General features: G+C 37.7%; 5 protein-coding genes and 2 long non-coding RNA genes across 16 annotated transcripts in view; 6 read left to right on the top strand and 1 right to left on the bottom strand.

Annotated features, from left to right (window-relative positions):
• Positions 1 to 1,218: 1,218 nt before the first annotated feature.
• Ccdc58 (Coiled-coil domain-containing 58) lies at positions 1,219 to 8,696 on the top strand. The gene is made up of 4 exons (XM_067090649.1): positions 1,219 to 1,358; positions 3,459 to 3,584; positions 4,211 to 4,357; positions 7,742 to 8,696. Exons 1-4 carry the CDS (start codon positions 1,230 to 1,232, stop codon positions 7,850 to 7,852), a joined length of 513 nt encoding a protein of 170 aa, XP_066946750.1. The 5' UTR covers positions 1,219 to 1,229; the 3' UTR covers positions 7,853 to 8,696.
• A 6,541-nt stretch (positions 8,697 to 15,237) lies between these two features.
• LOC136830767 (ras-related protein Rab-24-like) lies at positions 15,238 to 41,656 on the top strand. 7 transcript variants are annotated; one of them, XM_067090641.1, is made up of 5 exons: positions 15,238 to 15,344; positions 20,204 to 20,343; positions 26,609 to 26,768; positions 27,396 to 27,546; positions 27,726 to 41,656. In XM_067090641.1, exons 1-5 carry the CDS (start codon positions 15,280 to 15,282, stop codon positions 27,891 to 27,893), a joined length of 684 nt encoding a protein of 227 aa, XP_066946742.1. In that variant the 5' UTR covers positions 15,238 to 15,279; the 3' UTR covers positions 27,894 to 41,656. The 7 variants fall into 7 exon arrangements, with proteins under 7 accessions (XP_066946742.1, XP_066946743.1, XP_066946747.1 ...); XM_067090642.1 differs by lacking the exon at positions 15,238 to 15,344 and adding an exon at positions 15,479 to 15,738; XM_067090646.1 differs by lacking the exon at positions 15,238 to 15,344 and adding an exon at positions 15,757 to 15,842.
• Positions 41,657 to 43,513: 1,857 nt separating this feature from the next.
• On the top strand, positions 43,514 to 59,347 carry LOC136830766 (C-reactive protein-like). 2 transcript variants are annotated; one of them, XR_010850742.1, is made up of 5 exons: positions 43,514 to 43,762; positions 51,837 to 52,256; positions 52,375 to 53,874; positions 55,894 to 56,087; positions 57,606 to 59,347. XR_010850742.1 is itself a non-coding variant. In XM_067090640.1 (3 exons), exons 1-3 carry the CDS (start codon positions 43,633 to 43,635, stop codon positions 52,887 to 52,889), a joined length of 1,065 nt encoding a protein of 354 aa, XP_066946741.1. In that variant the 5' UTR covers positions 43,514 to 43,632; the 3' UTR covers positions 52,890 to 53,948. The 2 variants fall into 2 exon arrangements, 1 of the variants encoding a protein (XP_066946741.1); XM_067090640.1 differs by lacking the exons at positions 55,894 to 56,087; positions 57,606 to 59,347 and having other exon boundaries at positions 52,375 to 53,948.
• A 4,938-nt stretch (positions 59,348 to 64,285) lies between these two features.
• DNAlig4 (DNA ligase 4) lies at positions 64,286 to 152,120 on the top strand. Its single transcript, XM_067090639.1, has 30 exons — positions 64,286 to 64,431; positions 65,933 to 66,049; positions 66,425 to 66,501; positions 66,878 to 66,998; positions 67,796 to 67,917; positions 68,676 to 68,803; positions 70,125 to 70,246; positions 71,077 to 71,311; positions 73,124 to 73,269; positions 73,974 to 74,063; positions 78,545 to 78,611; positions 78,816 to 78,915; positions 84,730 to 84,898; positions 85,515 to 85,672; positions 87,427 to 87,584; positions 88,034 to 88,209; positions 92,466 to 92,674; positions 101,191 to 101,348; positions 115,419 to 115,507; positions 116,269 to 116,375; positions 125,771 to 125,897; positions 128,404 to 128,527; positions 130,655 to 130,836; positions 136,822 to 136,959; positions 138,316 to 138,456; positions 144,573 to 144,690; positions 146,293 to 146,558; positions 147,918 to 148,019; positions 148,338 to 148,441; positions 151,832 to 152,120. Exons 1-30 carry the CDS (start codon positions 64,390 to 64,392, stop codon positions 151,959 to 151,961), a joined length of 4,023 nt encoding a protein of 1,340 aa, XP_066946740.1. The 5' UTR covers positions 64,286 to 64,389; the 3' UTR covers positions 151,962 to 152,120.
• A 34,873-nt stretch (positions 152,121 to 186,993) lies between these two features.
• On the top strand, positions 186,994 to 191,860 carry LOC136830910 (uncharacterized). Its single transcript, XM_067090883.1, has 4 exons — positions 186,994 to 187,578; positions 188,482 to 188,592; positions 188,737 to 190,338; positions 190,514 to 191,860. The coding sequence occupies exons 1-4, from the start codon at positions 186,994 to 186,996 to the stop codon at positions 191,858 to 191,860; spliced, it is 3,645 nt and encodes a 1,214-aa protein (XP_066946984.1).
• Positions 191,861 to 194,650: 2,790 nt separating this feature from the next.
• On the top strand, positions 194,651 to 217,574 carry LOC136830764 (uncharacterized). The gene is made up of 4 exons (XR_010850741.1): positions 194,651 to 195,046; positions 197,538 to 197,804; positions 213,554 to 213,651; positions 216,967 to 217,574. It is a non-coding gene; the product is annotated as an uncharacterized lncRNA (long non-coding RNA).
• A 193-nt stretch (positions 217,575 to 217,767) lies between these two features.
• Positions 217,768 to 244,209, bottom strand: part of LOC136830763 (uncharacterized) — an 870,103-nt gene continuing 843,661 nt past the window's right edge. For all 3 annotated transcript variants that reach the window (XR_010850738.1, XR_010850739.1, XR_010850740.1), the window contains 5 exons: positions 241,127 to 241,296; positions 238,339 to 238,535; positions 232,754 to 232,927; positions 229,142 to 229,247; positions 217,768 to 218,071 (listed from right to left, as the gene is read on the bottom strand). This is a non-coding gene — a long non-coding RNA (uncharacterized lncRNA). The remainder of the gene's footprint in view (positions 218,072 to 229,141; positions 229,248 to 232,753; positions 232,928 to 238,338; positions 238,536 to 241,126; positions 241,297 to 244,209) is intronic.

The following is a 244,209-nucleotide window of genomic DNA, read 5'->3' as shown; positions in this document are numbered from 1 at the left end:
TGCTGCGCTCCCCTGGTTCTTCTACAAAAGTGCTCCTCCTCCCACTAAATTCCTGGTTACGCCCCCGTCTCTGAGAATAGGTGCTATTTCTGATAATAGGTGATATTATTTTTTAAGTCTGAGAGAGTTTTTAATTACAGTCTGAGCCATACATCACTGGTGTTAAATCAGGAATGCGTCACAACAATAAATACTGTTGGTTGTTATGTATTGTAATTTTAATATCAAAGTCAGTCCTGTTAACTGATTGGGATGAAAGGTGTCTGCCTTATATTTTTAGAACCCTGGAAATGAATACTGCACGGCCACTTTACCGACTGACTTAAAGAGTAACCTTGAATCACGAAGACTGCGATACCGTTTGTCATTTTTATTGTCTCCTTGTGTGTGTGTGTGTGTGTGTGTGTGTGTGTGTATGCCATGAGGACTAAGCTTCCTGTTTTTAGTATATATATATCCTCTGATGATATACAGTATTACGTTTTCGATTTTTTTTTATAACAGCTGACATTTTTCTCAAACAGTTTATAGTTACTATCAGTTAATTTGACATGAGTCCTAGAAAATTTTTCTTTCACATAATATACATTTCCTTTGTAAATAAGATTAAGATAATAAGTGAACGATCCACGAAGCGCTTGGTGTTAAATACCGTAGTACTAAAGTTTATGAAGTATATGTTCACGCTTGAAGGAAAATATGTCACAACAGAAAATATATCTTTATAATTACTGGATTTTTTTAACGGAAAGAATGAACGAGATAGATAAAGAATGTCAACACGGCATTTTCGACGAGTGAATTCACTTTTGAATACATAATTATATTAGTATTTACCTAAAACTACTGATCCAATAAGTTAATTTTGAACTCCTGAAGATGAACCTTCACCGGCTTGAAGAAAACAAAAAAAGTAAACATGAGCCGGCTACAGTTGATTAAAACTCGGCTTATCACTGTTAGGAATTTTCATTAATATCATCTGAAACTTCATGAAATTGTCTTATTTAAGGGAATAAAGATAATAATGATAAAACAATGTTTTATAAAATCTTAATTGTTTTCCGAAATAGTGTGACCGTGAATGACAAATGTTGATGTGCCGAAAAGTAAGCATACAATCGTAAATTACCGTAACTTTATATTACATGTACAGTACATCCCGTTAAGTGAGGCCCATAAAAAGTATGCATATAAATTTTTAAACTTTACAGTTTACATAACTACTTATGAATTCCTACGTTACACAACTCGGCTTTGGGTACGAGTGTTACTGTAGTAACACCGGCAAACTTTTACCATTTACTATTGTTTACGAAAATATGGCAGCAATCACACCGACATGCGAGGATATAGCGGTTCGTTAATTACTGACACAGACAGCCTCTAGTTTACTGATTCTGACATTTCAGTCTTGGTACCTAATTGTCTGAATTATATACTTAGTTTAAATGATCTGAAATCACAAGAACTAGCTTGAGGATTTAGGTCTAGGTTTGCTAAGGTTAACCAAAAGTACTCCACAGGCTAACATGGGATATGCTTACCGGTTGTCATGTATACATGGCCACCCAAGTATTGACATATAATCTACCCATATACTTAAAGCATTCCTTAGAAATTTTATTTTTCATAATTCTCATGGTATATGTGGCTACTGTACCAGTATAGCTGGTTAATCAGAAATATAAAGATTTTACAGTTCCCGTTCCTCAGGGAAGGTCATGGACGAATGGTTAGCGAGTCAATTGGGGTACTTAATAAACTATTTAACACAGCCTTAGACATAATTAACCAAGCCAAAGTTAATGGACTAACCTAAGCCAGGTTTATAGGCTACCCTAACCAGAAAGACTTTGAAATTTGTAAATTTGTTGAAAACCTTGTTGAAAAAAAGCCTTCAGACTATGAGTTAATCATGCCCCAGATCTGATGACATTTGGCATGTGTTCCCTTCTACTCCCAGCGGGAAAAGTTTTTAGTCGGTAGACGGGGTGAAAATGAGTATAGCATAGGGATAGGCTAACCCATGCACTTGGAGATACCATCTACAGTGTGCCTTGCATAGAATGGTGTAGCTGCTAGCCTGCTAGGCTAAGGTCAAGTTTTCAAAAGTGTAAAATCCAAACTCTCTCGTGCAATATTTTGTAAGATGACAACCAGAACTGCTGTGTCAAAAGTGTGGATATTAGCCTATTCTGAATTAAAGTCATTTGTACAAACCATCAGCGCTTGTAGGTGGTATTCCTCAGTGTGAACTGTCATTGAAACTTTGTAATGCAGTAATTAATTGGTGGTAGGTTGGCAGGGGAAACACACACCTGCTGTCAGCAAGCACATTTTCTTACCCTACTGGCAAGTGACGACATCTTGCTGGACTTTTACTGACTGCCCTTTCTGTATGTATTGTGATTTCCCTTTGTTGGATTATGGCTGTGCCTAGGCTAAAATGAGCGAACAACAAAGGTGTGAAGATGTAAGTGAGATTATGGTTGCTTCCATGTCTGTGGATCCCCACTGATATTGTTCCTTCTGGAGGATGAGGATGTACATTCCTTAGCTTTCATGCCAGGAGAGTTTGTGCTAGTCCCCTTCACAGTGAAAAAGATTTGGGAGGAAAAGTAAAAGGCATTTGCCTCTGTCAATGGGTGTGAATACTGCTCCTAACCTAACCTTTAACACTGCCAAATCTGCTTCAGTGGAGTTATGTATGCTTGCTTTAGTCTCTGTAGTGGGGCATGATTCTTGTTACTCCACAGCCTACACAGATGCCATTTGAGATCCTTAGGGAGGCTTCAGGTTGGGAGCTCTCTCTTGCTAGCCATTGGTGAGTTGCATGGTCTTTCTCGCCTTGTCCTGCACTCATAGTGTCGAGAATCTCTCTTGTTCTTCTTTGTTCCTGAGTTTATGAGGAAAACTCAGAGCCTGTTAGTTCATTGGTAGAAAGTTTTTTTGGTTCCTTCTCATCTGGACGAGATACTTTTTGCCCAGTGCGAGTTGTGAGGTAGGCTACTGTAAGAAAGACCCAACATCTTAAGCCGAAGTGCTGCATATATAGATAAAATGAACAAGTGCAGGAAATGTTTTCAAGTAACTTACTGTATCCTTAACTATTGTATGGTACTACAGTCTACTGAACCTTGCACTTTAATGATGCTCCACTTTTTCTAATTGTTGTCCACAAATACATGTGTACATTGTATTGCATTAGGACAGAATTGCAGCCTTTGTGAATATGAGCAGCTATAATATTTTCAGGAGACTGATTCTCCCATTTGCACCTGAAATTACTGTACGTACTGTGTATGAAACTGAAGATCTTGGTACTGAGCAGTGTGTTGATATATCTATATAATTTGTTTTGTTTTGGTAGTGATATTGTTATTATATACGTACAGTATTTTAAATATTTATCAAGAAGGTATTGGAAGAGTTTTAAGGTTTTATAATAATTCCAGGACACATTACGTGCAATGAGGGCCATTGATGATAAAATCATTTATCAGCTTAATCTTGCCACACCAACGCAATCATTTAGAGGAATAGTGGACCCAACAGATCACTGTAAATCCTTGTATGATCAGGTAAGTAATAGTAAATAAAACTATGGTGTAATGATTTCTAGTCATGTTAGTTTTTTCAGACATATTAATTTCCTATTAAAAGAACCACAAAGGATTTCAGGTTTAATACAGTTGTGCTGCATGTTTTATGATTAAACCTGAAGGAGAGTTGCATGCCTGAGAAAGAGTTTTCACTTCAGGATAAATGCTTTATATTTGTACTTTTTGAGAAGAGATTGATAACATAAAAAAGTTTTATTTTCATTTTCTGTAGTTCCTATGAGCTACATAGCTCTGTGGAATCATTATAGAAACCCTTAGACCAAAATATGATCTTTGGGCAGTTTCTGCATGGTTAATAGGTTTACAGTAGTATATTACAGTATCTGATGTATTGAATACTGTTACATATTTAAAAGCACCTTAACATAAACTCACGCATTTTCAATTTTCTTTTGGCCTCAAGATGGACAGATTTTTTTCTCTGTGAATGCTTCCTTGAGAATCCATATATTATTGCTCTTTTAATGTAGCAGAGAAACTTATAATGAGGAATTGGAAATGTAATTGTATTAATGTATACCCTCAGTACATGTAGAAAACAAATCTTATTACATCACAGTAATGCAAATATTACTTTATTTCAGTTGAATCAGACCTATGAAGACAGAAACTCTTTGATTCAGAGATGTTTGAATGAGTCTCGAGAAGCCATTCGTGTAGCAAGAACAGAGGTAGAAAAAAATAGAGATGATAACAGATTAATGAGAAATCTTCGTACAGAACAGAACAGGGTAAATGTTTTTGTATATATTAACCTTGTTTTTGCTTTTTACTTAATGTTTTCTTTATATTTGTCAGCATGCTTTCATGAGTATGAAATTTTAAATCATAAGAAGTTGAATTTTTGAAAATTTTCTTGCATTTTAAATTTTAACTCTTGTTTTTATCCATATTCCGGGTAGGAAGGATCCACTCTCAAAGTTATGAAAGCAGGAAAGGAGCTTGAAGAGTTTATCATTCTATACAGTACACTTGTAACTCCTTACTGATCAAGAAAATAGATAATTTAAAAGGGTTTAGCATTTTTTTCTATATTATATAATTACAGTAATTAGCTAAATTACCCCAATCCATTCTTGATAGTTTTTCTATTTTTAATATATATGTATGAAATTTTTACACTCACCATTTGTTCCTGTGGGGATACCACCATCGCCATTTATATTAGGGTGTATCTTTGGGTGCAAGCTGGAATGGCCATTGAATCTTGGTAACAAGGTAGTTAATTGGTGGAGGTTGGGCTGAGAGTCATATCTCTTACTCATCCCAACCTAGCCTCTCCCTTTTTCTTTGGCACCATACTGAGAGGACACACTTGCTTTCTTCCCTGTGTGGTTGTTGGATTTTGGATTGTGGATGAGTTGCTTGCTACCCTTCTTCTTTTTCTGTGTTTTGTGCGCCCTGTGCTTGTATACTGCTTATTTTGTTCCTTGGCCCTTTTTTTCTCTCTTGAGATGGAGAAAAATATGACCAGTTTTGAACAACTGTGTGGTCACTTCCTGTCTCCCCTATTGGTACACTCATTTGAGATTTGTTCCTACTGTAGGGGTAAGGGCTGTTTGCAAGCCTTGCCCTGTAACAAATGCACTTTCTGGTCCTCTCCTCAATGGGAAAATTATGGTAAGAAGATAAAGATGGACAAGAAATGTTTGCCTGTTTCTTTGAGGGTTAACACTCCCTCGTTGACACCGCTGAATCTTTCCAGGCTGTCTTCTTAACTCCCTGGTGGAAAAGAGGAAGGACAAGTCAGCTGTTGGTGTGTCTTCTGCTGTTTCTGCTGTTCCCATGAGTACTTCATCTACTGCAGGGGGTCCTCAGGTTTAGTACTTTTGCTAGTGGCTGACCTGTTAGGTGCTTTGACTTCTCCCATCCCAGCCTCAGCCAGTCTTGTGGAGTTGAATGCAAGCAAGAAGTACCATGATTAAAGGAAGAATTATTCTCGATGTTCTTCCTCCCAGTCATCTTCCTCGTTGTTTACATCCTCTTTGTTCTCTTTGTCCCTGGACTCTCTTTCTCCATGTAGAAAGAAAACAGGAAAATCCAAGGAGGACCTTCTGAATCTTGCCTGCCTTCTCTGGCAAGAGAGCAACAAGAGCAAAGAGGGAGAAATTGTACCACATAATTGTGGGTCTTGAAAATGCATTTTTCCGAGTACAGTACTGAAACAAATAATTAATTTAGTTTTACAAAAGTAGAGGGTACCAGAGAGTCTCGAGCTAACGATGTTATTTTACCGTAACACTAGACCTTGAGAGATGACTGGTCACGTGTCTCAGAAGAATCTGAGATAAATGTTAGAATCCATCAAAGATCAGAACTGAGCCCTTTTGGTGTTTATCCAAGTAATAGAAGAAAGTACAGAAGAGTGCAGAAAAGGGTGCTCCCAGGAGCTGCATTATGCTGGTGACCTAGTGTTAATTGCAGCATCTGAAGATGTGGTGGAAATTTCTAAAACATGGAAGATTGGAAGGAAAGAAGAGGACTGAAAACATACATAAACAATACAAAGTTTATGATGGTTGGAAAGGAAGTAAAGAAAAATATACAGTCAGGAAAGTGGCTGTGTGGATGTTGAAGGAAGGGTGTTTGGGGCTGGACTCTGTATGAGTATCAAATATAACAGATGGTGTCGTAAGAGATGCTTGGGAGTGCATAATATTCTTGGAGTAAGAGTTTTGATGCCTGACTGTATTACAAGAACTAAGAGTGAAAATAGAGTTGTTTAGAACCACGTTGTAATAGCGGAAGAGCATTTCTGTTACCTTGGGTGCACACTGGAATGTGAAGGGTGAATTGAGAGAAAAGTGAGAAGAGTAGTGGTAGATCAGTGGAATGGGGAGAGATATCCAGATTACTGGTGAATAATAATGTCCTATAAGTATGGATTGCAGAGGCCTATGATGGGTAAGTAAACCTGTATTACTATATGCAGTAGAAACATAAGTACATTACTGACAAAAAAAAAATGAAGAATTTGGAAAGGTGTGGCCACAGAATGTTCAGATTCATAAGTAATGAATGTAATGAATGCTTGTGGTATCAAGGGGCTGGAAAAGAGACAGATCTTAAAGATTGAGATGGTTTGGACATGTGATATGAAGGAAGAGGAATAGGTGGTCAGGAAAGCTATTGTTAACCAAATTGAAGGACAAGGCCCTTCTCTGTCTCCTCACCATCAAATATGGAGTTTGGTTCCACTTTCTGCAGGTTGGATAGTATCCTCAACTGTTTATTGAGAGTATGAGTTTTTAGGGGTCTTAAATATTGTAGCCTCTTCTTGGATATTTAGTAGACCACGCAAGTCAGCGGCATCCATAAATTCTGGATTTTTTATGGAGTTGTATATTTACATTTAAGTCCTGAAATGGAGAAGAGTGAATTCACCAGGCAGGTTAACATAAGAAAATGTAAGAATCAGCATCTATCCCATGAAAAAGAAAATAGTATTCTAGTCAGGATGGTATTAAAGGATCTTGGCAGTGAACTGGTTCCCCCAGCTGCATTTTGCTCTCTGCCTGTTATTTTCCATCTGTTCTTGGTGATCTCTTCTTAACTGCAATTTTCGTTTTAAGAACAAAGCCTTTGATGAGCCACATGAAAATGTCAGAATGTGCCAGTCTTTCGATAAGTAATTAAAATTAACAAATACTCGCGATTTATTATGGAAAGAGTACTGTACATGCATATATTTGGTTTTGCTTTTAATGTTAGAATATTCACTAAATAAAGGAAATTTTCATGCTGAAGGAACATTTTCCAGCATAACGATGATGACAGATCAGTATCAATTTTTGACTTGCAGAAATACCCACAAATTGAAGAACGAATATATTCCAAACCAGATACAGTTTTGGAGTGTTGCTCCCTCTTCAGTTTGGAGATTCTAAAACCCAACTAGATTTTAGTGTGTCCACATTGAGGAGGAGATTTTACCCTCAAAAACTGTATGTGGCTTTGAATATATTTCTTCTCAAATTTGCAGGTTGTTTTAAATAATTTTTTTTATTGTAGAACCTTTTTAGTGATGGTAGGAAAACATACTGCAACACGGAATTTTTAGGACTGTTAAAAATAGGAAAAAGATTTAATAATTCACAAAATACTTATATTTTCAGATGAGAGATCTTCAGAATGAAGTAACTATTGAAGAAATAATTCGTGAGCGCAGCCTAAAGGTCTTTGAAGAGCGATGTCGCCTCTTTTACAAGCCACCAAAATCTGTGTGACCTTTCATTTTTTTAGAAATTATTTAGGTTTTGAGTAACAAACTTCAAAATAAATCTGGGAAAATCTCTTGTTAGTCAGCACTTGAAATAATTCACCGTTAAGTTTTGAATTTCAAAGAAAATAAGTACTGTATCATCCTTAAATGCTCAGGGCCATTTAGAAGTTGGAGTTGCATTCATATGTACAAATGCCAGTTTCATTTCACGGATATCTACAGCGTAGGCAGTGAAAGTTTCACATTATGTATAAGATAAAGTTTTATTTCATTTGCAGTGACATGAGAAATAATAAATGTACTGTATAGTGTGTTTGCAGACTGACAAATTTAAAGGTAAAACATTTAAAGAAGGTAGTAGAATATATATTTGTATTGTACACTATATGTAAAACAAGTATGAATACCAAATTCGCTCTTACTTAGTCATTCAAATGAGTGCTCACAAGTAAATGATGCTAAGCAGGATCGTAATCTTTTACTTAACATGTATCAGCCATTCAAATGAATGTGTACAAAAGTAAATGTTGCTAACAGTGTTTTAATATCTTTGATTTTACACAAATTAGTTTTTACACAAGTTGCATTGTCATAGTGTTACATGACTAGGGATTTCTATCATGTGAATGAGATTTATTCATTTGTATTTTTCAACTCATTCTTGCTCATTAACTCATTGCTGCCATTCATCAATATTTTCATGTTTGTATTCACTTTTTATAGGGGGAAATTATTGTAAATAATTTAGGAGTCTTATAAATACAAATGACAGTTGTTGTATATTCTGTTCCTTATAGGAAATGTGGATTGCTTCTTAAATGGTTAATAGAATAAATGATTTATTGTTATATTTGATCTTAGTCATTCCTTTCTCTGAAACATAATACATAGTCTGTTGATTAACCTGGCTTTAATAATGAAATTTCACCACTTCCCTATGGCGAAGTGCATGTGTCACTATAATGTTCAGTGAAGTTGTTGCATATTTTATACTGGTTTGTAATACTAATGTAAAGACTTTCAGCAACTAATTTTTTATGTTAGAAATTTATTTAACATGTTAAAGGACAGTTAATTCAATACAGCCATATGGAATAGAAGTTTGAGTGCTTGAACTACATTCGTTTTCCATTATGCCAACCAACACCCTGAAAAACAACTGAATCATTTCAGTCTTGAGTTAATTGTCATGAGGCGTGGCTGGGCAGAGCAAATAATTTACATATATTTGAAGCTTAATGTAAAATTGAAAAGCTCTTTGAAGGTGTATAGTACTTGATGACTGGTTGGCAGTTATCTACCAAAATGATCATAAGTAGTGTGTAATATTTCTTTATTTACTGACAAAATTTAGCACAAGAAGGATGGAAAGCTTTTCTTGATATATATAAGTAGTGTAATATCAGTAAATTGCCCTCCTAAGACTATAATTCCTACTTAGTCCCGTTTTGTCTCATTTTAGGCAGCTTCTAAACACTGAATGCAGCCTCCATGGAAAGATTACTCATCTGATTCCTATTAAAAAATTTTCACTTAAAATAGAAACGAAATCGAGTGCACAAGTAATTAAATGTATGGCGCCATTTCGAGTTGCAAGTGTAAATGTTTGCTGGGAGTATATGTATGATGTTTCAAGATTCAGCTATGTAGTGAAGGACTGATAAATAAAGAGCATCACAGGGTCAGACAAGGCAGAAATGATGTGGATTAAGTGTATAAGAATTAGAGACTGGTGCTTAAGACAGTACGAGGCTAGATGTCATTCACTTGACCAGGAGAAAGTGTATGTTGGAATAATTTATTGAAACCCAATGTAGATACCATTGAAGCTCTCGCATGTCTTGGGATGAATTAACGACTTAGGATGAGGTACACTGTGTAGTGAAATGTTAGCATAGTGTGCAGGAAGTAAGAAAACCAATGAAGTATGTGAAAAGTAGATATGACAGAGATATTTGAGGAAACTTTACCGTATGTGGAAAGATGATTCAGTGTCTTCAAGAGAACTGGTAATGTAGTGATAGAGAATAATAGGCTTCCGAAAGTATATCATTGATCCAACAGCATTGTGACTTAATCTATCCGCTAGGACAAATGAAATGAGTGTTGAATGCGACTGAAAGGTAAATTCGTGAGGACATGAAATAGTAAAAAGGAAGGATCAGAGTAATAGTCAGATGATGTGGAAAGAAGTATAGTGATAGGTTGGTGAAAAGATTGTTTAATTCAGAAGTATTAGGAGGGAGGAGTTGAGGAAGACTTAGAAAGGGGAGAGGAATGCCATGAAAAAGGAATTAGAAAGGTAGGGCCTTAATATAAAGGAAGTGTACACTGTATAAGTATAGGTGAATGGTGGAGTCTCTGTGAACGCAGCTTTTTGAGAATTTGTCAAATGTGAAAGACAGAGTTGAATGGCACGTTGGGGAGTAGTCCCGTCAGTGTACCTCATGCGGTGCACTGTAGGCTTTATTTAAGGTTCTTTGCAGCATGCATTCTGCCCCTAGCTGTAACCCCTTTCGTTCCTTTTACTGTACCTCCTTTTATACTCTTTCTTCCATCTTACTTTCCACCCTCTCCTTACAATTGATTCATAGTGCAACTGCGAGATTTTCCTTCTGTTACACCTTTCAAACGATTTACTGTCAATTTCCATTTCAGCGCTGAATCGCCTCATAGGTCCGAGTGCTTGGCCTTTGGCCTAAATTCTATATTCAATTCGACTAGAATGGAAGGGGTTAGTGTAAGTTTTAGCATGCTTGTGGAAGTTAATGTTGATGACATAAGGAGGACAATGAAGAGGTTGAAACGTGGGGAGACACCAGAAGTTGATGAGATTACAAGTGACAGGTTACATTCGTGGATGTGTGATTGAATGGCAGCAGGTGTGTGCGTGAAATATGTCTGGACAAATAAAAGGTTTTGAAAGAATGATAGGTCTTTTGTTTAAGGGTAAAGGTGACAGAGAAGACTAAGAGGTTAGGGGCATATGGCAAGATCTTAACTGAGAGTGTAAGATAAAAAGACAAAAGGATTCATAAGGGAAGAGCACTTTAATTTTAGACAATGAAGAGCATGTGGATCAAGCACATATAATGGAAATTAGTATGTAAGGCATACATGGGTCTGGAGAAATTTTCAGATAAAACTGACAGAGAGACATTGTGGACTTTGTAGAGGATCTGAAACAAAGAAGGCAAGTTAAAGAGCGAAAAGTTTATATGATAGAAGCAAACTATCGTTCAGAGTTTTATACAAAGGAATCGCCTGTGTGGCATAAAGATGGGCTGAGACAAGGGATTTATTTCTGTTTGGCTGTTTACTATGTTCACGGATGGAAAGATCCAATAAGTCAGAGAAAGGGCATTAGATGTAGGAGCAGAATTATGGAGTAACCAGATGGATGTAAATAGAATGGGGGAAAGCCAATGATATTTGCAGATGATGCAGTGTTGAATGAGGATAGTGAAACAATAGGGAGGTAATGTGAGAAAATGGGAATCAGAAAACAGCAAAGAATGCTGGTGTAGAGTGGAAGAATGGACGCGGTAGATTCATGTGAACATTGAGAGTAAATGTTTCGATTGATAGTGGAATAAGGAGAGTCACAGAATAGGTGAAGCAAGGAAGGTAGCAAAATGTGTGCAAAAGATTTGGAGGAAACTTGAGTGCCTATGGAAGCCAAGGTGGGACTGTATGAAGAATATTGAGCCAATGCTCTTCTGTGGAAGAGAAATGCGGATGTTGTTTGAGAATGAACGAAAAAAAGGTTGCAGCTTTAGAGATGAATTGTTTAGATAGTATATGTGGTATAAGGAGAATTAAAAAGAAATAGAAAATGTGTAGGAGTGGTAAGAGGGCTAATGTAGGCGAAAGGGTCGACGAGAACACTTCGAGATGTTTGGTCAAGTGAAAAGAATGCAGGATAATAGCTTGGTTAAAAGAATTTACAGCACTGAAAGATATATGGGGGGGGAGCCCTAGAAAAGGCTGGAAAGGTGTTTTGAAAGAGATAATGGAAAAGAAAGGCCTCAGCACCCTGGAGAGATGAGTGTATGCATGATATTGGTCACTGTGGCATTGTGTGAAGGGCTTTTGGCACAATGCTGGTGAGCCTTTATTGTAGGTGTATGTATGTAACGACCAATTTTGTGGAAGTTTTCTGTACGGGGTGCTCAACCACAACTGACCTGTCTAACACACACACACACACACACACACACACACACACACACACACACACACACACACACACACATATATATATATATATATATATATATATATATATATATATATATATATATATATATATATATATATATAAATTATATATATATCTGGGTTGTCTGCACGGCACTCAAACGAACCAATCAAATGAATATGCTTAAGCATAACTTTTCTGTGTTAAATTGATTCGAATCTCTCAGCCACCAAGGGTTCTTGCTGAGCTGGAAATACCGGCTGTATGTAAACACAGTTATCGTATTTATGTATATATTTATCTCTTCCTATAAATCTTACATTATCGAAGCGAGATAAAGTAAATTTGCTAATAAATCCTGATTACTTGAGCCTGGTTGGTAAGTCAACCATTAACGTTTGAAAATACTGTACACTTTGGCGCTGAACAAAGAACACACAAAAAACTCATCGAAGATGAACTTGAAGAAATAAAAGAAAACGCAGAGGTATTAAAAAAGTTGATGCAGGATTCGGCTCAGAAAACTAGTGACGCAATGAAATCCAAAACAACATTGACAATGTTGATAAAGATGTGAAGACCCTGGAAAACATGGGCAAAACTTATGCTGAATCACTAAAAGAGACAAATTATGAGTAAAATAGCGGCCCCAAATGAACACGTTAAAACAAAAGAGATGGGCACTCATTTGTAAGATTTCCAGACAGGAAAAAACTTAGAAAAGGCAAAAATGGAGATTCAGAATATAAGCAATATATCAGTAAATGAGAAGGGTAAACTTAAAACAAAAATAAAAGTAGTCTATGTCCCGAAGGATGAAGATGACATTGTCGATAACATTGTAAAGAAAAATCCATGGATAAGTAGCCTCATTTCTGAAAGTGACGACCTGAAAACTGTAAAGATGACAAATATAAATACTATCATCAAATGTACACCACAAATGCTAAAGGCTATCTGTGATAGAGGTGACAAATTGTGTACTGTGTATAGCCGTTGCAAAGTATACGTTTGTTACATGCCCTATCAATGCTATAAATGTCAGGAATTTGGTCGCAGCGCAACAAATTGTAGAAATTATCAAGCTTGCCCTAGATGTGGTGAAAATCACAAATCAAATGAATGTGCTAGCAACATCTTCAAGTGTAAAAATTGTGTAAAGAAAGGCCATAGTGGTAATAAACATAAATCATATGATGACAATAAGTGCACAGTATATAAAGAATATGTGTCACAGTGAAAAATGATACGGATCATGGCTTTGACTAATTATCTTCTACGCAATTTAATACAAGGAGAAAGCAAATTTAAAAAAGAACTAAAGACTCTCCTATTCTGCAGGAGCTACGATACTGAGGAGGAAATACTGAAAGATAATTATAAAATATAAGAAGCATCTTATCTGGAAAACGTACAAGGGCCCGACCGAGGGGGAATTATCCCTGTGGAGGGCTGTACATAAAACCAAACAGTGACAGAGATCAACGAAAGTCATTGCATAATTATTTGATTTTGATACTGGTAGACTGTCTCACTGCTTTAAAATTCAGTGGAATGCTTCCTATGGGATTATCAGATCTTATCATAAATTTTAAATTAAAATGGTCATTGACAGATATTTATCCTAAACCGATAGATTTCAGAAATATTCAAGTTTTTGGCCACATTGATAAAGTTGGCATGTCCACATTACTGTGTACACGCATCGAATGGAGTGTAATGGTTCTCTACACAAAGGTCAAAGATCGTCACATGTCACTTTTCAAGTTTATTGCTGAAGAGATTCAGATTTCCTGGGAGCAGCAGAGAGATGTGGTGTTCAGAAGTTGAAAGTAAGAGACCTTAAAGATAGAAATAGTTGTGCATGTGATGAGGAAGCAAGAGAAGCATTCAGTTGATGAAGTTCTAGGCACGACCTAAACCGTGGTAACGTGGTTCGAGGTACAAAGGTGTCAATTAGCCTACCGTTCACAGGAAAGGCTTATACAATCGTGGAGGAAGGATTTAGATGAGATAGAAGCCGAGAGAGTAAACGCATACGATAAAGGAGAATAGAAAGATCAAATAGAAGCTTCTCTTAACGAAGATGTACACCCAACGTCATTCCAATTGTTTTAAATTCTTACGACTGGGTGGAAGATAGTGTTCAAGTCAGTCATTCTTGCGTCTTTGGGGAAATACATTATGCTGTGAGGCTAGACAGTCTAAAAGCCGGATGTTGACAAACGTTACTCAGTGTCTTATCGCTCTCTCTGTCACCCGTCACAAGTCACTTTTAATGCAGCGTATTGTGTTATATTTAGATTTATTTATATTCAGAGATGGTATCCACAATGAACAATAAAAATAACGACTGATCTTGGAAGGGATGAAGTCACAGAGGTATTAATGATAACGTATATACTTTACATACGCTCACCATTGAGTAAAATAGTTATATCTGCGCATTTCATCTCATAAAGCTTATGCCATAGTTCAGTCAAGGAAGCCCTGAGAGATAAAGCTGATCACGAGTTCTTGTAACGTTTACTTAGAACAGTATGTGAGATAGCAAGTTCACGAAAGAACCGACCCATATTTACGGAAACTTTTCATCTCTGTACTGTGTCTAAAATTTATTATGGAGCCATCAGTATAGCTTTTAACTCTCGTAAACGTTGATAACAGAGCATTTGCATAAAATAAAATCTTTCCATTAGAAGAAATGTCAAAACAAGGAAGGTCATCTCACATCCTATTTTCAGTCGTGCTCTGAAAACAGCTGAAATAAGTGCGTCGAAACTGTTTCTAACTTTGTTGACATAATATACAGTCTTCCTCACAGAACACTTTTATTGAGTTTTTTTCGAACGAACTTTCAATATTTAGATAAAAGATTTTTCAAGCATTTATGCCTTGACAACAAATCATCATACCAAAAATATGTCTCGATGATGGATGAGCCATACACGCTAAGGCTTCGGCATTTAAGTCATTGCTCCCTTTCTTATTTCGTTGATTCAGCAACTTTATATCGTTACTTAATATTAAGGCAGTCCAGCCAACTGCACAGCAGGAAAAATATATGAAAAAAGTGACAAGCACCTATTCTTAATAACGTAAGTGACAAGTTGGTCTCAGCTCCGTTCTTATGATGGAAACCACGAGACTCTGATTCAATTCATGATGTCACAGTGGCAGACAGCCTACTTGTAAACAGATAGATATCGACGCCCACTTGCTCTATACGGATGTTCGCTGAACAGCGTTCCAAGTTGACAGCGAATCAGCCAGACCAAGCTATAGCAAAAACAAAGTTCGATATGCACACACACCCACACACACACACATTGTGCTCGCAGACATGTCTATCTGTGGTTAACAATAACCGTTAACAAGAGACTTTCCATTTTTTTGTTATACAGTACTAATTCTCCTGATTTTTTTTTCGTTATTCGGTTCTCATAATTGGGAGTGTAGCAGGACAAGTTGTTCTGTGATAATTCTTCTTTGTTGTGCAACTATTCTCCGTTCCATTGAGTTAGAACAGGGAACCTCATACAAGGCAGAGATACAAGGTCACTTATAATGTCCAGTTGCCATAATTAAATCAAACAATCATGGGTGCGTCTCTGTTACGACTAGTAGATCGAAGATGTTAAACAAAACATATTTCTAATGTATCGAATGCAGATCCCAGGAACGTCGAGGTAAGATAAGCGCTGAGACGTTATCACAGTGCGATTTGGACATAACCTCTAGATTCATTTGTGAGATGCGTGAGTCAGTACAGCGGTGGCTCGTTAGGCACACAGTAAGTCTATTTAGCTACTGACTACTCAGCCCAGTGTCGAGGCAACCTAGGTATTATTATAAGTTTCTCTAGTTTATATTTTGCAATTGCAAAACTAACACAAGCCGTGCCCGTTCCCTATGACCTGCCCACGAACAGCTATTTAGAATTAACCCATGAATAAACAGCATACGTTATTGGAGCCCACTTTGCCAGAACAAAATTCATGTGAGAACTATGAGATTTCTGAGACAATGGAGGGTCGTGGAACCTTGATACAACCTGTGTTTTCAGTTTTATAATTCAGAGTGTTGGAAATTACCGTTTGTCATTATAAAACTACTATTTCCTTCAGAACTGGGAGTGGATTTTAAGTTTCTTTGCCCGCAGATTTTCATATTGTAAACTGTGAACCTATGGAAAGTAATTTGAAGACATTGCCGTGCAAATGTTCTAAGTACTGCGTTGTACTTACCGGGTTTTTATTACTAAACCATAATTTATTTGCTTATTCTTTGAATGACTGCAAAAAAAATACCTCCAGAGTTTGGACATAAAAGAACAGGTAGTTGGATTCTCTTGTAAATCTGTGACTCAGACAAGGAAGTGAAAATATAGTTTGTGTGTTTAGTCAGCAACAAAGAGATTGAAAGGGCATTACGTAACATGGGAGGTAACATGTGCGTTTGACAGGGCGGTGTGACGAAATTTGGCAGCGCTGTATCAGATGTAAACATTGGATAGTAGATCGTCTTAAAGATGAGTCAGTGGTTGCTATGGGAAGTTAGTATTTTGTGAAAGCAATTGTGTTGGTTATTCCAGTGTCTGATTTACTGGTGTCTTAAGCTTCTGTGTGAATATCTGTAGATGTCCTGTAATTAAAAGACCATATTCGTAGGTTCTCTCGTGGCCAAGGTAAATTGTTGTCCCCAGCTTAGTTGTGTGCACATCTGTGTAGTTTGCAAATTTTCTCGTAATTTGTATGAGCATAAAATTTTAGGACCAAAAAAGGTAGGCAGAGTGTTTTTTTTGTATAGCAGAGATTTAACCTAGCATGATAGTTAACACCCATAGCCTAGGCTATGGTCTGTTTTTCATGTAGCAATCCTGTTCAGCCATTTCCTGTTTGCCTTTTGGGTTATTTTTATGAAATGACCATTTGTAAATTGTTCCTGCCCCAAAATAGCCACTAGGGTGCATAGGGAAGTGGCTCTGTTACACCAGTCTTATCATGAATATAATCTCGGTGAAGCCAGTGGCCCTCTTTTGTGCAATTCATAGCTTAGGCTAGTTAGTGCAATCAGAATACTGGGAAGAGTGAGTAATCAACTGGAAACTGCTGTCAATGATTAATACTGTAATTTTAGCTTACTCACCCTAACCTAGTACTGTACATGCATCCGTACCTAGCTGGGTAATTGCACATATTAGCTCCGTGCCTGTTTTTACCTTTTCAGCTGGTTTTTTCTACACTTTTAGTGGTTCTGATACTGGCAGTGTATCTGTTTGTTGTCGGCCAAATGGAATGTCCCTTCGCCGTGTTTAGTACTGGCCGGGGGGGGTACCCATACATTCACAAGTTATTGCACTTGCCGGACGGGATATGAACCGTTCGAAACACGGACCCGTGCTTTGTCTTGTGAAGATCGCATATGGAAACCCCTTGTTGGATGGACTTCAGGGGTTAATCACAGGTTAATTACACTTGAGTGCCAAAAATTAAAGGTAAATTCATAATTAACAACCAAAAAACTAGAAAAAGTTAAGTTAGAAGGCAGTCGCCGCCACGGAGCTACTATATAGTTCTACCCCTAGCTGAGACATGGCCCTCAAACTTCAACCCTTGTTGAACCCGTGGTACCAGGTATAGTACTGCTGTGTACCTTATTGTGTGCTCACCTGTACTGAAATGCCACCAAGATCCCACCTGACAAACTGCAAGTACCTAACTTAACTTTGGGCTCAGTATCATACATAACAGTTTTGGCTCTCAATAATTGCCCTGATAAAGCAATATATAGCCTAGTTTCCAAGGTATACAGACCAGAGCCTTTCATGTAGGAGTACTAGTGATCGCAAGCTGGAAATGGTTATTTAAAGTTGCTAATAAGGGAGTTAATGATGGTAGTTGGGTGAGTGGGGGGGAAACTGCCACTCACCTATCATCAAGCACATTTTCCTTTGGCATCAAGGAATATGCAGGGTGGTTGAGGTATGATTATGATAAACAGCTCTGGTTTGTACACCTAGGGGAATAGAAACCATCAACATTTATGTAGGAGACTAACTCCTTAGGTGGGAAGATTGTGGGGGGACCTTAGACCCCTAGATTTCATTCTCAGGACCATTTTTCTACTAGCCTTTGCCTTAGAGAAGCTAGTAAGTGAGTTTTATGGCCTATCGTATCTTGTTTAACACAAGAAAGGTTGTAAAAAGACACCAACCTCTTAAGCCTGAGCATTGGGGACTTTTTATTTATAATGGCAGTCACAAGAAAGCGCCCAAAAATGCCCTTTCTCTCTGCTTTGTGAAGTGATTGAGTGGGCAAATGGTTGTCTTGCAAAGAGGACAGTTGTGTAATTTGAGCAAGAGCTCACTAAGTCAGGGGCATTGCCCCACCTGTAGCTTTTGGGCAGAACTTCTTGGTTGCTCAAGAAATTAAGGCAAGTGTCTGGTATCACTGGACCAGATTCACTCATTTTACCTTGAAGTTTTACCTGTAAGTCCTTGGATACCTCTCTAAGTTCTTTGGTGGCTGCTCAATAGGTTGTGTAATCATCCAAGCTCCACTTGGACTTAAAGCATCTTTTCTAAGGGGTTGAAGGTTGATTGAATGACTGACATCAGTCTCTTCCTTCTCCCTTTCCTCCTTTTTCAGGGCATCAGTTAGGCTGATTACTTGCTAGAACAGGCCATGATGCAGATAGGCTTCACAAACAAGCTTATTAATTTTGTGCTTTGATTTATAAAGTGGGACTCCCTTTGCTCTCTCTCTTAACATTGGGGATGGTGTGGTAAAGCTATCATCAGAACCATTATCTTGTAAGTGACCTAGATATTTACTGTCTTTCCATCTAGTGTTCCCCTTCCTATTTAGGTAGCATGCAGTTCTGCAAAATTTTCTGGTGTGGGAGTACCAACACATTTCACTTTTGCTTGGCCCTGTCAACCTTGGATCCCTTATCCAAGTTGTGTTGGAGGATTCAGGAATCATTGGTCTCTTAATCATTCTCATGACTTGGAATGACATATCTGGACAGAGATTCAGCGTGCCTGCGTTGGAAACTATCCTTCCAAGTAGTGTGTCCTACATAAATGGTTGTGGTTTATATTCCTGTAGGAACAAATACTGTCTCTAATCTTGAAACCAGACCCTTTTATCAGAATACCATCTCAACCACCCCACATGGTCCCTGATGCTGAAGGAAAAAGTACCGGCTTATAGCAGATGAATTGGGAACTCCCCTCCCACCCCCGCCTGCCTGCTACCAGTTGCCTCCCCTGTTACCAAGCTTCAGCAAGTTTCAAGCTCTCACTGAGGAATACTCCTACATAAGAATCTGTTTTAATCCCTAGAAGAAATATAAATAAGTTTTTAAAATTAGAAATTTTCTCGTACAATAAGCTCTGCATTCCTAAATGCTTGAAACTTGCTGCCTCATTTCTAAACTACTAGCTATGGGAGATGGTTGTTAGATACCTATGGTTCCATGTTATGTATAAGTTGTTAGAGTACCATACCTCTGTTTCTTAGACAGAAGTATGGTTTCACATCTCTGGGGATATGTGAAACTGCAAATGTAGGCAAATATATGGTTGAGGGGTTTGTTTGAAAAAACTAGGTTTTGTTTTTTAAAACCCCAGTACAATAGTATTTGCACTTTATTATATCATCCCTCCAGAACCACAATGAGATAATTTGTTCTGTAATTACTGATAAAGGGATATAAGAAGAAATAATTTCCATGATTAATTTTGTTGATTTATTCCATGGATTGTTTCATTGAGCATGCATTTCAAATTAGCAGAGTTGCATTCCTTTGGATTTATCTATTGTACTGTATAGATATTCAACACAGGTTTGTAATCCTGAGCTTCCTTATGATGAGCAGGTTAATACTGTACAATTTTTTATCCTATATTTCAGAATTTAAATGTTATTATCATTTACAGGGCGTTACTAAAATTCCAGATGATTATCGTATACAGGGCTTTACTAAAATTCCAAATCCTACGTGGAGAATTTTTTAATCCACCAATGACCTTACCGAGATTCATCATTAATATTGTAGCTAATACATTTAACCATTCATTGTCATTTTCAATCACAGCTATGCCGTACCCTTGTCTGAAGGTATATAGTGTAACATTTATCATTCCAGAACACATTTTAATCTGGTCAAAATGAGTGGAATGGTTGATATGAAGGTTGTGGTGCTCGGCCAAATATCCTGTGGCAAGACGAGCTTAGTGGAACGATTTATCTACAATCGATTTAATGAGAATTACCAAAGCACAATTGGTGAGTAAAATTTATTGTTCAAGTTATCTTTTGAGATAAATTTTGGTAAGGTCAAGTTTGTTCTGTTTCTTCATATGGACTTTAATGAATCTTCGGAGAAATGTGTGTTTATGTATTTGAATGTACTGTGTACGTTATATGTTATAATTCAAGGAAGGAATTATGGAAATCAAAGATTAGGATATAGTTGCAAGTTAAGTATTTTCCTTAAGTTGGAAATCTTGTCAGTATTGTAAGCTTGCAAAATGATTGTTAGTTTGAGTAAGTTATTATAGAAAGGTTTATTCATGATTAGAAACTTATTTGACTTTGGGTGTAGCTAAGCCTTCGGTGTCTGTCATTGCAAGGAAGTTTGTTCCTCCCAAACCCAGACAAGGAGTCCAATCTTCTTCCAAGAAGGGAGTGGAGCCTTACAGACACTTTTGCCCTCCTCCCTGAGTCATGGGTAGGAAGGAAGAAAAGGGATAGAAGAAGGAAGGGGGTTGCTGAGGATGACAATCCCCTAACTCTGCTGCCACGAGTATGGAGTTGGTAAATGTGGCAGAGTCAGGGGGCAGAGCCTAGAGTAGTATCAGTTCTTTGGGATGGATACATGTTCAGGGACCGTTGTCCTCCCCAATCTCAAACACCAGTAGTATTGTTCTACCCATACCCTCTGGCTTCACCAAAGTCTGTTGCCCTGTCAGCAGAGGTGGAAAAGATGAAGGAAAAGGGTGCCCTAGAATTTGTAGAGCACCATTCTCCAGGTTTTTACAGTTACCTCTTCCTATTACCTTTTCCTATTGTAGAAAGCAGCTGGCAGTTGGAGACTAGTGATTGACCTCCCTCCAATAAATGAGTTTATCCTTCAGACTCATTTCGAGATGGAAACTTCATTTGGTACTGGAGTCCATCAGAGAGGGCGACTGAATACTTTTGATAGATTTGAAGATTGAGTACCCATTTAGCAGGGCTCAAAAGATCCTGTGCTTTGTCCTGCAATACTGCCCACAACATATGATAATGTGCTGAGTCTGTTACTGCCACTCTGGTGGCTGGTTTGCTCCTGCTGCACTTCATGGCATACCTGCTTTTGTCAACATTAAATATCTATAGTACAGCCTTTTCCAGTCTGTCTTTGTAGACTAACTGTTACAGCCTAACAGGCTAGAAGACATCCCCCATCCCAGTTCCAGTCATCCTGTATCATTTTCCTGAGTTACTTATGCAGTAGTGGTCCAGGATGAAGTTCATGCACTTCTGAAGCAGAGCAGTGCCTGATGATACCAAGTCTGCCTCAGTATGTGGATGTGAGCTTATCTCCTCCTCCACCCATATTGAAAGGGCTGGCATCTAGAGGCAGCTTCTTCTAGATAGAACTTGTACCCTGGAAAGTAGTTTGTGGAAGCTCTCTTCATTTTCTTGAATTTCTAACATCCAGTGATGTGACTTCTATGTACAGAGTGGCTACTCCCAGTTGTTTAGAGAAAGTATTCAGTGTCACTTGTGACTTCCTTGACCCATGACCATGTACAGAAGGTCAGGGAGTTCTCACCCTACTATCTTTAGGATGCATTTAGCTTCTGCCACCCCAGTCATCCAGAAAGCCTGTTTTGACCTGATGCAAAGCATCTTCTATTTAGTCAAGTCCTTGTAGGGGGCTAATGCTATCAGTGCATTTCATGAACTGCATTGTAAGCATTACCTAAGGTTCTTTTTCTTACTTTCCACCCTCTCCCCACAATTGTCTTGTAGTGAAACTGTGAGGTTTTCTTCTGGTTAACAGATTTGAAATGTTTTTTTGCTCTAAGTTTCCCTTTCAGCACTGAAGGACCTCAGGTCCCAGCACTTGGCTTTAGGCCTAAATTTTATATTCCAGTCTTATCCAGTCAAGTTTTCTAACAAGGGCAATAAGGAAGCAGCTAGGGCCATGCAAGAAGAAGCATCCTTTTCTGAAATGATAGTCTGGGTTTGTAATGCTTACAAACTAAAGGGACTGTTTCATACTAAGGGGGCTTCTGCTGCAGAACAGCATCCACAAGATTCCTTGTTTGAATCCTTCAGCGGGAACATTGAACTTTCTCCTTCTATTGCTATTAAGGATGTCATTGTTATTGATGTTAGACTCAGGATTGATGTAGAGGTATGTTGGAAAGGTACATTTGTCCGATGGCTGCCCCAGCACCTTCAACTTGCTGGAACTTAGGTTCAGCAAGTTGTACTATTTTGAGGGTTGCTCAGTTCAGGCTTGTTGCTTGTCATCCCTGACTGAGTGTTGCCAAGTTGGATGCAGCTTATTTTACGGTGTTGCTGACTATGCTCTCCCTCACCAGTATGGATATGACAGAGAGGTTCCTGCAGTAGTTCCTGTCCATCACTAACTTGCAGGAGTGTGAGAAGGTGAAGGCGTTGACTTAGTAATCAAATTTATGAAATTTAATTTAGTCCTTGGCAGAATTTCCATCTTCCATATTAGGATGATTGTCTATCTCCTTGTGAACTCCATCATGAAGTTTGATGCTGTTATGTATGATGCGTCATCTTTGCTTTTTTCCTCAGACTTCAAGGACCTGAGGGCTGTTGACCTCCTTGACATGGCCTTTTTCCCTGATGAGTTGGTCAGACAACTGGCAAAGAATTTTTTAACCGATATGGCAAGGACTGCAATGATAACCTAGGTGCTTCATCCTCCAGACTTCCCTCTACACCATCCTAAAGCTGCTCCATTTCATCTTCCTCTTTAGTGAGCAGACCAGTGGACCTTGGGACCCACCAACCCCATCGAGAAGACAGCATTCTATTTTTTCAGTTACACTCCAAGCAGGAGATGACAGTTGCTCTTTCACCTATGATTCACAGGGGAATCATTTAGTGGGGGAGGGCATATTTTCACCCCTCAAGCCCCAAGAAGTAACAGCAACTGGTTTTCCATTATTCCTACTGAAATTCAAATATGTCATCACATTGTTATATATTCTATCTATCTATTTTATGTGCTTCAAAAAGCACATAAAATAGCTCAAAATAAAAATCCCCCAGCTGATTAGGCTCACTTTGCGCGCCAAACCGTCTTCTCCCCCCCCCCCCCCAACAAAAATCTGAAATGATGCCCCTGCCTATGAAAGGCAGCAATCTTTAACTGAATTCTCCAGCTCAAGGGAAAAAATAAAAAAGTTTTTGGACCACATACACATCTCTTCTGCTAGTAAGAGCTTCTATCAGAGATTCTGGAAGTTATGGCAGGAGACAGGGCCAGAGCTATGTACAGTGGATGGAATTCATGCTGGCTACCAACTCCCCTTTTTAAGGGACATACAGGGGAGATTCATATATGTCCAAGATCTCAGACAACAAAGTGGATTCAGTGATTGAGTAACTGGTGATTGAGAAAGTAACAGAAGGGTCAGGTTGCCAAGGTTCTACATTCATATGTCTTTTGTCCCAAAGGCAACATGAGGATGGCACCTAATCAACATTGTCAGCTTACTGAATGAGTTCTGGCAGCAGACCCTCTTCAGGATGGAGACTGTGGAGTCATTGAGGCAGCCCATCAGAAAGAGAGATTTCCTGGTACACCCCAACATACCTGACATAAGGAAGCACTTGTGCTATGTTTGGGGAGGCAAGATTTTCCAGTTTTGTCCCTTGTTTTTTTTACCTGGCTACAGTTCCATTGGTGATTTTTACCAGTACTTTGGGACCAGTAGCTGCTTAGACACTCAGTTATGACAATATTTGAAAGCACTGGATGATTGATTGGAAGGACCCAGTTCCTTGAGCTCCAGAAACACTGTTCAGGCATACTTCCACACAAAGTTGAGTTCACCTTCTTGGACAGCAAGCAACAGGAGGCAGACAGAAAGTGACAAATCAGCTTCCTAGAGCTGAAGGTAATGTTTCTTGGCTTTTAGTTATTTGCTTAGTAGAAAGTAGGGTTATCAGAGTTACAGCAGACAGCTTCACCTGAGTGATCTACCCAGGAATCAGGAAGGGATGGTCCGAACCTGTGTGGTGTCTGACAGTGTACTGTGTGTTTATGTTGGCAGAGGCAGTAGAGTTGAGATTGTTTCAAGGCTTGTGCTGGGAAAGTGGAACATCATTGCAGAGAATCCAAGCACAAGGAACAAAGTTCTGTCCTCAGAGCAGTTGCTGGATTTGGAAGTCTGCAAGACTCTGGGGGTGCATGGGGCATGCTTCTCATGGGTTTCTTTGCAATGACCTTGAACCACAAACCCCCTCTGTAGTGCTTTGCACAGCCAGACCCAGTTACCAGGAAGCTGAATGCCATGCTTCACAGGAGGAATAGTCTCAGTTGTATGCCTTATTTCCATTCAACCTGATGATGGAAGTCCGAGCAAACCTGAGCCTCTTACCACTTCAGACTAACAGTGATAGCTCTGACTATACCAGGATTTGTATCTGGACCTTTAGTTGTTAGTTGACATCCAAAATCCTGCTACCCAGGAAGACTCCTGAAGCAGTTACATATTTATAGATTCCATGCAGACCTGGGAACCTTCTGTCTTCATGCATAGAGGTTATTAAGTGAGGCCTCGACCTGTAGCCTTCAACAGCAAAGTGGCCTAGATTCTTTTGTTGTTGTACCTTTATTCCTGTAGTTGCTGACTTATTTCATCCATCAGTGCACCCAAAAAATTATCTGTTTTTACAATCAAAGGCTACAAAGCTAGAACTTCAGTGCATTATAATGAATGTCACCAAGGACCTCAGGAAAGCTATAATGGGGCCTACCCTTAGGTAGGACATACCCTTCGAAGCCTTATCAGCTTTGAACTTCTGCGTATTACTGTGAAATTTTCCTTCCTGCTAGCTTTTGTGTCTTGGAGATGTGTGAGTGGGTTGAACACACTGTCTGCCAGTAGCATGAGTACCATAGGTAGGTCTTTGGTGGCCTGTCGTTTGCTCCTGATTTTGCTAATAAGTTCCAGAGGATTGGCACTATTAACAGTACTATTGCTATGTTTGCATTTTTAGCCTTGGCATCCAGTATTCAAATGACCTCTGTCCTGTGAGAACCTTCCACTACTTCCTAGAGAGGAATTAGGCATGTAAAAAATTAGAATTTTAGACTTTGTTGATACCCATTGAAAAAATTGTTTTCAAAAACAGTGTCCTACTCACTAAGACAGGTCATTTTTCAGCATATTAGGCATTTCAGAAAAGGAGGCTGGCCAAGTAAGAGTGATTTTGAATGAAATCAGAGCTCTTTTAATTTCTCTGGCCATCAGGAGAAACATTTGAGATGTGGTATGCAGGTATGTTGGGATGCCAGTCAACCTTTGACTTTTTATTACCTTTGAGATATGCACAGAGGGATGGGATGGTACTTACTGGGTCTTAGTTGCAGTGGGATGCTGTTTTGTCTGGCAGTGGAAGATGTACTATACTCTTCTTCCTGGTCCTTGAAACCGTCCATTTTCATTCTCCACACATTCTGAGAGCTGTATTCTTTTGGTGTTATAAGCATCTTTGTGATTTTTTTTGTGATATATAGAAGTACATACTGTCAACTTTACCCTCTGGATGTTCATCTACTGACACTACCCCAAGAGAATACCTGAGACACTTAGTGTTTTACCTGTTCTCTCCCCTAAATGTTTCAGTGGACCCACTGAACCTTTGCAAAGGCTTGGACTTTCCAATTGCTCAGAGTTCTACCCAAATTGATGGGTTTGGTTTGAACATTGAAGGTTTTGTAACAAAATATTTTCATTCAAACCCATCAGTCATATATGAAGTACCCTCCTCCCATTCCCTTATTCCCATGGGGTCACATATTTTTTACATAAAACGAAAATTTGGATAGTTGCTAACTACTGGAGGGATCAGAGGTGCACATGCTTCAACAGTTTCTCATAATTAGTTCTGTTATTCTGTCCAAGAGACATTTGAGTACTGTGCATGTATCTGGGGATATTTGGGCCCCAAAGGAGGCACTACATGTTTGATAATTTGTATAAAAAATATTTTTTAGTGTTGTAGAATCTTAATTTAAAAAGTCATATAATTTTACTACCTTGTTATTCTGTTTTCACTCATTATTTTGTAACACAGTACTGTATTTGGAAAGCAAAAGACTAATTTACTATAAGTGGAAGTAACTCCAGATATAGTGGTGGTTTCATGAGTTTTGAAGTAACCTTCACCAATATCTTTTCTCAGAGTGTAATTATTCTTCATTTTATTCCATCCATGTGTGAAGTATTCTGTCATAAGATGGAAGTTAAAAAAATTTGTTGTTAGCTTACACACGTATATTTTTCAGGTGCTGCTTTTGGGGCCCGCTATATGAACATTGAGGGAAGAAAAATTTGTTTAGGTTTGTGGGACACAGCAGGAAGTGAAAGATATGAAGCAATGAGCCGTATTTATTACAGAGATGCAAAAGCAGCAGTGATTTGTTATGACATTACTAATATTAAGAGGTAAGAGTTTCAGTCTTTGCTATCTAATGTAGATATTTTTCTTCTCTTGATTTTCCCTGTAATTAAAGACAAATTCTCAGTACAGTAGTATGGTTAAATTACTTTAGACTTATGGTCATGTGAGGTTATTGATTAACTGAATATATAGAGTTAACATGTAAGAACTGATGGATCTAACTGCAAACGTGCATTAGGCACCTATTGCTCTAATTCTGTCTTTAGATAATTGTGTGGGAACATTTATTTCATTGGTGTGTATTGAAAAAATCAATATTTTAACATATAGCATTCCATTGATTAAGAATTAACATTTGCCAATTACCCATTTCTAAATTTAGTTACAGAGTACTCATTATTATTATCATTGTCTAACTGCCCTTGGACATTAAAAGATATTTTTTTTATTTTTCTTATGGGCAGTACAAGATAATTTTTTGTTTACAGATACTGTGGTATCCATAGTTAGCTTGTCTGTGTATAATAGCATGGAAGGGATTTGGGTGACTCATGTTAGCTAGTGCTTTGTTTCAGTTCAGTTCATGGTTGCTTTATTGAATAACCTCTAACCTAGGAATTGTTTTTTCTCCAAAAGCTGTCTTACACTGAAATTTGAAACTGTTTTCTTAGTGTTGATCGTGCAAAGTTTTGGGTAGGAGAAGTTCAGAAACATGAGGAGAATTGCAAGCTGTATTTATGTGGGACGAAACTAGATCTGGTGAAGGAGGATCCTCAGCGGCGTGAAGTAGATTACCATGACCTCAATGACTATGCAGAAGAGGTATGTTGAACTTTCATTATTACTGATTTACGGTAATCTTTTTAGTCACAAAGAATATTAGTTTTGTATTAGACAGAATAATACACAGAGAAAATATTTATTGATGGTCAGCTTACATATATTGTGCGTTTGACTTTAAAAAAATTTATCATGTATATGCATCATATTTTCTTTTCCAGATAAATGGTAAACTCTTTGAGACTTCAAGTAAGACTAACACTAATATTGAAGAATTGTTTGCATGTATAGTGGAAGATTATGCAAAAGACAATGCGGCTGTTATTGCTACATTGGAAAGGCAGACTGTGGATTTGACTGATGAAGAGAAGAAAAACAAGTGCTGTTAAGGTTGTATATTTATATAAGAAAGAGGTTTAGTATTCTGAAAGTCGGGTCATTGCCGATGCGAAGAGGATGCCTGAGTTGGGCATTGTCTCTGCAAAGGATGTCAACAGACAGTAATTGATAATGGAGTTGGTTACAGTGTAATTTACAGTTGTTATGAATCACCTTCCCATGAGAATTAACTGCCTTACAGTACAATATGTACAGTAATGTAAATACTGTATATATGTGAATGGTACATAAAAATGAAATAGGTTAGTGACAAGGCACAGTCACCATCTGTTCTTTCACAGTGAAGGTATTGTGTATATTTCTTGGTATCTTTTTAAGTGTCTTCTTTTTCACAATGTTCACAATGTGATATGTATAGAGGTATGTCATTAAGTTTGTTTTGTTTTGATATCCATACTATCTTTTATATTAGTTGTATATCATGTTGTGTATAGTTAAATATAAGTTTTTAATACTTTGTTGTGTATTCATCATATTATGTATTTTAGGCTGATACTAGCTGGAATTCCCGAAATGTCATGGCATTAAGAAGACAAGGAAATTGAATGTTGCTTCGGGAGCGGATTCAGGGATGTATTGTTAACCTTTCACATCAGTCAGTTTTTGTGCCAGTACTCAGTACTGCAGTACACTGCAGGATGTGTGTCAGTGCATTCGTTAGTCATAATTAATCCCATGTTGGAATGTTGTAAGATATGAAAAGTATAAGTGTGTTCTCTTTTTGTGGCTTTGAATTGGGAACCAAAACTTTTTCCCTGTGATAAAGCATTTCTGAGTGCACCTTTTGCACCATAGGAATGTTAATAATGTAGAATATACACTGTAAAGAATAGAATGGAAAGTAAGATTTTGGGAGTGGCCCACAGGAGACTTATGAATTTAAGGTAGTTATAGTATGTATGCAGTAGTCACGTTATGAATTTAAGAGTGATAGCATTTGTTATTTACTGTAGTAGGTGAAGTTGTTATATTTGCTAAATAATTTTGCTCTAATACATGTCAAAGTGAAATTTACGGAAAAATTAAATAATAATTTTTACAGACATAGTAATTGGACTTCTGGATTTCAGTGTAACTTAGTTAAATGGCACCATTTCTTAGTATACCACTGAAATAACAATTATTATTATTATTAATATTATTATTATTATTATTATTATTATTATTATTATTATAACAGCAAATTAGTTTAATGAGACCACTGAGTCACATTTTTAGACTCATAGGGTTTGCCTAAAGGGTTGTTCTTGAGGAGAAATTGTTGAAGTAGGTGGACAGCTTAGTGGGAAAGTTAAGTGGAGAAAGCATGTTCCTCTTAGTAAATATGTCTTATTTTATATATGATCAGTGGATTGTATGCAGTTTTGTGTTTTAGTGGCCTAAACTATAACTTTACTGGAGAGGTGTAGCTTATTGACTTTGTCGTCAAATTAGCTAGTATCTGTCAGTCATCTGTTTAGTTGTAGAACTACAGACTTTGGAAATTTAGTTGTTTTGGTTTCGGTAATTTTGCATTAACGTTCTATTGTTCTTTGTTATTATAGGTTCATCATTACATACAGGGTATCCCATTTTCATTCTTATTCAATTACAAACCTTTCTGTGGTGTTATGGTTGGTAACAGGCCATCTTAAGCTGAAGCAACTGGTGAATGGGTACTATAAGAATTATTGGTGGCATGAGGGAGCTGTCACACTGGAATAGTCCTGTGCTTTTTCATTGATTGCATTTGACTCTTCTGGTGAGTATCATAATGGATGCATCTTTGTTGTGCTGATGAATGGGCCATCATGATTCCTCTTTACTTTGAGGATAACCAGGAAGCATTTGTCAGCATCCTTTTCTTCATTTGTTTCTAATTGTTTTCCAGTTACCTGTACCTTTGCCATCCATATATCAGTACTGTGTGTAATTATTTTACAGTGAACTTTCTGATTATCAGTTTCTTGTTTGGTCATTATGGAGTGATTCTTCTCTTGTTTTTATATTGAGCTTTTTTGCTGTGTTGTATGTCTATATATTTCTCCCCATGCAGCATATATCAGTTGTAAGTGCATTATTTTTGCACAAGCATTTGCATTGGTAAAATATTACACCAGCATCTTGATTACTTACTGATCCTTTGTTTTTTAAAGAAACTGATGCCAGATGCAGTTACTCAGTTTTTGCAGTGGTGTATACATTTCGAAGAGGATTTCCTCCTACGGAAATTCTTGCACTGTTGAGGACTGTAAAAGCATTGTTTTGACTCAAGCTAGTACTTGTCCAGATGTGTTGTTACAAAACCCTTAAAGTGATGAAGGTTGAGAACACCTCAGATCGGTGAACCACCTCATACTTTTTCCTTTTATCAAATCCATGAAGTTCGTCTTTACAAAGTGAAGGTTTAAGCACAATTTTAGGTCAAACCAAGAACATGTGATATGAATTACTCGAATCACAATATCCAGCAGGTACTTTGTGAAAATATTGGGGAAATGTAAATTTGTGGATAGATTAATGACACAAATAGATATGCACATTTAGCTTGTTTGAATTAGGTTAATATACTTTGCACCAGTAGCAGATTTTTTTATACGCATTTTCATGGAATTTTATACTTAGTTTCTAACTAGATGCAGTTGTAAATATGTTTTTTCATTCTTTACTGTTATAGTGTGATTTTACCGTAGATTTGAAGATTTAATTTCTTTGAGGCATTTTTTGATCATAAACAAAGCAGTAAGATCAATATGGAGTACAGTAGTTGTTCATTAGTTAATATTTCAGTGGTCATTAACAAGTCCTGCAGCACTAGTTTTGACTTGGATCTGACCTGCAATATCATATACTGTACTCACTTTTTACCAAGTTTCTGTTAATAGATAATTTGTGTCACTTATATGTAGAGTTCATGTAGAGATGTATGTCAGTTTGACTGTTCGGGCATGTTTGGAGACATAATTGACTGGTTTTCCAAAAATAGCTTGCAGCAAGTGCAAAACAGGTTAAGCAGAGGTTTCATATAAAATCCAGAAACCTCTTGAGAGGCAGCATGAAAGTCTACTTTTAGAAACTTTAGCTTTAATTTTACGTAAATCATTCCAGTTTTTTTTGTAAAATCCATGATTTTTTGTATTACTCCTTTAGGTTATATTGTTTGATCACAATTTTCCAAATGCAAATACAGTAGTTACTAATGCAAGTTCTATTGATACTCTTAATTTACTGTTATACATTGATGCATGTTTGGAAGGTGATACAGAAGGGTGCTGAAATTTTTTCATGAAAGTGTCTTTATTTTTATCTTTGTTCTTTGCCTAAGTTTAATTGTCCCCATGTAGTTTTACTGATTTTTGTCTTTTGTCTTACATAATTATGAATTATTGTCATTAGGACTCAGTATTTAGACTGCACAATGTTTTAAAAATATAGTTCTAAGTCTTTGCAAGGTATGATCAACATTTATGTTTAGCATTGCAAGTTGAAGTTTTTTCTGTTGATTTCTAACTCATTTAATTGAATAAATATGGCATTTAAGTGATATTGATGTTAATGCTTTTGAATGCAGTGTATGTTGACACTTTGAAACATTTGTTATGCAAATAATGAACAGTCATTAAATGATTGTAACATTAACAGAGTGATAGGAGAGGTCTCTTGAGGCCACCTTATGAAAAAAGAAATTTGGTTTGGTGGTCTGCTTAAACTTACAGTTAGTGTTTTCAGTCTACTGAATAACTGTTGTACTCTTAAACAGGCCACCAAAAAATGCTGTCCATCAGATTCCTGGGTGTCATGTTTCACTCTTTGTTACATGTTCGTTTCACTTTTTGTTACATGTATGAATTGAAGCATCTCATGTTTAATACAGAATTTCAAAGTGACATGAGAGTTGATCATAAATTGGGACTTACTTTACAGTAAAAAATATTGCACAAACCAAATGGACTTGTTGATTTTGGTAGTTGAGGGGATGTTTTTGCAACAAATCTATAAAAAAGATAACTTCCTAAGTTTATGTCTTTTTAATTAAGCTCAAGGGTAAATATGAAAGTGATGTTACATTTAATTCTTCTTGATTTGGGGAAGAAGCTTAATCCATATTCATCAGCAGCTCAAGAAAACCATTGACAATGGATTAGCAAGATCATCTGCAGTATTTAAATCTAAATTTCATGTGGTCTTTCTCAAAAATTATGAAAATTTTAGAGAATGAACTTACACTTTAGGCACCTTTCTGTAACACCAGTTTCAGAAATCAGTGTGAAGGTCACTGAAAAAGGGTGTACTACAAATATTCAAAGCTCACTTATCCCTTTTATTTCATGAAAAAATGTCACTTTTCTCCGATGAAGGGTATTTTACTGTTTGCTTAGAGGTCTATGATCAAATCAACCCTAGTTTAGAAGGTGAATAAGCCTTGTTATGAAAGGCAGAGTTATACAAATAACATCCTTGAATTGTGGTATTTTCAAAATGCTTATGGCTACAGATGCTGTTGTCTAGCATTTTCATTTTTCCTAATCCAAAATTTGCATGCAAGTAGCTAAGGGAACATTAATCCTGGATAATCCATTTTGCCACCCAAGAAATTGCAAGTTTTTCATAGTGTTGAGGATATCTTTTGTCTCAGTGTGGCCACCATTGCTACAGCCACTGGGTGTGTCCCCACTGGCTTTATGGTGGTTCGTTGCATATATGTGGTATTTTACTTATTTGGCAAAAAGCATTGTGTGTGATCTCTTCAACTATTAAATTAGGATTAAAATGGGATAATTACATATACATGAAAATTAACCCTTCTATACAGTCGCTTACCGAGTGCATGGAGAAGATTTGGTGTATGCATTCACGTTGCTCACTAGCATGGAGGTCAAATGTATCTCAGTACTTTTAGTAACCCTTTCATAAGGATGCGAAGTTCTCCTTAATAAAGAAGCATTGTAATTTTTTTTTTTTAGGTTGTGTATTACTGTAATTTCTTTTGGCCTACTCAGAGTTAGGGCACCCGTCATTATAGAAACCTGTAGGCGGCAGGTGCATCAGTGCACCTTACGTGGTGCCTGTAGGCATTACTTGAGGTTTGCCATGTCTCTTTGGCCATCCACATTTCAGCCTTTTACTCTTGCCTCCATTGCTGCCTCCATTCTTCATTCTTAATGTCCAACACCTCTGTTATTTCTTAGTGCACTGTGGTGCTTTCTGCCCATTCCACCTTTGGATCTTTGTACTTCATTTCTTTTATTTTCCAGTTCTCTGTATCTTGCTGTCCAACAACTCCAGCTCCCTCCTTTCAGTGTTTTAAGCACTGAATACAGAGTAGTGGAAAGTGCCCCAGTGCTGGGCCTGATAGCCTAAATTTCATAAATCAGTCAACCAGTTGTTGCAGAAAAATTTCTCTGTCACCTTGTCATTTTACCTAAGGGGTAGTTCATTCATCTGATATTTAGGAACCGTTGTTCCCCATATTTGGTGGTGAAGGGAATACTAGTCATGTTTCTGTAGAATACACTAGAAATATGCCATCATATTATTTTCAATAGCTGGAGGGTCTCAGTCATGGGTGTGAAACCATTTATGTGCAGTACTTTCTCTCTCTCTCTCTCATCATTAGAAAGGGCATGCAGCCATACGTAGTAGTCATCTTAAGAAGAATTTTAAGGAAAATTAAGCCTTGTATAGTTTTCAAGGAGTTTCTTTGAGGTAAACTTGTAGTTAAACTGGGGTAGTCATAGTGCTTATGATATTCTGACTTTATTGGAGAAAATAAAATAAGAAAAAGATCTCCAGTAATTAACTACTGAAGATCAGAAATATCTTTTATGGCTTTGCTTTTTTCATATTTTCTTAGTGCTGAATTATTTGTTTTAATTTAGTCTTCTCCCACCTATAGTGGGTCAACTTCTTCAAAGTTGCATTGCTCCAGTTTTCACCTTTCATTGAAGAAAACTCGATGAGAGTAAGGACGAGGTGTGACTGATTGGTCTTGTGGAACTTCTACTCTGTTTACTAAAAATAACAAAATCATTTCATGAGAAATCAAGTTTGTTTCCCTGGGTTTGCTCCAGAAAACATCATTTGTAATTTTCTTGTATTCCATTCTTTATTATACTATGTAAATTTTGATTACAGAACACTATTAATTTAGGTGTGAAAAGCTAGGCAGCCAAAATTACTGTACTGTAATACCAAATTTTAGATAAAAACTGATTAGTGTACTTACCTTTCCCATTGTGAGTTAAAAGTTAAACCAAAGGTTCATTACAGAAGTTTTACAAGTAGCATTATAAACAATGGTTAGTGCTGGTGCATGTGGGTTGCTCTGTAGCCTATTGCAGAACACTGAGGTTTCCAAAACAGTTCTTTGCTCACACAATTGACCCAGCTCTGAATGAGTACCAGTGCTTAGCCAGGAGCCAAAGGCAAGAGAGAAAGGAGCCTGCCACCATACTCTTCAGTCTTGTAAAGTGTAATATGCATGCCTCTCTACAAGACATTCTCAACACCATTTAATAGGAATAACTTTCACTTTGATTCCGGTTAACATGTGAATAACTGATTCAGGTTTTATTAATAGGCTTTGGGACAGATATAATGTGTAGTGCACTGTAATTTCAGTCTTCAATTTTTCATTGATGCTATGATGTGAACTGTGTGTGGCCTGTGTTTATTGTGCATGCATTGTGTTTTACCTTATATTTCCTTCTTGTGTGAATACTGTGCTCTGTTTTTGGAGATTTAAAGGTTAGCCAGTGAGTGACAGAGGTAAAGGGTTCAGGTCATTGCACTTGAGCAAAACATCCTGGAAAGTGAACAGCATCCAAGCACCTGCCCTCCTCACATGTACCTAAGAGAAGAACAAGCAATGGGTAGATGACTGAGCAAGTAGACCTTTAGAGTGTAAAATGTTTAGTCTTTGGATATAAGCATGATTAATATTCTTTAGTGAAATATACAGGAATTTATGCTAGTCAGCTAGTTGGTCAATACCTGGTGATTTCTGAACTCTCAGAACTAAATACTGTATTTTGTTTGAATTTTTTATTTATGAATGTTTGGTGTGATGATTTGGCACTGGACCCTCTAGGTTATTCAGTTCTGTGCTGGATCTTTGGAAGGATTTTTACCAGGTAATTAGCAATTAAGGTCAGTGCGTGATACGTAGTCAGATTGAAAGATAAACAGTGGACCCCCGTCTGTTCGCAGTTCAGGATTCGCAACTTCACTTATTCTTATTCGCGGATTTTTCCATGGAACATATATCCACATTATTCATGGAAAACTTGCCTATTCGCAGAATTTTTCATAGCGAAATATTTACAAACTGTATTGTCATATTATTTTCGTGACTAAATACTTTTTTCATGGTAAAACTACTGTATGAAAATACGCAGTTATAAGCATTTTTATAGGGGGTTTATTTGGTGTTTGAACTATTAAAATGGGCAGTTATAAGCAATTTTAGAGGGGTGTCAAGTATTCATGGATTTTAGCTATTCGTGGGTGGTTGTGGTCCCTATTCCCCGCAAATCCCGGTTGTCCGCTGTATGTACACTGGCATAAGTAATCAAAAGCTTTACCAATATATTTGATTCAAGTTTAGTCTCTGTACACTATTTTTTATGCAGAAGATACGCATCAATTGGAAAAACAGAATGATACATTTGACAACGTTGATTATATGACAAGGATTTATGATTTTTAGCTTTTAACAATGTCCTAGTTATTTGTAATGTAGAGCAACTCAGGATGTAAGTCTCCATGTGACATTTATTGAGATTTTATTTTAATTAATATTCAGTGAAAATTATTTCTGTATTTGTTGTTAAGAGATTAAACAATACTTATTAAGCATTCTTCTCTGAAATTCAGTGAGAAGTCTGATTAGTATGAAAAAGGACTTTTTCCCACACTTTGTGATTTCGATAACTAGGCATGCTTGTCTCAAATTGTTTCAGCTCCTAACAAACAAGTTGAAAATACATTTCAGCTCCAAGTAGTTATGTTAATTGAGGTTAGGTTAATGCTGTTGTGGCTGAAATTGTGTGAATCCATCTGGTTTTTTGGAAAATGATGAAAAATATTTTGTTTGATTCTTAATTTCAAGGAGATGAGCTTTGTCAGTAACATACAGATCTGAATGATGATTTGAGTACAGTATTGGTTTATTAATCTTCTTGATACACAAATCATATCTTAGAGTTGTAATGATTTTATTCAGACCCTGCCCATGCCTTTCCAGTTCATGTGGCACAAGGGTGTTTTTTTTTATTATTATTAGCTGCACAAGCAAACACATGCAAATGGTTTAATGTAAGAATATGTTGTTCATGAAATCTTCTAGTTAAATGTTTACTGCAATTTTTTTGTAAATATGATAAATGTTTGTGTGATTTTATGCTAGCCATGTAGAGCCACCATTGAGGTTTGGTTGGTACGACTACTGATATTTAGAAATGAATGAAACTGCAAATAATTTTATATTGTAAATTAATTCCCATTCCTGTTTGATGTATTAAGTCTCTAATACCGTATGGCTGCTCCAGCAAAATTAAAATGTTACAAGTGTACCACATCAGATTTTCTCTTGTGAATTATTTTTTCATTCAATGATATAAAGTGAACGCAATGTATTCATTTAGATATGAGGATGCAGCCAAGTTCTTGTCTTGAAATTTATCTTATATTGATGAAGAATATGGGAAAAGGCATTTAAAGCGTTTGATTGAAATTTATGTGGTCATTCAAATCTTCATTTTTCGGTAAAAAGTGAATATTTTCACAAATAAATTTTTGTCACTTGAATTGTCACGGAAGAATGCAGAAAGGGGAACTCAGATCCCTTAAAGCATCAACTGTGATCTGTATCAACAGTCACAAATCCAGTAAGAATAGCATGAACTATTATTTCATATTCTTGCTGACTGAGAATTTGTAAGGTATACATTATATCCAAATAGATTTCAATTTCAGTTTTTAGTAAATAATAATTGTATCAGATGAGTTAACCAGTTTAATTTAAGAAATATCAGAGAAGGTTTTTTTTTTATTTTGAATGGCAATCTTTGTAATATTTTCTATGCATACTTTTTTGTTTTATCAGTTTCTGTACTGGTTTTGATGACAAGTGGGATAAGACTCTGAGAATTAAATATCTTTAAGGTTAAATGTTCAGGTCCAGATTTCTTGAGTTGGCCTTCCATTCTAGATTACTCATTTTATTCCTTCTTTAGATGATAAGGTTGTGTTTTTTACATTAGGTTTCCTTGTAATTTCCTGGAAAGTATGTTGTACAGGTACAGTATATACTTTGAAGATTTTTATTACTTGAAATTATTAATCAGTTTAGGTTAGTAATTTTGTAAATTATTTTAATTGATATTAGTATATTTTATAATATGACATAGATGTATAAAACAGAACATTATTTAATGTCAACACAAAGCTCACGTAAAGTACACCAGTTTAAAAATGTGTGACAATATGCTTCGTAGCCTTTTGAAAAACTGCACAAAATAACTGATAGTGTGATGTGGATTTTACCAGTCTAGTATTTCTTGAATCACTTCACCCGCCATTTTTGAGGATACAGGTTATGATGGCTTAAGTGTCAGATGTAGTAGCTCACTTTTCTCTTGCTTTTTGTGGCTGTCTTTATACGTCCCAGTCTCTAAACAACAGCCAAATTACCGCGTGCTTTGTGTTCCATGATGTATATTTTCAGGTTTCGCGTAAGAACAAATCCTTTGGGTGAACCAAAGAAAGTCTCAAAATATGACACTTTGGTGTCCAGAAACTACTTTGTGATATGTAAAGATGTGACAGTTTTTCAAAATCCCTCGCAATGCTTCTCTCCTGTTTTATGGTTGGTGCTTTTCAGTTGTGAATTTGTTGCTATTTTTACTTGGACTTTTATTTTAAGTAATACATTTGTAAGAATGAGGCAAAATTTGTCATTGGTGACCGCATGAGCTTTTTAGTGGTCTGATATAGCTTTTGATGTTAACGGCGAAGTTTGGCAGATCATCTAAGAAAATTTACATATGTCTCCTTTTAATCCTTAGAACTAGCTCCATTAGGAGTAGATGCATTCATACTAGTATGACATGTTGTAAAGTATGCAAAGGCCTTGGCGTTTTGTCTTTTGAGATAAGTACACTGAAAATCTTTAGTCATTTGTGGTAGTCATGTTTAACTTGGATTCCTTTTAATGTGTAGAAACATATAGCCTTTTGGCTAAAAGACATGGTAGGGAATGAGATCTTTTCAGGCTGAGAAGTTTTGCTCATTGAGGTTGACTTGCAGTAAGCCTTCTTGTGATTGAGCAGATGATTGCTAGGATAATTTGTGCCCTTAAAGTGTGCTGCATTTGTGATATTGCTAACTATGGTAAGATTCATTAGCACAAGCATACAATTTGTATATTCTATATCTTTCAGGAACTGTACTTTGATGTCCAGCTGTTGTTGAAGTTACCTTTGCTTTATAATGTCCTTGCAGTGTTGTAGTAGCGACAGTTGCTTGGTGTTTTTTGACACTGTGCTGTTTCAGTGCATGCAGATGGAAGGGAACAGTAAAATTATGCATGATATCTCCTTCTCTGCTACTGCAATATTTAGGAGTGGTATCCCACTGACATTTTGAAAACTATAAGAATCTCTTACACCATTTTAGGGTGAAGTCCACTTTGGGGCTTCCTTCATTCAAGCCTTCTTCTTCATCATCATTGACGGACCTTACATTGAATGCTGTGATTATTTTGGTTTTGATCCCTAAGGAGAAAACGAGCAGTTCTATTATTAAGCAAAAGTGTGCACATACTGGCTGGAGCTCTTTCCCAAAAGACATTGCATAGACTTCAGTTTTATGATAATGAGACTGAAAGTAGTGAACTAAGGGTTTAAACTTGTTTGGTGATTTGGATGTTCTTTACTCCATCTGATCTGGTAAGAAGTATTTGAAGAGGGCAAGTAGTTGCATACTGTACTCAGATTTTCACTTTATGGTATGGAGTTCTTTGATAACATTTAATCCCGGTTGCTGGAATTCATAATGGTTTAGCTCCCAATTATGTGATAAGACTTCTTGTGCATTTGTGGTTTAAGGAAAAGTTTTATAGATTTTCAGTTACTGAAGGCTAGCATATGGTGCTGTTAGTCTTCCTCTTTAAAGCAAAGACTTAGCCCATGCACATATGCTTCTTCCTTTAGTTTTGTGTCAGCAATAGATAAGCTTTGTGACCATTCCATGATCTGTTAATATTGTTACCATGCATAAACAAGGCATTCTTTGAGTAGGTTTTGGTCGACTCAGTTTGAAGAGCTTTCAGAAATGCAGAAATGGTAATTGATTCTGAGCTTCTTCTTGTTTTTTGTTCCAACTCAGTTTTGTAAATGTACACATTTAATCTTATATATTTTTGGTAATTTTTGGCATCATAAAGAACTAAATGCTTTTAACTTAGAATAATTACGGTTTTTAGTGAATATAACCATCATAAAATTGTACACATATCATTCATTGTGATTTATTGATAGCTAAATAAAATTTTATGAGCTGGGCAGGCTCCTCCACAACAGAACACAGGACTTCTTTATCAAAAATATGGAAGTCATCATTTCATATGTTTTTTAATCTTGTACCAAAATCAGTCAGTCAGAATTTTATTAGATGCTAAATTGAAAGTGCAGAGCTAACACTAGTAAATGTTTTAAGGTTTGTAAGAGTTGTATGAAATATTTTTTCAACATACAGCCCCTGGTTTACATTTACTGTAAGCTCACCACCAATTCTGTCTTCATTTTTGTCTGTTAGACTATTTATTAATAATACTGATTCTGTCTTCACTGATTCCGATGGAGCATAATGACAGTTTAACTGGTGACAGCATGTTTAGCCTGCAGAAACCCTTTATGCCTCCCCTAGGAGAGAGTTAATGTGTCAAGTTAGTCTGACTAACCTAGTATTCAGTAATAATAACAGTAATTTGAAGGCTAGTCACTTCTTGCAGTTTTGACGTAGGAAAAACTGGGTTCAGCTTCGCTGAAGATAAGGGAAAATGCCCTCTTATCTTTGAGTCTATTATACTCTATCACGTGTCATACTGTTTTCATTACGACACAATACCCGGCTACAAGACCAGGCTAGAAAAATATTTCTTTGATACTAGTCTAGTCACCATGGGAGCACTGGCACCATGGGGGTAACTCCTTTGAGGACGAGACAGCGACTACCAAAAATAGGTTTTTCCTACGTCAAAACCTGTTTTTTGTTCACCATTGTGGTAATGAGGATGTTAATACAGTATGGGGAGAGACCAAAAGAATCTACTGTTGTCACAAATTTTGATTATAATTGTGACCAAACTGTGTGGTTAACTTTCTGAACTTTCATTCTAACCTTTGTGGTTTGGGGTTTACACCAAACATCATCAGTGGGATATACAGCACAGTAGTTTGGACTTGTTAATCATTTGACATAACTACAGTACTGCATTTAACTTGTTCTTAAGCTAGATAGCTTTCTGTTAGTAAGTGCAACTGGATTTCATTATTATTTTTCCAAGGTTGATGAAGATGTTTTCATAAACCCTATGTTTTTAAGCTTACAAGGGATAGTTGTTTAAATAGTCATTATTTATGGTTCACATTTTTGAGTCAAGATTTCCCTGTCAGGTGATTTATGAAGGAAGTAAGTAATTATAGTACCATAAAGATTTTGTGCTTATGCCTTGAATTATTTGAAAATTGTTTCATAGGTTTATAACATTTTTCAAGAGATAGCATATTAAATTGAAGGTTGTTTTATTGGGTTGATTCAATGCAGTTGGATACTCTCAAAACTTGTGCTGTGAAACCCTTTGAAGAATGGGAAGAAATGAAGTTTTGTGTTTTCATTTTTGTCATTTCTTCCTCTTTTTTGTTTAGAATATTTTTACAGACATATCAATGAAGTTATATAAGTGAAGAAATAATTCTGAACTACCTTTGTTTTAAATCTTGCATTGTCTTAATTACAATTCCATTTCTTCTGTTAGCTTTTTTTTTTTTTTTTTACATTCTGCCTTCTCTTGCCTTTCATTTCGATGTTATATGACAGTTCAGTTTTGCTGCTTTATGTCTGTGAAGAAAATAAGCTGCTGAATATGAGCAGTTAGTAAGAAAAATTCTTTGAATGGCATAGGTCTTACATATACATATCTACATTTTGTTTGCAGATATAAAGTATCATGCACCTTGCTTGCAGATGTAAAAGTGTCATGCATGTTGTTTGTGTATGTTAACTACTATTTTATTGTTGAGTCTAGAATACTGTATGTAGTAGGCAGGCAAGATTTCCCAGAAGCATCATTTTGTAAGTCATGGCATTCTAAATCTGACATTAATATTTGTTGTTTGAATGTTCACAAGGTTATTTTATAATTTTTGTAAATATTGTATTGTTTTCATGTGTTTTTTTTATTTTTCCAAATTTTTATTAAAACTGTTGAAAAAGAACCTAGTAGTCATATATTACTTTGTTATGCACTATAGTATTGATTATGTAGGCTAATGTACCAAACAAGTTATTATTTGTATTTAACTGCAAATTACTAATAAAGCACAATTTTGCTTTTGCATTTGTTTGTTGTTTGGTAATTTTATATGTTGTATTTACATATTAGAACTTTTGTAATAGTTTTATTGGCCTTGTAATATTTTTATGTAAATGATCTATGCTAAATATTGTAAAGGGTGAAAAACATCAGTAAAAGGAATTTATATGTTTGCTACAGGTCTTGTTATTACATTCCCCAGAATATGTTTAAAACGTGTGTACTAAAACGAGAAAGTCTCTTTTGTATTTGTTAGTTTAGGACCTTTCTGTGTCCGATGTTGGTGGATTGAGGACAACTAGGGTGCTAGAAGCATTCCATAGGCCAAAATACAAACCCTCTAGCAGTCCTAAAGAGAGAAGTTTATTTATTCCTTAATTCATATGGTGGACTTAGTAAATAACTGAGTGAGTTTAGGTAACCCCTTGCTTTTCATGATCAAACATACATCAGATGTCATGGGCTATGGACATCAATACCGTACCTGTGTGGACCCCTTGCTTGTTGCAAGCCATGTGGCAAGTAAATAGTGTGCAAAATTTTAGACCCTTTTGAGACCAAGTGATGATGATAAGAGTATAGGACTTATTTTCAAGACAGTGCGACAAACATTACCTTTTCCTAACTCAGCCCCTAAAAGCAGCCATGAAAATGAATAAGGTTAGCACTTGAGTTCAGTGTAATTCTTAGGATTTATTGACCTTTAAATAAAGCTTTCCAAAGCTTACCAGTAGGAGGAAAGAGGCAGTCACTGAACGATCATATTCCAGTGTTACCGATTTCTACAAAAAAACTGGGAAAAGTAATCTGTTAGCCTGCTGGCTTGCGTAAAAATAACGGGAATCGGTGTGTCAAGTCATAAAATAAGTATCATTGATTTTTAACTTTATTGCTAAATTATTAATCTCCTGCAACATCTTGGTAACCTTTCAGGTGCTGAGTCTAACATTTCCTTAACCTCCGAGGACACTGGTCTTCTTACATAAAGAAGTTTACTGTTGTAGCAAAAGCCACGGCAATTTGCAGCTAAGCTCGCCCAATGCACGCCAGTGACTGGCTACCAGGTACCTCTTGAAAGGGGAGTGATGTCACTAACTCAATATAAGCCGTTCCACATAGACCACATTAATTGAAATGAAGTAAAGGCTTATGCAGCCATTTCCGATATTAAGGAAATAATTCACCAAAATCCTGCATGTCAAATGTTAATATCATGTGGGATTAGGCCTACATATCAAATTCTCATATTTTGAGGCAATGTCAGGGCATAGGCCTGCATGTCAGTTTCTTAGATTTTGAAGCAATGACCAGACACAGGCCTATTTTTCCACATATATTTGGGGATAAAAAATCAGAAAGCTTGTACAAATAATTTTTGGTAGGCAAGGAGTCTTTTTTTTTTTTTTCATATATTGTTAGATAAGAAAAATCAGAAATCTTGTAAAAATAATTTTCTGTAGGCAAGGCGTCTTTTCCCAAATATTGGAAGATAAAAAAAGGAGAAAACTTGTACAGATAATTTTTGGTAGGAAAATCAATTTTGGTAGGCAAGGGGTCTTTTTCCCGTATACCGGAAGATATAGAAAATAAGAAACTTGATGGAAATCATTTTTGGTAGGTAAATCATTCTTGATAAGCTTGACTTTTTTCATATATTGAAACCTTTTAAGAATAAAGTTTGCTTTGTCTGTTTTACACATTTTTACGATATGATGATGATAATAATAATAATAATAATAATAATAATAATAATAATAATAATAATGATAATAATAATAATAATAATATAATAATAATAATAAAATCAATGGTTTACTTTAAAGTCAAACGAGTATCAGAAACCTCATAAGGTCCAAAGTCCACACTAGATATAAAATAAAAAGATATTTAAAACAACAGGAAACCAGAGCCATGGAGTACTGTGAATGAAATTTGCTTCTTGCTCATGACCAGAAATATCTTCCAAATATGCAGTTAAAATTGCCTCAGGGAGGTGTGCCGGATAAAGGATTAATGAGTGCAAACAAGAAACATAGTGTAAACAAACAACGATCGACATTGGCGTCCTTTTAAGCGAGTGATTACTTCGCTTTGTTGTAGTTCAAAGCTACTCGGGTCAATGGAAAGACGGCTGTGCAATAGTCACATCAAACATGGGACGCCGTGTTTTCGAGGAAGGTTGGATGGTCCTCTTCATGTATGTGGCGGCGTTATGGACGCCAGAAGCTGTCAGTGGGATTAAGAATTCAGAAGAACTGCGAATGTCATCAGGATATCGGAAAGGTATGAAACTGAAAACCCAGTAGATTTGTTCCATCTGTTGCTGAAATAAAGTATTTTTGTCCTACATGCTGCGAGAAAGGAGGAAAATATAATTGTAATTTGTTAGTCTTAACTTTTTAACATGGCGTGCAATATTAAGTGCGTTTGCTACCGACTGAAAACTGATTTCAGACTAACATAGGTAGGCAAATAATTTTGAAATAAGTATAGCAATTGAGCTACAAAGCCATAAAAACTAAATGGAACATTCGTTAATTTTGATGTTCACTTGCAGTACAGTGTTGAGACTGCATGAATATGCTCAAGTCGGTGGGGATGCATTTTGCAATTTAATCCGTTTCGTTTATTTTTTTCTACCGTGTACGTATCATAGCCTCCAAACGCACTGAGGTCTCTTGTGAGATCCTGCCACCCTTTCCTGCGTTTTATGTAACATAATTTCCTATTCCTTCTCCAGCGGCTTTCATCCAAGTAGGCATAGGTCTTCCAATTCTTCTGGTGCCCTATAGGAGCCCCGTTGATACCATGTTTAATGAATTTAAATGAAAACCTTTGAATTTTTGCGAGTTTTACGGTATTAACAGTGAAGTGATTTACTTCTGAGATGTACATTTTTATAGGTGTATTTAAATAAAATTAAATTTTTTACAAAGATATGAATAAAAGTTAGTCTAACACGACAGATGCCTCATAAAAAGGCTTTTTGTAAAGTGATGAGACAGAACAATATTGAAATTTGCCATTCATACGAAATTTATTCATACATTTGAGGTTCAGGGATGTTAAGAAAGTCTAAATTAAATGACAAACATCACCCCAGTATAATGTCTTTTGTAATGGAAACTCTTAATGATAATATTTACCTTCAACTCAATGCAAGAATGGGATGAGTTTGTGAGACTTTACTTAAGGATGTGCCATGCCATTCCACACGGCGATTTCTTTCGGTAACGTGATTTCTTGCTACTTTTCGTCTTTTATATTAAACTGACCTTTATTGCAGCATCAGCTCTTGTTCCCAGAGTTAGCAAATGGCACCAAAGTTGTGACGTCGCGGGCCAAATCGTTTGCTGCGGTGACCAACAGAGGTCAATGGTTATAAAATATGTTTTTCTTCTGTCAAATTCTAGACATGTGTGCATATAGCGAAGTAGCACTGTTAATACTGATTTCGTAACTATGTTAGTAAATTCAAAAACTGTCATTTAAAGTATACTTGTCTAGTTGCTATAAAGTTTTGGCCTGCGTGTTACACCAACACCACCGAGGTTACACTGTGTGGCGAAACCCAACGTGATTCTAAGATGGTAGCTGTTGCTTCTCTTAGCCATCAGCCCAGAAAAAACTATTTTAGAATGCCATATTCTATAATTTTCTATTACACAGTAATTATACTTCTGCTGTGCTGATTTAACATATATTACTCTAAGGAAGGAACGGTGACAGAAACTTTTTCTAACAAAAAAATCATTATCAATATTGTCGTGAAAAAATTGGATCCTCTTTTTCCCGGCAATCCGTCACAACGTTCAGGATATGCGAACAGAAGGGAGAAGCGGGTGGCCGAGTTTGTGGTTCTCATTTATATATAAGTATGTTAGAGAAAAATTCTCGTCATTCAGTTTGACTGCACAAGCAGTGTTATGAATATTAAAAGGACTCTCATTTTGATGTAAAAATAAAATTTGGATGAATTGACCAATGTAGAATCTTTGAGTGGCAAGTAACAATCAAACACATCTTGATTGACTGTCCCAGATGGCATCATGAAAGAAAGACTTATTTACAAAATAAATCAATAAAGGATATTCTAGCAGAAGGTAATAACTTTTCAATTAATAATATCATTCTCTTCCCAAACAAACTTAAATTGATAAGTAAAATATAATCTTCCCCCCCCCCCCTTTTTTTTCTCATTTTTTTTCTCGATTGTTTTTTTCTTTTCCCCCTTTTATTATTTATTTATTTAGTTAACTACTTAATTTTTTTATGTACTCTTTCCCCATTCTTTTCCCAGCCCGAGAAGAACCTAAAAGAGTTCAGAGGTCTGGTTAAACAAATCATTTATAACTAACTAACTCATGCGAAGTGATGATGGACCATGCAATAGTCGAGTTCCTACGATCTCTTTTTCCCAGGCTACCACCAAAGGTAGGCTCGTGTAATCGCTGTGCCTCTCAGCCAAGAGCCTGTTTTGACGTAGAGTCCGTGAGGTGTTCACCTTTAATCACTTTGTATTTTTGCCATCCGAGGCTTAGTATAGTTGATGTTCAGTCAAAGTGTAGTCTGATGATTCAGAAATAAGATTCATGTGAAATTTTAACTGAGACCGATGTCATGGTTTTTACCGGTTTTGTAAAACTTCAATTTTGGAGTAGTGTGCCTTGTAGCCGGCCACGTGGTCCTTAAGGTTTTACTTTAGCTTAATTTATGTTAAATTTTCAGTCTAATTTTGTAGTAAAACTGTGAAAAACCCCAACCAAATCTTGCTGGACCCTCTGTGAGATGTTTGCAGAATTTTGCCCCTCAGGTCAGGTTATCCCGAGTCAGCCGACATCTCGACTCAGAACTAGTGCGTCGGGGGTAAAATTCCCGAGTAAATCCGACAAATATATCAGTTACTATTGTCTGGCTACAAAAGGTTGAGACTCAAAGGCGGTTAGCACTGCTGCCGTGTTAGTGTCATTCAAACTTTTCAGGAAAAAGGGTGATAATCAGGTAGATTTTGCTTTTTTTTTTTTGAGTACCGTTGCAATTTCCTTGTGTATGGATGCTTACATGAAGTGATCGGGCCACAATAAAATGGTACATTTATCAACTTGTTCCATTCATCAGAACAAAAGCAAAACAAACATCAAAAGTTTATAATACATGGACCCTATGTACGTTTTATTTTCACATGGCTCAATACAAAATTTAATTAATGGTACATTTATACACCTTGTTTATATGTATGTGTGTGTATGTATTACTGAATCATGAGAATATTGAACATGAATATATAAATAGTGCTCAAATTGCCCATTTATATTAATATATATATAGGTTAATATATATATATATATATATATATATAAAATTATGTATGTATATATATATCATATATATATATATATATATATATATATACGTTTTGATATATATATATATCCATATATATATATATATATATATATATATATTAATAAAAAACGCCTAAAGTCACTTGCAAGTAAAGACATCAAAATTTTGGACAAAGTTTTACGCTCGAAGATGTCCATTCTCAGGAGTTTTTTAACCTCGAGGTTAATCCTGAAAGTGTAACTTTTCGGATAGGATTGAATAGGCTACCTCTTTCGGCAGGATGGGCAACGTGCTACCGCCGCTAATTATTGGAAAGTCTCAACACTTCGTAGCTAAAAGATGCCTGAAACAACCCGTGTGAAAGACCCTTCTCCTTATAACAGTTTCAACGACTTTTCAAAAGGAGTAATTTCGTTATTGTTATTATTATTATTATTATTATTATTATTATTATTATTATTATTATTATTATTATTATTATTATTATTCTCTACAAAGTTTAAGACCAGTTTTCACGTATCGTGACGTTTTTACTATAGATTTGTATAGATGACGAAATTTATTTTATAGAGTACTTTCGTTTTGTGAAGTACTGTGTGAAAATTAATTGAAATTCTCGTATGATTTTTAAATACAGCTGAAGGTTTCTATAGACTATTAAAAGAATGCTCGACTGGTCCCAAATTACCCGATAATTTACGGTTCCTTTGTTTGGGAGCCAATGAGAACTACTCGTTTAGTGAAAAATTTGTTTATTCGTTTTAATGCTTCCTTTTGACCCATAACTGATTGCACCTAACAGCAAGATTCAGTAACTGCTCGTATTATGCTCAACATTAAGTTTTTCATCTAGGCTTGGGCTCGACTTGACTATAAAATCTCGTGACTGTTGATCTTGCTGATTCTTTGCACTACAATTACGTGCAGGTCTGTTTACTGATAAAGACTTATGCCAGGGAAAAAAATTAATTTCATAAAAAGTTCCTGTGGTTATTCTGGTTGCCTGGGAAGATCCACAGGATAGGTGGATGGGGCCCTGGGTGCAACCTCTTTCATACCTTTTATTGTACCTCCTTTCATTTTATCTTTCTTCCATCTTACTTTCTACCCACTCCTAACAATTGTTTCATAGTGCAACTCCGTGGTTTTCCCGTTACACCTTTCAAACCTTTATACTCCCAATTTCCCTTTCAGCGCTGAAGAACCTCATAGGTTCATACATACATATGTTCTCTAGTCACAGGAAGGAAATTAAAATGGGAGTAATGTTAGGGTTGGCCATCAGGGCTTATAGAATTTACAGTCCCGAATTCTTAGACGAAGAGCTGGAATACCTGAGGGAGAGTTGTAGGAGACTAGGATACCCTAAGTACTGATGGGAACGGGCACACATCAAAACAAGAAAAAACTATTTTGGGGAAAGGGGAGGGATAGAAAAGGAACATTTGAAAGAGAAGAAAATAATTACAGTCCCGGACAACAACACTATTACACCCATCAACAGGAAGCTAGATAATTTCGAATTGATAGGCAGCTACAAAAACACCATCAGGAATAAAATAGTTGGAAATAAAAAGCCGGTAGAGCGGGGAAGAGGTAAGAGGGGATTATGCATGGCAGTGTCTAGACTGTGAAGAGCTTTACTTTGGTGAAAGGGGCAAATCCTGTAAAGAACCAGGAAAACAGCATAAATAAAGGTAATTCTAAGCCGGCTGTCCGCGGTGAGCTCGACTATGGCAATTGACGTTTTCCTATGTTATTTTACTTGCTTTACAGGAATTTAAAGTAATATTTTGTCCGCCGGCTGTAACTAAACTGTAATTGACCTTTGAAGACTACACGACTTGTATTACCCCTATTATTAGGAGTGTTTACTGGTTACAATTTTGCCGTATTAGCTATGGGTGGGGGGCGGTTGGGGGCTTGCCGCGGAATGCCGGCTTAGACCTATCCAGCGTTAGGTAATACAAATCGAGTAGTCTTCAAAGGTCAATTACAGTTTAGTTACAGCCGGCCAACAAAATATTACTTTAAATTTTGTAAAGCAAGTAAAATAACAGGAAAAACGCCAATTGCCACAGTCTAACTCACCGCGGACAGCCGGCTTAGAATTACCTAAACAAAACATAAGGCACTACAATAAGACGTCGGCAGTCGCCAAGCACTGTTGGGAAAAAAGCACAAAATAGATTAGGAGAACATGAATTTTGTGTACAGGAACACTAACAAAACGGCCAGACTGATTGTAGAGAATGCCTTTATAACATGCTCAAACATTGTAATGGCAGGCAACACTGGAAACGGATTTGGAGACAGCCTATCAAGAAAAATCGTTTACTCTACAATAAAGAAAATTAAAAAACACAGAGACCCATAAACGATGAACATCTGGAAGAAGCTGCAGGTAGCCAAAGGCCAAGGTCATAGGGGTGGGACCACAGAGGAGAAGGAGGGTAATTAAAGGATAAGGAGCCAGAACACAGAAAGGGCTTTAATCCACTCCCCCACACACATATAAACACAGCTGGACTACGTGTCCGGCCGTTCCACGGATACTTGACAATGAGGACTGTTAGTCCTAGAAAGCTTGTAACTTTTCTTGAATAAATATCTCGGCTAGCCACCATCCAGTTTTAATGAGGTCCTGTTAGTAATTGTATTAATGCACAGAACAATTGTGTAAGTGGTAAAGTTACTATATATATATTTTATATATATATATACATATACAGTAAGTATAATATATATAAATTTATATATATATATACATGTATGCATATACATACTGTATGTTCTTTGCCCCTCCTTAGTGACCAATGCCCGAGTTAATCCTAGAGCTTCCCCAAATGTGATGATGACTTTGGTATGCATTAAAATGGTCACATACCCTTTGAATCTTGGTTGATGTTTGTAAAAACGAGTCGCCTTTGTAATCTTTTGTTCCGTTTTATGTATTTTGCTTGAAAATGCCCTAAGTTAATGGCGAAAGGTCTTGCACTACATTGTTTCACGTTCTTCGTGACCATGTACTCTGTTTATATTTTATATCTGGTTGTTATTCCTGTGAAATATATATATATATATATATATATATATATATATATATATATATATATATATATATATAATATACATATATATACATACAGTTGTATTTTATTTATATACATAATATATATATATATATATATATATATATATATATATATATATATATATATATATACACATATATAAAACACACACACACACACACACACACATATATATATATATATATATATATATATATATATATATATATATATATATATATATATATATATATATATATAAATATAACAAACACACACACATAAATTATATATACATATATATATATATATATATATATATATATATATATATATACATACATACATACAGTATATACAGAGGGAGAGAGATAGAGAGAGAGAGAGGTCATTGACACAGGTTATAGAGTTCACTCCAAAGATCGCCCATTATTGTTTTTTTAATGAAAAATCTTCCACGCTTCTATTTGTTTCAGACAAACGTATGAATGCTACATAAACTTCCTGAAATATGAAAACTTAAGATTTATGACAAAAATTCAAATGTTTCATTTCATAGTTTATGAAAACTCGTCTCTAAAAAAAAAACAGTAATGCCGTAGGATTTAAAAGGGACTTTCCTTCAAAAAATACCTTAGAATGGCGACTTCTACCAACCTCATCCCAGTACTTCTCTCTCTCTCTCTCTCTCTCTCTCTCTCTCTCTCTCTCTCTCTCTCTCTCTCTCTCTCTCTCTCTCTCCTGTTTGCCCGTATCTACATTTGTCTTTTCATCCCATTTGTTAGTGCAAAAAGGAGACACGACAGTCTCTAGGTTATAGCTTTATTGTGATATTTCTATCAATCTATCATGCCTGTCTGTTTTCAATAAGCTTGGCCATCGATTATAGTCATTGTGGTGATCGCTCGTATATCAAGACACTCCAGTCTGTTGTCTGAGGCTTCTTATCATTAATCAACTTGCACAAAATAGATGATCTGATAAAAAGAATATGAAGGAAATATGGTGCTAATTTATTTTGCAGACTAGCACGGTACAAATAGAGGTAGGAAAGATAATTCTATTTTTGTTGGCAAAAAAAGGTTATTTGTTTATTCTTAGTAAAGGTAAGACCTTATGCAAGCTGAATTCTGTTAGCATCATGATGTCAATCAACACGCGTATGTAGGCACTAAGAAATTATTATTAAGATAGCAACGTGACATGTTTACATTACCAATTGAACGCGATTAATTCGCTTTATTTATGAGCAAACCGAATGGTCGATTCTGCTGTTTAATAAATTATGAAGATTTCATTCTGTAATCGTCATCAAGGTCCGTCTTTCAATTATGCAGACTCGCCACTCGCCAATTCTAGGGCACCTCCTAGGCTTCTACCTCATTTCCATGTACATATTTTGCAGTCGTGAACACACCTCTCTCTCTCTCTCTCTCTCTCTCTCTCTCTCTCTCTCTCTCTCTCTCTCTCTCTCTCTCTCTCTCTTTGTTTTCTTTTATTCTTATGTTGTTGTTCTAGCTTATATATAAATATCACTTTTCACCACATCTCATATGTTCAAGGTTACAGTCATGGAGTGAAGAGTTGGTCATCACCAATGCTATTATTGGCTGTGGTGATGGCTTTTGTTTTCTAAAGATACCTCTTATATTATCTCCATCCTTTCAAGAAGTAGGTTTTTTATTAACTGAAATGAATAAAACTCTTTGACGCTGATCCGAATTATGACAGACTTATATTAATCACTTCTCTTAATACAGAAAGTTGTCATATTGATGAGACCTTCAGAAAATTTGCATTAAAACCTATGATAGTAGCAGATGACAAATAGGATGCTTCATAATTTTAAATGTATTAGAGTCTGACAACATTCTGTGAATGATTTCCTCAGAATTGTTTCTTTCATATATGAAAGCAAGTGTAATTCTACTTTGCAGGAGGACAAAGAATTGGTCTGGCAAAACAAGGACTCCTCTCTGAAACCAACATTAATTCGGAGCTCTCTGTTACTCAGAAACTTTGTATTACGTCGGGCACACAAAACGTACCAGTTGTTAATGAAAAATCTGCGCCAAAGAGACTTCTGACGGCAAGTGTAGCTTACAGGGAGGAACAAAAGGAGAAATGGATGGTGCCCCTTGCAGATGTTCAGCCAGAGAAAGGGTGTCGTGTTCCACTGCTGGAGTTTCAGAGAGACTACATTATGTCAGCTAATACTTTTGCTATGTACAATGCTTCCTGGCCAAATTTGCAAAATTTCAGCTTGTCCTTTTGGATCAACGTTTATAATTGGAGATATTACTCACAGATTGTCAGCTATGCTCTTGGCCTGAGGAGAGATAATGCTCTTTTAATTAGTAAGTGTTACCAGATTTTTGTATTGCCATTTCTTATGCAAATAATATGAGATTTGAAAGTTCTACAGAAGTTATTAGTCCGAGTTCTCTACTAACCTGTTCTTTCTGTTCATTCCAGCCCAGTCCCAGACAGGTCTTGAATATAGGAAAGATGACATTTACTTTTCTGTTCCCTGGGAAGATGACGTTGCTTATATACTAGAATGGATGCATATCTGCTTAGTTGTCTCAAGCACAGCACACAAGTTGTACATTGATGGAATAGAGGTCTTAAATAAGAAAATTACTAGAGATTCAAGCCAGTATGCAGGTGATCCCCTGATTGTTTTGGAAGGGGGAGGCCTTCTAGTCCTTGGTCAGGATCAAGACAAGCCTGGTGGGGGGTTTGAACCTAAACATTCTCTGTCAGGTTCAATTGCCGATTTTCAACTTTTTGCTACGATTTTGACACCAAAGGACATTAGAGCACTCTATGAGTTCCAAGTACTGCCTCATAAGTCTTTACTTGATCTGACTGACCAAAAATGGCTGTTCCAAAATATTCAGTTAAGTGATATTAAAACCGAACCTCTCTTTGAAATGAAGGTGACAGGAAAGTTCTTCCTATTTTTCCGGAGAAGTGAACATCAATAAAGGATCAAAGCTATGCAGAGACTTAGGAGGGGATCTACCCGGCTATGATAATGTCAGACAAATGCTCATCACATTGCATGACTATTTTTCGTATTCCAGTAGGGACTTCTTAAAATTAAGCATCTTCATTTATCACCCCGGTCCTAGTGCAGGGAAAACTTTTGGGAGTCTGAAAGTAATTTGGGAGGCTGAGAAATACATACAAGCCGCTCCAAACCCCAACAGTCCCGAAAATTCCTGCGTGTGCCGAATTAAGAAGCAAAGGTATGTAAGAATGTCTGGAGTGCCAGAAGACATGGAGTACCAAGTTGACAGCTTTTACAAGTTACATATGTACAGAGGCAGCAACCAACTCCAAGGATTACAAAAGTCGTACATCAGTTACAGTGACAATGAATGGCGTCTGCAGTCTAAAGAGTTGAACAAAAGCGAAGTCCTGATGCATTTCCATTCTACTTCTGGTTACCTTCCATTAGGCAGGAAGTCTTGGACAGTAAGCAACAAACATAAAGGCGTGAAACTCCTGTTGACGAGCTGCAACAAACATCAATTTACTTGTGATTCAGGAGACTGTATCTCTTTAAACCTGCGGTGTGATACATACAAAGATTGCTTAGATGGATCTGATGAAGAAAACTGTCTCTCTGCACCCAGTAGTGCGCTGTCTGGAATTGTTGGCCCTCCATTAAAATCTCTGCCAATCAATGGATCAGTCTTGTTTTATAATATTCCAGAAGTAAATGTGGACAAAAATTTTTTCTCTGCGACAATGTGGATAAATACAACATGGAGGGATGAACGTCTCTATTTACTCAATTTGAGAAAAAGCCCGACACTATCCTGAAAGCTCATCTCTTCAGTCTCAACATCTGGTCACCAAAGTTGGTGTTGAAGCCTGTACAGAATGACATTTCTACCTTCTTGACAACTGGAACTGCCAAAAGGCTGTGTAACGGTGAACAGAAAGTCTTTGACACAGTTGAAGGTAACTCACTTTCTTCAGAGTATTTATCTTTCTAGGAAACTGCACAAAGAAATCACCTAAAGATACAAAGGAAAGGAATGATAGGCCAACCAATACAGCCTCATCTTAATCTGACATATACTATAGCCAAACCATAGGCAGCCTTGCTATAAAACTGCCCTCCACCCTAGGTATGAAATAGGACTTTTCGTTTGGGCTGGTTATTCAAAATTTGTCAAACTATTATGAAAGGTTATTTAGTCATTGCAATCTTACAGCTTCTTCAAAGGGATCAGCACTTCCACCCTACTGATTTCAACTATAGTTACAAATCAGTCTGTGGTTCTGTATGAGTTATTCTATGTAAATCTTTTTTTATACAATTACAATAAACTGCATTGCACAGATAAGTAAAAGTAACAGTGATATTCTCAAACATATTGCCGGTAAAAATATTTTATTAAAGTTATTTTTTTGACTACTACATTACACTGTGCCTTGTCTATGGTCCTTTTTTTTTTAATCTTAGTTGAATTAAATTGAACGCGCAGTTTAACATTGAGTATGTGACTAGATAATCAGACGAAATTTCACATAGATAAAGGATCTGGGAATCAGATTGACAGCATTTTTTTATAAATACATGAGACTTGCCGAAGATGGAGGACTGCATGTAGTATAACTGCCTAAATTAAGATAGTTGTGAATCTGCTCTATAGTAAGGACTACTGAGGAAGGGAGACCGTCCACTGGCTCTTAGTTCATGAGTTTAATGTTAGCTAAGTCTGTGAAACAGTGAGTGAAAAAAGTAAGTATTAATTATTGTAAAATATAACAAGGTCATTTTAACTGTGATCCTAAATTTTCGTGCCATTTTCTATATAGATAAAACCATGTTTCTACTGTATTGTATATATAATATATATATTATATATATATAATTATATATATATACACATATATATATTTTATATATGTGTGTGTTTTCTAATGATACGTCTAATATTATCTCCATCCTTTCAAGAAGCAGGTTTTTTTATCAGCTAAAACGAATAAAACTCTTTGACGCTGATCCGAATTATGACACACTTATACTAATCACTTTTCTCAAAGCAGAAAATGGCCATATTGATTAGACCTTCAGAAAATTTGAAAATCTCATTAAAACTGATGGTGTAGCAGATAACAAATAGGATAAGTACTTCATAATTTTATTTGTACCTGAGTCAGATAACAGTCCGTTAATTAGAATTGATCAATTACACAATTACAAATGTATATAGATTTCCACTAGTTATGGAAAGAAACAGAATCAGATGTTTCCCTTACTCGCAATGAAAAAAGTACAGTTTAACGGATCATCAAGTGAGTATCCACTAGATGTGAAAAACATAGAGCTAGAGCGTTATTTCTATTATGATGTAAACTGACATTTCCAGGGCACCATTCTTCAACTTACGGCATGTAATAACATTTTTCAATATAATCTTCGGTAATGCAGTTTTAAAATCAGCTTACAAAGAAATTATTCATAAAAACATGGTGAAAGGTGCATTCATTTCACCACACCATCGGTTGACGAGAGAATTCTTGCACTTGAAACAGTCAAGGATATTCCAACATACACTCGGTTGATGAGAGTATTTTTGCTCTAAGTTAATATTCGAGGCAGTGCCGATGTGCCATTGTACTTAACCCCGTAGGGGGGGGGATAGAGCCGTCAGTACACCTCACACGGAGCACAGTAGGCATTACTTAAGGTTCCTTGCAGCATCCCTTCGGTCCTTTGCTGCAACCCCTTCCATTCCTTTTACTGTACCTCCGTTCGTAGTCTCTTCCCTCCATCTTACTTTCCACCCCCTCCTAACAATTGTTTCATAGTGCAACTGCGAGGTCTTCCTCCTGTTACACCTTTAAAACTTGCTGACTCTCAATATCCCTTCCAGCGTTGAAGGACCCCATAGGTCTCAGCGCTTGGCCTTTGGCCTAAACTTTATGATAATCCATCCACCATCCATTCTTTCTACTCAATTTCCCCAGAGATGGTGTTCACCTCTAAGTGCTTCGAGATATGGAAGAGGAGCCTCATGTACGTGATGTGGCAGTGCGAGTTCAACCTGTTGAAGTTTCCCTTCGAGAGCGTCCTGTGTCGTCTGAGCATTGAGTTGGACGACGACCAGCTGTGGCACCTAGTGAACGTGACTTTGCCCGAGTTCTCGCATCTCCCTTACAAAGTGAATCAAATAGAATTTGTGAGAAGTAAACTTACTGGTGGAGATTTTCATCTTATCTACTGGCAATTATATTATTATTATTATTATTATTATTATTATTATTATTATTATTATTATTATTATTATTATTAACCAAACAAAAACTTCTTTCAGTTTTCTTCTGAAGATGGAAAGAGAAACCCACAAGATTCCTGTGTATAACTTGTTTACTTGTAAATATTTACATATTATTTTAATCTCGAGTACTTTCAGGTCCTAACCGTGACCCTTTTTCAAGAGATGTGAAGGAAGTCAGGCTGGTTCAAGGCCCAGCAATCTTCTGGAACTTCTTCTCCCTGTGCGCTGTCATTTATATGATGGCTGTCCTGGTTTCCATTCTCTTGAGAGTTGTTAATCAGACCGCACAGGGAGAAGAAGTTCCAGAAGATTGCTGGGCCTTGAACCAGCCTGACTACCTTCACATCTCTTGAAAAAGGGTCACAGTTAGGACCTGAAAGTACTCGAGATTAAAATAATATGTAAATATTTACAAGTAAACAAGTTATACACAGGAATCTTGTGGGTTTCTCTTTCCATTATTATTATTATTATTTCAGTAGATGAAACCTATTCATATGGAACAACCCCTCAGGGGCCATTAACTTGAAATTGACTTCCAAAGAATGTTGGTTTCAACCTCCCACCGCAGACCCCACACTGCATCAGTAACTGATCATGATGCAGAACCAGTGATTTTTCATCGCCCTGGGGAAGACGCGAACCCGCAACTACTGACACTAACCACTATACCAGCGGATCAGCTAAAAGTCGCACAGTCCTCTAGATATTTCCGTAGCACATACAAACACTCCTACACTCTCCATAGATTACAGTAAATATAGAGGAAAATATAAAACAGACACTGATATTGGGTAGAAAAAGTATGACAGTAGATCAACTTCAGCAACAAAGCTTAAGATTCCTGCTTGATTATGTAAGGAGTCGGTTGGTTGATCGGTTGCTTGAAATTTGGCTGGCCTTGTGCCAGCAGGCTAAAGAGCATAATAGGCCTAGTGTAGCTCTCGGGATTAGGATCTCCCAACTAAGATTGTACATATCATCTTTTCATTACAAAGACCTGTTTTTCTTTCCTCTTATTTTTGTATAGTATTTATTTATCTTTTCATGTACAAAAATTTCAATGTAGTTTTTGAAATAAATTTTCCAGATTGAAAGATGCAAATGGTGAGCATCAAGCTCATAGCGATATTGACAATTTATCATTTGTTTATTGTTTATTATTTACTTCTACAAACTCAGTTTTTGTGGACTAGCAGAGACTGTTTTTATAAGACAAATAGATGTTGTATTACGTAATGGTTGCACAGGCTATAATTAATATTTCAAACACTTATGTTTCATGTAGAATATACAATGGTGCTAGAACGTTGGAAAGATAAGAACTAAAAAATCAGGAAATGCATTAGTCGCTTTTAATTTGAATCCTGTTATTATATTAATTAGGATTTTCACTGACAGGTTTCCGTCAAATCCCACGACATCAAAGGGCCCACCGTCGACATCCAACTGCTCTTCGAGAGAAAATTCGGTGGTTACGTTGTGACGACGTTCATACCAATCATAATCCTAAGCGCGATCAGCATCTTCACCTTCCTCTTCGAGCACCAAGATTTCACCAATCGCATCATGGTGACAGTCAGTCTGCTGATTGTCGTGGCTTCTCTTTCGGCACAGACGGCCAGTTCCTTACCGAACACATCTTACACCAAATGCATAGACCTCGTGTTCCTCTGCACTATCTTCTTCCTCGCCATCGTGTTTGGAAGCCACGTCATCTGCTCCATGATCTGGCTTCGTAAGAAGCCCGGTGTTCACGCGCTACCTAGTTGCTGTAATAAGTCATTAAACAAAGCGACGAAAGACGCTCAGTCGAGGCTCAACTTTCTAGCAGCAAGTCTTTGCTTGCTTACAGCAGTCGCGTGTGTTTTTGTGTGCGTCAGTAACTGCATTTAAATGCCAGTAGTTATCTAGTAGTTCATAGAATTACAGCAGGCACGATTATATTTAGTTTTGAGAGAGTATTTTAATTTTAATGGCAATTCGTTCGACTTTACAACTGGCAGTGCCACAGAGACCATTCAATTTTCATAGACTATGCCGATACTGTATTAATACTTACAGTAGATTTGGATGCTTTTTGTATATAAGTGGAATAGTGAAGTTCAAAACTACTTTTAAACATCACAGTACAGTGTACATTAACTAGGGATGCATGAAAAAGAATTTGGAGAAATTTGTCTGAATTTGCTGCTAACAGACGTCTAACTTTTACTGTGAGGGAATTAAAATCCAGTAATTAAAGGATAAGTAAAGCTAGAATCATTGAAATTATGCGAAATTGCCAATGGACAATGCCTCAAATTTGACTACGGATTTAAATCATCTAAACAGTTTAAGTGTATTTATCTAAGGTGCTTAAATGCTTGTTAAAGGAGACGAGATGTTTACACACTGCACAGCGCTTGAACTGCAAGAAAATCCATATATAGGTAATATAACAATTTATTTAGTTTAAATGACAAAAGGCTGCCGTGTCAACTGTTTTTCCCATTGTCTTGATGACCTTGCCATTTATTTTGCCTCAGTAACTTGAGGACAGACATTACCACTTCTAAGGGTTCAAAAATTCTTAATTTTGGACATAGTCCATGTTAGCTGGTCAAGAAAACTGAGAAAATGTGAACTCATGATCACCTCGATTAGTGAAGAGATTCACTATTTCACGTGTTCAGGATATCTGTTTAGACACAATGTCAGGTACTCAATAGGGACAGGTGAGAGATAAATGTCATTTCCTTGCGTCAGTCTAAGATTGCGGTAGACTTCTTCCTGTCAGAGAGGAAATGTTTCATTTATCGTTTAATTCTGTCACTAGCACATTAGCATATCAAAATTTGAATTCTGTTAGTTCGGTGCAGTAACATAAAAACTGGCATGTACAAAAGATTTAGGCTATGGAGGTTTCTGCATTCCAGCACCTCATCCCTGTTCACTTTTGAAATAGTACCACTTTCACTGTCACAGAAGACCTGAGTTCACCAGTGTGATAAACGCAGCTTTCCACTGCAAGAGACTGATATTTAATGACTTGGATTATAAAGCAGGCCTTTGCACATATACTATACCGGCGCATCAAGATTCATTCACCTCCAGGCTAGAAACTACAAGTAACACGCCTTCCCTATCAGCAAGTGAATTTTAGATCTGCAGTTCTCTGGATCCCAAAATTTATCAGGATGACAACCTCCTTAAAATCCCAAAACTTAAATAAGTAAGAAAAGTGACTTCAAGAATTCAGGATTTTGCAATGGAGTTGTGTGTTGAATACCAAGATAATTTTGACCACCTTGCCCTCTACCTTTGGCGTCACACATCCGTTATACCTGACTGTATTAGGTAAGGATCATCTTAATTACTTAGTAGGCAATCTCAACTTTCAGTTAATGCAGGTGATTTGTTGGTTTGCTTATGATCTACATTTTTTTATTACCCCGAATTGTCAATACTGTTAGGAGTAGGACCTGTGATATTTTTTTTATACTGTGGGCCGTGATATTTAAGGCTGAAGTTTTTTGAGCTGTTACTCAGAAGCAGCGTAAAATGCTGTACGTTACTTTCCTTATCATAGTTAGTAAGCGTTTTCCATAATTTATTGATAAGAAAGGTATATAGAAAACTTAAATGGTGATTGAGATATTGAAGAGGAAGCCGAGTCCACGGGCAGATACGTGAACAAATCGGTCAGTTCCAACAAATACTTTGTGTTGTGAAAATATGTTTGGGAATCTTTTTATTGGCCAAGGAAAACCACATTAAAGCAAAAACGACCATCACCATGACAGATAATTGCATGGTATGGCTGGATACGTTGTCCGTATGACAAATATTGCCATATTTCAACAGCACACTCGTTTGGTGCTACTACATTACAATTCTCTCTCTCTCTCTCTCTCTCTCTCTCTGAGGTTTTATGTAAATAATTTCAACAGATGTCCTGTGCATCTCTCTGTGCTTGTTGATTTTGTGGCCCCGCTAAAGCCTTTGTCACATGGACCAGACCCCTTGTAGTTAGTTGGAAGTTTCAATAATTCTCCTGTTTTAAAGTGCAGATGCGTTAACCCCACACAACACACATTTACTTTATCCGAGCTTGGGATTTAATGACAGCTGGAAAGTAAATACACACGCTTTGCTTACTTAATAAAATCGTAGATGGGTTAATTTATTTTATATATTTGTTTTGCTGATATTGTATTTATGCCTTCAAGAATGTAACGGCATTCTCCTTGTCCTTATTTTTTGTAGCATCTATGTTATTTGAGCATCTGAATTGGTAAAAAAAAAAAAAAAAACGGAATTGTCCTTTCTTGGGGAGTTTCATGAGTCCTCACTCCAACAAATATGGACTTGGAACGCGAAGCATTCGACGTTTGGGAAGAGACAGCGAGTGTGAAGAGTTTAAGAGTTATCGGAGATATTGTGAACTTAATTTATCTAACGATTTGGAAGAAAGGTGATATAATAAATCTGATGATTTGGAAAACGCTGAAGGCATTAACCCTGATTATTTTGATGACGGTGGATGTAATGGAATACAGAAACTCAGACGGTTTGGAAGAGACAGTGATGCCAGAACCTCCCGATTCAGAAGAGATTGAAATATCTAACGCTAACTTTCGCTTTCCAGTACAGACCGCCAACGATTTGCTCTTGAGCGTATGATTAATGTATCGCCTATCAGTCTGTTTCTGTTACATTTACTGTGTTTGCAGTAACAGTATGATAGCGAAGGAGCTGGGGGAGAAATACAGTCATGTTGATGAACTATTGAAATGATAATTTTTCCGATAATTCCAAGTATTCCCCGGGAGAAATATCCTGGTGCTCAACATCGAGAATGGCGGCCTTGATGTAGATGGAAATTACGAAGTAATGACGGGCTAAGATGGTTCTTTGCCGTTGTGTTTCGACCCAATGAATGCCAAATGGGCAATCCATCACCATCCACCTATTCGAAATACATCTCCAAGGCAGATACGAGGAATAATCACACATTTCCCACGATGTAAATCTTATCTTCTTTGCCTACGCAACGGCCGTTATGACTCAGTTAGGAGGTAGTTATGCCATTCATCACCGAAAGAAAAAATCCGCCCAAATTAGTGGGCTACAGAATATTCCAGGGCCCCGGATATGACTCCTTAATCAATTTTCTTAGGTTTATTGAATTATCCTAATAGCCGCCAAGAATATTTTTTACTTGCATTTTCTTCTTAAATGGAACAGAGAAAAATGCATTTGGATCGGCTCCTCTTTTCTACCGTTATATTTCTACTAATGTCATACTGACTGAATGATTCTCGATATCATTTCTAATTGTTTCAATGCTGAGCGAACGACTTTTCTGTAAAATTGAAGGTATATCTCCTTGCAATTCAAGGTGATGGTTATGAACGCTGATTCTTCACATATTGATTTGTTAGTCTGGGACCCATAGGTGAATTGGTTTTCCAAATACTTATATATTTACAAGGTTCCTGTATTTAAACGTTCATTTTTATTATTGAGATTTTTGAGACGTTAAAATCATACCTCAGTCTATAGAGTGAAGTTATGTTTTTTGTTTTTTTTAATAAAATGATCACAGCTGTTATTCCAAAAATTAAGGTAAGGAAGAGAGGGGGTGGGGCCGCCTTTGGGGAAGGGGAGGGGAGGGCTTGATGACGTTCATATAAAAGAGCATTGCAGGAAGGCGAGCGCCTCAATAAGATCTCATAACCTTACCGTGAGTAAACAAAGAGCACATCCTGAAGTTAGCTCCCGGACCTACTATGATCCATTGTCAAGTGCAATAGACTACTATGATTTTTTTCCCCCGTTAACGATTGGCTTTATACAAGATAGGGGTGTTTTTTCCAAAGCCTTTCCCACGGTTCTCTTATCCGGTTAGGACCTGCTTGAGATTATAAGTTGTCACGGAAAATTAATTTGGAAAAGATTGATCTCATACCTTTTCTATGGTTCGGAGAGTTGTTGATTTAGTAGCTAAAACTGCCTCGTTTTCAGTGTGTGCGAAAGATTTAAATAAAGAATTGGTGTACTAACTTCTTGTTTGTGGCTTGTGTAAATTGTTTAAATCTAGGTGTAGCGTAGGCCTACCATCTAGCGTGCAATGTATTTTCGATATCATATGTGGATTTTCAATTATTTAAAACAAAATTACAATGTACGTCTCGGATTATCTAACTACCAGCTTTACTAGTTTTGCTGGAGTGCATGCGTAGACTTGCCCTTGAAATTCCCCCGATAGATTTAATTTCGAAATTGGTTTTCCTTCCGTAGCAGATGAAAGGCGATGCATCAAAAAGTTCTAAAAATATGTGGAGAGGATTTCTTCTTGCAATGCTTTGTTTACGTGGTAAGTACATTCGTGACTCTCTCTCTCGCTCGCTCTCTCTCTCTCTCTCTCTCTCTCTCTCTCTCTCTCTCTCTCTCTCTCTCTCTCTCTCTCTCTCTCTCTCTCTCTCTCGTGTGTTCCAGTAATATTTCATTTAAGCTCATCTGTACAAGTCGGTTTTGTCTTCTACTCCGTCTCCAAAAATATTTTAAACAAACAGGTTCTTAATTAGAAGTCTGTCTGTGTGCATGTGTACGTGTAAAACCTTTTTATAAGATCATAATTATGTATTGGACAGTATTCTCGAAGTATGTTATCTTAATTTATGACTTATTTGAAAAGATTTAGTTGCTTTTTAAAATTTTTGGTAAATTTTATCCGTTTTTTCATCACTTGGGTTAAGTGTCCTTATTACTCTAATCATGAAATTCATAAGCATTATAGATGAACAGAATATTTAACTGTAATATTCCAGTTTTCTTTACAGCTAGCTAAAAAATATAGCACCTTTACACTTTATATATTTTCAAAATTTTACGCAGTTACCATTTTAAACTTAAAGATCTATTCGCCCATTCATTATTATCATTACTAATATTACGTCATTATAAATGTTTTTATTGTCATGATACTTTACACTCTGATTTTACTTTGATCTTCAGGCTGGAGTTTACAGACTGAAGGGTCATCTGTCGGTCAAATCTCAAGGTTTTCTACTGCAGTTATCCGGAGCGATAACGACACTAAGTCTCTCTCTGGGTAATTCATCTGATGATTTTTTTCACAAGTTTGCACAATTTTGAATTACATGCGTGCACACGCACAAGCATTATATATATATATTTGTATATGTATGTATAATATGTATGTGTATATATATATATACATATACATATATATATGTATATATAGCTATGTGCCTGGCGCATCCATATTTATATACATTATATAAAACATGTGTATTGAATTAGCGCAAAAGTTAAGCATTAATTGATTTAAAATCGAAAAAAGAATATTTAATATCTCTTAATCGCTAATAGTAGTTTAAATTCTGATAGGTTCTTCTTAATGTATAGAGTAAGATTTAAGGAAATTCATGTCAAGCATCATTGCCCGAAAAACCTCACTGACAAACCGTCCATAATATTGTCCGTATTTTAACTAATTCACTGAGTTATTTCATTTTATTTATTTATTCTTTTGTTTATATAATTTTTCTTACAGAAATGGCGAAGCTCAGAGAATGGAGGCGGATGTATTGGTCTTACTTGGCTCTCTCCTAAGTGAAGTGTTTTCTGGAAGTCAACTTTTAATACTTCAAGATGATTACTATTTAGGTAACCTCCTGCCTGTATATGTTTGGCTTTCTACATTTATACGCCTACATATAAATCCATCCATATATGTATAAATGTATATATATATATATATATATATATATATATATATATATATGTATATTATGCACAGTATATACTTAATGTGTTTATATATATGTATATATGTAATTATATATATATATATATATATATATATATATATATATATATATATATATATATATATATATATATATATATATATATATATATATATGTGTGTGTGTGTGTGTGTGTGTGTGTGTGTGTGTGTGTGTGTTTGAGAGAGAGAGACAGTGTGTGTTCTAAATATTATAAGGAAACGCTCTTACAAACGCCGTATCTTTGCAGGTGTTGGTTTCCTTTTCAGAAGCGTCCATTCTTCTCTCAGCTGGGAGGAATAGAGGTCACATCGTGCCAAGTGGAAGCCCTGGAATTGTGGGTACTAGGTTCATTCCGTGTTTGGCCTTCGGAACTTGTCGCCCTAATGATTTGCTCGGCGAGTAATGCTTGGCATATTCTTCACTGGGTAAGTGTTACTTTAGAATTCATTACAAAGTTAGTCACGAGAACAGTTCAGAAGTAAGGAAAGCAGTATTTGGATGGTAGTGTCGTCAGTGCACCTCATGCGGTGCACTGTAGGCATTACTTAAGGTTCTTTGGAGAGTGCCTTCGGCCCCTAGCTGAAACCCCTTTCATTCCTTTTACTGTACCTCCTTTCATATTCTCTTTTTCCCATCTTACTTTCCACCCTCTCCTAACAATTGATTCGTAGTGCAACCGCGAGATTTTCCTCCTGTTCCGCCTTTCAAACCTTTTACTGTCAATTTCCGTTACAATGCTGAATGACCTCATAGATCCCAGTGCTTGGCCTTCGGCCAAAATCCTATATTCACTTCTATTCATATATATACATATATATATATATATATATATATATATATATATATATATATATATATATATATATATATATATATATATATATATATATATATATATATATATATATGTATATACAACAACAATTTTTATTGCTTTTAAAACATTATTGTATGTGGTACCTAAGTAACTGAGCAATTTCTTTTTATTGTGCGATTGCTGGCCTTGCCTTATGCCAGCACCTAGTCATGTTCCTGAGAACAGCCCATGAATAAGCAATATATAAAGAATTTATAATAAAGTCTTGCTTATTCAATTTTTGGGTATTTCTTCAAACAATTTTTAAATGGTTTCAATGTAACTCCAGTACATTAGCTTACCTTGGAAAGAATATATCCACCTGTAGTTTAAATCCTTAATTTCCCTTATAATGCTGACCCTCGAGGTTCATACAATCCGCCGCTTGTACCATGCTGCTGGGGTTCGTTACATGCTGCATTTAATGTCTGGCAGGCATTCAACCCTGCTCTCTTAACAATCTTGGAATGGAATGGAATATGTGATTTAGGCATAAAGCCAAGCACTGGGACCCGTAGGGTCATTCAAGCCTATGATGAGAATGAATGAAAATGGAAATGATACAAATAACGAGTTTATAAACGACATTCTAAAGGTCAATGTTAAAAAAAGTTAAAACCGAAGAGATTTAATTTTTAATGGAATCAAAACTGCCATAAGTAAGATAATAAAGACATATCTATATAAAATTATAAGATATTTTCATAAAAACCACAAACCTTTACAAGACTCAAAACAGGGCCAACATCAATGTTGTCTCCTAAAATAACAATCTTCTTCTTGTACCACTGTAGACATTACTTGAGGTTCTTTGCAGTGTGCCTTCGGCCCCTAGCTGCAACCCCTTTCGTTCCTTTTACTGTCCCTCCTTTCATATTCTCTTTCCTCCATCTTACTTTCCACCCTCCTAACAGTTGATTCATAGTGCAACTGCGAGGTTTTCCTCCTGTTGCACCTTTCAAACCCTCTACTCTCGATTTCCGTTTCAGCGCTGAATGACCTCGTAGGTCCCAGTGCTTGGCCTTTGGCCTAAATTCTACATTCAATTCAATTCAATCTTCTTCTTGTAGGTATCTGAGCAGAAGGAAGAGCCAGCGTCTCTGCTGAAATCAATCCACTGGATCATCGTCGTGGATGACGATGAGTTGATGCCCAGATTTGAAAGCATCCTCGACGAAGAGTCTCAGGTAAATGTGGCAGACAGGATTAACCCCGTAGGAGGGTAGTGCCGTCAGTGCACCTCGTGCGGTGCATTGTAGGCATTACTTAAGGTTCTTCGGAGCGTGCTATTGCGGAAAATTATTATTATTATTATTATTATTATTATTATTATTATTATTATTATTATTATTCCTAATGAATATAAATATACATGCACAACAATTCAAAAAGCGATTACTTTACTTAAGCAAGCCTTTGCTGAACTGATCCACTTCTGGAAGGCGGAAACAAATGAACATAGAATTAAAGAGCAAAACTGAATATATGAAGTTAGCTAAATTAAATTTACTTGATTTTTAACTTTATCATTAAAAAGTTCACTATTAGTTTTTTTCTTTCAGTTCACAATCGCCCAAATAGAATCTGACGCAGCTGTTACGCTACTTACCACGACGTTCCGCCAAAATGGCAGAATTGGGTATTGTATTTTAGCTGTAAATGCAGCACACCACTTTGATATATATTATATATATATACATATTCATATATATACATATATATATATGTATATATATACATATATATATATATACATACATATATATGTATATATATACATATATATATATATATATATATATATATATATATATATATATATACATATATATATATACATACATATATATGTGTGTGTGTATAACTGCCCTCAGTGACCTCTCAACGTGTGTGTTAGTGTCTAAAATTATCAATATTTTTAATAATTTTTTTTCTTTTCCTTCTTATTAATTATAATAGCAGTAACACTAAAATATTTTGCTCAAGTATCAGTCCAGTGAAGTTCTTTTCGGCAGGTTTGTCCCAGTTGGAAAATGGTGGTGGTTCCAAGACAGTTGGAGCCACAAGCTGAACAGGCCTCTGACCAGCCTGACGCACCGTCAACAATTCATGAACCTACAAGGCAGAGTGATGAAGGTTTGTTTTTGTTTGGATGTTGTCATTTTTTTCTGACATGAAGAGTATCTTGTACAACAACACTCCTTTGATAAGTTTGTGGTACAAATAATGAAATATTATTTATTCTTCATTTTTTTTTAATCTTTAGGAGTTTATTCCTACATTTTTTGCTTTTAATTTGAAGAATGTCTGTCGTTGTTCATGGACCTTTGACTAGGTTTATTGTACAAATTGTTAATTATGGCGCTCTAAATACAATAATTTACATTTTAACATTTTTATTCAATGTATCGATTTCAGGTAATTTTTAATTGCTCTTAATTTGTCATTTGCCGAGAAAAATGACATTCACTCCAAACTATTCATCCAAAGTTGTTGATGAAAATTCGTTCTGGGAAGTCGTATAGCATAAGCACAAAATGATCATCCTTAAGTTCTTATTAATAAAGTCACAATAAAATATTTATTACTGCAATATTTCGTAAAAATAAAAAAATTTCTTTGTTCTTGAATCTACTCACAAACATCAGTAATCTTCTTGAGATTTACCGTGTAGCTTTTTAAACTTATGTGAATGTAAGGTTTTCTTTTAAATTAGGGGTTTTCAGTATAATTAACAGCTTGTAATTTTTTTTATTTTTACTCTTAGTCTATCTCTTTTCTACTGATAAAAATCACTCTCTGAAAATTTGCAAGTTGATGGCCTTCGGAGCTTCTGCCCTGTAAACTTTTGCCGAGTTTGGAAAGTGCAAAAAATAAAGACAATTTCTTTCTTATGCATGTTTAAATACAGTGGTTCCACTATTAATTTGAAGGTTGCTGCCGTAGACAACTGGCCTTGGTTCGGTTTGAAGGAAGGCCCCGCAGGCGAACCCTTACCAGATACGGGGATAGACACCAGCATCATTACCACTATAAGCCAAGTTCTTAATTTCACGTATGTATGTCCATGGTTTATGTCCAATTTCACGTATGTATGTCCAGGGTGTATGACCAATTTCACGTGTGTGTGTATCCAATTTCATGTATGTCCAATTTCACGTATGTCCAGGGTGTGTGTCCAATTTTGCGTATGTACGAGTATGTCCAGGGTGTATGTCCAATTTCGCGTATGTACAAGTATGTCCAGGACGTATGTCCAATTTCACATATGTATGTCCAGAGGGAAACATTCAGTTCTCAGGGAAAAGGGAAAACATAGCCAGCAATTTGGATAAACAGAGAAAAATGTAATCTTCACACAGAGTGAACAGACAAAAACGTATTCTGGCCTCCAGGTTAATAGAGGAAAAGCTTCTATGCTTTAGATTGAACGAAAAACATTTTATAAATTAAAATTTCCCTCCTTTGTGCAACTTCTATTACTTTGTCACATCTAAATCTAACTTTTCCTATTTTCCTGTTTTTCTTGATGGTTATAGCTTTGGAACATGGCCAGGAAATAATGATAAAATTCTGAAAGAATGAAGCTATAGCTAAATTCACTTGGAAGAGACTCTTGAAGGTAGTGGAGATATATTCCACAGAAAAACATTACGAATGTTTATTGTGTTTACATACGTAGATGCAGCACAACAACAACAACAACAAATAATAATAATAATAATAATAATAATAATAATAATAATAATAATAATAATAATAATAATAATAATAATAATAATCACGTATTTGTCATGCTTTCCTCTCCGACAGGATTGAAATCGTTATTCCCGAAGACGGCCAGTGGGGCGGTCCTCAGCCCGATGGCACGGTATCAGGTCTCATTGGGATGGTGTCCAACTACAAAGCTCACTTTGTAATTGACGAAATCACCATTACTGGTAAGATGCTACAGTAGCTTGTGTACAGTTATTTGTAAAAGGACAGATAATGGGATTTTTAGAATTGGTATTTTACGAATCACTATTGCAGGCAAGAACTCTTGTGAAATTAAAAGACAATAGAATTTTACCAAAAGATAAATTGAAAATTTACGAAGTCACTGTTACAGACTGGATTACTCAGTGGTCAGTGTAAAAGTATCTTTGAATGGACAGGCAATTGGATTTTAATAAAAATTAATGAATAAATAAAGTTAGTTAACGAATTACTGAATTTGTATACTTAGATTACAGGCACTAAAATTATAGGAAAGCAAAGAATTGTAAAAAGAAGATATGAATATATAAATAAAATTTCTTTTCTTGACCATAAAAGATTCATGATTGAAATGTCAGGACAACAAAATTCTTAAACTTCAGTAAGCAAAATGCTTTGAAGTGCGTATTATTATTATTATTATTATTATTATTATTATTATTATTATTATTATTATTATTATTATTATTATTATTATTATTATTATTACAAACCAGGTCGCAACCCTGCTTGGAAAAGTAAAATAAACGCTTCAAACCCAAAGATCCCTCAAGGAAAGTAGCTTAGGTCACACAAGGAAATTGAGACGTAAAGAATGAACCATGAAAAACCAATAACAAAAAAAAAAAAACAAAAACAAAAGATGAATGCAACAAATGCGATAGATAACAAAGTAAGATAAGACATAAAAAAACTATGAAGTGAGTTATGCCAGACTAATTAACGAAAAACTAAAAGCATTTGTGCTAATTTTAATCTGAAATTTGAATGATTCAACAACAGGATTAGGAAAATCATTGCACAGTTAAGTCAGAATCGAATTAAATAATAAAAATATGATCATGCACTATACTTTTCGACGCGCCAGGTACCCGAAACATTCGTATTATCCTGCAGTACAAAAAGCAACAGGTATTCATAATCCACAGTATATTTTTGGTATGGATCACATATAGTCTACGGGATAAAGACTCCGTGTTTAACTATAAGAAAATCTTAAAATCAGAAAATACAGAGCAACATTACTTAGACATTATGCAATTGAAAAATTACTTGACTATTCTGGTCCTATTTTTCACTGGTCGGGTACACTAGTTGGAGTATAATAAATGCAATTACTCTCGGTGCACGAAATATTCTTAGTAATATGAATATAAAGATTCAGAGAATAGAACGTTCATGAATATATTCATTGGCAACATTTTCTTCTGTTAGCTTTTGAAGAGCATTTCATTTCCTCTTTGGATCGAGAGAGCTCACAAAACGTGTCCATTACTTCCACAGCTTCAAGGGAGACTGTCGTGGACTTCACCTCTCCCTATTACATCGAGTCCTCGACCTGCGTCTCCAGATCGCCGAAGGAAAAGAGCAGGGCGTTTGCCGTGTTTTCCCCTTTCACTCCGGAGGTAAGACATTTGTCATTCGCATTTTTTGTTTTTGTTTTTTGTTTTTTGAGGTGGTACGGGAAGTGCGGATAGGCAGCAGGTATCAGTGGGACGAAAGTCCTATTAGTGGAGTTAATCGTTTAGGAATGTGAATTAAAAATGCTGATTTAAAAATAAAAAGAATTAAGGTGTTTCGGTAGCTGAAGATTACTGGCAAGTATCACTAGCAAGAATCTTTAAATGTGCTGTTTATGTTAATTATGGGGTAAAGTATTTATTTTTGAGTTTTTTGTCGCTGGTAAATCATGGGAACAAAACTGAGTTTAATGTGACTTTATTGAGTCTTGTCACTACAATGATGGCTGACCACCATTGAATACCAAATGCCGTTGAAACAAGCTCTCATAACCATAACGGGAAACATCTTACAGATCATAGAAGTTTGGTGAAAGCGGCAGCACTGCAATAAGGCCCGAATAGTCAACAGGTAGCGTAATATGTCTCAGTGAAATGTGAGGCTATATGTACTCACTGTGAGACTGTTGCAGATCTATTTATTGATAAATCTCCTACTCGTGAGCTTAGTACGAAGAAATACTTATATAAAAATCTACGCAATTCTAAAAATAACATGAAAATCTAGCTGAGGAGGACATTGAGACTAAAAAAAACTTGACAAATCAAAGTTACATTTACAGCAGCTAATGAAGTTTATATGCTCGTTTAAAGCTTTTAACATAAATAAGAATTGATAAAGAAGGCACTTAAACTTTTTTTTGGCTCAACTACCTTCTTTTTCCAGTGCTTGTACCGAGATAAGTGTAAGCTGTCATTTTATGTGATAAACACAGGTTTGGCTGGTGCTGGGACTAAGCGTTTTCGCTTATAGCTTCGCGATCTACATCACGAATCTGCTCTCGCTATCGACTCCTAACGGAAGAAGAAGAAGCACAGACATGACGTTGGATCGCATCACCTACAGCACCTTCCGTAGCCTCGTGAGAATGGACAACACCCTGGTGCCCCCATCCTGGTCTATCAGGTACCTCTTCGGTGCTTGGTACCTGTACTGCTATTACATCAATTGTGAGTGATTAGAGTATTTTGTTTTCTTGTATAAGCTATATCTAAAGATCGTTGCTCGAGTCACACTATTGTTGATTTTGTTCAATGATGTCGCATCAATGCCGATTATACAAAGATGACTGTGTTTTCGTAATAGAAACTAGCTCATTAAATCACTAAACTTAACAGCATGCAAGTCATTTGTTTAAAATGTTGTATTGAAACGATCTCTGTATTTGCGTGGAGGGTTGAACGAATTTTAATGCGCAGCTCACCATTAAATGAATGATGTGTATGTTGCTCGATAAAAGTTATGCATTTCTTTCAGTGCAGTAAAAACATGGACGTCCCAGTATTTTTTTTTTTTATAAAAACCCCCACACTTTCGTCTGTTATATAATGGTACTACTTATTGCTGTCTTCGAGCCTCTAGTTTGATACGGCATAAGCATATTCTCATAAAGATATTTGATACCTTTTAAGATAACTCATTTCTGGGAATCAAGGTACGCTGCCTTTGTAAACATGAAATGAGAGAGGAGAGATATACGCACACATACGCCACACATACACAACACAAACATATACGGATCCATTAATTTTTCTATACACTTAATACAGAGAGCTTTAAGATATATCGACAAATTGACAAAATGGGATTCACACACTATATATATATATATATATATATATATATATAGAGAGAGAATATATATACACACATATATATATATATATATATATATATATATATATATATATATATATATATATATATATATATATATATATATATATAGTGTGTGTGTGTGTGTGTACACATGTTCTCTCTCCTGAATTCCATTTTGTCGATATATCTTAAATCTCTGTGTATTAGGTGTATATAAAAATTAATGGACCATACACAAAAATATATATATATATATATATATATATATATATATATATATATGTGTGTGTGTGTGTGTGTGTGTGTGTTTGTGTGTGTGTATACCTCTAACTTCCGGAGCAACAGCTCGAAGAACAATCCAAGGCGGGTCAGGAAAGGCACTGTCCATATGCATTATATTATAATATATACCGACGTTTCACAACTCCTCATAGTTGCATTTTCTAGGCTGCAACAGCGAACATGGCAGTCAGTAAACTAATAAAATCAGAACTACAAATTTGAGTTACAATAAAACATTCAGAATAAAATTACTAAAACCTTTACCAAAAGAACAAGCTAAAGGCTGGTGACAACCTACCCAGAAGGAAGCTAAAAACAAACTACCGTACTCGCATTGAGAATTTGAGTATTACAAAAGAGAGAAACAAATAAATAGATAAACTTACAGACAGAGACGAAACAGCCCAACAAGACCATCAGGCAATAAACATTTGTGTGGACGATGATTGGGAGTTTAACGGTGGTACAGTCAGTTTGATAATAATAGATTCAAGTATTGTTAAATCATTTTCTTTTTGTGCCTCTCCTATTATTGAAAAGTCTTTATTTTCTATAGAAGTTTTACATATCTTGGAATTACTTCTGATATTGGACTGTTCAGGGCTAGATAAGCTGAGGAGCTGTGAAACGTCGGCATATATAGTACTATGCCTTTCCCTGACATATTGAATTGGATTATATATATATATATATATATATATATATATATATATATATATATATATATATATATATATATATATATATATATATATATATGGTGCATATCTATATATATATATAAAACCTATATATGTTGAAAACCTGTATAAGTTGAAACTAATAAGAAACTCAAAAATCACATACAAGCACATTGCTCATAAATATCTTGTAATTTCCAGCCGTGTATTCTGGCGTCCTCACGGCCTACCTGAGCGTCCCCAGTTACGAGAAGCCGATAGACTCTCTCTCCGATCTCCTCGATGCGACACACAAAGGATTTTATCCCGTGATCTTCAGAGAAGGAAGCATCGACTTCCTCTTCAAGGTGGGTCTCGCAATCATCGTGGATTTGGGCCTAAGTTTAGAGAAGCATCTTTTAATCATGGCGGCCTTTGAGTTAGGGGAAATGGCTTTTACTTGTTAAGGAGATTTAGAGTTTAAGTTTTGGGAAACAGCTTCGTTAACTGAGGTTTAGAGTTGATTTAGGGGAAACGGCTTTATTGACACATTGACAGCCGAAAAGATATATGTGTAAGTTCGGGAAAATAGCTCCAAATTCTCAGAGATCTTTAAGGTTGCTTTAGTGAAATAAATAAGGTATAGTGTAAATAGCTTCATAACTTTCACAGGCATTGTTTCAGCTCATTGAAATAACTTTATTGAGCAAAAGATAGTTTATTGAGGTTTTGGTCTGGGACTGGAAAACTAACTTTGTGAAAACAAAGAGATTTAGATTTAAGTTGGGAAAAATAATCCCTGCAACACACAATTCGTGTTTTAGAAAGGCATCTGTTCTATTTATAAAGACTTAAGTTGAATTAGGAGAAGCACATACACACACACACACACACACACACACATATATATATATATATATATATATATATATATATATATATATATATATATATATATATATATATATATATATATATATATCATATTTCTGATAATGAAATAGTGAAAGACGATATCAACGTACACATGGAAAGGGAAAAATTGATAAAAGTATTTTTTTTTTTTTTGTAGTCTGCAACTTCGGGCGTCTATCGCGACATCGGACGTCTCATCACGGGAGAAAAGAACTACGTGAATGTCATCGCAGACGGCGTTGCTGCTGTGAGTATGACCAAGGTCTCGTATCATGAACAATGATCAATTATAAGAGTGACTTCAGTAACAACAATAATAACATCACGAATATCAGCAACGAAGATGATAACGAATGAAGCTATTCCTAGAATGGTTATATTGAAGAGGGAAAAATCACCAATAACTATTATAGATAACTATCTGATTGCTAATGACAGTAATTTTCGCTATCGTGGAGTATATTCTGGTTGTTTCGTTAGTTATTGTTGGTGAATACAGTTAGAAATCCAAAGTTAAATCCCGTAGAATACTGCCTTATCTGAGTCACACGCGGTTTACAACTTCGAGAATTTTATAAAGAAAGCTCCCAGATCAATTTCTGATACTCTTTTCAACTCAGAGCAGATGCGAACGTCGATAAATGGCAACCAGAATGTCGCTTCCGGATTTACCGTTCTTTCGAGATTTACACGCTGCATAATCCGACGTTCTAGAGATGTCCAAAGACCGAGGATTATATGACCTGAGATTGATCAGCAATTTGAACAATATTTAAATCTTGCCTGGAATTATAATATATAAAGAGACATCCATATTGTATTTTTGACGAAGTTTACGATTTTCGTAGTCTCGTGGCGTTAAAAATAGGTCTATGTCATAACCGTTTGTGTCAAGCAATCAGGGGATCAGAGGATATCCTACTAACAAATTTTAAGAGATAACAATGAAAATACGGAAAAGCAAGTGCTACTTTGGCTTGTTATCTACGCGCCACCTACTCTTAGGTGCTAGTACTAAACATGGCGGAAGCTCCATTGGACGCCGTGTTTAGTACCAGCCCCTCGGGGATCAAAGTATTATTTACAACCATTTCTATATTGTGTGGTCGACAAATTATATTAATGAATTATATCTAGTACTAAACACGGCGTCCAATGGAGCTTCTGCCATGCTTAGTACTAGCATCTCGGAGTGGGTGACGCTTAGATAACAAGCCAAAGTAGCACCAGAAAATGAGTCATCATGACCGTGAAGATTAATAACAAAATTACGTGCCAGAGGGATGTTCCTATTTTGAATTTTACCTTATACTTAAGATACAAACTTCGTTTGACTCTTAAAATGATGAAAACACATATCGTTAGGATAGTCGTCCCAAGTCTTGCAACCTCTGAGTCGATTCAAACCCTCTTCTAGTCTTTTCCTAAGTGGAAGCTAAGCTTTTAAATAGTTTCAATGTAACTCCAGTATATAACCTTACCTTGGGAAAAATATATCCACCTGTAGTTTAATTCCAGTGAATATTTCAAAGCTAGAACTAAAGATTCATTTGGAGAAATATTATTATTATTATTATTATTATTATTATTATTATTATTATTATTATTATTATTATTATTATTATTATTATTATTATTATTATATCAGGGCAGCGATGCTGGCATAAGGCTCCATTATAAAGCAGGTGACCATAGCTGCCTTATGATTGAAGGATTTTCTTCAAATTTTTACCACTTATTAAACAACTAATACTGAAAATACCTGAGTAAGAAAATAAAAAAATTCGACCTCTAAGTTTTTAAATTTTGCAGTTAAAAAATATGTCATTTTTCATAAATCATGTACAAAAAAAATTTTGCTATCAAAAGTAATTTTCCTTACGCTGAATTAAAGTTATATAGTTATACTGCATGCTGGGAAAGTTTCATTGATTTTGGTTCAGCCTTCCTTGAGGTAATGGCCTTTACTTTTTTTTTTTTAGTGTGTTTTGAGAAAATGGCGAGGCAAAAAAATTTTGCTTACTTTGTAATAACTATGAAACTGATAGTTAGAAAGCTGATTTTTGCAGTCTAAGCATTTCTTCATATAAGAAACATCCTCTGAAATTTAAAAAAATAGTCAGATTGAAAGAAATGTACTCTCGGCTTGGTATCCTCTTGGGTGATTGACATTCTTGACATTTCTCTAGTGGAGACACTTGCCTTTTGTTCTGATTTCTTTTGTCTTTCCAGTTCTTACATTGCACATAGCTTTATATAATTCTCTTATAATACATCTCCTTTTTGCTCCTATTATGACAGAAAGAGCTGAACTCAGAAATACGCTAAAAAGCTGAGCGGGACATGACTCACGAAGTACACCGTGGCACTACATGACGTGCCCGAAGGAAATGTTGCAGCATACTTTTATACTTTTTTATTTGTGAATATTATTATTATTATTATTATTATTATTATTATTATTATTATTATTATTCAGAAGATGAAACCTATTCATGTGGAAAAAAAGTATATCTTAGTTTAACCAGACCACTGAGCTGATTAACAGCTCTCCTAGGGCTGGCCCGAAGGACTAGATTTATTTTACGAGGCTAAGAACCAACTGGTTAACCTAGCAACGGGACCTACAGCTTATTGTGGAATCCGAACCACATTATGACGAGAAATGAATTTCTGTCACCAGAAATAAATTCCTCTAATTCTTCATTTACATATAACAAGCCCACAGGGGCCACTGACTTGAAATTCAAGCTTCCAAAGAATATGGCGTTCGTTAGGAAGAAGTAAGAGGAAGTAAAGGGAAACACATAAAGATGTTCCACTTATTAAAAATAAAAAAACAAATTAATAAATAGATAAAAATTTATTAAAATGCAAGGAGAATAATATTAGGGTAGTAATGCATTGCTTCTTCGTTTGAACTTCTGAAGTTCCAATTGCGCGACATCCTCAGAAGGGAGGCTGTTCCACAGTCCAACAGTGTGAGGAATAAAGGACCTCTGGAACTGAGAAGTTCGACAGCGAGGCACATTTACTGCATACTGGTGCTGTTCAGCGAACGCGGTTGCTCTCGGCAGGTAAAGGGGATCAGGGATCAGTTGTGAATGCGAAAGATCTCTGTTGAAATACAACTTATGAAAAAGTGACAAACAAGAGACCATCCGTTGAAGGTCCTTGTTATAACTACTACTACTACTAGGAAACAGAAACCTACCACCACGATCGAACCACTCTATCGAAAAGAGGTAAATCTCTGGCAGAATCAGACATCCACACCGGATAACAGTGTTCTAGTAAAGGAAGCGCAAGCAACCTAAAACAGGTTGCATTGATTTTACCACCGTTAAAAATATATGAGGCTTTACGAACAACACCTAACTTTCGTGCGGCATTTGCTGAAACTTTCATTAGAAGTCTCTCAAAAGTTTCATTAGAAGTTTCTCAAAAGTTAGATATGAGTCAAAAGTTACACCTAGAATAGTTAAAGCTTCAGACTCATTCAGCAAAGTTCCATCCACCTGAAGGGGAGGGTGGGGTGGAAAACCTGTAAGAGATCTGCCAATCAATAATGTTTTTGTTTTACTGGAATTCAGCCTCATACCCTACCGACTGCGCCATTCCCTGATCCGGTTCATGTCCCGACTGAGGCGGAGGGGCAGCTTCATTTCTCATCAGTCGAGACTTTACTACACCCACAAGTGTTGCATCATCGGCACACTGAACAATCTCGTTTTCCAGGCCGACGGGATATCTATATACTCTGTATAGATATCCTGGGGAAATAAAACATAATATTCATTGTATTTTTGTCATTTGTCAAGTAAAATAAATTGACTTGTAAATTATTTCACTTACGATGACATAAATTTCGTATACATGAACGGTGATGGAAAGATTGTTATTCATGTGCGTCTGTATATTTGTATATAGCATATTGATTTACATATCGTGGTTATTTTACTGTAAAAGTAAGACAAGAAATATATAAAAACAGTCAATAAATGCAAAATTGTAATAATGATTCAAGAAATACAAAACATTATATGTAAATTGATGGGCGCAGTACATCTATGGTGCCACTTTCACGAGTCCCGAGACGATCGGGACATCTTGAGCGAGTTACTCTGATTTCACGTTTTCTTCGAAAGTACTGCCAGAGTGGATGACAAAAGTATATCAATGATTTCGAACTCGACGGGATTCTAAAACGTTTACAAGTTTTGCGACAATTTGTCGCTCACGTTGTCACACAAGCGATGAAAAAAAATGTCAGTGAACCAATCAAAATTTTTTTCGAGTAGTAAAACTTCAGGGTATGTTTATTTAGACATAAAACAGTCCAAAATTCTCAATAACTCAATTTTGATCATTTCTTGAAATTCGAAGATGGGCGCGCCTTAAGAACACTGTTTCCATTTAACATTCCTCGGTACAACATTCATATCACTAGAATAATAACCACAAACACTAAGGAATTCTCCTCCATCTTCTGTTGCCATGCAGAAGACAAATGCAAATCAATATTTTCCCATCATTAGCAGCTTAAGGGACAGCGAGCTGTAAAGTGAAAAAATAAACAAATAAACAAAGTTTCCCCACCTTGAAATAAAACTTGTGATAAAATTATCATAACTTTATAGTTGTAGGTAAATGTACCCATAATGCCTTATTTGATTGACATCGAAGGAAAGTGGTACTGTACTACCATTGTCTATAATTTCCTTTCAGACTCTTTATAGTAAGGCTGTCTACATTGAGGCTCGCTTGGCATCCGAAATGCAAACTCTCAAACAAGGTTCGTTTAATTTAGAGTCATTTACGCTTTTGACATTTTTGGTGTTTTGTATGAATAGATGCTGATCTATAGCACTTTACGTTCCCGGTGTACATTTTGTAAGTAGATGGTATCAACTTGATAGGCTTCAAATTAGGACAATGAAGGGCTGTGAACTACTTTAGGGTTTGAAAGAGAGGTAATTTAATACTGTCTCATTCACAGGTCAAGAGAAGTTCTACATGGGACGTCAGAGCTTCTTTCCACAAAGTTATGGAATTGTTTGCCGGACGAGATCGCCCTTCAAAAGTGTCATGAGCAACATGTAAGGAATTTTATTGTTCTGAGTCTAACCTGATTCAAAAGATTTATTTTACTGAAAATCATCCTTTCAGCTTGTTCTAAGTAGATGAAAAAGACGTTCAGTATCTGCTCCAGCAGCATAACTTACGGTCTTTTATCATATTTCTTGATTATAATATAAAGAGCCCAAAATAATTAAAAATGAAAACCCCAGAACACTAGCCCTTAATTTGCTTTTTACTTCTAATAGTCTGTTGCACCTGAACGAAGGCGGCCTCATCAACAAATGGAAGAAAGAGCAAGTGCTGAAACTGGGTCAGAATCCAGTAGCCGGGGTCCGAGCTTATCAGCGCCTATCTGCAGTGCCCTCTGCGTTGACCATAGACCATTTGCAAGGTGGCTTCTTTGTGTGCGTGATTGGCATCTTCGTATCGTTCCTTGCCTTCCTGGTAGAGAGGCAAAATTTCTTCTGTAGAGGGAAGAGCAAGGCGTCAAAAGAACTGAAGTAGCGATACGGAATGTTTTTGTGACTTTTCACAGCCTACATGGACTAAAATTTGAGGCCGAACAGTCTTGTTCATTTGCTGCTCGAAGGAGTAAGAGTCTGTGGTGGCAATAGGCCATTTTAATTTAGTAGCATGAAGGACAGTGCTGAATAAATTGAAAATGTGGACTGATACGTAATCTATACTAGTGTTAGTTTTTAGAGATACCAGTCAGAAAATAAAAGAAGTGAAAAACTGTGTTTGTAAGAAGAAATACTCTCTGAAGTCGCTAAATTTTAGCCGTATACATTGCAAGTCAAGAAATATGTTGTTAGATCTGGATCGCCTAGAGTAAACTATTCTACCTGAAGCACACACTTGAGATTGGTGGAAATAGGCTCCTATATGAGATAATCATAGACCAATATGAAAATAAGAAAACCCCTTGAAATCTGTAAATAAAAGAATATCTGAAAAATTTAAACATAAACTTAAGTAAAATTGAATCAATTAGAGGTAAGCAATTACATGAAATTATAAATAATTGGGGCAAAAAAGCATGGCTGACTGAAATGAATGACAAGGCAACCCAAAACATCCATAGACAAAAAAAAAAAAAAACATACTTGGTATGATAGCACCGAAAAAACAATGCTGATCATTAGGGTTAGATTAGGTGCTAGAATTAAACGATAAAAATAGGTTAATAGAGTACAAAATGTTTGTGCTGTGAAGAAATAACTGAAAACTTTGAACATTTCGTACCGTACTGCCCGGCACATTGTGACATTAGAAGAGATTTAGATTCGTGCAGCAGCCATATCAAGAAAATAAAGAGGAATTGATAGCTAATACCCTTCTGTTTGCAGGTCTACGAAAGAACAAATTGAGAATAGGAAGGAATTTGTTAAAGATTTTTGGTATTATTACAGACACTAAACCTAAACACTAACAAGGGAGGAATAGAACGAGCAAGGGAGCCTTTCAAAGGCTTATCCCGCCTACTGCTACTACTACGTAGGGACTGACAGTTGTTGTCATGTTGAATCTTGATAATGTCCGAACGATTCAAGACTACAGTGTAGCAGTTCGATTCCCATGACGACCGAATAACAACTGAAGAGTTTGTGATAGGTTTGGTGTTAAACCCTAAAGTTAGAATCAGCAATAGTCAAGATTCACGGGGCGTTAGCTACATAGGCTCATATTCAAATAGTCGCAAGGTAAGCCATCCTATCCTTCATGGGTAGGCTAAGCAGTAGAATGCTTCAATTATCTGTAAGTTCGCCATTTAATGAAAGTTGTACAGGTAGCGTATTGTACGGTAGGTGCACCTATCAGTCCTAAAATACCTTGTACATTGTACAATAGGCTAACTTATCAATCCTAACCTGCCTAATATCCATCCACGGTAGGCCTACCGTGCTGTAACAAACCTGCTCTAGGCTCGTGTGAACCAATCCAGGGCGACCTCTTTCTGGCCTAGTAGATGTTGAGCATTGAAACTTAATTATAATTATGCTGTTTATATATGCTACGGCAATAGTTTTTGCCATGAGACAGAATATTTTATCCTTCTCTATATCATCAAGTAGCCTAGTCTACTCTGTAGGCTAGCCTGTAATACAAGTTTACCAAATCGAGGTGTTGATGGTTATGATTATACCAGTAATAACCTAACTTTGGGCATATTCTAAACCTTGTAACATAAACCTGGTCTATAGTTAAGTTTTACTTCTAATTATACTCATTGTTTGTTGCAGTCGAGCCTTTTATCTCTTTTGGTTCAAGGAGCATTAACCATGATTGTCTGCAAACCTTATAATAATTACTAGCGTATACTAAGGTAGCCAGTTTATGTTAGTGTAATTTTAGTAAGATTAGGCTGTGCTGACATAGCTTGGACAGTGAAGAAAAATTAGGAATAGGCTATACACTAATATAGGTTTTAGGTTTTGCCTGGTACTAAATAGCACTTTAGGGTACAAATAGTTTATGATAAGTTCTAAGGTTCAAACTTAAGCTACGTCTGATGGTCAGTAAGATTTGTGCTCTTCACATGCTTAAGATTAGTGAGATATTTGATATAGGATATTGCAATGGACATCATGAAGTTTTATTTAAATGTAATAAAGGTAATATAAACACTGTGTCATCTGCAAATCCGGGTTGGAACTAATCTTTATCCACCCACCACTGTCTATTTATTTTCGTGTTGCCTTAAGATTTCTGAGGGCAACTTAGAGTCAAGGCTTTGGCCTGGTTTTGATTTCAAACAGGAGTTCTTTCAAAATTATAACTATTAATATACTGTTACCACTTCTCAAGATGCCTCTAAGGAAATGGCAGTTATGCAGTCCATGCCTTTCTCTTATTCTTTTTTGGGAGATTAAGAGTACATAGAAATTACCATTATCTTACCTTGGATGGATAATGTTGGTGTAAAATTTCCAGAGTATGTCAGGCATCATCCTTAGCTTTCCAGATAACAAAAAGTAAGCTTGCATCAATATCTTTGAAGCTTCATAATGCCTGGAAACTTTACCACTCAAAATTCACACTCCCTCATCATTGTCAAATAAAAGGTGTTGCCTGGGCTTGTAAGTAATGGGCATGAAAATATAATATTAGTTTCTTTTATAAAATATTTGGGTGATAAAACACATTGTCAGTCTGTAAACGGGTGAAACTAAGTTGCCATCCAGTGTAAATGAGATAATGATGAAGGAGAATTGGAGATGGGTTGGATATATCCTTTGGATCACCTCATGTAGAACAGTACGCGATAGTGTCAGCTGAACTCCGATGGCACCAGAAAAGTTAAAAGGTCCAGACATAGTGAGAACTGTGAGAGAGAAGGCTGGAGGTGAGTGGAGATTTGTGCAAAATAAAATACAGGGAAGACATGAGTAGTGGAATTCCACAGTTGCCCTTTATGGCACATGGCATTAGAGGCAATAATGATGATTTTGATTTTGACCCACAAATGTAAACTAAACTTTCATAATGCCATGTTACGGCTGCTACATCTAACCAAAGTTTACTTACTAACAGATAACCTAGCCAAAGATGGAAATATATTTAATGTTGAGTATTCAGAATCAAGGTATGACTGCAGCATTTAATGAATCTGGCTACTAAAGGACTTGGGATGATGAAAGCTATAAATGATATTTATGGGAGTGTAACTTACAGTTACTATATACAATGCGTAGGAACTAGCTTCCATCAGGCACCCAGTATGTTCCTTTGGCCCCAGCCTCCTAGTTTTTCTTATTACTTTAATGGCCTGCCCTATGATCCTACAGAGGCTGAGGAGAACTTTAACTTTTAACTAATTGAAGAACAAATCCTTTGGGCAAGCCCTGTGAGAATCTGGAAAGGTGTCTCAGTGGTCATGTTAAACCATTCTATAATATAATATTAATAATCTATATGGCATTCCCCAGCGAACAAAATCTAAATTGTACTCCAATATGTAAGCTGCTAAGATCCTAAATTTCCACATAAACTATATATAGTTATAAAAGAGTTTTGGCTTTACTGAAAATAAAATATTTTTATTAGGTATGTTTTTTATATTTTTGCATCACATCTGTGAACCCAGCTACCATTTTTCACTCTTAAGTGACAGAAGCTCCATTGAATCATTGTTTTTATTGGAACTTAGGTATACAAATTCTGGGTGAGACACATTAACAAGAAAGTTCCAGGCCGCCTTATCTGGTGTCAAGTAGGATTGTTAGTTTATTATTATTATTACCACATTTTACAGACATCACCTTTTGGTAGCTCTTCTTGTCTTAGAAGTCAAGAGGCCATAGAATGAGTTCCTAGGGCCTCCTTCCAGACGGCATTATGGCTCAGCCTTTGGTTGAAAATGCTTGCTGACTTTGCTGTCACTGGAGTCTCATCTGCAGATGAGAGGGCATATTTCACAGGTTCTTGGTATTGAGAAGAAACTATTCTGAGAAGATGTGTCCTTATGTCTACACTCTTCTCCCAACAAGTTTTGGCAGAAATAGTTTCATTCTGCAGGATGGATTGGTCTTGTGCTCCTCTTCGTCCTCTGAAGAGTAAAGTTTTTGTGGAAAGAGGCATTCCAATAGCAGGGACACCTTGTTCCCTTGTGCAAGCCCAAGCCCTGCTGGGTGTTGAAGGGTACTGTGTCCATGCTTTCAGGGATAACCATACCTTCGGTGTGTATGATCAGGAAGGCTCAGACCTTGAAATGTGACAAGGAGCCTAGGTTTCCTCTTCCTTGGAAAAGGGCCAGGAATCCTACCAGCCCTCTTGGCTCCCCAACTCTTCACATAATGCTCAAGGCAAACAAAAGAAGGAAAGGAGATTTAAAGATAGACTGTTCCCCCTTACCAGCTCCCATGAATTGGGTGATGCCTGTCCTGCCATGAACAACCGGCAGTGACAGGGATTAGAGCCATGGTCAGAATGATTACACACTAATTTCAAAGGACTACTACCCTCTCCTTTCTCAGACAAGTCCCTTTTATGGGCTACCCTCCAGGATCTCCTAAAGCTCTGGCCCTTTTTGCAGAGATGAGGGTGATGCCGGATGTTGTAGATTGCCTGCTTCCTAATTTTACTGTCACCTTTCTTGTTTAGAAGTCAACTGGGGATTGGAGACTGTCACTGATATCCCTCTGTTGCACGAGTTTTGTACTATAGACTCGGTTGAAGACGGAAACAACTCATTCCAGGGCGGATCCATCAGAGAGGGCAACGTCATGCTTTCAGTGGATCTGAAGGATGTATATTTTCAGATGCCCATCTATCAGTTTGTCAGTAAAGGGACTGTATGACTTCAAAGCCCTTAGATTAGTAAATGCTATAATGGGTTGTTGTGTACAGTTTTTGTGTATTCTGTAGTGTTATGATAGGAAAAGTTTTGTGCATTTTCTCTTGACTCCCTACAACATCTCTTCCTGCTTTTATCTATTAATCTACTGCCTTTGGATGACCTGCTTTAGTCTTCTTTCTCCCGTTCATATAACTTATTTAAGAACAAATAATTTGAGCAAGCACTTTCACAGTCTAGATATTTGACCCAGTGTTCTGATTAAATGCTGTATGCTGATAATTATTATTGAAACCTCATAATATTATGATACATTCACTACAAAACACTGCAAATGCTTAGAGGGAACTTATGCCAATGAGCATATTCATAAGCCAAGCTGTTATTGTATTGTATATAACAATGGAAAATTATAAGTGCATGTTCTAAGATGTTAAGTAATCATAAGCATGATAGAATGTTTCTGATTAAACTTTATTAGAATGTTTTTGGACTGGCAGGACATTATTTAACATGTAGCTGTATATTTTTCCAGGATGTCAAATAGTGGGTCGGTTGCTTGTCTTGTGCCGTGGTCACAAGTCTGCAAAATGTTGGACAAAGTTCAGTCTGCTGTGAAGGGAAACAAAAAGGAAATGCTTTTGAAATTCATCACACAATATCGAGATCTTCTCAGGAAGAAGACAGAACGGGATCCACAAGCTGTAAGTGTTTTATATATTATGATGCTCCTTATACTGTACTGTACTACAGTACTGTATTCAGAAATTTACCATGGTATACTGAACATCGGATCATATGGTGTACTATACTTGGCTGTGCTGTGCAGTTGATCCAAATTAGCTTTTTCTAGGTTTAATGAATGAAAGCTAGAGAAAAGTGTACATATTTCTACTGTATTCCCATGGGAATACAGTAGAAATATTTTTACTTATTTTTCATGTGGAGGCCTGAAGTATCAATTATGGCAGTCTAACTTTATTATAGGTGATATGTAGGGGATGGTGACTAAGTAGATGGTACAAATCATCTTCTCAGCACAATATCTAGCTGTTTATTTGTAAGAGGAACTGGCTGTTTGGAAAGGAGAGGTCAAGAGTTCAAAAAACCAAGTTTATTTTGTACAGAGTCTGCATTTATCAGCTAGAAAATCAATATAAATTTTTATCAGTCGGGTATTATGGGTGGTAACCAAGAGGTTGTCACCACAAGGAGAAAGCAAGATTAACTTGCCACTTTTTTTTTTCTTTACTTTCTCTTGCTAGTGTCAGCAATGAAATATTTGAGGATGCATATTAAACCTAGAATTTTTCATTTCAGACTGACAGTTTCTTTCCTATGCTTCGAGTGTTACTACCAGCTCTAGATCGTGCAAGAGGTGCATATGGTGTGAAGGAACGCAAGCTGGCAGAGCTTTATATACGCATATTGGGCTTGAAGAAGGATGGCACAGATGGTCAGAAGCTTTTGAATTTTAGGTAAAGTGAATATGTATTATACTGAAATATGTGAAATACGTTATAAGCCTTTTGCGTATTTTGTAAAGTATTTCTTCCTGATTTTTTAATGGTCTTACTACGTGTATTTTAAGTATCCTAATTACATTACTTTTCGTTTTTATGTTATTCATATGGAAATTGACAGGCCCTTTGTGTCACCAGTTTTGGAGGTGATGATGTAGTTAGTTATTGTTAAAGAAAGTAATATTTTTACTCAGTTGAAGTGGACAATTATTGTTTTACTATAACAATCCCATCAGTCACATTATGCTATGTTATAATTGGTGATGATGCTGACTCACTGCATTTTGTTTACAAATGATGAAGACGAGGCTTTCTTGGGACATCATTGGTACTTAGACCCTCAGGCATCTTTATCCAACTATTTTATATTCCTTGAGTATGCCAAGCTGGCATACTCCTATGTTAATCATATTTTAATGCTAGCCTGCTCCAGGTTGTTTCACTGCTGTTTTGTGAAACTTCATATATCTAAATGTTGTGAAGATCCAGGCATCTTATATATCTTATAATTTTCAAAAATGTGTTATCCCTTTGTTTTCTCTCTCTCTCGTGTTCCCTCAAGTATTTTTTTTATATATATAATTTAGGAAATTTTAAGATACTTTATAAAAGTTTGTAAAAATATGTATAATAATTAAGAAGAGGATAACTGATTTATAAAAATAATGACTGAATACCAGTTGTTATTCAAAATATGAACTACTCCTTGACTAGACAAACATACCAACAGACATGGATGCCATTCATGTTCAAGGTGATTGTTGGAAGCTACAGGAGCTTAAAGGAAGAAGAATCATGGAAAATTATTTTTAAATACATAAAATTTAAAGGTAAATTTGATGTCCTCATTTTAGTGTATGTTTTAAGAGCTTCTTTAAAAAAGAAAAAGTCACAATTTCATAATAGAAGATAATAAAATCATATGAAATTTTTTACAGTTGACCCTCAAATTTCATGGTTTTTAAGTACATGGGTGTGATTATTTGCTAACTTTCATATTCAGCTTGCCTTCCATAATATGTACATACATTCTGAGAACTGTACCTCAGTAAGATATATATGAATTATACGAAAGCAGCAAATGGAGAAGAGAGGAGATTTGACAGCCCTCTTGTGATGGATGGGCAGGTCTTAGAAGAAGTAGAGCATTTTCGTTACCATAGAAACACACTGGACTGTGAAGATACAGAATGGATGAAATGAAGAGATATCTCGGTTACTCATAAATGAAAATTTCCATTAATTTGGAGAGCAAAGACTCTCAAGGTGTACATGAGGCCTGTACTACTATATGCATTGGAAACATGGGCTTTGACAAGGAAAATTGAGAAATTGAAGACATGTGACCTTGGAATTTAGGATTCATGGCCAGAGTATGGTAAGATCATAATGCAAATGAGGATGTGGTGTGGAGATGTGATATCAAGAGCCAGAAAAAAAAAAAAAAGACTAAGATCTCAAAAACAAAGATGGTTGGAAAAGTGATGAGAAGGGGATGAAGAAGGAGCAAGCATTTGAAACCATGGATAAAAGGCATAACCTAAGATGTAAATGAAGATTTAAATGCTGTAGGAGTTCAGGCAGGGAGAACAAAGAACAAAAGAAACTGGAGAGAATTCATTTCATGTCTAACTCCATAGAGGGAAAAGTGAATTTTATAGCATTATGATGTCAGGTATGAAGTTAATATATTTTTTAATATATTACAGAAAACCAAAGTCGTTAGCTGGGGGTGAGGCTGGAGATTTTGCAGATGTAGCATATTATGTACTTAGAAGTCGTTGCCCTGATACAGGAAAGATGACTCTAGAGGATGTTGATGGTCGTCTGACGGCTATTGCCGAGAATTATGCCGCTAAAAATCATGGTAAGATGTGCAGTGTATTTTGAATAGTAATTAATTAAACCATGAAAGATATTCTAATAGTTTTTAGGTAAGTTTTCATTAGGCAACTACCTAATCAACAGCTAAATTGGAATTAATTTTGTAGTCTTTATATTCCACATTATGCCCTCCACAGAGATGATTGGCAACTATATCAGTGGTAGATGGAAAATTCCCCCTAATCAGTACATAAAATGGCAGAAAGACTAATGGATGAATTACAGTGTTTATTACCAGATAAGTTCATCTGTTGTTCTGCCAACTCCCATCTGAACACTAAGTCTATTGGTGGTTGGTCTGATATACAAAAAGTAATAAAAAGTAACCATTTAGTAATTACACTAAATACTCTAGAAGAAACACTATTTTTTTGTTCTTGTTTTGTAACTAATTATCATATGGTACCTAATACAGATCCTGATCTATTTCAGAGGAAGTTGAGCGATCACTGTTGGTAATGCTGCGCGGCATGACAGCAACAGAACAGAAATGGCTGATTCGTGTATTACTCAAAGATATGAGACTTGGAATTGGGCAAGGAACAATATTCAACGCTTGGCATCCTGATGCCAAGGACTTATATGATGTCAACAATAGTTTGGAGAAGGTAATTCCTTTCTATTATATCTTGGTGGAGTACAGTCACACCTTGAACTTACGTGAGGTTAGGTTCTAGACCCCCTGACACAAGGTAAATTTTCACGTAAGTTTGGCAGTCTCTAAAAGTGCTAATAAATGCTTATTTCTAGAGTTTAAACACTAAATATGACCCTAGTCATGTTCCCAAATTATTAAGCTAACTTTTAAATGAAATTAAAGTTAGCTTAATACATTACCCTTAAAAAAAAGGAATAAATGGTTGACATAAAAATATAGAGTTGGAAGAGAATTTCTGTCTCTCTCCCCCCTTCCGACCGATCTATTTTTAGAAGTCTTCTCAACCTCTTTTTAATAACTTATTTATTGTGTGTCTCTTTCTCTTTGTTCTGAAATACTTTTTCATGAACCAACTGTTTTTTATTTGGACTAATAAAACTCTTAGTTATTATGTCTCTATGTTTAGAACTTATTTGCCAAACTAGCTCATTTACAGTTCGTAGATGGTACGGGTAAAGTTAGATCAATTTAAACTACCAGCTGTACAGGTGAAGACGTACAGAGAAAATATATTTGTAAAAATGTTTGAGCGCTAACTACGAAGGAGAGAGAGAGGAGAGAGAGAGAGAGAGAGAGAGAGAGAGAGAGAGAGAGAGAGAGAGAGAGAGATTGTCCTTACTTGAAATATTAAGTTAAATTATTTATGAACTATTACGGAGACAGGGAGAGAGAGAGAGAGAGTTATTCTTACGTTAGATATGAAAAGATGGAAATTCATGATTTATGAAGGAAAAAGGAAGAATAAAGAGAGAGAGAGATAGTACCAGAAATCCTTTGACATGCTGTGGGCAATGACTGACATATTTGACAGCTTTGCCCTCTCCCCTCTCTTCAAAGGTTTTGCGAAAGATTGGGAAATGATATTTGTTTGTTTTAAATATCACATTATTTAATGTAGAAATGTATAAGTTTTGTAATTACAGTTATATTATTATTATTATTATTATTATTATTATTATTATTATTATTTGAAAATTAGTGCTTATTATTAGGTCAGTCATTTATTTTACCTAATAATAAGTACTAATTTTCAAATAATAATAATAATAATACTGTAATAGCAATATAATAATAATATAACTGTAATTACAAAATTTATACATTTCTATAGTAAATTATGTGATATTTTAAACAAACAGATATCATTTCCTGATCTTTCGTGAAACCTTTGAAGAGAGGGGCGAGGGCAAAGCTGTCAAATATGTCAGTCATTGCCCACAGCGTGTCAAAGGATTTCTGGTACTATCTCTCTCTGTCTGTCTGTCTCTCTTTATTCTTTCTTTTCGTTTCTCCTCTCCTCTCTCTCTCTCTTCTCTCTCTCTCTCTCTCTCTCTCTCTCTCTCTCTCTCTCTCTCTCTCTCTCTCTCTCTCTCTCTCTCTCTTTTTCTTTTTTTTCCTTTTTCCTTCGTAAATCATGAATTTCCATCTCTTGATATCTAAATTAAGAAAGAATTTCTCTCTCTCTCTCTTTATTCTTTCTTTTTTTCCTTTTCCTTCATAAATCATGAATTTCCATCTCTTGATATCTAAATTAAGAATAATTTCTCTCTCTCTCTCTCTCTCTCTCTCTCTCTCTCTCTCTCTCTCTCTCTCTCTCTCTCATATGTTATTCTCTCTCTCTCCATAATGGTTCATAAATAATATAACTTGATATGTCAGGTAAGGACAATCTCTCTCTCTCTCTCTCTCTCTCTCTCTCTCTCTCTCTCTCTCGTGTGTTATTCCCTCTGTCTCCCTAATAATTGATAAATAATTTCACTCTCTTAAGTAAGGACAACCCTTATCTCTCTCTCTCTCTCTCTCTCTCTCTCTCTCTCTCTCTCTCTCTCTCTCTCTCTCGGATTCGCAAATGTTGCATGTCTGTGAAAAAATCGTGCATGACAAATAGTTAGGTTCCAGTGAAAAGTTCGCATATGTGTGAATTTGCGCAACTTAAATTGTGTAAGATCGAGGTATTACTGTATTATGATTAAATAGAGTGCTGTTTTACAAGGCTAGCACTGAGGCAAAATAGAAATTTGTTTTCCATAGATTTAGTAGTATTTGGTAGGTCTTCTGTCATCTTGTGTTATTGTACTGCATACAAAATACATCTCAGTGTCAGATTTTGAACATTATCATTTCCATTTTCCACCTGCTGGATCCAGTTTGGTTATTACTTATGGTGAATGGTTTTCTGTGCAGGTAGTGGAATCCTCATCAAAAGAAATTCCTTATAAGCCTTCTCAAACAATCTTTGACATACATGCTGCAGCATAGCAAACAACACTGGTTAACATATCCTAAAGGTAAAACATGATCACCATATTGAAATTATGGAAATGAACATGAAATTTGTAGTAAAAAAATCAAATCATGCACTGGAAGTTTTCAAAGTGGAATTATTGAACAGAAATAAAAAGATTAAGCTGGTAAGCTCAGAACTGAAAGTAGTGGTTTACTGTGAAAACAAAGGCATAAATGAAACAGTGCAATTACAATGATAAGCAGGGTGTGCACAAGGAAATGACAAAATCCCTTGCCAAAGTGGAAACTGCTTCAAAGCAAATTGAAACATTCCCCATAAATAAGGCTAAAAAACACAGGAAATATAACTGAAAACATGAAAGAGAAGGATGCTTGCAGGAAAACAGAAAAGGGCAAGTGAAGCTCACTTCCTAACACACAACACTACTGAATTATGTAAGATTAACGAAAATGCAACAAAAAGAATGAAAAAGCACTCTGAATGTAAACGAATGATGAAAACAAAGGCATACTGAAGCTGAACCATGGAAGAGCAGTTTAACAGCATGTTTATTTCAGAGAGTTTCATGAAAGAATGAAAGGTAACTGAGCCCTAATAGAAGGAGTATGTGCAGTGAGAGCAGCTAGATCCTTCGTACAAGTTGGCTTGACTAGGTTCCGATGCACGAAGAAAAGACAGTACAGTATATGATTAATAGGGTTGTAAAAATAACGTAATATTTTCTTGTTTTTCTTTTTAACTTTTGTACATCAGCCATTTTACTGATCACACACCTTTTCTCCAGATCTTCTTGTGACTGTTTTGTTGTATCATTGCGAGCACTTGCACACATTTTTATGTCATCAACAAAACTGCTTATTTTATTAGTCAGCTCGTAAGTGTAAGTCATTTATGTAACATGTAGACTATCTTATTTTAATAGGAGTCTTGTGACACATTAGCAAGTGATAGAAATTGTATAATTATAAATTTAATATTTATAGACAGTTATCCAAAATAAACACAAGAAGCAAAATTCTCTCAGAATGAAATCATGCCTTAAAATTAAATTGCAAATTTCAGTCATGTAGACTATTCAAATAAAAGTAGAACATACAGTAATGTGTGTATACTGTACAAGATTTTTGTCCATACTTGATAACAATATCATTTTGCATTCTATCCCACCACAATACTAAATTGGATTTTTCCAGCCCATGATGTGTTTTCACACCACCTTAATTATTTAACAAGTCACCCTCTGTGACATAACTCATGTGATGAGATGATGTAAAGGTCACGGTACTATAGCCAGGAATATAAATTGGTACAGGAAGTCATTTTGAAATACACTGGAATGTAGTCTGGTCTCATCAGCAGTACATTACAATAATCACTTAGTCCCAAAGCACAAGGACTATAATAAGAACATACCCAAAGACAGAAAATAACCTGAATACAGTATGCATAATAAGCCTGTAAAATTGTAACATACCACCATTATATTTTTACATGTATTAAAAAGTGTAAGTAGAATACTACATTGTAAAATTAGAAGAAAAGAACATAGTTGAAAATTAGCACCAAAGACACAGTAAAAACTTTTACTTATTACTTCTGCAATAATATAAGAAAATCACAACATTGATAAAGGTATAAAGACTTTGTAATGTATAAGGAACCTGAAACAACTTGAACCAGTTAGGAGAATTAACAAGGATACCCTTCTGATGTCAGAAAGTAACTCAAACACACTTTTGAATGATCAAACAATAGGTGGTATTAGTACTAAGGAAGCTAAAAATAAAACCAACCAAATTAAGTTGGCAGCCAGCAGATAGCATTGCTCTTACCTGACAAAATTAAATGGGTATATGTTACAGGTTTGTTATCTGAGTAATGAATGCTTGTTTTACCCTCTGATGTAATAATGTTATTTGATATTTTAGAGTAGTTTGATTAATTTTTTTTTTTGACAGGTTTCAGTAGCATTGCGAGATCCAACTGTTCGATTACATGAAATAGAGGTATCTTTATTCTCTGCCTTTCGTCCCATGCTTGCTGAAAGGGCATTGTTAGAAAAAGTTGAGGCTCAGATGAATCACAAGGCATATTATGCAGAGACGAAGTATGATGGAGAAAGATCTCAGATTCACAAGAAAGGCAGTGTTTATAAGTATTTTTCAAGGTAAGTTATTTTTTGGTATTGTATAGTTTACTTTTTGGATGCTTGTTTTTACGTTCTAATTTTTATCCCACATACTGTTTTTATGGAAATTACAGCACTTCTCCATACTTTATTAAATGAAAATGATTCCATATTTAGTAATGATCACTATTTATTACCATTGCTTCAGTAATTTAATTTTGGTGAGATTTTATTTTTGATCATGTAAATTTATAGAGAGCATTCAATTTTGTGAGTTTGTAAGGTGCTGATAATAATGATGTATATGTTTTAATAATTTGTTTCACAACTAGGTATTACTGGACATTGCCATTTCCTTTATCAACAGATGTCCTGAAGAATGAAGTTCAATTTGTAGTAGGCCAATACAGGCAAATGCACTTCAGTGTATAAATGTTTATGTAAATAGAGTAAAAATTTAATACTTAAGTGCATATTTGTATATCTTTGTCTATTGATCATAAATATGTTAAATATGCAAGAAAGCTTCATAACTGATTAATATTGAAGTTATATATAATGTTATTGTAAATTTTTATGTTCTTATAGAAATACAAATCATTGCCTTTTATGAAGGAGTAAACCATGGTTAAATTAAGACTTCTCTCTGTGTTCTGACTGACTGTTAAGTTGAAAGTTTTTTAAAATCTTTGCGTGGCATATATGTTTTTTTATGTTGTTTGTTCAACAGATTTGAACAAGAAAAGTGAACAGTGAAAAATGTGAAGTATGTAATTGGGTGTTTGGCCACTTGGTGTAAGAGTAACCATTTGTGTAGGTGTGCAGTTGTGGGTCCTGAGAGGAGAGGGCTGATTGGTCTCCTTCACATTATCAGCTGTGTTAGGGAAGCCAAAAGATGTTTGCTGATTTCTTCAAAGGGGGATTATGCCACCCTTAATACTGCCAAACTTCCATTCTTCTTCCCAGACTGCTGTCTCTCACTCCCTACCTTTTGCTCATTCACTTCTGGCTCGCTGAGGAAGGTGCATGTGTGAGGGTAGGTGATAAAATCTCATAATACACAACATCACAAAGCATATTGGGAATGGTGAAGAAATCCACAATGATATAAGTGAAATATACTGTATATTAAAAATACATCAGTCCCATAAGGAGAATCAAGCAGGTTCATGAAAGCCCTTGTCTACAGTATATTTTTAATATATATTTACGCTTATATCTTTGTGAATTTCTTCACCATTTGACAAACTCATGTGATGAGATTTTTATATGTATTGTATTGAGAATGTTAAGCGTCTCATATTTGAATGTACAGTATATATGTATGTGTGTGTTAACAGTTTAGTTCCATAGTGTTGGTTTGTACAAATAATTAAGTTTCTTAGTGTTTCTGTGCTTCTGTATGAATATACACTCATTTTTTATTCTGTCCATTTTTTTTCTTTTCTGTTGCATTGTTCTTTTTTTAAAAACATTACTTGTACATATTATGACATATTGCAAATGGCATGTTCGTGCCACTGTAGCTGGAGGGGTTGGCGAATGCTTGGCAGATGTGCTGTAATTTTTTCCCGTTTCTGATAATTTTCTTTCAATTCTCTGTAATTGTGATATTTTCTTGGGTGTGCATGATTGTATGTACTCATACTTAAATGCTGTAAAGTTGGTGATTGGTCATTCATTTCTTTTTGTTTTCATCGATATTTTTGTTTTTCTTATTTCATCAGGAAATTTCTTTTCCTTTAAATACAGTAAACCCCCGTATTCGCAGGGAATGTGTTCCAGACCCCCCTGTGAATAGCTAAAACCTGCGAATACTTACAACCCCCCCCCCTCTCAAAATGCTTGTAACTGTCTATCATGAAAGGTCAAACACCAAAGTATGCCTAAAAATACCAGCCTACATCAAATATACATTAAACTATTATTTTATTACTGTATTAATCTTTGAAATGATATTAATATCATTTCCAAGTCATCTTAAACATTTTATCGTTAAAAAGATACGGACGTACTCTATGGCTTACAGCTGTAGGTGAAAGTAATCTAGTCCCCCCCCCTATGTATTCAGCCATGCACATTTTCTTTCATACAGTTACAAGCCATCCCATTTTCTTTTAGAGGGGAACCATTGGTATTTATATGTAATTCACAAAGAGAGAGAGAGAGAGAGAAAAACTAAAAAAAATACATATGCACATTTTAAAAAAATTTAATACTACGTACATATTAAGATTACTACATACGTAAATCATATGGGTACTCACCAGTGATGACTGCTGATTAAAGATGATGATGATGAATTAGCTGTGCAGTCCGGTGAATGACGAAGATATGACTGCACAGCAAAGCAGATGAGTTACAACTCATCTGAGGGTGCCTCTTTGCCTTCAGGAGGCACTTTGGAAGGCACTTCTTCAGTTGATTTGGGAGGCACTACTTCAGGCAATTGGAGAGGCACTTCCTCAGGCAATTCGAGAGGCACTACTTCGGGTGATTTGGGAGGCTTTGGAGGGGCCTTCTTTGTCCGTTTGATGAACATGGTGACAGGCAGCTGCTGTCGCTGCTTCTTCATGGTGGTGAGGGCTTGATTATAGGGCTCCAATACTAAATCAAGGATGTTTGAAAACTGTGAGGAGCATTCCATGTAAGGATCCCATGTTGAAACATACTCCTGCGTATCCTTGATCATTCTCTTAATGCGGGATAGGCGTTCCAAAGTCAGGTCGCCCTCCTCTTCCTCCTGCTCCTCCCCTGAACAGGCCTGGCGTATCTTCCTCTTTACTGGCAGACTTCATCAGGTCTTCCAAATTCTGGTCCATCAGGGGGTCAGAGTGGGCATCAATGAGGGTGCCGACTTCATCCTCGGTGATGTCCTCGAAGCCTTCTCCATCTAGAATCCTTGCCAACTGGACAGTCTTGTTAATGGCCAAATGTTGAATTTCTTCAGGAGAGAAGCCCCTGTAATCATGAACACAATCCGGCCACAACTTGTTCCAGCACGCATTCAGGCTTCTTCATGTCATTCAGTGATTGGTTGATGATGGTCAGACATGTGGCAATCATGAATTTACGCCAATAGTCTTTTAGCATAAATTCACTGCCATTGTCCATTGCACTCACAAGGTGCTGGAGGGAGTTCCTGGTATAGAGTGCCTTGAATGTGCGGATCATGCCCTGGTCCATAGGCTGGGGGAGAGAGGTGGTGTTGGGAGGGAGGAACTCAAGCTGGACTCCCTTGTAATAAAGATTGAGAGGGTGGCCACCAGCATTATCCATGACCAGCAACACCTTGAACTTCATGCCCAAGTCGTTCAGGTATTGCCTAACTTGAGGGATGAAGCTCTAATGGAACCAGTACAGGCAGTCCCCGGTTATCGGCGGGGTTCCGTTCCCGACGGCGTGACAACAACCGAAAATCGCCACTAACCGAAAATTGGCGATAATAGCACTGATCCCTGGTTAGCGGCGCCGATAACCGGAGATCAGCGCCGCCGATAAGAGGCGATCAGCACCGATAACCGGTTATCAGTGACGAAAATCTGGTTATCGTCGTCGCCAGACAAGCGCCATAAAACCGGATCGCCGGTAACCGAAGCTGCGGATAACTGGGGACTGCCTGTACTCTGTAAGGACTTTGGTGATCCAGGCCTTAGGGTTATGCATCCAGAACACAGGAAGCAACGCCTTGTTCTTATTCTTGAGGGCCGTGGGGTTTGCAGCCTTCTAAATGAGGCCTGGTTTAAGCATGAAACCAGCCGCATTTCCACACATGATGAGGGTAACCCTATCCTTCTAGGCCTTGAATTTGAGGCTTTAGCTTCATCCTTCATGAGGTATGTCCGGGAAGGCATCTTCTTCCAGAACAGGCCAGTCTCATCCATACTGAACACCTGTTCTGGATGGTAGAGCCCTTCTCCTCGAGGATTTTCTTGAAAGTCTGGATATTTTGCAGCTGCTTCAATGTCTGCAGAAGCTGATTCCCCATGAAGAGTAACAGACTTTAGGTGGAACTACTTTTGAAATCGGTGGAACCACCCCTTGCTGGCCTGGTAACTTTGAGGAGCTGATGATGGTCCTGCTTGGGGCTCTTCCTCCTTTTCTTCTTTTTTTTCTTCTTCTGCTTCTTTAGGCGCGGGTTCATCGAAGCCTAAGAATTGTAATTCCCCTTCTTCAACGCCTTCCTATGCCTGTACTACGTCATCGCCTTCCGAAGCAGTTGATAACTGCTGGTAGAGTTATCGTGCTGTCTCGTGAATGATGTTGGAGTCGAGGGGCACGTTCTTCTTCCGGCAATCCTTTATCAGGAATGCCAGCATAGATTCCATCTTCACGATTGTTTTATCCCGCACTGTCTTTGCACTTATGAAGTAGCTCATACTTACAGACTTTCGTATCTCTGCTGCTTTCTTCTGTTTATATCTCACTGTGCACTCATTAACATTAAAATGGCTGCCAACTGCGGCAAAAATTTTGCCCTCCTTTAACATGTGAAGAACTTTCACTTTCTCCTCGAGTTTCATAACCATCATCTTTCTTTTAGACTCTTTGCCAGAAGCCTTAGAAGGAGCAGGGCATTTTTTAGGAGGCATTTTAGGGCCGATTACCGCTGATGCACAAAGATTAAGAAACCAAACACAAAACTACACGATTTCACACAATCAAAAGATGCTGCGGACTACGCTTGCACTGAGAAGGATGTCGTAGATGTGGTCTCCTAGAATTCCATGTTCGCGAGTTGGTCTTGAGTATTCAGCCAATCAATGCCAAGTGAACAGCCAGTGAGCACCAAGGAAAATGAATGGCGCTTCTGGATTGGCTGCTTTGCAGATGACAGCCAATAGAGTGTTCAGTATCATTGGTCCTGGGTACACATACATTAATATATTACAGTACTGTAATATTTGAAAATTAGTAAATTTTTTTTTATCATACAAAATTTACTTAAATAGTCATGAATATATGCTTAGTACGTACATGAAAATGATACGTACCGCAGACATAAACATACGTACCCTGCTACTCCTGTTGTCTTACATATTTTAGATATGCTCCACGTACTACCTGTAGTACTACATATCATCCTAAAACACTTTTGTATGTAATATTTAAAATCATCCAACAACAAAACATTTAATAAAATGTACAAGGCAGTCCCCGGTTTACAACGGGTCCGGCTTACGACATTCCGAGGTTACGGCGCTTTTCAAATATATTCATCAGAAATTATTTCCTGGTTTACGACGCATGTTCCGGTGTTACAACGCTTATGACACCGATCCAATGGAAGAAATATGGCTCCAAAATGGCAGAATAATAAAAATTTTGAGCTTTTTTTTATGAAAAACTCAATAAAATTGCAATTTACATCATTTTCAATGCACCAAAAGCATTAAAAGTAAGGTTTTCTTTGGAATTTTGACGAATTTTGAGGATTTTTTGGATTACAACGATTTTCGGTTTATGATGCGGCGTAGGAACGGAAGCCTCGTCATAAACCGGGGACTGCCTGTACTGTATGCGCAGAGTATCGATGTTAGTATATGTATGCGCAGTAGTACTGTGCGTAGAGTATAACGTTGCGGCAAATGACAAAATATAACTCGTTTCATTTCTACCTCTTGTTTGTGTGATGTGCGTGAACAGTACTATGGGCTAAGAATATTTTTCGAAATTGTGCACTAAGATGTCCTCTAAATGCTCTGCTTCTTCTAAGGCCTCTGGCAAAGAGCCTACAATTAATGAGTGATGAGAAGAAAGTAGACGTGATTATTATGTCAAGAGAGGGCAAAAGTCACGGAGAAGTAGCAGCCCATTACAGCATGACATTAAATGCGGTCGCCTGCATTGAGCATGAACAAGGTAAAATACTCATGCAACCCTACCGTACCACCTTCGTTGCCATGTTCAAATACCTTAACATGACAGAGCCTCCCGAAACCCCTGACAAAGCACCTTCTGAAGAAGGTGAAGAGGTGCCCTCAGACAAGATGTAACTCCTCTGTTTTGCTGTGCAGCCATATCTCCATCATCATTCATCATACTGCACAGCTAATTCATCATCATCATCTACAGTATAATCAACATTCATCACCAGTTAGTACCCATATGATTTAATCTTACTATTTATTATTATTACAGGTACCCAATGTAGTATTGCATAGTATTATTATTTACTTTGATTACTATTATGTACTGTAGTATTATTATTAATTTAGATTATTATTTAATGTTATTATACAATAAATAATATGAAAATACAGAATATTGCTATATGAAAAAAAAATCTGTATCCGCAAATAGGCAGATTCCCTGCGAATATTTTTATAGATATGTTCCACAGAAAAATCCGCGAGTACGTGAGTTTTCCCGTGAATAAATTTTGAATAGGTTCCACAGAAAAATTCGCAAATAGGTGAGTCCACGAATACTGAGACCGCGAATAGGGCGTTTACTGTATTTTGTTTTCTGAAAGGCGTAGTTATGTATATATTCATCACTAGTAATTGCTGTAGAGTTTTGGAGGCTTCTTTTATTGTTTTGTTTTTTTATTTCAAGATGTTAGGAACCCATTCCATCAAAACCATGCTATGGTAGTTCATTATCTATACTCTGTTTTTTTCCATCTGTCCACCCTCCTGTGGTGCTCGCGCATGGTAACATTGCGTCTGGGGCTTTAAGTAGTTACGCTGTGTGTAAGTTTTAGGTAAATAAAAGGATATCTGGGTGTACATTTGCAACTGAAAAGTGTTTTAATAATTTACTGTATGCGAATTACACTGTTAATATTCGAAATAGGATATTTTTATTATTGTTGAATGTAAGCTGCCTTTTCGGGGTGGCGAATGGAACAGCCAGACGCAGTGGCGGGAAAATTGCTTCTCTCACTCTTCACTACGGCAAGATGTCAACCTTCATTTCTTACAGTGTGTTCCAGACAACACAGAAGAGTGAGGTCGATAGGCACTGTGATTTGTTGGTCCAGATGGTACATGTGTGGGCCACTGCCAGTTTTCCATTTAGTACACCCCTGTTGTGGGGTAGTGCCATCAGCGCACCTCATGCAGTACACTGTAGGCATTACTTTAGGTAATTTGCAGTGTCCCTTTGGTCCCTAGCTGCATTCCTTTTCATTCCTTTTATTGTACCTCTATTCATATTCTCTTTCTTCCACCCTCTCCCAACAATTGATTCATAGTGCAACTGCAAGGTTTTCCTCCAGTTACATCTTTCAGACCTTTTTATTGTGAGTTTCTGTTTCAGCACTTGGCCTTTAGCCTAAATCCTATATTCTATCTATCCATTCAGCACACAAAAGCTGCATGGTCTGAAGACCAGGAATGTAGGGCCTAAATGAGTACCGTATTTGACGGCGTAGAAGACGCACTTTTTTAACAAAAAAATGGCCTAAAAAATCCCCCTGCGTCCTATGTACATAATGTAGGCTCAAAATTTAAGAATTTTGGCCGAAATTATACATGAAACGTCACGTAGATGTTGTAGCCTAGCCTAACATTCGGTGTTATCCTAATAACCTATTAAAAAACAACAAAGTTTATTATAATTATTTATCATTATCACACTTACCATCACCACAATTACTACTACTAGTATTATAATCAATATCTACGTTGTTATTATTGATATTTTCATTAAAATGTGTTAATATCGTTATCGTCGTCTACAGCGGATCGCCGCATTCCACATTTACAGACTTACAGTACGTGTGCTGCCACCTATTGGTGATTATCTCGAGAGCTTTAAGGATAACAAGGCTTTGTTCAGTTGGTAGTTGGCAATTCCTGCTAACATTCTCTTTACGCATAACAACATGGCTTCGATCAATTGGTGGTTGACAATTCCTGCTACCATTCTCTTTAGGCATAATAACAAGGCTTCGTTGAGTTGATACTTCGTAACTCGTGCTAGCATTCTCTTTTAAGAATAATAACATGGCTTTGTTCAGTTGCTCACGAGACTCGAGCCGTTACATAGGAAACATTTTTATTTATTGGATTTTACCCTTGATTGCATACTTTTATAATATATAATGGATATATATAACATATATTACCGTAGGTAACATCTTTATTAATGTTTTTGTTGATTCTGCCGGTAAGAAACAATGTTTACAAATGAATGTGTTGCAATCTATTGGTAAACCTATGAGGTAGCTTTCAGCAGCAGACGAAACATTCGATCGTAGTAAATGGCTGATTGTATAATACATATTTTGATAAATATAAATATGGTAAATAACTTCTTTATTAATGTTTTTGTTGATTCTGTTGGTAAGAAACAATATGCATATGATAACCTAATACTACAGTTTTACTTACCAAAATCATATGAGCATAGGCTAGAAACCTTATTTTTTTTTCCCCTCAATGTCCTGCTGAAATTGGGGTGCGTCCTATGCAGACATGCGTCTTATAAGCCATCAAATACGGTAATTGGTTTGTTAAAAAAATCAGCATGTAATTTTTTTTAAAGTAAATGTTATTTCTCATGGCTTTTTAAAGCACACTTTCTCTGTAGGAATGTGTTGATTTCAGGAATGGTTTTGACTTTACTGACAACTTTGGTGCTGACCCAAAATCTGGAATTTTTACGCCTTACTTACATGGATTGTTTCTTCCAAGTGTTAGAGATGTTATCTTGGATGGGGAAGTAGTTTCTTGGAGTAAAACTCATAAATCAATTATCAGTAAAGGTAAGTTGCTGGAACTGTTTGTTCTTTTGTCAAAATTTTATTGCATGGTAGACAGAGTTATACTTTATGTCATAAATGTATTTTAATAATAATAATAATAATATATATAATAATAATAATTGGACCACAGGGGTAGTCAAATGTGAATTGATTAGTTGGAATAAAAAGTATTTTAAGTATCATTTCGCACCTTTTGAATCCAGTCATCATATGGATCTTCAGTATCCAGTGTATTTAAGCTCTGCTGGAAATTGCATCTTGATCTGAATGAAATCTAATTTTTTGTTATATACCTGTTTTATATATGTAACTTAACAAGTAATTACATAGCTATTAGTTTCTGCTTTAACAGCATCTTTAGATTTGAAAATTCGCGGTAGCGCTCTTTTGTTTTGGTGCAGGTAAGTGCCCTGCCCACTTCCAGGGAAGTATAGCTACACCATAGTTAAAGAGCTCAGTTCCTTTCTGCCGCTCAATGACCGTACATCGGTTGTTCAGCAGCTTTGTTTTGATGTTCAGGAGTATTCACCAGATGGTTTTGATTGATAATAAGGGATTTGGTGAAGAATTCTGTACTTAAGTAGCCTCTGCACTATATTTTCTTAGCTTAGATAAGCTTAGCTTAGACTTTTGTGAATTTTTTGGCTTATTATGTCAGACTCGAGTGTGCCTACTAACTGGTATTGTAACAAAGGCTGCAGTACTAGGTTGACTTCTTCTGAATATGACGATCACTCAGTATGTACTCGTTGCCGAGGGCAAATTTGTTCTCCTGACTTGACGTGCGAAGAATGGAGACTGGGACGAAGTTAAATAGAGAATTTTAACTGCCCATTTAAATAAGCTAGAGAAGGCTAGACATAGAAAGGCAGCTGCTAGAGCCGAGGCTAGAGCTTCAGTGTCTTCCACTCCTAAACCAATCCTTTCGACACCTGTGACTACTCGCTTGCCTATTCCTACTTCTCTCGCACTTCCATCTACTCCATTACGTAGCTTCCACCCCTCTGAACCTAGTGCTGTTGCCAATCTCGAAGCCCGGGTCGACAAGAAATTTGAAGCATTAGTGAATACGGTTGCTCAGTTAGGAGTTTCAGTAAGAGTCCTTTTGGACAAGGCAAGTGGTGAACCCAGTGCAAGTGTTGTGTTAGTGGAGGGGGTGGCTTCTCGTCCCACCGATGCTCCTAGACAGAGGTCCCTGCCAAACTCCCCTGCACCTGGGAGGAGGCAAACCATAAGTCCAAGGGAGGTCGGTGGGGTTTGCCCACAAGTAGTTGCTCCCTCAACCAAACCTGTTGCTATTTCCCAGGTTTCAGTGGCTTCGCACTGGAAAGGTGTCCCAGTGGACCACACCTTATCTTCCAGTGGTTCTGATTCGAATGAATCTAAAGGACGCAGTTGTCATTTTCATGAATCCAACAGGGCTTTGAAGAGGCATGTTTTGGAGGATCAGAACCCCTCGATCCCTCGTAAGCACCAAAGGGACCAAGAGCCCTCTAGTAGCTGTTGGGATGATGGAGAGCTCCCAGTGGATACCAAGCTCCCAGTGGGTCACCCATTGACTCCCAAGCGCCAAGTGGCTCACAGACGTACAAAGGGAGCAGATCATCCCATGGGATCTGAGCTCCTATTAGCTCCTAAGCATTCAATAGGATCAGAGCGCCGAGTGGCTCCTGATCTCCCAGTGTCTTCTAGCTCTCGTGCAGTTTTAGTCAGAGCTTCCAAAGGTTCATCAGATTCGGATGTCCTGATAACAGCTGGTCAACCTGTTTTTGCACCCTCTGTTAAGTCCTAGATGCGAAGGCTGTACCTTCGCCTCCTGTCCCAGAGCACCCAAAGGCAACGTTAGTACCTTCGACTCAAGATTCTTCTCTACTTCCTATTCATCAGCGGTTGGACAATATCCTGGAACTTCTAAAGAAACCTTCATCTTCTCCTCAGAAACTAGAGGAAACTCAACAGGACTTGGTGCTTGATCCTGCTCATAGATTGGCTTTCGACCCGGCCAAGATATTGTTTTCTGCAGCAGAACTTGACCATTTAGTGAAGGTCTTCAAAATCTTCAGTTTCCTCGACTGGACGGTGGGTGCCCTGATGAAGAAAATCGAAGATTGCTCCTTGCTACAGGACAGTTTTGTAGCAGGTTGGCTCAGGGTTCTTTCTTGCTCCAATAAGGCTATTAGAGACAGGGCCCAAGAGTCAGCTGCTCTCTTTTCTATGGGCATGCTAAAGAAAAAAAAGAGTTGTGGTGCTCCTTCATGACCAAAGGAGTTACCCCTCCACAGAGATCCTCTCTTCTCTTTGCCCCTTTGGACAAGAGTAGCCTTTTCCCTTGAGCTACAGTAGAATGGGTGGCTACAGAGCTGCAAAAGAAAGCAACCCATGTCCTTCTAGAGCAATCGGCCAAGCGACCGAAGGATTTGGACCGTGCTGCCTCAGTGTCTTTCAACACTAGACCTTTCTCTCCCCTTCAACCACGACCCTTTCAGGTGGCAGAGGAAGACCACAAGCTTGCCCACACTCAAACCCTAGATCTGTCTGACCCATCACGAAGAAATCCTCCTCAAGACCTGCCTCTGGCAAGTGAGGATCCTGTCCTCCGTCTCCCAGTGGGCGCCAGATTCCTTCATTTTTGGAAACAATGGGAACCCAGATCACTGGAACCGTGGGTACTTCAAGTACTCAAAGAAGGTTATTTGATCCCCTTCAAAGAGAGACCTCCTTTGGCGTCTTATCCCATCACCTTAAAGGCGTGCTCAGAAGGCTCGGAGAGGTTTTTGGCCCTCTCAAAGGAGGTTACAGCTCTTCTTCAGAAAGGAGCGATAGAAGTGGTGGAAGACTTATCATCGGAGGGGTTTTACAACCACCTATTTGTAGTCCCCAAGAAGTGGGGGTGCTGGAGACCTGTCTTGGATGTAAGTGCTCTGAACTTCTTCGTCCAAACCACGAAGTTCAAGATGCAGACGAACAACTCAGTTCTCGCTGCGATTTGTCAAGGGGACTGGATGGTATCCATCAACATGAGACACACTTACTTCCATATCCTAATATACCGGGAGTCCAGTAAATACCTGGGGTTTGCATTCAGACAAGGTTTTCCAGTTTCGGGCTCTGTGCTTCGGGTTGTCCACAGCCCCTCGAGTCTTCACCAGAGTACTTGCCCCCTCTATCACAATGGCTTCACCTAATGGGTGTAAAAGTATGCCTATATCTGGACGACTGGCTCCTACGATCGTCATCCCAGAGGAAATGTATGCAGGACCTTCACAAAACTCTTCAGTTAGCCCAAAATTTGGGCATGCTAATCAGTCAAGAGAAATCCCAATTAGTCCCTTCTCGGTTGATAGTTTATCTAGGGATGAAGATAGACTTGGATTTTTTGGGCTTTTCTGTCTGATGAGAGAATTCAGTCGTGCACCCAGAAAATCCGTCGCTTCCAAAATCTACAGTCCTGCTCTGCCAACAATTGGATGAGCCTGTTGGGAACCCTCTCCTCCATCGAGATGTTCGTACCGCTAGTGAGACTACATGCAAGGCCTTTACAGTTCTTCCTAAAGGCCAATTGGAGCAAGAAGACTCGGCCAGACTCCTTTGTATTTCCCATCACACCGGAAATAAAGGAAGACCTTCAGGAGTGGCTCGAAGAAGGGAGATTTCTTGTAGGAAAATCTCTGCTTCAACCGAACCCGAGCCTAACACTGTTCTCTGACGCATCGGATCTAGGTTGGGGAGAATACTAGGACACTTGGAAGTAGCAGGAACATGGTCTCCACAAGAGAGAAGGTTACATATAAACCTGAAGGAACTCAAGGCAATTCACCTGGTGCTTCAGCATTTTGCTTCAGTGACTCACGACGCAGTGGTAGCAGTACATTCGGACAACACATCTGCTCTAGCGTATATTCAGAACCAGGGAGGAACACATTCCTTTTTCCTGTGCGAAGTAGCCAGAGCTGCTTCTTTGGGCTCACAGCAACAACACCCAGATCCTCACCTGCTTTGTTCAGGGCAAGTTGAATGTATTAGCGGATGAGGTCCTACCCACGGAATGGTCGCTGAATCCACAGACGTGCCTTGACCTGTGGAAACGGTGCGGAAAGGCGTTGGTAGACTTGTTTGCAACGTCCACGAATCATCGCCTTCCACTCTATCGTTCTCCTGCGCCGGACCCTCAAGCATGGGCAATGGATGTGATGCTCCAGGACTGGTCAGACCTGGAAGTGTACGCTTTTCCTCCATTCAGTTTAGTGAGGGAAGCCATAAACAGGTTCAGGAATTCCCACAATGCGTCGATTCTGGTGGCCCCCTTTTGGCCTCAAAATGATAGGTTTTTCAAGAGAGGTTGCAAATGCTATTGCTAGATGTAGACATGAATCTTCTTCCAAACTCTACCAAGTTAAGTGGGCAGTATTTCGCATATGGCATAAGAGACGTGCCATCTATTCTTCTGAAACATCTATAGCCCAACTAGCAGATTTCTTATTCTACCTGAGATCTTCTTGAGGTTTGTCAATGCCTACAATCAAGGGCTACAGATCTATGCTGAATTCAGTGTTTAAGCATAGAGATTTGGACCTTTCTTCAAACCCAGATATTTCAGACTTGATTAAGTCACTTGATACCACGAAACAGAACACTCAAACTCCGGTTTCTTGGAACCTAGATTTAGTACTGCATTGGTTGTCAGGCCCCCCCTTTTGAGCCACTTCACACTTCTTTTAGAGAATTATCCAAGAAGACTCTATTTTTGATTGCCTTAGCCACAGCAAGACAAGTCGGTGTCTCCCAAGGAGATGCCGTATGTGCGTACATCTTAGGGTTCTTAGCAAAGAACGAGAACCCTTGTAATCCAAGGCCTCATTCATTCTCTATTAAGAGTCTTACAGAATTGGTTGGACCTTTGGACCAAGAGAGAGTTTTATGCCCAGTGAGAGCATTAAAACATTACCTCTAAAGAACCAAGAAGATCAGAGGGGATTTTCATAACCTCTGGTGTTCAGTTAAGAATCCTTTGTGACCTCTCTCCAAGAATGCCCTCTCCTTTTTGAGAGATGTAATTATGGAATCTCACTTGGGGATCCAAGAAGATAATTTACCTTTGCTAAAGGTAAAGGCTCATGACGTGCGGGCAATGGCCACATCGTTGGCTTTTATGCACAATCTCTCTCTTTCTGCTATTATCCAAATGACTTATTGGAAGTGTCACATGGTCTTTTCCAACCATTATTTACATGCTGGTGAAACTATGTTCAAGGACTACAGTATGCTGGATCCGTTCACCGCGGCTGCCATGGCACTAGGGAATGAGGGGTAGGAGTAACGCTTCTATTTTCCTGTCTCTCCTGTTAAAGGTTGTTGACTTATTTAGGAAGCTTGGGGGTACTTCGTACCTGGAGTACCCTCCCCAATCTTTGTTTTTAATGGATGGATAGTGTTTTTTAATTGGTGTTCAGGTAACATATTTTTTATAGTTGTTTTTGGTTGGTGTATTTTGTTTCATGCCCAGGGCAAGGGCAATTGTTTTTGCTTAGCTTTGTCAGTCATAGGAGTACTCACTGACTACAAAGTTCCCACCAAAGTAGGGGCAACTCCTGACATTACCGGTCATGTCCCTACGGGTAGAGATGAGCTACAATTAAGATGCAGCATCTTCCTGCTCAAGCTCTATCCCCAGGTAAGGTTACAACAAGCATTAACACAATGCCAGCTGTTATCTATTTCAAATGCATTTCCATTTATAAATGTTTTTTGAGTAGTTCATGCCCATACTTCCCACTGCCTGTCAATGTGGGATTCAGCTATGTAATTACTTGGTAAGTTACATATATAAAAATTATGTTTTTATCATTTTATGTTTTTCCTGGCAATTTAGTTTGAAATATTCTCTGTGAGACAGGTAGCCACAATTTCAGATAATTTAGCCTTGTGATTCCGACTTCGTGGTGGCCAGGGAAACATAAAACAAGGGGAAAAAGGGGGAATTTCTTATGAGCGTAAGGCTCATACTACTGAGGAAAATATTACGTAAACACGTGGGCAAACTTGCAGGAGTGTATTTACATAAATAACATTAGTACGGGAAAAGAGGAATGCAAGTAGATTATTGATCCTGAAGGGGATTCCTACGTGATGAATGAAACTGGGGGGATTCCAGACACAGTCCAAGAAGCTTCCATGATATAGGGTCCCTCTGAAATAAGAGATATGCACATTATACGCCAGAAATGAAAATAGACAAAAGAATAATGAATTCAAAGCTGCACTGAGGGTGCCAAGGGGCTTCGATGAAGTAATAATGGCTTAGCACTGCCGACACTCGAGGAGCACGGACATTTGACTAGAGATTCGGGGATTACTGGCACTCAAATTAAGTAAATGTTACGAGGAAAAGCATGACTGAATGGATGTCTTCCAGCACTTTACCGTAAGGCAGATTTGGTTCCAGCGCAGAAAGCGGTCCGTGGATGACTTGCAATGTCCAAGGACGAGTTTTCTTCCACGTGGCAAGATGCAGAGCTTCAGTAAAGGGCAAGGCAATGGGAACTTCACGCTACGCCAAGCAAATGGAGTGGGTCATCGGTCCGGCCAGCATCCAAGGGAACACGTGGGTGGTGGCCGGAGTTCACAGAGGAAAAGTATACTTTGAAAGGCCACGTGGTTAGGAGCTAAGGGCATCGTTGGGCCAGGGCATGGCGGTGATTTGGGGTGTCGACTCTACTCCATCCCATCCAGCGCGCGTGTGAGACCAAACCTCGGTCTGGTTTCCGCTTTTATCTCCTCCTATGGGGCAGGGGCACGTCCAACGCATAGGGGGGTTGAGTCATGTTCAGCTGATACCCGTAGGGGTTTTTTTGCCTGAAAAGGACAACCAGACAGATTCACTTTTGCCTCGGACATCAGAAATTATCTACTTAAAGGGAGTTGCCTACAATCGGTTTTAATCCCTAGTATTCTGACCATGCGAAATATTGATCGGCAGGCAGTAAATGAAAACAAAAAAAAAAGGAGGAAGCAATTTGCTAGCGAGTTCTTGCTAATTATAATAATAATAAAATAAGGTTTTATATATACTTACCAAGTAATTACATGATCGGAGCCCTTCCTGCCTCCCTGCACATGGACATAGAGCATAAACAAACTGAGCTCTTTAACTGTGTTGTACCTGTACTTCCTTGGAAGTGGGCGGGGGACTTACCTTCACCAAAACAAAAGAGCGCTACCACAAATTTTCAAATCTAAAGCTGACATTAAAGTAGAAACTAATAGCTATGTAATTACTTGGTAAGTATATATAAAACCTTATTATAAAAATGTCATTTTTATCTGTATTTATCATTAGTTATTATTCGACATCGTACTGTACATTACAGTAATCTCTCTGCTGAACCTTATACAGTATATATATATATATATATATATATATATATATATATATATATATATATATATATATATATATATATATATATATATATATATATATATATATATATATATTATTTATATATACATAAAGGCAGTCCCGGTTATCGGCAGGCTTGGTTTTCGACAATCCGGTTTCACGGCGCTGGTCTAGCGCCGAAAATTGCCAATTTCTGTTATTGGCGCTGATAATTAGGTATTGGCGCTGATACATACCTAACAGAGGCACGGATAACTGAAATTAGTTGATTTTCGGTTATTGCCAACTTTTGATTATTGTCATGCCATCAGAACGGAACCCCGCTGATAACCGGGACTGCCTGTACAATATATATATATATATATATATATATATATATATATATATATATATATATATATATATATATATATATATATATATATATATATATATATATATATATATATATATATATATATATATGTATATATATATGTATATCAGAGGAAGACGGACGAAAACCACACATCACTAGGCTGTCTTATTTATTTTTAAACCAACGTTTCGTAATTTTGTACTTAATTACATCTTCAGGGCTGTGCACAAGAAAAGATAAAAACATAAAAACAGTTATAAGTACAGTCTTAGAATACGTTTAAAATGTTACAGTAAAATGAAATAAATAAGAATAAAAACACAACCAACCTAGAGGTGAAACAGTATGGAACTAAATGGAAAGAAGCCACCACAGTAAGGAGTTAAGCTAAATACAGTTGACCAGCGGATGTGTGAGTATTTAATGATGGTACAAGTTGTTTGATAAAATAACGACTCTAAGATTGTTAAGTCTTGAGGGTTGGCAGTATGACCGATGACGCTAAAATCTTTGTTCTCAATGTAGGTTTTACATTGTTTTGAATGGTTCCTGATGTTGGAGTGCTCTGGGTTTGAGATTCTGCTACCTGTGGAAACTAATTCCCGATGTGAATCAATGCGCACCTTAAGAAGCCTACTGGTGGATCCCACGTAAATCCCTGAAATACATTTAGGCAAGTATATTTGTAGATGACACCAGAGGACATATAAGGACACAGCTGATCCTTTACCTTAAACAAAGAGCCAATACTTAGAGGATTTTTGGGAATTAATTTGGCTGATATGGCTGGAAAATGTTCATGAATAATTTTCGTAAATCTTTTTTGAAAGGTTAAGTCACTGATATATGGAAAGGTTGCAAAGAAATTCATTTTTGTACTGTTAGGACTTCAGGTCTTTTAGAGAAATGCTTATTTAGTAACTGATTTAACTTTCTATATACTAACCTGGAAGGAAAACAGTTACCTCTAAAGAAGTTAACTAGAAATAAAATCTCATTATGAAAGGCATTCCAGTTAGATGTGAGGACCAGTGCTCTATTAAGAAGGGTAAAAATGGAATTAATCTTAAAATTAAAATAACAGCTGCTATAAAAAATTAGATCCGAGTCCTGTAAAAGTTTTCTTTCTAAAAATCGTGGTGTTAAAAGAATTATCTTGTCTATAAACTTGAACGTCCAGGAATGACAGGCAGTTGTTCTCCTCTTTTCTATAGTAAATTTCATGTTGGGTGTAAAGTATTCACGTAGTCAAGAAAGAGATCAGCCTCGTATTCACCCTTGAAGAGAAACGAACGTATCATCGACATACCTAGAATAAAAAAGAGGATGAAATCTTAGAGGGCATCGTCGAGCATGCGCTCCTCCAGGGAGCACATGAAGATGTTAGCGAACGTAGGGGCCAAGGGGAGAACCCATGGCCATGCCATCTACTTGTTTAAATAGTTTTCCATTAAAAACAAAGGCAGTTTCCAGCACTGCCAGTTCAAGGAGGGTCTTAAAAAGCGTGCGGTTAAAATGATTAAAAGTGGACTCAGGATCAGGAACAACTTGTTAAGAATCAGTTCAATGGTCTCACCAACTGGAATATTCGTAAACAGAGATTCGATGTCAAGGCTGGTCATGAATAAATCGGAATCCTGTAATAAAATAGACTCTTTAAACTGGAGGGAATTATTGAGAGAGTAACTGTTTTTGTTAACGGTTCAAGTATAGGAACGAGAAATTTAGCTAGTTTATAATTCGGTGTATTAAAAGAAGCTAAGATAGGCCTGAGTGGGAGACCTGGTTTATGAATTTTTGGGAGGCCATATAAAGTCCCGTAAGAAGAACCTGTGGAGTACAGTTCCTGATATGTAGTTTCATTAATAATATTTTCCTTTCTCAAGGACCTAAGGAAACGGTTAATTTTGTCTTGTGTTTTAAAAATATTAAGGTAGTCAGGAGTGCCAATCAGTTCGAATTTGTTCCTGTCGTTTAAAATACCTTCCATCTTGGACAAGTAATCGTGTTTATTCAGGATAACTGTTCCTTTACCTTTGTCGGGCCGTGTGACAACGATGTCCTTGTTGTTAGCGAGTCGTTTCAAGGTGTCGAAATCTTCTTTTCTGAAAAAAGGTGCCCATCGAGTCTTCAATTTCCTGAAAGTACTTTGGGATAATTATTATTAATGAAACTACATATCAGGAACTGTACTCCACAGGTTCTTCTTACGGGACTTTATATGGCCTCCCAAAAATTCATAAACCAGGTCTCCCACTCAGGCCTATCTTAGCTTCTTTTAATACACCGAATTATAAACTAGCCAAATTTCTCGTTCCTATACTTGAACCGTTAACAAAAAACAGTTACTCTCTCAATAATTCCCTCCAGTTTAAAGAGTCTATTTTATTACAGGATTCCGATTTATTCATGACCAGCCTTGACATCGAATCTCTGTTTACGAATATTCCAGTTGGTGAGACCATTGAACTGATTCTTAACAAGTTGTTCCCTGATCCTGAGTCCACTTTTAATCATTTTAACCGCACGCTTTTTAAGACCCTCCTTGAACTGGCAGTGCTGGAAACTGCCTTTGTTTTTAATGGAAAACTATTTAAACAAGTAGATGGCATGGCCATGGGTTCTCCCCTTGGCCCTACGTTCGCTAACATCTTCATGTGCTCCCTGGAGGAGCGCATGCTCGACGATTGCCCTCTAAGATTTCATCCTCTTTTTTATTCTAGGTATGTCGATGATACGTTCGTTCTCTTCAAGGGTGAATACGAGGCTGATCTCTTTCTTGACTACGTGAATACTTTACACCCGAACATGAAATTTACTATAGAAAAAGAGGAGAACAACTGCCTGTCATTCCTGGACGTTCAAGTTTATAGACAAGATAATTCTTTTAACACCACGATTTTTAGAAAGAAAACTTTTACAGGACTCGGATCTAATTTTTATAGCAGCTGTTATTTTAATTTTAAGATTAATTCCATTTTTACCCTTCTTAATAGAGCACTGGTCCTCACATCTAACTGGAATGCCTTTCATAATGAGATTTTATTTCTAGTTAACTTCTTTAGAGGTAACTGTTTTCCTTCCAGGTTAGTATATAGAAAGTTAAATCAGTTACTAAATAAGCATTTCTCTAAAAGACCTGAAGTCCTAACAGTACAAAAATGAATTTCTTTGCAACCTTTCCATATATCAGTGACTTAACCTTTCAAAAAGATTTACGAAAATTATTCATGAACATTTTCCAGCCATATCAGCCAAATTAATTCCCAAAAATCCTCTAAGTATTGGCTCTTTGTTTAAGGTAAAGGATCAGCTGTGTCCTTATATGTCCTCTGGTGTCATCTACAAATATACTTGCCCTAAATGTATTTCAGGGATTTACGTGGGATCCACCAGTAGGCTTCTTAAGGTGCGCATTGATTCACATCGGGAATTAGTTTCCAGACAGGTAGCAGAATCTCAAACCCAGAGCACTCCAACATCAGGAACCATTCAAAACAATGTAAAACCTACATTGAGAACAAAGATTTTAGCGTCATCGGTCATACTGCCAACCTCAAGACTTAACAATCTTAGAGTCGTTATTTATCAAACAACTTGTACCATCATTAAATACTCACACATCCGCTGGTCAACTGTATTTAGCTTAACTCCTTACTGTGGTGGCTTCTTTCCATTTAGTTCCATACTGTTTCACCTCTAGGTTGGTTGTGTTTTTATTCTTATTTATTTCATTTTTACTGTAACATTTTAAACGTATTCTAAGACTGTACTTATAACTGTTTTTATGTTTTTATCTTTTCTTGTGCACAGCCCTGAAGATGTAATTAAGTACAAAATTACGAAACGTTGGTTTAAAATAAATAAGACAGCCTAGTGATGTGTGGTTTTCGTCCGTCTTCCTCTGGATATGCTTCCCGGAGTATTTCCCTGTTCCCTGTATCACTATATATGTATATATATGTATATATATGTATGTATATACAGGCAGTCCCCGGTTTACGACGGTTCCGGCTTACGACGTTCCGAGGTTACGACGCTTTTCAAATATATTCATCAGAAATTATTTCCTGGCTTACGACGCATGTTCGGGGTTACGACGCGTAAAATGCATCCGATCCGACGGAAGAAATATGGCCCCAAAATGGCAGAATAATCATAATTTGAAGGTTTTTGATGTAAAACTCAATAATAATGCAGTTTACATCGTTTTCAATGCACCCAGAGCATTAAAAGTAAGGTTTTCTTATGATTTTTGACGATTTTCGACGATGTTCGCCATTGACGATTTTCGGGTTACGACGGCAAGAACGGAACCCCGTCAGTAAACCGGGACCGCCTGTATATGTATATATATGTATATATATATATATATGTATATATATATATGTATATATATATATATGTATATATATATATGTATATATATATATGTATATATATGTATATATATGTATATATATATATATATATATATATATATATATATGTATATATATGTATATATATGTATATATATGTATATATATGTATATATATATATGTATATATGTATATATATGTATATATATATATGTATATATATGTATATATATGTATATATATGTATATATATGTATATATATGTATATATATGTATGTATATATATGTATATGTATGTATATATATATATATATATATATATATATATATATATATATATATATATATATATATATATATATATATATATATATATATATATATATATATATATATATATATTTGTATACACATAGACATCAAGTTACTGTACATTTGCTTGCCTTTCTCTTTCTCTCTCTTGGTTATTCTTTATAAAAAAAGGGATATAAAATGTAAAAAAAATTAACATTGAAACTCTCTCTCTCTCTCTCTCTCTCTCTCTCTCTCTCTCTCTCTCTCTCTCTCTCTCTCTCTCTCTCTCTCTCTCTCTCTCTCTCTCTCACCTGTGAGATATGCCGAAATTGCTTACATGAACCACACTTGAAAAATATACCTTTATTTTTTTTTTTTTAAAGAATAACCCAGAGAGAGAAAGAGAAAGGCAAGCAAATTTACAGTAACTTGATGCCTATGTGTATATATACATACACAAATATATATTCATAAACAAGTGCTGACATTATATGGAACAAGTAACTATCATTTTGTACTGTATTTTTTGTACCAGCACACTGAAAATCTAGTAGACATTTCACTCAAATCTGTGTGCGTTCATGGAATTTTAAAGATTTATTTCAGCATTACTATTGTTTGTATTGAATGGTGTACAAAAATTGATGAAGTCTGTACACCATACAAAACAGCATAAGCTACTAGAACTTAGGCTATCATAAATCTTTGTTTGGAACCTTTGATAAATATGTAATGCACTATATTTACTGATTAATGCAATTATGTTAATTATGTCCATATAAGGGATATGAACTTTGTCATGTACTTTATTTAGAGTTCATACTGTGAGTATGAGCAACTTATAAAAATAAAGTGACACATGCCAAGTTCTCTAAGGTATGAAAGTTAACCCATGAGTACTTGAAAGAGACACACAGAGAGAGAGAGAGAACATACAGATATTATGTAGTTTTTAAACGGTTACAACTGAACTAACAGCAAACAAGATCTCAGTGCTACCTAATCATTTTATTGTGTCTTGGACTTGTAGGACTCATTGCCCCCAAATGCACTTTGATTTAATGTACGACTCAACGGTGAACAAGAACTAAGAGCACTACCTGTTTTTGTGTGTCAAATGGACAGATAATATCTTCTCAAGTAATTCTGCACTTCTGTAAGCAATCATTTTAATGTCTTTTCAAAGTGCCTGTATAACAGAATCCCCAGTTTTTATTTAACTGAAGTTAGTTAATTTTTGTAATTACATCTTACAGAATTGCATTAATTTTACAGTCATAGTGTAACTTCTTTTGAACATGAGAGGAGCTCCTTGCAGTTCACCATTAGTCTACCCATGCTTGTTTTTTGTTCACTAACATAAACACAAACAAAAACATTATACAGTATTAGTAATAAATAGTTTAATCAGACCTGGAAAATAGAATGGAAAGGAACTTTTCTTTTGGAATAAAATGGAAAAGGGCAAGCATATTTTTTAGAGCTGTTAATGCATCAGTTGGTAACTTTAAAAACAGTAACAGTAACTTTGTTTGCAAATCTTTTTCAAATGATTTGAGTTACATGACTCTTTTTCTGAAGATAATAATTTGTTATTCCTTCAAAAAATTAATGCTTCACTAGTCTATGCTTATGTTTTTTCTCCTATTTTTGCAGGTGAGCACATGGATGTTAAGAACTTGCGTGAAGATGGAGACTATCAAGTTTGCTTATGTGTTTTTGATATCATTTACTTGAATGGTGAAGTAAGTTTATTTTATGTCTCTCTCTCTCTCTCTCTCTCTCTCTCTCTCTCTCTCTCTCTCTCTCTCTCTCTCTCTCTCTCTCTCTCTCACAGCTAGGCAGTATTAAAGATGTTGATGGAGTATCCCCTTGGCCCCTAACTGTACAGTAAACCCCCCGTATTTGCGGGGGATGCGTACTGCACCCCCCCCCTCGCGAATAGCTAAAATCCGCAAATACTTAAAACCCCTCTAAAAACACTTAGAACTGCCTATTTTGATAGTTTAAACTCAAGAAAAACCCTCTAAAAATGCTTATACAGTACCTGAGTATTTTAATAGTTTTATCACAAAAAGCACATTTAGTCATGAAAATATGAAAATACAGTAATTAGTGAATATTTCTCAGCGAAAAATACCGCGAATGGACCGATTTTCTACGAATAATGGGTTGATACATTCCACAGAGAAATCCGTGAATACATGAGTCTGCGAATCTTGAGAACACGAATACGGGGGATTTACTGTATTGCTTTTTTCCTTATACTTTTCATATGTTCCTTTTGGTCTCTTTCCATTTGGTTGTCTGACTGCTTTAGCTCTGATTATATATGCAGTACTATGAAAGTTTTGTAAATGTTTTATAATCACACAAGAGTTCTGGAGTTTCCAAACAGTATCAGTCCTCTTGTCATTCATCTCTGGTGAATGAGGTTTTATTTTAACATAGCTAATTTTCAAATACATCCCGTATAATAATTATTTCTTGGTTTTCTCTCTTGCAGGTTTTGACCAATCAGCCATTATCAGAGAGATTAAGCAAACTGAAGGATGTGATCTCTCCCCATGAGGGCCGTGTAATTATATCCCCAAGGACTACAGTACACTCAAAGTGAGCCATAGAAGCTGTACTTTTGTTATGGGTGTTTTCATCTTGATTTTCATAATTTTTATTTAAGATTTTTATTTTAACATGTTAGATGTGAGGTGAATTCCCACCAAGCTTCTGTCTTGTGCTCTCCTGTGTGGATTCTTATCTAGGTCGTCTTCTCACAGTTACGTCTATATGCTCTGCATTTGTGACTAGCTGCTCTTATCCCTTTGTGATTACATCTCATCATTGTTGTAGATTTTTTGACAATCGTTATTTATTTTAGCTAATACTCATTCTTTAATTTTCTACGTTGGCTGTCTGGTTTGGAGATAAATATTCAGCTTCAATTGATAATTCATGTATAGAAAGATAATTTTTATTATTTTGATATTTTTAAGGGACTCTGTATAGCATGAAAAACAAGATATTGGTTGAATCTGTCTTCAGGCAATTTTTCAAAGTGGCATATATTGCTGTGAACCAGAAATTTTACCTTTAACTAGAAAAAGGGAATCCTCCAGTTTGGAGTTTTCTTTACTTTAATTTTTACTATTTTTTTAAAGTTTTCTTCTCATATTTTTGTTTTAAAAGGGTTGCCAGGAAAACTCATAGTTGTCATAGACTGGCTATTGATATGAAAGGTAACTCAAAGTTTTTATATAAGTAACTTTACCCCGTAATTACTTAACTGAGAGTTTTTTTACTCAATGGGGGCTTAAATTTTGAAAATTCACATTACATGCAGTCCCAGGTTATCAGCGGGGTTCCGTTTCTGAGGGTGTGATGATAACCGAAAATTGCCGCTAACCGAAAATCGGCGATTTCGGCAATTTTCGGCAGTCCCCGGTTAATGGTGGGCTTGGTTAACAGCGATCCGGTTTTATGGGGCTTGTCTAGCAACGAAAATCGGCAATTTTCGGCGCCGAAAACCGCCAATTTCCGCTTATCGGCCCCAATAATTGGGTATTGGCGCCGATACATACGTAACAGAGGCACTGATAACCGAAAATCGGCACTTTTCGGTGCTGATAACCCCCGAAAATCACTGATTTTCGGTTATCAGCGCCTCTGTTACGTATGTATCGGCGCCAATACCCAATTATCGGTGCTGATAAGCAGAAATCGGCGGTTTTCGGCGCCGAAAATTGCCGATTTTCATCGCTAGACAAGCCCCATAAAACCAGATCGCTGTTAACCAAGCCCACCGTTAACCGGGGACTGCCTGTAGTGCTACTCTTTTGCTTATGTCGGTGACTAGCCCTGCCCACTTTTGGGATAAGAGAGGAACAACTCAGCCAAGAGCTCAATTTGTTTCCGACAGCTTAAGACCACACACAGTGTTAAGATACATAGCTGAATTTGAATTCTTTGGCTGAGATCTTCTCTGTAGGTGAATTATTTTGACCCGGTAGCCTTTGGCATTGATTATTTAGATAGCTTTACAGTTAACACCATCATTGTGGCTAGTTCTCTTGGGGACTTACTGATTTTTTACTTTACTGCTAGCGACCATGGCAGACTCTAGCTCTTCTAGGTTTTGGTATTGCATCAAAGGCTGCAATACTCAATTGACTAAAGCTTCTTATGACTCACATACCTTGTGCACTGCATGTAGGGGACAGTTATGTTGTGTTGAATTGACACGCAAGGAATGTAAAAAGTGGGATGAGAAAAAATGGAAAACTTTAGCTTCTCACCTTTCTAAGTTAGAGAGAGACCGTAAGAGGAAAGCGGCTTCTAGAGCCGAAGTAAAGTCTTTAGCCAGCCAGGGTTCAAATCCAATGTCTAGTAATGTTGATGTTCCTGTTGTCTCTTCTCCTTCTAAATTAATTTCTCCTATTTCCAGCCCTCCTCCAATTCCACCTACTCCGTCTCCTAGTTTCCGCACTTCCAATCCGGACCACTATGCCAGCCTTGAGGAAAGGTTCAGCCAAAAGCCCAGTCTGCTCACAAGTTCTGTGGCCCAAACTGGGGAATCTGTGTATTTCCTCATAGATAAGTTCAATGAGAAAAGTGCTAGTGCAAGTGAAGTGGTAGTGGAGGAGGTGGCTGCCCGTCCCACTGACTCTCCTGGGCGAAGGTCACTGCCATACTCCCCCAACCCCAGGAGGAGGCATACTTTAGGCCCAAGGGAGGTTGGTGGGATCCCAGGTTGTGACAAAAGACGGCCACCAGAAAGGCATCTCAGGTGTTCATAATCTTTCGAGCCCCGGAGACTCGAGTCAGAGTAAGAGGCGCCAGTGGTTTTTGTCGGACAAGTCACTCCCTCTGAAAAGGCGCTCATTGTTCAGGGATCGGTCCCCTCCACTACCCAGCAAAAGGCTTAGAGAGCCTTCCTGTAGCCCCCAGCCATCGTGCAGTGCTTGGGACAACCCCAAGCACTTTTCCCAGTCGGATCGCCATTCAGTGATGTCTGGAATAGTGTCTGTGTCTTCTAAGCATGCATCTCATTTGGCTAAGCATGCCTCTTCTCGAGAGCGCCTGTGCTCTTCTGCTGGTTACTATCTTATTGGAAGTGAGGGCCCATCTGGTGCTGAGTGCCTGTTTGTCGCCAAGAGCCCACTAGTGGCTGAGCGCCCAGTAGTGGCGGAGTGCCCAATAATGGCTGAGCACCCAGTTGTAGCAGTCCCCACTGGTAGCCGAGCGCCATATAGCACCCATTGATGCCAGAACGACGTACTGCATCTGACTTTCATGCAATTGTGGACAAAACTTTGGGGCCCAAGCACCCTTCTTCACTCGAAATAACAGTTATTTTGGATCGCCAGGCGCTGGTTCCTGTTGTTTCGGCTTCCTCATCCAAGGTCTTGGCACTGACTTTGGCTGGTTTAGCCTCTTCTAGCACGTCTTTTTGCATGGGCCCACCTTCTGCTAAGGAGCTAGATCCTTCATTGGCCCCTCTTCAGAGACAGATAACATTTTGGGACTCCTACAGAAGGCTTCTTTTGCACCAGTAGTCACCCCTGCGGATCCTTCTCTTTCCTTTATTTCTTTGGAAAAAGAGGAAGTGGACCAGGAGGAAGTTCCATTGGCCTATGCTTCCTTGCTTAGGTATTTACTTCAGAACCTACCAGATTTTTTTGCCCCAGCAGCTGCTTCTCCAGCTTCCGTGTTCATGATGAGTGATAAGCCAACTGGTTTGAATAAGCTACCCAAGGTAGTTCTCTCATCTTTTTCCAAGAAGGCCTTGTTGGAAGTAGACAACTGGCTAGCAGAGAAGAGGCGCCAAGGTAAGGTGTTCTTCAGCATTCCGCCCTCTTGTTTATCTTCCAGAAGATATCAGTCATACGCTACTGGAGAAGCTCCCTCCTTGGGAGTGACTGCCTCTTCCCAGGGGGACTTCTCCAGTCTTATTGACTCAGCCTGGAGGTCTGCCTTCTCTTCTACAAAAATTATGTTTTCGGCCCTAGAAATTGACCGTTTGCTTAAGAACCTTTTTAAGGTTCTTGGGGTTCTTAGCTTCATGGACTGGTCCATCGGAGCTTTAGCTAAGAAGATCCGAGATTTTCCTGATCTTCCTGATGACATTGCAGCGGATTGGTGCAGTGTGCTTTCTTGCACCGACAAGGCCGTCAGGGATGGTTCTCTTGAAGTGGCCATGTTGTATGCCATGGGGATACTTGAGAAGAGAGGGCTGTGGGTCTTTTTTACTTCCAAGGCATCACAGCTTCCCACAAGTCAGCGCTTCTTTTCTCGCCCCTTGATGGTCTCCACCTGTTTCCCCAAGCAGCAGTAGAAGAAATTGCCTCCCACCTGCACAAGAAGTTGACAGAGGATCTACTTGTCCTGTCAGCTAGAGGTCCCAGGTGTTGGGCCACCGCTACCTTCAAGTCCGCTTCTCCCCTTCAGTCACAGCCCTTTCAAGGCACCTGTCAAAGGTCTCAGTCTAGACCGCGAGGTACAGTTCGCTTTGCCTCGCTAGCAATCAAAAGATCCTCCTCAAAGCCTGCCGCTCGAAAATGAGGATCCAGTCCTTCATGCATCCGTAGGTGCCAGACTCCACCTCTTTTGGGAAAGGTGGAAGGAGAAGAGGCAGAGCAGTGGGTAGTTCAAAGTTAAAAGGAGGGGTATTACATACCCTTCAAAAAGAAGCCTCCATTGGCCAACATTCCCATTGAATTAAAAGCCTACTTTATAGGATTGGAGAAGTTTTTGGCCCTATCAGAGGAAGTCTCTTCCCTCCTCAAGAAGGGAGCAATAGAGGTGGTGGAAGATGTCTATTCGAAAGGGTTCTACAACCAATTGTTCATGCTTCCCAAGGCCACAGGAGGATGGAGGCCAGTCCTAGACTTTAGTGCCTTGAACTTATTCATCAAGAAAACAAAGTTCCACATGGAGATGACCCAATCTGTCCTCGCATCCATTCATCAAGGGGACTGGATGGTCTCTCTAGACATGATAGACGCATACTTCCACGTTCCCATAAATCAAGATTCAAGTGGGCGGTCTTTAGACTTTGGTGTAAAAGACGAAACATCTCTTCTTCTAAGACCACTTTAGCACAAGTAGTAAACTTTCTGTTGTACTTAAGGTCTTCCAGAGGCCTCTCTTCCTCAATGACAATGGGGTATAGATCTATGCTTAGCTCTGTATTTAGGCATAAAGGTATAGATATGTAAAGGCTCGCGAAGGTGACCTTTGAAAAGTTGGGTCAGCTATTCGCGAGTAGTGCATGGGCTTGTATCGGCACCTCTCTCGTTGGGACTTTTGACATTGGGAATCTCTATAGGATAAGGTTCCGTGTTTTTGTAGTTCACCCTTTTTCATACACGACTCCATCTAGTGGAGCTCGCTCTGGGGGTAGTAACTCCAGCATTTCATTTAGCTTTCTGTGGTATCTAGCAACGGAATTACCTAGAAATAAGTGCTGAATGGACTTTTTCACCGGGTGACACGGGCCCCTCTCCAGAAATAGATTTTTCCTTTGTCAAAATCCTTTTATTATTATTATTATTATTATAGGTTCTATTGAATATTATTGCTGCTTCAGCTGCATTTATTTTGTAGAAGACTTTTTCTATTTTCCTTATTGCGGACTTCTCTTCAGTGGAGGTGCGTGCTAACAGCTCGCCTATATCTGTCATTTCATGGGGGAAAAGTCAAAATCTGGATTCTGCTTCTTTATATATTCTATACAGTTGGTTCTATACAATTGTTGCCGCTGACGCGTTTCGACAGACTCTTCTGTCATTCTCCAGCGGGAGCTAGTAGAGGACTGGCAGATTGCATAGGTCCTTTTGAATTTATACACGGGCTTCAGCGCGGGGTCATGGATGGCGAATTCTGATTGGTTGCAGTCAGCGAACTTCAAGCCAAATTTCTGCAGCGGCTCGATCCTGACAGATCTTTGCAACCTGGGAATGTCATTCATTCCAGCGTTCCCATTGGCCTGCCGTTGCGTGATGTCATGCCGGCTGACATCATCGGTAGTTTGGCTGCTATTGGGCTGCGGATGAATGATGTCATTATCTACTCTTTCTGTCGTAGTCGGGGATTGTCTCGAAGGGCGCCGCTCATCAGGGGCATCTCCATTCTCAGGGTTGTCGTTTTCAGGTATTCGTTGGATTTGGTGGGTGTTCTGCATTATTCTTCTGAAATTCGTGGGTAGGAGCGATGCCTCCTGCGTCGTATTCATTGTTGGTTTCTCTCGGCAATGAGGGCGCCTCTAGCAGGCGCAGATGTCGAGGGTCGGCTCTCCGATTATACTTATATTTTGTATAATACTGTCGCGGGAGATGGAAGTATTGTGAGTAGCACGGGCGTGGTTCATGATGGCACCCTCCTGGGCGTGGCAGGAGATCCTTTTTGACAGACGCATCGTGGTCATTCCAATATAAGCGCCGGGCATCCTCGGACAGGACATACAAATTGGTAGACCACGTTCTTCTGCTTGAGGGGTTCTCTTGCTGGCGGAGAGGGGTTATTTTTCATCACCAGATCACGGTGCGGCGGTTCTTATAATAAATTATAAGATTTATTCTCAGAATCCAGATTTTGACTTTTCCCCCATGAAATGACAGATATAGGCGAGCTGTTAGCACGCACCTCCACTGAAGAGAAGTCCGCAATAAGAAAAATAGAAAAAGTCTTCTACAAAATAAATGCAGCTGAAGCAGCAATAATATTCAATAGAACCTGTTTAAAAGAGGGTATGCTGCCAAATTATTATTATTATAGTAATAAACTGGATAGTTGAAGACCTATACCTGATGGGAGTTCAGGCAGAAAGGGCATGGGTCAGTGAAGAATGGAGGAAGCTCATTTTACATCTATCCCTGAAAAGGGAAAAGCTAGCACAAAAACATTTATGATGATGATGTTTTCTATATTGTACCTTAAGTTGTACTATGTCCTATGGCTATATTAACACTGCCCTGCTCATATCATGCTTCCTTGTTAGCATTAAGAGTCTGTTTGTCCTTCAATCACACTATTGAGGAATTATTTTTGGTCCAGTGGCCCTTCAGGTTTAAATATTTCAAAAAGTAGATTTTTTGCTGAAGCAGATTTTAAATTTTTAAAATGACATTTTCACATACAAACATATTACCACACTATAGCTCAAAAAGATAAGCCCTACTCCTGAGCATGTCCAGATTGCCAGTACAGGCAGTCCCCGGTTATTGGCGGGGTTCCATTTCTGAGGGTGTGATGATAACCGAAAATCGCTGCTAACTGAAAATTGGAGATTTTAGGTGATTTTCGGGGGTTATCAGCGCCAAAAAGCGCCAATTTTCAGTTATCGGCGCCTCTGCTAGGTATGTAACAGCACCAATACCCAATTATCAGCGCCGATAAGCGGAAATTGGCGATTTTTAGCGCCGAAAATCGCTGATTTTCGTCGCTAGACAAGCGCCATAAAACCAGATCGCTGTTAACCAAGCCTGCCATTAACTGGGGACTGCCTGTAGATGATTGTATGCAAAGAATGACCAGTTTTCACTACCAGGGGTACTCACAGGCCGGGATGCTTATTTAGATATTTGGAAAGGGAGACTTCTCTTTCTGGGAAGTGCTTGGCGACAACTGCTACCACATATAAGGCTGAAATAGAATAATTTTATTTGTGAAAAATAATTTTATGTATATTAACCCTTTAACGCCGAAGCCCTATTTACAAAAACGTCTCCCGTATGCCGGCGGCGTTCGGTGAGTTAGCGCCGAAGCGGAAAAAATTTTTCAAAAATCACAGCACGCTTAGTTTTTAAGATTAAGAGTTCATTTTGGCTCATTTTTTTGTCATTGCCTGAAATTTAGTATGCAACCATCAGAAATGAAAAAAATATCATTATCATATATAAATATTGGAATATATGACAGCGAAAAAAAACTCGTATATAATTGTATACAAATTGCGCTGTAAGCAAAACGGTTAAAGCTAATGAGTTAATTTTTTTAGTTGTATTGTACACTAAATTGCGATGATTTTGGTATATAACAAATTTTAAAACGATCAAAGCAACACAGAGAAAATATTATCCCAAAATGATGCATGAATTGTGAACGCATGGACGTAAAAAATGTTTTTTCAAAAATTCACCATAAATCGAAATATTGTGCTAGAGACTTCCCGTTTGTTGAAAAATGAAGCTAATTGATTGAATATTACTAGACTGTAAGTGTTTTAGCTTACAATTGCAGTTTTCGACCATTTCAGTCAAGTTAAAGTTTACCGAAAGTCGAATTTTTTCTATTTATCATGATTTATATGGAAATATTTCAAAACTGATAAAAGCTACAACCATGAGTTATTTTTTGTTGTATTGTACATGAAATTGCGCACATTTTCATATATAAAACTTTATGTAATGACTAATTTAAAGCGGTGCAAATATTACGACAACGAGACGAAAGAATTTCTGAGATGTTCGGCCGAGTTACCGCGCAGACGTAAGGAAAATGTTTTTTCAAAAATTCACCGTACATCGAAATATTGTGCTAGAGACTTCCAATTTATTGCAAAATGAATTTAAACGATTGAATATTACTAGAATGTAAGAGTTTTAGCTTACAATTGCGTTTTTTACCATTTCGGTCGAGTTAAAGTTGACCGAAGGTTGAAATTTTGGCAGTTATCGTGATTTATGTGAAAATATTTCAAAACTGATAAAAGCTACAACCATGAGCTATTTTCTGTTGTATTCTACATGAAATTGTGCACATTTTCATATGTAAAAGTTTTGTAACGACTAATGTAAAACGATGCAAACATTACGACAACATGATGAAAGAATTTCTGAGATGTTCGGCCGAGTTACCGCGTGCAGACGTAAGGAAAAAATTTTTTTTTTTCCGAAATTCACCATAAATCAAAATATTGTGGTAGAGACTTCCAGTTTGTTGGAAAATGAAGGTACATGATTGAATATTACTAGAATGTAAGAGTTTTAGCTTATAATTGCGTTTTTTGACCATTTTGGTCGCGTTAAAGTTGACCGAAGCTTGAAATTTTGGCAGTTATCGTGATTTATATGAAAATATTTCAAAACTGATAAAAGCTACAACCATGATTTATTTTCTGTTGTATTCTACATGAAATTGCGCACATTTCTATATATAAAACTTTATGTAACAACTAATATAAAACAGTGCAAACATTACGACAACGTGATTTAAAGAATTTCTGGCGCGGACGTAAGGAAAAAAGTTTTTAAAAAAATTCACCATAAATCGAAATATTGTGCTAGAGACTTCCAATTGGTTGCAAAATGAAGGAAATGATTGAATATTACTAGATCGTAAGAGTTTTAGCTTAAAATTGCGTTTTTTACCATTTCGGTCGAGTCAAAGTTGACCGAAGGTTGAAATTTTGGCAGTTATTGTGGTTTATATGAAAATATTTCCAAACTGATAAAAGCTACAACCATAGGTTGTATTTTGCTGTATTGTACATGAAATTGCGCACATTTTCATATATAAAACTTTTTGTAACGGCTAATATAGAACAGTGCAAAAATTACGACAAAATGACGAAAGAATTTATGAAATTTTCGGCTGAGTTACCGCCCGTGCGTAAGAAAAAAGTTTTTTTGAAAAATTCACCATAAATCGAAATATTGTGCTAGAGACTTCCAATTTGTTGCAAAATGAAGGTACATGATTAAATATTACTAGAATGTAAGAGTTTTAGCTTACAATTGCGTTTTTCAACCATTTCGGTCGAGTCAAAGTTGGCCGAAGGTTGAAATTTTTTGTAGTCGACGTACGGTACGTCCACTCGGCACCCAACAGACAATTTTAGTCGACGTATGATACGTCCAATAGGCGTTTAAATTTAAGGGTTAAAAAGAATTAGATATAGAATTTAATTACAAATTTTTGTTTTAGTTTTTAGTGAGGTACTGTTACTGTGAAAGACACAAACTAGTAACTCTATCCATATGTTTTAAATTTTCACTTTTGATTTTTTTCAGAGAGGATGTTATTAAAATTCTGAACGAAGCAATTGACAACCGAGAAGAAGGTGTTGTCTTAAAGAACCCAGACTCTGTTTATCGGCCAGCTTCTCGTAAGGCAGGATGGATTAAAGTGAAGCCTGAGGTTAGTGATAGTGCTGCAGGAAGAGGTTACTGAAATGTTAACTCTTTCAGGTTTTGAGGACATCAGATGACACCATCCTGTTGCTAACTGTTGAGACTTTAATGATGTTAAATGACATCATCCATACAAAATGTCTGGATGGTGTTAAATGACATCATCCATACAAAATGTCTGGCAAACTAATGTGTCATTTTGGCCATATTTTTGTTATTTTCAGTTTGTTAATATACTGCAGTAAAGTACACAGTTTCAAAATTACACCATAAACACCTTTATACAGTTTGACCTCAAAGTATAAAAGTTTGTTACTTATCAGGTGCATCCAAATCCAGCAAAAAATAAAAATGTACTTTCATGCCTTTGCCTTTGCAAGCAACGTGTGGGTGGTTATTTGTGTTAAAATTTCTGACTACAGTGTACAATATAGTTACATAAGCAATGTACTTGTTGTACCTTGTTAAATTTATGCTTAAAATGTAATTTTTAAAAGTGACAGTGTCACTTTGTTCATCTGGCTATCATGTGCTCAGAAATTCTGAGATGTTCAATTAAATAAGGTTTAATTGCTTGTATGTACTGTGCATATTCACTGTACAGTAACACCTACAATTACATAATTTTGATTGTGAGCATTTTTGATGCAGCTGTGTTTTTTGTTAAAAATTAAAAGGAAAAACAAAAGTCACCTTATATTAGATTATGCAATACTGTATATATTAAAATTCCATAAAGATACAGAAATCAGTAAAAAATAGTGCCAAATTTCATGAAAACAAATGTTAAAATATAGGAAATATACAATAATGTGATGTACAGTACACAATTACCTAAAAGCTTAAGTGTTCATTGTCTGTTGATGATTTGGGTTCTTTGCATGTGGTTTAGTAAAAGGTCTCCATTGTGTCTCAGTTCACTTTGAGTTATCATGAAGGCTTGTGTTCTCTGTCATCTATCATCAGATCCTTCACTTGGTTGGTTCCTTCCCTCAGATAACTGTGAAGGCCTGTGGCATACATGGGGATAATGTGGGCCTGTGGCTAGGCCTGTTGTTGTCTCCAAATGTCATGCTCCGTCAGTTTTGTTCTCTGCAGCTGGGCTCAGTGACTTATGCTATTGTTGCCACACTCTAGTCCAGGGATGATCTGGGAATCAGTGTTTTTCCTCTTCAGGTGGTGCAGACAGGCTTTGAAGTTCTGACTGTTACCATGGTTTGGTTGACTCATCACCCTTCTTTTTGGCTGTAGCAGCGTTGGTTTCTGAATCGCTAGGTTCTGCAGTTCAGTGTGACAAATATTGCTTTCCTTGAATGAGTCTTATGGTGCTGCTTCTTCTATCAGTTTCACAGCCCTCCATAGTGCATACACCCAAGAATGTTTTTGATTACCCTTGTCCCATGTAAACCTTTCTTCTCAGTTGCAGGTCTTGTGGGGGACCTCTGTTTGCCCCAGGGTTCATGGCTGACCTGAGACATCCTTGGACTCCCATACTTTTGCTAGTTTAGAATTGTCCTTTTGAAAACCTCTCTTTTTTTATTGGCTTCGGCTGGTTTGTTGTTGGGACATAGTTAGAGGGTCCTCAGGATGCCCTTGCACACCTCAGGATCAGTGTCCTTGAGATTTGAGTGGCCTCTTTTTTTATGTTTAATTTAATCAGGATCTCTCTGCTGTACTTGGGGCAGGCTTCGGCCATGGCAAGTCTCTTTGAGATACTTTTAACCAAGGATGTGATGTAGTATTAGTGGATGTCAATTTTGCTTGAGGTTAGTCATCATGGTAGGCCATGTGCAGCAGGTTAAGGGATTCTGGTCATTCATTCTCCTCCTCATGACATGATCCCTCATCCCCTCACCTCACTCTAAGAAGTGTGCTTTTCTTCAGGCATCCACCCTTATGCCTCAGATGCTTGATATTTGTAATATTAAGAGTTTTGCCTTGTTTGCATGCTTTGCTTACAGAAGCTACCTAGATTTCTGAGATCATCAGCTTCCTATCCATCATCTATGGGGACTGAATGTTTTGCTTGGTCAACTGTTCTCTTCTGAGGCTCATCATCTTTGTCCTCTCCCATAAATTACAAATTAGGTTAATTATGATTAATGGGTTTACAGTATATACTAAATTTTGTTCTTAAAATAAAGTAAGTTCATATACAAACCCATTTATCATAAACTTCAGTGTCTTCTTCCCTCATGGTCACTGGAGTGTGAGCTGGGTGTACAACTGCAGTATTTTTCCCCTATAGACTCTTTAAGTCAGTGTGACTGGGTCCATTTCACACAGAGTAAAGGCTGATTATGAGTAATTGATTTATATAAAACTTGTTTAATTAGAAAAACAGTATTTCATGAAGCATACTGTTAATTTTTTAATTTTCCATCTGCTGTAACCAGCAGTGTTTTACAAGCTGCTTATTCAGAATTCATATGATTTATCTTTTGAATGTGCAAAGTTATATGTCTAAAAATTTATATCATTTATATAAAATAATTTGAACAGTACACTTTCAGTATGTTGACTCGCTTGTGCCAGAGCTGGATTTGTTGATTATTGGTGCATATTATGGAAAGGGAAGAAGGCAAGGTGTCTTGTCTCATTTCTTGTTGGCAGTTGCTGTTGAAAATACAGAGCCAGGTGAGATACCATTAAGCTGTTTTGTTCAGAAATGTTATATAGTTGTTTAATTGTACTGTCACATTTAACATATCAGTAAATTTTATTTGAACAAATACTACAATTTCTAGATTAGAGGTCTATTCTCTTTAGAGTTTTTAAAAATTTTTCTTGAAAATATCAAATTTCCTTTAAAAAGGTGATCTTTTATGGGAAGGCACCATGATTTTTTATATTTTTAAATATACTCCCTTTCCTCAACACAGACTCCCTCCACTTTTGTGACAGATTACCCATTTTTTCCTTTCCCTTCTAAGAGAAAATGATACTTGTTGATCCTGGTTTGAGTTCATCCTGGTGTGCTTGGCTGGTGCATTTGATCCTCCAGCTCTTTAGGAGTTTTTGCTGCTTACTTGCTTTGCTTCTGCCATGTTTTTGGTGTCTTAGTTTTGAGGGTTCTAGGTACATAGCTTACTTGATGCATTGGACCTGTGAGAACCATGCTTGCTCATCTCTCTTCTGCAACTCTCAAAGTTAGAAGGTGAGCTGAGTGATAAGATAGCTGCTCATGGTCCCCTCCTCCAGCATTGGGGTCTTTTCTTTAGGAACACTGGAATAACTGGAAGGAGATAAGTGCAGGACTGTAAGTAGTGGATATATTTTGGTATAGCTGCAAGCTTATGGGCTCCTTACAGGTAGATGAGCTTGGTTATTGTACTTCTGTTGAAATTAAGTGTTCTTTGGGGAACCTGTTTGAGTTATGGTGTATGGTGTGAGATTCTAGAAGAGAAAAATCTACACCAGCAAGAAGGATGGAGCTTCTGTCTTTAGCTGTGAGGCAGAGAAATGAGATGCAAATTTCAGAATTACCTGTTACTTTTCTGTATGGGTAAAGGAATCTTTCTCAGACTGAGGCCATTTAGAAGTCACCCTCATTAAACACACCTACCTCTTTTGAACCAAACACCTTCCAGACCAAGTAATGCAGGATATTAATTCTGTGTTAATGCTTTTTTAAAGGCTTTGTCTTCCTTGTTTTCCGTAGTGATGGAAAAACAGATGTTGATGGTAATAATCAGAGAAGTTCATGTAGCAGACCACAACTGTAGTTAATTTAGCTTGTTCCTCCACTCTGTCCCTTAAGCCCAAAGCCTCACTTCATACACTTGGAGATGTCTGAACACTGAGAAGACCTAACACTAAGCCTGAGGATATGTAGCTTAGTTCTTAAGATATGACAAGGCAGTACCTGTACATGTAGAATATCCAGTAGTATTATAAAGCTGGAATTATAGGTCATGGTAAACCTGACCAAGATTAACATAATCATGTAGAAATATGGTCTAAGAAAAAAAAATTGTCTGTTTAATAGTAACATGCAAAATTATAAAGATAATATTTATGCTTCACAGATACAAACATAATTTACTGAGAGTGTCTTCCTCACAGCCCCTGCAACTGACCCCTCTTCAAGTCCACAAGGCATTAATTAAAAACAAAGATGGGGAAATTATGAATTCCCCCTTATAGTGGGAAAAATTGCCAAGCTTAGCTTACACTTAACTCATTTGTAAGTTGGTATTTAGTATGTGGCTTGTATACCTGAAGCCCTCAGTTGGAGATTAAGGCATATTATCTTAATTTGATAAAGTTTAACCAGACTATTGAATGATGTTTTTTAAACTCGTATGGCTTACTTGAAGGCTTTGTTCTTAATGGAGGTGAAAATTGAGTCAAGGTCAGCTTTGAAGAAACTGGTCACCTAGGTGACTACAAGACAGAAAGTAGTCTTAAGTGGATCGTGCAAGGTGCACTGTAGGCAGTATCCCCTGTATGGAGTGGAGACATATGTAAAATTATAGAAAGGCATTCAGATTATTTGAAAATTCTTTTTAATAAGGTTTTTTTAATTTAGAGTAAAAATGTATCCCTGTGTACCTGACAAATACTATACAGTACTCTTTAATTCTTTAAAGTAACAATTGCATTATTTTGTAAGGTATTGTATTATTTTAGAAGTTTATTTAAAACTTAGCTGCAAACTATAGAGCTAAATCTGTGTATGCTGCCCATTTACTGTAACTAATTAATGTCTGATATTCCATTGAAAAAATAGAAAATATAAATTTAACTTTGATGGTATTTCAGGTGGAAAGCCACGAGAGTTTCATTCTATTTGCCGTGTTGGGTCAGGTTACACAGTTGCTGAACTGAGTGACCTTGTTGACAAGCTTTCTCCCCATACAAGTAGACAGCAGCCTCCAGGAGTTATTGTCGCCAGAGAAAAACCAGATATTTGGATAAATCCTGTTAAGTCTTGCGTTGTTCAGGTTGGTTGCGATAGTTTTAATCATACATATTGCTCTTGTCTTCTGTTATTAGTTGAAGAATTTTAGTACTGTAGAAATCTATAGCAAGTACACGTGTTTATCAGAACTTTATGTCATTTCTGAAAAAAAAGGGCACTAGCAGTCATTTTACAATGTAAAAATGACTATTAGTAGTAAGATTATCTCTTTCTAGTATTTCTTGGCCATATTTCCTCACATTTTGTAATGCTCAAATTTTGCACTGTATATCGTGACAAGTGACAGCCTGTGGATAAAAGAATAATGAATCATTAAATCAACATCAAATCATGAAGAGATCAATAGTGTTGCTCTCTAATTGAAGTTGATTAATACTCTTTTAGTTTTGTACTTTATTGAATTATGTGATCCCCTTTTCCTGTTTATTATAGGATTGACTTACATTTAGGAAATGAACTTAATAATGTTGGATAAAGTCCAAGATGATTCAAGTTTTTTAAATCTTTAATCACTCCTAAAGGTACTCTGGTCAGTGTAAACAATAAAACATGTTTGTACAGATCTCAGTCTTTCAAGTGTCACAAGTGCAGTTGTCTGTGTTAACTGCATTAATAGGTCTAAAGGGATGATAAAAATTATAAGACACATTTAAGAAGAGTCCTGTGCTTAGCCTATGCTAGGCAACAGTAAAACCTAGCCCAACTTTGCAATTTAATTATCCTACCCTTTGCACATCATCATCGTTTCCAAAGGACCTGTGCTAAACTCCAGCACTCACATCTTTTCTATACTCTGTCTTCCACTCATCTCCAGCCTTCCTTCTTAAAGTTCTCATCCTAGTGGGCCTGGGTCTTTCAACTCTTCTGGTGCCCGAAGGAACCCAGCTGACACTCTCTGGTTCTGTATTATTCTCCTCTGGGTGGTGTGGACGGCATGTCCAGTGCATCTTCATCTACCTTTCATCATTATCTTATTTACATGTGGAACTTAAGTAATTTCCCTTTTGGTATCTTTCTAACTCTACCCTGCCATTAGAAACATGATATTCTTAAAACTTTGTACTCAAATTGAAAAAATGTATTAAATATTATTTCATTGTCATATGATTCATGTCCATATGGCAGTATAGTTCATGTGGACTCAAGTGTAATCTTACTTTTGTATGCATGGACAATATCAGTTTATTTGATTTCCAAATCTTATTCAGCCTGCCCATTGTTTAATTTTCCTTTTTGAGTCTATCTAAATTCCAACTCAAGGGGACCTCTGTTGGATATCCAAAGATGAATGGTGGTTGGTTAGGTGTAGAGGTGTGACTTTTTCAAGATGTTTTAATTCGGGCACTGATTACCTTCACTTATTCAGCAGAATAATATTACCTTACAATAGGGAGGATTTAAGGCCAAGAAATTTTATAATTAATAATGCAGATATATATGTATATATATTTATGTTGTTATTTAGCAATTTGACAACACTACTTTTCTTGTTCAAATGATAATGAATTGTTCATCACAAAACTGAACTGTAGAGCTTCAAAAATGATAGATAATAATCCACAGAACAGGCACAAAGATGATAAACATTATAAGTTAATATAAGAGTACACCTATTGAAAGTGATAAAAAATTGTTGACAGGATGAGTCACTACAGATAATCAAGGTCAATGTACGGTTTTATAAACTATTGTGCTTTGTAATAATAATAATACTGTAATAACGATAAACAAAAATGCTCAGATTGCCTAAGTGTGCCAGTGCCAAACTCCAGTGAGTAGGTATTTTAACTGACCAGAAAGGATAAGTTGTCAGGATCTAAAAGAAATGTCGCAAGTTAAAGAAGACTTACAGTTTTTTGTACCCCAATGTCTTGGTGATCTGTAATAATAGAACAATATTTCTTAGACAGCTGGTGCGACACTTTTCATATATTTTTAAGTAAATAACAAGCAAACCTGTTACATAATAGCCTCCTTGATGGGAGGTATAAGGCAGCTGACCAAAATCTAGTCACTTGTGGCTAGCATGAGACAAACCAACAAGTAAAAGAATATCACAAAACTAAAGACATAGCATCCTCCAGTGTCATCAGTGAAGATAATAAGAATAATTAACCCTTAAACGCCGAGCCTCTATTTACAAAAACGTATGCCGGTGGCGTTCGGGAGTTAGCGCCAAAGCGGAAAAAAAGTTTTTTTCAAAAAATCACAGCATGCTTAGTTTTTAAGATAAAGAGTTCATTTTTGGCTCTTTTTTTTGTCATTGCCTGAAGTTTAGTATGCAACCATCAGAAATGAAAAAAATATCATTATTATTTATAAATATTGAAATATATGACAGTGCAAAAAAAATGTTTCATATATAATTTTATACAAATTGCGCTGTGAGCAAAACAGTTAAAGCTAACGGGTTATTTTTTTTCTTTGTATTGTACACTAAATTGCGATGATTTTGGTATATAACAAATTGTAAAACGATCAAAGCAACACAGAGAAAATATTATCACAAAATGATGCATGAATTCGTAACGCAGCTGGATGTAAAAAAATGTTTTTTCAAAAATTCACCATAAATCGAAATATTGTGCTAGAGACTTCCCGTTTGTTGAAAAATGAAGCTAATTGATTGAATATTACTAGACTGTAAGTGTTTTAGCTTACAATTGCAGTTTTCGACCATTTCAGTTGAGTTAAAGTTGACCGAAAGTCGAATTTTGTCTATTTATCGTGATTTATATGAAAATATTTCAAAACTGATAAAAGCTACAACCATGAGTTATTTTCTGTTGTATTGTGCATGAAATTGCGCACATTTCCATATATAAAAGTTTATGTAACGACTAATATAAAACGGTGCAAACATTACGATAACGTGACGAAAGAATTTCTGAGATGTTAGGCGAGTAGTGACGTAAGGAAAAAGAATTTTTCAAAATGAGATGTTACTAGAATGTAAGAGTTTTAGCCTGCATTTTTACCTCAGGTTAAAGTTGACGTAAGGAAAATGTTTTTTCAAAAAATTCACCATAAATCGAAATATTGTGCTAGAGACTTCCAATTTATTGCAAAATGAAGGTAAATGATTGAATATTACTAGAATGTAAGAGTTTTAGCTAGAATTGCATTTTTCGACCATTTCGGTCAAGTTAACCCTTTAACGCCGAAGCCCTGTTTACAAAAACGTCTCCCGTATGCCGGCGTTCGGTGAGTTAGCGCTGAAGCGGAAAAAGTTTTTTCAAAAAATCACGGCACGCTTAGTTTTTAAGATTAAGAGTTTATTTTTGGCTCATTTTTTTTTGTCATTGCCTGAAGTTTAGTATGCAACCATCAGAAATGAAAAAAAATATCATTATCATATATAAATATTGGAATATATGACAGCGAAAAAAAAAACTTGTATATAATTGTATATAAATCGCGCTGTAAGCAAAACGGTTAAAGCTAATGACTTAATTTTTTTTAGTTGTATTGGACACTAAATTGCGATGATTTTGGTATATAACAAATTTTAAAACAATCAAAGCAACACAGAGAAAATATTATCACAAAATGATGCATGAATTTGTAACGCGCGGATGTAAAAAAATTTTTGTTCCAAAAATTCACCATAAATCGAAATATTGTGCTAGAGACTTCCTGTTTGTTGAAAAATGAAGCTAATTGATTGAATATTACTAGACTGTAAGTGTTTTAGCTTACAATTGCAGTTTTCGACCATTTCGGTCGAGTTAAAGTTGACCGAAAGTCGAATTTTTTCTATTTATCGTGATTTATATGAAAATATTTCAAAACTGATAAAAGCTACAACCATGAGTTATTTTTTGTTGTATTGTAAATGAAATTGTGCACATTTTCATATACAAAACTTTATGTAACGACTAATATAAAACGGTGCAAATATTACGACAACGAGACGAAAAGAATTTCTGAGATGTTCGCCGAGTTACCAGCGCGAGACGTAAGGAAAATGTTTTTTAAAAATTCACCATAAGTCGAAATATTGTGCTAGAGACTTTCAATTTATTGCAAAATGAAGGTAAACGATTGAATATTACTAGAATGTAATAGTTTTAGCTTACAATTGTGTTTTTTGACCATTTCGGTCGAGTTAAAGTTGACTGAAGGTTGAAATTTTGGCAGTTATCGTGATTTATGTGAAAATATTTCAAAACTGATAAAAGCTACAACCATGAGCTAATTTCTGTTGTATTCTACATGAAATTGCACACATTTTCATATATAAAAGTTTATGTAACGACTAATGTAAAACGATGCAAACATTACGACAACATGACAAAAGAATTTCTGAGATGTTCGGCCGAGTTACCGCGTGCAGACGTAAGGAAAAAATTTTTTTTTCAGAAATTCACCATAAATCGAAATATTGTGCTAGAGACTTCCAGTTTGTTGCAAAATGAAGGTACATGATTGAATATTACTAGAATGTAAGAGTTTTAACTTATAATTGTGTTTTTTGACCATTTCAGTCGAGTTAAAGTTGACCGAAGCTTGAAATTTTGGCAGTTATCGTGATTTATATAAAAATATTTCAAAACTGATAAAAGCTACAACCATGAGTTATTTTCTGTTGTATTCTACATGAAATTGCGCACATTTCCATATATAAAACTTTATGTAACGACTAATATAAAACAGTGCAAACATTACGACAACGTGATTTGAAAAGAATTTCTTTTTTGCGGACGTAAGGAAAAAAGTTTTTTCAAAAATTCACCATAAATCGAAATAGTGTGCTAGAGACTTCCAATTGGTTGCAAAATGAAGGTAAATGATTGAATATTACTAGAATGTAAGATTTTTAGCTTACAATTGCGTTTTTTACCATTTCGGTCGAGTCAAAGTTGACCGAAGGTTGAAATTTTGGCAGTTATTGTGATTTATATGAAAATATTTCAAAACTGATAAAAGCTACAACCATGAGTTATTTTCTGTTGTATTGTACATGAAATTGCGCACCTTTTCATATATAAAACTTTATGTAACGGCTAATATAGAACAGTGCAAAAATTACGACAAAATGACGAAAGAATTTCTGAAATTTTCGGCCGAGTTACAGCATGGCGTAAGAAAAAGTTTTTTCAAAAATTCATCATAAATCGAAATATTTTGCTAGAGACTTCCAATTTGTTGCAAAATGAAGGTACATGATTGAATATTACTAGAATGTAAGAGTTTTAGCTTACAATTGCATTTTTCGACCATTTCGGTTGAGTCAAAGTTGACCGAAGGTTGAAATTTTTTGTAGTCAACGTTTGCTACGTCCACTCGGCATTCAACAGACAATTTTAGTCGACGTTTGCTACGTCCAACAGGCGTTTAAGGGTTAAAGTTGACCGAAGGTTGAAATTTTGGCGGTTATCGTGATTTATATGAAAATATTTCAAAACTGATAAAAGCTACAACCATTAGTTATTTTCTGTCATATTCTACATGAAATTGCACACATTTCCATATATAAAACTTTATGTAACGACTAATATAAAACGGTGCAAACATTACGACAACGTGACGAAAGAATTTCTGGCGCGGACGTAAGGAAAAAGTTTTTTCAAAAATTCACCATAAATCGAAATATTGTGCTAGAGACTTCCAATTTGTTGCAAAATGAAGGTACATGATTGAATATTACTAGAATGTAAGATTTTTAGCTTACAATTGCATTTTTCGACCATTTCGGTCGAGTCAAAGTTGACCGAAGGTTGACATTTTTTGTAGTCAACGTACGTTACGTCAACTTGGCACCCAACAGACAATTTTAGTCGACGTATGATACGTCCAGTAGGCGTTTAAGGGTTAAATGGTAGTATATTGTATTACTGAGAAAAAATGGATTATAAACTGACGCATTTATGTAATTTTTGGTGGGAATTGAAAATGCTTAGAAACCCACCAAATGAAAAATTTGTTATATTATTTTTTTAAGTTGCATCATATGATTTACAAGTTCTGTTTTATAAGATCCTTTCATTTTTGTTCTACTTTCCAGGTTAGAGCTGCAGAAGTGGTGAAGAGTCTCCTATATCAGACTGGTGTAACTTTAAGATTTCCCCGAGTGGAGAAAGTTCGTTATGACAAGCCTTGGTATGATATACTAACAACAAAGGAACTAAATGAATTGGAAAAGGTAAGGTGTATCTCCCAAATATAAAGTAAATTTAAGAATTTGTGGTCATGTTGAGTAATATTATATAGAATGTTGATATTTTATCATTATTGTTATTTGATGCAAACTTTTGTGTGGAAAAAACCTAGAAGACCATTAACTGGTTCAGCAAAATTCCACAGAATAGTCTGTATGCTTTGAAAATAATGACGAAAAGAGCCAAGAGATGGGCATACTATAGTATATATAAATCCACACTTAAGAACAATAGAGAAAATCCTAGAAGAAATAAGACAAAAATTAATTGAGTTTAGTAAGGTTAGTGTTCCAATAAGTGCATTAACTTTCTGTTGTAACATAAATGGAAAATTCAGTACCATTAATGCACACTAGATGTGCTTTATAAATTGTGCAACTGTCTGTTAATGTGTTACAGTATTTTACTCTACATAATAGTAGTTATACAGGAATTCATTTGATTGATGTTCTGAATTCATTATTATCATGTAATAACTGTATCATAAAGAAAATTAAATGAAATTGTTGTTGAGGTGAACTAATAAGTAAATTTAACATTGTAGAATGCCTGATGCAGAGGAGTGTAAAAGTAATCAGGAGTGAATTTCTTAAGGGATTATAAATTTGGTGGTTTTTATGTTTTACTGAAGGTTCTTTGAAGTGTCTTTTGGAGACCCTGTTGCATTGCTTTTTTCCTTTTACCTTTTATACTTTTTCATCTTCTCCTGCCTTGCATTCTAACTTCAACTTACCTTGCTTCAGTTTTTCATCAAGAGCAAATGTTTTGGGCAAACCCTATACTAGTCTAGTGCTGTAACACCTTAGTCTTGTTAAAATGCTCTATTACTTTATAATAATAATAATAATAATAATGATAATAATAATAATAATAATAATAATAATAATATTATTATTATTATTATTATTATTATTATTATTATTATTATTATTATTATTATTATTATTATTATTATTATTATTATTATTATTATTATTATTAGTATGGCACTTCCCATAATATTTTGCTTTTTCTGATGTTATAGTCAGTAGTCACAGAAAATACATATTTCTTTCAAATAAAATAAGATAGTCTGTTGGTAATAGATTTTTGTATAATAGTCGATGTGTCATGTACTGGTCTGACAGTGAACACATCTGCAATTATAACTGTAGTTGAAAACTAGGACATTTTAAGTAATGTAAAAATCACATATAGATTTTTCTTTGTTTAATGTCCTGTCACAGAGATTGAAGCTTTGGTTCACATATCTACAGTAAGAAATCCATGCCTAATTTAAAAACTTAGCTTACATTCTTGTGATTATAATTATACTTTTAGCACATATTTTGTATTCACAGGAAGCAAGTGGTAAACTTGCAACCAAACATTACATTGATGCAGGTGATGAACCTGCAGCCAAACGGAAAACGCCATCAAAAGCGGATCATCCCTCATTACCTTCACATTTTAGGCCTGCTGATTTAACAAAAGTTGTAAAGGTTTGTTTTATCGTTAACATTAAAATATAAATGATAGTTACTTGTTTGTAATTAATGCAGCTGTTAAATATGACCAAGCATTTTAAAGTAGGTACTTGTCTAGTCATAGATTTTACCAGTATTTTGTGGGATAGTGCAGACAGCAGGAGAAAGGGTTCTTGAGTAAGGAATCTCGTTAATTTGTTTTTTCATCATTAAAATTTGTTGCTTCTCGGCAGTGCTCTGTCTTTTAGTATTGGTTGTATTTTCCTTGTGTTCATCATTTGGTTCATATTGATGTATTTTATGTTTCCCAGTGTTCTAAGCACTTTTCAAACTCTATTATTTGAACAGTTGGCTCACTTTTCATGCCTTTTAAGAGGTTGATGATATCTGTAGCCACATTGAGTCAATTTTTTTGTGGTGTAGTAATATACTTTGATGCATACTTTCCATGATTACTCTCAGTAGTAAATAGAGATGGATATGGATCCCAAAAGGGCTTTCAAAAAGTGTGTGGTAGCTAACTGCCATCTAATTGCTGTTTATTTTTGTAATGAAAGCTTCGTTATGTAGGTGACCAAGTGCTAACTACAAAATCATTTGGATCCCTTACTATCCCCGGAGGAGTTGGTGACAGACCTGGGCTAGAAGCAGGTACTGATATGGCTATCTTCATTGGGAGACCAACCTTCAGTTCATCCTCACCAGCAGTGGTGACAGAGCTCACACCAATAGAGGAAATTCCCCTTGTGGAGCATGTATTTCCAGCAGAAGCAGCTGTACTCCTCTACTTTGCATCATTAGCATTTGAACTCCAGCCATCCTAAACCTCAGTCAGTCAAATCCAGTATAGGTGCCTTTACTCTTTCTGTGGGATTATAAGTTCCAGTAACACATCCCCTCCCCATCATCATTTAACCCCAGCAAGAGTGCTAGGACCCTGACAAAGCTCCCAAGCATAGGAGGGAGAAGATGATGATGTTAGTGGTGTCCCAGGTGCTGTGTTTCAGGATAGGTGTTGCCTTCAGAAGTGGAAGTCAGGGCAAGTGATAGGAGTGGAATCATAGGTATTAGAAGTGACTCAGCAAGACTATCAACTCCCCAGCTATTGGTTGCATTTGGCTCTTATGATTATAGCTCCAAGAAGTTACAAATTCTGGATAAAGAAGTCTCTTCCATGGTGGAGAAGGGGTCCATAGAGGAAATAGCTCAGTTTACTCGAAGGACACTTTGTTTAAAGGGGAAGGTTTTCTAATTCAAAGATCTCTGCGATGGCCTGTCTGTGGCACTGCAGGTCTTCATAAGAAACTTCACACCACTGGCTGCTGTGGTTGACAGGATTAGCATCTGCCTCTGTTACTACCTAGACACAGTTATTATGGCTGTGTTCTGGCCAGAATTACTTAACACCTGGGACTAAAAGCTAATGGATGGAAGTCAGATCTGTTAATCTCAACAGGAGTCGAATATACCTGTGCATGACACAAGACACCCTGCAAGAGAAGTGAAACCATCAGAAGACAGGATTTGGTGGATGGTGTGTGCTTTCCTCCTGTTCATGGATCAGGCCCCCATCACTGTAGAGACGTGGCAGGTAGCAATTCGTCACCCCGTCTTCATGGAAAAATTGGTTCCAGCCACCAGGTTCAGGATCTATATCCTCCAACAGCAGCTGATGTGGTACTAAAAGGTAGCATCCATGCCCAGAAAGCTGCCAATCCCATTTATTCAGGATGAATAGCGCCCTAGACATGGATGTTCTGTTTATGAACACCTCCAAGCAGGCCAAGGCTGTCTGGACAGAAAACAAGAGGCAGAGGCACATAACTAGCTGGAGCTCCAGGCTGTGTCCCTAGGGCTTCAGGCATTTTTGACATTATGGGAATGTTGAAGCACCAGTGTCACGGCAGACAACGCAGCTGCCACTGATTATCTTAGATGTAAAGCAGTGACACTCTTGGAAGGCCAGTGCCAACTTACAGTGCACAGCTTCACTTGGGTAAAAAATAATGGATCAGTATCATCCTGTACTGTGTTAAGGGAGGGAAAGAAATGTCATCACTGACCTAACGGTCCCTCAACATGGCATTTGTGTGTGACTGTTTGGTAGATTTGTTTCCTACTTCCACTAGCCACAATCTACCTGCATTCTGCTGTTTGGGTCATAAATATGATGCAGCACCAGTAAGACTTCTGGAATTGTATACTTTCCCTCCCTTTGGGATGGTTCAGCAGCTGCTGTGATATTGCCCTCATCTGCTGGGGAGGACCAGCATCTGTGCCTGGCTCAAGCTCGGGTTTTCACCCCTGCAGTGTACTAAGGACATTCTTGCCTCCCCATTAAGGTTGTATCTAAATATTGGTGCCAGGAAGCTGTTGGTTTACAATCATTCTAGCTCAGGCAAGCACCCTGAAGGTTTATTTAAATGGCTTAGGTAACATCTTTACCAACTAAGGATAAGAGCCTGTGAATTTCGAGGTCAGCCCCATGCTGTTCAAATATAACATGGAATTGACTTCATTTCTGAATACGGAAACACAGAGATGCCAGTCCACTATCTCAAGAGTTTTACCTCAGGTATGTAACTTATGAACATCAAGTAGCCTTGGGACAGATTGTATAGTATGGTGACATTGTGGTTGATCCCGTCTCTTCCCCTTTTTAACTTCTCTCTCTTTGTGGCACCTCCAGGACATCACCATGACCCTCATATGTTGGTAGCTGATCAAACAGTGCTTGGGCTAATGGACACTTGTCTCCTGTATTGAGCACACATGATGGCTACAGGTGTTCACCTCTCCTAGGACCCTTTGGCCTTTACCCTCTTAGGTTTCTGACCATTATTCTGCCATGGTACAGACCTTTGCCCTCCATCCCAAGTTGCTATTCACGCATCTTTAGATTATTGTTGTTATAATAAAAAAAATGCTTTTCTAAAAAACCCTGTTAATCATAATTGGTTTTTATGGCCTTCCACCCTTCCCAACACTTGTTCTGTTTAGGCCTTATGAGCATTGTGGAATGAGAATTGATATGGAGAGCAGGAGTAGGGTACCACCTGGAGTATGAAAAGTGTTCTGTTCATCTAAAGCTGGTTGGTCCAGGTATGATAGTTTTGCATGGAATAATACATCTTATTTAAGAATTTTTTTTTATTATGGATACATTGCATTTCATATTACTGAGATAATTTCATAATACAGTATATGTACAATAAAAATCCACAATTATATAGTAAATATATTACTATGTAAAATAAACCAAAGACTTTTTAACACTTGAACGGTGTTCCTCATCAGTGCTAACATTAAAATGTGAGGAAGGGTAGTTTTCTTAAGAATACTTTAAAAAAAAAAGGGGGTGGGCCAGGCAAGAAGATAACAGTCCATCACGGTAGTGCTGGTTTGGGTGTTATGTTATTCCAAGTTCAACAGGCAGTTGCGCCAACCTCCTTGATCTTCGAACTTGCGATGTTGCACCTGCCTGCGCTGCATAGGTGCCATAGTCGGAACCATCCACAGGGACGTCAGCTATCTGAAGAGAGAGGGGAAGAGGAAGCAGAGCATCAGGGTTCACACGGTCAACGTCAGTTTTAAAATTAAAATGTTTTATGTAGTGTTTGGCAACAAACCAGTTGATGAAAGGGTCTTCATTAGTAAATGACTTATCTTCAAAAGATACTCCCATGTTTATAGCAGCACCTTCAACTAATCTTCTCACGTGAGAACCATCACTTTTAAAAATAGTTTGTGCACCATACCAATTAATTCTGTGGTTTAAATTTAAACTATGAGCTGCCAAAGTGCTCCCCTGTGCATGAAGATCATAGGCCCTTCTGTGTTCCCTTAACCTTACATCCAGTCCCCTACCACTCTCCCCGTAGTAACAATCATTGCAGTCATGGCAGAGAACCTTGTAAACACTGTTGTTTCTCTTGGTGCTGTTATAATTCTTGGTAAGAGCTTTTGCCAATGTGTTTTTATAGGTATAAACAATTTTTATATCCTTTTGGTATTAATTCAAATAATCGTCCACTCTTGAGACTTCTTCTTCAAAGAGTAATGATACATGTTTCTTGTTATTCACTTCCTTATTAACATGATCTATATAAAACCTCCTATCAGCCTGGCTGATGGTGTCTAATAAAATATTCCAGGTACTTTAAGGACCTAAAGGTGTCTACGACATGGGAATTCTTTGTCTAGAAATTCAGGGTCACATATATGGAGAGCTCTCAAAACAAAACTAATAATAACATTCCTTTTAACTTGCTGTGAGTGGTGGGAAAAATAATGAATATAATTTTCTTTGTTAGTAGCTTTTCTAAAAACTGAAAATTTGAAAGAATTACTGTTTACATCCCTATGAATTACAACATCTAAGAAAGAAATCTTGCCATCAACCTCTTTTTCAACTGTAAATTTTATAGAATCGACAACGTTGTTGGCAGTATTCAGTAAGCAGTCTAAAGCTATGTCGTCGCCGTAAAAAATAATAAATATATCGTCTACATATCTCACCCACAGAGCAGGCTTGCAGTTTGGGTTACATCTCTTTAATATTTCAACTTCTATGAACTCCATGCACAGGTTGGCTAAAACTGGTGACAGTTGTTGAACTCCATAAGGTTGGCTAAAACTGGTGACAGTGGTGAACCCATAGAAAGACCAGCTTTTTGTTGGAGGCATTTGTAGTTGCTTCTCAATCTCAGATTTTCCTTTAAAGAGATGTAACCCAACCTGCAAGCCTGCTCTGTGGGTGAGATAAGTAGACGATATATTTATTGTTTTTTACGGCGACGACGTAGCTTTAGACTGCTTACTGAATACTGCCAACAACGTTGCCGATTCTATAAAATTTACAGTTGAAAAAGAGGTTGATGGCAAGATTTCTTCCATAGATGTTCTAATTCATCGGGGATGTAAACAGTAACTCTTTCAAATTTTCAGTTTTTAGAAGAGCTACTAACAAAGAAAATTATATTCATTATTTTTCCCACCACTCACAGCAAGTTAAAAGGAATGTTATTATTAGCTTTGTTTTAAGAGCTCTCCGTATATGCGACCCTGAATTTCTAGTCGAAGAACTCTCCCATGTCGTAGACACCTTTAGGTCCTTAAAGTACCTGGAATATTTTAATACTGACATCATCAGCCAGGCTAGGAGGTTTTATATAGGTCATGTTAATAAGGAAGTGAATAACAAGAAACATGTATCATTACCCTTTGAAGAAGTCTCAAGAGTGGACGATTATTTGAATTAATACCAAAAGGATATAAAATTGTTTATACCTATAAAAACACATTGGCAAAAGCTCTTACCAAGAATAATAACAGCACCAAGAGAAACAACAGTGTTTACAAGGTTCTCTGCCATGACTTTTTGATTGTTACTACGGGAGAGTGGTAGGGGACTGATGTAAGATTATGAACACAGAAGGGCCTATGATCTTCATGCACAGGGGAGCACTTTGGCAGCTCATAGTTTAAATTTAAACCACAGAATTAATTGGGATGGTGCACAAACTATTTTTAAAAGTGATGGTTCTCACGTGAGAAGATTAGTTGAAGGTGCTGCTATAAACATGAGAGTATCTTTTGAAGATACGTCATTTACTAATGAAGACCCTTTCATCAACTGGTTTACTGCCAAACACTACATAAAACATTTTAATTTCAAAACTGATGTTGACCGTGTGAACCCTGATGCTCTGCTTCCTCTTCCCCTCTCTCTCCAGATAGCTGACGTCCCTGTGGATGGTTCCAGCTGTGGCACCTATGCAGCGCAGGCAGGTGCAACATCGCAAGTTCGAAGATCAAGGAGGTTGGCGCAACTGCCTGTTGAATTTGGAATAACCTAACACCCGAACCAGCACTTCAGTGATGGGCTGTTATCTTCTCGCTCGGGCCCCCCACCCTTTTTTTTTAAACCATTCTTAAGAAAACTACCCTTACTTACATTTTAACGTTAGCACTGATGAGGAACACCGTTCAAGTGTTCGAAAGTCTCTGGTTTATTTTACATAGTAATATATTTTTACTATATAATTGTGGATTTTTATTATACAGATTGTTTTTCATGAAATTGTACTGTAAATCTATTAGCAATACAGTAAATACTTATTTATTTTCAGAAAGCAGATGTGCTTGCTGGCAAGGAGATTTGTGTCATGGGAGGCGATGAAAGTTTGACCAAACAACAAATAGAAAAGTTAATTGTTGAACATGGAGGATCTTTAACTCAGCACCCAAGTAAGTATTGTAGCTACAATATAAGATCCATTGCCTTAGAGAAATGTGCTAAAGTGAAATATTATTTACAGTGTCGTAAAAGAACAAAAACACAATTATCTTAGCTTATGTAAACTCAGGTTTATAAGCAAGTAATTTCCTTATACATCTAAAACCTCTTTCAAACTGAAATTTATTCTTGACTTCCATGAGCCTTTAAAATTTCAGTATTCTATGCATTAGTTAACCAGGCAGCATTTTATTCTCTCTCTCTCAGTAAATAACTAAATCAGTGAATAGATACATATGTAAATGGGAGCTAAAAGTGAAGAAATTTAAAAAGGGTTTACTGTAATGATTGAGAAAAAACCCATGCTGAAGTAAAATTGAATATGTGGAATTCTGTACAGTATATGTAACTATTTAACCTAAGCAACATATATCAGTTGTCATAGATGACAGTCAAACAAAACAGAATTTGAATCTGACCACCCTCATGAGATATAGGTGGCAAGAAGTAAATATGAAAATCAAGCTGCCACAAGAAAGTGGAAAATTACTTAACTTTTGTAACTGTTAAAAGAAATACCGTATTGGTCAGTTTCCTCATTTTGTTTCAAAATGACATTCAGGCATGTCTGTGTTGTCTTCACTTTTTTGGAATGAGGATATAGATGCAGAAGACTAAAAATTCATTAAAGCAACTGGACAGCTTGCTGGTGGTACAAGCTCTTAGCAAAGTTTGTTACTAAGAGGGTAAGCAATGACAGTGAAGACAATTAAAGATACAATTGATTCTAGGCTCTGTATTGGTAATGCCTTTGTTATGATATGATGAATTGTTTTAGGCATTGTATTTTCTTATATTACTAATGTAATTTAACCAGGCAACCAAACCAAGATTATGGGATCTCATACATTTAGTTTAAGTATTTAAACAAACCATATGAGAGCCAAGAATTTTGATTTATTTGTCTAGTTTAGTTTAATTAATGATATAGGATGTACTGTTGTCATTCATTACTTACACAGAACCTACAACTGACGTTTTTTGTTGTGTGCATTGTCATTGCTTGTCTTCCTAGTAATGCACTCTGTTAAGAACATACACCACTAGTAGGCTTTCCAGTTGCTTCAATGAACCTTTAGTCTTTTGTTTCTATTCTCATTCCAAAAAAGTGTAGGTGACAAAGGCATATTTAAGCATGTGGTTTGTACTTTGTCATTTCAAATAAAATTAGCATCAAGATCATTGTTAGTCCTTTGGAACTTTTATTACATTGTAAGTTCAAATAACTGGTTATCATTGAAGGATAGGTAAAATGGTCTAATAGTTTTTTGCATCAGTTTAAACTGTATTGTTTCTAATATTAGGAGTAATCTGGTATCACAGAATTCCTCATCAATATTCATGTCTTGAAGCCCCATCAAGGAAAAGTTAGTATGTTGCTGTTAGCTGATTCTTTCAACAGAATGCACTTTAGTATTTTTCCTCATGTAGTTTTTTTATTTTTGGTTGATGACTGAAAAGTGCTGCCGCTTTCATTAAAGAAAGAACCAAGACCATAGCATATGAGTTTTAGAATTTGATGTATGTTCACAATCCTTTACTTTTTGTTTCAGAAAAGGATACCTTCTGCATTGTGTCAGATACTTTCTCTGTTCGAGTAAATAATTATGTCAAATCGCACAATATAGTACGCCCATCTTGGATTGAGCTGTGCGTTAAGAGGAGTGCTTTGATGCCTTTTGGGCCTTTAGATGTGTTGTCACTTCTTGATGGGAAAAGAGACAGCATGAAGGAGCTCTTTGATGAATTTGGCGACAGTTACACAGACCCCCTGGATGAACGAATGCTGAAAAAGATAATGTCTAATATGAAAGAAAAGGTACAAAAATATTTTGAAGGTACTTTTGTAGCTCTGGAAGATGATATCCCCTCATTTTTGTACATCCTTCTCATTTTGTCTCCAGAAGGTAATTTGCCTTCTTAATTACTTTTCCTTTCTCTTTACCCTGTAAGATATACTTCTTTTTTTTAGAATATATATGTCCTTACCTTCAATCTCTGCAAGGAATGAGCTGCTGGAGGGTTGTAGTAGAAATTTTAGAAGTGCTGCTACAAGTATTAAAGGTACTATGTTTGAGTTTGTTGGCTGTAGATTTTCTTAAGGTCATTATTTTTTTTTGAGGTGAACAGAAAATAGCGGAACCCCAAATCTACTTTGATTCCTTTAGGAAATAATAATTTATAAGCTACTGTCTTACAAGGTGCTGACAAAATCTTTGATTGAAAATTAACAAAGCACAAGTAATATACACCCAAACCACTTCACTTGCAGTCCATACTATAGAGAACTGAACTCAGTGTAATTAGTGGTAGTTTGTCACTGTTATCATTGAAAATTTGAAATAATTTTTTATGCTAGTACAAACACACTGGATTTAGTCCAATTTATTTTCTTCTTTTTTATGAAAAAGAACAGGGATGTAAACCACAGTACATTTAATTTTGTTCATTGCAAACACAGCAGTCATTTTTATCCAGTATCGCTAAGTTTTTCTCCAAACTTGAACCCTTTTGTACAAGTGTCATAAGAAGCACACTCCAGAGCCATCCATCCAGATATCACCTCATATGTTGTCAGTCTGCCTAATTAGTAACAGCTGAGTAGAGTGTTCCTCAGCTTGTATTCTTTAGCAGTATTTATTGGTTCCTTCTTTTATTTTTATTTTGATACAAATCTCTTCCAGATTTTTTCCACACTTTGTCTATTTAGTGATAGCATTGGTGAAATATGAATACCTACATTGTATTAGGTTTTACAGTTCACCAGTAACTTTCAACTTTCAGTAAGTGATTACACAATTACTTTTTGCTGTATACCTTGCTAGTTTGCAGTATAGTGAATGTTCTATGATTGTGTTATATATTCAATTATGTTATGTTATTTAAGATATGAATATGCTTTTTCTGTTTTATCAGTTATGTCTTATTTGCTGTTCTCAATTTTAACTTAATACTGTATTTTTACATTTCTGCAAAGCTTAATACTTTTACATTTCTGCAAAGCTCTGAGACTTGGCACTTGCAGGGACACCAAATGAATTTATAGAAAATAACTGAACTTTTATATCTTAAGTGTTATGAGAAACTGCTCTGGCCTTCTAAATTCTAGCTATTTTCTGTATGTTTTATATTTCATTCTGGTTTTTATATTGTTTTATATGGTTGTATGGAATTTCAGTCTTGGAAGAAGCTGTCTCCAAAAGAAATGTATGAGCTTGATCAAGAATTGTGTGAACCTGGCAATATTAATGGTCTGTTTCGTATTATTGCTGCCCACTTTGTGAGTATTACATTCCTAACATTTCTTTTAGAATTTTATGAATTAATGACAATGTAGGTATTATTATTCAACTTTTTGAGAGGTACCCTAGTGTGATTCTCAGGCCATATAATTACTAACACAGGGTTCATTTAGTCATCTTTCCATGTTTGAAATGCAAAGTTTATCCCTATGTTAGTATTAGGTCAATTATAACAAATGATATTTTTTAATGTGTAAATTTGTAATTTTTAACTTTTATTTGCATATAATTTTAGATAGATAATAATATTCTGTTGAGTTTTACTGATAGTATGAATGGTTTGCTTTTCATTTCAGTATGATTGTGACTGTAATGATCTCCCAGCTCTTGCTTTTAGGCTGCATGGTGGAACACCAGAGAGGGATCTGTCCAAAGCTAGTCATGTAATCATTACCAACAGGTAAGTTACCACTGAACTTGAACGTCAGTTTATAATTTGTACTGTAAAATGTCAGTAATTCTAAGAGAATTTTGTTGATGTGGTTGAATTTGCCAAGTATCTCTACAGTGCTGATCTGCAATTCTAAAAGGGCTTGATTGCTGTGATGCAACACTTGGGGTGCTATGTTGCAAGCATGCGGTAATCCAGAGCTAATTATGAGGAGACCCATACATATGCCTTTCAATATTTGTGCATGCTGTGAAGGATATTCTTTTACAAATTTTAAAACTGTTAGGTTGTTTTTATAGAGATGTTTCAGATTATTATATTATTTTGACAGAATTAGGACTTGTGTATGGTTTTATTTTTATAGCAAGTACCAAAATGTATCCATGTTTATAGTAAAATCTTTCCAAGTGGTTATTGAATAAATAAAATTTTTAAAGTACTATGTAAGTGGCATACAAAATTGTTACTGAATTGGTTTGGACACAAAATTACATAGCTTTATGTGACAGCATGTAAGACCCCCACCAAATGGCAGAAGGGAACACAATTGTTATCAAAATATATAGCTACATTATGGCAGGAAAAAAAACTTGGACAAAGTATGCAACTATGACAACAAGCAAATCTTTTTGATAATAATGCTACTGAAATGTTCAAGAATAAACAAAGGCTCCATCTCTGCTTATGATGGATAACTGATGGTTAAAGTGAATTTATGAGTACTTAAATTTAGAAACAAAATCAAACAAAGAAACGGAATTTTAGGTTAAATATGAGACATTATTTAAAACTATAGATATTAGAATAATATCAGTAATTGTAATTCAGTAAAGTTACTCACATGATAGTGATTTTGTTAAGTCATTGTGTAAACCTACCATTTAGGCTAAACTGCATGAGTGTACAGTACTTTACTTACATGTATGCATTGCTTATACGAAACATGTGATGTATTATTTATAACAAAATGTTCAACACATATATTTTTTCAGTCTCTGCATTTGCAGGTTTATGTGTATGCATGCATTGCATTAAGACAAACCATACACTCTCATATACTAGTCTCTCTCTCTCTCTCTCTCTCTCTCTCTCTCTCTCTCTCTCTCTCTCTGATGTATTATTTATTCAGTACAAAATTGTGTTCAACACATATATTTTTCAGTCTGTGCATTTGCAGGTTTATGTGTATGCATTGCATTAAGACAAACCATACACTTCCTGTGCATATACTAGTCTCTCTCTCTCTCTCTCTCTCTCTCTCTCTCTCTCTCTCTCTCTCTCTCTCTCTGTGAGAGTCATTCTTTATAAAAAAAAACATTAACAAAAATGCCAAAACTTTTATTGGAAAAAATTTTTGATGGAGAGAGAGAGAGAGAGAGAGAGAGAGAGAGAGAGAGAGAGAGAGAGAGAGAGAGAGAGAGAGAGAGAGAGAGAGCGCAAACACACAGTAAGCACATTGCTGTACATAGTTTGTGTGTATGAGTTTGCTTTTTAGTGTATCATTTTACTGTAAATGTGACTGTCATTGGCTGTATTGATGTATGGATTTAAGCACTCTTCACACTACCATCAGAGTTAGGTGAGCACAGGATAATGTATGGTGTAAGATGCTAGATATTAAATAGTAATAAAACTGTGAAAATAGGTGTTGTTTATTGATAATAAATGATAAAATAACAGTTCAGGATGCAAGTATGGCATTTTAGAAGGATTTCTCTCATGCAGCTGGAATCCCTTTGGTCCCCAGGTGCTTGTTATTACGGATTTTGCTGCAGTAATAGTTCCCCCAGTCTAGTTATTATAGTACAGTAGCATTTTACAGATTTTATAAATGCTGTTGCATTTGCTGTGGTGCTTGACTTCCAGCATTCTGTTAACTCAGCATTGAGGTTAGCATAATTGGCTCTTTGGATAAGGTCAAACAACAGGCCGATGTATGTATTTGCAAAATAGAAATGAAACTTCAGATCTCAATATTGAGGCCCATTGTAGAACTTGAAATCCAAACTTTTCTTCAGTATTTACCTACTCTGGAAGTAACTCTCAATTTTCTTTGTCTCCAAAATGAGGGTAGTTGGTGCTTCACTTTGTTCTGTAAACCATGTGAGTTATTGGGTTTTACATGATGCTTAGCTTAATAATGATCTGCAGCATTGCCACATAGTACTTCCAATATTTGTCTTTATTTTTACATGACTTGAACATACTGGCTACTTTGTACCGTCATTAAAGTACTGTATATGCAGTTTGGCATATTTTTTTAGAACAGTTCTGTTTCATCATTGTTCAAAAATTAATTTGGAAGCTGTCCATTTCATTCAGTCAACTTCTTCAACTTTGGCCTGAAATGTAGCTGCTGCATCTTCATTGGAAAAAGCAGATGGTCCTGTTGGTTCCACATTTTCAAGTCCGTATCAGTCCTGGACCCAGTGAAACATCTTTTATTTGCCATAAACAGTGTCATATTGCTCAGTCTAGCAGATGTATTAGCAGTCTTTGTAAGGGCTCAGTGCTTTGTGGTACAACATATTGGTGTCAACCAGAGCACGGTTTTTGTTTTAGTCTTCCAACTACAAGAGTAAAGCTTTTCTATCTTCACTAAACATCTATCTCTTAATATGGACATAGCTTTCAGAGTTGAAGGGGCAAAAACAAAAATAGCATGATTATCCTTTTTTCAGCCATTCCTTCTGATGACCCATTCTTCTACATTCTGGGTACTCTGGGAATGTAGTCTTCTTCTGTATATCATTTAGAATTTCTGTCATATATCTTTAGAAAGTGACTTGACGGACTGGCCCAGGCTTAGCAGATTTGCCTTCATCAGTGCTTTCACACTTTGGTGCTCAATTTTAATTTAATATTTCTCAAAGTTCTAAATAAATGGTATAACTTTAGCAAGCATGGATATAGTCATTCACTTTTTGGATGCTATAGTGTGACCTAGGCATTATGTTGGATGAGAGGGTGAAGTGGTAAGGACCAGTGAGATGAAGGAACAGCATCCCCAGAATGAATCTAAAGTGGGTCGCTGGCCAAGGTGGTGGCTTTGTCAGTAACATTTTTGATTGAAAAGTGCAAATTTTCAGATTGCTTCTGTTTAAATATTCAGTTTCCCATGGTGGATAACTGAAGTTAGGTCTGCAGAATCCATGCATAGTATAACACAGTAAAATTTTACTCTATCTTGATTTGTTGTTATCCCAAAGGGTAACTAATTGGATTCCAGTGTAAAGTAGTTTTTCCCTAAGCCTTTACATCTGGAAGGTATGTGATATAATAGTCAGTTACCAAATGAATGCATGTCTTGTGTTTGGCATTTGGATAACTGGACTGTAATTACTTTTAGGAAGAATAACAGTGTTTACATTATATCAATATATTTTCTCATTCTTGCAGTGATAAACTTAAGTTCCGACCTAGTGAGTTAGCTGGCCAGCATTTGGTGACCTGTGATTGGATCTACGATTGCATTGACAAGAGAAAACTTTTAGAAGAAAGACATTATGCACCCATATGCCTTGCATAATGGTTGTTTAATGATATATGAAAACTAATGTAATATTTGTAGTATTCATGGAATAATCATGCAATACAGCACTGTGATTTATTTAGAAATTTTTATTTGATTATGGTTATGTATATATATTTTTATGGATTTACAAAATACATTAACTCATTGTGTTTACCTTGTCTTTTATTGTTGCGTATTATTATTATTATTATTATTTTTTTTTATTGCTTGGTCTATCACAGTCATCCTATTCAACTGGGTGGTTTTTATAGTGTGGGGTTCCGGGTTGCATCCTGCCTCCTTAGGAGTTCATCACTTTTCTCACTGTGTGCACTGTTTCTAGTAGCACACTTTTCTGCATGAGTCCTGGAGCTACTTCGGCATCTAGTTTTTCTAGATTCCTTTTCAGGGATCTTGGGATCATGCCTAGTGTCCCTATGATTATTGGTACAATTTCCACTGTCATATTCCATATCCTCCTTATTTCGATTTTCAGGTCTTGATACTTATCTACTCTGGTGTCCCATGGTATTGCGACATCATTGAGTGATACTTTCTGGTCTATTTGCACTTATCACCCTATTTGTTCTGATACCATAGTCCCAGAGGATCTTTGCCTAATCATTTTCTATCACTCCCTCAGGTTGGTGTTTGCACCACTTATTACTGCAAGCTAACTGATGTTTCTTGCACAGGCTCCGGTGGAGGGGTTTTGCTACTGAATCATGCCTCTTTTTGTACTGGTTCTGTGCAAGCGCCAGACATTCACTTGCTATGTGGTTTATGGTCTTGTCTTTCATATTGCACTTCCTGCATATGGGTGAGATGTTATTTCCATCTATTGTTCTTTGGACATATCTGGTTCTTAGGGCCTGATCTTGTGCCACTGTTAGCATTCCTTCTGTTTCCTTCTTGAGTTCTTCCCTCTGTAGCCATTGCCATGTTTCATCTCTGGCCAGTTCTTTTGTCTGTCTCATGTACTTTCCGTGCATTGGTTTGTTGTGCCATTCCTCTGTTCTGTTTTTCATTCTCCTGTCTGTATATTTCTGGGTCTTTGTCTACTTTTATCAGTCCTTCTTCCCATGCACTCCTTAGCCACTTGTCTTCACTGGTTTTCAGATATTGCTCCAGTGTTCTGCTCTTGATGGTGACACAGTCCTCTATTCTTAGTAGCCCTCCCCCCCCTTCCTTTTGTGTTATGTATAGTCTGTCTGTGTTTGCTCTTGGGTGTAGTGCTCTGTGTATTGTCATGTGTTTTCTAGTTTTTGGTCTATGCTGTGGAGTTCAGCCTTCGTCCACTCCACTGTACTCCTGCTCTGTATCTGATTACTGGTACTGCCCATGTGTTTATGGCTTTCGTCATGTTTCCGGCATTGAGTTTGACTTGAGTGTCTCCTTAAATCTCTGCATATACGGTATTCTTTCCTGATTATGTCCTTCATCTCTTGGTGTTTTATATCCTCTCCTTGTATTATTCCCAGGTATTTGTATCCTGTCTCATCAATGTGTTTAATGCTGTTCCCATCTGGTAGCTTTATCCCTTCAGTCTTTGTTACTTTACCTTTTTGTATGTTGACCAAGGCACATTTTTCTATTCCAAACTCCATCCTGATGTCCCCAGATACAATCCTTACAGTCTGGATTAGGTTATCTATTTCCTTGATGCTCTTACCATACAGCTTGATGTTGTCCATGAACATCAGATGGTTAATTCTGTTGCCTCTTTCTTGAGTTGGTACCCAGCATCCATCTTCTGCAGTACTTTTGTCATGGGATTCATGGTTACTACAAAGAGTAGTGGGGACAGTGAGTTGCCTTGAAAGATCCCTCTCCTGATGTTAGCCTCTGCTAATCTTAGCACAGAGCTTGTAAGTACTGTATTCCAGTTGCGCATTGTATTTTTAAGGAAGCTGATGGTATTTTCCTCTGCCCCATTTCAGGCATTCTACTAGCCAGGTGTGCGGTATCATGTTGAATGCTTTCCTGTAGTCAATCTATGCCATGCTTAGGTTGGTTCTCCTTCTCTTACTATTCTTCATTACCATTTTGTCTATTAGGAGCTGGTCTTTTGTGCCCCTACACTTCCTTCTGCTGCCTTTGTGTTGGTGGGGGATGGTGTTTGCATTCTCTAGGTAGTTGTATAGCCTTTCACTGATGATGCCTGTTAGTAACTTCCACGTTATTGTTAGGCAGGTGATAGGCTTGTAGTTGCTTGCTGTATTTCCCTTCTTCTTGTCTTTCTGTACTAAGGCTGTTCTCCTTGTGGTCATCCGTTTGGGTGCATGGTGGTTTGTGATACAATGCTGGAGTTGTTCTGCTATTTGTGGGTGTAGGGCCTAAGTTTTTGAGCCAGTATCCATGGACTTCATCGGGACCTGGGGCTTTCCAGTTGGGCGTTTTCTTTAGTTGGTGTCTGACTGTGTCTGTTGTGATCTCAGTGAATCATTGTTTTATTCTCCCCATTTCTTCTACCGTGATTTCCTGGAGCCATGTTGCATGTTTGTGTGATACCGGATTGCTCCATATGTTTTCTCAGAGTCTCTTACTTGGTTTGGGTTCAGGGATTTCCTGGTGGTTGTCTTCCCCTCTTTGTTGGCTGTATAGTCTTTTCTGTTGGTTCCGAAGAGCTTGTTCTGTTAGTATCCTTTATTCCTGTTCATGTACTGTTGGATCTTACGTGCTTTGGCTTTAAGCCTCTGTTTTATATCTTCTATTGTGTTGTTTAGTCCCTTCTCCTGTACTTTACGAGTATATTGCTCATTCATTTCCTATCTTGTTTTCTTGCTTCTTAGCCTCTTTGCTGCCATCTCTTTCAGTTTACTCAAGTCAGATCTCATCACCATGATTTGTTTTTCTAGGCACATTTTCCAAGGTGGGTGCTGTTTTGGTTTCTGTTGGGTTGGTTGTGATGGTGGTGTTGGTGTTTGTATCTCCATGAGTTCTACTACTAGTCTTGCTCCTGCATATGCCAGGTTATTTGTTTCTGTGATACTGGTGGTGTGGATTAGTCTCATTATTTCATTAACTTCACTTGTTTTTTCCCCTAATTTCTTTGTGTTGTAGGCTTTCATGAAGGGGGATCTTTGTTCTTTCTGTACCTGGCTTTATCCATTGTCTGATCTTTTCCACCCATTCTGACCTCTCTGTTACATCTTCGGTGTTTCCTCATGTGTCGTTGTTTGGTAGCTCATCATTCCTGTCATTTTCTGTGTCATCATCTTTTAGTTCGTCTTCTTGTCCTTCGTTACTGGGTGCTATTTCTCTTTCCAGTTCCTCTCTTTCTGTTATGGAAAGCCAGTTCTTTTTCTTCATGTTCCTTACTTGGTATGCGAGCCTCTGTTCTGTTTGAGGGTTATTTCTCTCATTCCAGATGTTGACCAGTCCTCTTCTGTATCGTCTTTCTGTCAGGTTGCTTCTGATGTAGCATCTCCATATTTCCTTATATTGCAATACACTCCCTGAACACCTGAATTAGCCCTGGTCACCTACCAGCCCAAACTACATCCCCATAGCTTTTACCCACTAAGTGGGCAATTAACTGTCAGCGTTACCAACGCTTACAGGAAAATCTTGTCAGATGAGTTACCTGAAGCACCGTTGGCAACACTGCTGCAAGTCCCGATTGCTTTTTGTTCGCCGTGCTGTGTGGGTGTGTCCCACATCAGGCGAACTTTTGGTCATTTAGCCCGACCCCTATTTAAGAATTTGGACATCACACGATTTGGACTGTTTTCAACGCTTTTTCTCCTGGATGGATACTTTATTGATTGGATTTGGAACTTCTCTCCTGATTTTGACTTTGGGATCGGTACTTTGGACTCGTTTGGATAAGCCAACCAAGAAGACATTGCTGTCTGCTAGTGCCGATGCTTCCACTTCATTTACATCTTCGACAACAGAGCCTTCTACTTCTGGAGATGCTTATGCTCATCGGCCCTACACGTCCTGCAAGCATAGGATGAGTACCCTCAAACACGATCAACATTCTGTTTGTATTTTATGTAGGAAGATGCAGTGTAGTATCAGTCAGATAGGCGGCGAGTCTTGGTTGGTAGATCAGATGGAATAATTATTCAAAAAGTTAGAGGACAAGTTACCAGCTAGCATGTCTAGTCTATTTTTTTTTCTAGCTTTATGATTAAATTAACGGAAACTAGAGATAAGGATAGTAGTACAGTCACGTTCAAAACTTACGATACTCTCAATCTAGATTTTCGGACAAATTGTCAACATAGAAAGCAACATCTGGCAACTACGGCATGGGGAGGGTGCCGCAGGCAGCATAGTTGCTGAGGAGTCACTGATTTAAAGGGACACGTTATCTTTCTAATTATCGTAGTGGCTTACTTGTGATTTCGGGCTCTATGTTTTTACTTGAGAAAAAGTTAAAAAGTAAAAAGCAAAATAACAAAAAGCAAAGCTTTTGCGTTATTAATTATGTATAGTTTCACTATTCAAGCTCTCATTTTGAATTAAATCACATTACTAGGCTTATTGGTCCTTGACATTTGTTTGTATTAAGTTGTTCATTGTAGGCTTAATGCCTACTTACCTTGCATATAATAAGTATTGATGCAAGTCTATTGTTATTTAACTGAATCATAAAGGATAAAAGGAATAGAAACAATAATTCACATAAAGATTTTAATGAATTATGAAACGTGAAATGCCCTAAGAAACTAAATATAAATTATATTTCATGCAATCACGCAAGAACACAACGGAAATATGAAGCATAAAAATAGTCTCTCTTTCTCACAGTTAACAACAGTTCGTCAAATAATTTAATTTTCCTACTGTGTCTTACACATTATGATAGTGAATAAAAAGTAATAGTAAATTTATATTCCTTTGGTATAATATGAATTAATATTCCTTTGGTATAAAAGTAAATAAATTTCCCTTTTTATAAAGATGAAATAATACATTATTAACCTATGACATAAATATGAATAACAAAAAATTAGTCTAATATTTAGTATGACCTCCATCATTGTCAATCACAGCTCTTAGTCTATTTGGCATTGAATCTACTAACCTTTGACAATAATTATTCATCCCTCTTTTCGGTCTTAATGACTCCCACACAGATAGGCAGTGTTTGATCAGTGCAGGTTTGGTTTTATTGTCCCAGTATCCCATTCCCTTACCATTTGTCCCCAAAGATTTTCTATCGGATTGAGGTCAGGAGATTTAGCTGGCCAGTCTATACGTATAACATTGTTCTGTTCAGCAAACCATTCGCTGACCACTTTCGAGTTATGAACAGAAGAGTTGTCCATTACAAGATAGACTGGCAAATGACCCGGTAGTAGAAGTTTCCTCACTGATGGGATCAGGACTTCATCCAGAATTTCTACATATTGCTGTCCGGTTAAACAACGTCGATGGGAATCAGTTCCCCTGGTCCACACGCAGCCATCCATCCCCATAATCCTGCAGAAATTCTTCCACTTCGCGCGACGGTTGAATATTTTCTTTATTGAACCTAGAGATTGAGATACACAAAAAAATGTTATCGCAAGTAAACGAAGAAAATATCAACGCTGAATATCACCAATAGTCTATTAATAAAAATGAGCAATAAGGAATTTACATTGATATTGAGATTGTTTTCTCACTCTCGATAGGTAATTCGTTAGAATTCCAATAGGCTTGAAATGTTATCCTTGAAAGCAAAAAGAAAAGTTATATTTTAAGGAGCTTGTTGGTATTTAATCAGTGTAGTAAGGAACGTTCCTGTTACACATAGGCCTAAGCCCACATGAAAACTATTGGTATTAATTACTTACCTTGTAGGTATTTAATCAGTGTAGTAAAGAAAGTTCATGATACACATAGGCCTAAGCCTACATGAAAACTATTGGTATTAATTACTTACCTTGTAGGTATTTAATCAGTGTAGTAAAGAAAGTTCATGATACACATAGGCCTAAGCCTACATGAAAACTATTGGTATTATTTACTTACCTTGTTTTATTAGGAGGTCGCCAGCAGTGGAGTATACCATGATCGTCGCTAGCAAAAGTCTTCTCATCACACCATAATTATAACGTTATCCCAGAATCCTGACTCAAACGGTAGATACTGAAGAGCGAAAGCTACTCGTTGCTCTTGGTGATTTTGAGACAAGGAGGTTTGATTGCCGGTCTCTTGGTGATGAATTCCTTGGTTGTGTAATCTCCTTCTCACCGTAACATTAGAGATTTGAAGACCTAATTCCTGATTCACTTTCGCAGCAGTTGTTATAGGCTGTGAGATAGATAACTTTAGCAACGATCTGTTCATCCTGCTCTCTAGTAGTGCATCGGGGTCGACCTTTTCTAGGCTGATTCTGGAGGTTCTCTTCTTCGTTGAACCGTTTGATCCACCTGAATACTGTTGTCCGACTGATATTTAATTTGCGGCTAATTTCTTTCTATGGGGAGGATATTATTTTTATGCAGTTCTATTATGACTCTCCGTATAGCTAATGAGGTTTCTTGTCTTTTGGCTCCAGGATTTATTTGAAGTCGCCCAAGATGCTCCATCATCACAACGTGAAGTCGGGTCAGCAGAAGTAGGCTAAATACTGAGCAGGAGCACCACCACTGTGTCACGTGACAAGTTGCACATTGCTTTGGCGGCTTTTCAGGCGTGCCAACCTTTCGGAGTCAGGGTGCGAATTTTCTCGTGCTGTTATTGTTTCGGGAGATTGCGTGTGGTTGCCAGCCCTGATGTTATCGTTCACATTTCAGAATGTTTCGTTTTATTTCGTGTATAATATCCAGAAAGGCAAACTTTTGAGTAGTGAAGATTTTTATTTTATTTTATATTATGTATAGTATTAATATATGTACTGTGTTGCTCTTATAATTCAAAATAAGTTTATAAAAAAATCAAAATAATTCTTTTCACTTGTGAACGATAATCAAAGTACACAGTATCGTCACTAATGAACGCGACTGTACTAGTGTTGTAGATACTAATCATTCTTTTTCAGCCACCCTGCCTGTTCCAGAACCAGCCCTAACTTGTGCCGGGGGTCATGGAGAACCGCAGACCTTGAAGGTAGGATCTGCCGGGCCCCAGCGCAGAGCAGGCAGTGTTGGCAGCAGATTTCCCCCCTTCCCTCTAAAAGCGTAAGTTCTAAGGTGAATTTAGAATTAGGAATCACTCAGACGAATAGGAATTCTACTTTAGGAAGTATTCAGGAAGAGTAGGTGAACGTGCAGTCTTCTTTGGGTTCAGGTTTGGTTAGGGTCACTAATGTTTAGATCTCTCATTAGATCAATCGTCGGTTTCATTTCCTGCTTCATGCTCTGTGCAACAAAAGGTTTCCAGATCCTTGGAGGGTCTTTTGGATTTGGTTTCTGATGTATCTGGTTCTGAATTTGTTTTGTTTTTCCTTGAATACTCCTTCTTCGAAGGTTCCTTTTCCTTCAGGGGTTAAAATTTCTTTTGTGTTGCGATGGTGGTAATTCTGGCGATTGAGTTTTCCAATATTCATGATCATGTCTTAAAGAATTTTCTGAATTTGATAATGATGTCTATCAAGATTTTCAGGGCAGAGGGGAACAGAACCAGTCTATTTTCTTTCTTTGAAATCTATGGCCTCTTCGGCCACTACGGAATTTTCCCTTTTTCCCCATTTTCTTCTAAGCCTTCTTCCATTGCCCTTCTCAATCTTCTTTTTCAGTCCGCTCTTTGGACGGCTCTTTGGGGTCTTTGTTGCTCATCCTGTTTTCTTGGCTTTTAACTCGGCAGAGCAGAGGCTTTTCTTGGTTCAACCCTGTGATATTAGAGCTTCAGCACTTTTAACGGATCCGTCGTCTTTATCACCTTTTGCGAATCCTCTAGTTTCTCAGGCACCCAATCTAGTTGCTTCTCAAATGTTTGCGGAGGTGTCAGCAACTCCTTATTTTCATTCTTTACGGGTTCCTAACCGTAATATATCCTCTGCGATTCTTGAAGGTGCTACGGCAGTTGGCGGTTCACCTGCGCCAGCGTTCAGTGTATCAGCACCAATAGTTTCCTCAGCCTTTCCATTCTCCAGGATAGCTGGTAATTTGCCTTCCTCTGTTACCTTGGGTTCGGTACCTTGTAACTTCCCCTTCGAAACTCCTTTGAGTTTGGTCCAGTTGGTACCTTCTCCATCTGTCCAACGTCGGCGTTAGGTGCTCCAGTGGTTACTCCGAGTGTGGCTTCTTCCTTCTTCCCTCCTTCAGCTTCTTCTTTCTCAACTTTCTTGCAGGTTTCTCTGTCCCTCCGTCTAGGCATCCATGTAGGTTTGGGGTTGATTCCGGGTCATCAAGGTCTTCAGTTCCGGATTTCCATTCTCATGCAGTTTTGATACATCCAGATTTGCTTGGTTTGCGTGTTGTGGTCTCTTCGCTCTCAGGAGTGGGTGTTGTCCGCCCAGGTGTGGCCTGCCCAGGTGTTACATCATCCTCGTTGGGTGGTGTAGGGTTTGTGCAACCTACTTTGGTGCCTCCAGTATGTTCGCGATTGATGCGTCAGGTGTCCGTCTCACGCCCCAGGTTTGGCGAGTTCCGGGTTTTCAAGTTCGGCGTTTGCTAGGGGTCGGCCTGCCTCTTTCCTGTTCCGGCTCGGTCGGACCAGTCCAACAAGGATTGTTCATTTGAAGAAGAGGATCTGGTAGCGGATATTAGTTCTCCTTCAGCAGATGAGAATGAGTATAAGCGGATGGTGGACTTCATCCACACTCTCTATCCTCAGTCCAAGGTTCCAGAGGAGCCTACACTACCGAATCAACTGATGTTTGAGTCGCTATATGCGACAGAACCGGTAGTAGCTCAATCATCAAAGAATCTCATAGTCTCCAGTGTTGCCAATTATGCATCATCGAGGGTACAAAATGTTGAAGTAGAGGTGTTCCTGTCCAACAGGGAACAGCCGGTACCCACTTGGAGAAGCCTCTTAGGGAGAATGTTCTCTCTCTCTCTCTCTCTCTCTCTCTCTCTCTCTCTCTCTCTCTCTCTCTCTCTCTCTCTCTCTCTCTCTCTCTAATTCCAGGGTCTTGTTGTCTCCACATGCTTTTCTCTTCAGGTTGTCTCAGGAATCGCTGGGACTTCCACATCGAGAATGCAGGTTTAGTCTGGAATGATTCTCACTTGTTGGATCTTCTGTGATAGTCAGAAGAAGTGCATCTGACATCCGGAAGGTCTATAGTCTCCCCTGTGCCTGACGTTCATCTGTACTCAGATGCCTCATATCAAGGTTTGAGAGCAACCTTGGAGGAACCCAGGCTTCAGGCCTTGGAGGGATCGGGAACGAGAGGAGTCATAATCTTCGGGAACTCAGGGCTGTAAAGGAACCCCTCAGGTGATTTTCAGTCCTAGTGGGCAACAGAGTAGTGGGTTCCGCTTTGCGACATCGTAACTGATGTGTTGTATCTGAGAACTTGGGGGGAACAAGATCATTAGAACTTTAGAGGTGTATGGTTTCTGCCATTCGGTCTCATTCATCACGTAATCAGGAATTGTGGGAGTGTCAAGACGTCTATGACTCTAGCTCCTTGCTGGCCCTAACGCCCTTGGTTTCCGGAACTCCTAATGCTCCTTACGGAAGTTCCGATGTTCCTTCTCATGCAGAAGATCTTCTAGACACCGCAGTTTCACCATTATCATCCAAACTCTTGCGTGATGAACCTGGTTGCAGGTGACTGCCGAGCGAACAGCTAGACAGACCAGATTCTCTAAAGCTATGTCTAGACAGTGTTTCTTTCAGCTTGAGAAAGTCAACTCGTAAGCTTTACCATGTCAGCTGGACATGTGGAAGTTGATGTCGTAAGGAAGGTCATTCCATCTTTAAGCCTGCCATAACCAAATACAGCCAGTCCCCAGTTTACAACGGGGGTTCCATTTTTACGCCGCGTCGTAAACCGAAAAATCGTCGAAAATCGTCAAAAATCATAAGAAAACCTTACTTTAATGCTTTGGGTGCATTGAAAACAATGTAAACTGCATTTTCATTGAGTTTTTCATAAAAAAAACCAAATTATGATTATTCTGCCGTTTTGGAGCCATATTTCTTCCGTTGGATCGGCATACGACACGCGTCGTAACCCCGGAACATGCGTCGTAAACCGGGAAATAATTTCTAATGAATATATTTGAAAAGCATCGTAACCTCGGAACGTCGTAAGCCGGACCCGTCGTAAACCGGGGACTGCCTGTAGCTGATTTTCTCTTATTCCTTGAGAAAGTCAAGATTCTTCTGTTTTCGGTTACTGCTAGCTACACTCAACACTTAGCAGTACATTTTTCCATCTTCCAGAAAATTTCTAGTAGTAAGATCTTCTATGATTTATTACGTTCCTTTAAGTTTAACATCCGGGGTTGCCGACTCGGGCTCCTTCGTGAGATTTGTTGGAAGTTCTAAGGTTAAATCAACTGATTAGGTGTTTTCTTTCTTTCGGCTTTAGCTGCAGATAGAAAGATGGGCAAGCTTTGGGAAGTTTTCTATGCCGGTTTCCTAGGCAGGAAATGATGTGTATTTCTGTTCTTCTGGAATTTGTGGCGAAGACAGAGTCGGAGGCTAAAACTCTGCCTCGTTCGTTTAAGGTTCTTTATCTGCAAGTGTTCGGTTCTGGCGATCAAGCAGGGATGTCTGTATGTCCGGTGTGAATATTAAAGTCTATTTATCAAGGTTGAGAAACTCCATCTGCTTCTGTGTATACTTCTTGTCTCTCCACGGAATCCTTCCTGTCCGCTGTCAAAGAATGCGATTAGTTACTTCGGAGAGAGAGTTCCTGGTTCCTGGCTCATAAGCGCTCACTCCACAAACACAGTTGTGGGCATACTACACAGTTCTCATGAGGTGCTAGCTTTATGCCCTTGAATACAATTTAATTTTGACTTTACATTATATTTAGCATTTAACAGTTTTTTTTTCATTACTGCACAGTAGTCAGAGTATGTCCACTTCATCTTCCTTTCTAAGGAATTGTTCAGTGTCTTCTGTTCTGGAGGCAGTTTACTTGGGAGTCCATCTGTGTTGTCTTCCTTTACTTAAGAGACGTTCAATTCGCCGCAGCGCGTATAGCGGCAAATTATCCTATCTAGGGTGCGTTCATTTAGCTGAGGTGGTATTCTCTTAGTGCGAAGGCTCGGAAGGTTATTCTCTTAGTCCACGACTAACGGCGAAGTCTATTATCTAGGGTGCGCTCATTTAGCTAAGGTGGTATTCACGTAATGCAGTGGTTATTAGGTTAACCAGATAGAGGAATTCCTTTTAGGCTTTAGAATCTTAAGCAACAGTGATAGTATAATTACATGAACTTAAGTTTAGTACATTTTAAGTATCCAAGTCTTTGATAGTTTCCCTACAAGAGTCCAAAGAGGTGCTCTCGTAGGCTAGCCTAGGCTTTTTTGTCGGCACTGAGATACTTCTTCGCTCGTTGGTCGTCAGCCTTTGCCACAACCTGCAGGGCAGAGGGTCAACGGTTTGGCACACTACCTCATTCCCTCCATACTGGGTAGGCACTGAATAGCCACTTGGGAGATTCATCGTTCTCCTCCTTACATGAGAGTTATTCTCTTAGTCCATGTGTAGCGGCTGACTCTACTATTGAAGGTGTGTTCATTTAGCTGAGGGGGTACTCTCTTAGTGCAGAGGTTCTTAGAGGCAGCCACTTGGAAGTCGGTGTCGGTTTTCACAACTTTCTACCTCAGAGACATTCAGTTTTTTCGGAGAAGAGTTACTCGCTGGGTCCCTTTGTGGCGACCAACTTGATCTTATAATTACGTAGTAATGCCAAGGGGTGGGGGCGGGGGAACTTTAGGTAATGAATGTAGTCTAAGGAACTTTGGATTCTCTGTTGATCGGGGTTCATAGTGAGAGTATTAAGTTTGGCTTAAGTACTGTGAAGTTAGGCAAATCCAGTGGACAGGTTTGGTTTCATCAACCTCTTCTGCGCAGACATCGGCGGCAACAGACAGCGAAGAACTTGAAGATCCTGCACACTCAACTTCTCCTCCATACATGAGAGGCTACAATAGCCACATGGGAAGTTCATCGTACCCCGTCCATACATGAGAGTGCTTTGATTAGCCACATAGGAGGTTCATTGTACCCCTCCATACATGAGAGTGCTTTGATTAGCACATGGGAGGTTCATTGTACCCCTCCATACATGAGAGTGCTTTGATTAGCACATGGGAGGTTCATTGTACCCCTCCATACATGAGAGTGCTTTGATTAGCCACATGGGAGGTTCGTCATTCTCCACTACTCATGGGAGGCTGTGATTAGCCACATGGTAGGTTGGTTTTTTATTTTGCTACTCTCTATCCATGAGGAGGTTTGAATACCACATGAGAGGTAGCTCAACTCAGACAGTACCTAGACATGAGACTGACGTCTGGGGTACTCTCTACAGGCATTCTCACTGCCGAGCAGGATAACCAGGTGAGAATACATTCATTTGTACAGAGTAGGCGAATAATGAGTTACCTGCTTTCCCTGTCGGCAGGTTGGGCTGAATTAGATTGATCCCACCTTAAAATTAAAATTTTGTTAATCGGGCTAATTTAGGTGTTCAGGGAGTGTATTGCAATATGAAGTTTTCATAATAAAACTAATATTATAATACTTACCTGAACACCTGAATGATTCCCACCCTCCTCCCCACTCCAATTTGAATAGTGAATAACGCAATTGGGGATCTCGGCCTCACTCGGCCGGGACTTGCAGCAGTGTTGCCAACAGTGCTTCAGGTAACTCATTTGACAAGATTTTCCTGTAAGCGTTGGTAACGCTGACAGTTAATTACCCACTTAGTGGGTAAAAGCTATGGGGATGTAGTTTGGGCTGGTAGGTGACCAGGGCTAATTCAGGAGTTCAGATAAGTATTACAATATTAGTTTTATTATGAAAACTTCATTTTCTTCTCTTGTCCATTTCTACTTCTGGTTTGCCTCTGTAGCTCCAGTCTCTGGTTGCTGGTTACTGTCATTGTGGTGGTCAGTTGCTGGGTGACGACCTCCAAGTACCTGGCCACCCTCCCTGTCGATTGGGTTGTATACCTGACTGCCGGACGAAGCTCCTGTGTTGCCAGAGGTTCCATTTACATTGTTGTCGTTTATTCTATCATTTCTTTCCATCATTGCTGAGTTTTGCTATTAAACCCATAGTTGGGCCCTACCCCATCGAAAACGGGTACTCATTTACAGCTGAGTAGACCGAGGAAATTATGATAAAGATCCTTTCCCAAAAAATCAATGCCAAGGAGAGCGGTCACCCATCCAACGACTGACCAGCCCCAATGTTGCTTAACCAGTCCATTATTAGATAGTTTCATCAGACCACTAAGTTACACTGTGTTTGGCTTTTGTAATGAAGTATAAAGGGGATCCAATGAATTTTGGTTACTGAAAATTATAATACAGTCATCAGATATGCCAAGAACGATGAAAATTCTGACAAACTGTCTATATTGATTTGTTTTCAAAACTTTATATTCACCATTGGTTGAAGTTGGAACTTTCATATAAAATATGTTTGCTGATGTTAATGAGTATTCTCTTCTAATGGGTACTTGAGGTAGTCCTTTTTATTATAGAGCTGGTTAAAGAATTCATCAGTATATTTGTAAGGCATTTTTCAACCAAACCACTTAGTTATATTTTTAGGTAAATCCATCTTTCAGTTAACTTTTGTTTGTTGCCATACTAAAGCAGCTGGGAACCTGAGACTAGGCAGTATAGACTGGAGATATGCCAAAGTCTGATCTTTGTGATACCTCTCTTACTGTGCAGCACTTACGGAAATTTCCTAAAGTAAAATGAGGTGACACCATATTGGAGGTTCCATAGATGTCTTAAACAATGATGATATTGAGCATGTCAGTAAAATTTTCAAATACAGCACTGTACAGGCAGTCCCTGGTTTATGATGGAGGTTCTGTTCCGACGCCACGCTGTAAGTCGAAAATTGTCATAACCAGAAATTTTGTCGAAAATCGTAAGAAAACCTTACTTTTAATCATTTGGGTGTCTTGTAAATAACATAAACTGCATTTTTATTGAGATTTTCATCTAAACCTCCAAATTTTGACCATTCTGCCCTCTTGGAGCCGTATTTCTTCTGTCGGATCAGTGTCATTGGCTTGCGTTGTAACCCAGGAAATATTTTTCGATGAACATATTTGAAGAGCATCGTAAGCTCAGAACTTTGTAAGACGAGCCCATAGTAACCCAGGGACTGTATACTGTATTAAATACTTCATGAAATTTCATCTTTTTTGTGTTTTAGTAGATTATTACTATTTTATGTACTTAGCACATTATTTGTAATTACAGTGTCACAATTTTACCATTAAATCATTCTCATGATGGTACTCAATAATCTAGTGGTTCCAATGCCAGGCAATCAGATTATATTCTACATTAAAAAATCAAATCAAATGAAACATTTTAGCAGTCATCCTTGTCTGACTCCAAGAATTTTTTCTTGAATGATAAGGTACAAAGATCATGTGGATGTGGTAGAAAGCAGTGCAACAAGGGGACTAAGGCACCTTGTGCCTTGTACCTTGAGCATTGCTTTCACTGTGTTATATTAAGACACACTATACAGTACCCCATCAGTAATGATTTACACAGTCTGGTTGAAAAGCTTTTAAACAGCAGTAAACATTTAGTGAAATTATAAAGAAAGAGCCTTGTGGAAGGAGTGGTTTTGGGGAAACTTTCCAGATAAAGTAAAATAGAGGTAATCAAATACAGTACTGTACTTAAAAGGCATTATGCTTATGGAAGATTTAGCTAACCATAAACATAATGACCATCTGAGGAAGAGCCTAGGGGAACTTGTCATTATACATCTTGCCTTACATTGTTTATATGTAATTACAGTAATTGCAGATTATTTTCAGTTGAGGGGGCAAATTATTCAAACAGGTTTTTTCTCTTGAAATCATCATATATTGTGGAATAAATACAGAACAAAATTTTATTATAAAAATTGAGAAAATATTGTAACATGCAAAAACAGTACAGGTATTATGATTTGGAAACTGGTTTGAGATTAATATGTGCACATATTTCATCTAATTTTTTTTGAGTGGGATTGCAATCATGTGTGTTCCCTCTTCGTAGTTTAAACTACGCTCACCTTTAATGGGGGAGTAACTAGTAAAGTCTGTGTTTTTCTCCAGTTTTGTTTTTATATATGAGAATAAATAAAGTTAGCAAGCAGCTCGTGAGTTAAGTAGAAGGTATGGAAGTTGCAGGACAAAGACTGGTTGCAAGGGCCAGATACTCATGGAAAAGAAGAATAGATGAAGATCTAGACCAGATTAGAATCAAGGCAGAAAATCTACAACAAAACAACTGGAGAGAACTCATTTCAAGTGTAATCCCCTGAAGAGAAAATCTAACATAAAAATGTCACTGATGTGTGTAGGGAAACCAAACCAGAGCCAGCTTAACAAAAAACAAAGTGCAAATGGTAAGCTAAGAATCTCAGAAACTAGGTTCAAGAATAATAAAGTAAGTAAAAGCAAAATGTTTTAAAAAAAAGAAGAGCAGTCAACAAAACCAGGGAGAGGACTTCGTATGTGAAGATCATGGAAAAATTTATGAATGCACAAAGGCTGACAAACAATTGATGTTATTGTAATGTTCATGATTGAAGTAAAACAAAAAAAAAAAGGACAAACAAGCAGAATAAAATAGGCAACAAAGAACTTGAATTCTGATAATTCATAATGACTAACTGTTCTACAGAGTATGTGTGCTGTACGGAGAACTTTGTCTTAAATGCTTTTAAAAGCATAAAGCATGTAATAAAAATTAAAAATGGTAGTACATTTACTACTTTACCAATCTCAGGATCAGGTGAATTAAGCATTGCTAGTCTTGGCTGCTGTAGCCACATGCATGGACATGGGATTAAACAACCTCATTCTTAGTTACAAGTACTGTACTGTATATCAAATGTTGAGAACAGAAGAGTAACACATTCTGGAGTCACCCCCATTGGAAAAAACTACTGTGTAGTTTTTTATAAAATATTTTTAATCATGGTGTAACACAAGGTGTAGGAGTGCCTGGAAAAGGGGTTGAGAACCCCATGCTGGACAGAAATGCGAACAGAAGACAGGCTTGCATTCTTGTGGGATTACCAGAAAGGAAAATAGCATCCATACCGGTCTCAGGAGAGTGAGGGCCATCAAATAGTAAGGGCATAGAGTATGCAACCCCATATCTTGTATTTATTTTGACAAAAAACCAGAGAAATTAAAAAAAAGAAGATTTTGAATGTGTAGAAGTGATACAGAAGAGAAGAAATGTATGTCAGTTGATTTGTTTAGGAGGAGACAGACAGATCTTGATACTTTGTAAGACAAAGCAGGAAGGACAGTGTGTTCAGGAATGGGAAAGTGATTATACCTGGGATAGCTGGAACTGATAAAGAAGATAGTATTTATAGTGTCGAGAAGGAAGATTGATTGAGGCACAATAAAAAACAAACTGTTAATATGGTCCAGAATATGAAAAAAGATAAGAGTGAAAAAATGCTTTAGGAGTGTGAATCTGTTCCTGGCTGGGTAAACAGAATAAGAAAGGATGGGTGTGCAAGGTGGTTAGATGAAAAAGAAAAAGATGGAATTGTTGGTATGTATGAGGTTTCTGGATTAAATGAGGCAGGAGAGTCTTGTGGGAATGTATGGTTAGAAGAGAAGGATGAATCAGGGAAACTCATATTATCATGAGAGGAGGAGCACCATGGCAACAATAGTGCCGATAGAGACAAAATTTAGACCTCTCAGGTTGAAGCTTACAAAAGCATTCAGAAATTTCCAGTATTCATCAGTGAACTTGGTAAAGAGAAAATGGGGCTGAATAGAGTTTGCTAGATTGCAAGCACAAGGTGAATAGATCAAGTTGGAAAATATAATGGTGAGAAGAGAATGGCTGGAGTTAGGCTATATCTGATAATTATTTGGCAAAAATGAAAGTTCATTGTAAGTTGGAGAGGAAAAGTTGAGCATGTGGAGCAGATGAGTTTCATGACTGACTTTTGAGGAACACATGGGGGAAGTGGATGAGTTAAATGTTAAAGGCATCAAGGGGAAAAATTCAGATGAGGGTTTCATAAAATTCCATGATGGATTGATAGGGTTGTAAAGCTCAGAGTGTTTGTGGGGCACAGGCGAATGGGAAAAGAAAATTAAAGCACTATTCAGGATGAAGAATTGAAACGTTTATTAAATGAAAAGACAATATTTGAGGTGCATGAAAATAATAACAGAGTGGGAAAAGGTGAGTAAAGAAGTTGTTCCACAAGATATTAAATTCAGAAAAAGCTTATTGAACAACTGACTACAGAAAAAAACCGATGCAAATAGAGAGATGTTACGTAAAGCGATTGCAATTTCGGGTCGACAGTGATTATGTAAGATGGAAGTAAGCCGAACTAAATGACACATGCATGGAAAGGGTTGGTTTAAGTTTTAGAAGACGTTTGGAAGCGACTGGAGGACATGAGAAAGGTTTGTAGAAGTGATTGTTAGGGCACACAAAGAAGGCAGTTAAGAGATTGAAGAGTGGAAAGACAATGAGTTGATGGGACTGCAAGTGACATGTTTCAGCACGGTGGCAATGATGTAATTGAATGATTGAAAGGTCTTCGTAAGGTATGTCTGGATAAGTGAAGAATTGTGAATAATTAAATGAGAGGAATATATTTTCTACTTTATGAAGGTAAGGGTGACAGAGAAGGCTGTAAGATATAGGCATGTAACATTACTTTGCACGCAAGAAAACTGCATGGCAAGCTTTTGATTAAGAAAATGATAAGGATGACAGCTGGATCATAAGGGAAGAACAAGGTGAATTCAGACAAAGAAAAGGTAGTGACGATCAAGTGTTTTAATGAGAAACATTTACGTGAGAAGTTTGAAAATAAAGGGAAAAGTGGACATAGAAAAAGCTTGACAGAATTGATAGAGAACCAATGTTGAGGGTGTTATAAATGTCTGTTATAGAAAATTAGTTGCTGAGAGTGGTTGAAGTTTTTGTAGTGGAAGTGAAGCAGATAAGAATCCGTAGACGGAAACGTGAGTAGTTTTGGTATAAGAGAATGGGTCTGAGACAAGGCTGTGTTATATTTTCCAGGCTTTTAAATATCTCCATGAATGGAGAGATGTGAGAAGTCTGAGAAAGAGTGCAATGCTGTGTAATAAGAAAATTATTTTTATCATTGAAGCGTGGAGTGGCTGATGTTTGCACATAATATTTTGCTGACTCTGGATAGTGAAGAGAAATGGGAAACTAACCAACAAATATACATTTTTTTTTTTTTGCGAGAGGGGGAAGTTGAAAATAAATACAAGGATATGTTATGAGGGTAAATGGAGGCCAGGAAGATGGAACTGTGATTGATAATATGGATGGTAAAAGAATAAAAGCTGGTGATTCCTAAGTTATTTAAGAGTAAATATAATAGCTGATGGTAGGATGAGAGAGTAAGTGAATTACAAAATAGGTGAAGCAAGAAAGGTAGCAGGGTGTGTGCAAAAGATTTGGGAGTATCAGTGGGTGTTAGTGAAAGCCAAGGTATGAGTCAGCCAACCCAACGATGTGGATGTTGAATATGACTGTAAGATAAAAGGTTGATGCTTTAGAGGTAGACTATATATTTGCATAGTATATGAAACAAGAAACACTGAAAGCATGAGAAAAGTGAAGATATGTAATAATGGTATGAATGCTAGCGTATTTGAATGGATGGATCAGAGTGTTTCAAGATGATTTGTTAATATGGGAAAAAGAGTACAGTAAACCAGTGAATTCAGACGTATTAGGAAGGAGGAGAGAAATCCTTATAAATCACTGGATAGATAATGTGAAAGATTAATCGAAAAGGAAGCACCATGATAACCGAGAAGCTTTTAAGTTGTTGAAGATATTGGTGAATGGTGCAGTGCATGTAGGGGGTTCATGTCACTGCTGTTGAACCTTCTGCATAGGTGCTTGGAGCAACCCAGGTAGAGGAAGTTTTCTAAATGTGGTTCATCCACATTGCAGTAGTTATAGATTATGAATGTGGAAACGGTTACATAATTGCTCATCCTCCGAGCCACCCCCTGAGAAAGAAAGTTGTATGACTCAGATATCTTGATTCATACAGGTTGTCTGTATGATAGTGTAAAAAGTGGATGGAAAGTGGACCAAGGCAAAATTTAAAAAGTTGTAACCTGGCTAAGCGTAGAGGAACATAATGAAGAAAGGCAAAAGTAGGTGTAGCTGAACCTGAAGTACAACTGCAAACAAGAAACAGCCTTTTCCACCACCATCAGTATTTTGCAGAGGTTATATTTAAGAAGTAGGCTAATCCCTTGCAGGAAATATCCAAAGTAGCATAGGCTGCTGGAAGTCGCACTTGAATTACATTACCTAGTTACTGTATGTTAAGGAAAAATTATTCTGATAAAAATCATGTACTTCTAAAACATGAATAATTCGTAACTTCGTTGTAGATGGAAAAAGTTGCAACCGCTAAAATAGAGCTAAATACCATAAAATTAATTTTTTCGTTTTCTTTGAAAGCTGTAACGTTTTTTATGGTTCAATTTTATGCTGGACTTTTACTTGCAGGGATGTGGCTGTCTCGTGGGTAGCATTTATTAATAAATGCTATTACATCGAATGTGTACGATTAAGTTACGACAGCACCCCTACAATAAAAGGATTTAACATTGCACTAACTTCAATATAGTAAATGTCATCCATAACCGACGTTGCTCAGCAGGCTATAGCAGTAACCATTATCATTTCGACTTTATTGATGGCTCTAATCCCTTATATATATATATATATATATATATATATATATATATATATATATATATATATATATATATATATATATATATATATATATATAATAATGCAGAACTCCTCCAGTCGAAGATACTAAAATTAAGAGGATCTGAAGTTATCTTTTACATTAAATATGTTATTTTTCAAGTTGAACAGATATGAAATATTTTGTTCACAAATTAAACTATTATTTTTTCTTAAGAACTTGGAACCTCAGGAAATTATAGACGTCGGTAATTCCTGTATGAAGAATAATCTGTAAATGTAGGCTACGTGTGAAAGTAAACTTTAATATGGACAACATATATATATATATATTATATATATATATATATATATATATATATATATATATATATATATATATATATATATATATATATATATATATATATATATATATATATATATATATATATATATATATATAGTTAAAAGCAATTGTTTTAATGGCATCTCTCCTCTTGCTCGCTCGCTCTCGTACCTCCATTTTGACTGACTGGCAGTCAGGAAAGACCTGTATCTTAACAAAAGATTAAATAAAAGCTCTGAGAAAAAGTTAACATGATATTGAATGAAACTATAAATTAACAAGGCTTCACCGACACTGCAACAGTCAATATAACTAAACTTATGTCAGAAATTAACGTTTAATTTGCTCAGTAAAAAAGCAATTTACAGTCTGCTATTATTTTGGGGGGGTTGATAGTAGGGGGGCTACGGATTCCGAAATCTCAACTAGAAAATGGGTATCGTTTATTAATCCACAAAGAAAAAAAGTTTTTCCTAACTTTATTACTATTTTATGACACAAAAATAATTGTTAAAGTTTTTAGGAAAAACTAATAACTCGGAGTCAGAGTTGTTATAGGCATTTTATTTTTGGTGAAAAAAAAACCAAAGTACATCGACACTGATCATTAATTTATCTCTTATATGCTATGTAAGGCCCAGTGTGTAGTCCCAGGGCATCGCGTGTGATGAGTCCGCCATCGGGCAAAACAAAATCCAACAAAGCAACCCACTCTCTCCCTCCCGTGCATCAGCGGCGATCGCTCGAAGGAACGCAACTTCTTCCGTACAACATTTCTGTCATTGTTGTCCCAATTCATTTACGATCACCACTACTTGCATTGCCATGCAAGCATTCCGACCATATATCCTACTCATAATGTTCCACCGAATCGTCTGTATCAAACTGCATGTATGTTTCTGTTTGTGAAGACGCCAAACATCTCTCCATTTCACACATTATGCTTCTGCATTGTATTCATTAATCTGTCTCGAATCTCATTCAAATGTTCATATGTGGAATTTCCTGGCCTTTCCATTGATATATGTTTTATCATTGTATGTTTATTATGTCTCACAATCGCCATGTGTTTGTCTGTCGAAAAGCACAGATGTCCAAAACGTGATCTCTGTTTTGTCTTGTCTGTGTAGAAATTACATTGCGGCTCGTATCAGCCAATAACAACCTCGAAGATTCTGTACATTCATCTACGGGCTGCTCTATGAGCAAGAGCCCGTGCTGGCACAAAGCTAGCTAAATCTGAAACAACAACAATGTACATTCATTTCAGTGAGGAACCAGCAATAAACTAACAACACCCAGCCAGTATGTCATTTCCAGCCTTCCTTACACTGGTGACTCTGGAGTGACCCGAAGAAGCCGATGGTAGACATCCGACCCACGTGCCAACGAATCCTTCGCCCCCTCCCACCATTCCCGAGCCTACAGTAGATGTCCGACATTCCGAGATGACCCGCCCCACCGCTGGAGCCCTGGCCGCCTCCTCCAGACAGCCTGACGCCGCCCTCGAACTCTTACTGGACGAGTTGACCACCGAAAGATCAGCCGACATCATCCTTCATGCCTGCTGACGTCCTCCTAGAGTTTCTGCTAGCCGGTGTCATCCTGCCCAGTGCGCCGTCGTCCTTCAGCCTGCTGCCCGCCCAAAGCCCAAGCCCTTCGCGCCCATTCGACATTATCAGCAAGACGATTTTCGCTATCGGGGCCTTGCTTTTGGGGGGAGTATTGTGAGGGACGAATGTGTGGTCCCAGGGCATTGTGTGTGGTGAGTCAACCAACGGACAAAACAAGATCCAACAAAGTATCCCGCTCTCTATCCCTCCCGTGCGTCAGCGCCGACTGCTCAAAGAATGCAGCTTCTTCCATACCACATTTCTGTCATTGTTGTCTCAATTCATTTACGATCACCACTACTTGCATTGCCATGCAAGCATTCCGACCATGTACTCGTAATGTTCTGTAAGGATAGTATTGAGTGGCATACTGCCTGGGTGTTGTCTAGTTTATTGGTGGTTCCTTACTGAATGAATGTACAGAATCTTCGAAGTTGTTATTGGCTGATGCAAGTCGCAAAGTAGTTTCTACACACACACAGGGCAAAACGGAGGTAATGTTTCGGACATCGATGTTTGTGGACGTTCTTTTTCTTCTATGAATGCATACAAGGTTTTCAATTAGGCTTAGGCTATTTGTATCGAATATTTTGATTATTGTGTATTTACGATCGAATTTAACGATTGAAATGCTATATATACAGTGTATATATATATATATATATATATATATATATATATATATATATATATATATATATATATATATATATATATATATAGTTAAAAACAATTGCTTTAATGACATCTTTCCCTCTCGCTGGCTCGCTCTCTTACCTCCATTTTGACTGACTGGCAGTGAGGAAAGACCTGTATCTTAAAAAACAAAAGATTAAATAAAGGCTCAGAGAAAAAGTTAACATGATTTTGAGTGAAACTATAAATTAACAAAGCTTCACCAACACTTCAACAGTCAATATAACTAAAACTTATGTCAGAAGTTAATGCTTAATTTGTTCAATAAAAAAGCAATTTACAGTCTGCTATTATATTGTGGGTGGGGGCGGATGGTAGAGGCGCTACGGCTTCAGAAATCTCAAATAGAAAATGGGTATCGTTCATTTGTCAGCTTACGTTTATTAATCGACAAAGAAAAAAGGTTTTTCTTAATATTTTATGACATAAAAATAATTTTTAAGGTTTTTAGGAAAAACTGTACATATGTCTGTATCCAGAAGACATCTTTGCATAGTTTATTCTTCCTTTGAACTGTACACTGATTTGTACCGTGTAGCTGGTGATGGTTAAGCTGTCGTTGATAACTCTTCGAGTTGTTAGCCATGTTATTTTTGGTGAAAAAACCAAAATAAATCGAAACTAATCATTAGTTATACTTTTTACAAGTATGTAAGAGCCCAATGAGTGGTCCCAGGACATCGCGTGTGGTGAGTCAGCCATCGGACAAAAGAAGATCCAACAGACCACATGCTCTCTCTCCCTCTCGTGCGTCAGCGGCGATCACTCGAAGGAACGCAACTTCTTCCGTACAACATTTCTGTCATTGTTCTCTCAATTCATTTACGATCACCACGCATTGCCATGCAAGTATTCAGACTATGTATCCTACTCATAATGTTCCACCGAATCTTCTGTATCAAACTGCATGTATGTTTCTGTTTGTGAAGATGCCAAACGTCTCTCCATTTCACACATTTGCTACTGCATTGTATTTATTAATCTGTCTCGAATCTCATGCAAGTATTCATATGTGGAATTTCCTAGCCGTTCCATTGATGTATGTGTCATCATTGTACGTTTATTATGTTTCTCACAATAGCCATCTGTCTGTCTGTCGACAAGCACAGATGTCCAAAACATAATCTGTTTTGTCTTGTCTGTGTGTAGAAACTACATTGCGGCTCGCACCAGCCTCTGGCTGCCTCCCTCAGACAACCTGACGCCTTCCCCGAATTCCTACTGGACGAGTTGACCACCGAAGAACCAGCCGACGTTATCCTTCAGCTTGCTACCTTCCTCCTCGAGCTGGCTACCAAAGGATCAGCCAACGTCATCCTTCAGCCTGCTGCCTTCCTCCTAGTGCTTCTGCTGGCCGGCGTCGTCATAGAGCCTGCAGCCCTCCCAAAGCCCAAGCCCTTTGCGCACATTCGACATTGTCATCAAGACGATTTTCGCTATCGGGGCCTTGCTTTTGGGGAGAGTATTGTGAGGGACGAATGTGTGGTCCCAGGGCATTGTGTGCAGTGAGTCAGCCATCGGACAAAACAAGATCCAACAAAGTATCCCGCTCTCTCTCCCTCCCGTGCGTCAGCGGCGACTGCTCAAAGGAATGCAGCTTCTTCCATACGACATTTCTGTCATTGTTGTCTCAATTCATTTACGATCACCACTACTTGCATTGCCATGCAAGCATTCCGACCATGTACTCGTAATGTTCTGTAAGGATAGTATTGAGTGACATACTGCCTGGGTGTTGTCTAGTTTATTGGTGGTTTCTTACTGAATGAATGTACAGAATCTTCGAAGTTGTTACTGGCTGGTGCGAGTCGCAAAGTAGTTTCTACACACACACAGGGCAAAACAGAGGTAATGTTTCGAACATCTATGTTTGTGGACGTTCTTTTTCTTCCATGAATGCATACAAGGTTTTCAGTTAGGCTTAGGCTATTTGTATCGAATATTTTGATTATTGTGTATTTACGATCGAATTTAACAATTGAAATACTATATATACAGTGTATATATATATATATATATATATATATAATATATATATATATATATATATATATATATATATATATATATATATATATATATATATATATATATATATATATATATATATATATATATATATATATATATATATATATATATATATATATATATATATATATATATATATATATATATATATATATAGTTGAAAGCAATTGCTTTAATGACATCTTTCCCTCTCGCTGGCTCGCTCTCATACCTCCATTTTGACTGACTGGCAGTGAGGAAAGACCTGTATCTTAAAAAACAAAAGATTAGGCCTAAATAAGGGCTCAGAGAAAAAGTTAACATGATTTTGAATGAAACTATAAATTAACAAAGCTTCAATATAACTAAAACTTATGTCAGAAATTAATGCTTAATTTGTTCAATAAAAAACCAATTTACAGTCTGCTATTATATTGTGGGTGGGGGCGGATGGTAGAGGCGCTACGGCTTCAGAAATCTCAAATAGAAAATGGGTATCGCTCATTTGTCAGCTTACGTTTATTAATCGACTAAGAAAAAAAGTTTTTCTTAATATTTTATGACATAAAAATAATTTTTAAGGTTTTTAGGAAAAACTGTACATGTCTGTATCCAGAAGACATCTTTGCATAGTTTATTTTTCCTTTGAACTATACACTGATTTGTACCATGCAGCTGGTGATGGTTAAGCCGTCGTTTAATAACTCTCCAAGTTGTTAGCCATGTTATTTTTGGTGAAAAAAAAAAAAAACAAAATAAATCGAAACTAATCATTAGTTATATTTCTTATAAGTATGTAAGGGCCCAATGTGTGGTCCCAGGACATCGCGTGTGGTGAGTCAGCCATCGGACAAAAGAAGATCCAACCAAGCACATGCTCTCTCTCCCTCTCGTGCGTCAGTGGCGATCGCTCGAAGGAACGCAACTTCTTCCGTACAACATTTCTGTCATTGTTTTCTCAATTCATTTATGATCACCACGCATTGCCATGCAAGCATTCAGACCATGTATCCTACTCATAATGTTCCACCGAATCTTCTGTATCAAACTGCATGTATGTTTCTGTTTGTGAAGACGCCAAACGTCTCTCCATTTCACACATTATGCTACTGCATTGTATTCATTAATCTGTCTTGAATCTCATGCAAATATTCATATGTGGAATTTCCTAGCCTTTTCATTGATGTATGTTTCATCATTGTACGTTTAGGCTATTATGTTTCTCACAATAGCCATCTGTCTGTATGTCAACAAGCACAGATGTCCAAAACATAATCTGTCTTGTCTGTGTGTAGAAACTACATTGCGGCTCGCACCAGCCTCTGGCTGCCTCCCTCAGACAGCCTGACGCCTTCCCCGAACTCCTACTGGACGAGTTGACCACCGAAGGACCAGCCGACGTCATCCTTCAGCTTGCTACCTTCCTCCTCGAGCTGGCTACCAAAGGATCAGCCAACGTCATCCTTCAACCTGCTGCCTTCCTCCTAGAGCTTCTGCTGGTCGGCGTCGTCATAGAGCCTGCTGCCCTCCCAAAGCCCAAGCCCTTCGCGCCCATTCGACATTGTCAGCAAGACGATTTTCGCTATCGGGGCCTTGCTTTTGGGGGGAGTATTAAGAGGGACCAGTGTGTGGTCCCAGGGCATTGTGTGCAGTGAGTCAACCAACGGACAAAACAAGATCCAACAAAGTATCCCGCTCTCTATCCCTCCGGTGCGTCAGCGGCGACAGCTCAAAGGAATGCAGCTTCTTCCATACGACATTTCTGTCATTGTTGTCTCAATTCATTTACGATCACCACTACTTGCATTGCCATGCAAGCATGCCGACCATGTACTCGTAATGTTCTGTAAGGATAGTATTGAGTGGGTGTTGTCTAGTTTATTGATAGTTCCTTACTGAATGAATGTACAGAATCTTCGAAGTTGTTATTGGCTGGTGCGAGTCGCAAAGTAGTTTCTACACACACACAGGGCAAAACAGAGGTAATGTTTCGAACATCTATGTTTGTGGACGTTCTTTTTCTTCCATGAATGCGTACAAGGTTTTCAGTTAGGCTTAGGCTATTTGTATCGAATATTTTGATTATTGAGTATTTACGATCGAATTTAACAATTGAAATACTATATATACAGTGTATATATATATACATACATATACATTCTTCTTCTTCTTCTTCTTTTACCGTGCTTTTTCCCATTTTTGTATGGTTCCTTAAACTGAATGATGCCTTCTTTGAAGGACTTTTGATTTGGCTTTAGGGTAGACCTGTAGTCTCGATCGGCTGCCCTGCCTGACATCTTAGACCCCGGTAGCATATGTTTCATGTATCATACCTGACCCAACGCCCTTTCTTCCCAGCAGCGAAGTTTTTGAATTCTTATTAGCGGGTAGGGCGAGAGTTCGAGACGCATTTATTGAGAGAATACATACATTGTATATATATATATATATATATATATATATATATATATATATATATATATATATATATATATATATATATATAGTTAAAAGCAATTGCTTTAATGACAAATTTCCCTCTCGCTGGCTCGCTCTCATACCTCCATTTTGACTGACTGGCAGTCAGGAAAGACCTGTATCTTAAAAAAACAAAAGATTAAATAAAGGCTCAGAGAAAAAGTTAACATGATTTTGAGTGAAACTATAAATTAACAAAGCTTCACCAACACTTCAACAGTCAATATAACTAAAACTTATGTCAGAAATTAATGCTTAATTTGTTCAATAAAAAAGTAATTTACAGTCTGCTATTATATTGTGGGTGGGGGCGGATGGTAGAGGCGCTACGGCTTCAGAAATCTCAAATAGAAAATGGGTATCATTCATTTGTCAGCTTACGTTTATTAATCGACAAAGAAAAAAAGTTTTCCTTAATATTTTATGACATAAAAATAATTTTTAAGGTTTTTAGGAAAAACTGTGCATATGTCTGTATCCAGAAGACATCTTTGCATGGTTTATTTTTCCTTTGAACTATACACTGATTTGTACCGTGTAGCTGGTGATGTTTAAGCTGTCGTTTAATAACTCTCCGAGTTGTTAGCCATGTTATTTTTGGTGGAAAAAACCAAAATAAATCGAAACTAATCATTAGTTATATTTCTTATAAGTATGTAAGAGCCCAATGTGTGGTCCCAGGACATCGCGTGTGGTGAGTCAGCCATCGGACAAAAGAAGATCCAACAAAGCACATGCTCTCTCTCCCTCTCGTGCGTCAGCGGCGATCACTCGAAGGAACGCAACTTCTTCCGTACAACATTTCTGTCATTGTTGTCTCAATTCATTTACGATCACCACGCATTGCCATGCAAGCATTCAGACCATGTATCCTACTCATAATGTTCCACCGAATCTTCTGTATCAAACTGCATGTATGTTTCTGTTTGTGAAGACGCCAAACGTCTCTCCATTTCACACATTATACTACTGCATTGTATTCATTAATCTGTCTCGAATCTCATGCAAATATTCATATGTGGAATTTCCTAGCCTTTCCATTGATGTATGTTTCATCATTGTATGTTTATTATGTTTCTCACAATAGCCATCTGTCTGTCTGTCGACAAGCACAGATGTCCAAAACATAATCTGTCTTGTCTGTGTGTAGAAACTACATTGCGGCTCGCACCAGCCTCTGGCTGCCTCCCTCAGACACCCTGACGCCTTCCCCGAACTCCTACTGGACGAGTTGACCACCGAAGAACCAGCCGACGTCATCCTTCAGCTTGCTACCTTCCTCCTCGAGCTGGCTACCAAAGGATCAGCCAACGTCATCCTTCAGCCTGCTGCCTTCCTCCTAGAGCTTCTGCTGACCGGCGTCGTCCTAGAGCCTGCTGCCCTCCCAAAGCCCAAGCCCTTCGCGCCCATTCGACATTGTCAGCAAGACGATTTTCACTATCGGGGCCTTGCCTTTGGGGGGAGTATTGTGAGGGACGAATGTGTGGTCCCAGCTAGGCATTGTGTGCAGTGAGTCAGCCATTGGACAAAACAAGATCCAACAAAGTATCCGGCTCTCTCTCCATCCTGTGCATCAGCGGCGACTGCTCAAAGGAATGCAGCTTCTTCCATACGACATTTCTGTCATTGTTGTCTCAATTCATTTATGATCACCACTACTTGCATTGCCATGCAAGCAATCCGACCATGTACTCGTAATGTTCTGTAAGGATAGTATTGAGTGACATACTGCCTGGGTGTTGTCTAGTTTATTGGTGGTTCCTTACTGAATGAATGTACAGAATCTTCGAAGTTGTTATTGGCTGGTGCAAGCCGCAAAGTAGTTTCTACACACAAACAGGGCAAAACAGAGGTAGGCCTAATGTTTCGGACATCTGTGTTTGTGGACTTTTTCTTCCATGAATGTATAGAAGGTTTTCAGTTAGGCTTAGGCTATTTGTATCGAATATTTTGATTATTGTGTATTTACGATCGAATTTAACGATTGAAATACTATATATACAGTGTATATATGTATATATATATATATATATATATATATATATATATATATATATATATATATATATATATATATATATATATATATATATATATATATATATATAGTTAAAAGCAATTGCTTTAATGGCATCTCTCCCTCTCGCTGGCTCGCTCTCATACCTCCATTTTGACTGACTGGCAGTTGGGAAAGACCTGTATCTTAAAAACCAAAAGATTAAATAAAGGCTCAGAGAAAAAGTTAACATGATTTCGAGTGAAACTATAAATTAACAAAGCTTCACGAACACTTCAACAGTCAATATAACTAAAACTTATGTACGAAATTAATCCTTAATTTGCTCAATAAAAAAGCAATTTACAGTCTGCTATTATTTTGTTGGTGGGGGCAGATGGTAGGGTTGCTACGGCTTCAGAAATCTCAAATAGAAAATGGGTATCGCTCATTTGTCAGCTTACATTTATTAATCGACAAAGAAAAAAAGTTTTTCTTAATATTTTATGACATAAAAATAATTTTTAAGGTTTTTAGGAAAAACTGTACATATGTCTGTATCCAGAAGACATCTTTGCATAGTTTATTATTTATTTTTCCTTTGAACTATACACTGATTTGTAGCGTGTAGCTGGTGATGTTTAAGCTGTCGTTTAATAACTCTCCGAGTTGTTAGCCATGTTATTTTTGGTGAAAAAAACCAAAATAAATCGAAACTAATCATTAGTTATATGTCTTATATGATATGTAAGGGCCCAGTGTTTGGTCCCAGGACATCACGTGTGGTGAGTCAGCCATCGGACAAAAGAAAATCCAACAAAGCATCCCGCTCTCTCTCCCTCCTGTGCATCAGTGGCGATTGCTCGAAGGAACGCAACTTCTTCCGTACAACATTTCTGTCATTGTTGTCTCAATTCATTTACGATCACCACTACTTACATTGCCATGCAAGCATTCCGACCATGTATCCTACTCATAATGTTCCACCGAATCTTCTGTATCAAACTGCATGTATGTTTCTGTTTGAGAAGACTCCAAACGTCTCTCCATTTCACACATTATGCTACTGCATTGTATTTATCAATTTGTCTCGAATCTCATTAAAATGTTCATATGTGAAATTTCCTACCCTTTCTATTGATATATGTTTCATCATTGTACGTTTATTATGTTTCTCACATTAGCCATCTGTCTGTATGTCGACAAGCACAGATGTCCAAAACATAATCTCTGTTTGTATTGTGGCTACCAGAGGATCAGCCAACGTCATCCTTCATCCTGCTGCCGTCCTCCTAGAGTTTCTGTTGGCCGGCGTCGTCCTAGAGCGTGCTGCCCGCCCAAAGCCCAAGCCCTTCATGCCCATTCGACATTGTCAGCAAGACGATTTCCGCTCTTGGGGCCTTGCTTGGGGGTGGTGGGGGAGTGTTGTAAGGAACCAATGTGTGGTCCCAGGGCATTGCGTATGGTGAGTCTGTAAAGCCACCTACAGAGCCGTCAGTGGAGTCTCCATCGAACTTGTCATTCGCTAAGTCTCCGCTGAGCAAGTTTTCTATGGTGGCGTCCCATTTTCTTCGCCTATACAATTAGTCACGCCTAACGTGCCAGGTCACGCAATTTCAATCAATTAAACTATGTATGTAGTTTGTTCACCTGCTGTCTATTGTGTATCTTGCATTTCTTCTTTCACAGGCATCAAGATTGTATCCAATTTCACTTCTGTCTATTTTTACATTGTAAAGTGTAATCAATCGCTGTTTTTATTGTTATTTATTATCTACCTCAGGTCACTGAGGCTCCCATTGTATTCCGCGGGTCGACGCCAGTCTGCCGCTATATATAAACTGCCTGGATCGTGAATAAATTAGCAGTTCTCTTTTACCTGCTCGTTTTTTTGCACCTCTTACAAAATAATGTGAGTGTCATTCTCTAATTAGAGGTGGTTCTTTCACCCTTATTACGATAAGCAATAGAGACGTAAATATTTCTACAAAATACATAAGCATGCGAATGAATATATTTCGATTTCACATGAATACAGACACAAATACAGTAACATAGTTCTTGTCTGTTGATCACCTGACAGACGGCAATTCACAACGAAAACTCAAATCAATAATTTTTTTATGAAACAGACGATCCTAATAACTCTACAATAAGAGATAGATTGCATGAAAACAATGAATAAACAAAAAATCAGAAAAATTGTTGTGAGAAGAATTTCTCACAGCGCCCATTCGACATTGTCAGCAAGACGATTTTTGCTATCAGGGCCTTGCTTTTGGGGGGGTATTGTAAGGGACTAATATGTGGTCCCAGGTCATTGTGTGTGGTGAGTCAGCCATCGGACAAAACAAGATCCAACAAAGTATCCTCCTCTCTCTCCCTCCCATGGGTCAGCAGCGACTGCTCAAAGGAATGCAGCTTCTTCCATATGACATTGATGTGATTGTTGTCTCAATTCATTTACGATCACCACTACATGCATTGCCATGCAAGCATTCCGACCATATACTCATAATGTTCTGTAAGGATAGTATTGAGTGACATACTGCCTGGGTGTTGTCCAGTTTATTGGTGGTTCCTTACTGAATGAATGTACAGACTCTTCGAAGTTGTTTTTGGCTGGTGCGAGCCGCAAAGTAGTTTCTACACACACACAGGGCAAAACAGAGGTAATGTTTCAGACATCTGTGTTTGTGGACGTTCTTTTTTTTTTTCCATGAATACATACAAGGTTTTCAGTTAGGCTTAGGCTATTTGTATCGAATATTTTGATTATAGTGTACTTACAATCGAATTTAACGATTGAAAAACATATATATATATATATATATATATATATATATATATATATATATATATATATATATATATATATATATATATATATATAAGTTAAAAGCAATTGCTTTAATGGCATCTCTCCCTCTCGCTGGCTCGCTCTCATACCTCCATTTTGATTGACTGGCAGTCAGGAAAGACCTGTCTTAAAAAACAAAAGATTAAATAAAGGCTCAGAGAAAAAGTTAACATGATTTTGAGTGAAACTATAAATTAACAAAGCTTCACCAACACTTCAACAGTCAATATAACTAAACTTATGTCAGAAATTAACGCTTAATTTGTTCAATAAAAAAGCAATTTACAGTCTGCTATTATTTTGTTGGTGGGGGTGGATGGTAGGGGTGCTACTGCTTCAGAGATCTCAAATAGAAAATGGGTATCGCTCATTTGTCAGCTTACGTTTATTAATCCACAAAGAAAAAAAAGTATTTCTTAATTAATATTTTATGACATAAAAATAATTTTTAAGGTTTTCATGAAAAACTATACATATGTCTGTATCCAGAGGACCTCTTTGCATAGTTTATTATTTATTGTTCATTTGAACTATACTCTGATTTGTAGCGTGTAGCTGGTTATGATCAAGCTGTCGTTTAATAACTCTCCGAGTTGTTAGCCATGTTATTTTTGGTGAAAAAACCAAAGTAAATCGCAACTATTCATTTTCATACTTCTATTAAAATATGTAAGGGCCCAATGTGTGGTCCCAGGACATCGCGTGTGGTAAGTCAGCCATCGGACAAAAGAAGATCCAACAAAGCATCCTGCTCTCTCTCCCTCCTATGCATCAGCAGCGATCACTCTAAGGAACGCAACTTCTTACATACAACATTTCTGTCATTGTTGTCTCAATTCATTTACGATCACCGCTACTTGCATGGCACCATGTATCCTACTCATAATGTTCCACCGAATCTTCTGTATCAAACTGCATGTATGTTTCTGTTTGTGAAGATGCCAAACGTCTCTCCATTTCACACATTATGCTACTACATTGTATTCATTAATCTGTCTCGAATCTCATGCAAATGTTCATATGTGGAATTTCCTAGCCTTTCCATTGATATGTGTTTCATCATTGTGCGTTTATTATGTCTCTCACAATAGACATCTGTCTGTCTGTCGACAAGCACAGATGTCCAAAATATAATCTTTTTTCTTGTGTGTGTAGAAACTACATTGCGGCTCACACCAGTCCCAGGCCGCCTCCCTCAGACAGCCTGACGCCTCCCCCGAACTCCTACTGGACGAGTTGACCACCGAAGGACCAGCCGACGTCGTCCTTCAGCCTGCTACCTTCCTCCTCGAGCTGGCTACCAAAGGATCAGGCTACGTCATCCTTCAGCCTGCTGCCGTCCTCCTAGAGTTTCTGCTGGCCAGCGTCATCCTGACCGGCGTCGTCCTAGACCCTGCTGCCTGCCTGAAGCCCAAGCCCTTCGCGCCCATTCGACATTGTCAGCAAGACGATTTCCGCTCTTGGGGCCTTGATTGAGGGGGTGGAGGAGTATTGTAAGATACCAATGTGTGGTCCCAGGGCATTGCATATGGTGAGTCAGCCATCGAACATAACAAGACCCAACAAAGTATCCTGTTCTCTCTCCCTCCCATGTTTCCACGGCAATCGCTCAAGGGAATGCAACTTCATCCATACAACATTTCTGCCATTGTTGTCTCAATTCATTTACAGTCACCACTGCTTGCATTGCCATGCAAGCATTCCGACCATGCAGGACTCTTAATGTTCCACCGAATCTTCTGTATCAAACTGCATGTATGTTTCTGTTTGTGAAGATGCCAAACATCTTGCCATTTCACACATACTACACTACTGCATTGTATTCATTAATCTGTCTCGAATCTCATTCAAATGTTCATATGTGGAATTTCCTGGCCTTTCCATTGATATATATTTAAGAGGTTTTACAAACGATTTAGGATCAACCGTTCAGAAGCAGGGACACGACTCTGTATAATCTTTGAATTGTCCTGTCCCTGTTTCTGAATGGTTGATCCTAATTCTTTGTAAAACCTCTTAAATATTTAACCATGTTTTGGCAGTTCCACTAATTCTTCAATTTTGTTGGATTCCAGGTACATATGTTTCCTTTATAATCCCCATCTGTCATTTATATGAGCTGTCTTTGTCAACTTACTTTTATATTTCTTCAGTCTGCTATGTTAAATGTATGTTTTTTGTCCAAAAGAACGCTCTCGATCTTGTGTTTACGTTTGTTAAAATGTACGTTTAGCGTCTGAAAGAACGCTCCCTATTTGTTTACATTGTATCAGTATGTGGAAATTTAAGTAGATTTTCTGAGTATTGCTAAACTTTACTTATATGACAATTGTGGAGTGTGTTTAATCAGATATATATGTGTTTGTGTTGTAAAACAATTATTTTCCCCTTTCATTAGGGTGATGCCTTAGGAAGTTACCCGTTCCCTGTGCATTGACACCCACACCCTGTGTTGTGTCGTATTTATGCCCTTTCTTTTCAGAGTTTCTTGCTATTTTTATATTGAAGTTGTAAATTGATGTACCAATTGTGTTTTGTATCTTGTTTGTACCGTTATTGTGAATTGTTGAGTGAACTGGGAATTATAAAAAAGAACTGTGGAACCTGTTACGTTCTCCCCAAGCTGTTTGAATTTTGAATTTTTTGTGAGTAAATAAAGAATCAAGGAAGCACGTGTTTCCCTCTCTCCCGTGAGAAAGTTGAGTATTTGAGGAGATTATGTCTCACGATGAGGGGCCAGAGGCCCCAAATAACCTACATGGTGCCCAGAACCCGGGATCAGAAGAAAGTGACGAAGATTTTCCCAGATTTCCTGACATTTTGATGAAACTGAGAAGTCTTAGGCTGAAGAAAGTCGGAGTTGAAACATGGCTGGTTGTGCTGCGAGAAAATTAAGTGGAGTTCTACAAGGCCAACCAAGCTGGCATGAGTTAACTAGCTTAATGGACGAATTCGACCACCGTAAGTCTAAGTGGGTTGAACTAGATGATGCGGTGCAAGACTTGATCGAAAATCCGGAAGAAGTCAAAAGGTTAGTCTATGAAGCCGACGATTTCTTCAGTGAGGTAGACCAAACACGCATTGCTGCTGCAGAAGTTTTAGAAAGGTTAGGCAATGGTAGACTTGTGAACTTGAATAGTAGGGCTACTGAAGGCAGTATAATTTCTGCAAGTGAGCCTAGTAGTGAAGCACATAGTGTGAAATTGCCTAGGCTTGAGTTATTAAAATTTGGCGGGAAAATAAGAGTGGATGCCGTTCTGGGATCAGTTTAAAGCTATTGTTGATGACAAGCCTATGCCTCCTGTTAACAAATTTATGTACCTGCGCTCTGTGTTGGAGGGCGAGGCGAGAAGAGTTATACAGGGTCTGGCTCAGACGGCAGCTAATTATAAATCGGCATGTGAACTGTTAAAAGAGAGGTATGCCAAACCAAACAAGATAATTTCCGCCCACATTCAGGACCTAATGCAGCTTGTGTTGTCAAGGAGATCGAAGTACGACAATCAACTCTTGGCGTTGCGGAAGTTGCAAGACGACGTGATAGCCCATGTTCGCAGTTTGGAGGCTCTTGGGGTAGGAGGGGACCAATATGGGCTGGTATTGGCGCCCATGATCTTGTCCCTACTCCCCCACGAGATTAGACTGGAGTGGTCTCGAAGTCAGCAAGATGAAGGAGACCTTAAAAGGCTGCTGGAATTCCTACAACGAGACGTTGAGGGGCGAGAAAGGGCTGAGGCCCTTCAGGGGCTGAACCACCGAAAGACTGAGGATCCCGGCGTGGAAAAAAAGGCAGAAAAGGCTCATCCAGGGTTCAGCCTCAGCCCTTCAAACTTCGTCAGAAGATAGTGCCTCTAAGCAGCAGTGTGCATTCTGTGGAAAGCTGCATCCTAGTGATAAGTGTTTTGGTATAGTGAAGCTCACTCTTCATGAAAAGGAAAAAGCCATTCGTGGAAAGCAGCTGTGTCTTAAGTGTTTATCTCCTGGCCATTATGCAAGGGGTTGCTGGGCCAGGTGTTCAAAGTGCAAGGGTGGCCATCACCATGCACTTATTTGTCATAAGTCCGAAGCGATAACCCTGTAACAGCTAGTGAGAAAACCCTGAAGGAGAAAAGGTGCGGGGAGAGTGAATCTGTTACACATGTGGGAGTGGCTCCTTGTGAGTCAAGGGCTAGGGCTATTAAGCAGTGTTGTGTATTACAAACAGCAAAGATAAAGGTTGTAGGCTATCAGGGTATAATCTCTGCAACTGTAATGTTTGATACAGGATTGGATCGATCCTACATTTCCAAGGACTTGGTCAAAGGGTCAGGCCCAAGTGGCTGACCTCTGAGTATTTATCATTTTCTGCCTTTGGGGAGGTAAGGCCTCCAAGGCAGATTTGTGTAGCATTTATGAAGTGATGAGTTTAGGGGCTAATAACCACAAATATAGCTTTAAGGTAGCTGAGATTAATGTAATTTGTCCCCTTTATGTAGGACCAAGGTAGATCCTAAGTGCTTAGAGCCTTTTGCGCATCTTAACCTAGCTGATGAGTATGGATCCAACCGAAAGATACAGGTGGATATGTTGATTGGATTAGATTTGTATTGGAAGCTGATGCTCCCTAACAAAATTGTGTGTCATGAAGGGCTTGTAGCCCTGGAGACTTTTTTTGGTTGGGTTTTGTCTGGATCCTCAATTAGATCCAAAGATAACTGTGATGTAGGTGTGCAACTGTTAACATTTTCTAATTTTCAGGAAGATAGCTTGAGTAACTTTTGGGAATTAGAATCTGTAGGTATTCAAGCCCAGGAACCACGTTCTGACGCTATTAAGCCTGACCCTATCCTGGTGCAATTTGAGAAATTGGTAAGTTACAAGGAAGGCCGTTATGAGGTGGCCCTTCCCTGGAAATCAGAGTCTGTAAAGTTAAAGTTACTTGATAACAAACACCATGCCTTGAGAAGATTGGATAATCTGAGTCGTAAGTTAGATAGGGACCCTGGTCTGTAGGAACAATATTATACAGTGTTTGAAGAGTATGAAAAGGAAGGTATTATAGAAGAGATCCCACCCCATCAGTTGGAGGGTGGGTACCCAGTGTTCTATTTGCCTCATAGACCTGTGGTGCGGGAGGCGAGTATATCCACCAAAATCAGGCCTGTGTTTGATGGGTCAGCTCGTGGCAGTAATGGTGTGTCCCTAAATGACTGTTTAGAAAGTGGTCCTTCCTTAAACCCAGATTTAGTAGAAGTTCTACTGAGGTTTAGAAGATGGAAGGTGGCCTTAACTGCTGATATTACAAAGGCTTTCCTTCAAATTAAGGTGAGGAGTGAGGACCGTGATGTTCACAGGTTTTTGTTGAAGAAAAAGGATATTGTAAAACATTTCCGTTTTGTAAGAGTACCCTTTGGAAATAAGAGTAGTCCCTTTTTGTTGAATGCCACTTTGAAATTTCATTTAAAGAAATACCCTCCCTCAGAGGTGGTTTCTGAATTGCTTGAGAATCTGTATGTTGATGACTGGCTTTCTGGGGCTGATAGCCCTGCTGAGGCCTGTGCAAGATTTGATGAAGCCTGTGGTATGTTGAAGAAGGCTGTTATGTCCCTATCAAAGTGTACTTCTAATTATAAAACCTTGCCCATGACAGAGGATTCTATTGTAAAAGGTGTAAAGGTGTTAGGCTTACAATGGGATTCCTCCTCGGACTGTTTCACATTTAAGGTAGAGAATGTAGATCCCTTTGGGGATATTGTTTGTACTAAAAGAAATGTGTTAAGCCTAATTGCTCGATGTTTTGACCCCTTGGGGTTCATATGTCCCTTTGTTATGCATGCAAAAATACTATTCCAAGAAATCTGGAGATTAGGTCTAGATTGGGATGAACCATTACCTGAGGCTATGCAAGGCAGAGTTAAGTTGTGGGTAGTAGGACTTTCTGTACTTGAATCATTGAGAATTAATCGTTACTTATTTTCAGAATTACCCTGGAGAGATCTCCCTGCTATTGAACTTCATGCCTTTGGTGATGCGTCGGAAAGGGGGTACGGTGCTTGTGTGTATGTGAGAGTGCCCGAAGAGGGTAATTTCAAGGTAACATTGATTGCTGCTAGAGGTAAGGTAGCCCCTATAAAGAAAGTTTCCCTCCCTAGGCTAGAATTACTTGGTGCCTTATTGTGTGCTAGACTGGTCGTATTTGTGAAGTCTGCGTTGCGGCTGGTCCAGGAGGTTTCAGTTCGATGTTGGACTGATTCCACTGTTGCCCTAGCGTGGATTAAAGGAGAACCGAATAGATGGAAAACCTTTGCAGCCAACAGAGTTGTGGAAATTCAAGGATTGACTCCACCATCTTGTTGGCAACATTGCCCTGGAAAGGATAACCCCGCAGACCTGATATCAAGAGGTGTTTATGCGGAGCAACTCACACAGTCTGATGTTTGGTTAGTGGGTCCTTCTTGGCTCCGCACCTCATCTCTCCTACTTAAGGAAGATGCGAGAGAGGGATTCACACGAGAAGAGCAATGTGAAACAGACACTGTTTGTGTTGCTGTTGAGTCTGATCAGCCCTTGTTTGAGTTTTCCCGATGGAGCTCCTTTCCGAAGGCACTCAATATAGTAGGTTGGGTGTTAAGATTTGTTGGTAATTGTAAAGCTTCATCCCTTAAAGCTGGTGGTCCCTTGACTTATGGAGAATTGATGAAAGCCAAGGTCAAACTGCTCTACTGTGCTCAAAGAGAGGCCTTTGCAAAAAGAAATAAATGCTCTGGCTTTGTCTCAACCCCTCCCTAAGGGGTCCCCTTTGGTCAAACTTGATCCTTATCTAGATGAGGAAGGGTTGCTGAGAATAAAGGGGTGCTTAGAGAATGCCGAATTGAGTTTTGAGAGTAAGCACCCTATCATTGTCCCTGGTACTTACATTGCTTTGTTGTTGGTTCGTTTCCAGCATGGATTGCTTAAACATGCTGGTGTTGCTGTGCTTATTTCCACTCTGCGAAACAATTATTGGATCATTCGTCTTCGTCAGATTGCTAAGAGGGTTTGCAGAGAATGTGTCGCTTGTTGTAGATGTGAAGCCAAGGCCTGTTCCCAGCCGGTGGCTCCCCTTCCTGAGTTAAGAGTTAAATCTGCCCCTCCTTTCACTGTTACAGGTCTAGACTTTGCTGGTCCCTTATTTGGTGTTGATTTCCCCTCCAAGAAGTTGTATATTCTTATTTTTACTTGTGCTGTTGTCAGAGCTGTCCACCTAGAGCTTACTGAGTCTCTCTCGGTTTCTGATTGCAATTTGGCAATTCGTCGGTTTACGGCTAGACGTGGTGTACCTTCTGTGTTCTACTCTGACAATGCTAAAACCTTTTTGGGTGCCTCCAACCTGTTGAAGCAACATTATGGCCCCATGGCCCCCCAATGGAAGTTTATTGTACCTAATGCGCCTTGGTGGGGAGGCTGGTGGGAACGCCTCATTAGATCAGTGAAGGTTGCGTTGAGAAAGACGTTGGGCACTAAGACATTGTCTAGGAGTGAATTAGAAACCACTCTTCATGAGGTGGAGGCATGTATCAATACTAGACCCTTGACATTTGTAGGTGAAGAACCTGATGTTGCTAATCCCCTTACTCCATCTCATTTTCTTATTGGTCGTTCAGCAGGTTTTCAGATGGAACTGGCAGATGACTCTGCCTCAGGTGTGAGAGAGGCTGTGCGTCTGAGTCAGTTGGAGAAATTCTGGAACATCTGGCAATCCGAGTACCTTAGAAACCTGCCTTGCATGGTAAAGGGGTTCAAAGCTAATTGTAATTTAACAAGGGGTTCTGTTGTAATAGTAAAGGAAGAAAGAGTGCCTAGGCTGCTGTGGCCACTTGGAGTTATTACTGAGTTGTACCCTGGAAAGGATGGAATGGTGAGAAGTGCCAAGGTTAAAACTAAACGTGGATTTGTAACTAGACCTGTTCAAAACCTATACAATTTAGAGATTTCTAATATCAGTGAGGAAAGTGTTTGTAATTCCCCTGATGAAATAATAAAGGAAAATCCAGTTGTAGGGGATCCCATGGACCCAGTTGAATCAATCACTGAGTCTGCTGTAGGTAAAACCCGAAGGGGGAGATCTGTTAAAGTACCTGTTAAACTTGACTTGTAATTTTCAGGTTATGAGATTGTAGTGGAGGTTCTTATGATGATAGGAGTGTTGACACACTCCTATGGTGGGAAGGATGTTAAATGTATGTTTTTTGTCCAAAAGAACGCTCTCGATCTTGTGTTTACGTTTGTTAAAATGTACGTTTAGCGTCTAAAAGAACGCTCCCTATTTGTTTACAATGTATCAGTATGTGGAAATTTAAGTAGATTTTCTGAGTATTGCTAAACTTTACTTATATGACAATTGTGGAGTGTGTTTAATCAGGTATATATGTGTTTGTGTTGTAAAACAATTATTTTCCCCTTTTATTAGGGTGACGCCTTAGGAAGTTACCCGTTCCCTGTGCATTGACTCCCACACCCTGTATTGTGTCGTATTTATGCCCTTTCTTTTCAGAGTTTCTTGCTATTTTTATATTGAAGTTGTAAATTGATGTACCAATTGTGTTTTGTATCTTGTTTGTACCGTTATTGTGAATTGTTGAGTGAACTGGGAATTATAAGAAAGAACTGTGGAACCTGTTAAGTTCTCCCCAAGCTGTTTGAATTTTGAATTTTTTTGTGAGAGTAAATAAAGAATCAAGGAAGCACGTGTTTCCCTCTCCCGTGAGAAAGTTGAGTATTTGAGGAGATTATGTCTCACGATGAGGGGCCAGAGGCCCCAAATAACCTACATGCTAAGTAAAGGACGTAAGGTTCAAAAGGCCTCGAAGCACTCCAGTGTTTCCGTTTCCTTCGTGGATTTTATCTTTATATATATATATATATATATGTGTGTGTGTGTGTATCTATCTATCTATATATATATATATATATATATATATTATATATATATATACACACACACACAAAAGCAATTGCTTTAATGGCATCTCTCCCTCTCATATCTTCATTTTGACTGACTGGCAATCGGGAAGGACCTGTATCTTAAAAAACAAAAGATTAAATAAAAGCTCAGAGAAAAAGTTAACATGATTTTGAGTGAAACTATAAATTAACAAAGCTTCAACACTTCTACGGTCAGTATAACTAAACTTATGTAAGAAATTAATGCTTAATTTGTTCAATAAAAAAGCAATTTACAGTCTGCTATTATTTTGTTGGGGGGGGGGGGTTGATGGTAGGGGCGCTACAGCTTCAGAAATCTCAAATAGATAATGGGTATCACTCATTTGTCAGCTTACGTTTATTAATCCACAAAGAACAAAAAATTTTCTTAATATTTTATGACAAAAATAATTTTTAGGGTTTTCTGGAAAAACTATAGATATGTCTGTATCCAGAAGACCTCTTTGCATAGTTTATTATTTATTGTTCATTTGAACTATTTACTGATATATACTGTGTAGCTGGTCAAGTTGGCGTTTAACAACTCTGGGAGCCAGTGTAGTCAGTCATGTTATTTTTGCTGGAAAAAAACCAAGGTATATCGAAACCAATCATTAATTATATTTCTTATATACTATGTAAGGGCCCACTGTGTGGTGGTCCCAGGGCATCGCATGTGGTGAGTCAGCCACCGGACAAAAGATCCAACAAAGCATCCCGCTATCTCTCCCTCTCGTGCGTCAGCGGCGATCGCTAAAAGAAACGCAACTTCTTCCGTACAACATTTCTGCCATTGTTGTCTCAATTCATTTACGATCACCACTACTTGCATTGCCATGCAAGCATTCCGACCATGTATCCTACTCAAAATGTTCCACCGAATCTTCTGTATCAAACTGCATGTATGTTTCTGTTTGAGAAGACGCCAAACGTCTCGCCATTTCACACATTATGCTACTGCATTGTATTCATTAATCTGTCTCGAATCTCATTCAAATGGACCCATATGTGGAATTTCCTGGCCTTTCCATTGATATATGTTCTCATCGTTGTACGTTTATTATGTCTCTCACAATAGCCATCTGTCTGTCTGTCGACAAGCACAGATGTCCAAAACATAATCTGTTTTGTCTGTGTGTAGAAACTACATTGCGGCTCGCACCAGTCCCTGACCGCCTCCCTCAAACAGCCTGACGCCTCCCCCGAACTCCTACTGGACGAGTCGACCACCGAAGGACCAGCCGACGTCATCCTTCAGCCTGCTACCTTCCTCCTCGAGCTGGCTACCAAAGGATCAGCCAACGTCATCCTTCAACCTGCTGCCTTCCTCCTAGAGTTTCTGCTGACCGGCGCCGTCCTAGACCCTGCTGCCCGCCCAAAGCCCAAGCCCTTCGCCCCCATTCGACATTGTCAGCAAGACGATTTCTGTTCTTGGTGCCTTGCCTGGTGGGGTGATGGAGTATTGTAAGGGACGAATGTGTGGTCCCAGGGCATTGCGTATGGTGAGTCAGCCATCATTGCGGCGATCGCTCAAGGGAACGCAACTTCATCCATACAACATTTCTATCGTTGTCTCAATTCATTTACGATCACCATTGCTTGCATAGCCATGCAGACATTCCGACCATGTAGGACTCTTAATGTTCCACCAAATCTTCTCTATCAAACTGCATGTATGTCTCTGTCAGTGAAGATGCCAAACGCCTCGCCATTTCACACACACACACTACACTACCGCATTTTATTCATTAATCTATCTTGAATCTCATACAAATGTTCATATAAGGCATTTCCTGGCCTTTCCATTGATATATTTGTTATCACTGTATGTTTATTATGTCTCATAATCGCTATGTGTTTGTCTGTCGAAAAGCACAATGTCAAAAACATGATCTTTGTTTTGTCTTGTCTGTGTGTAGAAACTACACTGCGGCTCGGACCAGCCAATAACAACCTCGAAGATTCTGTACATTCATCTACGGGCTGTTCTTCTTCCACCTTGGTCCGACCCATGTGCCAACGAATCCTATAGTCTATGTTTAGGACCACGGCTGCGACGTCTCCATTCGCTGACCAATCAGGATGCGCTTTTCCTCACCGTCTAACCGGAACTTCCGAAAGACATGCCATTAGCTCAGTGATCCTTGCCATTTGTGGAACGTAAATCTTCAGATTTATCCGTATTTTATGTAAAATTTTGAAAATGAGCGCAACAGACGTCGGTAAATATACTGATAATAATACTGTAGCCTACTGCAAAACTGTTATGAATTGGAAAGATGATTTGGAATCGATTGTAATGTGATTCCAGCTAGCTTACATTTGTTTTGTTCCCAGTTGTCAAGCTCCAAACCCCGAGGTAGGTTTATGTTTGTTATTCATGCAGGCTATAGAGTAGCCGTTATGCATTGATACTAGTTTTTGCTACACGGGAAGTTTCATATGAATTGACAGGGTATTTGTAGAAAATTCTAACCCTGTAGGTACCTGGTGAACTCAAATCATGAATGTAACATATGCTTAGGACAATTTTATAATATACACACAAGTATTGTAGACCTGAAGACAACTACCGCGCACGGCACGCCTACTAGGGAAAATCATTTTCTTGTTAGTAAAATTTTACTTTAAATCATTATTGTGTTATGGACTTCAAATGATCGATTTCCCATCTCTTAATGTGTGCTTTGAAAGCCTGTAACATTTTTTTTCCATTAGCAAATAACATAACCAAAGATATGAGGTCCTTACCATAGTGAATGATATTGGTTTGAAAATATTCCTGTAACTTATCATAATATGCATGAGAACTATCAGTGGGATTAAGGCCAGTGTCTTCCACTAGTTTTGTGTTTCCCTCCACCTAGGGGCCCCCAAAGGTTCAAAGCACACATCAAGTCCACAATGCAATAGGCTTATGTTTTAAAGTAAAATATACTCAGTATTCTGGTGTTGAAAACAATTTTTTCCTTATAATTTAGTGTGTTTTTTTTTAATGTTTTTGATGTTAGTTTTCGTAGCAAATTAGTAGTTTTAGATATGTTGGAGCACTCTTATATTCCACAATTAGGGGGCCACAGTGAAAAAACCTGGCATTTTGGATGGGCAAAACTCAAAATGAGAGAAGCACAGGAATGTATACTAACCCAGCATATCCAAGGTATTATGTCCTTAAGTGGTCTGGAACTTCACGGATCCCACCTAACCTAACCTAGGGCACGAAATTAAGATCAATAACGGGGTGTGACCTAGCCTTGTCAAACCTAGGACATAAAATCCTTACCTGGGCTGGGGGGATTTATGCTCCCCTGTAACCCCCCACCTGTACAGATGTAACAAGGCCTTTATTAACCTTGTGCCTGGTATTACTTTGAAAATGTTCAGTGAAGTTTATCCTCCCAAAAAAAGGATAAGAATTTGTGGATATATTTTGGTAATGTTAAAAGCATCCCTGTACAGTGGCACCTCAACTTAACAGGCAGTTGGGGTGTCTGTGCGCTTGATAAGTAAAGATTTTCCTATAGGCTATATGATATCTTAGGGTCAACTTGCACAGCTTATAGTATAGCACTTCCATATAAAGTAATTTGTAGCCACTAACTGTTGTTCTGTAATTATCATTCAACATAAAATATCAAGTGACCTAATTCAGTTTTAGTGTTACACTTGCAAAGTTAATAGCATCATAAAATGTGTACAGTGCGATATACTGTAAAGTATAGCATAGCTAAAACATAGCTAGTTGCAGTAGTTCCATCTACTTATGCATCAGTATTTGTAAAACATACAAAACTCTGCAAATATTAAGGAAACCATAAACATTTATTTATTGGGTTATGGAACACCATGCATGCATTGTGCTCTCTCTCTCTCTCTCTCTCTCTCTCTCTCTCTCTCTCTCTCTCTCTCTCTCTCTCTCTCTCTCTCTCTCTCTCTCTCTCTCTCTCTCTCTCTCTCTCTCTTTAATATTTTAAATAGAATGGTAATTACAAATTACAAGTTATGATCAGCCATTAATTACTTAATATGGAATTGCTGTACACCATAAGCTATGAGCATTGCCTCTGAGGAATTATGTAGGCATTACTGTATGTAAATCTTTGTTATTTAAAGATTTCATTATTTAGAAGGGGGCAAATCAACTCCATTCAACAGTCCGTTAAGATTTTATGCCACCATAATGTAGAGAAATAGTTACATGTTTGCACCAAAGGGGCTATGTTTAAGAACTGAGTCTAGTGAGTTTTTTTTTTTTTTACAAGCAAGGCCAGAATTCCAAAATACCTTACCCACAGTGCATTGGGACAAAAAAAAAAAAAAAAGAAGGCTGAGTTGGAGCCCCACTTGCATAATTGTCAAAACAAGCAAGGAAGTCAGAAAATCCGAGTGAGTAACAATACTCTTCAGTAAATGTCTCAGCAACAGTAAATTTGCTATAGATTTTTGTATGCTTTTCATATGCAGCATATTTGGAAGGCTTAGGAACAAAGTAAATACTCAATATCATGAGCTAGTTCTGAAGGAAACAACTCCAAGTGAACACAAATCACAATTTTACCTTTACAATCTAATGCTCTTTTCTGACTCCACCGAAAATTATAATTTTACTAATACTGTACTCGATTTAATTTTTATAATTAAAAATTTACATGTTTCTAAGCTACATTTTATACTTTTTTTTTTTACTCTCCTTTTGTTTTTAACCATTTTTGTTACTGAGGTAATGCTGTCTCTGGCCTTAATGACCAGCACTTACCAGGCTAGTCTTGTATCTTCGCAGTTTTCGTTATGGGACTTCAGTGTCTCATAAGGTATGTCTTGATCCATTTATTTTCTTTCATTCCTTACAGGAGGATGAATGTTTATAGTTGTCATCTTCAGCTCTACAGAGACCACAAACTAGCACAAACACTTAACAAAGAACTGGATCATTCCTTACTGGAGGATGAATTTTTATAGTTATCTTCAGCTCTATAGAGACCACAAACTAGCACAAACACTTGACATGTAGAAATGGACCTTGTATTTCTGGTTGTAGATATGGAAGCATTTTTACTCAAATGAACCAATAGCAAGAGGCTTATTGTGGACTTGTGGACTCTTTGGACAAAAAAGAGGTGAGGCAGTTGGCGTGTAGTTGGTACAGGTATCATGACAATTTGGCATTGGGATCATGCACGAAATATTTTGCTAGCTATCATGATCTATCATGATCTAAAAGCACATGAGCATAGGAGTATCCCTCAGTATCCTCTCTTCATGGGAGTATCCCTCATGCTGGGTATTGGTCGCTGAAACCTGGTGACATCAAAATTCCTCTACTCTGCTCGTATATTCCAATCCTTAGCTTCTCTTGTGACTCCTGGCATGCCTACTTTCTTGATTACATTTTCTTTGCTTCCTATGGTTTTATTCCTTTTTGATACATCCACTCTTCCATCAATTGAACATTTCTACACCCTCCTCTTCTGGTTCTACTTTATAGCTTAATGGACATCAGGTTTTCATGTCAAATGCTTCTGATTTACCTGCCACTTCATTTGTTTTACATCTGTGTTATGGTATAGTAATATCCCTAGTTTAATAGATTCTTCCATTAACTTCTGCCTTAAGGCTTATCGAATAGCTTTGCCTTAGTATGTTAAATGCCTTTTCAAGATCCAGGATTTGTTAAACTTTTTTTTTATTTCATACTTCCTTTCATATAGTTATAAAGACATTCTTTGATTTTTGTTGGTATGACAAAACAACAATTTTGTATTTAAAATGTTTTTTTCAGCCACCTAACTGCCTTCTTCAGCACTTAACCTAGCAATTTTCTTCTCACTATCTTAATTGTTTCAACTTTCAGTCCTCTTTTCAGATTTAAGTCCTTTTGAGCAGCCCATTGGGAATTGAGAACTTAGACTTGGTTAATGTGTTAAACTGCTTACAGCCAGCATGACTGATAAGTTATTGTTTTGTGTTTGTGAATATTGCCTTTAAGATATTAGAGGACATTTCCTGAACAAGATTAGTCATGTTCTTAGAAATGCTTAAATGTACTGAGGTAACCCTAACAGTTGTTTAGAGATCTAGTGTTGGAAGATTATTACAGTATTAGGTAGTTTCAGTAGTTTTAAGAGCTACAGGATAAGATAGGGTTTCATTTGTACCACAGACTATACAGATTGTTTTAGCAGTCAGGTAGGCCATTGGCAGTTGTTGTAATTCCTTATTGCTTTTATATTTAATTACAGATAACTACAGTAACTTAAAAGTATGATCTGATGAAAACAGTGTGTCAAAAATCTATTGCAAAATTTTACAAAGCCAGCCAAAGTTATTCATTCTTTGTCTTTTAACTCGGTCGACATTTGCAAATGATATTTGTCGGTGTCAAGGAAGTTTTCCATTGCACTCTGTGGCACTTTTCTTTGATTGCTGTCTGTAAGGTTGAATTTCAAGATAGAATGTTGGTTTTGATATTTTGAAGCTGAATAGTTATACAGTAGTTTGCTGTAGTGTTATTAAAAAAACATAAATGGCCAAAATGTTAGTCAAACCAAACATTTCTATAACTGTCCATTCATCTTAAGCAATTCTGATGTTGGATTTAAAATGGCATGTGAACCAGCCAGACATGACCCAAAAGGTTGTACAGTATTAGTGGTGAAAAAAAAAAATGCAGGAAACCAACTGCAGATTTTTACAAAGCCAGCCAAGATGATTCATTCTTTATCTGTTCATTCATTCGATGTTTGCAGATATTTTTTATATATATATAAGTAACTTACCAAGTAATTACATAGCTATTAGTTTCAAACTATCGCAGCAGTTTAAATACAAGATTCACGCTAGCACTACAGTTGTTTAGTGTAGGTGACTAGTCCCGCCCACCAACAGGAATACCAGGAATGACTTAGCAGACAGCCTTATTGTGTTTCTACCGATCTACAGAGCTACTAGCTGGCGCCAGTTCTCCCTGCATCCAGTCTTTCTCCCCTACTACTAGCCCTTATATTTTATCTACCTGCCTCCGTTTCCTTCCCGCGACTTTGTCGGTCTTGTAATAGTGAAGTGTTGTGCACTGGAGGAGGCAGCTGCTTGTCCCTCTGACACTCCTAGACAGAGGTCCCTGTCAGACTCCCTTAAACCAGGGAGGAGGCATACTGAAAGTCCAAGGGAGGTCGTTGGGGTTTGTCCACGGGCCATGGGGAGTCGTCCCCATAGTTGAACCTGTAGTACATTCCCAGATATCGGCAGACAGACGCTGAAAAGGCATCTTGATGGATGTGTAGTGGAGGAGGTGGCTATTCAGCCTGTTGGATCTCTTATACCTAAAGCCCCTGCCATACTCCCCTAAACCTGGGATAGGATATACTGGTGGTCCAAGGGAGTCCAAGATGGTTTGCCCTCGGGTAGTTGCCCCCTCAGTCAAGCCTGTTGCCGATCCCAGGTCTCGGCAGACAGCCACTGGAAAGACGTCCATAGGAATGTGCTTTCCAGTGCGGACTAGAGGCGCCGTTAGCATTTTTTCTAGAGATTCCCTGCCACTGAAAAGGTCCGTTTCAGCTGATGAAGTGCCCAAGCATCCAGCAGTGTAGACTAGAGGGGCTGATGGGGTTTTGTATAGTGATTCTTGGCCGCTGAAAAGGCTTGTCTCAGCTGCTGAAGTGTCCAAGTGCCCAATAGTGTGGACTAGAGGCGCCAATGACGCTTTTTCAAGTGATTCTCAGCCACTGAAAAGGCTCATTTCAGCTGCTGAAGTATCCGAGCGCCCAGTAGTGTGGACCAGAGTGCTGATGACGATTTTTTCTAGTGATTCTGATCTCTCAGTAGTGTCTAAGTGCCTAGTGTCCGAGCACCCAGTGTCCCAGCACTCGAAGTGTCCTAGCATCCACCTGTGTCCGCACGACCACCTGTCCATTTGGCGCCAGCTGTGAGGCATCCAGCACCACAATCCAGGCACCAGGAGCCACTTCTTCAGTGTCAAACCATACAACCTGCTCACAAGTGTTTTGTCTCTCTCTCCAGTCTGTCCCATCTTCACCTAAAAGCTACAAAGCGAGCCGACAGTACTTCCCTTTAAGAGACAATTGTTTCAGTCCTGTCTTTTGCAAACAAGGATTTTTGTGCCCCGATTTTGAGCTTGTTGAGGAAAGCCCCCACCTTGGTGTTTTCCTCATCCTCGAGAAGTCTCTCAGGGATTTGGGAGTTTGACTTTCATTGAAAAGGGAACAAGACAAGTGTCTCTTGTCTTTACAGATTTAGTCCTTGTCCTAGCTTTTATCAAGATTTTGAAGTAAAGGTTTTTCTTGATTGACACAGGAGTACTGGCCAAGTAGTTAGAGGACTCCCAAGTGTTCACTGAGAAGCTTTGTCTCGATTTTCCTCTTAGTCCTGTCCTGTATGGCCAAGGATAATCGAGATGGTTTTTAGAGATTTCCCCTTTTCTTTGGAAGCTCAGATAGAGAGCTCTACTGTAGTACTGCTTTACTTCTGTGAGAACCACACAGTCACAATCAGCCTACACTTCCTCTTCCTCAATACAGTCTCTGTCGCAAGAGTCAACTTTTTGGGTGTCAGTCTCAAATCTTGGAATTTTTCAGCTTTTCTGTCTGCAAGAGAATCAAGCTACAGTACTTTCAGACTGTCTTCTAATTTCTAGCCCCTTCTTTCTTACTCGGAACATTAGTTGATTAGTCTGCTGGGGACTCTGTCATCCACCAAGATGTTTACATGTTAGACAGACTTCATAAGAGGGTTTTGCTTTCTTCCTTTAGTTTTCATCCTGTTCCAAAATTTATGACACAGTCAGTAAACACCATAATGTATTTTGGTTCTTCACGGCTGCTGAAGATACACGACACATGACACTTGCCACTCTCCATTTCTGTCAAGCAGTAAGGAGTCTATCCTCATCTCACAGCTTTCTGCAGTTTTGCTTTGGTTTTCATCTGTCTCTTCTTTGGTCCATCTTTCAAGGAAGACCTTGCTTGGGCTCCAATCAAGAAGAGAAAGTGCCTTGATCCCTCTTGGTCCAGCACTTTCTAGCAGCACCAGTTCTGGGAACTGGCCTGGAATCAACTTCTGAGCTCCTGGCGCCAATTTCTGACATCTGTGCCAGAATGCTCAGCACTAGTAGCCAGAACTAGGGTCCCACCACTGAAAGCCTAGCTTCCACTCAGGGACTATTTTTCTGTTTATAGTATTGCATGGGGCTGCAGAAAATTCTTTACACCTGGTTTTGGACATAGCTCTGTTACCCTGTGACCAAGTTTTTTTATGTCTCTTTTGTATTTTCAAGCAAGTCCAATAAGAGTCAATCCCTCACTGATGTCCTCTTGTCCACACAGCTGTCAAGAATCAGCAGAGTCAGCAACTAGTCAGCTCAGTTGTCTGTGAGTATGCACAATGAAATGCAAGTTCACTCCGTTGCTTGCAGCCCGCAGAATCTGCTACGAGTCTGCATGGCCCACAGCTCTCTTTCTCTCTTTGGTTAGAGAACGAAGTTTTGGATGGAGACAAACTAGACAGTCTAGTCGGTCATTCTTCCAGTTCGGGGATCTAGGCTTCGACCTCTAGCCTACAGATAAGTCTTCTCTCGAGTTCTCGCTCTTAAAGTTGTCTTCATTTTCTAACCATGAAAATCAGTTTCCTGAATATGTCCATGTATCCCAGGACAGCTGACATCCTTGTTTCCTTCGAAGGAAAGCTCGAAGGTGTTGAACACATGACCAACTGGGATGGGGAGATACAGACGAATACCGTCATTTTTTCCTATAGGCCTGGATTTAAGTCGGACATGCAGTGGTGGCTCTCCGAACTTAGTCTTTCAGGAGGGAAGTTACTTCTCTGAGATTAGACTTAGTTTTCTGCTCAGCACCTTCATCTAGGTTGGGGACCCTGCTTGAGGAACCTGGAGTTTTCCAGATCTTGTCCCCGGAAGAACAGAACCTGCACATCTTTGTCAGAGAGCTAAAGCTAAAACTTCAGTGCTTTGCAACCCTTTTTTCACTCTAGACTGTGGTAATTCATTTAGACAAGACCACAGTCCTAACCATATTACATTAGCAAGAAGGCTCTCTCGCTCATGCTCTCTCCATCAAACAGCAAGAGAGCTGTTTTTGTGGACAGTCAGTCGCATTTTCTAGTCACGCAGTTTTTTTTCTGTCTAAGTTCTGGGAGATGATCTGAACTGTCAGAAGCCTGTTCTTACCTTTCAGCCGACCCTAAATCCTCTGGTCTGTCGGGTTCTGTGGATTCTATGGGGCAGACTGACTTTGGACCTGTTTGCCACCTTCAAGGAAGTGCTGAACATTTTTCAGGCTCATCACAATGTTATGATGACCCCCTCAACCCCATTCTGACCCCTGACTCCCGAACCTGCCAGGGTGATTGGTGGACTCTCCAGGATTCCTTCCTCAAACCATCAACCTTACTTAGAAGAGATACCACCAAGGGTGGCTCACTCTTATTGGACGGACTTCACACTGCTCAGAAGCTTGTCAGAATGTAAGGTTTTTTCAAGACATACTACAGAGGCTATAACTAGATGCAGATGTCAGTCTTTTAGACCTGTGTCAGACTGTGAATGATTTCTGTAGATGGCATCTCAGACTCCTTGTTCCTTCTTCTGAGACGTCTGTACCCCAAAGTGCAGATTGCCTCTTCTGAGATCTAGAATCTCTCATATTCCATCATTAACAAGTCTTGAACTACAGACTTAGTAATGCTGTTTGCTCGTTTATCCTTGGAAGTTTAGCCATGAATGAGGACCCTTTCAAGACCTGGACCCGTTCTTTCTCCCCAAGAACTTATGGAAGAGAAGACGCTCTTGACAGCCAGGAACAGGGTTCAGGGCACCCAGGAGCGTCCACCAGCTCCTGAGCTCTTTCCTCACCTGGTGCCAGCTACAGCCTGGCAACAGCTCATGCTCCAACCACCTAGGAGCACCCACCAGCTCCGAGTGACTAGCTCACCTGGCATCCAGCTCGTTTGGCGCCAATTACAGCCTGCTCCCCAGGAACGCTTACCAGCTCCTGAGCTGTTACCTCAGCTGACTTCCAGCTCACCTGTTGCCAACTACAGCCTGGCGCCAGCTCTTGCTCCGAGTGCCTAGGAGAGCTCCACCAGCTCCCAAACGTCTAGCTCACCTGGCATCCAGCTCGGCTGGCATCAACTACAGTTTGGCACCAGCTCAGAGGAACCAGTGCCTGGCGCCAACTCCAGATCATCTGGCTTCAACTCTCCGCTCATTCTTGGATGTGTGGAAGAATAGAGAGCTCTCTATCCAGTTGGAATGTTTTAAGTACAGTATTACTAGAGCAGGATCAGTAGAGCCGAGGGCCATCCTTAATCTATAGTGTTGTGGTATGGACTCTTTCGCTCTCTATCTGAGTATGCATTGTCCTTCATCCTAATGGACCATATGTATGAGACCACCCTCAGATTCAGGAAAGCATTTTGACTATGTTTTAGTGAACTTCTACCTCATTAGCTGTCAGGCACAAGATGTCCCTTACTTTCGTTCTGCAATTGACCTGGATGTGTAATCGTTCTTCACTTCTCACGACTTTTAATGAAGCTAAAATAGTGTTAATATTTTGCAGTACTTTGTGATGATTATTAGTGACTGGCATGGTTTTGTGGAAGGAAGCAAAGGATTTTCTCCTATCTCTTCCCCTTGGGGAGGTGTCAACTTTGCAAGAGCCAGGGGGTACAATGTACCTGGGGCACCCACCACTCTCAGTGGTTGGGTTGTGGTTTTATTTCAGTGTAGGTGACAGTGTTGTCTGGTTGTTTTATTGTGGTTCTGCGCCCAGGACAAGGGCACTTTTTGGAATTTTGCCAGCCTTCGGATAACTTCTTCGCTGCAAAACTTCCGCTAATGCTTTGGCAGTGTTTGGCGTACTCCTTCACTGCAAAACTTCCACTAATGCTTTAGCAGTGTTCAGAGTACTCCTTTGCTGCAAAGCTCCCACTTAAGTAGAGGCGCTCCACAGCCATACCAATACAGGTTAAGATAAGTACCAAGCAGAGGCAGTATTCTCCTGCAGTAGCTCTCTTGACTGATCAGGAACAACAGGCATTGTTTTTCAATGCTAGCAACTTTTCTGTTTCAAATTCATTACATATCTTAATGTTTTGGAGTAGAATATGTCCATGTATCCCACCTCCTGTCAATGTGAGATTCAGCTATGTAATTATTTGTTAAGTTACTTATATAAAAATGACATTTTTATAAGAAAATAAATTTTTATATATACTTACCAAGTGATTACAAAATCAGAGCCCTCCCTCCTCCCCTCGCATGGACATAAAGGCACAAACACAATGAGGCTGTCTGCTAAGTCGTTCCTGGTATGCCCATTAGTGGGTGGGACTAGTCACCTATACATTAAACTAAACAACAGATGCTAGCGCAAATTTTGAATTTAAACTGCCGTGATAGTTTGAAACTAATAGCTATGTAATTACTTGGTAAGTATATATAAAACTTTATTTTATCATATAAATGTCATTTTCAGCATCAAGGAAGTTTTCAAATGCACTTTGCAGTACTTTTCTTTGATTGCTGTCTTTAATGTTGAATTTCAAGGTAGCATGCTGGTTTTGGTATCATTTTGAAGCTGAATAGTTGTAGTTCATTGTAGTATGTATGGTATTAAAAAAAAAAAAACATAAATGGCCCAAATATTAGTCAGAACCAAACATTTCTATTACCTGTCCATGCATCATAAGTGATTCTAATGTTGGATGTAAAATAACATGTGAACCAGTCAGACATGATTCAGAAGGTTGAATTAATGGTGAAAAAAAAAAATGTTGGAAATACTGTAGGCCAAATAGCCAGAAAGAAAGGAGAGCAAAAAGTTACAGAACTGCAACTTCTCCAAAAGGGATGCTGGTCTGGATCATAAAGTTATCTCTTCATGATAGAAAGTGCATATTTAATAGTAGATTTTATGATGAAAGGTTTATTTGCAAGAGTCTAAGTGCTTAGTCTAAAGGAACTCCAATATGACAGTTTTGAATTACTGTACAGTAGTAATCTTTTGTTATGTTCAAAACAGTGGGTTTGGATTGCCTTGACAATAATTAGGTTTGAATGAATTTGTGAGGTAAAGATTGTTTTGTAGATGTTAAAGGTGACAGATCTGCTACTTACGCTAAACTATGCTCTCTGCATTCCAGTTAATGTTGGCATTATATGAAATAGCATGTTTATAGAACAGATACAATCTGATGCTTTGAAGAATAACATTCAGCCAGTTCAGGGATAGATTAGATAAATTTATATTTGTTTTTTTTTTAAGTACTGGTAAGTCTTTTAGGCACCTCTAATATTAACTCCATGAAAGTGCTTCTTAAAATTTGTAGCTATAGAAGTCATTACAATTTTGGTTATGTTTTGCCTTCCTTGGGCAGACAGGCAAGGTACCTGAATAGGTGGTGAAAACTAAGAGGAGAATGCTTAATAATGGAATATTATTCAGACTCGCTGTCTTCATCATGCTAAACCATCTCAAGGAATCCTTAATATAATATTTTGCTTTCTGTAGTGGGAATTCAACCACTGAAAGCTAAATGCAGTGACAGGATTTCAATGGTGTTTCTCTGCTGGGAGGGACTCCCTCAAATAGAGCCGAGTTTTATATTTTTGTGTTTGCCTTTCTCTTTAAGTGTATTTTCATGCATTTACATATTAGATTTTCAGTTTTCCTCATCTATTTCTACTTGACATGTATTTTACATATGTTTTTTTCATACTTTCCTGGAAGGTGCTGGTCTGCGTAATGCTGTGGTTACCTGTCAGCAGAAAATAGGTTTGATACTTGCTTTATTGTATGTCATTAAAAATGCCTCTCATGATGAGAGATTCCTGTTGCTATGTTTTGTCAGTAATGCACAGTTCCTACTATCAGAGACAGCCAGGTGTGGGTGTCTTATATTATTGTAAAAGAAAGTTTAGCTGGGAGTGGATACTGCCAAGAACATGTGTGAGTGAGGAAGTGAAGGAATTTAGTACCAATTGTTATTTATCTGTCCTTTGTAATAATATCTCTGTCTTGGTCTGCTGTATTTCCACCTTTTAATAAGCATTTATTTATACTCTTCTTGATTGATTAATTATTCTCTATCCATTTATCAGGTCATTCTTTTTTCCAATTGCAGTTGGATTTTAAGTCTGCATATTTAGTACAGTACTGGTCTCGTAATTTGTGTACTCCTTGAAGATTCTTTCTCTTATATTTTGAATTATTTCTTTAGTATTTGCCTTACTTAAAATTAATAATTTTTTTTCTATTTCCATCATACAGTATGTCATAACCAACTGAATCCCGTACTGTATGCCCTAATCCTAATCTTCTTTGGTTTGCTGGTTTTTATACAGCTTTCACAATGTTCTTTTGACTTCACAGTTCAGTTTCCAGTACCTCTTATGCGTGGACAACGTCCTTCATTTTCATACCATTTCTCTTTTTTCATCTCCATAGTTGGTTTTTGTGTTCACTTTGCCCACCACCAACACTAATTGTAATTGCTGTTGAGCTCATTATTATTCACTGGTACTGTATTTGCTTTAAGGTTCATGGGGCTTCTTAGTACTTTTGTAGCATATGCCATGTAAGTTCACATGTGTTTTATACCTTTCTCTCATGTTGTATTTTGATTCTGTAATCACTGACATTATTTGCAACATATGGTTCATTTGAGATCTTGTAAGCGTTCATTGATATATATTTTCATGCCTTCATTGTCAATTAGTAGTCTACCCAGCTACAAATCTCTGCTTTTATTCAGGTTTTCTTAAGGTTTATATCATGAAAACTGTGACCTCTTTTCACCAGAGCCATATATTAAGAGTTTGGCCAATGAATTGCAAGGCGCCATCATGCACCTATGCTCGCCCATTCTCTGTTTCCCACACCCTGTGCTGCCACCTGATAACTCAAGTTTTCTATAACTCATTGGAAGTTCATTAAAACAATTATGATATTTTAAATTTTAATACATTTTTCATAGTGATATATGATGGCATACATTCTGAAATGAAATCTGTATCTTGCTATGTTCACAAATATTACTAAAATATTTACTTATATTTCCGAACTGCAGTTCTCATCATCATACTCTTACTTCCTTAGTTCCTCACAACTGAGTCTTACATATATTTTCTTGCTTTTTTGCATAAATGTGTAATCTTAAAGTAAAGAAGGATTTAAGAAGTTTATTCTTAATATCATGGCAAGCAGGAAATGTTAAACTTTGTGTTTGAGTGTTTGTCAGCTGTACTAAGTGTTCATCTGAAATATCAAAAAGCTTATTCTTTGGGTTATGTTGTATCTCTTTCTCTCACTATATATATACACACACAAACACATTTATATACATGGGTCTAAGAGCATTCTGTCGAAAATGATAAAAGGATTTCTCAAGCAATAAGACCTAATTCAAAATTAGATTTTGCAAACTATGTATAACACCCAAAGAAACGAAAGTAGTTCATAAATTGATTTTGACTTGGTCTTACCTTCTTCAGATGGAACATGTTCATTTTGATCATCAGTAACTATATTTTTCACATAAGAGTGTTCAGCAAGTACCCGTTTTGCACGGGGATTTATAGGTTCTGTACAACTTACATTTCTTTTTCAGGGGGGGAGGGGGTTTTGTGGCTTAAGATTAGAATTTGTAAAAACAAACTTAGTAGGAACAGCATCTGATTTGAGTTGCTTTAGGTCATCAGCTCTTCCAGGTTCGTACTGATCCTCTTCAAAATGGTCCTGAAGATGAATAGTAACAAACTATAATTCTTTCCATTTTGTGTTTAATAATAATAATAATAATAATAATAATACAGTAATAATAGGTGTTGAATGGAAAGGATAAAAATGGAAAGAAATCTCTTGGTCTTACCAATCATATGTAAGAGTTATCGTGAGGTTTCCAATTCTCCCATCTAACTTTTATTTCCAACTGTTTTCTTCTATCTGGGTTTCTGGGAAATCTGTGCAAAATTTTACCCATCCCATGTTGTACAGAACATCCTACTGCTACACAGCAAACCATTCTTAAATGACGAAGGAGCCACAGCTCTGGCTGTGTGCAGTGAATCTAAGCCCTGCTATGAGTAAGGGAGACAAAGCACGCACAGATGCAATATGGTGCCATGTAGTCACGTGACACGAACTGACCAATCATGTTGACTCGACTTGTCTCGGCATGGCCAGACTGGTTTTCCCAGCCAACCTTCAGGTCAGCATAATTTTGCATTCTACATTTTCGTTTTTTTATATCTCTCCCTATTCTTAAAACTGCCATTTTTCACTCTTTGTATCCCATCTGAAATCATCTGCCTAAGTTACAAGATAAATAATTTTTATAGTTTTTTGTGCCATCCTATTAATTTATCACATTGTTTTCATTTCAAGTGTTTGTTCATTATTCTCCTAATAGCTGTTTTCATTTCAAGTATTTGTTCATTATTCTCCTAATAGCTCACTCTTGTTTCCTCTTTTCTTATGAAGGTTATTGAATCACTAAGTACTTTCACTTTCTTCACTGTCTTGCAAGTACTTTCTAACTCACTTGTCATTGGCTTCACTGTCTTGTCCACAATCTCTTTCTGGTCTCAGCATACAATTAAGCTGGTCTCTTGTCATTGGCTGTAGTTAACATGAATGATAAAAATGACAAAATGACTAAAATGACCATAAATGTCCACAATTGGTTCTTTTGTGATGTTTACTTTTGCATGTGTTGAGCAGCATCCATGTTTGACTTTGTGTAATTACCTTTTGCTTTGTTAGCTGGTCATTAGATTAACTCTAAAAAAGGTATTTATTTATAAAACAGTTTCCCTCTCTCTTTTTGTTTTAAGTTCCCATAGGAGGTAAGTGCCTTCAGTTCACCACACGCTATGCACTGTAGACATTACTTGAGGTTCTCTACAGCGTCCCTTCGGCCCCTAGCTGCAATCACATTCATTCCTGTTACCTTACTTCTGTTCATATCTTTTTTTTTTTTCTTCTTCTTCTTCTCACCCTCTCCTAACAATTGACTCAGTGCAATTTGAGATTTTCCTCCTGTTACACCTTTAAAGTCTTTCTACTGACATTTTCTGTTTCAGTGTTGAATGACCTCACAGGTTGCAGCACTTCGCCTTTGTCATAAATTCTATGTCCTATTCTATTCTATTTCTTGAAAGCAGCTTTGTATTTAATATTAATTCACCTGATTATTTTTTCTTTACAAGCTTGTTAGACTGTTTCAATATACATGCTTGTTAGACTGTTTCAGACACTCACTTATACATTTTACTGTTTTTAGGTTTTTCCTCATTGTTTTCCTTGTTAATTTTCTCATGCTTATACAGATGAGAGAGCTGCCTGCTTTTCACCAATATCTCCTCTGCTTTTCCCTGGTCTAAGTAGTCTTCAGTTGTAGGGGCACTGGTTAAAAGCGTTTCCCTAACCAGATGTTTTTACTCTGTTTTTAATCTGTAAGGCTTTTCCTCTGGATGTTATATTAGTTTTTTGTATCTTGTGTATATGCTGACATTTATCTTGCATTTATTTGGGGCATTGCATAATTCTCTACAAGCTCAAGTGAGTCTTGTAGACCCTGCTTAGATATTTTATTCAGGGTATGGTTATTTTTATTTACTGAAATTGTTTTGCTCTTGCATTATCTCAGTTTCATTCTTCTGCCAGCACCTGGTAGAAAGAAGTGAATTCTTGAAAACTACATTATTCTGTTTTCATAACCTTGTGATCTAGGGTACAGTTTATTTTGTCTTATTTTGACAGTGCAGGTGCATGGATAGTACACTCAGCACAGCGGTCAACCAGACACACTCCAGGATGATGGATACATGACAGACAAGTTTGGTTTCGCATATATGATTCAATTTTTTTGCTTGCATCTTCCTGATGTTTTGCTTGATTCACCAGGAGATCAACAATACCTCCAAACTAAGTTCTGACAACTTGTGTTTGTTCAAGAAGTGGTGTCTGGAAGCTCCATTTCTTTTGACTTGATGTAGTTACACTCCTCTTGTGAGGAGTGGGAGATGTAAGCAGTAGCTGCTTCTTCTGTAATTACCAGTTGATCCACAACCTGAGGAGAGTATTATGTCGATCATAATACAGTTTCAAGAGTGTGTGTCCAAATAGGCACTCCTTTGATAGCAATGACACCATGGTAGTGCCATGGTTACACTATCTTCCTCCAGAGACTTTTCATTCTGTGGAACATGGACCAGGGTGGCAGTCTCCTACACTTCCTTTCTTGGGACTTAAGCACAGTTCTTTTTAGACCAAGAGTCTCAGGATCCAAGATAGACACTCCTCGGTGTGATAGCAACGACACCACAGTAGTGCCGTGGTCAACAAAAGGTCCTAGTGTCCTTTCATCTGCTCTATTGCAGTGCAAGTACATGAGCAGACAGAAGAGTATTCAGTGCAGTGGCCAACCATACATCCCATAATGGAAGTCATTATAACATTCATTCGCTGAAGTCAGGAGATAAGGACAGTTGATCTTGGCTTGTTGAATTCTGGATTCGTTCAACCTCCAAAGAAGCTTGATCATGGTCCTTCTTTCTCGATTTATTGAAGTTGGCGCTGTTCTGTTCTGTCTTCTCGCACCTTTGAATAAAGTAAGACATCTTTGGTACCCATTTACATCTGGAAGGTTATGCCTTTCGTCATTCTACATTTCAGAAGTGTTCAGTGAGATGGATCATTCTACTTCCTTGGTCCTGTGGTGGCGGTGTCAGTTGACAGGATGACGTCTGTGTTGCCTCCGTAGAGGCTAGACTTTCAACTTAATGCTAACAACTTGTTTGTTACCTTCGAGTTGGCAGAGAAACGGGGGTCGAAAACGTCATTTCTCTGACTAGTGAGATGATCAAATGAGCGTAACCGCAACTTCTTGTGGACATCAGTATGTTACGGACCAGATCTTTCGAGGCCATGGACATCAGTCTGTCCGTTGCATTTAGGAAGAACCTGTCGGTCGAGTACTAGGATGGAATGTAATCGTGCAGATCACATTCATCTCCTTTTACATTTAGATGTTGTCCATAGGTCCTTGGACTCCTTTTCCTTTGATCCTTTGGTGGATGCTCAACAAGTCATTTAGTTCACCTAGCTCTTGAGGGACAGGTTGAATCTTGCCTAAGGTGTGCAGCTGCTAGGAGAAGGTGTGTATGGGACTGGCCTCCTCCCTTCTGTCTTCCTTCCTCTTCCAGTGGACAGAGAACAGTGAACAAGATGTTGTGCTGGACTGGCGTGCATGTAGGTGATCTAGATGACTTAGTATCCCATCTATAATCTAACTGTTTGGATTTGTAGATGCATATCCTTCATTACCCTAGCAAAGGGAGAGAGGGACTGACTATGAGCAAACCAGTTGGTTATTCTTAGCTTCATAGTCTACGACACTGAGGGTTCATCCAAACCTTTTAGAATCAAGGATATTACATTCCTTTAATTTGAATGCCCATAAGTCTGACGATTGAACATCTCTCTTGTTCAATAGATTAGAGGTTTGGTCTCCTTCCTTTGCTCTTTCATGGCCAGGAAGAAAGTACCTAGGTGAGCTGAACTACCAATCAGTTCAGAGATTTACTTGGAATCCTTCCTCCAAAAGTAAGTCTTCCATATGTAAAGACTGAGGGTTTGTATTCGTGTAAGAACAGATGACAAATTTTTGAAAGTAACTTGTATTTTTCCTAACATACAAACCTGAGGTCTTTACATCAAGCACCTACCTCTTACCACCCATCATTCTCTTACCTGGCCCAAAAGCTAAACTGGTTAGAACTGAATGTATACCGACTGGGTGGGCAGTACTTCTGCCCCTACCATCGGTAACTGTTACCATAACCAACCTTGCAAAAGTTTAACAGCCAGACCTCCAGCTCAATGAAGGTTATTCCCATATGTAAAGACCTCAGGTTTGAATGTTAGGAAAAATACAAATTACTTCAAAAATTTGTCATATCACACACTTGTCTACTAGCTGAGCCAGTTCTGTAGATAGAACAGTTTTGTTTTGTATTTCTCTATTACAAAAGTTTCCCTACTTTCTCTTGTGACCAGAAGGTAGTCTATTCAGGTGAAAACAGTTTGAATTTGAGCTTGTCATTACCTGAGAACTGGTACTCAGATGAGTTCATGCATACAGACTGAAATCTAGACCTGAACATGATCCTGATGGTTAACCATGAACAGGCAGCTAAGAATGTCTTGGGTAGTTCTTGTCCTTTAGTTATGTTTGTATTCTCTCTTCTGTAATTGCACCTGGGTGACTGATAAGGTACATGAATAATGATGATTACGTTAGATCTCCCTTGTATCATCTTTTGTAAAACCTGTTAGAAATCTTGACTGGTTTGGGACCTCAAATACTATGTAACTACTAAATTTATTGCTTTGTGAAGAAAAATTCTTTACATCAGCATCTGGAAATTGATCAGGTTTTATGAAGATGATATAATGTTGCTAAGATGGTACAGTGATTAACAGATGTTTAGATTCATGCTTCTAATTAGTGACATTTTTTTTCTGGTCAACCCCTAAGACAAGAATCATATGAACTTAATTTCAGTGGCTTATACTTAGGGATAGATCCCAAGAACCTAGTCCGTGATTGAAATTTCCTTGGTTTGGGTCCAAACCTAGTTGTATAGGAAGAGTAAACAGTTCTAAAAGTGAAAGTACATACTGTTGGTTTGGTGATTGGTCAGATACTGGACTTCATAACTGGCCTAGACTTGCAAGATTTAATCATCATGACAGACCCCATTAGAGCATGTTTAAGCTTTCCTTTATACTGTACCTGGATTATACTTTGACTGCTCTGTTTACAGGATAAATAATGAATTGCTCGAGTGATGCATCAAGTAGCTACTGCAGTGAGGAGTAGTGTGCAAGTCATCCAAGGATGATCTCTAGGGAGGGAAATCAGGTAACTTAAAAACAATTATAGGATGTATCCTCACTTATTGTCACTATACTTGTCTCTTGATTAGTTAAATAGCCAGAACCGCATCATTTGGCACTGCACATCACAGAGGCTTCATGTTTTCAGGGATGTGTAATGCATCATTTGTACGTAATGTTTTCTGACATTTGTAAACTTGACAAATGTTGACACTGAGGAAAAGCTCATAAGCCTTGACTAGAGCTTGAGAGCAGTTTTGAAACAGGAATTTCAAACTGACCGTATTTTGTTGGGGTCCAAAGATCAGGAAGTGGTTGCAGCAAAATCAGGCCTGACCATTGATGCATATCGGGAATTTAGGTAAATGAAATTGGGGAAAAGTATTAAGATTTTCTTCACCCACAGATTTGTCAGTCTTGCACTGGAAATTGCTCAGAGTTAGGGGATGGAGTATCTGGTGTATGGCTGGAACAGTCTACTAGGTGTAGTTAGTACCTAATGCTATTTAAAAGGAGCTATGGTCCTTTTTTCCTTTGCCAGCCTATTCCTTAGCAGTGTGTGGTTTAAATATTTATTGTTCTTTACTCTTTTATTGTTTTTTTTCACGTTAGCATCTCCTGTTCTCTTTAGTGGGACCCCATTTTGCTGTGGACTTATGTCACAGAATCATATAATCCAAGAAGCTTTTCCATATTTAGTCATGTTCTTCAGCGATGGTTCAGTCTTGCTTGGTTTTCAGTACTTTAATGTACACTCCTTACTTAACAGACCATTAGCATCTACATGATTTTGAGGTGCTGCTTATCACAATCATCCAGTGTCATAAGTTTGATTCCTTTTACTGTGGAATTGTCTTCCTGGCAATATTTATATAAACTAATTCTCACAAGTTCAAAAGATATTGTAATGCCACATTCAAGCACCTTTGTCACTGCCTAAGTTTGTCTAATTTCATGTTTTGAGTTTATTGTGGAAATGTTATGTCAGTGTATCTTTATTTTTGTTCTTTCTTTGTTCATATTTTGTACAAACATTCTATTCTGTGGTAGTTTGCAATCCAGTGTCCTCATAGGCAATACTCATTTAGAATAATGGAAGTAATAATTCTAGACCGAATTCATTTTTACCGCTTCTCATAATATAGTTTCTTTTCCAAAGTAGTTCATGATTTTGGCAATTGAATTGCCTCAGTCTTTTTGAGTATTGTTTGTGTATATGAAAAGGAACGCAGCAGCATTCTTGGTTGAGTGGAATTGAAGTCTCCACCTTATCAGTGACCTAGTGCTACTGTAAATGTTTCTTTTCAGCTGTGTCAAGGTAACCACCACCTGATGGTTTATTAAAATTCAGTTTACAAAGGTGACTTTGTCAGTTTGCTGGCATCTTTAGGTCTGCAGTTCAGGTAGACAAGTGAAAATATATGGCAGGTTAGTGGCAGCAAGAATCAAAGCTAACTACAGTTGTCTAGTACACTAATTCTATCCTTAGTCTCTCTAGTTAGACCAGCATCAAGGCATTGTTAAAACAATAGCTTTGTACCTCTCTTTTTTAATTAGCAAATGGCATTTTAGCCTGGCTTGGCAGGATATACCAATTCCTGATTTCAAAATTACTGCTGCTGAAGTTAAACAGCCTGCAAATAAGGAAACATCTCATGGGAGGCACACTTCAACTTGAATTGTTATTCATGCTTTAAAGGTATACATGTAGGTGTAGTTTCTTAAGCACTTGTTCTAGTATGTTTGCTTTTGTCAGACCATTGTGCATTGACATTTCGTTGTTTGCAGCCTGAAACCCTCATTCAGTGTTGGAATAGAGAAGCAGCAGCTTTATTTAACAGGGAGCAGCCTAATTAAACAAGGTTGGGTTTTTTTGTGGCTTCTTCAGGGTTTTCTACAATAGTCCTCATTTTATACACCAGTGCAGTTGGGCTTTATGTCGAAGTCATCGTAGGTTCGTAATTAGTAAAGGTTTGTTTGAAAGGGGAGGTTTCCACTTGCTTCAACTTTTTTACCCACATATTCCATCACCTTGCTAGTAAGTATCAAGTGATAAATTTCAACCATAATTTTCGTGGGTGCTTTCTTCTTTTCAAGACATTTGAACTCTATTTGAGAACATGGAGTTCTCTGCTGGGTCTTCAAGAGGGAACTTCATTTAACCTTGCCATCTCTTGAGCAGGGCATCTGCTGACAATGATCTCATAGATCCTATATGTCCCTAGTAAGGGGATTGAAGGCTAGGCATTCAACCTTGAATGCTACCATCTATATGACCTGTATTTCCACAAAGAATTTTATTTTTATGATTCCTCATGGCAGGGATTGACGTCTTTGTCCTTACATTAGGAGATACTACATAAATTAAAACCATTTAATTCAAACAAATATATTATCTAGTCCAAACCTCTTTAAATATTTTGAAGGTGTTAACCATTCTGACTCAGCAAATACCTCTTGTAAAAGAGATGTGATGTGATTGCTCTGCACAAACCACCTCTCATGCAGGTCTGTATTTAGAGATAACGTGGTGTTTAACATTTGAAATGTTCATGATTAGCAAGTTGTGGTGGAACAATTTTACATCTTACTTTTTATTTCACTTTGGCCTTCAAACATCATTCACTCAAATCTTGATATGTTTATTCTGTTCTGGTGTGTTAATCAGCCAGCTGTCTCACACTCCGTTAACCCGTTAATATGGTCATTGTAAACAGCTTTTTAACCATCTTCAGTACATTTCTTGTCTAATGTGTCAAGGCCTTTATTTTTCTAGTCAGTGTCGTAGAAGGATATGTGAATAATTTGGTTTTCTTAACTACGTTGGATTTTAACATTAGCCATTGCCACCTGGAAGATCTGCTCTGATCTCTGTTTCAATGATCTTACATGGGCTGTTAAGTATTAACGTATCTAAGATTGTATTTCAAGTATATATTCTTGTCTAAGGCAACTTATCTAAGATTGTATTTCAAGTATATATTCTTGTCTAAGGCAACTTATCTAAGATTGTATATTTCAAGTATATATTCTTGTCTAAGGCACCGTATCTAAGATTGTATTTCAAGTATATATTCTTGTCTAAGGCAAGTGTTTGCAGGTGAAGGCTTGTAGGGATAGATCACTTTAACAAAGGTTACATGCTTGGTAATTTAAAGGTGATTTTGAAAATTGATTGGTTTTGTTTCCAGGGAAGGTAACAATGGCTTGTCTTTTAAGGGTCTCTCATCCCATTTTATTTAATATGGTTGGTTTTTCCACATTTTAATCATGTTTACCGTATAGTTATTCTATGTTTTATGTACCTATTTCACTCTTCTAATCTTACCTTTTTTTCCAGTGTAATGTGTGTGATGAAGAGGCCTTTCTTTGCTCTGCAATCAAATGATTCAAAGACAAAAACATTGAAGTATGCCTAACATGAAGAGCAATAGATGTAATGCCTATGCAGAACACACCAATTAAATGGTAGCAGAAAAGTCTAGTTGAGCAGTTAGTGCAAGTTTTTTGAAGGGTGTACCTATTTGCCAAAGAAAAAAGCCACAGAAAACAATTGCCTAAAGGCAAGCTAATGCTCAATAAGGAGCAAATTGTGAGGTAGATAAAGAAACATCCATTTTACCAAAGTTTACTCTTAAAAAGGATGTTATCTTCAGGAAAACCATTTATCATACTCGACATAACAAAGGCACAATAGCTGGCTAATCTATATTTATTGTGGAGTGCTTGGTACCACTTATGTAGTTTCTGCAATGTGACTATTGGAGGTGAATTTCAAGGTGAAGAACCATAACTTATTTTCTTATTGTATTACAAATTTTCATGTAATTTTTGTCTTGTTTTCACTTGTTTCAGTCGACTGAGCCTTGATAACCAGAAGTGTTGAAACATTGATGAAAAAAAATTTAGAATTTGTTCACCTTGAAATTAATTTCTAAACAATTGCTAATCTTTTTGAAGAGTTAGAGGAATTTATTTCTGGTGATAGAAATTCATTTCTCGCTATAATGTGGTTTTGATTCCACAATCTGTAGGTCCCGTTGCTAAGTAACCAGTTGGTTTCGTAAAAAAGTCTAATCCTTCGGGCCAATCTAGGAGAGCTGTTAATCAGCTCAGTGGTCTGGTTAAACTTTTACCCTGCTTACCCTGCTTTCCTCTTGACCATAACCAATCACTGCAGAAACTCCAGTCATGGGTGTGAGGCACTCCTGGTACTTCATTTATGGTTCTTCAGTGAAAGGTTACTTTTTTCTTTATTTGGATCCCCTCAAAATTTGAGATTTTTTCTCTTAAAACTACTTTCAGGGGAGAGGTTTTAGTGTATTCTCAGCAGGATGAAGGTAGCCTATAAAGGATATTCGAAGAACCATGCCAAATGCCAAGATGGTTTTAAACCCTTGTAAGCTGCTTTTCCATTATTAGTACAATCCATTTTTCTCCTACCTCTGAAAGTAAAATTCCATATGTTAAAAAATATACAAATTGGTAAGGTACAAGCATTATATATTCATGATTACTTATTGTGTATGTCCTCCTACCCTGTTCTTCCTACTCCCACAGGGTGGCAGGTCTGTCATCTTTTGCTCTGATAGTTGGTATGTTCATACCAGGCCAATGTAGGTTGTATCTAATAATGTCTAACAAAATCATTGTAGGTTGTATCTAATAATGTCTAACAAAATCATTCTATTGGCAAGTAATTAGCAAATGCTAGCACGATTTGAACTTTCTCACAGGCGTTTCAAATTTTTCACATTCCAATTTTAAGAGTATAAGAATTAGAGTGTCACATAAATAAATAAAAATAAATAAAAATAAATAAAAATAAATAAAAATAATAAAAATAAATAAAAATAAATAAATAAAAATAAATAAATAGTCACATAGCTCACCAGTAAAGGGCTGTATGTCCAACAACTTTTTTTGATAAAGCAAACAAGAAACAGACCTGTACATGAAACTATCATATTGCTCACCAGGCCTCTTTAAAAAAATTGCTTTTTATTGCTCATGAGGCCAGTATGACAAGAAAGCAAATTGCCATTTCATATTGACCACAAGAACTACTGTAAGCATGAGACAAGAAAAACTCCAGTTTTAGATTACATACTAAAGAAGCATTACACTACACTGAATATTATTTCATGTTAACTACTAGGGTAAGGCTGCAGGACTCATTGTTCACTACTAACAGGACCACCACTGCTATGTTCACTTCAAGGCCAAACTTTGTGCATTTGAGACCAAGTTCTAGATTCCCTTTGATGTTTCTTGCAAGAATCCCTACAATACCTGATACATATTTAGCTTTAACATCTTTCATCTGAATCCAACTTTATTACATCTTTCATCTGAATCCAACAATTCCTAAAGTATGTTAAGTTTATTATTTTCAATTACTGCTCCATAACCAACACACAATGATCAAAAACTTCATGGAGAGTTTGATTAAATGTAGATATATTTCAAAAAATGCTGGTGCTAAATTGCTAATAAAATGTATCTTGTTAGTCATCAAGTTGAGATGAGAAGGCAGAAAAAATGCATTTTCATTTCTTCGCATAACTCGTTACTACTGTATACTCTTGATTGGGTTTTACTGATTTTGATTTATACTCTATTGGTTTTACCAATTTTTAAGTTTTATTCAAGTTCACAATTGCAATATTCCTGGTCTCGATCTGGACCATTCTGGAAATTAACACTGCATTTCCTAATTTATTCAACTTATAATTGGTGATGCAACCGTCACCTTATCAATCGTCAAGTTTCATGACTTAAAATGTTGAAACTCAAAAGAAGTGAGCATCTCAGAAAAACAACTCTAAACAAAACATGAATACTAACCAAATATTAACTTTTGGACATGCCTGCTTTTTAATAAAAACTCACTAACAATTGAGTTGTAAAATTCCAGCTATCCTTTTGTAGACAAAAATACATTCCTATTTCCTAGGCAGAAAAAAAAAAAAAAGTAAAACTACTCTCCAATCATGTAAACTCCAACATTAAATAGGCAAAAAATCCCCAAACTAACACTTTCAATTTTGAAACCAAGACATTTTCTTGGCAAGTCTCGTGCACTGAAAAGGCTTTCTCGGCAAGCATATCACAAAATTATTTATGATTTTTGAAAAATCAAACAGACTTTCTATACAAAAAAACTCGATACCTTCTGTATACAAAAGTTAAATCTAAACACTTCCTGGATGCAAACATATCAAACTAACACATAGCAGATGCAAAATAACCACAGTCTAATACTTCAGGGATGCAAATGCAGTATATAAAATACTAGCAGACTTCCTGTGGGATGTGGTAACAATCTGTGAATGTAACATCTCAAACAATCATGAACATACCAACTATCAGTGCAAAAACTGAGTGTAACATCTCAAACAATCATGAACATACCAACTATCTGAAAGGAAACTTTATCATGATTAAAAGAAATCCCAAACATGAGAGACCTAAAATAAAAAAATTAAAATCTAAAAAACTTATCCCTTTGCAAACTTTCTAAACGCACAGTGATCCCATACTAAAAGACTTTTCGGAATAAGAATTTCAAAATATGACTCTCCAAAGCAAAATGATCTTGACTAACTTACCTTTGGAAGGGAAAAGTATAAAAAAACTACCGCTCTTCTGTGAGATTCAAGATGACAGGTCTAGGCATGACTGATTTATTTTTCGGAAGCCAAGTATACACTGAGGAGTGCGGGCGGAAAAGGTGGTCACCGACCTATGGATTCCATGTCACACATTTGGGCAAGAATTTGTGTTTGTTAGATGACACATGAGAATAATTCACGTTACAATAAACGTACAAAAGTGGTTACATACATCGCCGGAAAGGCCGGACAATAATGTATGGAAAGAGATAAAAAAAATATGAAATAACAGGTAATACACAACGTGATTAATGCAGAAATGAAGAGGCGCTTGACGCCTTTACAAGTACTCCCCCCCCACAAGACAATGATTACAGAGATAATTATTGGATGACATGAAAATTAATCACAGAGGAGCTGGGGGAGCAGGAGGCAACCCCTTCTCTTCGAGAACTGTGGGCGGGGGGCAATGTCGACTGCTGGATCTTCCACAGCATGGCCTCTGGGGGGGCACTGGGTATGTCTGCTAGTGCGTTTTCAGGGGGAACCCTGGGACATCTGCCTGCCTCCTCTCAGATTTCGCTATCTTATGAGATATGTCTTGGGGGGGGTCCTGTCGATGACTCTGTAAGGGCCCCTGTAGGGCCTGGTCAAGGGCGGGCGACAGGCATCTATCTTGACTAAGACATAAGTGCAGGAATCCAGGCCAGCCGGGCTGTAGGTGTTGGTTCTGTCTATGGTCTTATGGCTGGGCGCGAACTTCCGTGCTAGTTCCCTCAACCTTGGGAGGAGGTTGTCTGTGCCGTTGGCTGACAGTGGGAAGAATTCCCCTGGAACAACTAGTGTTTCTCCGTAGAGTTTTTCTGCGGGAGACACATCACCATCTGCCCTTGGTGCGGTGCGGAGACCCAGGGGAGCTGGGCCTTCCAGCTTTCGTCAGTGCAACATGCCATAAAGGCCTCCATAGACTATCATTCATGCCTGCACAAAATGGGTGATTGAGCAGTCTTAACCATGGTGTGTGGGTATGACAAAGGTTGCGCAAATGACTGAATGATAGCTAACAGGCAATTTGTCAATCACACACTTGTACAGTGATGCTTGTTTATGTATGGGACTGACTGCACAAACTTATTCAGTCTCATATTAGCTAACTCTTTTAGAAGTGCTTCATGTGTGAATGTTCTTCTCTTTTTGTGCCAGTCCTTCATCCACACACTCTTTTTCTTGTCTTTCATCGTTGCCAATGCCACGATTACCCCTAAACAGGCAGACTTAATGCTCATCTCACCCCTATGAATATCGGTCGATGACTGATGACTGCTCAGTATTCATGCCAGTGTGTGTGGCTAATTTTAATGACTGCACAATCACTTTGTTTGCACAGGCATGAATGATAGTCTATGGAGGCCTTTAGAGCTGCCCTCAGTGAGCGGTGTGCCCCCTCTACCATGCCGGTTGCTGCGGGGTTTTAAGCCGTCGTGCTGTGAAGTGTCGTGCCCATCAGGCGTGCTAGGGAGACCCAGAGTTCTGACAGGAATGCTGAGCCCCTGTCCGTAGTAATGCTGTCTGGCACCCCGAAGCGGCTGATCCAACTGGAGAGGAAGGCTTCTGCGCCGGATGCTGTTGATGCCTCCTCCATAGGTGTCGCCTCTGGCCAGCGAGTGGAGCGATCTATGACCGTCAGGAGGTACCTGGCGACCCCAGACTGCGGTAGAGGCCCAATGACGTCTATGTGGATGTGGCCGAAGTGCCGACGAGGTTGGGGGAAAACACCAATGCCTGATTCTGTGTGCCTTGTGATCTTGCTGGTTTGGCACAGGATACAGCTCCTCGCCCACTGGCGGGCGTCCTTCCAGATGCTGTGCCACACGAACTTTTCTGTCATCAGGCACGCCGTTGTACGCCTTGATGGATGGGAGAGGCCGTGAATAATGTTGAACGTCTTCTTCCTCCTCGAGGTGGGGACGGGGGCAGCCGGTACTTGCGTTGCAGAGAAGCGTTGCGCCTGAATCTCCCAAGGGCACGTCCTTCCACTTGAGTGCCGTCCTGTAGGCTGCTGTTTCCAGGTCTGCTGCTTGCTCCCTTGCCAGGTCCTCGTAGTCTGTGCCAAGGTGGAGGGAATTGATTTCCACCTGCAACAGGGCATCAGCTACTGGATTCTTCCTGCTGGGGACATAGGTGATGATGCAACCAAACTCGGAGGTGGCGGCCAGATGTCGCTGCTGCCTTGCCAACCAAGCGTTGCCCACCTTCGCAAATGCGTGCACCAGGGGCTTGTAGTCCGTGAGGATGGTGAATTGAGTACTGTCAAGCAGGTATTTGAAGTGCCGCACAGCCTGGTAGATTGTGAGCAGCTCTCTGTTGAAAGTGTTGTAGCAGGTCTTTGCCAGCGACAACTTGTGACTGAAGGAGGCTAGAGGTCGGGGGGCGCCGTCGACTATTCGCCTGCAGGGAGCAATGTTGCTGGTGTCGGTGGCGAGTCTCAGGGCAGCGGTGGGGTTATGATGCATCAAGGTGGTGGCACTCGTGAGGGCTGTCTTCGTCTCTTTGAATGCCTGCTGCTGCGGAGCGTCCCACATCAGTGTTTTTGGCTTGCCCTTCAGGACTACTGTCAGGGGATACATGGTGCAGGCAATGCCTGGCATGAAATGGCGATAGTAGTTCACCATGCCGAAGAACTCTTGAAGGGCCTTGATTGTCTGCAGTATCAGGAACTTTTCTATTGCTTTCACTTTTGAGGCCATGAGGCTTACTCCTGCTGGGGAGATCTCATGTCTGAGGAATTCTATTTTTTCCGCCCCGAATGTGCATTTGTCAAACCTGACGACTAAATCCGTTCTCCTGCAGGCGTTTCAGGACAGCGTGGACATGGCAACGGTGTTCCTCTTGGGACCTGGAGAAGATACGGATGTCGTCTACGTAACAGACGCAGAAGGGCGGGTCCCCCAGCATGGTATCCATCAAGCATTGGAATGTGGTTCCCGTGTTCCTGAGGCCGAAGGTGGTGTAGGAGAAGGTGACCGTCGCGAATGGCGTGATGATGGCTGTCTTCGGAATATCATCAGGATGCACAGGAACCTGAAAGTATGATTTAAGCAAGTCCATCTTAGTGAAGACCTTGGCCCCGTGAAGGGCGCTTGTCAGGTCTTGCATGTTTGGCAGGGGATAGTGGTCTGGTGTGGTCACTAAATTCAGACGACGGTAGTCTCTGCACGGCCTCCAGGAGCCATCTGGCTTCTTTACCATATGTAGGGGAGACGCCCACGGGTTCAATGCTTTGGTACAGACGCCCATTTGTTCCATCTCGGCAAAAGCCCGTTTGGCGTCTTGTAGCTTTTGGGCGGCGGGGGGGGGGGCAGGCGGCGGAACTTGGCATGAGTATTTGTAAAGGGCGCCAGGATAGTGTTTGTGGCGCCATTAATTAAGTCTCCGCTGAGCTTGTTTTCTTTGGTGACTTCCCGTTTTCTTCAAGCTCAATTAGTCACGCCTAAACGCGTGCCAGGTCTGCATTTTAATCATTTTTACTTTATGGTATTTATGGAGAATGTCACACATTGTATATCACATGTTTCTTCATTCACAGGCATCAAGACTGTATCTATATTGTAGCTCTGTATATTTTGTATTGTAATTTGTACTCGTTCACTGCATATTATTGTTTATTGTTTCGACCTCAGGTCACAGTCAATTCCATTGTCTCTCACGGCCCGGCGTCAGTCGGTCCCAATATAAGCCGCCTGGATCTGTAATAAAGCAGCAGTAACCTTTACCTGCTCGTTTCTTTGACACCTTACAGTACCTGCAACACAAGATGGAGATTGTGTGGGTTGTGGTTCCATAGCAGCGGATGGGGGTTCCGTTCGCGGCTAACAGGGAGGGCATGGAGTCAGCTGTCTGGGTGTAGTCCTCCTCCGACAGCGGGAACACCAACTGCATTTCGTGGCCACAGCTTTTACTTATGGCCACCCTTCTCATTTTTTGTGAGGGAACAGGGGGATCTGCAGTTCTTGGCGCTGGGGCTGAATCTCCTGTGGAAGTAGCACCATGCCGGGTACATCCGCACCCTCTGCTCCCTCAGCGGTGCCTTCCTCCTTATATTGCTTTTATGTTTTCTGGGTCATCGTCCTCCGTCATCAGGCTACAGTCTGCGAGGGCGGCAATGTGTTTGGAGGCTTTAGTGGCCTTGTGGATTTTGTGTGTGTTGACCAGCTCATCCATGGGAAAGGCGTTTGTGTCTTTAATTTGGCCCCTCGCCTCCTGTGGAAGGCACCTCAGGGATATTGCTTTTGTCAGGCTGATTTCCTTCCTGCGCCCATCTACGTCGATACCTGGTAGTGTTACCAGACCTCGCAGTTTGTCCCAGGCGTCACTGGGTGATGCTTCCCCTAGGGGCTGGGTCAACAGGTCTAGTGCACGCTGTGCTCTTTCGGGGACGGGCATGGAATATGTTTGTACAGTATCAGTTTGTCTCGCAAGGCCAAGTATGTGACCTTGTCTGGTTGTGAGTCAAGCCATGGGTAGATTTTGTTAAGACCTCTTCAGGTAGCGTCGTCATGGTAACGTCTGTCATGGTCTTCTCATCTGTGATGCGCACCACCGGAAGTGAGCATCAGCGTGCAGAAACCAAGATACTGTGTTCTGGCGCAAAAACGGGGGGAAGCTACACCGCATCTGGCTTTGTGGGCGAAAGGGGCATGCAGACGATTTCTGTGTTTCCGGACTCACATTGTAATTCAGACTCTGCCATCTTTCCTGTCACACACCAAAACACAAGTACGCGCCATATTTAGTCCGCTAATGGTGTTAGAATTCGAGTGGTCGATGTGAGTCGTGAATGGCGAGGGCCAAAACTGTTCAAAATGCCAAAATGTGCCCTTGCGGAGATGCCGTTATTAGTCCGTTAATGGCACGGGGTTCCTTTGAGGAAGGAGCTTTCAGAGACCTAGACTGTGTCGCCGTTTTGAGTCCGCTAAAGGCTGTCTGAAGGTAAATGCGGCCGTATTTAGTCCGTTAATGGCTGGGCCAAAACCGCATGTTTACCTGTCACTCCTCAGGTCACCAGTTGTGAGATTCAGGACGACAGGTCTGGGTATAAGTTAAGTATATCTTCGTTTAACCAGACCACTGAGCTGATTAACAGCTCTCCTAGGGCTGCCCCAAAGGATTAGACTTATTTTACGTGGCTAAGAACCAATTGGTTACCTAGCAATGGGACCTGCAGCTTATTGTGGAGTCCGAACCACATTATACCGAGAAATGAATTTCTATCACCAGAAATAAAATCCTCTAATTCTTCATTAGCTGGCCGGAGACTCAAACTTGGGCCTAGCGAGTGCTAGGCAACAACTCTACCAACTCGCCCAACGAGGAACTAGGTCTGGGTATGACTGATTTATTTTGTTTAAGATTTAGCTGTCCTTGTGCCAGCATGGGCTCCTGCTCCTAGAGCAGCCCGTAATGATTTATGTTTTGGAAGCCAGGTTTACAATAGACGTACAAAAGTGGTTACATACATCGGCAGAAAGGCCGGACAATAATATGTATGGAGAGATATAAAAAATATGAAATAACAGGTAATATGCATGACGTGATTAATGCAGAAATGGAGAGGCGCTTGACGCCTTTATACTTCTTGTATGTAAAAGGATCACAAATCACTGGACTTGATGATGAAGGCATAAGTAGCACAGGCTAACTGCACAGATATAACATACTAACAACTTCCTAAACTAAGTAAAAAGGGTAACACTTACTGAAATAAAAACTATCACAAACTATTAAGACCTCTTAAAGACATTGCAAATTAACAGAGCCTGAAAGCAAGCCTCAAAAAATGACTTCTTGAAGATAAATTACAAATACAGTATAATACTTCATGAAGTAAGAATATTTGCAAACTAACACTCTTAAGAGTAAAAGCAATGCAGATTGACTTCCTGAAAGCAAAATTATTACAATATGATAATTTTGCTTTAAGTCACCTAGAACCTAGAACTTGTTGGTCTCAAACGCACATACTGTAGCTTTGAGATGAATGTAGCAAAGGTAGTACTGTTACAGTGAAAAATGAGGGCTTAGTTCTGCAGCCTTGTCTTGCTGTCAACATGAAATGACGGCGCTGAATAGTCCTGATGGGTTTCCAGCGCATGGTCTTCAAGACCTAAATTACATAATCAAACATGAAATGACAATATTCAGTTTAGTGTAATCCCCCTTTAGAGCAATCTAAAAATGGAGTTTTTCTTGTCCTGTTATTGGTTCTTGTCTTAGGAAATGGCAATTTACTTTCTTGTACAGTACTTTACTCTAGAGCATTAGAAAGACTTAACAAAAAAGACCTGTAATCCTTTTGTGTGAGCAATATGGAACACAATATTATTTAAAGGTCTGTTCTTGTTTTAATTACAACAAAAAGTCAGTGTTGGAAAACCAGCCCTATTCTGATGAGCAACCTGACACCGTAGTTCGTACAGACTCAAACTGTAAGGTGAAAAATTGGAAACTCTTGAAAGAATGTTCTAGTCAAATTTCTGTGATTGTTGCTTGTTGGTTATGAAGCAGTAATTGAAAATAATAAACCTGAAATACATTAGGAATTGTTGGAATCAGGTGAAAGATGTTCAAACTAATTATTTATCAGGTATTGTGGGGATCCTTGCTTGACATATCAAAGGGAATCTAGAAGTTGTTCTCAAATATACATTTTGGCCTTGAAATGAACGTAGCAATGGTAGTTCTGTTTGAGTGTACTGTGAGTCTTGCAGCCTTTCCTAGTTGTCAATATGAAATGACAATATTCAGTATAATCTTTCTTTAGAAAGCAATCTAAAATTGGAGTTTTTCTTGCCTTGTGCTTGGTTCTTGTGGTCAGTATGAAACGGCAATTTGCTTTCTTGTTATACGGGCCTCTTAAGCAATAGAATGTTTTTTTTAAAGGCCTGTAGTCCATTTGTGGTGAGCAATATGGAACTTGGTTTTACTTGTATGTTTGTTCTTGTTTTCATTAGCAAAAAAGGCTGTTTGGCATGCAACTCTTTACTGGTGAGCAATATGACACTGTATTTCTTATGTTCTTAAAACTGGAAGGTGAAAATTTGAAACACCTGAAAGAATATTCAAATCATGTGCTAGAATTTGTTAATAACTTGCCATTGGAATTGATTTTTGTTAGATGTGATCTCACACAACCTAAATTGGCCTGGTTGTCCAAGTGTATAGCAAAGGTTGACGTTAGTCCAACCTGCTGCCCTGCTGAGGGAGGAAGAACGGGGCAGGACAGTAGTTTTGCAAGTGTGACCATATACCCGACTCAATCATTTCCACCGAATGATGTAGGGCCGTACAGAATATGCAATTTCGGCCAAAAGCTACGCGCTGGGACCAATGAAGTAATTCTGTGGTGAAAGGAAAATTGAGAGTGAAAGGTTGTTGTTAGAGGGTGGAGAGTAAGATGGAAGAATTTGAAAGGAGGTATAGTGATGTCAGGCCGTATGACTATTAAGGTACAGTATTTGAACATGACTGCTTGTTGTGGGGGGTTGGGGGACTGTGTGTGTCTTGGTGTAATTAATCGTGTTGTTTTAACAAGGTCTAAGGGATGACTTGTGATTTTGTATAAAATATAGTTCACTTGAGCTACTCCCATCAGAAAGACATCTGAGAAGAATCCATATGAATACTCATACTTAACAAATAACTCTTGCAGACAAGACGTCAGAAACACGCTAACTACAGTTAACAAAAATGGCACCAAAATAAGCACTGTAAAGTACCAAGTTTTGAAGTAAAGAATTTTAAATACACCGTTCAGTAATGAATATGCCCATAAACTTGATGGGTTAAGCCCTACAAAGGCAATTTGATGAAAGGTTCACGAAATTTGGTTACAATTAACTATCATGGCATTCCAAATCTTATCTGGGTAAGCCAAAATATAATTTAATTCACTACAGGGGTCTCTAGTCTAAAATTTTAGTTTTGGTTAAATAACCCTGACAAATTGGGTAAACGACTATAGTTTAAATTTTTCACATCGTAATTGTAATGAACAATCATTAAAAGTCACTGTTCAGCAAATTAAAAAAAATAAAGGTTGTTAACAGTCTGGTTTATAAGTTACATCAAATTAAAATCAAATTTAAACTGGTAAAGAAGAGTGTTTTCTAGTCAATTTAAACTGAAGAAATAGTGTTGTAGTCCATCATAGGGTGTTTTACAATTTGTGATTGCGCTCACCATCTCATCAAATTTATTGGGTGCCTGACACTGACAGTTTTTCTGTATCAATAACTTTGAAAACTAGAATGAAGTATCCTTATCACGTAATAATTACAGGTAAATTTTCCATCAAAGCTCTTCAAAATTCTTGAGCTGTAGTCATTACCGCAGTGGTTTTACGCTGGAGAATATTCCTTTACTCTGTCTTTTGCCAACTGTACCTCGTTTTCTATGAGGGTGAATCCAAGACCGTTGTCTCGTTAATATGACTGGAAATTGCCATGAAAAATGCAAACAATGTAGGAACAACACAGTTTTTTGTGTTATTTGTAGCATGCATTAAATATCACAAAAACGAAAATTGAGAATGAAATGGCAAGAAGTAGTAGTAACTGAATTTTACATACTAATTTATTAAACACTCTCAATCTCAGTTTCTATAAGCTAACAAAACTGCCAATGCTGCTCCTTATAAGATACCGGTACTGTGCACTACTTATCAAGTAAAAATTCTATCTTCTTGAGTAAATTGTTTTCTGTTTAAGATTACTTAAGATTACCTATATACAATATTTTCATAGCAAACTTTTTACAAATTTGAAAAAATACTTTAAAAACTTGAAAATGATAACAGCTTTCCTGCTTTATACCCGAACAGACATAAAAGTGAATAAAACTCACTTCTAAAATCCTGCCCTGGAATGTAAACGGTGAACACTTTCCTCTGTGATCTCCCTACTGCTAAAAGGTACTTCAGAGACATTTCATTACAAATTCAATTCCAAATCTGAAATAAAATGAAGTCCTTCAGTACTGATTACACAAGAACAAATATATTTCCAATATATTTCCCAGACTTTTTCAAGATTTGGATGCTACACTAGTCACAAACCACCTGCTCTTAGCTCATAACATTCACTAATATCCCAACCATATTCTGTTTGGCTGATAATTACTTTGGTCAAGCTTTATCAAGTTGAAAAACATCTGTAATTAAATCACTTTACACCAGTAGTTTGTCCTTCCTTCCATGTGCCCCTTGCATCTATGAGTAAAACTCCCTCCCAGATTTAAAGGAAAATAAAAAAAAGAAAGAAAGAAGGGGTTTCGAGGGATAGGGAGAGAAGTAAATAATTACAAAACATGGGAAGCCCAGCGAGTCTAACTAGAGTAGCAGGCAATAGGAAGCTAACGTTATAAGGCAATACTTTTGCATTTTTTCATAAACTTCCGAATTTTAGTTCCTCACTCTAATTCGAGAATTTTTTTTATTTTCCCGTAGGGCTAGCATCTCCCCTGGAAATTGCGGACGCCCCCGCCTGCCAGGTGAAGAACCACTGCTTTACACTACACTTTAGGAAACATGTACTGTATAACCAACTTTACCGCATTTCATAAGCATACAATCCATGTAAAAATTCTTCCAAACATCTAACAAACAAGAGATGCAAGACAAAATTGCCCTGAATGTCAGAGGTACTACAGTGACGATAAAGTTCTAATTCTTATTTCAGCAAAAATGCCTTACTATTTATAGTAATCCGGTCCTTGTTAAATGTCCTGAACCTCAAAGTCTGTCCAGTAATGAAGTAATACAAACTTCTAATTCAATGAAAACTCATTTATTGTAGGTAGACCAAAAATTATTTTGTCCTCAATCGTTAAATCGTATGTCCTGAGCATTAATGGTAATGTAGTCCACTAATAAGGTAATAACACCAACTCAATAAAATACCCTGAACCTCAAGGTAGTCCTGTATATAAATGGCCTCTTAATTCAATAAAATCCCTTGATCATAACTGACGATCGTCCACTAATAAAAAAAGTAAACTTACTTCAATCAAATTCCCAAAACATCAATGGCAGTCCCAAAAGATGAAACTGACTTAAGATGTCTCCGGCATCAAATCCATTAAGGTAAAACTAATTCAATAAATTCCCTGAATATCAATGGTACATGAGCCCATTCATTGGAAGGTAAAACTGACTTTTAATTTAATAATACACCCTGAACATCAAAGGTAACCCTGTACTAAAACAGTACATATAGACTTTCAGTAATAATGCCCTGAATATCAAAATATTCCAGTTCATGATACTGTTTTGAATCTTAAATAAATGGACTCTAATTAAATTACAATGCCCTCAACATCAAAGGCAATCAACTGTATAGATTCTGGGACCTTGTAAAAAGTGGTTTTACAATAACCCTCATGTTAAAATGTCTCATTAAAAACCAAATGCTGCTTTAACAATGTCAGTTCTGTACTCCTGAAAATCGGCATGGTTGCACACACAATTAATATGCAAAAATCAAGATCCACAAGTGAGAGAACACCGAATTTCGATGACAGCTCAGTTACAGCTGAGAATGCTGGCACTTCGTAAATACTCTGTAGCATCTGAAGTACATCTACTATGATTTTGTATTTTTTTGAACAATTCACATAGTATTAATATTTTCTGGCTATACTGCAATCTTTTAATTACCTTTAAATTCCACAGTCCCTCTTGGAGGCTCACTTTTAGAAAATTCCACGAACAATGAAGTTTGTTATTTACATCAAACATTGCCTTTTAATCCCTAATTCCTTCCTAAGTTTATTTCTGCAGGAACAAAAAATTAATTACTACACCCATTTTAATAAATGCCCCTTAAAAAGCTGTAAAAATTGTCAAAGTACGAAAGAATATACCAACACTGACCCATGATCACGCAGATTTCAATGGTCTATTCAGTTTTTCTCCCTTCACTTTTATTTCTGGAATACCCTCATTCCCGAGTCCCCTGTCAATTTTATTGAAAAACTATTTTGTTCAATCATCTTCAACTGATCAGCGTCTGCATCGCCTAGTTCCTGGATTAATTTACTGAATGGTCTGGTGCTCGTCCCTTGTTAGTCGGGATAATTTAGATAAAGTCCGTATAATTTTGTTAATAGTTACTCCGTCTTCCTGATCATTAATTATTACCGTTTTTGCTGGTTTTGGTCTGATTCTCAGCCTAATCAGTATAAAGATACTGTGGGGCCAAATCTCGTAAAATAGTTCGTGTTAGTTTATTTTTTAGGCACAGCAATCGGTAAACATGAATGTTGTTATTATCTCCAACCTTCTGCCAGATTTTCATAGGCTCTATAAATCTCTGGCTGAATTCAATACATTAATTACAGTAACTTGGGCACTGATGCTCGAAACGTTCCTCAGCTTCTCGGATCGCCCTATTTCCTACACTCAGACATCTTCATTTAATTTTCCTGAGACATCATCATTAATTTTCAACTGCTTTATTTCCATCTTAATATTTAAAATATCACATTTTATTTGCACTCAGAATCGGTATCTCCTAATTGTTTAACATAATGCATTTCACTATTCTCGGTTGTTAGCAGAAATAACAGCAACATTAAACTTCACCCCTCAAAGGTCCACAAGTACAACGTGCCCTCATTCAGGTGATCCATTTGTCTTATACAATGAGATTTCCTCTCTCTGGTCGTTAAACGAACCCACAAACTTTAAGGTAACCTTGATAAAACTGGTGCTGACTTACATGGACCAATAGTCAAGCTAGGCAAAAAAAGTATCCTGAAGAGAGAGAGATACATACTCCAACAACGTCGACTTAACATTCCCCATTAGTTTCCAAATACCAAGGACAGAATAACTAGTCTGTCTCTCTTAGCGAGGATGGCAGATTATGAGAATCATAATTAATCTTTGGTATATTTACCTCCAAATGCTAATCAATATCCAGTAAGTTAACTGTCTATACGACCGAATATCAAAAGTAACGCTTAATCCATGTATTTCAATCTCTAAGAACAACTCCATTTATAAATTAGCAGACAATACGGACGATGGATTCCTTTAACATTTTTTTTTGGCAATATCATGATCAGAGAGAAAATTAATGACAATACAGTTCATATAAAAACTTTAAGTTCTTTAGCTTTACATGATTATTATTCAGCACTTTACATGACAAATCCTGTTCTGGATGGCTTGAATTCTATGCTGTGATACGATCTTAATTTCATGCGTTTGAAAAACCTTGTCTTTAAAGACCCCTCATCAAAATCTGATTCTCATTATGAGGTTGATATCAAGATAAATATGTATATTACAAAAGAACTAATTCGCATACTGTACTGAACAATCTATTTGTAAACAAATCAAAATTCGTATAAACTTTTTAAAGCTGTCAACAAACTACTAAATTGAAACATATATGCACACACACACACTTCGACGGGATTTGGGGTGACACACAACTACAATTAAAGTGATACCTTGACTGACGCCGAACAAACCATAGTATTTGTGGTAGGTCTTCTGTAATGTGCTCCGCACGCCACAATACACAGATGCCTTCATGATTTGCAGCTTCCACTAGAAATTGGGCCTCTACTGAATGATATTTCGTTCTCACAGAATGCAGCATGTTGACGTCAAAATCAGCAAACCTGTAACAGAAATCCATTCATTAATTACATCCAGTCGCCCATCTACCTTAATTTTGTGCACAATGTGTACTGTATATATAGGGAACTTCATTCAGTCAAACCAAAGAACATAAAATATACATATTCAGCCCAACATCCGTATCAAACTACAGTAGAATTCGACGAGGTATCTAGTTTATAAGAACATTTTTTTGTACAAAATATTGAGTATCGTTGACTTTTAAAGCCTAAATGGAATTTCTTTTCAGACAAGTTAAAAGAAAATTAAAAGATTGCAGCTCCTGACCACTGTCACTTTATAGCTACACAATCTCGAGTTTCATTTATGTATATACGAAAATACAGCATAAACCTTATGTAACGTCATTGTTGAAGGCACTGTCAACGAAAGTCAATCTTTTTGCACGTACCGACCCTTTAATCATCCATGGACTTGCGACGTCATAATATGTCCAAGATTACCAAACTAGATATATTGAAAATTCAGACACACGTTCACTCATATCAGTTCAACAGTTTTCTCATTTTGATGTTCCAGCGGAAGTGCGTTCGCTTCGATACAATTCTGATAGAACTAGAAAAGTTCCGATACATTTATTTTATGACTTTGGTTTATTCAGTGAGTCGTTCCCATACCAATAATAAAAGGACAGAAATGAAATAATAGAAATTTCTCAGATACTACCACGAAATTTACACAATTCTGATGTCTTGTATCGCAGTTTTGCTATTCTAATACTATACTCAACCTACTGATTTCCAGTCTACATAACCACGATCAACTTATGGCAACACGTTAAATTTATTATTCTAAATTCATAATGCGTGAAAGATATTTTTTAGTCGATTTTACAATTTTACATTTGTAATAAGGTTACCGTAATTTAGTAGATTGATTTCACGATTTAAATTAACTCCAGAATCAAAGTATGTAATACGCTTAACTGAACAGCTAATAAAAAAGTTGACAGAGCCTAGAGCAGTCAAAATGTCACCTGACCGCTGGCTATCTGAAAACAATACACTTGCAATTAGACCAGATAATAGTATTGCCTTGTTGAGGGACATTAAATTTTTCGTTTGGGGTTTCACTTCATTGGTTTAAATATTTTGTGATTGAATGTTTTTTTCGGGGGGGAGGGGGGGCGCTTAAAAACTTGATCTTGATTGTAATGTTCTGAAAGGAACTAAAGCGGAGTGCCGTATAATAAGGTGGCGCCAGTGCTCAAATTTTTAAGTTTTTCGTTAGTTTTACTGAGATGCCAAAGATTTGACCGTTTGTAATGAACTCGAGTTGTAAAAGGGAAAAACTACGTTAACTAAAAATGAGAACAACGCTCAACTATACAGAAAGTTGTGCAGTAGATGACAAGTCTTGTTAACAAGAAACTGCACTGTACTCCTTGGGTTATATAGTTACGGGGCAATTGAAAGGCTTAATGGTATCATTTTGTAGGAATGAATACTTTTATTCGTGTTTCAGACTTTCTAGTCAGACATTACCGACATAACCTTCCATTCACAATTACAGACACTTAGATAGTTCGAATTTTTTTAATGGTGCCATGCAGCAAAGCACGAAAATGTTAAAATACAATTCAAAATCGTTCAGTCTAAGATATTAAACATATTCATGCATTTATGTTATATCCCAAATTCGTTACACAACGTAAACTATTATTATGGAAAACATTGACTTCTTTAAATAATTTTAAAAATATCTTTTATATAGTGTGTTAATTTTAGCAGTGTTTACCTCAACAGTTAAATATAATGAAATACAACAGGGCAACATATCACATATATATTAACATTTCTGCGTTATATTACCAAGCATTTACTACACCCGTTAATGACATTCTGCAAAGAAATTCCTTTGCTCGAATAACTGGTTAAAGTTAAGTATATCTTAGTTTAACCAGACCACTGAGCTGATTAACAGCTCTCCTAGGGCTGGCCCGAAGGATTAGATTTATTTTTACGTGGCTAAGAACCAATTGTTTACCTAGCAACGGGACCTACAGCTTATTGTGGAATCCGAACCAAATTATAGCGAGAAATGAATTTCTATCACCAGAAACAAATTCCTCTTGTTCTTCACTGGCCGGTCGGAGATTCGAACTCGCGACCAACAAAGTGGTAGCTGAGAACGGAACCCGCTCACCCAGCGAGGAACTTCGAATAACTGGTACAGCGGAGGAATCAACAAGCAACGTTGAGTGTAATGGATTATCTTTACTGTTACCCACACTTAGGACCCAAGCCTCTCAGACAAGGGCTGGCGGAGAAATATATACGAACATTCCCACGAAAACTAAAAGCATTTTTCAAACGCATACACGCTCTCTTTCCTATCTGTTGGAAAGTTTCAATCCGCTTCATATCTATGCATGAGTCAAGTTTATCAGTTGAAACTCAGTCCTACTATAATAGAGTATTCAATCAATAAAGAGCTGCTGTGCTTGTCTCATTGAAATCAGATACTTCGACAAAGATCAGCAACGTTTCAATACCTTTAAATACGAGATCGATGATGTGTCCTGTTTATTGTTAACGGCACTCGTGGCCGTTATGCTGTAGCGGTTGTATTAATCACGTTACATCCCTTGGTATCATGACTATTTTAGTCTAACCTCCAATAAAATTAGTACTCACGTCAAGACAGATAAGAACCAAGAAAGTACATTGGAGTAACAGGTGAAATAAACATGCATAATACTATAGGGAATTTACTTTACAATACTTTCTTGAAACATTTACTTGCACCAAACATCAAAGTTTTTGGTGAGGAACAAGTATAACAGCCATAGCTTTACCTAAAAAAAAAAAAAAAAAACAGAAGCATAATCTATTGTGCTAATGTGAAAGATTTGTTACAGTACTGGAGGCTTAAAAATAAACTACTGTACTTACCAAGGTACAAAAATCCTTCAGGTTTTCCTACTGCAAGATCCATAATTCTGGTTTAACTTTCAATAATTTTACAAATTCGCAATATTTTGGACGTAACAATAGTTTAACTATTCGTAAAATTATTTAAATTAAGAACATATGATGGCAACATTTTTATGATCAAACCTGTACATCACTTTTAAACAAACTACACAAATTCAATAGCTAGTACGACGAATAAATAATCAATGCAGAAGCTAACGTTGCTCAACTCAAATTGTACCTAATATGCTTAAAAATGGCAGTAAGTTCTAAGTTACCTAACCCCCCCCCCTATTTCAAAGATAAAATTTAACATAAAAACTGCTTATCCGAAGAAATTGGGTGACTCATGCCAGTATTGCCCATTGCCCTAGTGCGTACGAGTGGTAAGGTGTTGAAAAGGACTCAAGCCCTGCGTCGACCACTGGACTCCGACCCAACCGAAAAGAGAACAAAAATAGTAACGAACTTAATTTACAAGAAAAAAAAAACAAAAAAAAAAAAACGGATCTTAACTAGGTCGTGACCCTAAAGGGTTTTCGGGGGTCGTTATCTAGGTCTAATATTTCTTGGGGGCCATTATCTTAATATATTTACAGTCTTTTGTTTGTTTTTAAGGTAACCCCAAACGGGCTTGTACTAAACACGCCGCAAAGGTGGATCCAAACCAGGTTAAAACCCTGGGTGGTCACTACCTAGGAAAGATGTAAAAAAAATATTTGAATCACAAGGTCGTGTCCTCTTGGTTAACGATTCAAACTTACGCGTACAGCAATCAGTCCAATTCGGTTTTCAAACCATTACCGCATAACATTCTTTCAAATACTATTTCATCAATGTGACAAACTCCAATCGTACCTCCAACATCGATGTCTGATTATTAAAATGTGAAACGGAGTACAAGTAATTTACAGATCATCTGCTAAGTTTCTTAAAACATACCGATCTTGATTCGGCTTCTTGTCATGTCCTAAACCAAGACCATTAGGTTTAAGTATTTGGTTAAAAATTTCTGTGTTTTACTCAAAGTTACGTACACATTTGCCATCTATCCTTTACCATTCGTTTCACCACCAATATGACTATTTTGACAAGTTACCTGGCATCAACATTACTACCACGTACTGATGGAATTCTACAATTTGTCTACAGCAATCCGTGGTAAACCCAATTAACAAATAAATGTGCAGGTCCTTTTGGACACTTGCGGCGACCGGAGAAAGTTGCCTGCTGATAAAAGGTTTGGTTTGTCAGGACCCACGGGTTTGAGAGAAGGTTGGGCCGACATTACCCTTCTCCACAGTACCCCTTGGCAATCGGTAAACTTTGGTTCTGCTAAAATCACAGTGAATTTTTTTTCTTAAAACATTAACGACCAAAACTTTGTAAAACTATGACACGAGAACACTTTTCTGAGTAGTGAAGTCAGGCCCGGCCCCTTTCGGGACTTATATACACGTAACACTCATTAATAACATACTATTGTAAAATACAAGTTACTATACTTTAAGACATGAATTTACATATATGCTGTCAACAAACGCAAGGGTGTTCTTTTCCACCCATTCAAGGGCAAATCTTGACTTTCATATTTACGGTCAAATGTTTTAATGCAATAAAAATCTCCAAATTTACTTACACATTAATCTGCAAAAACAATATACGATCTTAAAAGCACTAAAGCAATGACTGCTTCATCAAGCGAGTCATTTCAAATCGTCACTATGGAGAGTTCTATCTAAATGTTCAAAGCCTTAAAATACGACATACGAAACCTTCAGTCGAACCATGGGGCGGATTCTTTTTGCAGTCTACCTCAGTTCACTATTCCTAAATCCTGTTCTTAAACACAACTTAAAAATCAAAGCTATTGCAAGGAGTCACAACCTACACCAGCTTTGGGGTATATTAGAAACGGGAAAAATCTCTAATTTTGCAAAGCGAACTTCAGGTTAAAAGTTACATTGTGTCCTAGTTCTTTACTAGCTGCCCCACTCAACACTCTCTCGTCTATTGTAAGTTGCTGTCATTCACTAACATGTTCACAATAGTAGTAGGCATTCCACTACCAGTTTTCGGGAAAAATATATTTTTCCGGCTAAATGTCCTGAAACAATATCATCCAAGTAACCTTATGTAATTAACCTTACCATAGTAACTGCATATACAAGGTTAAATTACGCAAAAGCAATTAATTCTCCTCCCCCCCAAAAAAAAAACCACCTCTCCCCTTACCGCAAAACTAAACGGCGATAGCCTGAGTCATGCCCCTCCTTGCAAGATGGACAAAACGCTAACTGGAAATTCAATAAGTCAACATTATCTGTTACCACATATCGCAGTGACTGACACCTGCAACTAGTCATATTTCACACGCTACTGGCGAAGATATTTGGTCAACAAATTAGCATCTCAATATTTAACCATAAAGCTCAACACCATTAAACGAAATGAAGCACGTAACAAACTGAAAATACCTTTGCTATGTAGAATCACTAATGATGAAAAGAATTTTACACCTTCAAAGTCAACCACTTAACCCTTCCCGTCCCGCCGACGACGTACCGAGTGATGAGTCTTACGACTACTGGTCTTCTGTACGTCCTCACTGGCTTGCTGCTCACGGGCCTAACTGACAAGAGTTGCCATACCCGCAAAAATTATGGAATTTTACCTGAAGACAAGGTACATGTACATTAGACTTACGGGAAATATTATGGCACAATCTGTACTACTACATTTTTAATGAAAGCTTGAGGTTTAAGTAACCACAGGTATCTGTAATAAAAAAGATCTGAAGATAAACAGCTTTTAATGACTGACTGTTCGCCTGTTATATATATTGTGCATGCATGATACTCATAAAAAACAGACAGAAGCCATATAAAACCTCCAGGAATTCGTGACAAGGTCACCAGTCATAGACCAAGGACCGGTCACACGAACATGAAACGTTCAGACCATTCTCCTGAAAACTTCGTTACCTCTGTTGATTTGAATAGTGAAATAAGTACTTTGCAGTTAGTTGATTGTGGCGGATGGCAGTCAGGGTTGAAAAGCAGTTTGTACAGTCACTAATAAGAATTTTAACGTCTTTCGCTCGAACTATCAAACTACCACAGATTATACGTATCTGTTTCAACACCAGATAACGAATTAGAAGCCAGTTCCCTATACTTACCCCCACATGGTATTAACAAAAAGTTGCCAACACCTGCACGAATTCTTTGCAGTCTGGTCCCCAAAAAGAACAATCCGAGTGCATAAACCTGTTTGGATGAACCATACGAACCAAAGCTTAGTTGGCTACATGGGAACCCAAAATCTCCTTATTCAACCAGGTAAAAGGACTACCTACTGGGTGTGGGGGCAATTTGAAATTGTAAAATAGGCGTCGATCGAGGCAAAAGGGGAACCTTTCAACGGATTTAATTTGGCAGATATTTGAGCCAAAATAAGCGCCATATATATACACCAAACTGCTTGACCCTAGAATATTACTGCAAAAAATCATCTTGTATTAAACAACATAACTAATCATGTGCAGAAATCCATTGCAATTACCGCTAGAGAAAATACACTACAACGGAACGAAACTGCTCTACCCACGTAAGTAATAACAATATTGCTTACAGTTGATAACAAGAGCTTCAACCTAAATGAAATTTATCTTTAGTTAAAAAAAAGTCAAATCACAAAACTTTTTTTTCATTCAAATGGTAAAATTACAGTTAAAATATAGGACGGTTTGGTGCCCCGTTAAAAGTAATAATTAATGACTTGCTACTATCTCGTTAAGTAAATGGACGACTGAGGCTTGGCTATACAAGAGTTGGAGATGCTTGTGGAAGAAATTATTTCGTCGCTTTATAAAGGCACCGATAACTACTCACAGGCCTAAAACTAATCTCCTCAGGCTATCATAGTTTTAAAATCATACAACAATGCAAGGAAAGTATCTTAATGCCGCAACACAGAAATATACCTCAAATTGTACGCAATAAGAGAAATCGTAAACAAGAAGCAAACGTTGCTCTCACAACTTGAAATACATACTGCTCCAGTACGTGATATTTTCAAGACAAGGTGCAATACCACTGAACTGGAGAGAACCATTCACATTTCAATATTTTCTTCAGTTCGTTTTAAAATCTCATAAAAGTTGTCAAACTGGAACCACATCTGAATTCATTCACCATTACCATCGGTAGTGAGAGAGAGAGATATGGGGGGGGGCGGTTGTCTGACGAGTACCCTCTGAATGATAACCTCGTTGTCGTTATTCGATATTTCTCTTTCTGTATTTACCCGCAGTAGCGGCCAATAAAGTTTGATTAAACATCAGGCACAAAGACGTTCATTCCTCGTCCAGGGAATGACTGGTCTCCCTTTGTGGGGCGGGCACAAAAAACTACGAGAGAGAGAGAGAGAGAGAGAGAGAGGGGGGGGGAAGGGGAGTTTGAAGACAAAACTTAAATACCATTCTTGTACGTCGTCTGTTAGAATAGAAAAATCTCAATTTTTTTCTTCTACAGTAATCCCCTGATAATAAGTTAACTGGTAGGTGTGGCTGCTACCGCGAACTATCAAAGGAGGTAGTAAACGGGCGATCAAAGACGGTTTTTAAAAGCTGCCACTTAATTTCTGATAAAAATCACGAACGTAAAAGAATACCAAAACTTTTGAATAATGTGTGTATACAGTATATATTTAACGTCTTTCGCTCGAACTATCAAACAGTTATCACCAACGATCTGTGGACCCTACGCTCCCAAGAAAACAGCAAAAACTCTTGAGAGGCTAAACATCCATTCGTAATCTGGCTAATCCTACTGGCAACTGTCACCATAAAAACACCCAAGAGAATAACAACAGGTCAAAGGAATCTATCAAAAACACTTGCCTGGGGTCACTGAATATACAGGAAACGCCCCACTTCTGACAACGTAAAATACTGCACCTTGAACCCACCTACATCGAACAACCTCAATATAAAAGGCGATTTTTTGACACGCATATAATGACCTTTTAACCGCTTCGTCAGATATCAAATGCAACAAAATCTTCGAAAACATGCCAGACTTAAAGTGATTTTGGATTAAGCCAGCCTTGCGATGGCAGGGCTCCTAACCCTGCTTATTCAAAACATCGTAGCCCCCAGACATTTTTAAGGCTGTTCACATTTACTCGAACATCATAAACTTACACAATGTATCCTCCCCAAGAATATTAGAAAAAAACAAACTTCAATCTCCTTGGTCTTACCCGCGATCGGCCGAAATTCCTTCACGTACCTGTTCGAGAACGTACACCATCATTGTCAAGCTGCCTGTTAACTCTAACTGCCGGAGTGTTCTGCCAAGGAATGGCTTCGGCCAATCAGTGGCTTCCGTTGTAGTTCCATATTCAACTTCTATATCGCCTTCTTTCATTGGCTGTAAGCATTATGTTTTGATTAGGATTCTTTGTAAGGAATTCTCTCATTGGCTGGTGGGGCAGCAACTCATTACTAGGAAATTTTTTTCCTATTCATTTTTTTGCCCTCAGTATTTTTTTTATATATGGGAATCGTTTTCTGAACATGTATCCAAACGAATGAATAAAATAATTAGGTGAGTACCTCCATACAGAGGGAAAATAAATTAACCGGGGAAAAATAAGAGACGTAATTCTAAAATTATACACATAAATACACGAACAAACATTTCTATGAATAAATTTATGAATATATACATACTGTACTGTACATACAAATGCATATAGCCTGCGCATACATGCAAGTGTATAGCACATTCACATTGTTGTAGATATACAGTAAAAGGTAAATACACATTAATACATATGCTCCTAAGCCGAATATGTGTACATATGACTCTACATATTTACATAGGTATATACATGTGTTTTGCCTGAATTCATATGTGCATGTGCAACTGATTGAATACGTGCCATACTTTCAGCCATACACGCTACTTAGAATTATACACACGTGGAAATGCACGTGTATGCATAAGTAAGTATTTAAGGTATATATGTAAGTGCATATGTATATGCACAAGTATGGATATTTGAAAAGACACATGCAGACAACATAAGACGTATGCATACGTGTGTAAACATGTATGTATATTCAGATTTGCATGTAGAAGTACATACATACATATATACATACATACAAACCAACTGATAAGCTGCTTCTGTCTAAAATTTAGCATAAATCTAAAAGCCACGTCCCTCTGAATGAAAACCTATTCAGTTGGAGCGTCATTTGGCTGAACTTTATTGCAATTCATAGGGTTAATAAGAGAGAGGTTCGCCACTTAGCTTTCAAGGATTTATTTTGGGAAAGACTGTATACTCCATAGCAGATTCTTCTAAAGATTCTTGATAGTCTGATTCCATGGTATAAATTATATAGAGCAGTTGCTTTGAAAAGTGACATCAGGGTTGACCTGGCGACTCCTCAAGTAATATTTGATAGTTTGTTTTAAAGTTAGGGGTAATTTTTCATAAAGTTGAACGCATTTCTGCCTTTATGTAAGCAATATGTGCTATGCAACTCAAGTTTATTTCAAAGATTAAACATAAGAACTTCAATTTAACTGACAGAAAACTGGACGTTTACTGACGATGCCCATGTAGCATGCCCAGCATGTCATGAGTTGGAGGTTAAGAGAGCAATGAAATTATAGGAAAGGTGGAGAAAAATTAAATCATTAAAACCATTTAGCTTCAAATTCATTTGAATTTCTTACACAACAAAATTTAGTTAGGATACTTGTCATCATTTCCAAGTTCTGAAGTATTTCAGTTTTGTACGTAACATTTGCCACTGCCATGCTACCACAGAACGCTGACAGCTCTCTCTCCAGCAATGCTTTGGACTCTCAATTCTTATGGAGGGATGGATTTTTAAACCCTACACACAGTTGGTCTAAGTTACATACAAGTTTACAGGCAAGACTAATATACTGTGATTGAACTTGGTATTGCTCATCGCGTGAATGAAGGAGGTTCTATATGTCCTGTACTGTCCAGCAAGTCAAGATCAGTCCTTGCACTTCATCACCCTGGATATATAAAAAAAAGTCACAACCTTTCGGCTGTTAATACATTGGTTGAATTATTGTCTAATTGTCAGAACAACCTGGGTAGGTGATAAAGGTGTGGCATCCTTTACTGATGGGAGTGCACTTTCTCTTGGTTGTTAAAGCAACCATACCACTCCAGTTCTTCATTAACAGATGAAATTTCTCATTTTCTCGGTGTAGAATGCACATGTCATTACCATTTAGTATAGTAAGTTTTGCTGGCCCGGAAATATACTCCATAATTCTGTGCACTCTATTCGTATGCAAGAGAGATGGATGTTTTGTTAATTTTGATTCACCATGAGCGTGAGGCCTTATCCTCCTCTCCTTTTTCTAAAATAGCTAGGAGGGTAATCTAACAGCACTGAAATGCTTGATTATTTCTCAAACTCTTAATATTTGATAGTGTTGAATGCCACAATACAAAATGCAGCTTGATCAATTTAATAATTAATTTGGACTCTCAGGACTGATGATTATAATCATCTGAATTATGCATCGGGCTCTCAGAACTGCTGATTGTAATCATCTGAATTATGCAGTCAGAGTGTGTCCAAACTCGACAGGGCTCGCTTTCTAACTTAATAAGTCTCTGTTTACAACCCAAACTCTATAAAACACAACTAAGGATTCAACCATGAAAGAGTAGCCACCTGCAAGCCATGACAACTCAGAAACAGACTCAAGAGAGGTACTAAACAAGTTTCTAACACTGAATTTGCCAGATTGCTGAAACTGTAAATCTGCCACATGGCAAGAAATGTGGGCCAGGTGTTTTGCCATGGAAGTTACTTGACCACATCTAAGATGGTGGGGGAAGGGTGTCTAATCACTCAGATGATATGGGGCCTAGGTACATGTTCTCCTGGTGTGTAATCCTCTTTAACTTTCTTTAAATCTAAAGTATCGGGTGTAATGAAACTGACAGCACTGAAACGTGCACGGCAGTGTACACTTCTCATTTCTGCAAACTGTTAATTACTTGGTAAGACGTCTCACTTTACACTGCTGCTTGGACAGTAGAAATAATCAAGATATCCCCAGTGCTGGATTTGACAAGGACTGCGATTGGGGGTCCACGAGATCACTGACTAATGGTAGTCAACTCAATCTAGAAATACAGTACATTATATGTGTCTTTTATGATTCAAAAGGTAACATGGTAGGAGACCAATCAGCAATCTAAGCTACTCTAACAAAGGAAACGTAACATTCACTCTACAATACAATAAAGAAAGGAATCATTGTCCCGACCTT

Source organism: Macrobrachium rosenbergii, chromosome 47, assembly GCF_040412425.1.
Source record: "Macrobrachium rosenbergii isolate ZJJX-2024 chromosome 47, ASM4041242v1, whole genome shotgun sequence".
Classification (NCBI taxonomy): Eukaryota; Metazoa; Arthropoda; class Malacostraca; order Decapoda; family Palaemonidae; genus Macrobrachium; species Macrobrachium rosenbergii.
Note: the sequence above shows the minus strand (reverse complement) of the source record. Positions and strands in the feature narration are given on the sequence as shown.

Bases quoted from the DNA above. Each gene is read 5' to 3' on its own strand.
- DNAlig4 (XM_067090639.1), top strand. From the start codon at position 64,390: ATGATTTGCTCGGCGAGTAATGCTTGGCATATTCTTCACTGG. The intron at 87,585-88,033 runs GTAAGATGTGCA...GATCTATTTCAG, and splicing joins TTATGCCGCTAAAAATCATG to AGGAAGTTGAGCGATCACTG. The intron at 138,457-144,572 runs GTTTGTTTTATC...ATTTATTTTCAG, and splicing joins ATTTAACAAAAGTTGTAAAG to AAAGCAGATGTGCTTGCTGG.
- LOC136830767 (XM_067090641.1), top strand. From the start codon at position 15,280: ATGTTCGCTGAACAGCGTTCCAAGTTGACAGCGAATCAGCCAGACCAA. The intron at 15,345-20,203 runs GTTCGATATGCA...TTATCATTCCAG, and splicing joins CAAGCTATAGCAAAAACAAA to AACACATTTTAATCTGGTCA. The intron at 27,547-27,725 runs GTATGTTGAACT...TTTCTTTTCCAG, and splicing joins TCAATGACTATGCAGAAGAG to ATAAATGGTAAACTCTTTGA.
- LOC136830910 (XM_067090883.1), top strand. From the start codon at position 186,994: ATGCCGTTCTGGGATCAGTTTAAAGCTATTGTTGATGACAAGCCTATG. The intron at 187,579-188,481 runs GTCAGAAGATAG...TCTAATTTTCAG, and splicing joins GCCTCAGCCCTTCAAACTTC to GAAGATAGCTTGAGTAACTT. The intron at 190,339-190,513 runs GTAGGTTGGGTG...CCCCTCCCTAAG, and splicing joins TTCCGAAGGCACTCAATATA to GGGTCCCCTTTGGTCAAACT.
- LOC136830766 (XM_067090640.1), top strand. From the start codon at position 43,633: ATGGGACGCCGTGTTTTCGAGGAAGGTTGGATGGTCCTCTTCATGTAT. The intron at 43,763-51,836 runs GTATGAAACTGA...TCTACTTTGCAG, and splicing joins GTCATCAGGATATCGGAAAG to GAGGACAAAGAATTGGTCTG. The intron at 52,257-52,374 runs GTAAGTGTTACC...TGTTCATTCCAG, and splicing joins AGATAATGCTCTTTTAATTA to CCCAGTCCCAGACAGGTCTT.
- Ccdc58 (XM_067090649.1), top strand. From the start codon at position 1,230: ATGAATTCCTACGTTACACAACTCGGCTTTGGGTACGAGTGTTACTGT. The intron at 3,585-4,210 runs GTAAGTAATAGT...ACTTTATTTCAG, and splicing joins GTAAATCCTTGTATGATCAG to TTGAATCAGACCTATGAAGA. The intron at 4,358-7,741 runs GTAAATGTTTTT...TTATATTTTCAG, and splicing joins TTCGTACAGAACAGAACAGG to ATGAGAGATCTTCAGAATGA.